Here is a 284762-nt window from a genome sequence, read left to right as displayed (position 1 = left end):
TTTAATTCACTGATTTTGCACTCATTAATCTTCATCTGAAAGACAGGTGGTGATATTCTCGTGACGTCTCTTGTGCCCACTTATCTCAATAGGCATATATATGCCTGTGCTCCAGACAAACTGGCCACCTGGCTCAGTCAAGCGGACATCCCGAGGCCAAAAGAGTTGTTTGAGAGAAAACATTATGATGCGGGTCCCGAGGTCAAAAAAAACCATTTGAGAGAAAACATTGTGACGCGTGAGAGGTGCACCAGGCACACGGTCGTTGGGTCCACAAGCACTTAACGCGTAGGAGGAGACGTCATGGTAGATGAGTGTTGCATATCCCGTTCGTAAAAAGAGACTATACCATAGATGGTATACCACAAATCAAAATGTTACGAGAATTGCACATGGTATAATCACAATGTACTATAATATATCGAGATATATTCTTTCTTTTAGCCGTTTGCTCCATATAAATACAAGCAAAAAAAACTAAATAATATTTAGAAGTAGAGGAGATTGTTACTATATTTTAACTTGAACAACAATACTCACTCCATTTCAAAATATTTGACACCGTTGACTTTTTAGCACGTGTTTGACCGTTCGTCTTATTTAAAAACTTTTGTGAAATATGTCAAATTATATACCTACATAAAAATATATTTAACAATGAATCGATAGGAAAAGAATTAATAATTACTTAATTTTTTTAATAAAACAAACGGTCAAACATGTTTAAAAAAGCCAACGGCGTCAAATATTTCAAAACGGAGGGAGTATATCACAAGATCAATAAGCCTTAATCTCCCTAGTTCGATGTTCTATATAGACAGTTCTATGATTCCCTTCTTTTCTTTGGTTGATTTCTTTCTGTATTTCCGTTAGACGGTAGTAAGAGCCACAATGCTATGGCTGCAACCGCTCAATTCGCCCGCTCATCCGCAATCAGCGCGCCCGCGCCGCCCACTCACTCACAGCCGGGTGGGCCCGATCATCCGCCGCGAGAGTGGGTCCCACCTGTCAGTGAGTGCCACCAAAAGCGGGCCGATCCTTTCCAAAAATCCCTCGTGGGACCCACGGCTTGACCCGCCCCGGCTATAAATAGCCCCGCCTCTCTCCTCTCCTTGTCTCATCAACCCTCTCTCTCTCTCTCTGCCTCGGCGACCTCGCCTCCGCTTACTCTCCCACCCAGACAAAACCCTCTTTGCCTCTCATGGCGTCACGCGGCGGCGACGGCCTCGTCGGAGGAGGGCGCGGGCCCCTCGGTGGGCGGGACGGTAGAGGGCGCGGCCCGGCCGGTGGGCGAGGCGGCGGAAGGGGAGGCGGCCACCCGCAGCAGCAGCAGCAGCAGCAGCCGGGCTACGGCCGCGGCGACGGGGGCGGCCGTGGTCCTGCCCCTGCTGCTGGTGGTGTCGTTGGTCGAGGATCTGGAGGCGGCGGCGGCGGCGGGCGCGGGGACGGCGGACGCGGCCGTGGCCGTGGCGGCGGCGGCGGAGATGGCGTTCGCCCTGCTATGGCCGCGGCTCCGGCGGCGTCGACTCCTGGTCCGGTTGCTGTTGCTGCTCGGAGTACTCCTACTCCCGCGGTCCAGATCCCCGCGGTGGCGTCGTCGTCGTCAGCGCAGCCAGCGGCGGCGGCGCAGCCTCCTCCGGCAGCCGCGGCGGTTTCTGCCCTCGCGAGGGACGTTGGGAGGCAGCTGGCTGTCGTGGCGGGCGGCGGCCGCCCCGCGGCGCCGCCGGCGCCCATCCCGGTGTCGAGCAAGGGCGTCGCGCCGCCGTCGCGGCCGGGGTTCGGGACGGTGGGGGAGAGGATCGTGGTGCGCGCGAACCATTTCCTCGTCCGCGTCTCCGACAACGACATGATCTACCTCTACGACGTAAGCCTCCCCTAGCTACATTAACCCTACTCGTTCTTCCAGTTCCCCTTTCATTTCGCTTTCGTTGCGATTATATCTCTAGTAAATCGCTTTCATCCCTCGTAGACTAGTAGAATAAATTCGTTGCGATGCGATTCACGAATCGATCAAGCGATTCGTATACTTCTAGCAGTATTAGATTACAGTGTACTGGAGTACTACATCTGGTGGAGTATTATTTTTTATCTTCATCATCTTCTCATTCTTTTTTTTTTTACCTTTATCTTGTATACACGCGGTAGTTTTCGGGTTGCCGTTTTGGGCGAAAGCTCCGCAGAGGGGCCATGTGCCGTGCTTGCTTCATTTTCGGTATCCATCATCAACTCAGCTCTCGCGGCTAAATCGTGGCTTTAGACCTTTAGTACTTCGGTCTCTCGCTGTTGCTCGGTTTTGTTGTTATCACCACATCTCTGTCTGAATCCTTAGGTAGTAGCCTCGTGCATCTGTGCAGAGTTGATCTGGTTGCTGATTGAGGAAAAGGGTCTTGGTCCACTGTGTGGTTGCCCGGTTGATGAGATCTTAGTAGAGTTCCTGTGTCTTTCATCTTTGCTATTTGTGCCCTGAAGTAGGGGTTTGGGTGGTGTGCATGTGGTGGAAGAAGGGGGATCTTTGGGTTTAGAGGGATGACCGAGGCGGCGCAGCCTCAGCCGCATGGGAGAAGGAGAACGGTGATTTGATGTTGGTGGCGAGGAATCTCATCGGACTAGCTAGGAGAGGTGAGGGAAATGGTAGAGGAGAGGCGTGCAGGGGTATCGGTGGCAAACTTGAGGAAGACGATAATAGTGGCGGCGGAATTTGACGGAGAACTCGTGGGGTTTGAGGAAGGTAGGGTAGGGGTGGCGGTGCGCGGGGATGAGGGGAGGGAGTGAGAGGGGGGATATTAGGGTTAGACATGCACGAATCTTCGGGCAATCTTAGCCATCCAAAAAAGTGATTGACATTTAGCATATACCCCCTTTGTGCCCTCTGTCCTAAAATAAATCAATATCCCTCGCATCCTGAGGAGAACAAAAGACCTAAATACCCCTCATTATTGGGTGGGAACATTTAATGTGAAAAAAAGACAAAATACCCCTCGTTAATAGAAAAATTGTATTGGTGAGTGGGAATATTTAGTGAGAATAAAAAGATCAAAATACCCCCTCGTTAATAAGAAAGTTGGATTAGTGGGGGTGGAGGTGGCGGCGTGAGGGGTATGAGGGAGGGAGGGTGGGGGTGACGGCGCGCAGGGTATAAGGGGATTGAGTGAGATGGAGGATTAGGGTTAGATTATTATAGAGCCCACACGAATCTTTGAGCAATCTTAACCATGGGAAAAAGTGATTGACATTTAGCATATATCCCTTTGTCCTAAAATAAACCAATATCCCTCGTATCTTGAGGAACACTTAGTGAGAACAAAAGATCAAAATACCTCTCGTGAATAGCAAACTTGTATTGGTGGGTAGGAACATTTAATGAGAACAAAAGACCAAAATGTCTCTCATTTGTAGAAAAGTTGTATTGGTGAGTGGGAACATTTAGTGACAATAAAAGACCAAAATGTCCCTCATTAAAAAGAAAATTGGATTAATGAGTAGAAAGTGAAAGATTGAAAGGATGAAACTTGTCAATTTATGGACTGAGAACAGGTAAGAGCAAGTACAAATACTACGCTAGCTACTGGCTATTAGAAATACCATGCTAGCCTTGATGCCGAGCTGGAGGTGAACAATGTGATGAGAGAGAGTAAGTGGGTCAAAAAGGTTGTAGCTTGTACTATTGTTGTAGCATGCAACGAGCATGAGTTAAATGCGTCTCTTAGAGTGATGGCCCCACTCTGCTCTGGGACCTAGCCGGTTGCACAACTCGCCTAGGCCCAGAGCCAGCCCTGACATGTATAATAGGTTAGCTATGGTTAGCTCAAATTTTTCCCTACTCCCTTTTTCTCTCACTATGAATTTAACACATATCTTGAAACATGTGTAGATCTAGCTTTTGTATGAGAACATTACTTTTGTTTGTCTCTCTTTTAGGTAAGTTTTATAGTTGGTTTATAACTCATTGTTAGCGATCCTAGTCGTTCCTATCCTTTTTGACGATTAGACTGCATGCATCTTTTTTTTTTTCAGGTGAGTTTGAGTCCCCCACCAAAGACCAGGCGCATCAACAGGGTAGTGATGTCTGAGCTGGCCAGGTTGCACCGTGAGTCGCATCTCGGTGGCATAAGCTTCGCCTACGACGGAAGCAAGGCCCTGTACACTGCAGGAAAACTGCCGTTCGACTCCATGGACTTCAAGATCAAGCTGGGCAAAGAGCTTAGGGAAATGTGAGCATTGTCACTCCTAATTAATGTTTACTAACACTTGTGTACTCTAGCTAGGTTTCTTGTTTTTCTGATATGTGTTTAGTACATTTTGTACATCTAGCTAGGTTACTTATTTCTGGAAAATGTCTTCTACATTTTGTGCACTCTAACTAGGCCACTTATTTTTGGAAAATGTCTAGTACACATGCTAGACTACTTATTTGTGGATAATGTTTAACTACACATTTTGAGCACTCTAGCTTGGTACGATACTTATTTGTGGAATGCACCAACTAACTAATGAACCGTTTAATGTTTGCCTTTTCAATTGAAAATTAAGCGAGTACAAGGTGACAATTCGACGTGCTGGCCAAGCAGATCTGCACCACCTACACGAGTTCATCGCCGGCCGGCAGAGGGACTCTCAGCAGCAAACGATCCAAGCACTGGACGTTGTACTGAGGGAGTCACCTTCTCTGAAGTATGATGCCTTTCGTCATAATCACTTTTTTAGGAGGCAAAAACGTTTTAGACCATAAGATTGATTTCTTGATATCTTTGCATTTTGCAGCTATGTCATCGTTTCTCGGTCGTTCTACTCCACTATGTTCGGCCGACAAGACATTGGTGATGGGCTGGAATGCTGGAAAGGATACTATCAGAGCCTGCGCCCAACTCAGATGGGACTCTCATTGAACATAGGTGCATAATCATCTCTAAAACCTCTTTATTTTGGGCGGATAATTGATGACACAAATAATCCAATTCAGTTTTATTTGGGCCTCTATATTGAAATTTTGGCAAAATATGCACCCTACACATTCATTTTTGCTAGGTGGTTTCCTTATTTTCTTTCTTGCCAAAGTAGACAACACTTCCCATTAATTTTGTTCAGTTGTGTTGAACTTATATTTACACAAAGCAAGCCTATTTAGTATTTGTTTTGTTTGCTAGGCCTTTATAGGCGCACACACGCACATTGGTTTTTATGGAAACCGGCATCCCCATTAGTATATTGAACACTTTTACAATGTTTCACACACAACCAAAAAGAATTCATAACTGTAAGACACAAAGTAATGTGAACATGCAAAAACATCTTACAGTTCAATTTTTATTTTCACAAGATTTACTTATGCAGCTCTTTTTATGCATGGTTTATTAGCATTGTTACTAACTCTTGAATCTTGATTGGGTCCTCGTGCTTTCAGACATATCCTCTACCCCATTCTTCAAACCTATCAGCGTGGTAGAATATGTCAAGAATTGTCTGGGCACACCTACTAATGCTAATGGCCCTGACCCTAGGCGGCCTCTTTCTGACATTGATCGCCTGAAGGTACAAATTTCTCAACCAAAATGTGTGACCCAATAACTTATCTATAGTTACTGACTTCTTTATTCTACTTAAAATTTGTTCTCCAGGTTAAGAAAGCACTACGGGGAGTTCGTGTTGAAACAACACACCAGGGGAAGAGCAGCAAGTACAAGATCACTACGATTACATCTGAGCCACTGAGTCAGCTGAAGTAATTGTTCCTCTCTTCTCCCCCTTGCTTATGTGCTCTATAAACTATAATCATACTTTCTAAACTCACAACTTGTATCTTGCCATTTTCTGTTTCTAGCTTTTCTATGGATGGAACTACCCAGACTGTTATTCAGTACTTCTCGCAGCGGTACAAATACAGGCTGCAGTACACGTCTTGGCCCTGTCTGCAATCCGGCAACCCTTCTAACCCTATATATTTGCCAATGGAGGTAAATTGTGCATTTCTTTTGTGCATGATTCCAGATACATTATACTAATTGTGCATATAACACGTTTGTAGGTATGCACCATTGTAGAAGGGCAAAGATACTCCAAGAAGCTCAATGACAAACAAGTGACTGGCCTCCTGAGAGCAACATGCCAGCCTCCCCAGAAAAGGGAGCAGAAAATCATTGAGGTAAGTGTCCAGCTCACATATATTGACATTTGACATTACCTTCTTTTGTGAGGAATTTTACGGTCCTTAAAAAGGTACCTAAATTTTACACTAAAATTTTTGGTACCTTGAGGTACTTTGTATCTAGAGGTATCAAATTTTATACTAGAAAAATATGGTACCTCTAAACTCTAGTACCTTCTCAAGGACGGTAAAATTACCCATCTTTTGTAGACCAGGAGAGTAATTACTTTTAGTGCTTATATAATGAATTTTCAAGAGTCCCATGCATCTCTTTCTTTATGTGAGATATTATCAATAATGGTAATTTTATCATCCTTGATAATGTACTAAAAGGTACACATTTTTTTACTGTAAAATTTGGTATCTCGAGATACTTTTAGCCATGAGGTACCCGTGTTACCATTCTAGATATTGTGTGTATGTTTAATCAAATGTGTTGCATTTACTCAAAAAAAATTCAAAACATGTCATTTATTGTAGTACACATAAAGTGGTGCATCCCTAATTAATGGACAACCCACATTCTTCTTTTAGAATTTTGTTAAGCATGCATCCAACATTCTAATTTGGTCATGAGGAAAAAAAACATCACTCCTATTTATTTATCAAACAAAGATTGGGACATTTTGATGTTTTAACATACATCCAAAGTGTTATAACTACTAACGATCTAACACGATTATATTTATTTATTGTATAGATGGTTCAACACAACAACTACCCGGCTGATAAGGTGGTGAGTGATTTTAGAATTAATATTTCCAATCAGATGGCCACTATGCCAGCTCGCGTGCTGCCTGCGCCCACGGTAGCTATTCTACAACTCATTTTGGTGTTTTTTTTAATCTCCTGTATTTTTATACTTATGTGACCTTTTACGTTGTTTCAGCTGAGATACCATGACTCTGGAAAGGAGAAAACTTGTAATCCCAGAGTTGGGCAATGGAATATGATCAATAAGGTGATACAATGTTGAATGCTTCCCTGAACAATTTTTTTTACAATATAATTTCTGTGTTATTACTATTATTTGACATTACTTGAAATAATTCATCATACCGACCTTGTAGAGATTGGTTGTGCTCTGCTCATTGCATGTCTTTGAAACTTGTGATCGCAATATAGTGGATGTCACACTTTTCATTTTGGAAGAATTAGTGGATGACACATGAAAGCTTTTAATACGAAACTATTAACATATGCAATACTAGATTTGAATAGCCTTCTTTCTGTTGTTCACTTGCACATTTGTTTGTTTTCTCCCAGAAAATGGTTGGTGGAGCTGTGGTTCAAAAGTGGACTTGCGTGAATTTTTCACGCATGCATATTGATGCCGTGCACAGACTATGCGGCGAACTAGTTTATACATGCAATGCTATTGGCATGGTGAGCTTGTGTTATGCTTATGAATATATTTAAGTTTGAATTGTTAGTCAGCACATATAACACCGTGTTTGTCTTCGTAGGTTTTCAATGAAATGCCAGAGATAGAGGTTGGGTCAGCTGCTCCTAATAACATCGAAGCTGCCCTGAGCAACATTCACACAAGGGCTCCTCAACTCCAGCTGCTCATTGTGATTCTCCCAGATGTTAATGGGTATTATGGTATGTACACATTCTTAGTTAATTAATATGCCTGCAAGCTCTTCCAGTATATATTTACACAGTAAACTGTGCAATTTTGCAGGAAGAATTAAGAGGGTGTGTGAGACTGAACTTGGGATAGTATCCCAGTGCCTCAAGCCAGGCCGCAAGCTCTTGAGCTTAGACAGGCAGTTCCTGGAAAATGTCTCACTCAAAATCAATGTCAAGGTAAGCTTTGTTTGTGGCCACTGCACTTAAAAATCACTTAAAAATCTCCCTCTCCGTTTTATATACGAATTAGGTGTTCAATGGAGAGATGTTTACACTGTCTTGATCAGGCTGGAGGACGCAACTCAGTTCTTCAGAGACCTCTTGTACCCGGTGGGCTTGAAAACACAACAATAATTTTTGGTGCCGATGTCACCCATCCTGCTTCTGGAGAGGACTCATCGGCGTCGATCGCAGCTGTTAGTTTCTCTCATTTCCTGACATCAAATTGTTTACTTCATCGTTGAATGAATTGAACTAAAAGAAATTTTAGTGGATAATTGAATGGAATTTATTTTGATGAAATATTTTTTTAAAAAAAATTAACATTGTGACGCAGGTGGTGGCCTCCATGGACTGGCCTGAGATCACCAAGTACAAAGCCCTCGTCTCTGCCCAGCCACCTCGGCAGGAGATTATACAAGATCTCTTCACCATGACTGAAGTTGCGCAGAATGCTGATGCTCCAGCGCAGAAGACTGAAGGTTCGAAGAAGAATTTCATATGCGGCGGAATGTTCAGGTTAGTTTTTCTTTTTTGTCCTGAGATCAAATTGAGAAAGTGGCAATGACATTTTGGCTTGAAACTTAGATGCTCTTTTCACTTTTTTTTTTTTGCAGGGAGTTGCTTATGTCATTCTACAGTAAGAATGCTAAACGTAAGCCTCAAAGGATAATATTTTACAGGTATCCACTTCAAATCATGTCTCTATTGTGTCAAATTACTAGATACCTAGATAAACTTGGATTTTATAATTCCTTAGAATAATATGCATCCAAATCTGGACCTATTTGTAATTTGGTAATGTTTTGCACACGCAGGGATGGTGTAAGTGATGGACAATTCCTTCATGTTCTGCTCTATGAGATGGACGCAATCAAGAAGGTAATGATCTTTGATTATGTACGTAACTACACTTTTATCATGTAGGTTGCTTCATGACATTTTCATATATTTTTTTGTTCAAAGGCTATTGCATCTTTGGACCCAGCATACAGGCCCCTGGTGACATTTGTGGTTGTCCAGAAGAGGCACCACACAAGGCTCTTCCCTGAGGTGCATGGAAGGCAAGATCTGACGGACAGAAGTGGAAATGTTCGTCCAGGTATATAATTTGCCTATGAAATTATGAATCCTAGTTATCTGTTACCAGAAAACACATAATTAGTGTGATGCCTGTGATTGTGTATTACATAATATTTTGTAATTGTCTTTTTTTCTAAATTTTGTGTGTGTTTGTGTGTCTGTGTGTGTGTGTGAGATTGTGTGTCTGATACACTTTCTGGTATATATGCAGGAACCGTGGTTGACACTAACATTTGCCACCCTAGTGAGTTCGACTTCTACCTGTGCAGCCATGCCGGAATCCAGGTAGATATATATTTACACAACAATTTTATTTTGCTCATCGTGGATTTCTTTTTTTCCCATTTATCTTTGTAGACGACTGAAATATCAATGATGTGAAATTGCTCTTGTCTGTCCAGGGAACAAGCAGACCAACCCACTACCACGTTCTCCATGACGAGAACCGTTTTAGTGCCGATCAGCTGCAGATGCTCACTTACAATTTGTGTTACACGTAAGCCTCTGAATTGTTTCTCAACTTTTGCGTTGTTAATTTGTACCATCCATAAACCTGACCTGATCTTTGCCTTGAAATTTTCCAGCTACGCTCGATGCACCCGGTCTGTCTCTGTTGGTAAGCTTTCATCCTAATGCTCTAGCTGAAATAACACATTTTTCATACTTCTAGAGCTTGTTTTTTTCTATCTTTTTAAATTTTCCATACTTGCACAGCTTATTTTCCATAGAGCTAAATTTACCTTTGTTTCTTTTTCTATCTTTAAAATAAAGATAATGCATTTTTCATACTTACACTGCTTATTTTTCCTCGGCTATATTTAATAAAAGGGAACGATTATACGTACTTACTTTTTCTTACTAAATTCTTATTACTAACACTGGTGTGTCATAAGTGCATCTAGATTTATTGTAACTTCTATCTATTTAAATCAAACGGTTGAGATGATTGTTAATAAAAAATTAGTAGGATGTGTTTCACACCAAAATTGGAAGTTTGGTTGAAATTGGAACGATGTGACGAAAAAGTTGAAAGTTTGTGTGTGTAAGAAAGTTTTGATGTGATGGAAAAATTGAAAGTTTGAAGAAAAACTTTGGAACTAAACACGGCCTACGTGTAGCAGTGCTCTAAATAAAATTGGCACACTCGAAGTGCTGGCTTATTAGAAAAATAAATATACTGAAGATAACACACATCCATCACGTTTGTGCAGTCCCTCCAGCCTACTATGCTCACCTGGCAGCATTCCGGGCGAGGTACTACGATGAGCCCCCCGCCATGGACGGAGCTTCGTCGGTCGGCAGCGGCGGCAACCAGGCGGCGGCCGGCGGCCAGCCACCGGCGGTGCGCCGCCTCCCGCAGATCAAGGAGAACGTCAAGGACGTGATGTTCTACTGCTGATCGAATCGGCGCCTAGCTTGGGTTTTAACTACAAACATTTTGTTGGTCGCTCGTCAGTTATCATTCAGGCTGTTAGTGTACTGTGCTATCTCTGAAATTGTGATGGTGTCATTTGGGACATGTTAACCTGTTGTTGAACTTGTGATCTGTGATGTTGATGCAGCTGCTACTCGATAGTTGTGTTTCTCGAAGTGTATTTTTTTGGGGTTATGTGTGATGTTTGAAAGACAGGTCATGATCTAAATTATTTCTGCGGATTAGTTGACATGCCATGATCTAAATTTTTTGTAGTTGGCTTAGATAAGTTGATTTTCACCACACACACACATTCACTTTTTTTGAACGACACACACACACATTCACATATGTGTGTGCGTGTATATGTATATGTCGTTTAGCGCTCACTTGAATGGTGGTTTTATTGGACAATATGCAAGTTTACTTGATCCCTTTTGAGCCATTAAGGACTCATTGGGCTTTTTTAGGAAAAACAAAGCAAACAAATTCCTAAGAATTAATCGCCATAGGTGTCATTCGGTTTGTAGGAATAAACTATATGAGAAACGAAAGAAAATTTTCCGCTTGCAAGTTATAAAGAGAATACACTGGAAAATTTACATCCATTCAAATCTCTTGAAAAATAATTAGTGTGTGCATTTATTTATATTCCTATAGATTAAAATTCCTTTCAACAGAATAAGCTCTAAATGCATGGATAATCTAGCAGATGGACAGTTTAACGCCATGTGGCCTTGACTATCAGCGCTTCTTCTACTATCTCTATCTTAAAATAAGTTCATTTGCGGGTTTCTATATTTAACATTTAACCATTCGTTTTATTTAAAAAAATTATTAAAAAAATAAAAAATAAGTTAAGTATAAAATACTATTCATGTTCTATATCATATAATAACAATAAGAATAATAATTATAAAAAATTTTAAATAGAACGGACAATCAAAGGTTGGATAAAAAACTCATAAATAAACTTATTTTGGAATGGGGAGTACCTAACTTTTCAGGCCTCATCAGTCTCCCCAGTCTATTCCTTACAACAGAATTTCATTTTTCAATCTTTCATTGTCCTTTCTTCCCCAACCTTCCCAATCCCATCAGTGGCTCTTCAAATCCTTTTCCTTGCCGGCTGCATCTTGAAACAATATGGAGAGTTATATGGCATCAACAGCTCTTCAAATCTTTTCCCTTGCCGACAGAATTTTCTTTCTTCTTTTCATATTGTCCTTGCTTGTCCAACCTTCCCATTTCCACCATTGGCTCCTCAAATCTTGTTCCCTGCATACGTCGTTTTGGATGGTGAGGAGCTTCGCACAGTGGATGTGGATCACGTGAGAAGGTGCACGGTGCACAATCGGTAGGAGGAGTTGTAGTGTTGCTGCGGCCGTAGCCAGGCAAGACATAAACCACGGCTGCAACGAAAGGTCAGGCTAATCCTCTCTTTAGAAACGGTGCTCGATTGGTTAAGAATTAACCATATTTATCAATTTAAATCGATCTTAAAAAACCTTTTTTGAATAAATATTTTTTATATATGACTAGAAATGGTACCAGCGTTAAAATGGTATGAAAATTTATAACCGTATTGATATATTTTTTCCTTAAATAATATCGTTTCCAACTATTTTTGTTTTACGCTACCTTTAAAATTTAGTTTTTCTATTCGTATTGGAGCCGTTAGTTAAATCCATAAATATAAAAGACTTTCAACCATATCGCTATTGTTTTCATAAAAATAATAAGATAATAATGCTATTTTCTACCTGTATGAGAACGACACTCGATCGGTCTAGAATTTTTTGTGACTATTTTCATCCCCTCTCGCGACTCTGGTCCGTGTGTCCATCCATCGCAGATGGAGTCTTTTTGGTGTAGACGTGGTACGCGACTAGGCATTGGACCCGTCACTGGTTGGCATCAACAGGACAAAGGAACCGGACATTGCTCCGTCCTTCACGGCCTCACCTGCTTCTCAACCGGAACACTGCCACGAAATTATGATGCCATAATAATCATCATTCAACTGCATTGCTGATTTGCTTCTCTCTTCATCTCTCCATCATCACATGGGGCAGAGCCGCCGAGGGTACGGCTTTGTTCTGCTAATCTTTTACTCCAGTACTGTACTAGATGAACATGCATGGATATCAAGTTTATCAACACCGTTTGAAACCAGTGCTAGTAGCCTAGTACTACCATTTCAAACAACTTTTTACTCTGGGATCGACCAAAGATATACTAGAGCGGTCAAACGAATTGAAGTGTTTACATCAAGTAAATTGTAACATAAGCACTATAATCTATAGATAACTATCATTTTAGATTTATTTTTTTTTACAAATAACATTATACATACATTGTGATATTTTATATCGGTATGGTAGAAAAAAATACAAGATTACAATCATATAAAGCTAAAATAATAAAAAGGAGCAAAAAGCCACAACCACTTACAGACGACGCTTACATACACCAACGGGCTAGCACCACACCAACCATTGCTATGTGAGACCGGACACTATTATACCTCCAACGAAACCACCATTGAGCCACTGACCAACACATCCAAACAGCTGAAAACTAATCCTCTAAGCACTCCTAACGAAAAGGGGTACAGAGGAAGAGAGTGACAAAGAAGAAGATCCACTCACTCCTTGATCATCCCGCTACTATCTCCAAAAGCGTCTGCCCAACTATTTGAAGATGGAGGAAGTAGAAATTAATGGAACCTCCAAAGCGACGCCTCTAGGGAGGACGCGATGCCAAAACATCGCCGTTGCTCATCTAGAGATCTGAAAACACGGTTTTTACCTGGAGTATACAACTAGGGAGAGAGCAAGCCTCTTAAGCAACTCCCTCAAGAGGAATCATGTCACTCAAAGTATCGCCGTTGCCAGATCAGAAAGCATCTATGCCAAGCTTTTGTTGCCGTCTAGCCACTCCATGCAGCCACAATCCCCTAGCATGAGCCCACGAGGCTCCTTGCGGCAATGCCTCAGTCGTCCTCGCCCTTACACCCCTAGGCATGCCTACAACGAATCTAGGGGTCACCACTGGAGTGACCCCTGTCGCTACCGCCGTCCTAACTCGCTGCACAGTTTTTTCAATAGCTTATTCTAGTGGACGCGAGGCAAAGAAGGAGGTGGGTGTCTCGATGATGGCTAGGGTTTGCCCCACCTAGACCACTCAATGCAATGGACGACGCAGAGGTTTTCTAGCTAATAAAGTATCGATGGCCTTTAATATCGGTTTTATTTTAACTAGTAATATCTTTTAAACAATCAAATTATTTAGCATCTCTAGATTAACTTGTAATAGAAAGTACTTTACTAATATACTACATTTAAATCCATTCGCTTTGACATCGCTAAAAAATTATAATAATTACTGTTCATATACTACTTTTGATTAAAATCGACAAGTACTCCAAACGGGTTAGTAAGTCCAACTAGAAAAGCATGCCCTTTGCCCGTCTTTTGTACCTGCCTAAACGAAGAAATAAATGTGAAAGCTCTTTATACCTAACTAGCAACATTTAATGATCCGAATTTATCAAATCAGCCAATTGGGATATGATGAACATAAACTGTAGTACAACTTACAAGCTTGATCTTTGAAATAAAAAAAAATGTTACTCTCTCTCTCTCTCTCTCTCTCTCTCTCTCTAAAACAGAGGAATGTCCAATTACAAACCTAAGATGTCTCACTCTTTATAAGTAATGGATACAATACATATACTCCTAGTTTAAAATTCACTTGTCATAGTACTCATATTTACATTCGATGCGATTTCGCCAAACCTAAAATTTCCAAAGCAAATAAGTAAGAAACTTATACTTGCATTTCCTTTGGTGAAACCAAATTTAGAGCCGCTTTTGTGCTGTGCCTTCTCTCTTCTGTAAATGCTGTAATTTCCATTCCACGTCAGCAGCCAAAGCAGAGTAGATACTAGAATATCACCAGTGACCGGTGATGACGTCATCATTGACCAAGTCAACCTACCAACCACTCCCACCTCCTCCTCCTCACTCCTTCCTTCCGTTGACCGCCGTTGACTCCTCCTCCTCCGGAGGCGGCGGCGGCCGCCGCCGCTGGTCCACCGGCAACCGGCCGTCACCTCCATCTCCGGCGATGGCGCCGCCGCCGTCGCGGAACCTCGCGTAGATGTCCCCCTTGTAGAAGCTCCACGTCCTCCAGACCAGCACGAGCGAGACGAGCGCGCCGAGCACGGTGGCCGCCGTGATGATGAGGAAGGACTTCTTGAAGCAGTCGACGCCGAGGCACACCTTGTCGCGGCCGGCGCCGGCGGCGAGGCCGCCGCCGGGCTGCCTGCCCGCCTCGGCGTCGTAGAGCCTCCCGGCGACGAGGACGTTGAGGATGTAGGAGCCGACGGGGCTCGCCATGCCGCCGAAGTTGTAGAGCGTGGAGTAGTACTTGAGGCCGAACACCTCAGAGATGATGGCGAAGACGAGCGGCCACTGCGCGCCGAAGCAGAATCCGATGATGACGGAGGCGGCGTAGAGCGCGCGCGGGACGCCGAGCGCGATGAGGAGGTGGCCGGCGCAGGCGAGGAGGAGGACGCCGGTGAGCACCAGCGGCCGCGGGAGGCGCCACCGCTCGACGAACGCCTCCGAGGCGAAGCCGGCGGCGACGCGGCCGGCGTAGTTCCAGATGCTGATGAGGGAGACGAAGGTGTTTGTGCTCCTCGCCGGGTACCCCAGCGACTGCCCGATCTGCCCCATGTTGTCGATCGCCGTCAGCGTCCCGCCCACGCCGCAGATCGTCGCCACGAACAGCACCGCCATGTCCACGCTCACCAGCGCCTGCAGTATCGTGTAGTCCTCCCCCCTCGCCGGCGGCCGGAACACGCCCTTCACCCACGACGGCTCCGCCGGCGCCGGGGACGAAGGCCGCTCCGTCTCTTTCTTGGAGGTGTTCGACATCTCGAGGACGGTGATGGTGTGCGGTGGCGGGGCGGCGGCGGCGAGCTCGAGGCGCTCGCGGTGGATCTTGAACTCCTGCTTGATGACGACGCAGAGCGGGAGGAAGAGGACGATGAGGAGCGCGGCGGCGGCGCAGGAGTAGGCGGTGCGGGAGAAGGCGAACTGGCGCTGCACGACGATCATGACAAGGAGGTAGGCGGCGAGGCCGATGGAGATGTAGAGGAAGCAGAAGAAGGGGTCGACGCTGGTCTCCTGCCCGCCGCGGCGGCGCGGGTACGGCATAATCCGTACCGTGTGGACGAACACCACCGACACCGCCGCCGGCAGCCACGCGATGAGCAGGATCAGCGACTTGGCGTCGTCGCCGTAGAACGCCAGGTAGAGCTGCGTGTACACGGCGCCGCTGAGCCCCACGAACCCTTTCAGTATCCCGAGCACGACGCCGCGGCTCTCCGGGAAGTTCTTGACGCAGGTGACGAGCGCGCCGGTGTTGGCGAACGACTGCGAGTTGGCGCCGACGAACACGTACAGGCACACCAGCCACACGGGCGGCGCCGCCGTGCGCCCGGCCACGGCGAGGTACACCATGAGGTAGCCGGAGAGGTTCATGGCAGCGCCGATGGCGAGCACCACCCACGGCGGCGTGACCTCGTTGATGAGGCCGGAGAGCACGCCGAGGTTGGCGCCGAGGTCCTTGAAGAAGGAGACGGTGTTGAGCGTGTGCTGGTCGTAGCCGAGCGACGCCTTGAGCGCCGGCGAGTAGATGCCGAAGATGTACGTCGCGCCCGACGCCGTCAGGATCAGCAGGCTCGCGAACACCGTGAACCACCGCCCCACCGCCACCTGCCGCGCGAAAGCCGCCGTCAGGATCACGCGGAGAGGGTTCTGCCGCGGCGGCGGCGGGAAGAACGCCGGCGAGGCGCCGCCGCTGCTGACGGTGCCCGCGTCGAACACCATGGCTGCGTTCTTGGGGGGGTCGGGTTGGGTTGGTGTGTGTTTGGTTAGCGAGGTGGTACTATTATTTATTTATAGAGAAGTAAGGAGGGTGAAAAGAGTGTGGAGAGTCAGGGGGCTTTTTGAGGCTGCATCTCTATACCCATTGCTTTCTTGGAATGGACTTATTAACATGTGTGGTTTTCATACTATCACCTCTTTCTCTATACATATAGGCTACCTTCTATCACCTCTTTTGATAGATATTTTTAGCGCACGCAAAACAAGTAAGATCATTAGCATATAATTAATTAAGTATTAATAATTATAAAATCGAAAAAATGTATATATTTGAATTTTTTTAAACAACTTTTATATAGAAATATTTATTGAAAAAACACATCATTTAACCATCTGAAAAATGTGCTAACGGAAAATGACGGTGTGTTTAGTTCGTGAAAAGAAAATTTTTAGGTGTCACATCGGACGTTTGACCGGATGTCGGAAGGGGTTTTCGAACACGAATGAAAAAACCAATTTCATAACTCGCCTGGAAACTGCGAGACGAATTTATTAAGCCTAATTAATCCGTCATCAGCACATGTGGGCTACTATAACACTTATGGCTAATCATGGACTAATTAGGCTCAAAAATTCATCTCGCAATTTCTATGCAAACTGTACAATTAGTTTTCTTTTTATCTATATTTAATACTCCATGCATATGTCCAAAGATTTGATGTGATATTTTTGGAAAAAAAATTAGAAACTAAATAAGACCCGAGAAAATTGAAGTTTGGAGTTGAAGAATAGAGAGAGAGGACCAGTGATTTGGGGAGCGGAAATGCACCAAACAAATTGCAAATAATATACTACCTATGTCCTAATTTATAGCTAGAAATACTTGTATTTAAAATGAGATGAGTAAATTAGGACCACGGGTGTAACCGATTCAAGGTGAAAATAAGTTATATGTACACAACTCTTATTACATACCCAATAGCGCGGCCAGGCGGCTAAGGCAAAATTTCATTTCTAGTCAATTCACTAGTTCACCAAATTATTCGAACACCAAATCTTTCTTTTTTTTTTCTTTTTTAGAAACACAATATAAACACAGGTGCTCACAATATATACACACTCACCCTTATAAACGCACACACGCACATCCTATTCAGGTAAGCATCTCCAGAACATTGAGCCGACATATCTTGAAATTGACGAAATCACCAAGGGTGTCTTATTGTCGATGCGTACCACCTACCATCGAAAGAATAATTAGCCGTAAATGCGAACATTGGTGTCAAGTATAGGACCGCGGGTGTAACCGATTTAAGGTGAAAATAAGTTATATGTACACAACTCTGTAATGACTTCTCGATTACATACCCAATAGCGCAGCCAGGTGGCTAAGGCAAAATTTCATTTCTAGTCAATTCATTAGTTCACCAAATTATTCGAACACTAAATCTATGTTCTTTTTCTTTTTTAGAAACACAATATAAAAACGGGTGCTCACAAAGTACGTATACTCACCCTTATAAACACATATACACATCCTATTCATATAAGCATCTCCGAAAATTGAGCTAACATATCTTAAAATTAATGAATTACCATGGGCGCCTCATTGTCGAGGGTATGCCTCCTAACATCGAAAGAATAATTTGCCATAAATACGAGCATTGGTATTAAGTCTAAGACTTAGAGTCAAGTGGGCTTGTTTTATCACAAGAAATCTAACCGGTTGGGTTACGCTCGCGTTGCACCAAAACTTATTTTAACTAAATTGTAATGTATCTTTCGCAAAGATATTATATAAAAAAGAAAGTTTACCGAGGAAATAGGTTACATATTAGGCTCATGTTTTTCCATCTGAATGTACCTCTATTTCTCTGGGAAAGAAATAAAAAAGACAATGGAGATCACACAGAAAAGTGTTTTCATCCCTCAAACTGGCATCCTTCATCTTTTACATGTCACCTAAATAGATTTTAATATTTTTAAAGAAATTAACAAGAGAGATGAATATGAGATATATCACATCACAAATATGCATATTCAAATTCAACTTCTATAGGTTATAATGTTAATTAGTTTCAGTTTAATTTAGTATTTATAATTTGTAGAAGTCGAATTTAATAATGTACGTTGTAAAACGATATATCCATATTAATGTGTTCTATAAATAAATTTAAATAAATCTATTTAGGTGGCGTGTAGAAAACGAGAGAATATACTCTAGAGAAATAAAAATCCATCTCCGAGATCACACAACATGGCAACATTGTCGTACGTCAATGGACCCCCACCTCTTGTTGTTTCTTGTGTAACGGTCATCACACCCTTGTCCCCATCCTTGATCAATCAGGCAGCTGCAGACGCCTCTGACGCACGAGCTTCACCATATAGTCGCATAACACAAGATGATGGCGAGGGAGTGGCGCCAGTGCCATCACGGTTCTTTTACTCATCAAATTAAACCTATAGGAAGTTATATTATTAGATCCGTCTTCATTTACTTTATCACTACTGACTCTTACTGTTTTCACTTGGACCATTAATAACTTTTAAATGGTTAAGGTGAAGTGGACGTCAACTGAGTCCAGGGATGAAAACAAAGTAGATAGTTTCCGTTCGCTTTTGGAGAAAAATGAAAATGGATATCTTTCGGAGTAGATAATATAATACATATATCCGGTGAATAGTACTATAGCTCAAATATCCGCCGAAGCCATGAGACATGTGGTTCTTTATAACTCTGTGACCTTCAATCCATCTTTTTAAATTTTAATTTTAGCGATCTCTTAACACTAGTTCACACTATTAATATTATTTAAATTTTTAAATCTTTTTATAATTATACTATATTTTATATAAAACGAGCTAATTATATATGGTGATATAATTGTTTCTATTAGAGGTTGAGGTGGTTCTCGTGTTTCAAGAAAAAAATATTTTTGTATTCGTGTTCGATAATAGTCAATCCTTATTCGCATTTGAGATAATTCGTATTTGTTTCCGTATCCGAGCTATTCGAATTCGTATTTTATCTAGCAAAAAATATGAAAATGAATATTGTATGAGCATTATTCATATGTATCTACTCCGTTTCATCCTTAATTGAGCCTACTTGGGTTCAAGTTCTTATCTTCACACGCGTGCTCGTATTTATGGCTAATTATTATTTCAACAGCAAGACGTCTATAATAATATCGTCAATATTAAGATATGTTGGTCTAGTTTTTCAAAGGTACTCGTAAGAATAGCCGAATAGGATGCATGTAAGTATGTGCATTAATAAATGAGTACAACCATTGTAAGCATCTGCATTTGTACTATTAATTCTTGGGAACAAAAACTTTGTTTTAGAAAGGTAGGAAAAAAATTTTAAATGGTTAAATAGATAAATGGGTGTTCCGTGCATATGTTTAAGATACAACACACTTCAAAAACACGACGCCCTTCTAAGCAGTTATAAATTTTAAATTAAATAAAAAACATGAGTGACACTTTGAAAATACGACGTCCTTTTAAGCGGATATTTTTAATCGAGGTAGTAAAACACACTTTTCACATACTTAATTAGCTGTTCGTCTTCACCAATGTCTCACTGACACATGGATCCAAACATCACATGCCACTCTCACAAGAGCGACATAAATTGTCAACATAAATTAGCTAGTTATTCTCTCCTATCTCTTTCAGTGTTTTCATTATTATTATTAGGGAAGAAAGCTACGTGTGAAGCATGATGGGCCCTAATATATGGACGTGCAAAGATGAGCAGCTGCTTGGGCGTATGGACACAGTAAGGAGGCGTCGGCAGGAGGAAGCGCATGCATCGTGTGTGAACCGGGATACCCGGCCCGGTCGTCTTTGGTTATATCTGGAGACTGAAGAGTAGTTTTAATCGGTGAAAATCTTAAAAGAAAATTGTGTTTGTCAGTTTTTACTCCTCCTTTTATTAATTAGTAGATCTGTTCCAAAACGTTACAGTATTATGTACATGATGAGACATCACCTAATACCTAGATTTATAGTACTCTCTGTCTAGATTCGTATACTAGGTGATATATTTATAGTACCCTCTGTCTAGATTCGTATACTAGATGATATATCTCACCATATACTAGTAGATAGCAATATTTTAGGACAAGTCCTGATATATAAGTATGTACTACTTTTGTCAGAATGGAAACACATGCGTAATGTGTGAACCAGGATATCCGTTTATTGTAGGTTATATTTGGAGAACTTAAGGTCCTGAGAAATAGGAAAACCAATGAAAATCTTTAGAAAATTGTGTTATGTCAGTTTTTGTTCTGGTTTTTTTTTTATTTTTTAGAAAATTGTAGTATACAGCTACGTAGTTTCATTAAAATATGAACTGTTTAGGGAGTTGGAGTCTTGGAGATTTAAAAAGAAATTAACTGTAGCCGTCAGATGTAATTAGCTTCTCAAACAAGGCCCGGTTACTTGGATGAGCCGTTGGTCACTTGGCTTTGATGTGATTTTGTCATGTGGTAATTGCCAAGGTTAGCGAGTGATTTGAGGGCGTATGGGTCATAGTCAATTCCAGTCCAAACGAGGGCAGCATGATAGGGATGATTAGGTGTCCAGTAGGAAGGGTTAATTAATAAGCTACCTAACTAAGGACTAGCTACAGATCAAGACGGCCATGTCTACACTCTACAGGTGGTTAATTGGTCCTTTTTATTCTGTAGATAGAGATTTCAGGACCATTATCTAATTAATCGACTGGCCATCTTGTGATTTATTACATTTCCTTTTCTCTTAGATCTTTATTAATGTGTTGCATTCAGGTGGGTTCATCCTGTTTGATTTCCAATTTAATTAGAGAATTTGTTTCCATGTACACTGATGTAGTTGATGTGTGCGTCATACATGCATAGACCTTATCAGGTTATGATGTAATGTTTACTTCATCTACAAGTGAGATCGTAGGTTTAAATCCCTACATAACCATAGTAGGTACCTAGCAAATTAACGAACTCCTGGATTACTTTTCTGCTCAGCCAAGTTAAAAAAACGAATGGTTTCTTATCATAGTTTAACTTATTACCGGTAATTAAAATTTAAAATTTTAAAACTTAAATTATGGGTTAATTTTGAGATTTTTTTTCATCTAGTTTTTTTTCTAGTCTTACAGTTTAAACTGCTAATAATACAGATATAATGTTTAAGTTTTGCCTGTAAATTATCTTTGTTGCTTTTTTTTAATTTTTACGGCTTATCAACCATAGTCCAAACAGCTTATCACTCATCATTTCAACTGTAGATTTGGAGGATACATTCAGCATTGTGTGATTAACCTACATGTGAAAACTTGCAAAATTAATTCAGCACTGTGTGACATCAGCTTGCACAATCTCATAATAGAAAAAATTGTCAAAGATCTTTTTGGGATTTGCATTTCTTTACTAGTACTACCATTTTCCTGGATGATGCTGTGGTAGTTAGAGTATTGACTAATGACTACTCTGCATGACTTGAATGATAAGCGTCTTTGCAGTATTATTGCAGCATCTGGCTTTAAGACTATTTGGTCTCCAGGTCTCTGTTATCCTAGTTATAAAATTATTGCTGATCTTTTTGTCTTATTCTTCTCTGAAACTGGTTGGACTGTACCAAACAAAGCTTTTACAGGTACAGGAGTAGCCTTTGCTGACTTAAGAGTCCAGGAATTGTCATGCCTGTCTCTGCTGCATTTCCACATTGTATCCTTTTTATTAAATTAATTAATTCTCAGTAAAATTGGTGAGTGTGAGCCTGACATTGACATAGTGCTATGCATCATTAGTTCGTCATACTTGTGATTTATGGTTGTGAATAAGGAGATACAGAGGATATTTGTGATTTTTTTATTGAAATAACAATTATGATAATTAATATGCCGAATTTTCACTTGGAAATTTTTGCAGAGGAACAGAATATATCATCTGAAAAATTGATATAGTCCAATCTAAGAATGACTAATTGGGTGAGGCCAAATGGAGCAACGTATGTTAGTACTCCCTCCGGTTCCATACTTTTAATGTTTTGAATAAGGTTTGGTTAAACAATTAGAGCTTTATTTAAAATATTCAGTTTAATTAAAGATATTACAACCCAATGTATAGATTAGTCTTTTAAAATATATTTTGATAAAATCAAATAGTTACTTATTTATTGTATATATTATAATAGAAAATCATAGTCAAATATATGTTTTAGAAAATCATTGTCATTATCCAAAACGTCACTTTGTAGTTTGTACTACTCATCCATCTGTTGACTCTGCCATGCCATTTGGTTGAATTTCTACCTGACATAGAGAATAAGGCATGCTTTAGAATATAGGATTTCCACATAAATTTGTAGAAATTTCATAGGAATCAAACTATAGGAATCGGTAAAAAAATCCCCATGCTCCAAAGGGGGCCTAAGTTGAAGGCTGCTAATATCCTTGAGAGCTATAAAGAGTTTTTCCATCTTCACCTCAACTGTCTAGCTAGTGTCTTAAATTCTTAGCTAAATACTACACTGCACACGTGGAGCAAACGGCATATTTATACCATTTGAAGTGTTAGCAGAGCATCCAATGCTGTGTTTAGTTCAGCGCAAAGTTTAAATTTTGGTTGAAATTGGAGATGATGTGACTGAAAAGTTGTATGTGTATGACAGGTTGATGTAATGGAAAAGGAATGAAGTTTGGATCCAAACTTTGGATCTAAACACAGCCCAAATTCAATATTTGCTAAGTCACGGCAACCTCAAATATTGTTTGCCTGAAGAATACACATAATAAGACGCTTATGCTAAATACCGATGAGTCCTTGTCATCCTCGTCATCGTCTTCACCGTTTTTTTTTTACTCAAATACGTAATGATCTTCTTGATTTGTTCTTGTGAGAGAGAGAACGCAACATGTCAAATTGACAATGCTGCAAGCGATCTTTTCAACTATGAATTATCTGAATTTGCCAAAAGAAAATTGTATATGTACACAATCATTTGCATGAAAATAGACTATCCACTCATCCATAGCAAGTCCAAGCCGTATGTGTAAGTGTCAAAAACAAATTGTATCAATAGACCTTATCATCTTATCTAATCGAAGTGGTTTCTTTAGAGTCTTTGAGTCGTGTATTCAGTCTCAAAATAAATTAAAGATATTGTGCATGTTTGACACAAAGGGTATCTTAGATTCTCATAAAAACAAATTTGCCAAGAAAAAAATATTCTGATTTCTTCAATTTTCTCTGAAGCCTATGCTTAGTACAGCCATTTCTTAGTCAAGGAGGTTAACTTGACCAGAACCAGAAGGTCCCGTTTGTTGGCTCATGTAAATATATAATTATTTGATTTTAAAAATAAGTATATTATTAAAGATAAAACTAAGGTTGGACAGTGCATATCCCAGGTTCCCAATAGTTCAGTATTAGCTGCTCTTGTCCAACAAATCCTTAAGCGGGACACGACATAAAGGTTCTAGAATGCTTGCAAGATAAGATCACTGTACTTTCATTGACCACTAAAATGTTTGAACACTAGATATGACGGCCAAATCTGAAATTCCCCAGGTTACGTGTGTACTAGCTTGATTCAGACTAAGAAGGTGACTGCCACTAAGCATAAAAACGTTACATGTCTAAGTCTGATAGTACTCCTTTTTCTCTGTTTTCATTGTTCATTGTTGGTATCAGACCATGGTGCCTAGTATTTCTTCTGTCCAAAAATAAATCAACTTTTATATGTTCATAAATGTATAAAAGTTTATTTACTTTAGGATGGAAGAAGTGCAGACTACAAGTCTACAACCCACCGATCTTGCATGAAGAAAAGAAAGTATGCAGATGCAATAGCCACGATTTGTTATTTTACGACAATATAGTTAGATAAAAGTAGCTTCCAAGTTTAATAGAATATTCTGTTTCACTTCAATATAGGGTTCCTATTTGATCTGTTTGCGCAAAATTAGCATAATAGAGTGCTTTTTGAAAATCCACTCAAATACAAACCAACCTTTGCAAGAACTCACCTGCAGATGCAAGTCAGGGGCATTTAGGGTGGTTAAGATTGTAACCAAAATAAACCTTACTAGATTTTGGCAATTTGGTAATATTGTCAAAATTTAACATAATTTCTTATATATTTATCAAAGTTTGGTAAAAAATAAATGGATACACATATTTAACAACCCTATAAAAAATAGTATGGTTCGAAATAATATCGATCTGAACAAGCCTTAAAATATTACTGCAAGTCATGCAACAACCAATTTCCAGTCAACGTCATCCATGAATTGTATATTGATATAATCTGTAGGTGAGTATGCTTGTAAGTGATGCTGCCTGACATGAGCAACTCTCCGGCCTATCCTGACCAGAAAAAAAAATCTCCAATCAACCGACCAGAGAGAAAATTACACGTACAAGCAACAGTCCAACAAGATCAACACGAATCTCACGGCACTCGGGCATGGAAGAGATGCTGCAATCATCAGAACTTTTTGTACAGTAAAGCCATGCATGATCTTCTGTTCTAGCTTCTAGAGACAGCATCCATTTCCTGGCATGCCATGGACATTACCTGGACAAGACAAACAAAAGATATAACGCACTTTGATCTTCAGTGGAAGATACAGACAAGTACAAAGATGACAGCCACTTGGCAACTTAACTACTATACTATTCTGAAGCTAGAATATACTGCACCATCGGATCGTCTCGAGATTTGTACCAAAAGAAGAAAGAAGGAAGAGCTACTCTATTCCTTGATTGAACATTTGAACCTTCCACCACAATACATGGCTCTTAGTTCTTCACTCAAACCTTCCAAAGAAGAGACAAAATGGAGTGGCAGTTCCATGATGGAAAGGAACAGTACAATGTGTCCTAACTCATCAAGAACTTCTCCTGTCTAAAATTGATTGATACTTACTACTCCCTCCGTCCTAAAATATAGCAACTTTTAGATGGATGGGATATATCCTGGTATTATAAATCTGGATGACAATTCTGAAATATAGCAACTTTTAGGCCTCCTGTCCAGATTCGTTGTACTAGGATATGTCTCATCCAACCAAAAGTTGCTATATATTGGGACAGAGGGAATATTTCAGAATTGCACTGTACATATAAACATTTCCTTTGGTTTTCTGGAGAGGAGTGATCCAAGAATTGACAAGGGAAAAACCTAACTTAGAAGTGAAATATGTTGACCCCCTCTCGTGGCAGACAATCTTACACATGATTATGCACGTGATATTTCACATCCTGGCACACAAATCCCTCTGGTGAGAGAGGTTCGGTTGTCCCTCATCATGGGTCCAACCAAACGACCACGCATTCAGATTTGCAGTTGACGAATGTCATAATCTTTATTCTTTGTCCTCAATTCGGAATTATTATTCTGTCCATTCAGATTTGCAGTTGAGGCATGTCATAATCTTTTTTCTTTGTCCTCAATACGGAATTATTATTCTGTCCTCCATGGGGAAGAAGAGGGGAGAGAGAGACAGATTAAGTGGGACCCACCTGTCAGTATTAATGATCAAGCCACATCAGCGTCCATGTTGATGTTGGCGTGCCACATCGACCTCTAGTGGTTAAAAGTTCAGGAGCTCTAAAAATGTATTGTCAAAGTTTATAAGGTGTGTTCTCTATCTAGAGGTACCCGTGCATAAATTTAAGCTAAGGACCGCTATACATTTTACTCAAAACAAAATCAGAACTAAAAAAACATCCTGCAATTAACAACTGCCAGTGGCTTAATTAAAGCAGAGTTCATATGTACTTGTACTCACATCCCAACCCACATATACAGAACACATCGACAAATTCAGTTATTGACTACCAAAGAGAAGGGGGTAAATAAGCATGTGGATAAATCCCACTGCAAGGTACAATAGACTTAAAAATGCCACTGAAAGTCTCATTGGAAGTCGATGGCATTTTCATAACTACCATCAGACCACCATTTACAGTGGCATTTTGCTGATTTACCTAGATAAATAGTACTGACGTGGTCAGATCAGCGAACAAGTAAAATGGTACAACATGAATCAGCCTTGAAAAAAACCCTTTCATTATGAAATAAACAACATCCGAATGCTAGATTGCTTGAAAGATAATTCACCAGGGGTTCTGGTCCTCAGGAACTGGAGGAGACTCCTTCAGGACACTCCATGGCTTCGCTGGCTGATGCTGCCCCATTGGAAAGTTCCAGAAGGAATCAGAGCGCTCGTAGAACATATAGAACAGGATGGCTGACACTAGGAAAAGAGATAAGAGTATGAGCCAGACTTGCCATTCTGCAGAAGAAAAACACAAAAAGATTTGGTTAGTATGGTAAATTATACCACAGGAGAGCCAAGAAGCATTTTATGAGACATGTACCTTTCCAGTCAGCAGGGACATTCAGCTTTGTCAGCTCTGCTCCCCATTGATGCGATGTGGAGATTACGGCCCTGCAGTATCAGCAGGCATCATGTTATAACATAAACAAAGAGATGCTCCGGAAATTGAAGAAGGACAGGTCATTTAGTTTTAAGAGAAACATTTCTTGCATGAATAAATGAAATGCATAAGGGGCATCCCTACCAAACCCAGCAGGAGGAAGATGTTTCTTGCAATCTTTTCCAGGCTAAACTAAAGCAAATTTAGTAGAAGATGAGCATTCAGACTCACATCCCACTTAAGACATTATGAAGTGCAGCCTGCAGGCATACACAGACACTTACAATCTATGAAGCATTGATTTATAACTTATAAGCATGGCATTTGATAGTCTGGCATTATGGCGCCTACATGCCAGTGAACACTAAGCTACTACCTTACTAGAAATCAGTACAACAGCAGTGTACAACAAACTAGAAATCCATAAGATTCAAGATGTGATAAACATGCCATCTTTACAGAGTTCCAGTACCTTTCAGTAGGACAAAATTCAATTGAGGAAACCGGAGAACCAAGATGGACCTTCTTGCTCCAGTGAGAAACATCCATCTTCTTTACATCCACAGCACAGAAATCACCATCATGGCTCCCCCTGAAAGAAGAAATACAGAATTCATTCATATGTCAGTGCAGTAAATACATCAAAAGCAATTCAGTTTAGAATATGTTAGCTAGTATTGGGGCACTGCATATTTATTAGAAAAAAAACATTACTCCAGCTGATACTGTCACTATTACAATTTATAATGTTAATGTTTTTCCTCCATTTTTTCAGAGCTATGCAACATCCTTGTCAACTAGAGTAATTCTTTGTTATTGTCTATGTGACAGTTGTTTCAAGTTGTTGATATATTACGTGTCAATGTGAGAATGTAACAAAAATATGCAAGCAAGTTTTTGACCTCTTCAAAAAGGACAAATTAGTGAAGTTACTAGGAGAAAGTAGCTTATGTTAGTCTTGAAATTTGGCATTGTAAATGTTCCTAGAAATGCAATGGAGTTATATACTTGTTGTTCAGTATGATAAGATCAACAGTATTTATATGTACTTACAAAGCCAGATACTTCCCATCCATGCTAACTGAAAGTGTGGAGATAGGTTTTCCCAGAAGTCTCTTGTATCCAATTCGACTCCAGTCACTTATGTTCCAGACAACAGTTACAACTTTGTTACCTGTTCCAATGACAAAGCACATATATAGAAAAATCATCTGATATGCATAAATCTATTTCTGGACCACAATAGAAAGTATACCTTTTGCAACGGTGCAAAACAGGAATGGTTTCATGCCATCCCTAGAAAAGCGGCAACATTCAATTTTCTCATCCTGCATAGAAAACCAGAACACCAAATAGTTAATTAAGGCTTTCAGTATCTCAACAAGAGAACATGACTTGCACAAATTTATCACATCATACCGCAGATCGAGTCAAATTGACCAATGGTACCCCCTCATCTATCTTCCATATTCTTGCAGAACCATCAGTGGATGTGGAAACTAAAAATTCTGAATCTAAGCTACAAGAGGAAAAGCAGCAGTATTGCAAAAGTCAATTCACAATAAAGCACAGGGATGAAAGCCAAAGACCAAAATGCTTCATTAAGGTTTGGACCAACGCTACTGCTACGTTATCAAAGTTCTTGGTTACTCTCTCAAGATAACGGCTACATGATTGTGCCATTTACAACAACACTTGTTCAACAGATGAGAATATCCTGGGATTCTTTTGAAAATAATAAAGGAAAATAATTATGCTTGCACTTGCCCTAACCTGATATCCATGTCCCGGAAGGACTTATGAGCCTTGGGTTCATCTAAGAGCACATTCATGCTCGGCCAATGAAATATTCTGATATGCCCATCCTATAGTGGTAAAAATAAAATAAAACATTGTAAGAACCATAGAAAGATACTTTGTACAAGTTCAGCTAGAGAGCAGCATTATTATCAAACTAAATACACTGGGCAATAACACCAGACCATAAAAAACTGAACCATCTGGAATTCTGGATGGAATAATCTGACAGAATGGTACAACAGTGGATATTGTGCCTAAAATCACATGGCTTCTATAATACACATATACTTCTTAACAATGTATAAATGCAGCATAATGGAAACACATAATCACCAAATAGAAGCAAACTAGAAAATAGAGAGAGAGAGAGAGAGAGAGAGCTGATCAGTAAAACTCCAATATCAACATAGAGCAATCCGATACCTCACCACCAATGGCAAATTTAGATCCATCAGTGCTAAAAGCAAGACACTTCTGCGGTCCAACGGATTCAAGTGGTGGAGCGTCTCTTGAAATAAGTCGAACAGTGAACTCTTCAAAAATCAGCTTGAATAGCCTTCAGTTCAAACATGTGGTTTAATTATAAAGTTCTAGTCTTAGTGAAAGAGAACGGAAAAAAGAGAAAGCAGGCTGTAACAGTGCAAACAGAAGGCTTTGATAAAATGATAACACAAACAGAACTAAAAAGTACAAAATGGCATGGAATTATATATATATTGTGCATTTATAATTTGATTAACAAGTCAACATATGTGCTATTCTAATGATCATTTCATTGAGGTAGTTAACCCTACTAAAGATCAACTTCGGTGGCCCTTTTTATTTTAGGTTGCAACATCCAAGCCAACCCTTCTATAGAAAACCTGAAGTATAAAGCCTAATTGAACGTTACTGGAACAGCAAATGATCAAATGAACACAGAAAGTCAATTCCGCACTACAATCTAAACATAATTAGCCACATTGATAACACAGACCTCTACAATCTGAAGTCTAAACAGACGAATTCACACTGCTTTCTAAATCACCTAATCCAGCCAGGCAGCCAGCAGCAACCAAACCAGCTCCCGCATCACAATTAACCAAATTACCACCCTCAAATCAGCTGAATCACAATAATAACCCGAAATCTCTAATACTACACAGGCATTAGCTCGATAATCTACCGGTAGAACACCGAACTCCTAACTAATCAAATCACCCCTCCCCGCCTGAGAAATTCCCGCGAATGATAGAACAGTCGACGAGAAGAGAAGCAGTGGAGGCACGCACCTGCACCCCTTGGCCGTGGCGCAGACGAGCTCGTCGCCGCTGGGGTGCACCGCGATGCCACGCGGCGCGTCGCCCGGCTCCTCCCCGAGCTCCGCCCTCGCCTGCAGCACAAACCCAAAAAATAAAAAGGAAATTCACAGCCACACGACCCCGGAAGTCAAGCCGGCGAACCAATCCTCGAATTCCTTGGGAGCTCGTCGGAGGAGGAGGAGGAGAGGGGGGAGCTCACGCGCGTACCAGGGGTTCGGAGAGGGAGCACTCCTTGGAGTCGAACCCGAGCACCTCCACGGCAGGCGGCGACCCCGCCCGCCCGTACGCCGCGAAGACGCGCGTCGCCTTCTCCTTCTCCTCCCGGCGCCGGATCCACGCCGCGCACGCCACCTTCCCCTCGCCGCCTCCGCCGCCGCCTGCCATGGTTGGGCTCGTTCACCTCGCCGGCGGCTTGGGTTGGTCGCGTTTTGAATTTTGGGAGGGTTTTAAAGGGGGAAGAGAGCGGCGGAGGGAGGCGGCGACCGGCGGAAGCGAGAGAAATTATTGCGGGGGGATGGATGGGTTTGATTGATGACGCGTTGTGGTGGGCCCGGATGGATGGATGGATGGAGGGGATATTCGCTGGGTTATTCGTTGACTGTTGGGTTGTCAACGCTGGATGAGGGGGTTCTCTGCTTATTTTTGTTTGCTCGGTTGGCAAGATTGGCTTGGTTCGTTGATGAATTGGAGAATAATAAGGGTATAATATTCCAACTACTTTTAGAGCCTAATAGTTGTTGTTAATTATTTGTGTGTTTTGATACGTGATATTTGCGACATTGATTTGTTATAATAAAATAAGGGTCTGTTTGGCACACCTCCAGCTCAAAGCTCAGCCAAACAGTTTCAACTCCACCTAAAATAGGAGCAAAGCTGGGCGGAGCTCTCTCACAAAATGAACTAGAGTTGTGGAGCAACTCTACTCCAGACCCAACTGTTAAAGTTAAATTTAAGAGTTGGAGCTCTACTAAACAGACACTAAATGGTGAAGTGTCTTTCCTTTTGTAACAGTGCATCATCGAAATTTATCTAGTTTTCTTTTAAAAAAAGAATTGTCTATTTATTTCATTGTTGTTTGTCTAAACTGGAATATGTGCTATTACTATTAATGTAGGAATAAGTTTTGTTGCTATGGGTGATGATTCGTGGTAAGAGTTCTTTAACTCATAGACATGGGCATAAAATAATGGACGATGGTTACCGTTCAGTTTGGTTTAGTTTTGTAAAATTAGCTATGTAATTAATTTATCAAAGAGATGAAAACTATAGCACATATCATCTTAAGAAAAAAAATTATAAAACCATGTATTCGTATAAAAACTCGGCAAGTATAGGAGGACACCATTTTAGCTATCTCAATACACTTATTGTACAATCCTAAAGCATCCACCATACTCATGATATATACCTAAACGTCATAAATTCGCAAATAAAATCTTTCTGTAAACTGAGCTAGTATCACATGCTTTTTATGAATAATTAAGAACCGAACTAGTATATTTGAAATATGCGTGTGGCTCGAATCGAGATTTTGTTCTTGGAGAGTTAGAGTTACAATTCGTTTGTGTTTTGTTTCTTGTGCGTTCTTTTCACAGTGTAATCTCTTCATGTCTAGTATAGTTGACATTCAGCCGAGATTCAATCATATATTCATTATTTATCTATTGACTTTAGCATAGTCAAAGCCAATTGAAGTTTCTTTTATTAGTGGTATTTAATTACTACCTTTTCCTTTCAAGGCTGGTCTAGTTTGTCCAGTTGGATGGATCAGCTACATACTTACTGTCAGGGTTATGATACCACATACTCAATAGTAATCAACTAAGCTCGGCGGAGCCCACTATAGGTCTTATACGGAATCATACCTCGTATATAGAAGGAGTTCCGGATAAGAAAGGACAAGTAGAGTTCTATATGGAAACAACAAGGACTACTCGGATTGTATCTATATTGGTCTCCCTAGTTCTGTTTGTACAAGGGGACATCTATAGGTATAAATACAAGACCCCCTAGGGGGAAAGATGACACAACAACAGATAGACACACAATACACACGCCGCCAGACATCAACATCAGGGATGAAGAAGCTAGCTTACAGCGATCCGCTTCGGAGTCGAATGCCACTGAGCTTCGGACTCCGACCATGTACTTGATGGACGACTACTATATATATGCTCGGCTTGTGTGTTGTTCCTGTGTGTGGCTCGACTATAGATGGTCATAAGGCCCGTGGCCCGATGGCTCGGCCCAGCCTAAGCACGGCACGACACAACTACTATTAGGCCCGTGACGGCCCTGCCCGGTCCGACAGTTGGGCCGATGCCTTGGCACGGTGAACCAGTCCGGCACGGCACGGTCAAAGTAAAATAGTTGAGGGACCCAAAATTAACTTACTTAAGCCATATAAGGCACGGGCCAAAGAGTAGAGTATAAGGATGCAAAATATACTTACTTTAGCCAGCCAAAAGAGATAAGGGATAAAAAATAGACTTAATCTATGGAGAAACATAATGGGCTGCTGTGCCTTCAGGCCGTCCCGAGTATTATTGGGGTTGGGCTATGCCCAACAATTGTACAACACAATAGAGGTGATTGTAACATGTGTAACGATCGATCAAGTGTAGGCTCAAATCTCTGTCAGAACGTGAGGTGGGTGACTAACTAGACTGACTGTCACAAATTCATCGTACCTTGCGGTAACTTGCTAACTGGTTGCTATTCAGACAACGATTTCAAAGTAGCATGCACCCAGTGCGTGAAAAACAAGGAGAAAAACAGTGGCCACATCTCTGAATTTCACACATATATATGTGCTGTATACAAAACTTTGACAATTGATCGTATTGGAACTGAGAGAGACAGATTAGAAGAGATGGAGAGGGTCAAACACAAAGGTATTAGACACACGGCAAGCAACCTTCATGCGTGCATGAACTTTCATTATGATCTGACTCCTCTACGAACCTGCACTGCATGGAGCCAAGTCTCAGAACTTTTTATGGAATGCATAATTTTTCTTTTGTGGAATTTTCATATGAACTGGTCCACAGTTCCTTGCAAATCTCCTCCAAAAATTCCTCTGTTCCAACGGATGTTTGTTTTTTAACGAGAAAGTATAACTTTTGATCTTTATACCAACTAAAGATTACATGATTATGTTTGTTTATATTTAGAATATGGTAGCTATGTAAATGGATACACCTGTTTAAAATTCCTATAAAATCTATGCATCTAGACAAACTTCCCTCCGTTTTATATTATAAGTCGTTTGACTTTTTTCTAGTCAAACTTTGTTTAGTTGACTAAGTTTATAGATAAATTTAGTAATATCTAAAATATCAAATTAGTTTCATTAAATCTAATATTGAATATATTTTGATAAAATGTTCACTTTGTGTTAAAAATACTATTATACTGTTATTTAAATTTGGTTAAACTTTAAAAGGTTTAATTAGGAAAAAAGTCAAATGACTTATAATATAAAACAGATGGAGTAGTTATTACACCTAATTTCGTTAATATTAATTGTTCAAGAAGAGTTTGACCACGATGGTTTTGCCCGCTGGCAGGTGATAGATAGCTCATCCAAGGAGATGCTCTCTAGCCAATTGCTTTGGCAAGTAGAGGACAGGTGTCACCAAGGAATAGTACGTGAGAAATGGAAGCCATGGAGAGGACCAAATCGGAAGCAGGGAGAAGAGGCCGGAGAGATGAAAGGGAGATGTCAGCATTCAGCAAAAGAGACCAATCTCTAAAAGCAACCCGTCTTCTTCTCCTCCACAGAAGTTGATGCCCTGGAGCCCCCCAAGCATCTACCCTCTTGTGCCTTGGATCTTACATGGAACTAGCTCATGGACCTCTTGCTGATGAGTTGATTTCTCCTTTCTTCTGCTTTGCTGGTTTATAGTTACATAGAGAGATTACACTTGTAACTTTCCTAATAGCCACATTTAAAACATGTACTATTGAACTTGTTGCTAATGAAAATATTTTTTTTAGGGGACAAGCAGGGAGCTCCTGCAATTCACTATAGAAGAAGAGAGTTGATCCAGTTTATAAGGGAAACCGGGCCCAAAAACCTTACAACAGCACAGTTAATTAAAGGAAAACCGGCAAAAACCCCGACATTGACAAACTGAACCTAAGTATAGCCGTCCAACAAGAGATTAACTCCTAAAACGAAGCCTTCAAGAAGGTTACGCCGACGGAACGGCGACACCGTCCGATCCTAACGAATCTAGGTTTTCACCTAGAGAAAACTCTTGAAGTGGAGTTGAACGAGGGCTCCAGTAGCAACGCCTTCAAGAAGGTGAACAGCGCCCAAGGGCGTCGCTGTTGCTAGCATCGAGAGCGGAGCAAGACTTTCGCCTTGGAGCACCCATCAACCATAGCATCCACAACGGGAGCCACCAAATGTCACCTGCACACCGAGGATACCTGCGATATTCACACCACCTGCACGACGACCGGACTCCAACCACCCCGTTCCCACCCGAGGACGCGCCGGATCTAGGCAAGGGAGCCAGATCCGGCCGTTCTCCTCTCCACCAACGCCGGCCGACGCCTAAAGGAGCGCCGGAGGACGCCAGTGGCAGCTGCGGGGTGCCTGCGTGCTCTGGCCACCGCCGGCCGCCGCGCCGCCGCCGGATCCGGGTGCGCCACCGCCGGATCCGCGGCCTCCACCACCGCCACCCTAACGCCGTCACCATCCCCGCCGCCCGCCCATCCCGCCAGATCCCGGCCGGAACGGCGCGGATCTGGTGGTCACTGCCGTCCCCACTCCGGGCGGCTCCCCAAGCCGCCCGAGCACGAGGAGACGAGGAGCGCCCCGCCGCCGCTGTCCTTGCGGCCGCTCGGGCGACGGCGAGGCAGAGAAGGGGGGTGGAGGTGGGGGGAGAGGGGCGGTCGGGTCGTCGCCTCCCGAGCCGCCCCTGGGGAGAGCAACGCGAGAGGACTCTGTCTCCAATTCGGAACAAATAAAATGGTGCTAATGAAAATATAGAACATGGATTTTCAAATACATCAACTAGGTGCTCGACTACAATATGGAGTGTTACGTGCCAGTTTACAGTACTGCACGACAGCTGCACCGTAGTCGTACTAGCACACTACGCACCAGCACAATATTATATAAGCGCAACCGAACAAACCCTATGTAGGTAATACATCTATGTATATTTATCATATCGTCAAGTTGGTTACTGGTTGATAAGTCAATGAAAAAATTTAACAAGTGAGCAATTGGCATTAAGAAATTGAAACTTTCTATAGTATTTGTGCATATAGTACATCTATTCCTTTAAAAACTTTTCAGTTATCAGATCCTATTACTCAGCGCCTAAAAACTAAGTAAAAATTATCATAAATTCAAAAATCAAACCACATACACCTAAAATTCACCTAATATCACTTGTGCCTATGAGCCTATCGCTTCATACTTCATCACCTGTCGAGTTTAATTTATTCAGTTTTATGAAACCTTCCGTTTGCACAAACACATTGCCACATTAGACAGGTATCGCAGGAACCTTGTCCATAGACCGCGTCCACCCAGCAGATTAAGCAGGTTAACGGCCAAGAAGAGTCCCCGGCGTCCCCGCCTCTGAAACCAACGCTCCCTCCTCCCCCTCCACTCGCCCGCGGAATCTTCCTTCCTCCGATTCCCTCCTCTTCTCCTTCTTCTCCTCCACCACCTCCGCGCCCTCCACCTGTTCGACGAAATATCCCACCCACCCTCCCCCTCTCGCCGCGCACCGCCGCTACTTATACCCGCCATTTTCACCTCGCCCCCGCGCGCTTCCCGCCACTAACATTCACTGACTTAGCTCGTGGTAGTTTGTAGTTTTGGACGTACTGCCTGCGTGAGCGGCCGCGATGCTCAGGGCGCTCAACACGCCGACGCCGCCGCTCCGGCTCCGCCCGGCATGCCGCGTCGCCTCGCAGTGTGGTGGGCGGCCGAGCACGAGGCGCAGGGGGGCCGGAGGCGGGCCGCGCAGGGCGGTGCCGCAGCCGCCCGTGCGCCGGCCGTCCGGGGACCGCGCGTGCACGCCGTGGCGCGGCGGAGTGGGTGCCGCGGCGCCGGCGCCGGCGACACCCGTCGCCACGGCGGGGGCGAGGGATGAGCTGGAGGCGTTCTTGGAGGTGGTGCCGGCGAGGATGAGGCGCGGGCTGGCGCGGCACCCGGAGGTGAGGGAGCTGGTGGAGGTCGTCATGGACCTCGGCCGCCGGCCGCTCGCGCGGTTCCCGTCCGGGGACTGGGTGATCTCCGAGCAGGCCGTCACAGCCGATGATCTCCACCAGGCCGTCTCAAAGGTGTGGAGGCACCAACTAATTCACAAAGATTTTGTCAATCTTGAAATGGACTTGAGCTCTACAAGTCTAGATCAATGATCATGATGTATGATAATACCTCAGTATCTCAGAATTAGCTAGATAGTTAAGGTCATACCAATTGTGATTTTCCCCCCTTTTGTGAATATGTTGTGTTTTCTCATTTTGAAGATCGGTGATTCTTGCAGGTAGGCGACTTCTCTGAAGACAACCGATCCGGGATCAACCACTCGTTGCACAGGATCAGCGCCATCCGGAACCGCAAGGCTCATATAATTGGTCTCACTTGCCGTGTGGGCCGGGCTATATCTGGAAGTGCAGAGATGATCCGTGATCTGGTTGTGGGAGGCGGTTCAATATTGGTGATTGGACCTCCAGGGGTTGGGAAGACTACTCTGATCAGGTATATCGCTAGTTAATGCTACTAAAATCTTGTAGATCAGGCAGTTTTTGTTGTCATGTAATTTACATCATAAGCTAATTTGGCACTTTAGTTGGAAAGTTCGAAAATAAGTTGATCCGTGTTGTGATATGATGCTAACAGTTTGAGATGCTTTCAACAATACAGGGAAATAGCTAGAATTTTGGCTGATGAGGGTAAGAAACGTGTGATCATAGTGGACACGTCAAATGAAATAGGAGGTGATGGGGATGTGCCTCATTCTGGCATCGGGCGTTCTAGGAGGATGCAAGTTCCCAAAGTTAGCATGCAGCATAACGTAAGTTTTCAATATTGTTTTATACTCCCTCTATCCCATAATATAAGGCGTGTACACATTCCAAGATTCAACTTTAAAAACATTTGACCAACAATTATTATTATATAAATTAAAATTTATTTGTTAAAATTAGTATCATTGGATTGACATTTAAATTTACTTTAAGATGGTTATAAATTTGTTGCAATAAACCTTATAGTATATGAGAAATTTTAAGTCAAACATTAGTTTCGAAGACTGTGCCAAGTTTGACCATGCCTTATATTATGAGATGGAGGGAGTATGCTTTATGTTATCAAAAAATTTTCTGAAATATTTTTTTGAAGAAAGTTATCTCTTTATTAGTTAAGTAAAATGATATATATATGAAACTTTCTTTATGTAGGTAATGATTGAAGCTGTTGAAAATCACATGCCAGAAGTTATTGTAATCGATGAGATTGGTACAGAGCTTGAAGCAATGGCAGCCAGCACCATTGCTCAAAGGGGTGTTCAACTTGTTGGAACTGCACATGGGGTGACAATTGAGAGCATAATTAAAAACCCTTGTTTGCAAGTGCTTGTTGGTGGTATTGAGGTACAGATTTTTCTTCAATGTTATTTGTTCAGTCGTGATTTGTATGCTGTTGAAGAATTATCAATCTTCTGAACAGAGCATTAAAGCACTATTTTTTTAAGGTATTTTGTTAATGAAAATAATAATCATAAGTTCATTATACAGAGTGTGACTCTTGGCGATGAGGAGGCGAAAAAGCGGAAAGTTCAGAAAACAATTCTCGAGAGAAAAGGACCCCCAACATTTTCATGTGCTGTGGAGATGATTTCAAAGACTGAATGCCGAGTACACCACAAGTTAGAGGCTACTGTTGATGCTATTCTTGCAGGTAACCATCAAACTCTTTACTCTTTAGATGTATAACACTCCTAAAACGACACCTCTTACATGGTTTTCATGGCCATCGATTCCTTTTTATTTTGCACTATTACAGGGAAGCCTCCTAAATTTGAAGCACGTAAGATGGATTACAAGGCTACTGAGTCAGGAAGCTCATTGGTGATACCTGAAAGAGAATATGAAACAGAACCCTTGCCTTCATACCAGGAACATCTTTTTGCCAAGGCAATGCCATCAGAAGATAACTTTGATGATGATTTCAATACCCGGCGAACAGAAAGCAAGAGTGTACCATCAGATGATAATTTCAACGACGATTTTGGCTCTACAAGAAAAACAAAAGGCAAAACATCTGTGCCTGGAAAATCTCCAGTCCGTGTGTACACGTACCAGGTAAGTTTGAGATAAAGAACATGAAGTTCTGGATTTTACCTTTTTATTATTGGTTATTGTATTCATGTAAAGACATATTAAATACATCATTGTTATATGACCTCAGTAACTAACAGTCACATCCTGGTTGGGAGCTCACCACTTTGCCTTAGATCGGCCTTGTTGTGGGCTTAGGACCGGTGCAATGCCCATGGCAGACATCAACTGCATGTTCTTCTATACTGTTTAAATTCTTTCTTAGGTTCTATAGTTCGCAGTATACATTTTTTTAATCTTGTTTACAATTGAATGCTAGCCCCTTAGAAAAAACATAACTTAGGAAAATCTTTTATTTGTTTTCTAGTACTTTGGTGTCCCCAACTATTAATGTTGAATGATATGGTTCTCCTATATTTTCTTATAACGGATGTTTGAGTTATACTATAATCTGGTTCCTGATTTAGTGAGAGATAACAAAGATCTATTTCTATTTTCTTCTTTCAGATTTCAGAAGCTGATATCTTGCAAGTAGCAACAGTGATGGGATTCGATGATGAATTAGATGTGACGGATGACATTGGAGCTGCCAATGTGATTCTTGCATCAAGTTCTGAGATGAAGCAGAATCACTGGATTCGCAATGTCGCCAAATACCACAAGCTTCCCATATTTGTTGTTAAGGTCATTGCTTGATCTTTGTATTTTGTGATATCAAGTGTCAAACTCTGTTATGCTCGTTTTAACATACTCGGTTTTACATTGGCACAACAGACAAACACAATGGCTCAGATAGTAAAGGCTGTTAGAATGATTGTTGGGAGGGATAAACTCAATGCACCAACACGCAAGCAGCCTAAGGTTGTGGTGGGAGAGATAGAGATTGAAGATGATGCTCCAAAGAGGAAGCCATCATTGGAGGAAATTGATGCTCTGGAGGTAATTACTTTGCCATACATTATCTTGAAAAATAACTAAAACTATTTCAGGTTCCATGTAAGAAAAACTGATGCCTTGTAGAAGTACTATAACTTATTGTAAGATGCAGCTTCTGTAGTACAGGAGTTTTCCTAACAATCACATTTCATTCTCTACACTCGCAGGAGGCACGCCTCGCAATCGAGTACATTGTAATCCCAGGTGGGGAGCCCGTAGAACTCCTCCCAAGATGTTCAGAAATAGTTGCCCGGCAGCTGGAGCTTGTTGAGAGCTACCAGCTCCTGGCTGAAACCTTTGGAACTGACTCCAACTCGAGGTTGCAGATTCTTCCGGTGAAAATAACCAAGAAGAGCTCAAGCAAAGGCAGTGCAGGATCGATGCCCAAGCAAGGCAGCTCTGACCTGATCGTTAGCGACAACGGAGGCGGCTCCAGTTTTTCTCGGCTGCCCTTTCTGCCGAAATGACCATTGCTAGATTGACACTTTGATCTGATCACCGTTGCCCCAAACTGTACATCATTCTTCTTTCCTCTGCATTGTTTTTGTTGTACATAATACATACCTGTGCAGTGTTGTAAATAGTGTTTGAATGTTGAAGAATCGAAAGAGCAAAGCTAATTGTAATTGCCTTCCATTCTTTTACAGAAATAAAAAAAAAATCACTTTTCTGGTGTCTTAGCCAGATTAACTCACAGTGTTACCCTCATTTTTTGTTCGGCTGATGTTTACTAACGCTCTTTGCATTTCTTTTGTTTGGATACCTGGATGACAACGCACACACTGTTAGGCCTCCTTTGGAACACAAAAATTCCCCTCATCACAGCAGTGACATCTTCAATTTCCCAATAAAACAAATATTTTACCTTTACGAAACCCATAAAACGAATATCTCATTATCTAAAAAAAATAAAACGAATATCAGTGTGCCAAAATTATTCTTGTATATATGTATGTAAGAAGCAAAAAAAAAAGAATTTTTTTTTTTCCTAGGAATGTCTCAAGAGTCTTCAGGAACATTGTTTTTTTTTATTCTTTGGAGAAATTCAGGAACATTGTTTATGTAAAGTAGGAGAGTAAACAGTGTAAGACCTTTGCTACGAAAGCAAAAAAAAAAAAAGTTTCTCAAAAAGAAGAAAAGAAAAGAAAAACTCAAAGTAGAAAGAGGTAACGTACCACTCCGTGGGCCGGACCAGCATTAAAGCCCAAAAATATCCAATCTGTCTCGTAAAGGGGGCTCAAAACAAAAAGGCCCACGAACCAATTTCCCACGTGCGCCCCGTGCAGCCCATCTCCCGACCATCTCTCTCTCTATATATAGAAAGCCCCAGATTTTTCTCCTCTCCTCGCCTCATTCCATTTCATCCCCTCCTCTCTCAAAACCCTAATTCCCCGACCCGAGCAAGCCCTAGGTCGCCGCCGCGCCGCGAGGTAGGTCTCGTCTCCCTGGAGCTCGCGGAGGCGCGAATTGGTGCCCTGATTGGTTGGTGCGCGTTTCGGGTTCTGAGGGTTGGTTTGTTTTTTGGGTGGTTTTTGTGTAGGTTGGAGGAGTTGGATTTGGGTCTGATTTGATTTGGATTGGATTGGGCGTGGTGGGAGATGGCGGAGAAGGAGGTCGGGAGGATCTTCGTGGGCGGGCTGTCGTGGGACACCACGGAGCGCACGCTCGAGCGCGCCTTCAGCGAGTACGGCAAGGTCATCGAGACGCAGGTATAATGATTGAAATAAATCTTGTTCAAGCGGATGTGCTTGAGCCACTTTTCGTGCGGGAGGATTGTTTTGTAGGGTCGAGGAACGAAGGTTCTTTTTGCTTAATTTTTGTCCAATTCTTGTCTGTTTATGCATCGCATGGTTCCTAGGCAGTTCCTCATGGATTTCAATTATATAGTTTAGGTGATAACGTTAAGCGGTAACCTCTTGTTAATTTGCCTCTTTTGATGAAAAGGTGGTGTGGTAGATCCGCTTTTTGTTGGCCCGATTACGTGATAAACAGAGTCCCGGACTATACCTTAACTTGAATAGAGTATTGATGAAACCGCCTTTAGCAATCAATTAATTTCCATTAAGAAAAAAAAATGAAGAAGAGTAGCAGGGGAACCATGTTTATTGAGATCCACGAAAAAAGGTAAACTGTTGCCTGCCTGTTGTAACTGGTATGTATATGTATTAGGTTATTATAGGTGGATAGCTAATAAAGTCCTATCGATTGCACGATTACAGGAATATAAATGCTCTACATAGCTGCCAAAGATGGAGCACAGGGTGTTTATTTTGTTTCTGCTTTTAGTAAATGCTCTTTTGGCTTTCTTCATTTTCATTCTAATAGCAATTATTGATTTTCAGAGCCTGCAGTCCCTTCCAGTTCTATATTTTAGGAAGTTAATGAAGTTGAAGGGAAAAGAAACACATTAATCAATTGGTCCCATGGTTATACATTTTCGGGGTGATGGGTTCAGTAAAAATCAATTTCAAGTATCCACACTGTTAGTCAATTGACAGCTGTGCTCTGTTTTGTGGGCAGAAGCAGAGATCTGTCTTTGCGATGCTAGTTCTGATAACTGATGTCAGCTTAAGATTGCAGCAAATGAATTATCATTGCTATTATTAATGAATTCAACAGAATTAAACATGACTGGGAGTGTGGATGTGACATACAGCAAAAATTTTCTGCATAATGGTTCTGGATCCATTTTGATAAGAAAGGCAGAGGCAGATTTGTTTGAATCCTATGATTAGTCAGGTGGTACAGATGATACTGCTCTTTACATGCTCTCATTTGCCTGGAAGACAATTATTCGGCGCCTTGACATTGCCACTTCCTTGAAATGGACATGCTTAACTGCGCATGACAAAGAAACAGCAGAAGATAAGAATTAAGAATTAGTTTAGATACTGCAAGTATTTTGCCTTGAAGGTATATGGCAGACCCAACTAACATCTGACCATGTTCTTATTAGAACTTCATCTGTAACTCCTTTCTTTGCATCTGTAGTGCTGGCCAAATACTTGATCTTTGTGTCAGTTTGTTTGATGGTGAGCTTACCTGTTCCTGCAGCACATAAGACACAAAGAAGCCTACATGTTGTTTTGGCAGTGTGCAGTGCCTACCGATATCCTCTAGACTCTGGCAACTTCAAGTTCTGATCTGGAGATCACTAGCATACTGTACCATTGGGCAGTTAACAGATTTGAACTTTCATAGGTTGTTTGAACAGTGGTAAAAGGGGATTTGCCTGTTATCCTTCCAGAGTTGTCTGAGATGGTTTGACTGGTTGCATGCATGAAATTTGCTTCAGCTGTTGTCACTTCATGTGTCCCAATTTGTATGTGCATGCCATTGTTAGCGTTTGATTTTTTAGGTTCATTATCATATACAGTTGCTATGTACCCATCAGTTCACTTTCATTGTATGTATAGGTCGTATTGGAAAGAGACACAGGCCGCTCCCGTGGATTTGGGTTTGTTACATTCTCAGAACCTCGGGCTGTGGATGCTGCAATTCGGGGAATGCATAATGGAGAACTAGATGGCAGAACCATTTCTGTGAACAAGGCTCAACCTAGGATGAACACTGATGATGGCTATGGCTATGGTGGTGGTGGTGGCGGTGGCGGTGGTACTTACTCATCTGGTGCTAGAGGTGGATATCGCGGGGGAGGTGATGCAGTTCCCTCTGCAAATGATGACTGCTTCAAATGTGGCCGTGCGGGACATTGGGCTCGTGAATGTCCTTATTCCGGTGGAGGTGGGGGTGGTAGAACTGGAAGGTACTCTCCCCCTTCCAGATATGGCGGTGGAACTGGTGGTGGACGTGGTGACCGCTTTGGAGGATCAGACCGTTTTGCTAACCGCTATGTTGATGACCGATATGATGGTGGGCGCTATGTTGATGATCGCTATGGTGGTGGTGGACGTGATCGATATGCTACTGATCGCTATCCACCAACTGCCGATCGTTTTACAGGTGACAGATATGGTGCTTCTGATCGTTATGCATCAAGTGGATTTACCAGGGAAAGAAGCTATGAAAGAGATGGAGGACGGTCTGGTGGAAGTTACTATCGTGATGAACCTAGAGGCTCTGGTGGTTATGACAGAGGTGGCATGCGCATGGGGAGTGGTGACAGATACGGGACCGGTGGACCTGCTCGCTTTGCTGGGAGTTACAGAGATAGGCCTGCCCCATATGATCGTCCCAGCCGGGCAGCAGCACGCACTTATGATGACCGCTACTGATGGAGGTTACTTCGGAGCATTGCAGAAGACCAGAATTACAAATATATGTTCCAGTTCGCAGTTCCTACTTTATTTGCCTTCCTGTATTAGTACATCGACTCTTTGAGTGTTGTTCTTCCATGCAGTTTGTTTAATTACTAGTGAGACAATAAGGCAGTTCTTGAATTGTTAGTATGTTGGCACATTAAGCTCCAGGCAGTGGGTGATTCTGATTCCCTGTTATCGTGGTACTGTGTAATTACCCTCCAGTGTAATAATCGTGTTCCGAGTGTGCTGTCTTATATAATTTTATTCTGGATAGCCTTGAAGATTACTGTGACACATGTGGTTTCTGGAACCTGGATAGATGTTACATCTGCTGGAAAGAAAATTCATACTGTTCTTATCTGAAATGCTCATTTGGCATCAACATTCCGTAGTCCATACTACATGAGATTTGCTCTTTTCTGATAGATATTATGGGCTGAGTAGAAATGGTGTTATCAGGCCTTATTTTTGTTAAGACAGTGGTAATCAGTGAGGAATGTATGTCTGCTCCCAGTTTTAGATGAGAACAGTTCGTTGAGATCAGAAGGAGCAAACAGAATCATGTACATTCAAGCATATGAAATGCCACACTGCCAAGCTTCAGCTTCACGCATGCATCATTGAAGTAGTGAAGTATGCATCCCGCAAAACTGAAAGAAGAAAAGCAGAATATCATGGTAGAATTTATTTCTAGTTGCCAGGTTCACATACTGGAGATGAGTAAATGTACATCCGACAACAGCATATCCGAAACTGTTACAGCACCTGAAATTTATTAAGTTGCTGGGTTGGCTACAATCCAGTGCCGTTCTAACTGTTTATTATAGTAAATCAGTTGAGTAGTGAGGCAGTCTCTCTCACGATCACCATGTCCATAATGATTCACTTCTTCGCGATCACCATCTTATTCTCTCCAGGATGTATTCACTGATTTGTCTTCTGTAGCTCCTAGTAACCTGCTGGTATATAAAATGAACGCTGGAATGATTAAAAAGCACGCTATTTTGTGTTGGTTGGTAGATGGCCGATGTAAGAACAGAAGACTTACCGTTTCCAGCTACAGGACGGACTGTGGGAGAACCTTGTAGGGGTTCAGGATTGAATTTGGGTCGAGCAACTTCTTGATGGAAGCCATCAGTTGCACCTGGCAACATTAGAACATTAGTTGCACAATTAAATGGCAATACATAGCTAGAGCTTAATGGAGAATTCAATGTCAAAGTTAGGTTGGTCAAGTAATGCACAATGAGGATTACTCTGAAGAAAACAAACAAACAGGCCCTAAGCAGGACGAACAGCCCTTAATTGAAGTAGTTAGCCAACATAAATAAGCAGTCCATGGTGACTTATTGTTCACTAAGAAAAAAAAAAACATAAATAAGCAGTCCATGATGACTTATTGTTCACTAAGAAAAAATGCAGTTCATGCTTGCATAAAATTCTTCGAGACAGACCTTCCACAGAATGACTTATTGGTGGATACCAAGTTGGAAGGTAATACGTAAGGACTTACTGCCTCAGATGACTTGCTGTAGTGAATCTTCTCGGCTTTCATTAGACCCAACCCATGCTCTGCACTAATGCTCCCTCTCTGTTTGGAGGTCCACTCGTAGACAAATGGTTCAATTTGTGCCAGCATCTAACATTTTAAGTAAAGCACCCAAAATAAGCAGGCTGTCCACAATCTTGAGATACCGAACTAGCTTGACTACATCTAAATTAAGTTACGAACCACACCTTGTCGCTGTACTTTGTTGATAAGATGTTCAGATGCAGGTTCCCATCACCAAGGTGCCCATAGCCCAATACTTGTCCCATATCACCTACAAAAGAAAGGTAATCAGTAGCTTATACACTATTAATGGCACAGCCAAGTAGACAATATGGCACAACCAAGTAGACAATTACCAACACGGCTGCGCATTTCTTCAACAATATCATATAGCTTCTCTACGGGTATGGACAAGTCATACTTGTAGACAGCCCCAACTTTGACGGATGCTTCTGATATACCCTACAACAAAGACATACTAATTTCAATGATTTTTGCCCATTATTAGACTGATTACACGAGTAATCTTAAAAGGTGAGGGCATTTGATACAACTAACTTTGGACCTGCATTACAAGGTGGTAAGGACGTAAGGTTTCATTTGTTTATTAGATGCTTCAACTAAAGAGAAAAATTACACATAAGGCTAAACATATGATCACCTCACGAATTCTCCAAAAATTAGAGGCTTGGCTAATATCTTGTGCTATAACTCCATCAGCTACCAGGCCATCTTCCATTGAACGTAACAAAAAAGCTTCAAGTTTGGCTCTACAAAAGAAATGCAACATAATGACTGGATGATAGCACCTCTGCGATGTGGAAATCTACATAAATTGTTTTCCAGCATAGCTACATTTATGTTATTTCAAGTAGAAATAGTAAATGTCAGTTCATAATGACTGATATGTTAAAAATTCAAACTAGAATATGCTCCACGGACCATTGGCTTATACACTCAGGACCACATTTTTCTCAAATTACTTTCTTTGCAGCCCAGAAAGCACTAAAAGAAGAGAAAAAAGACACACCCTACACCTTGATGAAAGTCTTAAATAGATCAAAACGTCGCAGGAAGAAAACAACCAAGTTAAATTGCAGTAGTGTTCTCCTAAAGATAAAATCAGTGGTAACTTAGAATTAGCAGTAGCAACTACTGACATTGTTAGTTTATTACGGTAATAAAGAATTAGCTACAAGAGCTTACTTATCATATGACTCATCACTTCCTGTCGTCTCGATCAGAACATAAAAATTGTACGGTGATACAGGTAGAGGATTGTGAACTCCTTCCAAATATTTCATAGCCTTCAAAACCAAATAAACTATCAAAAGCTAATCTATGTACACAAGCATACATGATTAGTAAAACGTATTTCTTATGTAGAGCAACACAATAAAGAAGCGCAAGTAGTTTCTTCTCGTCTGCTAATTGCATGAATAAGGAACCCAAGATATAATAAATTACATTAAATTGATCAAAATTGGCAATGAACTCACAACTTCCCTACTTTACAGAATGTCAACATGGGACTTAAAATGAATATATAAACATATTTGCATGTAATTTCTTCTCTATGATGTGTACTATGCGCAAAAATTTGCTCGTGTAAGTACCAGATTAATACAATGACGATCCATGAACTCAAATGCAGAGAGAATCTCACCCAGGCTCCTCCTAGCTGCCAGTAATAATTTCTGGATACACAAACAGTAAGAAATCACTATCTTCAAGATCACATACACATGAAGATAAAGGGCAAACAGAGCCTAGAAACGAACCGCCTATCCAGACCTGGCAGCTTATGTAGTCATTGCAGGAAAGAAATGCAACATTAGTTGATGGTAGCTTTGCAGGAGTAAGTATTGCAATTTTAGTGACAATTCCTAGTGAGCCTTCACTTCCTGAACAGCTGGAATTAGTTAGTGTATTCATTACTAACCATTGAAAATAATCAATGTAAGCATATAGAGAACAGTTGAAAATAGTTATTGTACGAGTATCCAATACTAACCAATAAATAAGTGCTTCAGATCATATCCAGTGTTGTCTTTCCTTAAAGTAGTAAGCATATCGAGAACAGTTCCATCGGCCAAGACAACTTCAAGACCTGAATAGGACGAAATAACTCAAGGGTCTCCTCACAGTTGTCTTTTAAAAAAAGATAAATGTGCAGCAATTTTATACTTGCAAATTGCAATTCAAAGTCTTAGGGGATGGGTGGAGGGGGTTCTCTCCAATCCCATGCTGCCATGCATCAAGAACTTGTTTCAATTGTAAAATAATTTAGAAAAGGATATTTCTATAAGAATAACAGAGAGAGAGAGAGAGAGATTATGAGGAACATAAAAACCCCTTTTAAATGGAACAAAGGGACAGCAAAAGTTCAAAATACAACTAGCATTCGGGAAAAAGGAACTGCTTTAACTTACCAAGTACACTTCCATGAAGTGAACCGTAACGTATGAAACGTAGGCCACCGGCATTAGTTGAAATGTTGCCACCTATGTGACAACTACCTTTTGCTCCCAGGTCAAGCGGCATAATAAACCTGAATAAGGAAGTGATAGAGTATCTTGAGTTTTCTTTCCTTGCAATAAAAATAATCATAGATGGATTTTACAAAAACACATACTAGAGTAACAAGAATGACAAAGGTACTGACAGTGGCATACCACAACCATCAGTTGACTATGAGCAGACTAATGAGTATGTGTGAGTATTATGAAATCCAACAACTCAAAATAGCCAACAATATATTTATGAACATAAGAAATCCAGTGAACATAACTTCAAACAAAATAATAATGGAAATAAGACAGGTTACCCCTTATTTTCCACATAGGAGCTTAAATTCTCCAACACACAACCAGCTTCACAAGTAAGAATACCATTTACCTACAACATATAATAGCCATGCTCAGAACTTGACAGCTGCTACGTGAAATTTTTCTGTGATTGCTCATAACAATGGATAGATAACATCAATCTCAAAAAACCAATCGATGAGCAGATCACAGAATTCAACATATTGAATACAAACAAAAGAAACTGTACCAAGTACCAACATTGTCAAAGGTTATTATTTTGTCCATACCACCAAGGCTGATGATAACCTGCAAACAAGGGGGGAGCACTTGTGATCTCAGGGCTTAAACATAAGAGCAGTAGTAAAACAGAGAATGCAATTGAACTGAAAAGGAAATGTTGGATAGTATAGGAAGACAGGATACTGCGAATATTGGACAACTGTATTGAGCCTCAGGGGGCCGATATATATAGGAGTAAATGGGGAAGAGATAAAGAAGGATTACAGATATGGAAGGAATCCAAACAAACCAATCCTATCCTAATATGACTCTAACTACCATATACTCTAACATCCCCCCGCAGTCCAAGCGTGAGCAGTGCGGACACTTGGACTGGAGAAGAAACCGGCAAGAGTGCTCAATACGGATGATAGCCCTTTGTGCCATAGTCGACGTAGCCAAAGCGAAGGGACGATGACACGGCCGGCCGGCGAGGAGACGGCGACAGCCGCGACCCTCCAGGCGGGGATGGGGTGGCGCCGGTTGGAGGGGACCCAGTGGCCGGCGAGCGCCGGCGCCGGCACCGGCGGCCTCAGATCCTAGTGGTCCCGAGCGGCGAACGTCCGGTGAGCCGGCGGAGGATGGTCTCAGCAGGACAGGCGAGGTGGTAGGCGAGGACCGGCGGCGGAGAAGCAGCGCCGGGAGCTCATCCCCTCGGTCAACGGTGGTGCTGGAGACGGAGGAGTCGGGGGTTGCAGGAGGAGACCGGTGCCGGAGGTGGAGCAGCTGAGCTGCGTCGTCCATCTGTCCATCGGGGCGCGATCGTCGGCCAATGGAGGCGACGACGACGGCAGGGCCCATCGGTGAGGCCGGCGGAGCAGAACGGACGCTGAAGATGAAGCTGACGACGGGCGGCCTGACGGTGATACAAGAGCGCCGCGCACGGAGGTCAGCAGAGGAGATGCAATCTGTTGCTGCTGCTTGACGACGACTAGACTCGACGAAGAACAGTCGTGGAGATCGATCTCTCCAAGACGACGACGACAGCGACGAGGAAGAAAAAAATAAAAAAACGGGTGGCCGCCCCCGGGAGATCACTACTCCCGGGGGCAGCGGCGGCGGAAGCGTGAGAGCGGCGCTAGATCGCCCGCTCTGATACCATGTTGGATAGTATAGGAAGAGAGGATACTGCGAATATTGGACCACTGTATTGAGCCTCAGGGGGCCGATATATATAGGAGTACATGGGGAAGAGATAAAGAAGGATTACAGATATGGAAGGAATCCAAACAAACCAATCCTATCCTAATATGACTCTAACTACCATATACTCTAACAGGAAACAAAGATGTAATTGATATGCATGTTACATCGACAAGTATAATAAGAGATTCTATAAACTGGATTGAATTTTGTTATCAATGAAGTAAAGATAATATTAATCACAAGAATGGAAACTGAATGAGTTCAAATAATATATACTGCGTTTATAAAAATCTAATTGATCATGCAAAAAAAACAGTTCATCATGTGTCACAGTACAGGACAAAGTAAAAAGATCACCAAGGCAGCATCAGCAACTGAAAGCAATTCGATAGAAGTAGGATAAATCCTAGAGAAACAAGAAAACTAGCTGAAGCAAATTCGGACCTAAAATAATTACCAAATAATATATCTTATCATTAAATAGAGCTTGTGCTTTATAGTTACCTCATCATAAACAGGCACACTGCCACCTACAAGACCTGTGTTCCCACCCTGAGGGACCACAGCCAATCGTCTGGAGTTGCAATAAGAAAGGATCTTAGAAACCTGGAATAGAAGAACGGTTTAATAAACAATCTGAACATGAATTTTGTTGCGTCTGAATCTTAATACAAAGATACGCAAGTCTTAAGCATATTCCCCCAAAAAAGAAGATTTCTTTTATTGTCTAACCATGAATAGAACTGAACTAGAATAAGTGAGCTGGAGAAAAAGGAAAAATACCTCCGCAGTACTTTTTGGTAAAAGCAATAACTGACTTGAACCCTTGTATTTACCCATCCAATCCATATTTGCAACTGCTACTCTGTCTTCATCCTGAACCACACCACTCTCACCCAAGATACTCTTAAAGTAGGAGACATCATCAGAATTCAGCACTGAATATGCAGGATTCCTCTGAACATGTGCTGCTGCAGAACTGAATGAACGCTTCTGGACTTCAAAATTCATGCGTGCGCTTTGTTGTGTGTCATCTGTTTCCACATTAGTCCTGAATCCATACAAAGAGCGTTGCTGACCTTGAATCGAATAGAATCTGCTAAAAGCATGGTTTGCGGCTCCATATTGTTTAGGATACATGCCTAGAAAGCAACATTGATCATAATATTTCAGGTAAAAGCATCTCATGAAGTTACAGGCATCATCAGATATATTTATTGCAACTCAACTTTGGAGTTTTAACAAAGCATGGAAACTAGTGATTTTCTGTCTGATAAATTAAACTATAGGAACAAAAATGCTATAAAAATAATTAAATTGTACAAGATTATTTAGGAAATCTCAGAAACCTTAATGCTTTCACCATGTCGAAAACTAGTTGCGAACCTACTTCAGCTAGAAAGCTTGGAGCATGGATAGTGCAAACAAGGATATGCGACTGTTTCAACATAGAACTATATAAAGACAATCGTACTTGCATTATTTCCAATGGATGTGATGCCATATATATTCATTTTACCAAGACATTTAACCAGCGAGAACAACCTCTCCAAGCCCATATACACAAAATTCGAGCTAATGAACACACGTCTATAATTCTTTCTAGTACACAACGTACTTATGTACATTTAACTACTTCTTACCGCAATATGCTTATGTCACCCTAAACAAAATACTCATACCAAACTAAAACTAGAATCCGATTGCAAACTAAATCCCATTTAAAACAACAAAACACACCCGAGATTTTCTCCTCGGGACTAAAGTGAAATCATCCGAGATCACCAACCACCAACTGCTGTTTCAGATTTACAGCGTATGTGTTGCTGCAACTCAAAGTTAGTAGTTCACAGTTCACGTTCACGAACCACAACCACTCCCCAGTCCTCACTTCCCCGCACCGCACACACAGCGAGCGAACGGCCATGACCGACGGGATCGTTCGAACCCTAGCAGGGAGGGAGGGGGGAAGAGCGATCGAGCGAGAGGGTCATGGGCAGGAGAAGAGCAAATTAAGCCAATCTCACCTCGCGCCTGCAGTGTCTCGCCGGCGGCGAGGGGCCCCAGGTGGCGGCGGAGGAGCCCCGCCGCCGCGCGCCTCGCCATCCCGCTCGTCTTCCGAATCCGCGCGCCCTCGGAAGGAGGAGGGAGAGGTGGTGGCTGGGGGGAGCGAGCTCGAGCGTCGAGGGCAGCGCGCGCGGCGTCTCTGCCCCTCTCTCTCTCTCTCTCGAAGAAGAAGAAAACAAGGAAGTGAACGCTGTGGAAGAGAGAGAGAAGAGGCGTATGGCTTTGTAGCTTGTCCAGCTGGCATGATCTAGTCATAGTGACGTGTAAAGTTCTTATCATTAATTTTTTTTTAAAACACATTACGAATATAAACGCTTGCATGGTGGAACGATTGTAGCAAGGAGTCACGTGGAGGGGATGGAGGGGGAAGAAGAGGCCGAGAGGTTGCATTGTGACTCCTTATTAGTACAATCGTTCCACTATGCATGGCAGCGAAAGATGGTGCATCCTAAAGGTTACTGAGACAATAGGTGGGTCTCACATGTCAGGCGATGGTGGATTCGACGATGAATGATAAAATATGTAGTTTTGTCATTACAGATGAACTAAATCTTTAGTTTTATAAGAGGTCCTTAAATCAGTAATTTTACGATGGATTGCATAAAGTATATCTACTACTGAGAAATTTAATCGTACTTGAAAACTAAGATGGCATACTGAAATCAACTCGTATGAGAGCTGAGGACGAGAGCGGGCGAAGTGGACCTCATCGCACATGGACAGGCGAGCATTCTATGTGTGAAATCCATCTCGTTCTTGCGTGGATCCGGCCCCGTGTCCTCTCATCCCTCCGCCCCCCCCCCCCCGAGACTCGGAAACAGCTGCGCCTGTATAGCTAGCGATATAATACTACTGCAATTACGCTATAGGTTAGGGTCCCGAGGTGGGTGGGGTGGGAGGGGGAGGGGGAAAGGGAGGAGTTTGCCGGCTCTAGAGGGATGGTCGGGGGAGGCGGTAGCCTGGCGGTGGGCGGTGGATCGAGCGGGCGGCGAGACATCGGAGCCGTGGGCTGGAGGAGAACGGTGGGCCAGCGTTGGTGGCGGGGGGCATCTCGTCACCGATGGCTCGGGGAGAGGGAAAAGTCAAACGACTTATATTATGAAACACAGATAGTATTATACCTGTTGGCTTATCAGTCGTAGCCGAATTTAAATTTTAAAATTGTTGATTTTGAGTGATTTTATAGTAGTTAATTTTTTAGCATTTCTTTAATTGCTAATACCACACATAAAAAAATTATCTATAAATAATTATAAGCCATAGTGCTTATTACGAAGTAGTTATTGTAAACCATGGTCCGGGTTCTAATTGTTTTGCCAACAACTGATTTTAATCCGTTTAGTGAAAACAAATAATTTACGCAACTACTAATAATGTTTTATGTGCCATTTGATTATTTATCTTATCGTAAACATATATTAGTGTTGCTTATTTTGTCGTGACTTACCTTATCATTGAATGAACTTTAAGCATGATTTATATTTACACTAAAATTTCAATAAGATGAATGATTTTTTAAAAAAAAAATCAAAGGCGTAAGACAATCCGAAAAATAAACTTACGATGGCAAATATTGAAATCAATCTGTACGAGAGCTGGGGACGAGAGCTCGGAATCGCTGAAGTCCGTCCGAGCTCGTTCTTGCGTGCAGTGGATCCGACTTGGAATCAGCCGCGCCCGACAGCTTAAGCGAGATAGATACACATATATATTGCAAGAATCCTTGGTAGGAAAAATTGGGTGTCTCGGTCGCGCCCCCCACCACACACCCTAGGCCCTGGTACATACGCCGTTGCAACAAATCACCCACATATTTTAGAAACTCTCTATTAAAAAAATTCGTTTCATTTTTTTTCACAAAAAAATATTTCACCTAATATACTCACAACGTTTTATTATGTATAGATCAAATGTTTGCAGTGAATTGAAACTTTTTTTTAAGAAATCACCCGCATATTATGTGAACTCTCTATTAAGGGAATTCGTTTCATTTTTTATTCCACAAAAAATATTTTACCTAGTGTACTTATAGCGTTTCACTATGTATGGATAAAATGTTACCGTGAACTGAAACATTCTTTTACTATTTGCTGAAACATTGTTTTTATATAGGGTGAAACAACGTCCGATTTAAATGATTGAAACATTTTCGATCTACTTAGTGAAACAATTTCGATATACTTGGTGGAATAGCGTGCAACATTTAAAAATAATTTAATAATAAACTAAAAAAATTTCGTCGGAATATATCAATGTGTGGTCTTGTTTAAAGATTTAATTGCAACGAATTTAATGGTGTAACCGGATCATGATTTGGATAAATAATTTAAGAGAAAAAAATAGTTTAAAGTGGTTTTGCACGCATGCATCATGCTGCATCATGCTGACGTCAGCATGATGCATGCGTGCAAAACCACTTTGGGCGTCCGATTTTCCCACCCGAGATTAGGCGCCTGATTCGAGTTGCCTCCTATATATTACGTCTTCGTCGATCGATTGTTTTCTACCTATTTCAGTAGGTTATAAGACGTTTTGACTTTAGTCCGTTCCAAGTTCAAATATAGTAATATTTATAATACTAAATTAGTATCATCAAATCATTAATTGAATATATTTTCATAATAAATTTGTCTTGGGTTAAAAATGTTAGCACTATTTTTTTTATAAAATTGGTCAAACTTAAAGCAGTTTGACTTTGACAAAAGTCAAAACGTCTTATAACATAAAAACGGTTTGACTTTAAACAAAGTTAAAACGTCTCGTAGCCTGGAACGGAGCGAATATATATTTAATCATCTTCCTCTCGATCGAGAGATAACAGTGTGAGAGAACCCACGTACGTGTGAGGCGCAGCATGATGATGACGATGACGACCTCATCGCCCCGATAATCATCGCCACCGCCGCCGCCGCCCCCAAGTTATCGCCACCGCCGTGGCGGCACCCGTTGCCGTCGATGATGACCATCCACCGGCCGTCGTCCCACGCCGCCGCCGCCGGAAGTTGGGCGAGAAGATACGCTCGCTCCTCTGCTGCGTCTCAAGCGCAGCAGCATGAACTAATCATGAACACTTAACTTGTTTTCTGTAGCTTAGCAATAGCATGCTCAGACAAGCTAGGCGTTAACCCTACAAATTAAATTCAGTGTTTTTGCCATGCTAGTCCATTCGATTTCTCAATTAATGAATCCTTGCGAAGAAAGAAAAAAAAGCCTGAATGATGGCAGGGCACAAGTGTTTTTTTTGTTGTTCAGCCTTTCAAGTTCACGTAGGTTTGGAGTTTGAGCTGCTGTGTTGTAATTCTAAAAAATTCAAAGATACTCTCGGGAAAGTGATTTCATTTCTCGAGGGGATATCCGCTCGTTTCGTGAATGCAACCTAAATAGTCATAAAAATATATAAAAAATTAGCAACATAGATTAATATGAAATATATCACTCTATAAACATGTAAATTTAAATTCAACTTCTACAAGTTGTAACAAAAATAACAAATATAGTTGCAAATGTGCGATAACTATTTTCAGTTTAATTTATTATTTTTGTTGCAATTTGTAGAAGTTGAATTTGGTCATTCATGTTTGTGGAGTGATATATTTCGTATTAATCTATGTTGTTAATTTTTTTCAAATCTTTTGATAACTATTTAGATGGGATGTCTCCTTGAGGGATAAAAATCCACATCCGGTACTCTCTATATTAGCCTTTTTTCTTTTGCTAGGTCAAGGGTGCGCAAGTGCCCACCTAGATATACGTACTACGTCAAACGAGTATATTCATAAAATAAACCTCCAGTGTTATTGGATTCAAAAACTGCAAGCCAACGTCATGATATATTACTTTCAAATATATAATGTGTAAACTTTTTCCCATTCACACTTTGATTCATCCATCACCTCAATTCATTGGTGGAGTCAGTGGCATCGTCGAGTCCGGGCGACGAAAAGTGTTTATGAGCAATTGAATTTTTTTTGCATGTATTGCCGAAAAAAATGAGTGAATACGCTAGCGGCAGAGCTCAGAAGGCCGCCTACCTACTTAGAAAAAGCATTTTTGCAGACGTGGGGATGTTTTTTCGCAGGCGGATATGACCATTGGAGCTAAATGACTGCCTACAAAAATATAAACGGGCTGAAGCTCGTTATCCGCCTGCGCAGACCACTTAACCGGTCCGCCTGCAAAAATACCCTCTTATGTGGTCTGCCTGCGAAAATTAACGTTGAATATAAATAGAGGCGACATCGGCCGATTTTTTCTAAGTCTCATTTCTCCTCTCATCTCCCGTTCCCACTTCCCCCTCCCCGCCACCTCTCCTCTCCTCTCCCCTCCCCTCCCTCTCCCCTCCCCAGCCATCGGCTGGAGGCGGCTACAGGTGGTGGCGACGCACCCTGGCACGGACAGCAGAAGGGGCGGACGCGGGGCGGCTGGCGGCGGCTCCCCTCCCTCCCTCCCTCCCTCCCTCCCAGATCTGGCTGAAGGAGGGAGAGGGAAGCCAGTGGCTGGCGGCGTGGGGCGGACTGGCGGCGGGGCACGGCGTGTGCTCGTCGGCCAGCGGCGGCTCCCTTCCCTCCCTCCCTCCCAGATCTAGCCGAGGGGGGAGGGGGAGGCCGGTGGCCGGCGGCGCGGGGCGGACGGCGGCGGGGTGCGTCTATACGGCCGCGACGGCGAGGAGGGTGGAGGCGGCGGCGTCTCCCCTCCGTCCTCCCAGATCCGGCAGCGCAGAGGGCGATCGCGACGGCAGCTACCGGCGGTGACGGCAAGGAGGGTGGAGGCGGCGGTGTTTGTTTTGATTTTGAAAGTTAATTTGTGATGCGTTTGATTTGATTGTGAACTACTATGATACTTCTATGTTAATTTATGATGCTTTTTTGTGAATTTGATTTGGTTTGATGGGGAATGGAAACTGGATTGGATGAAGGAATGGGAGAAGAATGAGAAGCTGCTGCTACCGGCTGAAATGGTGGTGGGCACTGGGCAGTGGCTGCCCATTTTTTTTTAACGCTGGGAGCTATTTTCACAGGCGGACCAGTTGTCCACCGCAGGCGTTCGTTTGCAGGTGGACCAGTTGTCCGCCTGTGAAAGCCTGTTTAGTCTGCCTGAAAAAAATGCCTTTTCTAGTAGTGGTAATTCACCAGCCCCGGAGGTGGCTCCACCGTTGCCTTGATTCAACAACGAATTTCATTTGTTCTTGGTTCTATTATCCTCCATCAGACGTGCATCATCGTATTTGTAAATTATGACGAAAACGTATCAATGCCACCAAACAAAACTCTAGATCCCATCAGCGCGTCCCCTCTCATCGCAATTCTCTTACCCCCTCTTATTCTCTCTGGCTAGATTTTAGTACTGTGACATCATCAAATAACTCTCCCTCTCTCCTTCTTTACCACGACCTCGCTCGGCCGTCTGTGGACCATGTTCTTTGTGTTCCTCAACTTTCTTGCATTTTCTTCTCTTCTCAATCATATTCAATGTGGAAGGTCGTGCTAAATGGATATAAGGCACTAAAATGGACAGTGAGTGAAAATTGATGTTATGCCCCACCAGTCCCTTTCAATTGGGTAGAGAGTTTTTTTTTTCCTACAAAACATTATTATATGTTAAACCTTGTTATATTTATGGCACCATATTTTTTTAACAAAAAATAGTCGGCATATATTTATATTGTAAGTTACTAAATTACATATGTAATTTTAGTATATTTACAATGTAAGTTCCAAAATTTATAGGTGTAATTGTTGTGTAAGTGGGGTGTAAGTGAGATGTAATTGGTGTGTAAGTGTGACGTAAGTGAGGTGTAGATCTGTATAAAAATACAATTAGAGAAACAAAGTCATTCATTGCTCTTAACCAACGTGCTTTTGCTTCAGATAGCGGCAGCCATGCTTGGCTTGGGTAACGAGCAAGTAAAGCACAGCGAGGAGAGGACCAACTGGTGCCGACCATCTGTGTCCAAGGTTGGAATTTTTGATCATTTCGGTCCCTTCCGATACGATATTACTTTAGCCAAATTTTTTTTATTTTTTTCATAAATTTTGATAATATTTATTTAAATTCAATTAAATTTTGTTCAAAATTTTGGACCGAAATTTTGGCATTTCGATGAGGCCCGATCGAATCGGCCTAACCGATAGGATTAACCCTATCTGTGTCAGCCTCGGTCAACAGCACGCATCTGAGCGTCAATTTAACGGGTCTTGTACCACTTCGGTCGATAGCACATATCTTAACACACAGATCCAACGCACCAAAATTCGACTGAAATCACATCAAAAAGATGCCGACATAATTTTAGCAAAGCCGTATATATATTTAAAGAAACATAGTATAAATACAAAACTCATATACACGTGCGCACACATGCACACCCTATGTCTCTGTCCCTATAAGAATCTCCATATGACTATTGGGGTGGATCGAATATCCCATTGTCACGCACGGGCAATATGGCTAGTAAAAAGAATAATTAAATCCTATAAAAAAAGAATAATTAAATAAATCAATTTTCTCACCCCGGCTCTCACACACGTACATGGGCCTTTGGTTCATACGCAACATGTCTCATATATACCAGCGACAGGTAGGCCGCCTCGGCACAGGCAAATAGCAGGAAGATCAAGAGGAAAGCCCATTCCAACGATGCAGCAGGAAGCATCATCGAAATACGGAGCAGAAAGGAGACGAGAACGAACGCCACGGCCATCACCATTCCCCTCTTCTGCACCTTGGTTACGGCGAGTTTACGGGCGGCCGGTGCCAGGATGGAGAAGATGGAGAGAGCGAGGCTCGTGAGCAGGCCGAGGCAGATCAATGCCAGGTTTACACTATACAGTGCGCCGCCGGCGGGCAATCGCGGCGGCGGCGGCAGCGCTTTGGCCGCCGCCGTGAGGTTGGCGAAGAGCAGAAGCGACGCCGACGCCGCGAAGAGGGACACCGTCTGCACGCTCTTGGAAACGCGCTTCGCGTCGTCGTCGTCGCCGTCGCGCGACACCTTATGATCACCAGCTGCGGCTGCCTCGATGTCTAGCGCTTTGCCGCCCGTCGCTGCTGCATGGGTGTCGGGTGCCCGTGGAGGAGATGCGGATGAGGATGAGGATGATGATGGCCGGCCCCTGCTTCGTTCAGCTTGGTCTGGTTCCCGAAGGAGACGAAGAAGCTGATGAGGACGCAGAGCCTGCAGCTAGCATAGGTTATTCAAGAGGCAATTGAAAGCTAGCATGAGCAATTTTACGGTCCTTAAGAAGTTACCATGAGGTTCCATTTTTTTTATTGTAAAATTGGTACCTCATATTTTGAGGTTTTAAAATCTTACACCAAATTTTACATTAAACTTTTTGGTACCTCATAGTATCTCTTAAAGGACCGTAGAATTGCTCAAGCTAGCATAGCTTGGTCTAGACTTTTTGGCTGTGTGTATATAGATAGAGACCGGAGATATAACCCATTTCTATTATCTAAAAAAGAGAATTGAAAACGTAAGGCCGGAAAAATGATACACCTATATATAAGGGGTGTGTAGCCAGAATTTTCTTAAACTTAGAGCTGAACTAATCTTTATCTTACATATTATGAGGTTTTAAAATGTAATTTGTAAGGGATATATAGGCTCAGGAGTCAGGAGTAGGGCTACAGCTCTAGCTACCCTGCTCCTGTTTTCCTCCACTGCATATATATCACATACTTTATCCATGGCAGCAAGGCCGGTCCTAAATATAGGGGACCTAGGCGAGATAAAATTCGAGGCTCTGTATATCTGTATTTGAACGTATGCACTAATAATGGTTTTATTCTAGTGGAAAAGGTATTGCTTCATGAAACTTGGACTGCATATGCTAATCGTGGGAATATTATAGTTCCTTAATTAAATTTTTCAGAGGAAAATATAACACACTAGCTTAGCTAAAAGGAAAAAAGAGCTGTAGCATCAGCTAAAGACAGCATTTTCGCACGAATAATTAATAGTATAAGATTTGGTAGGAGTAACTAAAGAACAAAGGCACACCTGGATGCTCATGGTTATGTAGAAATCAAAATAGTACAAAGAAGAATATGTACCTAGAAGCCAAAATCCTCAATCTTAAATAATCTGTGAGAGAAGTAACAAATATTACAAAGAAAAAAAGGTGCATTGCCTTGAGAAAATTAGTGCATAGGAGAATTACAAGAAACTTTTGGATCGAATCCCTGAGGTTGGTCTTACCTTGGAGAATTATTAACCATGAAGATAAGAAGGAATTACTGGTGTTGATCGTGCAAAATTGACAGAACAAAAGGCCCTTCAACGGAAACGCGGGTGGAAAGGAAGTATTGACCCATCTCCCAACATGAACTCTTCTTAAAAACAAAATAAGAAAAAATGGAGCTCTTTGCGCTCTTTTGACAGGAGTTAAATTATTCATATCTTTTGTGTCATAATTGGATAAGGGGTTGGGATCGCATGGACGACGTACCAACGCCGTTGAAGTCGTCGGAGCCTCGTAGCAAGGGCGAGAGGTGCAGCACCGCCGGGACGGGGTTCAGCAGCGCCGACGGCAGCGCTCCGGCCTCCGGCGCGCCGCGATGGATTGATGCCCGTCGTGTTGGGCATCTTCTTCGGCGACGACCCTGAGATGGCGGTTGACGATGAGCTGGCCATGGATCGAGTCATCGAAACGCGCAGCAGGTGTGTGCGCGTCTAGGGAAGGGATGCTTTGGCCTTTTTATAGAAGCAGTACTCTGCTCTCTGTGTGTTCCTTCTGAAGTCCGTGTGCCGTTTCGTCTCTTTCTGAAGTCCCGCGGAACTGTTCAGATTGCAGTAAAAATAAATCTTACCAATTTTGGTAAGATGATAATATTGTCAAAATTTTGACAAGATTTCTGATGTATTTATTAAATTTGACAACAAATTAAACGTAGACACTTATTTTTATTTTACAACTTTTTTAAAAAAAACATCAAACTGTGAGACATAATAATCGAATCATACTACTGCAGCCACCGAACCCTGTTGTCTGACAACAATAGCCAACTCAGGCTGTTTAGTTCCAAAATTGGTTTAGTTTCAAATTCTTTCTTCAAACTTTCAACTTTTCCATCACATCAAAACTTTCCTACAAAAAAACTTTCAATTTTTCCGTCACATCATTCCAATTTTAACCAATTTTTAATTTTGGTGTAAACTAAACACATCTCGGTTTGAACCAATCAAATAAAAATATACTCCCTCCGTCTTAGAATATAGCAATCTAGGATGGGATGGCATTCCTAGATACATTGTCCTAGAATGTGATGACCCATCGTATGTTACTATATTCTGGGATGGAGTGAGTATTACCATATAGAATAAATAAGTATTTTCTATCTCTACTTATCTCTCTTTTTCTAATGTTACATTGTATCTTTATACATTATAGCACATGTATGTGGGTCTAATCTATATGGTTTACTTTTACTATATATATTGCGATGCCCTACTTCTTACGCCCTACTAAATATAAGAGATTTTGAACGGATAAGATGCTCTGTTTAGATTCGTAATAGTAGAAAGTATCTCAACCGTTCAAAATCACTTATATTTTAGGATGGAGAAAATAAATGTATCGGTGTGCAAGGGAACCCCTATAACCCTCCAACCCTCCATGGGCATCCACAATGTGGTGAAAAATTCAGCCAGCTAGTTCTATTGTGCACCTAGTCCATAGGAAAAAATATATACATATAAACTACCTATAAAATAAATAATATTATCTATCTTTACTTCTCTCTTCTTCTAATGTTATCTTGTAGTATCTATATACATTGTAGGAATTGCTATTGTTAAAGTTTATATATGTGATCTCATCTATATAAGATCATTTTTGCATTAACGATGTCCTTACCGTCCGATTGCTCCATCAAAATACCTCTCATATGGGTGAGGGTGGTCGTGTGTCAGAAAATGCGATTTGAATATTCGAGCACACAGCGTAAACTATTCGAGCTCTACTGCCTCTATAAATTTTTATCAGCATGAGGGACGGGGCCACAGATCGTCCGAACTTACCGAAGAAAACTCTATTAAATTTTTTATGTTGTTAAATTAATTGATGATGAAATTTTTTTAGTAAATATTATTTATAGTGAAGTTTGCACATATTCAAATATCCACTATCTACACAGTACGTACTAGGCATAACGAATGGCATGTTTACTTTGATGTCATTTTCAACCTTGCCAAGTTTTAGTAAAGTTGTCAAAAAAAAATGGTTACATTTAGTTTGTTGTTAAATTTTGGTAACTATATAAGAAATACTGCCAAAATTTTAGTAAGTTGTTAAAATTTTGGTAACTTTACCAAAGTTTTTTTTTTTGGCATGAACAAGCCCGAAATTAATCGGCCTCGTTGCCAACTCAACCGATGGAACACGGAAGATTGGAAGTACACGGTTTGCTACGCGCTCTAGCTATTTTTTTTATTCTTTCGGTTGCAGAGCCCGTCCGTACGTCTTTCCCCATCTCTGTTTGGTTCGGTTGCTAAAGTGGATGCGCGACACGCCGGCACGGCACATTGCTTCGCGTTGCGTGCAACTGCACACACATGCATGGCAATTGGCAAAGGAACCGCGTTAAACACACTAGCTATTGTTGACCAAATGTTCATCAGGTTTCATTTAGGTTAATAAAATATATCTACACATATGGTTGACCAAATGTTCATTTAGGTTTCATTTTTAGGGATAGACACCAGTATTAAAAAAGTAGATATAATTAAATAGAAGAATGTTGTGATTAGTTAAAAAGTGAAGACATGTGAGAAAATTGAATGGTACAGGGTTATAATTAGTAGAGAAAAGAATGTTTGTGAAAAAGTTGTTATATTTTAAGACAAATCTTAAGAGCTACAAGTTGTTATATTTTGGGGGGGCGGAGAGAGTACATATTAAAAACTAGCATGGTGACCATGCGGCTAGCATCTTTATATTTTTTTCCTCACATATTAGCATACATATTTTCACTTTTTAATTTCAAATTTTAGTTCTTTCTAAGTGGTATTTTTATATGGATTCGAATCTCTACTTGTAGTTTCCTTATTATTTAATTGCGAATTTCAATTAGCTCTAAATGGTATACTTTTTTGGACGTCTACTATTTCAATATTCTTTATCTTTTTAAATTTGTAATTTAAACTATTTTTAAATTATATTTTTATATGGACTTTATTTTTCTTTTTTTCTATGAATATGAGAATTTCTATGACGAGTGAATGTGGAAGTTTCTTTTTCTGTGATTTTAATAAGTTGATAGATTAGAATCGTGCATATTAACATCATGATCACGAATGGCCCTTCTTACCAAAGAAGTTATTTAATTAAGTTAGTAAACTCGTGGAGTATGGACTAAAAAGTTGGGCAGCAAAACATGGGAGTATGTTGTAGTTCAAGCAGAGCTAGGCGCCTAGGTGAGGTCTGTGCAATTCTCTACACTGCATATCTTGCAGTCGCGACATGCGAAGCATGATATTTCTTTCAAATAAGTGTCACTGGGAGGGATGAAAATCCACATCCCTCCCAAAAGGGAGAGTGATTTCATCTCTCAAAGGGATATCCACTCTTGGTTTCGTACATGCCTCCTAAATAGTCATAAAAAAATTAAAAAAAACTGACAACATAGATTAATATGAAATATATCACTCCACAAACTTACAAGTTTACATTCAATTTCTACAAATTATAACAAAAATAACAAATATAGTTGTGAATGTACGATAACTATTTTTGGCTTAATTTATTCTTTTTGTTGCAACTTGTAGAAGTTAAATTTGGTCTTGTATGTTTGTGTAGTGATATATTTCATATTAATCTATGTTGTTAATTTTTTTTAAAAAATAATAACTATTTAGATGACATGCAAACTGTCAAGGTTACGGGTAAGGTATACCTTCTACCCTTCGATATACGTCACATATCGATATGGTATGCTTGCGCGTATACGGACGTTTTCGGCATAAGTTAAGGAAGTCCATTATGGAGTCCACAGATGGAAAGAGTCCTACTCGGATAGAACTGGGTCGTCATTTTATCGTACCGAGTCCGATGTCTCCGAGTCCTACTTGGAGACCAGTTGACCTGCGGTATAAAAGGGACCCCCCGGGAGGACCTAAGTCATCGAATCTTACCACCAACACATCCACCACAGCCTACGAAGCCGGAGCCTACAGGAGCCAAGTCGCCGGGAGATTTAGTCGAATCAACTCGACTACGATCTCATCGGTATCGTCGAGTTCCGCTATTCCCTTTGTAATCTGTGGTTTCTATCATATAATCCCATATCAACTGGATTAGGGCTATTACCTATCAAGGGGCCTGAACCAGTATATTCTTTGTTTCTGCCTGCTCGATATCGTATTACGTAGATCCTCGTACTAGCGTACCCCAATACCCTCTATATCCGGTCTACGGGTATCCTCCGTCGACACAAACAACGAGAGGATGTCCCCTCAGGGATGAAAATCCACGTCCCTCTCAGAAGTATACATTATTTGTTGCCAAATCTATATCTATATCTAATAAAAAATACTTAAGGTTTTCGTTGTATTTTTCTTTCGGTGTTTGGCTCTGATTCCTATTTCGTCGCTGATCCGGGCAATACAAAATTGGGACACACGTGACACGAATGTGACGTCCCGCGAATAAAAGAGAAAAGAAAAAAAAAAGGAAAGCTAGCTACTCCCTCCGTTTTACAATATAAGTCATTCTAGCATTTCTCACATTCATATTATGTTAACGAATCTAGACATATATATCTATCTAGATTCATTATATTAATATAAATGTGAGAAATGCTAAAATAACTTATATTATATCAATATGAATGTGAGAAATGCTAAAATGATTTATATTGTGAAAAAGAGGAAGTAGCAATTAACTAGCTAAAGCAGCAGTAGGCCAGCGCAGCAAAAAGCACTCGGAGCCCAGCAGCAAGCCAACAGAGCAGAGGAGCAGCAGTCCAACACAATACTGCACGACACTGTAGTAACTTAGGAATTTTTTTACATTTTTATATTAAAATATTTTTAAAAATATTTTTTTTTCAAAATTTTACAAATCTAGACTTCTCGTCCTCTTAGATGGCATTTTTTAAAAATCACCCTTCCAGAGGGCATTAAAGGACCTAAATGTAAATTTTTTATTTGAGTTCAACCCCTTTTCAGTGTTTTAATTGCTTAAAAACTAATTAATAATGCTTATTCGACACTCCAGATGATGTTGAATGGAAAATTAATAAAGTTGTAGATCTCATCGAGATCTATAACTTTTATATAAAGTTATAGAATACCCTATATAGTTTGCTACATATTGGAACGGGTAGAGTATTTTTCGTGTGTTTTTTTTGAGTATTCCGCCTCCTTACGCAAAACAAAAAGATGGATTAATACATGATAATTAAATAATAGCTTAATTTTTTTTAAAAATAATTAATATGATTTTTTACAGTAACTTTTTATAAAATATTTTTGAAAAAACACACCGTTGTGTAGTTTGGAAAATATGCGTGACAAGAGAAAGTGAATTGGGAACTAGTATGAGTTAAAAGAACACATCCTTCATCGTCTTCCTCTCGATCGGCCGGCGAGCGAACGGACGTGTGAGGCGGCAGCATGATGCTGACGATGACCTTCGTAGCCCCGATAATCGCCGCCGCCGCAGCCGCCACGCCTGTGCCATCGTCGCCGTCGTCTAAGCCGCTGCCGCCACCCGTTGGGTCAGAGATGAACAAGGAGGAGGAGGGCAACGTACGTCGGTGATCATCCACCGGCCGTCCCACGCCGCCGCCGGATGTTGGGACTTGGGAGAGAAGATACCGCTCACTCCTTTCTTGTCTCAAGCGCAGCAGCATGAATATTGAATGGTTCATTGCTTCACTTAGTTTTTCTGTTCAAAAAAAAAAAAATGCTTCACTTAGTTTTGTGTAGCTACCAGCATACTCAGACAAGGGCATTCATGCATGCATGCATGCCTGCAGAGCAAGATGGTCTTAATAGCAAAATAGATCATGGTCTTGATTCAAAGGAAATTTATAGGAATTTTAGAGGATTTCATTCCTATAGGAATTTTTCCTACAAAACCCTTTGAATCAAATGAATGAACCCTATGGAATCCTATGAAAGAGGTAGAACCTCATGGAAGAAATCCTTTGAGTCTTTATCTCTCCTCAAATTCTTGTGTTTTTCTTGTGGTCCAATCAAACGGTCATTCCTATGTTTTTCCTGTATTTTGCAATCCTCTGTTTTACACTTACATTCCTATCAGAATCCTATGTTTTTCCTATTCCTCCGTTTTTTTCATTCATGTGATTCAAAGGGGCCCTGTGTGTTTGCCATGCTAATCCATTCAGTTCCGAATGAATGGATCCTTGCAAATAATAAGGGCCCCTTTGAATCGCAGGGTTAAAAAAATGAAGGAATAGGAAAAACACAGAATTTTGATAGGAATTGAAATGTAAAACAAAGGATTGCAAAACACAGGAATGGTCGTTTGATTGGAGTGCGGGAAAAATACAGGAATCGGATGAGAGAGATAGACTCAAAAGAAATTTTCCAAGAGGTTGGAGCTCTTGGTATATTTCCTCCAAAATCCACATGCAATGTACCATTCCATAGGAATTTCATAAGATTTAGAAAGCTTCAATCCTTTGAATCAAAGGGCCAAATAGAAAAATTTACTATAGGATTTGAATTCTATGAAATTTCTACATAAATCCTTTGATTCAAAGGGGGCCCTAAAAAGAAAATCCTGAACAATGACAGGGCACAAGTGTTCTTTTGTTGTAATTCAGGCTTTGAAGTTCACATATGACTGGGGGAAGCATGAGCGATGTGGTGGTGAATTTGTGGAAGCATCAGCGACTGGAGTTTGAGCTGCCGTGTTGTAATTCTAAAAGATTCAGAGCTACTATAGTTATTAGTGTTACTCTCTATTCCGCATAATGGGTCAGAATAATTTTCATTTCACAGATTTCACAAAATAAACCTCCAGTGTTATTGGATTCAAGAGCTGCCACTATTACAGTGTGTGGCATAAATTAGATGACCCTTCAAAATTGCATCAAAACAGATTAAGACAACATTTTTTCTTAAGAAAGCCTCCAATCCGATCCAACCATGAAATTTCATACACAGTATATCATGCTTACATGTGAGGGTAGCAGCGCGATCACGGGTCTCCGGTGTAGGGGATGTGCCGAACAATCCACCGATCGATTCCCTCTAACCTCCTGTGGAACTCTTCAGGCATCAATGATCCAATGCACAGCTGCTGGAGTGACCTAAGATGCACAAAGCCCTGTGGCACAGATGTTAAGCTTTTCAAGCTCCAAAGCTCAAGCCTCCGCAAGCTTCTCATGGCGCCATCCTCAACCTCAACCTCCCTGAGCTCATTCATGGAGCTCAAGTACAGGTGTTTCAGGTTAGGGAACCATCCGGCGCGAAATGTCAGTTTCGCCCCATCGAAGCACTGGTAAAGGTTAAGATGGCCAAGATTCTGGAACATGGCGGCGAACGAAGCGAGCGGATCTTCATGAAGCCCGGAGAAGCAGAGCCTTAGGCTTCTCAGTTTGGTGAAGCTGGCAAAAACGGGAGGAATTGCTCCTTTGTGTAGCCTGCCACTTATCATCAGCTTCTCCAGGCGAGATAAAGGTTTTAAGTTGCCGAGATCAAGAGCGTATTGATCACGATCTTCCGCGATAACAGACAACGAATTCAGAGATTTCATCTTGCTGATTGAGGTCCATAGATCAGTGTTGTGGGACTCCAGCACCTTCATGATACCGAGACTTCTCATCCTTGTCAAGCATCCAAGGTTTTTCACTATGCAGCTATTGGCTTCTACACTTCTCAGAGTCTGTAGTTGTTCCAGGCAACTTATTTTGCTACTCGCTGACTTCCCAAACCGGCCGACATCTATAAGTAGGTGGTGAAGCTTAGTTAACATTGTGATCTCACTGGGCAATTCCAGCACAGAACCATTGAGATAAAGCGTTTGCAGATTGTTAAGCTTCCCTATCGATCTCGGTATCTCTTTCAGTTTTGTGTATCCCAAGTCTAGGTAGTGCAAGTTAAACAGCTGAGAAACAGCATCTGGAACCTTGTGAACATTGCAATTTCTCAGGCACAAGACCCTTAGCAATCTAAAGCTTGGGTAGCAGTCTGTGAACCAAGACAGTGATATTTCCTCTGAAAACATGAGCATGGACCGAAGCTGAGACGAACATTTTGCTGCTTGGACTAAACTTCCATCCTTTTGTAATGAAACACGCCGTGATCCATCGGTAAGTCCATCCGAGTTAGGACAGTCCCATGTAGTAGCAAATTTTTCCTTCTTGGATATGGTTAGGGATATTTCCCTAACAAGATCGTGAACCTGTAATCTCTTTGGCCTTCCATGTTCATTCCTATCCACAACCTGAAGCAATGATCGACTAGCAAGTTCCTTCAGGTAACATGCAGCTACATCTGTCAATGTTGTCTCAGGTCCTCTATCCTGAACAAATCCTTCGGCTATCCACAATCTGATTAACCGTTTTCTCTCAATTCGATAATCTTCAGGGAACAGGCCGCAGTAAAGAAAGCAATTCTTTAGATAACTAGGGAGATCATTGTAACTGAGATTCAGAACACTAGCGACCCAGCTCAGCTCTGGATTGTTACTGAGCTGCCACCTAAGTTGATTATAGAACAACTCCCACTCATGCTCATCCATTTCTTTGTACGATAAAAGGCTCCCTATAGCTACAAGAGCCAGTGGCAAACCTTGGCATTTCTCCACGATTCTTTCAGCGACGGTCTTCAGATTATGGGGGCAACTTCTGTCATCTAATCTTGAGAAAGCCTTTTGACAGAAAAGAGTCCAGGCTTCCTGCTTTGGTAGAAGTGTAAGCTTCAGTTCATAGTTTGCATCTGCTAGAGATGCTACCATTTTGATTCGAGTTGTGATAACTACCCGGCTGCCATTGTTGTTCTTAACAAATGCATTATCTAGTAACGGCCAGGCCTCCCTACTCCATACGTCATCCAGAACAATTAAGTATCTCCTCCCTTTTAGATATCTTCGAAGTTGTTCCACTAGACTCACACAATCCATGGTATCAGCCCCATCCATAATATTTTCAGTTTTGCTCATGAGTTGGACTAAGATCTTTTTCAGGAGATTTTTAACACTGTGATTTTGTGAGACAGTGATCCATGCACGGCAAATAAATGTTCTTTTAATTTCTTCCTTCTTGTAAATGCTACTAGCAAGAGTTGTCTTGCCCAACCCTCCCATTCCACATATGGAGATTACACTGCGATCTTTTTTTGCATCACATAACCATTCTATTAATCGCTTCATCTCTTCTGCATTACCAACTAAATCATCATCATTCAAGTATGAATATTCAGATAAATGATGGTGCCTACTTGGATAGCTCGCTGTATTCTCTCTTCCACTGCTTGCAAATGAGATATCAAATCTATTTTTCGCTTCAGAAATCTTTTGTAGACGATCCTCTACTAGTTTTGCCTGAGCTGAAAGCTTGCGCCATTTCTTAACTTCGATTGCTTGGTTGAATGCTTTCTTTAGGAAACTGCCAGTCCCTTCCGTTTGGCCAACAAGATAAGTGTATTCATCGACAATGTCCTCAGCTTCATGCACCGCTAGCCTTACCTGTTCCATCCAGGCCTCAAGTACCATATCATTGGACCTGTTCACAGCCACTTGAGCTATGAATGCTTGCAACATTGAGAAGTCGCTTTGAAGTAGTCTCATTTTATTGGTTACTTCAAGAAGGTCAGGTGCTTGCTTCTTCAACTTAGAAGCAAGTATCTTCGATCCTTCTTCTGCAAGTGCTGATGAAATCTTTTGAACAACTGCTATGACCAAAGCTTCTACCATTTTCAAATTTTAGCTTTAAACCTATAACTGGAAGTCTGGAACCTTGGCTGCTAGATTACTGAAATATCCTTTTGTGGGTTTAATCCTGCAACCAGAGAAAACCAATTTACATGAGTAAATGTTGAGAATAGGAGGCATTCCATAGCTGGACAGTATGGATTATGGAAAAGCCAGCACCCTTATGGACTTATGCTTGCTTGAATAAGTATTCATTACCTAAGATTGGAGCCTGAGAAAACACAACTAATACTAGGTTGGCTTTTTTTTTCTTAAGAATAATATTAGATTGACATAATCTAGATAGTGAAACATTGCCATTAACTCATCATATAAACACAACTGGCACCGAAACCGAACGAGATACATATTAACTCATTATATGCACTCTCAGCGGTAACAGTCAGGTGTTACTGAAATAAATGTGAAGCACTGATCATCAGCGCGATACTCTGATCTCCACTGAAATAAATGCATGTGAAGCACCAACAAAGGACTCTTCCAATTTGTGTTTCAGCATCAATAGCAACTCCACAGGAATAAAAATTACTCATCTACAGGTGATTCTTTAAGCCCCAGCATGCCATAAATTGCATAGAAACAAGAATCAACATCGCCATAGATGAAGCCGATACAACTCTCCCTGCAACAGGAGGATCTCCAGTGAGATCCCTGAATCAAACCCTTCACTCACTAGGATCCACCAAGTGGAAGCCAAGAAATTAAAATCCATCAATCTTTTCTCTGCCAGCCACTCATTACCAATTATCCCACTAATAACAAACAATCCGCAAGATCTGATCTGGTTCTTGAGATCATCTAGAAACCGTTCAACAGAGGCAACCAAGGAGAGGTGGGGAACCAACCAAACCTCCATACCTGACGCTGCAGCTTCCGTCGCCTGTACATGCTACAGGCGGCGGTGGCGGCGACGGACCTCGCCGGAGTCATCCACGCGAAGGGCGGGGATTGAGACATTGAGTAGACAACACTGTGGCTGCACTGCAGCCATCATCTCTGACTTGCAGAAAAGTAATCGCGCAACGCCGGCTTAATTAAATTTCCAGACATAATTTGGGTCAACTTAACACAGAGATGTTGCTCTCGGCCCGATTAAGGACCGGGCTAAACGCTGGACTTTAGGCCCATTAGGAGATAAAATCAGCCGACTCAACTTTCAGGTAAGAAAGCCGTTGCTGATCAAGAATTTTTTTTTAAAAAAAATTATACAGTACAACACAGACACTTACAATGCACGCACGCTCACTCTTATATGCACACGCACGCACACAGCCACTGATGAAGTCATCACAGGCGTCTCGTTGTCGACGCGTACGTCACCTACCACTGAAAGCACAATGCCGTTAAATCCTGAAAATTTTTCTTTCTCGGGGAAAAAATATATCAAATTTATACCAAAATCAACTTTATCAACATTTAGCACTATTAAAATTTAGTATATTTTGACGCTACCAAAATTTGGTAGCATCGGATATGTCTAATTTGTAATCTTTTTAAGGATTGGTAGTGTTTTTGTGAGAGGAAACTTCCAAAACTTCTGAATTTTAGTAAGTAGATGCGAGAACATGTTTATTTTGTTACCTTACTAAAATTTGGTAACACAAAAAATTGATAGGGTTAACAATAAAGTAAACAGCCCCTTAGTAAGATAAAAGTAAGGTTAGGTTGTGTTTGGTTTAATGTCTCAAGTTCTAGTAGACTTTTGTGAGTGGAGAACTTCAAAACTAACAAAATTTGGTAGGTTTGTCCATTAGTACTTGAATGGTGTTCGGTTTATTACCTTCGCTGTGTTTAGGTCCAAAGTTTTTTTTTCAAACTTCCAACTGTTCCATCACATCAAAACTTTCCTAGACACAAACTTCAAACTTTTCTGTCACATCGTTCCAATTTCAATCAAACTTCCAATTTTGGTGTGAGCTACGTTCTAATTTCAACCAAACTTCCAATTTTGGTGTGAACTAAACACAGCCCTTGCCAAAATTTGGCTGGTAATTCTAATTTTTCATTTGGTTGGGAATGGCAACAAGTGAACACGCCCTTGTAAGCCATTTCTCGCCCCCATTAGAGCACCCGCAATGGTAAAGTAAAGTGCTATCTATAAAACACGTACATCTCAGCAATAGATTAGATTAATAGTAAACCACTTTAATGGTATGTCTACATAGGTATCTATAGCTCTCTAATACATTGTCTCGTTTTTCTCTATTAGACTATCTCCAGATCAGTAGATAGCTTTGCTCTCTCTTCATTTAATCTCTTCCAAGTAGAAAAACATGCTGACATAGATCTCTTGTAGAGAGCCTATAGATAACCATTGTGGGTGTCCTTAGTTGACTGCCCACACAGAAATGCCTGCATTAATTACGAAGCGGCTCGAAAAGAATCAAAGTTCACATGATGGTACAAGAATTCACCAAGGACAAACACAGATGACAGACTCAACTGCATCCAATGTTATCAATGTAGTATGATCAGTGATCACATCCATACGGGAGTCCTAATGCCCCCACGAGGGGCTTCATCACCCGACTCTACCATGCTAATTCTGACGCTGCTAAAAACATCATGCAACAACAACAGGTCGTGTCGTCTCCTAATACAACAGTCTCAGGTTGAAAAGTTTATGTACACCATGCAACTGACATTACAAGGAAGGGATTCGTGGTCGTGGGTCACACACACTTGCCATGACAAATAAATAGCATACACCAACTTGAGAAGGCTTTGTACATCCAGGTGTAATCTCGTCAATGAATCTGGGGGCAGTCACCTTCTCCGTCTTTTTGACTCCACCTGCTGAAGAGATTAGTCCAAATGAAAATGTGCAAGTACCAAATTTAAAAAAGAACTAAATAGTGCATGTACTCCCTCCGTTTCACAATGTAAGTCATTCTATCATTTCCCACATTCATATTGATTTTAATGAATCTAGACATATATATCTATCTAAATTCATTAACTTTAATATGAATGTGGGAAATGCTAGAATGACTTACATTATGAAACGGAGGGAGTACCTTGGATGGGTTTTATTTACTAAGTTCCAGGATCCTTTACAGTGGTAAAAGCACACCAGACTTTTTACTGCCATATGAATAAATTGGTACTGTTTCCCAACTGGTGATTTGAGTCATTAAGTATTGGAAATTTGTTCAACTACAGTAGCGATACAACCCGACAGACATCTCATATATTATATATTATTAAGCAGCATGCCTCAATATCATTAAAAATTATGTGTAGCCTATGTTATTAAGATGACATGGTGAACCCGGGAGACCCTGGCCTCAATGTATTTGTCGCACTACTGATAGTTAAACAAATCATTAACAATAACATATCATAGTTTACCTTTTCTTCGGATTGCGCTGTAGCTTCATGAGAATTCTCAGCCATCTTTCCATTTTCTGCAGTACAGCTCTGGCAGAAAAAATGCTCAAGTTTTTTTGCATCTTTAATAGTCATTCCAATGCAAGAAGGGTGAAACCTGGAAAGCAAAAGCAGCAGATATTTGTCGTAACAAAAAAAAATGATAGAGAAAGTTCATTCCAAAGTATAAGCAGAAGACAAGACAAATTAAATGTTCTATCTCAGGAAAAGGTCCATTTTCCTCCAGTGAACCATCACCTTCCCAACTTCTTTTGTTAGTACTTTTAAGTTCAAACCACGATGGTTGATACTATCATATTCTATGCTAAGAAATATTTTCAAAGTTGCAATAATCATTTGCATAGAAGTTCATATCTCAGTCCTTAAACCGGTATTAGGTGTTTCCAACCAAGTGAAATAGTCAGGAAAAAACTTAAAATATTATAGAACACAAAAGTATGAAGTAATCTGTCATACCTCAAAATTACTACTTGTACAAGAAAAACAAAATAGACTAATGACATCGAGGAGTAGAGTGGCCTAGTTTTAATAGTTTGTGGTGTGCAATGAACAAAAGAAATATAGGCCTGTTTGACAAGGCTCCAACTCCTAGTGGAGTCTGGAGTAGAGCTGTGGAGCGGCCCAAGCCCCGCTCCACCCCTCTAGTTCATTTTTTGGGGACCACTCCAGCCCACTCCACTCCCCTTTTAGGTGGAGCTGAAACTGTTTGGTTGGGTTCCAGGTCCAGGAAAGGTGGAGCGAGAGCCTTGCCAACAGGCCCTATATATATATTAGGGGATTAGGAGCTCCAGAGAAATAGTTTAGAGTAGAGTGGATTTATTTCGTCACTTGCTAATCCCTTCTCATCTTTTGGTGCTTATATATATATTGTACTGGAAAGTGTATATGAAATGTGGAGCCTACTCAAAAGCAGTTCTATTAACTTTTGATGGTGGATTCCATGGACATGAAGCTTGCGGTCATGAATTCTTTTGGGGCGTGTGGGGGTTGGGGATTGTAGAGTACTATAACCGCCAAGTTCTACAGCTAGCAAAAAATAATAACTCAGTAGGCCATATGGGGTTTAGCTTGTTTCCTTATGTTTGCTAGGATATATAGTTTTTACCAGCACATTAATTGTTTCCTTGTTTTAAATTAGAATTAGGACAAGCGAACAAGGAAAATTCTTCCTCTGTCTCTGCATTGCCACAGCAATGAAAGAGTTAAAAGAGTCTAGTGTGACAACTGTAACAGTGCTTATTCCCATTAACAATATATAAGCACGACCTACATTCTTGGTCAAAACATCAGCCCAAAGCACATGTTTCAACAAATTAATATGGCGATGTAACAACAAAGACATGCCATGCATATCGAGAGGCCCACGCCTTGCTCTCAGGAATTTAGAGTATAGACATTATGCAATGGTTATGCCTTTATATCTGCACGAATCTCTTTGGGGATTGTGGATAAATAGAGCCAACGAGTGATTTGTTCTGGTGTAAAAAAAAGGGAAAAGCATTTATTTCTCTGGCTGCTAACTAGTTGCCGCCCATCCCAATAGGCCAAGAATAAGATAAGGTCAAGACACCCAGATACATTCATAGGTAAACAAAATTGGTTGTCCTATTTACCCAGTGGCAAGAGGAATAAAACCATAAAATTTACACCAGCGCAATTCAGGAAAAAGATGAATTTAAATGAAACAATTACTCACCAATCAGAGCATTCCTCACATTGGATCATAAGGTCATCAGGATTGTATGGCATCTCACACTTGCAGAACCTGTCATATTGTTATCAAAGGAATGAGAAAATCAAATAAAATGATGATTTTAATGCAATACATAAATCAATTTAACAGATAGCATAGCAGGCAAAGCATAGCAATATAAGTGATATTTGGTTGAGAAAGTAGCAACAGTAAACAAAAATGGTCGCAGTTCATCCACTATAGCCAAAAATCTTTATTCATGTTATCCGGATTCAGAACTACCATAATAAATAAGACATCCGTTTTGTAAAATGAGGAATCATGGTCAAATAAATAAATAATTGAAACCAACTAACATGATAAGGAAACACCCAGAGTGGCATACAGCACTACAAAATGTCACATATGCCTAGGATTTGGCAACACCGCAGGCTCAGGTGCAACCATGCTGATGGTTGGCAGCAGCATCGCAAGGGCAGGGAGATAGAAAGAACAAAGAAAAGAACCATTTTGTTATTTCTTGCTTAATACTAATGACGCAGCCACGTGTCCTTATATAAGCTATGCGCCAAACAACCTTGTCAAACTTATAGGAAGGATAAGAAATATGCCTATCAAAAAGTGAGCTAGCAATCTTAATGGCAATACGACAGCAGTCTGTTGCCTCAGCCTATGATGCATGGACACAGATCGTCAACACGGCACAGCAACACACACACACACACACACACACACAACATGCGGGGAATTTAACTTTTTTCTACTTTTAAGATGTGGCAATTAAGGATTTGCCACTCAGTCTATGACATGTGGGCCCTCATGTGTCTATGACATGTGGGTCCAATGGCAAATAGTTAAATATCTCCCCCCACCCACCCACGCACCAAAAAGAAATGACAATATGGTGACACACCACATATTTTAAGTAAAAATATTATGTATACATTATTTTCAAATTTTCAATTGTTTGACACTGAAATAATGTATTGCAAACTGTAAAAAAGGAAAACGTATCTCAAAGACAGTCCTTAGCTCCTAGAATTCAGTCAATACTCAATGCATGCCCATATGTTCTAGAATTCCATTAAACTGGTGAGGGCACACAAGGATGGGGTTAGGGTTGAGTATCCTGGCTATGTGGGCTGGGCCATGTCGCATACGAGTCGGATAAAAGTTGACTGCATATTTGAGAAGAACACTAATTATTTTTTTTTATGTATAATCGACCAATACTTGGTCGATACCTATCGGAGTTGAACATGTCATTGGACATTCATGTGCACTGTGCATACCAGCTCCTTATCTCTTGATGCGTTAGCCAGTCAGCGGCTTCCAACAGAATCATGCACATTCACTATTGCTGCTCCCTTCAGAACATTCTATAACCTCACATTATGACATTGTACACCTCCTTTCGAGCAGCTCATCCTCAAGCTTCTAGGTGGCAGCTATGGCTGCAGTCCAAGGAGGCCCCTCATGGACAAAAAGGCTGCAGCACTGGCGCCCTACCACGTGAGAGCACCAGGCTGTCCAGATCGTGTCTCTAACAAAGACGATTGGAGACGGCCCTAACAGGCAGAAGTTAATCCTAACCAATCTTATCTCTAACCTCGCTAACACTACATGATCCGGACTAATCTAGTACTCTAGTGCTATGGCCAGCACAACCTATAGCCTAAACTAAATCTTATCTCAAACACCAACAGCTATATGGAAGGTGCAGCATGGATGCTTCCATGAGCCTGGCACGCTGACCCCTCATAAGGCCTCTATCAGCCGTGATGCATCATGCATGTGACACAAAAAGGAATAGTTTTAAATGGGGCAAGGTGCAGAATGCACTAAATTGGGACAAAGTGTAGTAAGTAATAGGTTCTAGCTGTCTTGGTACTTATGTGCAATATGGGCTACACAAGCCTACCAGACACACCACATAATATATCAAATATATCATGACATGCAGTGGCTCCAGTAAAAAAACATCTCAAGTTTCTAAGAGCACTTTACTGTGCCTCTATTTTCTCCAAAAGCAAGTAATATCAGCAAATGTGGCAAGCTGAAAATAGGCACAAAACCTTATGTATCCCTTCATATTCCACTTCAAGACAAGGAAATGGTTATTGTGACTCTTTGGAAAGATAAAACTGGTGATGCACTGAAGCCTATAGAATCTAGGCAGGTCATAAGGATACATATATCACATATAAACTCATCAGAATTACGAACTTGTTGACCTTGGGATTTCACATCAAAATATAAGGCGTGAGTGAAATCCCTAAAGGAGACTGCGGAAAACATAATCAACAGATAACATGATATTTAAATATGGAAAATGTCATCGACATAACAGATCGATATATTGTGCAGATGTCAACGGAATTAACTGCAAATACGAACAAGTTCTTTTCAGGACAATCACATAGCGGAGGTTGCATTAAATTCTTACACAGCAATGCGGTCGGGCACGAAGCTTCCTGTGGCTGATTTGTACTCAAAGCGACAGAAGAAGTCCTCAGCATTGACAGAATCAAGCTTTGTGTAGCTACGGAAGCTGTGAACGTTGCACTTTCCCTCTATGGTGTCAGCACTCTGTACGTCATAGTGGTCCGAGAGGAACACCTCTTTGGCACCATGAAATGGACGCCTTCCACCCATGGATTCCTCTGGCCGATAGTACCACCGCACCCGTACTCTCACATTTGTGCCTCGTGACCCTGCAGCCTCAATTGCCTCAACTCTTGCCACATAGGGTGGCTTTGATGTATCAGATGCCCTCATTAGCACACAGTCCCCAGCTGCAAGAAACATATAAGAGAATCAGACAGGTATCGAGATAATTTGGTGCTTGTAAAAAAAGTGACATGGGTCATCATCAAGATGTAAAGCTGGTATTGTGAAGTACTGGCATCACAGTGATAATCTCAGAGCAAAGGAAATGCAATCTGCTTACAGTAAAACAAAGTGTACTAAACGCAAGGTAATCAAAGCATCAAGGCTCATCGATGCTGTCAACATCTAAATATAAATTAAAATTAAACAAAGGCCTGACACTAGAGGAACCAATTAAGTCTACAGATATCTGTGCAAGTAGTAACTAATGTTTATCTGGGCAGGTTTCCATACCAAAGAATTTAACAGATATCAGAATAAACAGCACAAAAAGAGAACAGACTAGAAAAACCACGCAACATATTGATTTTGCATTTAAGGCTAGAGAAGTAGAGAATACTATCTAGCCCAAAAAAGCTTTTAAGGTGCCAAACTGGATAGTATTGATCATTTGACTGCATAGCTTAACTCAAAGTCCAAGAAGTTAAGCAAAGATTTTCTTTAGTAAAAGTCCAACAATAGCTACATTGTGTAGAAAGAGATTATTCTTCATGCAAATGTCTAAAACCAACCAGAACCTAGATGCGACATAGGCTAGAAGGTCAAGATTATAAGAATCATAAACGATTGTAACCACAGCTGGTATTTGCAACACATGAATGCAGTTATTAAGATGAAAAAAAAAATCTATATTAGCAAATGACTATCAAAAGGCAGATTCTCTATATTATATCTAGCAGAAGGGTTCTGCCCATAATGCTAAATTGTAGCTCACACACAGATACAAAACTACTTACAGATTGAACTCCCATGATCTAAAACAGGAATTCAGAAAATCAAAGTGCAGTTAAGATCGTAACATAGCTCAACAGCACATATATGTTTTGTATTACCCTCCTAGAAACCATAAAGAATATTCGTCTGTTCATCAAGGTAATCAAAAGTGCACAAAACACAAGGTAATCAAAGTATCAAGGTTCATCGGTGCAATCACACATCTCGACATTAACCATAAATACAGAATAGGGGGCTCATGCTAGAAGAAGCATTTAAGTTTGCATAGATTGATGCGAGTTGTATAGTGGTAATTAAGGTTTATCTAGGCAGGTTTCCATCCCAAGAATCCCAATGTGCCAATAGAACAATGTCAGAAATCTCAGAATCTTGCATCTCTAACCTTTGCATAAGCTAAGATTAGTAGAACGCATACATTAACTTCGAATGAATAGCACAAAAAAGAGTTAAGACTAGAAAAACTAGGAAATAATTGTTTTTCATTTAACGCTAAAACACGCTATCTATAAAAAAAAAACTTAAGATGCCTAACTGAAAAGAATCAATTATTTAGCTTAACCCAAGGTCTATGCAATGAGACAAAGATTTTCTTAAATATAAAAAGTCAAAGTTAAGACACATTGAGTGGAAGTTATTGTTCTTCATGCAAATGTCTCATACTAACCAGAACTGAAATGCAACCTAGGCTACAAGAATTACAGCACGACTATAAGCACCACAATGATCAGAATTCCAACTGGGATTAGCAACATATGAATCCAAACCATTGGCGATTGTAATTTGACATAACTCATGGTGCTAAAACTGTAGCTCACAACCCAGACAAAACCATGTAGGGACTCCACTGGACATAATCTAAAACAGAAAATCAAGATAAGTTTAAACTCATAACATAACTCAATAGCACACATATTTTTTCTTGTATTAACCGTCCTAAAACCCATGCAAAAGAGAGATAAACCCATGAACAATCAAAGCCACAAAGAGTTAACGCTCCAACAGATTAAGTTAACATGCTCACATATCCCTACCATAGCTTCCTTTTCTGATTATGAATCGAGCTTACATCAACACTGAGCAGCAAAAAAAACCATTTCATTCCGCACGGAAACATCAGGGAAATTAAAATCCCCCCCCCCCCCCCCCCCACGAAACAGAGCAAACATTTCCGCGACATTCAATCTAACCGGAGCTAAAACCCCAGAATTCCAGACCTCAACAACCCGCGACCCACCGAAACCCACGCCCCCACAAAAAAAAAATCCCCAAAAAAACCCCCCAGAAATTTCGGATCGAAGGGAGCAGCGGTTGGGGAGGTGGGAGGGGGAGCCTCACGCTTGATGACTTTGTCGGAGCCCTTGATGGTGTAGGACTCGAGGATCCGCTTGGGCGGCCGCGACTTCGCCATGGGACGCGACGGCGACGGCGAGAGGGGGGCGGGAGCTAGGGTTTGGAGCTGGGAGGAGGAGACGATGAGGAGATGGGGAATTTTGCCTATTTCTTTATTGGGAATTCGTGGTTTTTCTTTTCGGGTCTCGAAAATATAAATACCACGGATTTCTTCGCTTCCTTTTCTTTTTTTTACCCGCCTCGCCCGCGCTCCATTTGATGCGAGCAGTAAAAGTTGGTGGTAAAAATTGGCAGAGCGGAGGAGAGGGGAGGAGAGGAGGGCGCGTCTTAGCCGTTGATGGGTGGATGTGGATGCATCCTAGCCGTCGGGAGGACTCCGCTTCTGGATGGTTCGGAAGGGTTCGAGGACCAGCCTGCTCTGACGAAGCTTTTCATATGACAGTTCAGCCCGCTAGTTAAGCTGTACTCCTATGTCCTACCTCATATTAGAAAAATTACCCCCCCCCCCCCCCCCACAAATTAAATTTCTGCTTTCTTTAATCCATATACATAGGATATGACCACTTCAGTATTAATTTAATTAACCTCCTCAATCAAATAGATTTATCGTCTAAGGGTGTGTTTGGTAATGTTTGCTGCTACAGCCGTTGCGGCTGCGACAGCTGAAAAACGGATGCAAGCGGTAGCATCTAAAAAACGTCACAACTGCAGTGCTGCAGCTGCATTTCTGATCAGACTTTAAGTTGGTGGTGTCCTAACATTAGTTTCTATATAAAATAAAAAAAATATGCTTATGTTCAAACATATTGTATTACATATTGTATCACATAATGTCTGATCTAGTTCCAAATGGTTATATCTAATACGAAAAGAGTAAATAGTTGTATATTTATACATTGCAACAGGATCTGAAGATACAGCAAATATGATTAATTTTTTTTGTCCGTTTTTATAGTTGGGTTGGTTCTTTAAGGCTTTCATATGATAGACAGTTCAGCCCGCTAGTTAATCTATACTCCTATTTCATACTAGAAAAAATACCCCCGTTTCTTTTTTGCTTTGTTTAATCCAGATATTCATATAATGACCACTTCAATATTAATTTAATTAACCTCTTCAATCATACAAATTTATCGTCTAAGGGTGTGTTCAGTAGTGTTTGATGCTACAACAACTGCGCTTATGATAGCTTAAAAAATGGTTGCAGGCGGCAACAGCTAAAAAACGCCATAGCCGCAGCAGTGCAGCAACTAGCGTTTCCGATCAACTTTTAACTAGGTGGTGCCGTAATATTAGTTTATATAAAATAAAAAAATATGTTTATGTTCAAACATATTTAGTCAAGTAGTATAAACTAGTACTAAGTCCAAGAAGAAGGGGGTGAAAAGTGAGGAGGGCGATTAGCCTGATCCACTTGAGGGAAGGAAGCCCTTCCTTCCCTACTAATAGTACCAATTCATAATTCCTATTCGTAATAAATTCATATTTATTTGGAAAAATATGAAAACTAATTATCTTTATTCTAGTTCCCTAAAACCCTTTCTGTGCCATTCCTTTCTGTTCCACTCATCCAACATTGTTGGATGCCAAAGACTTTGACGAAGACTTCCGTACCTGTATTTCTGTCCTAGTATGACGTCGCTTTCGTGTCGGCATAGCGTGCCCCAGTTGCCACAGTTGCTAGGCTGTTCAGAGTCCTCTCGGACCCCGGCTAGGCATCCTCTTGGTAATGCCAGGGGCTGCTTCAAGAAACGGGTGATGCGGGTTCCAATCATTCTTGGTTTGGTTCCTCGGCACCAAGACAATCCCATTCCTTTCCGCTGGTGACTGCCTTCTTGTTGCCTACCTTTTTAACCCCTGTAGTAACCCCAAGTCCAAGTACAAGGCATACGTGCTCCTTTAATATGCTTGCTCCTCTTTTCTTGAATTCAGGATTGGCTAAGGCTCTAGCCATTAAATGTGACTGGGGTTGATCCAAGGGCTGGTCTCATGGTTTTGACTAGGTGTTTCTCAAATTTCTGATCATATTTCTTGTCGTTATAATCCCCAAAATACGCTAACTCGCAACTCGAAGTTCCCAGTTACATGGGCAACCCTACTCACTATACATAGGGTGTGAAGAGACGGACAACAATAGTCTTTCTCTGCTTTCACTCGAGCCAAACTAAGTGTTTTCTAGTATTGGCCCCCAAAGCCATACTATGGTCACAACAGTAACCCCCTCGATTTGATTTATCCGATCAATCGAGAGGCAGCATCTCTATCAATTACTCAGATCGACAACCTCGGTTCTGGAATGTGGACTTCATTGACCAGCCACCTCTTAGTCCACACCCAACTTGGAAGTGCTATTGATTCGTTAGTCACCTTCGCCATCCTAATACCCGAGACTGTAGTGTTCTAAGTTGGTTAAAGCCGTCGTCTCCTGGATGCCCGGCTGGTCGGGCAAGTATTAGTGAAACGGCAACGCGCAATCAATAACTACCATGCTTAGGCCATCAGCCTATTGATCATGTTGGGAAAGAAAATGCACACACAGTTGCTTATTAGTCGCGCGTTCCCGAACAGAAGTAAATCTCAATGTGTTTAGTGCGGGCGTGAAAGAGAGGATGAGCGGCAAGGTATGTTGCTCCGTTCGCACCAGAGAATGGGTGGAGTGTGAAGAGGAAGGTGTAGCTCACGCAATAGAGATTGGATCCACAGAAGTTCAGCCGTAGCCATGTTTTACCCTGTAATCTGCTGACTAAAACTACTTTAACAGTTAGTTACATTGAATAATGATATTAATTAGTATAATAAAAAGTTAAGCAAGTAGCAAATGCGCCGCCTGTTAGGTAAGTAAGATTTCGCCAACAATGCTTTAGCCAACAATGGTAAATCCTGGTACGAGTTCTTATCTTTACTCGGTGAGGTCAATCCCTACACTTATTACCCATATAGAAAGAAACTTAGCGTAGCGATTCCGTATCTAGTTTGTGTCTTATTATTAAACTATTTTATTTGGTGTGGTGGAGAAGAAAAACGAAACCGCGCGATTGAATCCACATCTGAGCGTCTTTTTTTTTCGGTATGCCTCTCCGCGAGCAAGGAGCGCCGCGAGGAGAGCGAGAGAACGAAGTGAGAGCCTTTGGTAATGAAAGAATTCGTTTACTTATCTATCTGCTTTCTTCTAAGCATTCTATTGTCTATGAGTGTAGTTGCAGTAATATATTCCAAGGCTTCCACCCGCCCGGATGGGTTCGCCTCTACCACAATTCGAAAGTATGTTCTCGTTCATTTTGTTTCTGAGAGCCGCATAGCCGTTGGTCTGCTAGAATTGCAAAAGCGGATCCAGACATGTTTTCCCATTAAAATCCTCCTGATAAAAGAGACTCATCCGTCTCCTTCTTATTACGAGATAACTATGGGGATTTCTTCTTTGAATGCTTCCAAACATACATCCCAGAAGGTTCTCCGGAGCCCGGAATTCCCCAATGTATGCATTTCCTTCAAAAAAGGATGGAAGTCCGTTCTGCTACACTTTGTTCATGTGAACTAGGAGCAGGTTACTATTTTTGGAGCAACTTCTCTAGCAGAAACTAACAATCTTATTCAGAAGGAAAAGACTCGGCATAAACTATCAATAAAAGGTAGGGGTGCGCAATTAGAAAAAACAAAAATAGAAAGGGTTGGGCCATAAGACCCTCTGCGAGGTATTTTTCCTTACGTAATACTCTAATTACTTGCCTTATTTTCAACGTGATTTCATGGCTTTTTCGGTGGGAATTTCCCTATTAAATACTAAAGGAACGAGCTCTAGTTAGATATTTCTTTCTTTTTTTTCCCGAGCTGATTGCAGTCTGTAAACCAACCGTCGATCTCCCACTTCACTTGTTGTGAAATAGATCAAGCCAAAATGAAGCATTGGCCCTGACCCCATTCTCGCTTAGATAAACTCCCTCTCCTTGCTGACTTGTTCTGAGATCTGGCAATGGGCCTAGAGCAGGTGGTGGTGAGTATGACTAATCGAGCTCCTCAATTGCCGAATTCTTGATTCGGTGGGAACCTTACCGCTGCGTGCCTTAACCATCGATTATAGATTCAAGTTAACCCAATGTGGTTCCTTGGAAAAGTAGTTCAAATCGAACTCAAAAGCAAAACTAGGCAATCCAACTTCCATTGATGCAGCTTCCCTGTAACTAGCTAGCATAGTATCGATTTCTTCCTCTTCTTCTTCTAGTCCGAGAAAGCCTGTCTTCCCCAAGAAGACAGTCTTCTTCCTCTCCTTTCCACGAGGGTATGGATTCCTATGGTCTATGACGGGCTGTCCCTATTGTAGGTATTCCCTCGCTGTCCATTATGTGCGTGCTTGAAAGAGATACTCCAATTCTAATAATGGTGCTCACACTGCGGTATGGCCAACAGGTCGGGATGGCAGGAGAAGAAGCTGGCACACCAACCTATTCGGATAAGTGTAGAGAAGAAAGGAAGGGGAAATCTTTCAAAAGAACTTTTCCATAGATAAGCGTACTATGGATGAATTCCCACCTCCTTGGAGGAGTGAATGCAAGACCACTAGAAAACGGATACTTTACCGAAAAGCCTTTGCTTCTTCTTTCGATTGGATAGAAGCTCATACTCGACTTCAACAACTGGTGCTGATGTGTCCAAATCCCATGCTCAACCACCGGGTTGATTGATGTGTCAAAGACTAATGCTCCTTCTAAGGTTTTAAAAGGTAAAGTAGTGGCCCAAGAACCCACTACATCTAAGCCCAAGTCCAAACAAAACTAGACCCAAGAATGCTGGAATGAGAATCCTTACCCGTGACGACCATGCATACTTTTCTGACCTATGTATGCCTTTGCTCGCCTACTTCGTTCTTGCTTTCAGTTTCTTACTTTTTCAAGTTTCAATTTCGAAAGAGAGACATAAATAATGTCTGATCTAGTACTAGATTGTTATATCTAAGACGAAAAGATTGTTATATCTAAGACGAAAAGAGTAAATAGTTGTATGTTAATACGTTGCAATAGGATCCGAAGATACAACAAATATGATTAAATTTTTTTGTCATTTTTAAAGTTGGGTTGGTTCTTTAAGGCTTTTTAGAGTGATTTTTTTTATTGAAAGGGAATGATTTTCTAAGAGAGAGGAAGGAGGACGACCATCTTTTAATTAAGAAACTTCAAAATATTTAGACCTTTGTTTCACGTGAGAAATTCTTTTTTTTAAAAAAAATGAGAAACGCGTGCGTGACTAGTTTGGGTGTTTGTACTCTCGTTACCCTCGTCATCACGTAATGGAGCGTAGGTGTCTCATGTGTATTGCAAAATTCGTAAAAACCAATATATAGAAAGAAAGTTGAGCAAAGGTATGGTGTTTTACGAATTGTTTCGGAAATGCTTCCTATCAGACGTCTGACGCAACAGATAAAAATCGGACAGGCAAACTACTACCTCCCTATCCACTCCACATATCCATAATGATCTTCAAAATAATTTTCCTTCTGATCTACTTACCCGTGGGTGAGTGGGGACGGGGCCCCGCAAAATTCCAGGGATGGGGGCGGGGATCGGAATTAACCCGCGAGTGACCCGGAGGGGTCCCGGATGTGAGTTATTTCTATAAAAGTTGCCATTGCAATAATATAGACCCAACAATCGCATTCAAATTAACATATAAAAGCTCAACACCCTAGTTCCCCTCGACCGTAATCCCTTTCCTTCCTTCAACCAACCCACACCGCCGAGGGCTATTGAAATTTTATCATACTATTATTCAGTGTATTGCAATATTTGTATAGAGTATTAACTCCATCCGGCTTATACGGGGCCCCGGTCCCCTGTGGGGGTGGGGACGGGTGATGTTTTTCACTCGGCTTCGTTTCCGGGACCAGGGGCGGGGATACCCGCATGAGGGCGGGGAAGGGGGCATTCCAACCCAACCCGGTCCTACCCAGCTCCGTTGCCACCCCTAGACCGAATATGTTTGAAAGGTGACGAGATAAGCTTTCCATCAAGCTCAATATCATCTAAATCAGAATTGGCATGAGGGCGCTATGTTCGTTTGAAGTCAGTGTTATCTCAGGAGGCTAAATTGGACTTGGACGTGGAATTGTCATTGGAACGTGTGAAGTTATGTGCATATCTGATGAAATGATGTCCTCATTAGATCCTAACAAGGTTTCAGCTCCACTCCACAAGCAAAAACTCTACTGGAGGTACATATAAATCTAGAGCCTTGGCCCTTTTAACTCCGTCTTCAATACAAAATCCTTACATATGAAACTAGACCTGCCTTAACTTAATGAACAGGTTAATTAATTGATCTCATTTTATAGTTAACCTAAGCTTATAGTCATTGCCCATTCTTATCTGACATTGTGCAGCTCGGTCAGCAGGTTTGTTCCGTCCCCTTTCACAATGGGAAGTCATTTTAATTTTTGGCACTTTCGACCTGTTTCGTATGGCAATGGAGCCTCCACGGTGCTACGTGAGCTCCGCCTCGGCGTTGGCCACCCCACGCCGGTCGTAGAGGAGGACAACGAGGAGGCGGAGGCAGCGACGACGGGGACAGAAGAGGAGCAGTAGCGGCTGCATCCAATGTTGGAGTGCTACTGCGCGGTGGGCCGGTGGCCGCCTGAGCTAGGCGGTGGCGCTTGTGCTTGTGCTGTCAGCCGCCGTCCTACGCTGACGCGCCGAGGAGGAGAAAGGAGGAGATGTTAGGGCATCTACAATCAAGGACACTACATGAGTGTCCTCATTAACTAAGGACACTGTCTGGAAAACACTCCTTACAATGAAGGATACCCTGGTGGTTCAATGAGTGTCCTTAACCTAAAAAGCCTACGTAGTTATTTTATTATACTACCCCTCTCTTCTCCCTACCTCTCTCTCTTCCCCACATTTACTCCTATCTACCCGCATCACACTCGTGTTCTCATCTCTGCGTCGCGGTCCTCGCCTCCCCACCTCGATGCCGCCGCTCGCCTCTCCCTCTCACTGCGAGGCCGCTCGCCGTCGCCGGCGGCCGCGAGGGCCGCCTCCCTCCCTCTCTCTACTCGCCGTTGTCGTCGCTGCCATGGCTGACGCGTCGTTGCCATCCGCCTCCTTTGCCTTCCTCCCTCACTCTCCTCGCTGTCGTTGTTGCCGCTGTGGCCGAAGCGTCGTCGTCGTCCGCCTCGCCAGTCTCCTCCGCCTCGCGCAGTCCGCCTCCCCGATCTCCTCCGCCTCTCGCCGTCGCCGGTCGGGGGCGGCAGATCCGGTGCCGTAGCGGACGGATCTTCCCCCCCCCACCAGATCGGGGAGGAGATGGTGGCGGCCGTCGCTTGTCGTCGCTGGTCGCGGGGTCGTCGCTGTCGCCATCGCATCCGACTCCTCCCCACTGCCGTGTGCCTCCCGCCTACTCCAAGCAACGAGGCCGAGGGTGGAAGGGGAAAGTTGTGCTGTGGGAGCCGTGTCCACGAGCCACATGCTCGTGCAACGTATAGCCCCGAGCGGTGGCTCAAGAAAAGGAGCTTGAGCCACCCGTCCCCCCAGTGGCGAAGGTAAGGGGGGTGCCAGAGGGTGCCAACACCCCCTATCCAAACTCTACCACCACTACACCCCCTGTTTTTACTCTATATTAAGTTAGCTAAGATAAGTATTTATCTAGTTTATTTTGTGTAGCTTGAAAGTATTATGAATTTAGTTAGTTAGCAAGTCTAAAAATATTAGCAAGAAACATGATCTACAAAATTAGTTTGTGATTTCTCATCTTTTTTAAAGTAAAATAGATGATACTTATTTGTGAGATTATTTAATAGTTTACATTAAAATAATTTAGCAATAAAGACTAGTTTTAAATTTCCAATGATATTATTAAAGAGCTAAAATTCAAGTTTTTCTTAGAGGACTAGTTTACGCATTGCTTATTATTGACGGTGACTATTCTTAAAGGACCAGTTATTCAGTCTCATGGTTTATCTTCATCTCACACCCCCCTAATTTCAAATCCTGGCTTCGCCCCTGACCGTCCCCCGCGTGGGGGTCGCGCCTCTCTCCCAGGAGACGACCCGGCAATAGAAGTTGGTTACCGTTTGTGAGGCTATGGGCTGGAGACACGCATTGCTGATGGCCTTACTAGAGAAAGAGGATGACGTGTGGATCGTACTTTATTTTTTAATTTATTTGTTGACTGGGATGTCACGTGGACGCCACGTCAACGAAACCGTTCTCTAAAACCATTAAGGGAGTCAATTTATGCCAGTTTTAATAGTTGGTGGGTCGAGAACTCTAGATATTATTGTGGTTCAGGCATACGAATCTTATTATGTCACTAGTCCCAAGGGAACCAATGTGAACTTACTCGTGGTATCCATCCCCTTAGGTCTAGCCCAGAACGATGAGTGGGCCAAGGCCCAACAGCCACGAAGTGTCGTCGCACGCTGCACCACTGCGCAGAGCCGCAGACGCGGGCCTCAGGGGCAGATCGCGGTCGTTGCGTTCGGCGGCTGAGGATTGATAGAAGATTTCTCCGTGTGCACAATGTGATTTTTGCAAAATAAAATTTATAATAAAATTGTTTTAAAAAATCATATTAATCTAATTTTAAAATTTAAAATAGTTAATACTCAATTGATCATACATTAATAACTCATCTAGTAGAATTGTTCTTGTAGAAAGGCAGATTAGTAGTCTTTGTCAAAACTGTTACTACAGATTATCACTGTTCTGCTCTGTTAATTTCCTTCAAGTTAACTGAACTATCTGAAGCCAAAAGGAATGGCCCATGGAAACTCTTCTGTAACTTTTGAGCTTTTTTTTAACAAAATGGGATAGCTTCATCGCATTGTACATATGGCACATTCACAGAATATCCGGCGATGCCACGCCATGACTCACGATGGGGTCGCTGGGTCAAGTCAGCAGGGAAATGCTCCTCATCGTGCACAACATGCAGTAAATCGGAAGGGAAAATAAAAGACCTGCTTTTCTTTTCTTTTTCTAATGAACAAGGTTGGGTCATTATCTTTGTTATGGATGCAAAATAGTTTTGTCGCAACGCATTTGGAAATATTGGGTGTCTAATTCAAGCGGTAGGAGTAACCACTCTCTTAAAAAAAATACTACCCCTAATTGCACCGGATTCTGATTTTTTAATCAAGAGTGGTTTGATTAAAAAAAAGAGTTTCAGTGGAATTTACAATTTTTTAGGGCAATAATTTTTTGTTAACCACCAGATTAGGATCGATTATAAGTTCAATTGATTAGTTCGGACAAATCAGCCTATGAACATAATTGTTGTAGCAAAGTCAGTCAAGGAGACATCACCAAAATACTTCATAACTAAGATAGTGTATCAATGTGGAGCAGTTGCCCGGAATTTGATTCTGTGGCCAACAAGCTAGTTGCAGGAAACACGAATATTTATGCCTAGCTAGAACACATGGCTATTAACGCTGATCTGGGAATTAATAATGAGCAGTAGGGTTAATTTGGGGCCAGAAGCGGACAAAACAATTAATTTATTTGCCAAGAGTAGCAAATGGATATGTTCGGTAGTTTGTTTTCGCAGCTGTTATGACTGCACAGGACAATCTAGTTGTTCGGCTGTCAATCAAGAATGTATCTCAGCCATTTGGTTACTGTAGCCGCTGCTAGCTAGCTGCGTTAGACGTTGTAGCTGCTAGGCAGCCGCAGCGCTGCAGCAGTCGGCTCTTCCGATCAGACCCAATGATACTCAGGACATGAGAACGCTACTAGTGCACAAATGCCATAAAAAGTAAATCTTCTTTCTTAGCCAAGAAGCTTTTCTTAGCCAAGTATAGTATTCCCTCCGTATTTTAATTTTAATGTATGACGTCATTGACTTTTTAACCAACGTTTGACCATTCGTCTTATTCAAATTTTTTATACAAATACAAAAATACTTATATTATGCTTAAAGAACATTTGATGATAAATCAAGTCACAATAAAATAAATGATAATTATATAAATTTTTAAATAAGACGAAAGATCAAACGTTTGTTAAAAAGTCAACGGCGTCATACATTAAAATACGGATGGAGTAATAAATAGAGCTTAACAGGTTGGTCCGTGGAGTGATGATTCAAGATCTTAAAGCCGTTTCGATGGACTTCCAAGGTTTCCGTGGAGTGATATACATATATTCAAATTGCATGTTTCTTTTTTATTATTATATATAAGACATGTATACCGCATCACATTTGATATTTACTCTAGTGACATTTGTTGAAGAAAAGAAGACATCTTAATTCAGGCCATGCATTTTCTTGGGCACCTCAATGCAAAAGAGGAGAATGACCTCAATTGGATACCTCCAAAGATATATTCTTACATATCACATTGAGAACAAAAGTGAACACATTGATGGCCACCTCCAAATCCCCCACTATTTCAACATTGAGTACCTTTCATCGAATTTGGATAATGGTGTTGCAACATGTGGACACTTATTCCATTGACTATTGCGCATGGACGCTTGGCAGCACAATTTCTAAAGCAACAAGTGCCGATGCATTAATATCGAATGGGGAAAAAAACAATGGAAATCAATTATTTGAGTTGATTTGCAACATAGACCCGGTCCAGCAAGAATATTTGATATTTCACTTGTCTTGAAAACAAATTTGTTTATACAAATAAGTGATGCGGGACCTATAAGCTCCGTTAACCATCCAAAACTATTCATACGCAAACTCCCTTAAACTATAAATCCATTACTTGACCTACAACCAATTATAAGTCATAATGTTTATTAGTGATAAAATGTACTCTGTGATAAGACTTGTATACATATGTTGCTAGTGGCTTAAAAGCAAATATAAAAAATAAACTAGAATGAAAAACATCAAAATCAATTTGAAAATTAAGATTTAAATTAAGTTTTGGTTGCGATTGATAAGCTGAAGAGAAATTTTAACTTAGAAAATATTTTTAAAATGATTTAGGTTTTTTTAAAAAAACAGTGGAAATCAATTATTTGAGTTGATTTGCAACATAGACCCTGTCCAGCAAGAATATTTGATATTTCACTTGTCTTGAAAACAAATTTGTTTATACAAATAAGTGACGTGACACCTACAAACTCAGTTAACCATCCAAAACTATTCAAACTCAAACTCCCTTAAACTATAAATCAATCATTTTTCCTATAACTAGTTACAAGCCATAACATTTACTAGCAAATAAAAGTAATTTATAGATAAAATTAGGGGGCTGTTTAGATTATAGCCAAAATAAACCTTACAATTTTGTCAAGTCCTAAAATTTTAACAGGATTTCTTATGTATTTACCAAATTTTGGTAATAAACTAAATGTAGACACTATTTTTTTTTTGACAATCTTGCAAAAAAGATTATGGTTAAAAATGACATCAATCTAAACAACCCCTAGTATACATATGTTGTAAACTACGATGAAAACGTCAAAATCAGCTTTAAAATTAAGATTAAATTCCAATTTGTGATTGATGCTGATAAGTTGAAGAGCAATTTTAACTTCAGAAAATATTTTAAAAATAATTTAGGTTTTTCACATAATTTCAACCACTTAATTTGGTTAAAAATTGGCCACTCAAATCGGTTTTTTACTTTTTAAAAGTATAAAGTTTTATTCTAAAAGTACTCTCATTGTTTCGGTTTACCACCTTTTCACCCACAAAAGGTAAACGGCAAGAAAACATTACCAGCTTGTTTGGCACAGCTCCAGCTCCCCTCTTCTGAGCTAGAGTCTAGTCAAATAGTTTTACCTCCATCTAAAATGGGAATAGAGCTAGATAAAACATTATCACAAAATAAAAGAGGTGGAGTTGAGTTTAAACGGCTACACAACTCCACTCAAAACCTAACTCTTAGAGCTGAATTTAATGGTCCCTTTGAATCACACGATTTAAAAAATGGAGGTATAGGGACAATATATGATTCAGACAGGAATGCAAGTCTAAAACAAAGGGTTGCAAAACATAGGAAAAACACATGAATGACTATTTCATTGGATTACAGGGAAAATATAGGAATTGGATGAGAGAGATAGTCTCAAAAGAAATTTTCTAAAATATTAGAGTTCTTACTAAGTTTCCTTCAAAATCTATATGTAATGAGCCATCCTATAGGAACTTCATAGGATTTGAAAAGTTTCAATCCTTTGAATCCAATGACTACAGAAAAATTTCCTATAGAATTTTAAATGGTGCTGAAATTACAACATAAAATTCTTTGATTGAGGCCCTAAGGCTAAGAGTGACACCCTACCAAACAAATCTTACTACTATACTAAGCGAAACAACATATTTATAACCAAAAAATAATTGATGAATAGAACTTTTATATACATATTCTTAATCTAAAAGAAAAACTGAAAATTAAACTTCAATAAAAAAAAATCAAAAAATCAACTCCAAATTTAATATTGAAAATTTAAATTTCGGCTAATAAGCGAAAAAGTTAAAGCCGTAAATTGCCATGTCTGTTCATCTTGCTTATCAGAACGGAATAATCTTTACACGCGTGGCATATAGTATGTTCTTGCAAATTTGAACACTCGAGGCCGCGAAAGTTCCAGAAGAAACGCGTTCCACTGCAACACGCGGACGAGCGTGACGACGTCAGCGTCCTCGGAACGCAAGGGCACTCCGGTAATTACTCCACCCCTTCTCTTGGCCTATAAATTGCCACCTGCGCCGCGGCGAAAGAACGCAATCTCATCGCAAGAAAAGAAAAAAAATCCTATTCAAATCGAAACCCCTCTCTTTGATCTCGTCGCCGAGGAATTAGGAGGAGAGAGAGCAATGGCCGCCGAGGAGGGAGTCGTGATCGCCTGCCACAACAAGGACGAGTTCGACGCCCAGATGACCAAGGCCAAGGAGGCCGGCAAAGTGGTACGTTTCCTGGCGCAGAATTTTGGGGATTTTTTTTGGGGGTTTTGTTCACCAGGGGGTCGCGGTTCGTCTTAGATCGATAGGATTTTGAAGAAATTTAGGATTTAATTTCTTGCTGAGATTTGTGGCATGTGGTGAAATCGCGAGGAGATCGATTGTTTCTATTTTGGCGATTAGGGCGTAGGGTTGTCGCGGATTTGGGGATTGCCGATTCTGGTGGGGGAGATTTTAGTAGTAGATTTTCATGAATATATTTTAGGATGATATAATGAACAATTCTTTTAAAAGAAATCTGTTGCAGTAATTACAGGGCACTCTGTATTTGACATGATTAATCGTTGATGTTTGGATTTTACCATGAGATGGGGCGATTTGATGCTTACATCTGCAAGCGAATTTTCATCCGCTATCTGTATAGTATTTGACTCCATAGGCGAAATTGTTAGTGTTTAAATTTACCGTAAGATGGGATGGTGTGATGTGATGTTTAGGTTTGCTCCAGTTGTTTCATGCTGATGATTCTCTAATTTGAGTATAAGCTTTGTTTAAAGATATAGATATATTCTTAAATAGTACTATAATTTGACATGATTCGCCAGAGTTGAAGGAAATCTGGTTCTAATCTAGTTCAATCTTGGCATTGTTATGATGTGATGCTTTGTACAGATAAGCGTCCGTCCTGTAGTATTGGATTTGGTTTCTTGCTGCGCGGCATAAACGAGGATTTTGACCAAGAGTATTATATTTGAACTGTATTAGATTTGGTTTCTTGCTGTGCGGCATCAACGAGGATTTTGATCAAGAGTAGTTAGCACTTACCAGGCTGATATATTGTTGTCTATGGAATTATCAATGGTTCTTGGATTTATTTTCTTTCTGTGCAACAACAACAAGGTTGCCAAAGAATATTTATCTAGTATGAAATTCTGAACTAGTGGTACTTATGCTTGTCATGCCAATAACTGTGAGGCTACCGTTATTCTTTCTTACTGCGCAATTGACCATTTGTTCATGTCATGTTTCCATCCCTAATGATGGCCTTTTCTGGACTGTTTGATCTACAGGTCATAGTTGACTTCACTGCTTCCTGGTGTGGCCCTTGCCGCTTCATCGCCCCAGTGTTCGCTGAATACGCCAAAAAGTTCCCTGGTGCTGTCTTCCTGAAGGTTGATGTTGATGAGCTGAAGGTGCGCAGAGTTGCCCACAATCTTCCAAAAACATTTTTGTCACCCCTGTGATAGTGAGTAATGCTGTTTTCTTTATCCAACAGGAAGTTGCTGAAAAGTACAATGTCGAGGCAATGCCGACCTTCCTATTCATCAAGGATGGTGCTGAGGCTGACAAGGTCGTTGGCGCCAGGAAGGATGACCTCCAGAACACCATCGTGAAGCACGTTGGTGCCACTGCTGCATCTGCTTCTGCCTAAGAATTCTCGCAGGCGCAAGTTATCAAATAAGGGCCAGCACCTGGTGTTGTAGTAGGTATTAGCGTTAGTCATCGTTATCGTCAGTTTGGCTTGGGTGTCCTCGAATATCATGCGAAATCGATTCCGAGTTCTCTTTTTAAAATTCCTGATGATGATATATAGTTTGTGGAAATTTGGATCTGGCTATTCTGTACGAGTTTGCTGACTATTAAAGCAATTATTATAATATGATGATGCTGGCAAGCTTGTAGATAGCTTGAATTTGTCCTGAATCCTGTTCTGAGCTTATTATTCCTGCATGGCTGCATGAACGACGTTTGTTCATGCCATGAATTCGAGATGATATCTCTAGGCAGCAGCATCTACTTCTAGCCATGCTGTGTCTTTTGCTCCAATGCTACTGTTATGCTTGTTTCTGAAGTATCCAGTCGATGAGGATAAGGACAGCTAGCATTTGTTGCGACGGTAGTAATAACTGTTGTGAGTTGTGACAGTAATCTGTTCCTAACTTACCATCTCCTGATGAAAGTCATGTTGAATTGAACCTGCTCAACCGCTGGAAGTGCAATTGGATTGCGAGTTTGTGACAGGCTGACAGCGCCAAGAAGATCTCGGTTCAGACAGCATTTTGGCTTGTTCAGAAGTTCAGAGCTCTCGAGTCCGAGTGAGTGACTCGTTCAAAACTAGTAGAACACGAAGTTGAGACCAAGCGAAAAAAAATGAGAGGATAAGATAGGAGTTAGAACAAAGAACAGATGGGTTTTCAGACATCAACAGGGCACGTTAACCATAAGAGATCCACCGATTTGTTCAACCGTACACGTTGATGCCAGGAACAAGTGAACAACTACACCTTCTATTACGTCCAAATCCAACTTCAAGTTTGAAGACTGGGTTCAAACGGACGCGAAAGATTTGTGCTGCCATCGGTTGGCAAGCCATATATATGGCTGATTGGAAATAATAATAATAATAATTTATGGTAAAACTTTTCTTTATTTGTCCTTAACGATTTAAAAAAAAAACTTCAAATATATAATTTCAAAAAAAAATCAAAATCAACTTTTAAAAATCCATATTTCGGAATCTTTGCTTATAAAACCAGTCTCTTTTTTTCAGTTTTGTTTATATAAGGGCAGGGCTCTGCCTGCCAATCTATCAAGGAAGAGGAGGGAAAGGAGTCATAGCATGTTGAGTTGTTGTTGGGCTAAATGGTTCGGCCCGTCTCTGAGTGGGCCTTATCGTCGTCTTCGGGGTTAGCCCAAAATTTAGGGGTACTACATACTGAGGGAAAGAGAAGGCGACCGGGGCTCTGCTTTCCTCTATCCTTCGGTTTTTTAGTGGTTTTAACGACCGGAATTGTAATTTTCTCACTTGATTTGAAGATGTGGCTTGCAAGTTGGAACAATTAAACACTAGATCCACTGATCCACATGCATAATAAGATGAAAAAGAAAAGAAAAATAGGCCTTGGATTTGCCCAAAGATTTCCAAGTCGGCAATTTCTCCAATCCACGCTCGCGAGCACTCGGGCTAGCCAGAACTGGTGGGTGACAAAATTGTGGGAGTCTGGGAGAGATTGGGCCAGCTATGGACTAAAGAAACTCAATTCGACTGTAGAAGTAATTGAAGCAAGGAATAAGTATATTTTTGTCGTTCATCTTATGTACTCTTGCTTAAATTGTCTCCCTCAACCATAGAATCGGATATAACACATTCCTTCTCTTTGAAAACCGGTGCAAATCGACTCCTTCAATAGTACGGGAAACAGTTACTACAGGTGAGGTCCATATGTGACATACGATATGTCATTGAGATATGACAAAAATATGTGGTAAGCCCCACGTGCACCGGAAAATCTTTCGGGCCTGTATTTTACACCAGTTTTGGATCAATTATGGGCCTTCCAAGCAGGCCCTAAGTTTAATATTTTGAACCCAGCGAGCAGGTTAGGGCCTATTTAGTTGGCGAAAAAAAATGTTGCCCCTTCATATCACATCAGATATACGAACATACATTTGAAGTATTAAACGTAATCTAATAATAAAACAAATTACAGATTCCGTCAGGAAATTGCGAGACGAATTTATTAAGCCTTATTAATCCGTCATTAGCAAATATTTATTGTAGCAACACATTGTCAAATCATGGCGCAATTCAGGGGCGTAGCCAGCTAGGTGGCACCGTGGTCCATGGACCACCTAAGAATTTGAAATTATAGTATATATGCTAGTTAATATAATAAAAATTATATAGTGGACCACCCTTTTAATTGGCATATTACATATAGATGGACCACCTTTACTTTAAATCCTAGCTACGCCACTGGCGCAATTAGGCTTAAAAGATTTGTCTTGCAATTTCCTGACGAACTATGTAATTGTTTTTTTTTTCTGCATCTAATACTGTCCAAACATTCAATGTGACAACGTGAAAAATTTTGTTTGGAAACTAAATTGGAGGAAAAACATAGGAATTTTGGATGATTCCAATTCTATAGGAAAATTTCCTATGAAGCCTTTTGAAACAAAGGATTGAATTCTATCCAATCCTTTGAAATTCTTATGGAATAGACAATCCTATAGAGATTTTGGAGGAAATTTAGCAAGAGCTTCAACCTCTTGGTAACTTTCCTTTGAGTCTATCTCTCTCATCCAATTCCTGTGTTTTTCCTGCGGTTCAATCAAACGGTTATTCCTGTGTTTTTCCTGTGTTTTGCAATGCTCTGTTTTCCACTTACATTTATATCAAAATTCTACGTTTTTTCTATTCCTACGTTTTTTTCAATCATACGATTCAAAGGGGCCTAAGCAGGCTCCTATTCCACGAACATACATACACAATCCAACTAAACTGTACTCTTATATATACACCATTGATTTCTCTAAATGGAAAAACATATGCAGAGCTTTCATATAGGTTGTGTTTAGTTCAGCACAAAGTTTGGATTTTGGTTGAAATTAGAGATGATGTGACTGAAAAGTTGTGTGTGTATGACAGGTTGATGTGATGGAAAAGGACTGAAGTTTGGATCCAAACTTTAGATCTAAACACAGCCATAGTAAGGTACAACAGATTGCAGTCCTACTTTTATTTCAAGAGCAGCTAGAAGCTGATGAGAGAACAAAATGCTAACAACAACCCTATGTTTAGGAGGAAATTAGTACCAGCTGGCTGTACAAAAATCACTACTGGAGTAGTACCGTGCATGATTAGCACCAGTTCAGCTCGAGACAAATCAATCACCAGCAGCTGTCTGTTGGGTTGTGTTCACATCATTGCTACTTCCAAACCTATCAAAGTTTAATAGTAAGATTTAGTTCCAAACCTATTAAATTTTAATAGTAAAATCGAGTAGTTTCAGAAACTCTCTCATAAAAACATTAATAAAATACGATAAGGTTCTAAATTAAAATAGATTCAAGATAACACAAAATTGAACTACCTCCATTTTGAAATATAGCAATTTCTACTTATGTATATGCATATGCCCCTATCCAGATACATAGCTAGAAATTATCATATTTAGGATCCGATGGAGGTATGAAAATTAGTACTACCTCCGTTTCAGGTTATAAGACTTTCTAGCATTGTCCACATTCATATAGATCTTAATAAATCTAGACACACATATATGCCTAGATTCATTAACATATATATAAATGTGGACAATGCTAAAAAGTCTCATAACATTAGTCGAAGTACCAAATTTTAATAACAAAGGGAACAAGCCGTTGATTTTAATTTTCTTTTAAAACTCCAATTTTAATAACAAACTGTTGTGTTGGAGAATGGAATGACACGAAGAAGACAAAAGGGATGGAGCGGATGAGATGGCTTCCCAGTTTGGACGGCCCAGATGAGAGCACAACTGCCAACCGCACCAACCACCACCCCAGTAGTCCAGTACACCGAACCCTGAGCACGCGCCACGTAGGACGCCCGCGTGTGAACGGAACCCCACGAGCCGGATATTTCGTGGACCAAACGCGCATATGCGCCACGAAAAAAAAGTCCATATTGCCAAATAAAATTCCATTTTCAAAAATCGCCTAAAAAACAAGCTAGGTTTCATCTGGGCGAGGCCGTAGCTGACAAAAAACGAATGAAAATTAAAAAGGCTACGTGCTACACGACACGAGAAATTTAAACATGGAAATTTATCGCAACTGGAGCAAGTTGGAATCTTCCCAGCAAACACGTACCAGCCGCATACCTACCTACGAATACGTTTTTTTTTAAAGAAAACTGAGTAATATTTACTTTTTTTGTAATGTACTGGGAGTTAGATGCTGCTGTCACGATGAGTAAGCACAGCGTGTGTTTTATAGGGATGTGAATGTGCAAAGGGGCTAGAAGACTTGTATTTTATTGATGAAGGAATGGTTCGTAGGAATTGTTGGGAATTTTATTTTGTTACAGTTGAGTCGTTTTCAACGAAAACTTAATTTGAGAAAAGAAACTGGTAGAATGCATTATATCAGTTTTTTTTTACCCTCTATGTATGGTGAGCTTCATTGGTGGCGAGGAGAGCTGACATGAGACGACAATTCAACATAAATCAAGTCTCATAATCTATTTCATGGTATTTTGGTTCGTCATGTTTACATATCGGCCTCTAGCCTTGCTGCTTTGCTAGCTTGGAACTGGATCCACTAGTGATCTTTGTTTTTTCTTTCCTTATTGGTAGCAACCTTGTGTTTCAACCAATATATATATATATATATTTCTTTTGTTGTTGAAAAGTGCAAATTAAGAAACAGGAAAAAAACAAAATACTATTACACACTATTGAAAACACATGTAAAATTCAATCACATGTACATGTGTACAGTGAGGTGGTTTGTTTAGAAAAACAACATTTGTTTTTTTAAAAAAAAAATAACACCGGAAGCTTTGATGGAAAAGAAATATTAGAGATGCAAGTGAGGCGGGTTTGTAGGCTTTGAGGCCCACTAAGCCGTAATTGTCATTATCTTTTTTATCTGTTTATATACTAGTGGGTGAAAAATAAACTGATGTGTATGTCTTACGCATGATAGCATGCTGCCCGCTTGCATTCCTAGAAAATACTCCCTCCGTTTCTTAATGTAAGTCATTCTAGCATTTTCATATTCATATTGATGTTAATGAATCTAGACATATATATCTATTTAGATTCATTAACATCAATATGAATGTGAAAAATTGTAGAATGACTTACATTGTGAAACGGATGAAGTACTTTTGAAGAGATAATATATATTAGTGGGACAATCGACTTTGGAAAAGAAAAATTCACCAAGTAAGAGCTCTAGTTTATTCTCTATGCAATTAGAAACACACGAAAGTAGTCCAGATTCAGAACAAACCATATGTGCTAGGCGACATCATTCATTCTTAGTTAAGCTCTATAGAACCATATGCATTGAACATTCCTATACGCTTAAATATAAAACTTGTATTTGAAAAAGTCCACAGTGAAAGCTCCTAATCTTTCTTTTTTAAAAAAAAATATCTTAATATAATATTTCTCCATTGTTCCTATATTTCTAGGTTCCCACATGGCCCATATGTGTAAAGAAAAAGAAACCTCATGTCAGTGTTGTGGTAAATATGCGATGTCGTCTTTTAAAAAAAGATACGCGGTGTGTTTTTTTTCAAAATGTACTCCCTCTATTTCCGGTTATAAGACGTCAAACTACTTTAAATTTGACTAACTCTACAGAAGAAAGTATTAATATTTACAACACCAGCATTGTTTCATTAAATCTATAATTTAATATATTTTCATAATATATTTTCTGCAAAATTAGTCAAATTTACCATAGTTTAACTTTAAACAAAGTTAAAACGTCTTATAACCTGAAACGGAGGGAGTATATTCTAGAGTTAATGAAAAATCATGCTCTCTTATTGGATTTTTGAAATAAAAACATGGGAATCGCATGCCTCTCCAGTCCCTAGTTGGCGAAAAGAAACGAAAATAAAAAAACAAAAACGTTTTCTTTCTGAAAGGCAGGCGAAGAAACGCATCTGTCACGCAGCACTTCCACGCGTTGCTAATCACACAAAAGAGAGAGAGAGAGAGAGAAACCAAACGAAACGAACGCCAACCCAAGCCAACCCAGCCCAAGCGAGAGGAAGAAGTAAACACGGCAAATAATCAACACCGCATTAAAAATCTTCCATCCAAGTCAAGCCTCAAGCGACTCCTCCCCCCTATAAAAGCCCCCTCTCCTCTCCTCCAACTCTCTCCTCCCCAAAGAAATCGCTTCTTCTTCCGCCTCCGCCTCCCATGGCAGCTCCCAGCTCGTGGGACACCTCCTTCCACGAAGCAACCACAGCTAGGCAATAGCGCCACCCACCGCTCGCATCCACAGCTGCTGATTCGTAGGAGGAGCAGGCCAGGGAGGGATTCGTTGATTTTATTTGGCAGGGAAGGAGATCCGAGAGGAAGAAGGGGAATATAGATCGATGGGGAAGTACGTGGAGCTGCTCGACATGGGGGTGCGCATCGCCGCGCGGTTCCACTCCCACTGCCCGCAGACGGCGCGGATGTACTACCACCCGCCGCCGTCCTCCTCCTCGTCGCCGTCTTCCTCCGCCGCCGGTTCGGCCGACGGCGGCGGCGGCGGCTGCGCGGGCTTCGCCGCGAAGAGGATGCCCCGGGCCGCCGCCGACACCGCGGAGATCATCCTCTACGCCGTCGTCTAGAGTTAGCCTCTAGACTCTCGATCCAGACGCTTCACGCGGAAATGGAGGAATGTATTTTTCTTTTGTTTTTCTTTAAAGAGGAAAAAAAAAAACAAAGTGGACTTGGAGATTGGTTGGTTTATTAATGGAGTGAAATGAAATGAATGGAATGATTTGATATTTACGTGATTTTCTTTTTGTTTTCATTTAAGTTCGTACTACTACTATCTTTTTTTAATGCGGACAAATATTTTCAAAATACAAAAGAAAAGAAAAGGTATGGACGGCTGAGGATGGACGCGTCACAAGCTAAGCAATCAAAATCTCAACCAAACCGAATCCTAGGAAAGCTCCACCAAGAAATAAAAACAAGAAAAAAAAAAAACGAGAGGCGCGCAGGACACCACCAGAGGCGCAGATCTTTACCTTTTTCCCCCGATTTCTTGGTGCTTGTGCCTAAATTCACGCCGAATTCGTGTGTGCGTGGGGGGCACGCGTTTGGGTGGGCAGAGCAGAGCCCAAGCATCGCGGAGAGCTGAGTTGCTGGTCTGTAGATGTTTGTTATAGCTCCAACTTAATTTAATTTTTTAATTTAATTTTAGGAGTTGAGTCTCTAACTACTAAATTTAATTTCAGGAGTTGAGTCTGAAGTAGTTCATTTTGTGAGAGAGCTCCACCCAGCTCCACTCTCAGCTCCACCCAGCTCCACCCAGATTTATTCCAGTTCTGATGGACCTGAAACTGTTTGACTGTTTGCCTGACCTCCAGCTCCTAACACGAGCGTTTTGGTGCGCACGGCGCGGCGGGGGGGGGGGGGGGGGGGGGGGGGGGGGGTTAGCTGTAGCTGTGTGGTCGCGGTGATGAAATGAATTTGCCAATCGATCTGCCGATACGATACGGGTGGTATCTGGGGAAGGAAAGATTTTTGGAATTTTCGTGATCTCACGTCGCACATATGTTGTGCGTCTAGGGGTAGGCCGGCGGGGCGGCGATTCTGCGGTGCCACACCAATTTACTTCATCATACAGAGTACTTACTTGCTACTCCGTCCATCTCAAAATAAACCGTAATTAAATTTATTTATTTTAAGATAAAAAATTATTTGTTTACTTAAAATTATTTATTTTAAGATGAAAAATTATTTGTTTATTTTTTTTAACAAAAGGAGTACGGGTAAATTGATAGTATATCGTATCCTCTCTAGCAAACGATTGGGTTAAAGTGAAACTGCTACCAACGTCTTTTTTTTCTTCACTTGATATTTTGGACATATGGACGGTTTACACCACATCTCCGCATGGTAGGATTTAGTATCAAGTTTACAGCTCGACCGTTCACCACCCAAAATCCAGTAAATTTTCTTCGGAACTTTTGTGGAGTACAACCAGGCATATGCCACCGAACACAAGGCTGTGTGTTCTAAAGAAAAAAAAAACACAAGGCTGTGCTCCATAGTTTTCTTGATCGAAAACGGTGACCGAAATTCATAACTGACGGAGCATGGTTTCCGTAAAACTTGTATTGTTTTTGCCTCTAGCCATATATAAGATCTTTTTTCTTCTTTATTTTACCAATGCCGTATTGCAATCATCACTAATCACTAAATAATTAACGGGAAGGCTAAATGGCTGTATGATAGATGGAATTTCCTAACCAACACAGAACCTTTATTCCCTAACAAACAATATGGTTTTCGACTGTTCTCATCCCTTCCCGCTTTGATTCACTACAAATAAAAAACTCTGTTACTCCAAGCAAGACCTATGTATTGTTGTTAGAGGGATGTTTAGATCGAGGGACGTAAAGTTTTGACATGTCACATCGGCTATTATATAGGGTGTCGCATAGTGTCGGTGATATGGGCCGGGGTATCAGGACCAGAGGGAGGAGGCTGCCCCCGATACCCACGTGGCACTCCTCCGAGGGGGTTAGGCCCGAGGTAGGGAGGCGGCCGCCCCTCCATGCCTGGGGGTCGAGCACTCGGGCTGCCCCGACCCCCTCCGCATGACACCGCATGTGCGGGGTTAAGTGGGCGCCCCCAACACCCACCTAACCGCATTTAAGGCAACATGAGCAGGCGCGCCACATCGCATTAAATGCGGTGCGTTGTGCGCCCGACCGGTTTGTGACCGGTCGAATGATTGATGAGACCGGAGTAGTGCGCCTGCGTGCTGCTCACTTGTCAGGCGGCGTGCCGCCTGACATGCCCCCCACGTCATGATGATGAGAGGTTATTTAGCCTTTCATCCCAGCCGGAGTCGGTTCATCCGACGTAGTCAAAAGTAGGGTTTCCATTTCTCGGTGCAAGTGAGGACTCAGAAGTCTTCACTCATTTAATGGTGAATGGCATGGGTGTCCCCCGTGTCAGCTGGTTGGATATGACGGCCCCATGCCGCGGCGTCTGTGTGTGGCTTCCAAGTCAAGCAACAAGACATGCAATGTCCTCCTTCACCCTTAGGTAGACTTCTACGCCCATGTGGCAACCCATTGGGATATAAAAAGGAGGTCCAAGCTTGGTGAGGGAGAGAGATCGGTTCTTTGGCTAACTCACGCTTGAATTTCAGAGATTGAAGTGCGTGTATTCCATACTCGATCAACCAAGCACAGGAGTAGGGTATTACATGTATAAACCCCTTTTGTCTCATCGTTTCTGGGGCCCCGACCCCGTCTACATCCCATCTTCCACCGAGTCCTTGATTTTCACCCGCTGCCCCCGACCGAATTAACAAAGGGGGCCTCACTGTCCCCCGCTTGAGGAGTTCACCCTTCGATACATAGGGTGTTCGGGTACTAATAAAAGAATTAATTACAATATCCGTTAATAAACCGCAAGAAGATTTTATTAAGGCTAATTAATCCATCATTAGCATATGGTTACTGTAGCACCACATTGTCAAATCATGGAGCAATTAGGCTTAAAGATTCGTCTCGCAAAGTAATCACAATATGTGCAATTAGTTATTTTTTAGCCTATATTAATACTTTATGCAGGTGTTCAAACATTTGATAAGATATGGTGTAAAATTTTAGAGTGGGATCTAGACATACCCTTATCTTCTGGATGAACACAACAGAGAACAGATCAGCATGTTTGGACCATGATAACGTTATTACCAGCTGCATATTTGTATGCTGCGTTTGCTCGCCCGTGAACCTGACTTGCCGAGCACAAGAGGAAGGGAGGAGGAATATGCTTTTGTTTTTGCTCTACCTTTTTTCTCCCATCCGTCACAGCTGCTGCTGCTACGGTTGCTTGGCCGGTAGTAGCTGTAGGTGAGGCAAAAAAAGACAGAGCACCTAGACAGAAACACACATGCATGATGACTGTGTGTGAGACATTGGAGTATGGCCGCATTCAGCAAGCAAGGCATAGACGGCACATGACGTGATACCCTCACGCAGCAGCTAGTGGCATACGTAATCCATTTGCATTCTTGCTTGCAGCTGGGTGCTAACTCCTGTTAATTTGTTTATTACAACTAGTAGTACCTTTGAGGGCTGGATTAGTTTTTTTCTTAAAATACGATACAAACGCAAGCGTCCACAATACATGTACAACCTCCCTCTAAGAGTTATCATGAAGCGTCTTGCTATCGATGGGTAAGTCGCTTACCATTGAAAGAAAAATTACTCGTAAATACAAGCACTCGTGTTAAATCTAGAGGTTTTTTATATTGTAGCCAAAATAAACCTTATTTTAGCAAGTTGGCCACTAAATGTAGGTATTTTTTTATAGCTTTATAAAAAAATAGTATGGTTAAAAATGGTATAAATATGAACAACCTCTAGGATTTGAACCCGAGAGAATTGGTTTCACCACAAGAAACCTAACCAGTAATTTGGCAAGCTTAGAGTACTCCCTCCATTTCAAGAAAAACATAATTCCGATGTTGATTTAACATAATTTAGGATAATTAATATGGATATGAGGTTCTCCAGATTCGTTATTCTATTTGGTGTCAAATCCTCGCTTAGTTATTTTTTTTATGAAGGGAGTAGTAAAGAATCAATATTTTTTTCTTCTAAAATATGAAGTACTCCCTTCGTCCCAAAATATAGCAATCTTCGAGCGGATGGGACACATCCTAGCTCAAAGGTTGCTAATTTACTATATTTTGGGACGGAAGGAGTAACTATCAGTACTAGTTAAATATTTTGGAATAAAAGCCGTACTCCCTTCATGCCAAAATATAAGTACGTTTGGACTCTGATATGGTCTCCAAGATGCTATTTTTGACTAACAATATATATAAAAGTAAGATGTTTTAAATAAAAAGATTTACATATTATGATAGATTGTTCAAAAATAAATCTAGTAACATCAATTTTACATGATTACTCTTTTATTTTTGTTGCAATTAATAGTTACAGTTAAAAATTTTGATTTATCACCATGCTTAAAAATGACTATATTTTTAATTTTGGAGCCGCGAGATAGAGTATGACCTGACCTCTGATGAGAGTGGTTGAGGGTAATGTCAAAGCGGGCGTCGGTCTGCGTGGTTGCGATTTTTCTCTCACCTCACGTTGTGGAAAAGGATGGGGATGGGACTATGGGAGAGGTTGGGCGGCGGTCGGCGGAGGGTCCTCGCGTGTGAGTGCCTTGTTCACCGAATGCTTCGCATTCGCATGCACCTTTTGTTTCTTCAACGTTCAATGGAGGAGGAGGAAAGCGTCCCCGCTGGCTTTTAATTACTTTTCTGCCTGCGAAGCTGACCGTTGGTACATGGTAGTAATAGTAGCCTCCGTCCCCTACTATAAGGTATTTTAACATAATATTTTGTTTATATTGTTGGACCACTCGTCTTATTTAAAAAAATTATGCAAATGTAAAAAATAAAAAGTTATGCTTAAAGTACTTTAGATAATAAAGTAATTAAAAAAATAATAGTTCCAATTTTTTTTAATAAAACGAATGGTCAAACAGCGCAAGCAAAATGTCAAAATCCCTTATATTAGGGATGGAGGGAGTAGCGTTTTTACCCGACCGGGAAAAGTCTATCCCTTTAAATTTTCAATTCTTATTTAGGTCAATTTTTTTAAGTATAGTACAGTGGACATACACACCACTATACACAACATCACACTAACATATTCACGAAAACGCCTGTCTAATGAAATGGAAACCAATTACGCATGTCTGATCTTATTAAAATTTCATTAAATACCTACTTACGTGTGGGTAAAAATGGTGGACTTTGAACCCTCGCATACCCACTACTCTATTGTTACACCATCAGATATCGGTGATGAATAAGTAGATAATTTGTGGTAATTACTTGAAATTACAAACAACTAAAGCACAGAAAGTTTTGCCTAAAGAATATTACGACGTTTAGAAGTTCAGGAAGAGAGCCTGTTAATCTATTCATCGTGAACAAAGTCAACATCAAGTTGCTTGGTTTCCGTAGTAAAATAGCACATCCGTAGCGCTACTAGTGGTAGCTTACTACGTTTGGGTTACGTACGTGGTTATCACGTTAAGTTTTTATTAAGTTATCTTTCAATCCACCGTGTTCATGTTTTCTATGTAGTGGTTAATTTGGGATGACTAACGAAAGGCCTCAAGCCATTAGCCAGCAGGTAAACGTTTGTACTCCATGTGACCATGTAGTTTATTTAACCATATAATACTCCTTCTAGTTGTAACTCGAAATATATCCAAACGACATGTTCTGCTTTTTACAGTTTCATTGTTTTGCTTATACATATGCTTATCTGTATTGTTTATCAATAACTTTTAAAATAATTTATAAGGTATTAACATAAATAAATTTGCATACTAAATAAATATTGTATTGCTCATTAGATACCATACTACGATGTCATTTATTTTTACACAAATAAACGAGTATATACCGGTTAAATGATGATAAATTTAAAAAGATCACAAAAATCTTTTCAAATTGGGATAAAGAAGAAAATAAATTCATTGCATTTGTTCCAGTCAGCTACTAGCGAGACTTCCCAGCACATAAAACGAAGCAGCGTTTTAGTACGTGATTAATTAAGTTTTAACTATGTTTTTTAAAAAATGATTAATATGATTTTTTTAAACAACTTTCGTATAGAATTTTTTTTTATAAAAAACACACCGTTTGGCAGCTTAAAAAACGTGCGCTTGGAAAACAGAGAGGAGTTGGGAACTTGTACTATCGAATATAGACTTGGTCTTGGTCGGTGCTCCACCCAAAGATACAGAGCACCTACACACAGTGACACACCCACCACAGAGACTCAGAGAGAGAGAGAGAGAGGGTTGTGGTCCTTGTGGACTTGTGGCGATGGGTGGTGGGGGTGGTGGGGGTAGTGGATGGGCCGCGGAGAGTCGTCGCGTGCGCTTTCCGTTGTTCATTTTTGGGTTTTGCGCTTGACATCCGGCTCCGGCGTTGCTGCAAGAAAAACTGACCGTTGGATGGATGGATGGCCGTGGTCCACTGGTCCTCGATACTGTTGCCTGTTGGTACGGCACCACACCACTCTGTTTTTATTAGAGCTAAGTTTGATAGTACAGCCCATTGCCAGCTCGAAATCAGTCAATGTAGTAGCTAATTCATACAATAGTTGTTTGCTGTACTATTAATATCTGGTCCCACCTGTCATGCACACATTACGTCTTGGAGTCTGTGCTGCAACTGGCTATAGATCTGTAGCCCGCTGCTCTTCTCTCTCTTCCTTTATCTCTTTAAAATATATTTATAGCTGGCTTATAGCCTGCTATTATACCTACTCTTACTGCACCAAACCCACAAGGTCACTGTGCCTTTCGCTTCGGTAGCAGTCAGGTAGGCGCCTAGGCGCATAGGCCTCTCTCTCTCTCTCTATCTCTCTCGGTGGTGTTCTGTTCATCACAATTCACAGCTCATGGCTTGGCCAGTTTGGCCTCATCACTGCACTACTCAACGTAAAACAAAATGAAGTACTGTAGAACCAAGGCACAGAAGCCACGGTAGATGTCAGAACGCAGTATTACCTGTTTCATCAATCACTTTTAATAATTTATATTTTTTTTCTTTTTTACTTCCAATCATCCTCTCATATCTAACCATAAATCATTTAATAAGAGACATTATAATATTTTTTTCCTCGAACCTAATCAATACTGCAGGCCTGTTTGGATAGGTGCTGTAGTTAGCGTATAGTTTGGTTGCTTAACGCACATTAGTCTACCGTAAGAAGATAGATGCTCATGAACCACTTCGCCACTTGTTTCTTCGCTAATGTTGTGGTGCTCAAATCATTCGTCCGACTTGTGGCATGGGCTAGCTTGTGAGTTGTGACGTGGTAAATTGGAGTAGCCATCCAAATAGACCCTAAATAACCCAAAACGATAACTAATATGGTACAGATGTAGTATATACTCCCGTACAGTACAGTAGAGCAAACTTGAGGCAGCAAGCAAAAAAAACGGCAAAAGCAAAACGAAGAAACGGAAAATAGGAGCGACTTGCGAGCCCTTTTTGTACGAGCGGAGCTGTGTTCAGCAGTTCAGCACCAAGAGCCAAAGGCTCAAAGGTCAAAGGCTCAAAGCTATCCAAGCAGAAGTCCGCGAGTCAAATTGAGTGGCGAAAGGACAATCAAGAACAGATTGGGCCTACAGCTGACCAATCGTAAAAACAATGTAGAATAAACTTAAATAATAATTTATAGATAAAAATTTTAAACATTTATTTATATATGTGTTATCCGTGATTTTAAAGGTAATGCTAAAAAAAGAATTACGATGGAAAAACCTTAAAATTAAGTTCTGCAATTCAAATTTTAGTAGCGGCATATAAACTGAGAGGCAAACAAGGTTCTGCATGAAAATGCTTCCACAGTAAACCAATTGTTTTATTAGGCCACAAAATTGACATGATATTTTTTTTCTCTGAGACAGGGTAGATTATACTATATTAAATAAGAGAAGAAATTACAACCTCGTTGTTACAAGAAAAGAAGAGATAAGACAAATTTTACATGATACTATTGATTTACCACACAACAGGTTTTCCAAAAGTCGATCAACTCTTCAAATCGTGTTGCGTGGGATCATCTTTTGCTCATGAAAGGCAGTGTGGAGTTTGATCTTCTGGACGAATATGGGAAAGACTCATGGGTGCTCTGGTATGCCAAGGGCGACGAGCAAAAATATGATACATTGGAGGGTGGATGTGAACCTGGCAAATGGCAAGGTTCAAACCAGCAATTGTTTCGATTTCATACGACTTGATGATGGATGCAGATGCATAAGTATGCTTGACAACACATTCACAATATCAACACGTGTTATTTCCGCTCCTGTTCTTCGAATTCTTAAGCTCATCCAGCTGCGATGAGAAATGCAGAGCAAGTGATCAAATGCCCAGATCTTTCTATACAAAACAATCTTTTTATTTGGACTTCAAAGTAAGCTATCCAAGTGAAACTGAAAAAGGAACAAAAAGAGACAGTTCTGAACCCAGACAGATATGATGATGTGATCAGATTTTCATAAGTTATTTTTTTCCTGAAAGTACAGAACTGTGCTTAAGATGCTAACTGTCATAATGAGAAATCTAAATTGGGTCCATCAGGATTCAGGAATACCATCTAGCTTGCTGTGTGCCAGCCGATTACTCAGCAGATGCTATACCTATCCTATGGGCTGATGGAAAACTCCAAGACAATAAGAAAGACACAACCATGAAGAAGGAAACATCGCTGAGGACAGAATGCTATATACAGAACTAACAAAATACAGTCAAGGAATTCATTTGTGTATTTGCACCTAAATTCATACAGTTTAATCGGACTGAAAAGTACACCACTGAAGTATTATCTGAGTGGTGGAGATCCTAAACACGCGCAATACCAAAGTGCAAGAGCCAACTAACTGCAGTGAAGTGACCACACATAAGCACCAATCTTGATAGACAAGTAAATGTTAGATTTCCATAGAGATCTCCATCTCTAACATGGCATTAAGGTTGTAACACAAAATGCTACTGTCCATATGAATAGATCGAGTAGCAATGCATTTACGCAAACACATTAAAATGCTATATATATACCTGTCTGCATGTTTCCTTGTGTGTCTCTAAAAGCTCATTATACTTCAATTGCAAATCCAACTTCTCAGCTTTGAGCTTTTCATAGTCGGATATTGATGGACCACCCAGCTTCTGCTGAACAAACCTGGGATATACCAGCATGTTTAGTTGTTGGCTTCTTCCAGGACAATCAATTATTCATGCCATCTTATAGTCAAATCAACTCACTCGACCGCAGATGAAGGCTTGTCATTCTCCTCATATAATGCAACAAGAACTGCAAGATGATAAGGTGGACTTAATCATAATGTATCTAGCCAGTGGCATAACTAGAATTTGTTGATATATACACATAAGGAACATAATGCAAACCTTTCGTGAGAGTATCAAGCACACCACTGGACTCGAGGTACTTTCTGAACGCCTCTTTCTTGGCTTCTCTATCCTACAAAGGCCATCAAAAGGCCATGATCATCAGTTTGGAAAAACAAATTGTAGCACACATAGCTGCACCGTATGGAGATGAGTTTGAATTTGGTTTACTCGTTGTAGTACGGTTTTTTATTTATGTGTATGGCAGTACGGTAGTACACTAGTATGCCAGTATGCTATATAGAAGGGAAAGAAAAAGATAAGTCATGCATGTGTTCTTTCTATGCTACCAGCTTGAGAGAACTGAAGCTTTTCCATTCCAGGACCCAGGACACTAAGCTGAAATTACCAAAGCCGCGAAACAAAATGCTCGCGGCAAATGGCAAATTGGAGGAAGATTGATCAATTCTTCCTCACAAATTGCACACTACTGTACTATACTGCACCCTACAGATTCAACCAACTAAACCAGTACTCTTTACCACAATAAATACCGCATTTGACCTTTGACATTGACTCGCTGACCTCCATCTCCATGCATATGCTAGCTATACTAATCTCACCGCAGAATCAAACATCTCTCACCAGTGGCGGATCCAACAAACAAACTGTTACTTGTATAGTTGTATTAAGGTTATGGCTCTGAAATTAAGGGAAGAGCTTCTTCCAGATCTAGAAGAGAAGCTAGGGTTAACGAACGAACGAACGCAAGCAAGCAAATTCCAGACCCGATGGGAGAGAGAGATGAATCAGAAAAGAGGATGCGGATGCTCACCATAATCCTCTCCCCTGCTCTGCTCGCCAGATGGAGATCGCCGCCCCTCCCTGTTCAGCCGCGACTCGTCTTGGCGGCGCAAGGAGCGGAGGAGACGGGAGATTTTCTTTCTTTTACGCCACAAAGGGAAGGGAAGACACTCGAGACTCTAACTACCTGAGAATTAAGAATTTGCCACTAGTCACACATGTTATATACACATAAGGACACACGTAGGATACAATTCGTATTATAGACTGTGAGTAGTAAATTCTTAATTACTCCCTCCGTCCTATAATATAAATGATTTTGAGTTTTTTTTGAATTGTTTGACCACTCGTCTTATTCAAAAAATTTGTGCAAATATAAAAAACAAAAAGTTGTGATTAAAGTACTTTGGATAATAAAGTAAGTCAAAAAATAATAATAATTCCAAAATTTTTTGTTTGACCACTCGTCTTATTCAAAAAATTTGTGCAAATATAAAAAACAAAAAGTTGTGTTTAAAGTATTTTGGATAATAAAGTAAGTCAAAAAATAATAATAATTCCAAAATTTTTTTAATAAGACAAGTGGTCAAACAGTGGAAACAAAAACTCAAAATCCCTTATATTACAGGACGGAGGGAGTAACATTTTAAAAGTGGCAAAAAGTTAAAAGCCTCAGACGAGTACTCTCACTTTTATCTCAATATTTTACTACTTTAAGACTAGCTATTTCTTTATAATGACTAGTGGCCCACATTCTAAAAATTGAAAAACTCGGTTAGCGATTTGTGTTAACAGCAAACTCCTCATACTACCAGCAACCACTAACTGTTATTCCACGCACCGCCACCACCGCTCTTTCTTCATGAGCCACCATCGTTCCTCCTCACTGTCTTTGCATGTGCAACCGCACCCCCTAGTTACACTCCATGAGCCACCATTTTTTTTCCTCTCCCTCTCATCATGCACACTATTGTAGGGACTCACGGAGGCAGGAGTCGACCCGATGAAAAGCGGAGACGCTAGATCCAGGCTCCTTCTTGCTGGAGCTAGCGGTTCCCCAACTGTCGGAGGGAAAAAGAAAATGGAGAGAGAGAGAGTTAGTGTGTGGTTGCTGAGTCACTGGACTTGGAGATGGATAAAATAGGGTGGTCCAAATTAAAATGTAAAGTTAGTTGTTCCGTAAATAAAAAAGAATGGTTAAAGGATGACATAATATGAAAACTTTTAAGAATACATTGTACGAACTGTAATTTACTTTTTTTTCTTTAGCACAATTAAAGATGAGTTGTCTATTACCCGATACTTCTGTGATATACTAAGTCTTAAGCACAATTAAAGATGAGTTATCCATTACCCGATAGTCTTGTGATATATTAAGTATTGTTGGGTCAGTGTACTTGGCTATTACTAATAGTCTCATGATATGTTGACGCATGAAGATGCAGACTTCTATTAACACAGGCTGATTAATTATGGCAAGATAGATTCAGCTAAAAAAAGATAAAATTAATGCCATCAATTTTGCTCAACAATAAAGCATTCGATTATGGTCTCCTTTTCTCACTGCATGATATACGATTGTAGTTATTTCCGTAATTCTTTCATATTATTTTTTTCTACATATACATTAATTTGGACTAATATTTTTTCTCATAATTAGATAGATAATAAATCATTTTTCATATTTCTCCTATAAAATGTGAAGAGGGCATTGTATAATTTCAAAATTATATTATAAGTGTATGTAATTTAATGTGTAAGATATGAACTTATAGTATAAGATTTAACTTTTTATAAAAATGTCACACGATAGTAGATAGGTAATGAACTAAACAACCATAAAATATATAGAGAACCCATCGTGTGTTATTGATTTTGTCCTTATTCTACAATATGTCACTAGTTTTGTCAAGTTATAATATGCTATAGCACTTTGCTTAACTTCTATAACATACCATCGTCGTCTAGTTAGCTTCCGTTAGTATTGTATAATTTTATCATAATGACCGAAATAGCCATGGGACGAAAAATTCCAATTACCAGATTGTAAAATTTCCAAAGTTTGAGATGGATATCTTCTCTGCCTTGTTTATAATATGATATTTCGGAATATTAGGCCAAATTTTGGAATTTCTGTCCCGGGGATATTTCGGTCATTAAAACAAAATTATACAGTGCTAACGAAGTCTAAATGGACGACAACGGTATATTATAGAGGTTAAGCAAAATACGATGGCATATTGTATAACTTAACAAACTCAGTGCCATATTATAGAACAGGGACAAAGTCAGCGGCACACAGTGGATTCTCTTAAAAAATAATCTAGTCAAAAAAGTTTATTTATTTTATTCAAAACAAAACATTTTTTTTTACCAAACGCGTTGGGAGAACTTCAAAAGAAGGTAATAAAAAAAGAGGTTTAGTCATTAGCTCAAACACACATGGTTTTGATAATAATATTGCTACAATCAGCACTCATACTTGCACATGAATAATAGCATCTAACTCATATGTGTGTGCTCCATAATATATATTATCTATGTTTTTACATGAGTAAACAATAATTATTATATTTGTTAATAATATTGTAATTATATAAGGTACCTAACTAGTTTTCTAAGAAGTGGAAAAATATTTTTGTTAAACATAATCTAGAATGCTATAAAGATTAATAATGTTGAATGCTATATAATCATATATAATCATATAATGTTACTCCCAACGGATTTGGAGGTTGGAGGAGGAGGAGAAATGGCGCGGGCGAGCTATCGGCTGGATCTGCCGCCTTCAACTGATGCTGGCGAATCTCAGAGCCGTGGAGGAGGAGGAGGATGCGTTTGCGTGAAGCTGTTGTACGGTGGACCGGTGGTCGATGGCCGCTTTCGGTGGACCGGATCCACATTAATTCCCCAGTTGGCTGGGTTGGAAACTTTTTTTCCCCTCCACTTGCTAGATAAGCGTTAGATTAATATCCCTATCTCTACTATTATAAAAAAAATTGAAGATGTTTTTATTGGTATTTTGATATGTTATCTGTGTTTGAGTTAGTTTTTAAGTTTGTTTACTTTTAAAAATACATATATGTATTTGAGTTAGATTTTAAACTCGTTTGCTTTTAAAAATACAAAAGGAGTCGTATAAGAAATCTCTTTAAAAAAAACTCATGCTACCTTAAAGATGAAATATAGCTCATGATCATTAAAAAATATTCAAGCAAATTCCCACAATAAATTTTACCATAACTAAACCGTATAACAATAATAAAATTAAAATAGCATTTACCCGTTGCAACGTACGGGCATTTTACTAGTTAGATAAAAAACCTAGAAGATAGATTAATATAATTTATTAAAACAACTATTTACATATTTTCTAAAAAAAATACATCAAATTTTGCAGTTTGGAAAGCTTGTGTATAGAAAATAAAAGAGCAGAAGTTGTGAAATGTAGGGATGTTTGGTTGGGATACACTATTGCCAAAGTTTGCCATAATTCCGTTAGCTAACACGCCTAACATGTGCTTAACAAAATTAAAGCCACACTTTAGCTATAAGAGAGCAAGTTTGACACATTTTTATGTGCCAATAACATATAAAACTCATGTCACAGTGAATGAATTTTGCCTTAAGTATGGCACAAACTAAACACAGACGCCTAACTTAGTAAAACATGCCTAACTTAAGTTGTGGTATGGTGAGGTAAATTATGATTGTGAACCAAACAATTTCGTAGTACAGAACACAGCCTAAACCAGCTAAAGGGAATGTGGAGCTGCTATCTCCTCAAGAAAACTGTCATGACTCGGTCTGAATTCGCAAAAAAAATAAAATAAAATACTACTACTAATTTTTTTTCTGTATTGCATGAAATTATTCAAATTATTTTCTAAGAAGAACTAGAGAGTATAAAAATGTTATTTCCTTTTTAAACTTCTAGTATTTTTTTTAACCGTAGAGCGTAGCAAAATTTCCCAGAATCATTTGGCATAGTCAAATTCGAACAGAAATCAAGAAAAATAGAACCATTTGGCCAAATCTGGAAAATGGAATTTTTTGAATTGGATCTAACTCCTGCAAAACTTCTGCGTATAAAGATCAACGAATTAGCAATTTAGCACAAACTAAGAACAAAAACTTAAAGTTCGCTATGAAGAGGTGCTAGGAAGGATATGTAAATATACATTGCATAGGAAGGATATGCAAATATGCAACGCAATGTGACGTGACATAGTAACTTCAGTTGCAACCACATTGATTTATTTTTGTTAAGTTATTACTGCATCATGTGTTTAAATTCGAATAGCCAGAAAAGATGATACATTGTCAGTTTGTCACACGGGGTAAGACAAAATCCAAGCTCAGAATGGCAATAGCAATAATGATTTAACTATGTTTTCGGATCAATAAACCTAACCGAATGCCATTCCCTAAAAAAAAAAAAAGGCTACACTGTTAGTTACCACAAAAGTACTAACGAACAGAGTTTTGAGAAAACTAGTAATTATATACAACTTTTTAGTTTGTTATTCATGGTGTGTTTAGATTCAAAAAAATTTGGCTGAAAACGTCACATCAAATGTTTGGATACATGCATATAGCATTAAATGTGGACGAAAAAAAATCAATTGTACAGTTTACATGTAAATTGCGAGACGAATCTTTTGAGCCTAATTGCGCCATGATTTGACAATGTGGTGCTACAGTAAACATTTGCTAATGATGAATTAATTAGGCTTAATAAACTCGTCTCGCAGTTTACAGGTAGAATCAATAATTTGTTTTGTTATTAGCATCTTTACAGGCGAAATATGTAAAATTTTGGCCGAACATCTTAAACACGGCATCAGTTATTCTTGAAGCACTAGGCTGCGTATATTTTTATGGACGATATAGACGAAAATCTGTACCATAACTCTAAATTTTTTTATGCTGAGGATATACAACTGCAAAAAGCCTGCATTCTGCCAACAGAAGACAGGGTGCACGATGCTGATTTTTTAAGAATCAAAAGAATTATTTATTGGGCCCTTCTTCACAGCAAAATCGAAGATCACTCTTGGAGTGCTCTAACATGGGAACTCATCTCTCTGACTTGATTCTCAAGCCGTCCTGGGTGGCAGAAGAAATCGACAAATACTCGTCTTTCCTGCTGCACATTGCGCGAAGGTTGTTGTAACATCTGCAAACCATTTGTAAATTTGAGAGCATGACTTCTCAATCAACATGCAGAAACTACCTAAAGCTGTTGAACACTACCAATGTGAGGAAGTAACAGATGAAAAGTACCTTGGCCTTTTTATCTCGAGCCATCGTTACTTCGTTAACACAAGCAGAGACTTGCTGGTTGATTATTTCCAATTCTTCAAGCGATTGTGCTACAGGCTGTGATAAATCATGCACAAGTAAAGTAGTACAACAGAACAAACTACGAAGTGGCATGGAAGAGTAGGGACATATGAGAAGGAATGTACCCATGGTGTCAATGTTGGTTGCACATATGTAAATGGTACAGACAGAATTTGCTCGAGTGTTTGGATCATCCTGCATCTGCAAAGGAATGGAGAAAGCATGGGTAATGATTGAACCAAAGATCTAACAGTCCTATCAATAGGTGTTGGTGAATGCAAAGTTCAACGTTAACACATTTCTCCTGTTGATAATTCACAGTAAAGGAGATTCAACAGTTCAACTACACAGTGCACAGAAAATGGTCAAATTTATCAAGGGGAAAAGTTTCAGGAAACAATATGCGAATATTACTCACAGTTCATCGATACATCTTTTGCGTTCACGTGGAAGAACATTTTCAAGCTCATGATGAAGATACTCGAGCTCATTTTGCAGATCTGAGATCTGCTCAACTAAACTATATGCTGAAACATATGATGGAGTCATTGCTTGAGCACCTGCAGAAAATTGGAAGGGGAATGAATTGTTCAACTTCTGGTACAGAATGTGGATACAATTTACAACCTATGTGTGCTCACCTGAGTGAGTACTAAGAATATCCCTCACAGCATGAAGAAAAGTATCACGATCATCAATAGATCCTTCTTCAAGCATTACAGATGCAGCTTGACCAATTAAATGATATTGGTCCTATGCATTTGTGCAGTACAGACTATATTTTGTAAGAATGTACACAAAGTGGATATAAGAGGCTAACCAACAAAATGTACTCTCAAATAAAAATATAACATCAGAAAGCAATACCAGGCGGCCATCAACAACTGAGAAGTAACCCAGCAGCTCCATTGCTGCTGCTTTTAGCAGTGAATAGGCACTTGAGATTTTTGCCCGTCCTTCAATCTGGCAAGCTATCTTTAGAAACTGATGAGCAGCAAGTTGATTAACCAGATAATTGATGAACTGCAAGAATGAAGAAATGCCTCAGTGACTACCTATTTATGTAGAAAATTGGTTTGCACCAAAACAACTGACTGTTCAAAAGATACCCTTTTCTGCTGGCTTATGTAGCATTCCTGACGCAGAACCTTCAAATTATGATCCCCTGGAAGGTCACAGTAAGGAACATGCAATTATATTGCCGCAACAGAGCAAAGCATTTTCAAATGATGATTCATGAGAAGATCACACCTTGCAAAATATTTGCACCCTCAAGTTGAGCAAGGTCAGCACACAGGCTTGTAATAATCTAAAGTAAAAAAAAACATTATTTTTTTATGTCACTCACAAAGAAAATAATATGTCACAGTTAATGCATAAGATAGCCAAACGGATGAAAATGACATTAAAATTGGCTATAAGCAGCAGGAACAGAGTAAATTGAAGAAGGGGTGACAGATACATCATTGCAAAGACAAACCAGTGAACATGTCAGTTTTCTGTAGTTTGCATTTTTGGAGCAATCTTTAGCGTAACTGTACATTCTTTTTATTATTTTGCTGGGGCTGTGACACCATGTTGATAAAGTGTGCTTCATAGGAATACATCATTGACCCAAGGTATCACAGAATGCAATTAATTAAAGAACTCTGAAGCGTCTGAGATAAACCATTTGCTTATCCATGGTACATTAAAAACCAAATTTCATGTACATAATAATTTACCTCAGATAGGCATCTCTTCACTTGAAGTGAAAGATCCCTAAGCTCTTCAGCAAACTCAGAGTTTCTCCTCCTGAGGATGACATGGCAAATCCAAAAAAAAAAGAAAAATAAAAGCAGATACTTAATTAATGAAATGTGAAAATTTTCTGAAACATCACATGTACAAAGGTTTGTTCAAGTACTACCATACAATAAATAAACAATCCATACAACCTAAATGTTCTCATAAAAAGATGAAGCGCTTTCTGGTAGATTTCGTTCAATCTACTTTTTTTAAAAAAATATATGTCATTATAATACAATGGAACCAAGCTGTTTCATTTAGAGGTGTCCCATAAGGATAGTACCATGTTCTCAAAAGTTTCAGCTCAAAATAATGATGCTGTGCTATTTCAGTACAGCTTTTTTTTTTTAGAAAATAATAAAGTAGCTACGATTATCCATGTCTTGCATACCTTAGAGAATGAACATCCTGATGAACAAGTGACTGCTGGGATGCCAATTGGGTTCTAAGCGTTGAGAGTATGGCCTCCTCCTTAGCATATTCTGCTTGTGCTTCTATGTACTGTCTTTTGCTTCTAGCGAATCTGTTAACAAATAACCAAGCATCAGCATAACAATAATCATGCATCTTAAAATATCAAATAAAATGTAAAAAAATGATGTTATGTGACTATATGAAGCATATTAAGTAATTCTATGCATTGTTATGTTAACTCTTTTATGAACTTTACAACAAAGTGGGAAAGATAAATGAACAAGACAACTCTCATAATGATAGGGGGGATTGCTATGCCTAAATACTCCTTCCGTTTTTTATGACTTTTTACGATGTTGATTTTTTCCTAAAATAGATTTTGTTTTTAGGTTTTCTAGGTACTTTTTTTCCTAATTACCCTTATTAAATGCTAATAGATATGAATGCCCTTGAGCTTGACCACCTCGTATGAAGCTGCCTGCCATGCCAAAACACCTGAATGACTGAGGAAGTTGGAGACTTGGAGGCTAAATTAGAGATAAAACAGATTTAATAGGGGTAATCAGGTCGGAAGTTTTCTACCTTAAGCATATTGTTAACAAAGTTTGGGAAGTGGGTGTTTGGAAGGTTGATCCATTTGTTTTTGTCAAAAACAAAAGGTTGATCCATTTGAAGAAGAACTAACTAATAAATGAGCTAAAGAAATACCTTATAGAACTACAACAACACAAGGTGTATTCATCAGAAGGCAGAGTTCATTGAATTTCATAATGAATTTGCATCACTTTTGCAGAACTAATATTCAAAAAAAGAAGTCCTAACACAGAGAGTAGGGTTGTGGCCTGTAGGTGGGCTGGCCCACTGACCCACGTATAAGACATTAGGTGGGCCACTTGAATCTCTAGAGGCAGGACAGGTGACGACCCATGGCACAGTTATTTTTGTAGTTTTTTTTTTCCCTAATGGAAAGACAAATGGGATAGTCCTGTAACATGAAGAAGTGATATGCAATAGAAAGACAAAAAAGGGTAGAACGGTGACATCCAAAGACTAATAAATACTTACATGGAATTAATTCGCTTCAGTTCAACAGAAAGATGGTGTGACCCTTCATACTCTCCTGCGCAAACAAGATGAATGGAAAATTGGCTGTTTTCTAATTCATCTCTGCCTAAAGTTGTTAAACCTCATATTGAATACCTAACCCCAGTATACATATTAATAAACATATCAACAGTGCATAGTACATAGCAGCAAAGTGAACCATGAAACCAGTGGAGAAGAACGATATCAAACCCTTCGTTTACAATGACCCTCCTGCACCCTCTAAGGGAGAAAGACACTCTTATATTTTCAATTTTTTAAGAGAAGCAGTTGGACAAATATGTATACTAACATCAATTTAAGGACATGCATAATATCTCCTATCATGGTTCAAGGTCAATTTAAGCCAGTTAAGCTTACTCAGTGAAGAAGACAGAATTTTTATGGTAAAATTGAACGGCACAAATTCTTCAGGCACAAAAATAGGAAATCTATATGGTTACCTAATCATGATCCTTTTACCAGGAAGCTTGAGTTATCGAATAAAATAACAGGACCTGTTCGCATTTGTTTAATAACATGTGTCCATGCAAAATTTGAACTTCTAACATTTCACATAAAAAGTAATATATTGCTGAGAATCAAGGTATCTTTCTCCAAAAACATTATGCAGACACAAGAACAAGTATTGAATGTGAAATGTATGGTATGGAGAAACTACATGCATGATGACTACTAAACAATTAAACCCTCACCTCTTGACATGTCTTCTTTGGCAACAAATTGGAGAGGTCCCTGGTTGACAAATCCCCACCCAAAAAAAAAATCAGCAGATGATAAATAAAGGTTATAGCTAAATTGTGAATTTAAGATTAATTTACTTTGGCAATTTATCATAATTCCACATTTAATTTACTGTATAAGAAAACAAATTAACATACTACAGTCTTTTATAGTATTTATCAACATATGAGATATGAATCACATAAAATAGAAAAATAAGGGACAATGACCTTGAGTTCACTTTAATAATTCTTGTGTAGGATCAAATAAGCTCGCCTTTGCATGTTCAAGTATCAAGATACGTCCCAACAGTCCAACACTATGTTTGTCCCTTTAGGCATAAAATAAGTTAATACCTTCTCAAACTTCTTGGAGAACCATCTGTTTAGTTCCTTGATACAAGCCAAATTTTGGATTATGTAAGACTTGAAGTCACTGTATGATAGGTAAATTCCAATATCTGTGAGGAAAGGTGGAAGACAAAATGTATTCAGAAGAATAATAAGAAATAAAAACAAGCATCGGATTCATATGATGAGCTTTATTTCAGTATCTCTATGTGCATAGATGCAAGTCAAAATGGAGTTATCAGGCTTTCTGCACATTTTAATATCAGTAATGCAGTCTGATAAGATGAATGTAATCTTTATATAACTGCATGTGAAAGACAGCAGGAATACCAGCTTCTGAATGATAATAAGACAACTCCTGGGTGGTAGCAGCAAGTTTTCCAAGTAATGAATTCATCTGCTAGGATTACAAAAACAAAAGGAAAAATAAAATATCTGAGGGACAACCTTCTTTATGATGCACAACACTGAACAAACAGGCTAGAGAGTACCATATACTTTAATTCACATTAGTCATGGAGTGTTGATTATGCCATAAAACAGAACATCAACATGCATAAAAATCTGTGAAAACAAACAGCCCAGTGAACGCTTTCCTTTTTTCGCATCTACGGTTATAGCCTTCAATATCTGATCGCTGATAGATCCTGATCGCCAAGGGACCGATCAGGACGATTGATCATAGATCAGCCTTGATTAATCGACCTGATCGGTACTATGTATACCAGAACCTATATTCTATATAGTGCATAGTATAAACCAATCACAGTACTAATAATTGATGGCAAGATGGTCACTCACTTGCCCTAGTATAAAGCAACTAGCAGTAGTAGCACATATTCACATGTGCTAAACCTTAAGACTAGTTCTAAAAGTGATTGATAGGTGCTCTGATCGGACGATTAATCGGACGATCAGATTTCTGATCGAGCTGATCAAATGAATGTCCCTGATCGGAGTTAGGGGACCGATCAGGACAATTAATCACGATTAATCAGACGATCAGATAACACTGATAGCCCTAGGCCATTAGATCATAAAGTCTACTGGTCTGGTTAGTTATCAAACACTATCATGTTCCAACCGATTATAGGCTAGATAGGTGACAGGTTCTAAAGCCAGACATGAGTATCATGGTGTAATATGAAAAGCATATTTCAGCTCCATCTATCTCATGAAAATACAGCCAAGAACAGTAGAATACAGTAATGTGGCCTCTGATTTGGATGATAAAACAAAGGAACATTTTACCTCTAAACTTCTCTTAGCAAGTTTCTCATCTAATCTTGAAATTTGTATATTAGGATTAGTTTTAGCAGATACACGTGACTTCTTTCCCTGAGTAATGGTGGTAGCTTGTGCTGTAAGCATATCAAGCTGCCATTCAAGAGAAGCAAGCTGCCTTTCCAAATCAGAAACTTCAGCTCTGAGTGTAAGCTTTGAGTCACTGTAACAAATAATCAGAAAATCCTATGTCAATGAAGAGATCAAAACAGCAGGGTAACGAGATAAGACTAGGTGTTGACATGGAGCGAATCATGTGGGGCTGCGCTACCACTGACAGAACCATCTGTCAATCACTCTCAATGTAGGAGTTCAGTTTTACCAACGCATCTAGACCAAATAAATTAGGGAATGATGCCATTTTATAACACGTGTTAAACCAAATAAATATTTATACTTGTAATCTGTAAACATCACAACAGAAGGTGGAAAACTACATATGCAGATCCAAACAAGAGGAGCATCGAATGCTTTTCCTGTGTAAGACGAGATATGACATACCGGATGTGCTCAAGACTTTCTTCTGTCAGAAATGTGTCTTCCTGGTTTTCTCCAGTCTCTGAGAAGGCCGAAATACTGTCAAACGCAAAGTCTAAGTCCTCCCCCTAAAAGTCGGTGCTCAATTAGCAGCATGCCACTCACTAGATAGAGCTAATAAATTGCGATAAGTGAAAACAAGACTAATCATACCAGTAAATTTTGTTAACCAACATGGTTTTCGCCTAACTAATAACTATCACATGTAACTCACAGTCCAAGTATTTAAGTTTATCAAACAAAGAAACCAAAAAGCTCTATACCTCCAAAAGTTTCCCTTCTAGTTCAAGCTGCTCATACCTGCATTTAAAAAAAAAAAGATCACCAATTTATAATTAAGCTTTATAAGCATCATCAGAAATCGTTACACAGTAACAAAAAAACATTGTGTAATACTACAATTCATATTATCATAAGTTGGTAACGTGCAATTGATCCAACTAAACCAGCTCTCATAGTATAATTACACCTACAACCTTAACTAGATAGTGTCATGCAACTTCTGACTTCTATGGTTTATAGTACTTTATACTACACATTTGTCCATCAAACTTCAGAAAGCATGTGCAGTGCTGCGCCTTTTCTCATCAAAGCCCTTCTCCTCCTCAAGTTTCAAAAACAACTCCGATTTGCCCATCACCATTTCGCATCCCAGCACACACCAGAGTTCATCCAACCCCTCAAACCTCCAAACAATTACACCCATACCATACCCTCTCCATCCCGTTCGAATCAATCAACCCCCCCAAAACCAAGCGTAATTCCGAAAAAACGCCCCACCAAAACATCTAGAACGCGACGATCAGAGAGAATTTCGTGGGGGGGGGGGGGGGGGGGGGGGGGGGAGGGGATCGAGCGATGGGGAGTGGTACAGGGCGAGGTCGGTGGCGGAGAGGACGTTGGCGGGGCGGAGCCTGGAGGAGACCCAGGCGAGAAGGCGGCGGGCGTCGTCCCCCTGGAGGAACGGCCACTCGAGGCTGTCCAGATCGAGTGGGCCGTCGCCGTCGAACCCGGCGGCGGCGAGGGCGTCGCACAGCTCCGCCGCGCTCATCGATCGCCGGCGAACGAAGCGGCGGTGGGAATGGTGGAAAAGGAAAATATATTTTTCGCGAGGGGGAGGAGGAGTAGGAGGGACGATGGGCCCATGGGCCCTGGTGGTGGGCTTGACCAGATATGGGCCGGGCTATCGGCCCAGGAGTGGCTGGTTTTTCTCCCATGGACATTTTGGCCACACTGCACAGTGTGATCTGATATTCTGATCATCGTCGTAGATTTGTACTCCCTCCGTTTTATATTATAAAATTTTTTTCAGACAAACACCTTTAAGTTTGATTAATTTATAAAAATGTTTAGCAACGTCAATAGCACTAAATTAGTTTTATTGAATCCCACATTGAAAATACTTCTATAGTATGTTTGTTGAAATTGTTGCTATGTTTTTCTTAGTTAAACTTAAAAAATTAGATTAGTGAAGAAGTCAAAGAGTTTTATAATATGAAACGGATGGAGTAGTAGTTATAGTTCTAACATGGCGTTTTGTGCTATTACTTTTTGAATTTGTAGCACAAAACAAACCAATGGAATTATGGAAAAGTATGAGTATTATTAGCCCCTTATGAAAAAAAGTGAATAAGTGCATTCTAGAGTGATTAGTGTGAAATCATTGTCATGATTAATATTTGTGATGAACAATTGGCTTTGCAAAATGATTTAATCAACGAATTGGTTTGAAAAGATGTGTGGATGTTGGTGTGAGTGCGTGTGACTAATGTGGGTCAGGTTGTGATATCTGTGCCCAGAAACGGTTGTTTTGTCTGATTGTGTGTAGGTGACTTGAGGTCAGCCTTAGTCAATGGCGAGGACCGGGACTATATTCAGAGAGGAACAGAGGTCTAGTGCGGTCGGGATACCATGTGAGAAGGTGACTAGAGTCAGGATTCTTGGAGATCAACTTCGGTCAACGGTAGGGATTGGGACTAGACTTAGGGAGGAGTTGAGGTCTAGACGGTTAAGGATACCAGGTGACGGAGTTGGATACGATATGGCATACGGTGGATGGATACCGTGTGGGAGAGATCTTCGCAACGGGCTTCACGAGGTGTGCGTGCTAAGTATCGGTGTTCGCGAAGGGAATTGGAAGAAATTGGAAGAGGCTTATGTATGGTGCTACACTACTGTGGTGTACTGTAGCGTGCATATATGTATGCGTGCTGGTGTGCAGCGTGCATATATGTGTGGTATACATGCCGTACGTGCATGCATGTGTGATGCATGTATGTATGCATGGTGGTGACTGACTTTGGCTTTGCTTGCGTGGTCAAGCAGCTTCAGTGATGGCAGGCTTGATCCATGCAGAGGCAAGCCGAGTCGGCTCAGGCAGCAAGCAGCAGCAGCGACGGCAGGAGTCCGACTTCGGTGCGGCTGTAGTTTTGGAGAAAAAAGGAAATTATGGGATTGAGTCCTACTGTAAATAGGAGTTCTACACCTACTTTGAGTAGGGGGTTTTTGTGGTATAAATAGAGAGGGAGGGTGAGGCCTCCCGGTATTGCTTTGAGAGCAATTAAGTTGATAGTTTAGTTAGAGTTTCGAGTTTAGTCGAGATTTTTGTAAGGAGTGTTGTTGTTGTACTTTGTAAATACAGAGAGAAGCAATAAAGTTGTCATATACTTTGAGAGTTCTTCGATTTGTGTTTCTTCGGGTTCAGGCGGCAGGGAGGCGATCTAACCGGCGGCGTGCGAGCGGTCCGACCGGCGGCGACAGGACTACGTCGAGATTTCCATCGATTTAAGGGTAACTTTTATTTCCGCTAAAAGTTTTAGAGTTTTTGGTTTTTCCTACCATTCACCCCCTTCTGATAGGCTTGGTTACTTATTTGATCCTACAATTAGCATTGTGGGTCAGGAGAAAACCAAAATGGGCCATGGCTTGGGCCAGTCCCTTTAGGACACATTGTTGCTACCATGATGAAAACTAATGCTACTCCTCATGTCGTAAATATTTGACATTTAAGATAATATTCTCTTAACTTTTGAAACCAATACTATTAGAATAATTTAAAAAAGAGTAAAAAATCTAATAAATCTGTGATATTATTATATCTTTCAAGATATATCTATGCATATCACTTCATTGTTTTTACATTAAGCATTTGAGAAATTATTATGATGGCCAAAGTCTAAAAGTATGATCAAAACTTGTCTAAAAGTTAAAATAATTTTTTTAACCGAAGGAGCATAAAGTCTATCTTAGTGGCCCGGGCGACCCGGGGCCTGGTATATACTGTATATGTCTCTGGATATGGTATATATTAGTGCTAGCTATATGTGGGCATGTGGCCATATTCATTGAATCTATAGATACGGCTGGGACTCGCCAAATATAGATGGCAATAATTCTCTCGTCTGTTGTAGAGTCACGTTATCTTAAAAGGGAGAGTAGTTATAATTATAGCGTCATATTTTCACAAAAGAACAATCAAATTGTTTTTTATATTGTATAAACTATATATTCTTGCATTTATAATTATATTGTGCCTTTTCAAATTTAAAGAGTAATTATATTGTAATTTTCATTGTGATTTTTCTAATACACGATGTATAAGAGAATTAGGATTAAAAATAATTTATTATCCATTTGGAAGAAGAGATAGGAGAAATAAGCATGTTTACATATAGGAGAGGAAGCAATCAAATAGGAAAAAAATGACCGAAATTAAGTGAAAAAGTGTGGTGTCTCAATTTTAGCCAACACATAACTAGATTAGTTTATCTAAGATGACTACAGATCAAATATTTATAATTATCTGCTTTTGATTGGTCAAATCCCTTGAGATATCAAAGGCACCTTGTAGTTACATCTAAATCTACTTACCATATATTTACGAGCAATCTTTTACGCGTTCGTGAAAAAATAAATCTAATTAATTATCATCAGCGCCAAGTCTTAAGCTACCCCTTTAGAGGCATTTATTTTCACCATGCAGAGGCATGCCTTGATCCAATATGTAACTACTCGCCTCGTGCGCACCCAGCAAGAATTTTCCGGTCAGGCAGGACCCACTTACATCTAATAACTTTTATAGGTTAACTTGTTGATATGAGTATTCTATTAATTCTATTAAGCCCTGCGCCGGGATGTCACACAATATACCGTGGGCTGGTTTGGGCCTGGACCAAACCTGTATCGGCCTCTATTTACCATATAAACATTTAATTTCGTCAGGAAAATATCAAAGTTTTAAGAGGGTTATATGCGGCCTATATATGCATTCCTATTATTTTTTCTACTGTTTCAGCATCGGCATTAATCATAGTTCAGATAGCAAAGAATCCAATAACTAATTGCAACTACCACACGCACGGTTAGTTGATTATCCATTGAGATCAAAGAACTCGATCAGCTTGTACAGCCGCCAGGACGATCATATAATGAAAATTAGGATCAAATTAATCTTGTACTTGAAATCTTATAAACACCCAATACTTATTACCGATGATGGTACCAGATACTCCGTCCATGTATCATAATATAACAATTTTTGACTATGTATCTGAACAAGAGTATGTTCGGACATATAGTTAAAAATTACTATAATCTATTATATTATTAAAGGAATAGAAAAGGTAGCCTCCATGTTCGCTCTCATGGTATAGAAATTCTCACATTAATCGGAGAAAAAGAAAAAGCAGAGTCCATATAGAAATACAATTAGAAAATAGCTGAAATTCGGAATTAAAAAATAAGGAATATTAGAAGAGGAGACTAGAGTCCATATAGAAATACAATTTAGAAATAATTGAAATTCGGAATTAAAAAATAAGGAATATTAGAAGAGGAGACTAGAGTCCATATAGAAATACAATTAGGAAATAGTTGAAATTCGGAATTAAAAATAAGGAATATTAGAAGTCGAGTATAGAGTCCATATAGAAATACAATTAGGAAATAGTTGAAATTCGGAATTAAAAATAAGGAATATTAGAAGTCGAGTATAGAGTCCATATAGAAATACAATTAGGAAATAGTTGAAATTCGGAATTAAAAATAAGGAATATTAGAAGTCAAGTATAGAGTCAATATAGAAATACAATTATAAAATAACTGAAATTCGAAATTAAAAATAAGGAATATTAGAAGTAGAGTATAGAGTCAATATAGAAATACAATTAGGAAATAACTGAAATTTGGAATTAAAAATAAGGAATATTAGAAGTAGAGTATAGAGTCCATATAGAAATACAATTAGGAAATAATAGAAATTTAAAATTAAAAATAAGGAATATTAGAAGTAGAGTATAGAGTCCATACAGAAATGCAATTAAGAAAAAATCGGAATTAAAAAGTTAAGGAATATTAGAAGTAGAGAATAGAGTCCATATAGGAATTTAAAACTAACTAAAATTTGGAATAAATATAATAAAATTAAAAGTAGAGTTTAGAGTTCGTATAAAAATACAATTTACAAATAAATAAAATTCGAAATTAAGAAAAATATGGGAAGAAGAGTTTAAGGTCAATATAGGAATACAATTTAGAAGTAACTGAAATTCGAAATTAAAAATTAAAGAATATTGAAAGATGAATTTAGAGTCCACATAGAAATACAATTAGAAATAATAAAAATTCAGAAATAAAAATAAATAATATTGGAAGAAGAACATAGAGTCTATATAGAAATACAATTTACAGAAAATTCAGAATAAAAAAATATTAAAAAACGAGTCTGGAGTCCATATAGGAATATATATAATTTACAAATAACTAAAATTTAATATTAAAAATAATTAATAACTAACACATATATAAAATATAATATGAATATTAAAAATTAGTAGTTTTGTAAAGTTATTGCAAAATTTAAAATTATGTTGTCATTTTAATATATTTGAATAATATAATGAGAAAACATATATGCTATTATATGAGAGAAAATATAATGATGCTAGCCGCGCAATCTGCACGGGCCACCATGCTAGTTTAGGATAAAGATAACAACAAATATTATCAATATCATATAAATATATAATCTTTAATTGGGGTTACATATCTGGAGGCGTGGTGTACCAAGAATTTACAATCATGTTCATACATTTTATTTCCCATTCATCCTATATATTGCTATAAGAATACGATCAAGCTTCATCTGCTAAATCTTTAACTATATGCATGATCAAATTTGTGATCGGTAAACCTTATATAGAACCATATGATATGATGGTTGACGGCAACCTAATTAATTAGTGACCGGCAGGAGCAGGAGGGCGGCAGTAGCCACCGGCGCCATTCCCGTTGGTGCAGCCGGACGGCAGCGACGAGCTCTCCATCGTCCACGACTCCACCACCACACCACTTTTCCTCACAACCGGCACGGCCGTGGTCTTCTCAATATTGACCATCGGCCGCGCCGCCATGCCACCGGAGACCAGGAAGACGAGAAGAATGACGGCAACAATAGCTGCTACCACTGCGGTAAACCTCATGATCGATCGATCGATCAAATGCTTATTTTTTATTTTTTTTTTGACTGGGGATCAAATGCTTAATTCGATCGGTGCCCAATCTTGCAGTAGGTCCTTGCACTCTCTGCACATATTTATAGTCACACGGATGCATATGCATGCATGAATACATATTGTCGATCGCCTGTGTGCAGTGTCATCACTAGTGGAGTTACTGGAGTATGGGGAGAGAGAGACGTTTTGCGTTGGAATTTGACTTAGAAACAACGTTAATAATTTGTCGCAAAGGGGAGACGAAGTGACTGATTGGTTGAGCCACGGCTGGTAAATCATAAAAAGGATAAACGAAGCATCCAAAAATAATTTAAAACAATATTTTGCACTTCCACTGTTTTTTAAGAAACACAATATAAACATAGGCGTTCTTTGAATTCAAGGATAAATGAAGGAAAAATAAAGGAATTGAAATCCTACATTATCCATGCCTTTGATTCGGAGGAATGAGAAAAGGAAAAACGTAGGAAACTTTCCTATTCCTACGATTCTAGAGGAAAAACGTAGGAAATTTAACATCCACTCTAACCTCTTGTAAAACTTCACTTGAGTCTATCTCTCTCATCTGATTCCTGCGGTCCAATCAAATGTTCATTCCTGTATTTTTTCTGTGTTTTGCAATTCTCTGTTTTATATTTGCATTCCTATCATAATCCTTCCTGTGTTTTTCATATTCCTCTGATTTTTCAATCCTACGATTCAAAGGGGCCCTTAATATTTTATAAGCAAGAGTTAGAAAATATATAGACTATATATGATGTAAAAATACCTAGATCGATCAGTAAAACATTAGCTTTCAAATTGAAATTTTGCTAGATAAGCTGTCGAGCAGAGTTGACGAGGTTGTCAATGGATATATATCATCAATTCATAGAGCGACCACGGTGTGCGACTCATCAGTGATCGGTGGTGTCATTTTCAGACTGCCGTACGTGCATGCATTTTTCCAGGGGAAGCAACATGGAAATGCATGGGTGCGCAGGGTGACCTTTTCCCTGCTCATGTGTCAAAAGAAGGAGAATGTTGTCTGCACGATCTAATTTAGCAACAGTGGATGGTTAGGAGTTTTTGTCAACTTTTAGGTGCATGTATGTATGTTGCACGATTGTGGCTTGATATTAGAAAAGTTAGCTATGTGCATGCGGATATTCCTTAATACACGTACTCTATTTCTAACCCCAGATCCTAGAATCTTTAGCAGTATAAACACTGATTAGATTCGACTTTCATCATCTAAGGGCGGATCCACCTTCTAGGCGGGATGGATGGCTAGGAGTTTATGCCCTCAAACCATTAAGGTCGAGCGACAATGACAGAGTTAGAACCGAAGCCCTGCAAGATGGTCAACTCCCTAATAACCTTTAAATTTTCATGATTTTTAATTCAAATATTAATGATTTATAGTACCTAACGTTTAACTGTGAAATCATACTAGAAAGTTATGCACATACTCATTACTAATATGTACTCTGTTTCTAACTCCCGATCCTAGAATCTCTAGGATAACACTAGTCGAATCGACTATCATCTACTAGGAGGATCCACCTTTTGGGCTGAATGGATGATTGCCAATGTTTCACGCCCTATGCAAGGGAGTCAATTCCTCAATAACCTTTAAAATTTCATGAATTTTGATTCAAGTATCAATGGTATATATATACCATAACTATGTGCAAAAACTTGTGGAATCAGCTGGCCCGGCCCACAGGTGGAAGAACATGCAATGGCTATTGCCGAGCGACATCCCAGCTAGAAACACAAAATAATGAGGTTATAAGGTTACTTTGTAACATATATAGTCTTAACCCAAATTAACTAAAGATTTGTAACATATATAGTCTTAGTTAATTTGGGTTATAAGGTTTGTCATGGCTTTACAAAATTCATAGCTCTACCACTATCAGCCCGTCAATCCATTGATTATTATAGGACTTGGAAAGAGGATTTTTGAAGTAGCACATCCTCATAGTGCCACCAAGTTATTTTACTTCCTCTAGAATGCTACAATCATATACAGGTTAAACTATTTTCTATGAAATTACTGTAAAATCCATATTATTGAACAGGCTCGGTGAATTGCAAAATGATTAATGAAAAAGATGGAGCCAATGCATTGTTTAATATATGACATCGTTGATTTTTAGATTTACATTTGACTATGCGTCTTATATAATTCTTTTATGCAAACATTTTAAAGAAGTTTTAAAGATAAATTAAGTTATAAAATAAAAAAGAATGATGAGACATATCTTAAAAAGTTAATGATGTTATATATTAAAAAACCAAAATTATTAAATAAAAGGAACCCTAAACTTAGAAGCAAACGGGCCTTTAACCGGCAGCATGCACGTACGCGTGGCAAAAGAAAAACCGATGGAAGAAAATGTGTGCCGGCTATCAGAAATGTCAAACCAGGGCCTAATTCTCTCTTAACTATAGTATTGTCCTGCAGGCCACGACCTGAATCAAAACTTGGATGATTGGATAACCACCCATCATGGCACGGGCCTAACTCGATCACAATATACCCTTTTTCAAAGGTCAGCTGTATGTTGTCCGAGTTGTCAGTAATCGGAGCATAGAATTCAATTAAAAGGGTTGTGATTTTAGAGGCCTAATTTGACACATTTACCAAGAAAAATGATTAGTACTCCCTCTGTCTCAAATTATAAATTATAGGATGTTCTTATTTTTAAGAAAAAAAATCAAACTCTGATAGTTTTTATTAATAATTACATTAATAATATCTACACCAAGTATTATGTATGTTATATTATTGTTATTAGATTCGTATTTTAAAATACTTTCATGTGATACTAGTTTTATAATTGTTGATGATATAATACGAAATAAATTAATAATCAAAATATGTTATTAAAAATCGTGTAAAAAATTATAGGCCTTATAATTTGAAACAAGGGGTAACACGTAAAAATTCACAATTTCTGACCTAATTTTTTGAAATTTCAAGTTTATTGGTGGATTCGTTTAGGATGTTTTTCCATACAAACATAATCCTCCCCAGTCCTTCCCAATTTCGGATGTACCGATGGGTTCATGTAGGACGTTTTTCCATGGAAAAAAATCATTCTTTAGATTTAGTAAACCATTTTAAACTTCAGATTTTTTTTTCAACATCCGAAATTTAAATTTTTTGGTGTCCTGAAATGATTCGGCAATCCCAGATAGTGAACCCTGAGCTCGATCGCCACCCCTTGTTCTATGAGAGCTGCATGTTTAGTTCAGTTAATTGTTGGGCTCTAGGCTTTTGCAAACGTTTTCAAGAGAAAAGGAAACTTCATTTCAAATAAGTTGTTCTAGAAAATGGCTCAAAAGTGTGAAGTTGAGCTATGCAACTAGTTACTTCCTCCGTCATGAGTGGTTTAAATCTAGTATTCTTTTTTGGGTAGATGCCGTACCCCGTATGTACACACGTATATGAGCATCTGTTTTTATAACGTGTTTCTTTTTTAAAAAAATGATATGGCTCAAAAGTCTCCTTTGAAATTAAATGGCTTTAAAGACAATTCTTGATGACTCAAAAGTGTGTTTTGCCGCTTTCCAACTTTTTTTGTTTCGTCAGGTCGCTGTACTAGAAGCGCCTGACATGTTGACAACTGCTCATGAGTCATGACACTAACCAATATGCACATGCCGATATATAGAGATATAGCCGGTCGGTGGCGTGCATGCATTGCTTGCCTTTCGCATGGCTTCCTCAGCTGGCTCACTGCAAGAAAGATTTTGCAGAGAGTCGATTTTGCTCAAAGTCAGATCTTATCAACCAAATCGTACAAATGTGGACCTCAAGTCTTTTGACAACTTATTTTTGGTGCAAAGAAAAGTGTGCATCCAACATTTCGAAGTTATTTTCTCCTCAAAGTTTTGTACTTCCATGTGATAATGGGGTTGAACCAAATGGCAGCAGCAGAACGTAGAGAGAGACATCCAATGCATGAGGGAGGTATTTGCCATTTCAGTACTTCTCTGTACTTTTTCCCAGAATTTTGGCGATCCCGAATTCAAATATGCAGACATTCTTCACAGATTTTGCAACAATATCAACAACAAGTTGATGCTTAAATACAATACCATAGGATCTGCGAACGCCGCCATACATCAACAACAATGTCACACCAACAGCCTATCGGCTGCCAGATTAGTTCTTACAGCACTGACTCGGTTACCCCCTTAAAAAACCTCGACAAATTTACAACACGGAATACCACATGGTCTCTGTACCAAGGTTCTTACAAGGAGAATGCAAAAAAAATAATCCAGCAACAAACACACTGTTGTCGGGACATGATGCCATCATCGGCGATGTGAGGTATAAATTAAATCGAAAAATTGCACGGGAATGGGAATGGATCATGAGTTAGGTTTGTACAGCAACATTCGCAGCACCTGGCTTTCCCACATTCTTCATGACGCCCTTGGTCGCTCTGGGTTTTGCGGCTACTCCAGTCTTTGGAGCACTCTTCGGAGAACATTGGGTCCTGCTGTTAACTTCTTTGGAGTTCCCAATACTGTGACGATGTAACCGGCAACATGCTGCACTTCCATTTTTACCCTCTGGTGTATGAGGGGTATCGCTGCAGCTCTTTCTCCGTGTCAATTTTGGTGATTTGGCACGAGTTGGAGGCACCTATAAATAAAAGACAAAGTGAATACCAACATTGCACATACTAAAAGCTGGCAAGTTAATGGTCCCCAGTTGAACCAGCAGCTTGCATACCAATGCTTCATGCAACATTGTGCACTTCTATTATTATCATGCAGGAAAACATAAATACTGCATTTACATTAGCTATTCTTTTTCCCTGCGTGTTCGAGAAAAAACATTAACTACTTTTAAGTAATGTAAAAGCCTGGGACATCTCTCGTACTCTTATTGTTCATTCAGGGTATTCCCAATTTAATTATGGCTCTGTTCGGCTGCACTGCAATGCAGCCCTTGCTGCAGCAGCTACAGACACATAGTACTGTTTGGATTGGCTGCACTACAGTTGAAACAAGTGCAGTCGAACAGGGCCTATGTAGATAACAATAGGAACAAGCCTGTAGTCGAGTATGTTTTTACAGATACGCAATCAGTTCAATTAAAGGGAAAAGATCTAAACAGTAATGGGTTGAGATATTATCACTTGAATTAAAATTGCATTCAACAACATGAACAATAATGAGCACACATCAAAAAACAGAAATAATCATTTTAGCTCAAGCACATATAGCAGGAGATCGGTGCATCACCTTCTTAAGTTCAACCTTAGGTGGGGGACCCTCTTGATAGAAGCTTGGCATGGGTTTTGCTCTAATAACCAGATTCTTCCTTAGTTGTTTCAGAGCTTCTTCTTGCTCTTCCTATAAAAGTTGATACTTGGACAGTGAGAAGGTATGGCAACAATAATTAGCAAAAGGGAAAATGACCCTGCTAATGCAAAGTTAAATTAATAAATTGATCCAACTTGTCTACTACGCTAACTGCCATGTCATAAAATTTCTAACAGTGTAGAAAAAGCAACATAATGATTAACAGTCATCAGTAACAAGACATAGCACAAACCATTCAGTGAATCCAAATTATACATGTGGTGTCTAATAACAGGTAACAGGCCATAATCAATGTCAAATACTCTGTAGGGCTACCCTGATCATGGTAAGAAATATCATTAGGGCTGTCTATTAGAGAGAGAGAAAAAACTTGGGCTGTCAGCTGTCGGTGTCTTGTAAAGGGATGATACCTACATATGATACTTGTTTCCTCCACAAGTCAAGTTACACTAATTGATTTCTGACCATCAGTTTTTTCCAAAACAAATCAAGATGGACATTTCATGATTAAAGGCAAACTAATTTGCTGAACAAGAGCAAAATCTGGTATGGGTGCTTATATATTTAAAAGAGTAAAGTGCACAGGCGGTCCTTAAACTTATAGAGGTGTGTCATTTAGATCCCTAAACTCTCAAAATGCATATCTAAGTCCCAGAAGTTGTCAAAGTGTGTCATCTAGGTTCCAATTCGTCACAGCTCCTCTAGGATCCTTCGTGGCGCTGATGTGGCATGCCACACGGGTGTGATGTGGCATGCCACACGTGTGTGATGTGGCATCATCTTGACTGAAAAATGGGACCCACTTAAAAATTTCCCTTTTCTTTCTTCTCCTTCTCTTTTTTTTCTTTTCTTCTTCTTACTCTATGACCCTAGCACCCCGTGCGGTGCTGGCCTATAGTTGCAGCGAGAGGAAGAAGAAAGGAAAAGAAAAAGAAAAAGAAAAGAAAAGAAGAAAAAAAGAAAATTTTTTAAGTGAGTCCCATTTCTCAGTTAAGATTATGCCATGTCATATCCGTGTGGCATGCCACATCAGCGGTACGTACGATCCTAGAGGGGCTGTGGTGATTTGGGACCTATATGACACTTTAATAAGTTCTAGGACCTGGATCTGCATTTTGAGACTTTAGGGACCTAGATGACACACCCATACAAGTTTAAGGACCGCCCATCTACTTTATTCTATTTAAAAAAGCAGAATCAATTGAACTACTAAACAGCTCCATATCACAATGGGAGACTAGAATTTTCAGCATGGTTTGTTGTGTCATCTGGCAGGGTTCTCAAGTTCAACGTTAACGGTGATTGAAAGCCATGATAGTTGGGGTCTTGGGGATCATTTACTAGACTACCAAATCGGGATGGTCTACTGAAAGCAATTCCAGTTATTTCATCTTTTTTGCAAAGTCCGAAAAACGCTTTGAGATTCCATTTACATAAAGTGAAACTAGATAGAATGGTGTGAATTAAACATTTGAACTGTAGATTTTTGAATTTCAAATAACAAAATTTCAAAAGATAAGACATGATTCATGAGGAGGTAAAAAATGTCTGAAGCAAAACACAATTCAGACATGACATCAAAAAGGCTACTTTACAGATTTACATTATATAGGAAAAACCGAGCATGAATAATTGTGTTGCTCTGTATGCCACTATCACAATGGCTCTAAAAGAATCAAATGACAAAAGAAACAAAACCTACCTTTTTTCTTGCCTCAGCTTCTAGTTTCTCCTCTTCCAAGGCCTTGCGTTTTTCTTCCAATTTTGTGTAAAACTGAACGGTACTAGAATAATTATTACAATGCTGTCCCCTTTAACTTACAAAGCCATTTCTCTACAGTATGATGAAATTAAATACGTACCTCTCCCCTCTTCTCAAGACGATTACCACATATAAAAGTAGGTGCAACAGGAACTGTTGTCTTCTTAATTTTTCCAGTCCTTGCTGAAGTTACAGTTCTGGATGAATGAAGCTCAGGAAAGCCCAATAGAAATGAAGAGAACATGATATATTTCTAGTTTTCCACCAGTTATGAAGAGTTGAAGACATTAAAGAAAAAGTTAGACAAATTTTCTGTGTTTTAGTAATTCAAGGAACAAAATGTTCAAAGAATGTAGCTATATCCCAATTGTAGCTATTATGAATAGTGTAGGTGTGGCTGCGAAGAATAAGGCACACATGAGAAATCAAGTCAATATCTGAAAGGATACGAAGTAACCGAATATGAATCATCTTCGTGACTATGGGAAGTACTGTCAGCTTGCAGAGGCTTCCTGGGTGTCACTGATGGACTCTGCAATCCATAACCATGGAAAATATTGTCAATAGAACTGGCTTATTTCATCTCAAGAGAGCTTACTACAGTTTATGCCAGCCAAACAGAACTGCAGTCACAGGCATACTCAAGTAAACAGAAAAGAAACTAATAAAAATTTTCTTGTGTACATAGGGGGTTCAGGTTGATGCAACAAATTGTGGCTTATTTAGATAACTGTGTAGGATCTTCCAAATATCATCCCAATTGCCAAATCAAAGCATATGTTGCACCATTTCAAGTGATAGATGACCCATACCTGAAGGTTAAAGCTAAAAGAATACAGAAATTTACTGAGATAATACCAACAAAATGATGCATCATGACATTTATTCCAAAATTAAATAGTATTCAGGCGATTGTGCAACAACAAAGCAGATAAAACATATATGATACAATGTGAAATAGAGTATGTCAGACCTTCTTCGCCATACTTGCCAGCGAGGTGCTACTTTTATCAGAGTGTTTTTCACCGTTGCTGGTGGGATGAGGCACTGGAGTACAATCTCCTTCTCCAGAATCCTCCCTTTCAGTTGCAGGAGCGAATGGCTGAGGAACAGTGTGGTTTGACTCTTCCTGTTCAGCTATACCATGGTTTATTGGTGAACTGGGAAGAGAAGACTTCTGCTGATCAACCAGCTTCAGCACATCTTGATCTGCAGGCACTCCATCCTGGACATTCCCATTCATATGTGAGTCTATAGTAGAAGGGGTTTCTTGCCCTCTTGAAGAATCTTCATCATGCCTGCCACTCATAACTTCTGTATGACCAGCTTTCCCATTTGGGGGACATATAACCACACAATCTGATTCATCATCCGTGGACATTTCTACAACCCCTTTGCCGCTTGGACTGCAAAAATAAATAAAAGGTATAAATACATGCATGACTGCATAGCTGGAGCCTTGAAGCCCCTCACAATAGATCAGCAAAAACAACAGAGTTATTACTTATTAAAGAGACAAACAGTGAGCTAATGTAGTATTTTATATTGCACTATCTTAAAATAAAAAAAGGATAACTACCCAATCATATGAATTATCAATGACATGCAAGCAACTATGACTAAAGACAAGCAGAAGAATTCCACATATGCTAAAATGTTAACGAAACAGGTGTGTGCATGTAGAGCCATCACAAAAAAAAAGGAGGGGGGGCTGTCGAAGCTTTCTAAAACAACAAATATCGCAATGATATGCATTTATTTGTAAGTTTTAACCAAGAGCTGTAGTGTCAACTTGAAGGTATTATCAGTACATTTGGTGATGTCTCTTAATCATTTCAAACTCCAATTGTACTACATTGTTCTAGAATAATCAGTGCACCATACTTATTTTTTGTTCACGTTATATCAACAAGTAAATACTTGTAGTAATTTAAGCAAGTGCCATCATAGCCAGAACTCCAAATTACTCACATAAATTCTACTTAAATTCATGTAAAAATTTGCAAAACTATATTTTGAAGAATCAAAATCGATTCCACAATCCTGAGAAATAGTTTCTGATTATAAATACCACTAGCCAAAAGAATTAGTTAAGTTTGAATCATTAAGCCCACAACATCCCCAAGGGAGCAATATAAAATTGAAGTGGCGCAGTCCTAACACCTTGGCCACTAAGACAAAATCACAAATTTATCCAAACAAATAGCTTAGAAATGGCAACACTTTTAAAAATGCTTTGCAACACGTCACGCGAGAATATAATTCCCCCTCGACAAGTTCAACGCCACGTCCAGCAGAAGCATTCAAAGAAAAAAAAATCCAGCGCGACTACAGCATATGCCAATTTGATATCCTTTCGCAAAAACCAACTGATGAAATGGCAAGCCAGAGCCCAATTCGCCCGAATTATTTAAAGATCCGCACGAACGCGCCCTCAACTTGCAGCAGCGGAACTATCAACCCGCCCTCAATGCCATTGACGCAACCGGGAATGTGATTAGAACAGCGACCATTTTGCGGCAATAACAATGGAACACAGACATTGAGCTAAGCAAACCATTCCGAACCATTCAAAAGCCAACGCCTCCACTCCCCGCATGAGAAACCCTAGTCACCACCCCCTCCCCCCCCCCCCCCCCCCCCCACCAATCCAAAAAAAAAAAATCCCACCAAAAACTCGAGAAAATTTCCCCTACAACTCCACCGGAATCGACCACGGAGCCACTCAGATCCACCGACAACCCCAGGAAACCACACACCAACACACCATTAGCCCCCCGAAAACCTCGCCCCCCAAAAAAATAAAAAATCAAAGGCCAAAACTAGATCAAAGCCATCGTCATTACGTGCTGTCGGCCGCCTTCTCGGGCAGATCCCACCGCCGCCTCGCCGCCGCCCCGGCGTCCCCTCCCCCTCCCCCTCCGTTATCCTCCGCCGTCGCCGCCGTCGTGCCTAGCCTCTGCAACCCCCCCCCCACCTCCCCCTCCCCTCCTCCCCTCGCCTCGCCTTCCCCCGCCGTCAGTGAGCAGCAGCGCCGCCGGTGACCTCGCCTCCACCACCACCACCGCTTCTCTCTCCCTCTCCAAGTCTTCGCTTGCTCAGCTCGGCGACTCGCTCGCGACCTCGCGGCGTGCGCGTGCGCGTGCGTGCGTGTGTGCGCGTGAGAGTTTGGGCGAGGGTCGCGGCCAGGAGGAGGAGCGGCGGGTTGTTTGTGGGGGCGGAGGGGGGAGGTGGGGCCCACCGGTGACCGGGTGAGGTTACCGCGGGGAGGAGGGGGGATTTGGTTTTGACCAGCCACGTGGAAACTCGGGTTAGTTAGCATTTCGTTGGCTATTCTGATTCTGGGAATCGTTAAATAAGTAGTAATGATAATTTTATTTTAATTAGATTAAATGGGTTTTGGAGCAGTGTTTTGTCGTTGCGAAGAGCGGTGACCTCTCACCTGTGTGATCACGTTAGTTTGCTTTCATGTTTGGTGTGAGAAAATAAACCAGTGCATGGTAGTCTCGTATTATATAATCTTCTTTCTTCGATCAATTATTATAGTTGTGATGTTTGATGAAATCGACAGTGTTCAAATGGGTGTAGAAGATACATGCGCGTGTATATTATAGTATTAGGGCTCATTTGAATCGTAGAAATGAAAAAAATTGAGGAATAGGAAAAACATGGATTCTAACATGAATGTAAGTGTAAAATGGAGGATTGTAAAATACGGAAAAAAATATAGAAATAATCGTTTGATTGAACCGTAAGAAAAATATTGGATGAGAGGGATAGACTCAGAAATTTTTCCAAATGGTTGGACATCTTGCTAAGTTTCCTCTAAAACCTACATGCATAAGTCATTCCATACAAAAATTTTAGGATTTGGAAAATTCCAATCCTTTAAGTCAAAGGGCTACGTAGGAAAATATGTTCGCTTCACTATTTTTGTTTATTTAATATTTATATCTTGTATGACATGTAGTTTGAAAAACAATGACGTATTGTTTCGATAACCTTTGAAAAGGGTTGGGAGCACATGCAAACAATGATGGAGCACAAAAAAAAAACAAATATATGTAGGTCAAATAAGACGGGTAACGGCCATTTAGGCGACGGGTGGATAAAACGAGCGAGTGGCGACAATGGACAATGAATAGGATAGGTGGTGGCGTAAAGCCACGGCGGTGCTACAGTTGAGGCGTTGAGCGGTTGGGGGCAAGGGCGGGAGGTGTCCACACGTCGGTTTTGTCCACTGGTGCACTTGTCGGCCCACTAAAGCACCAATCATAGTAAGTAACGACCCACCAACATAGTTACGGACTCAAAAACGATCAACACTTTTTAATTTGTCTTTCTCTCGACAACAAATAGATGGCATATGTAGTATACCTAGTAGAGGCGGCCTTGTAGCGCATAGGGTAAGGTTCTCTTCGGTGGCTAGCTCGATCACCTGCTATATGGGACGCTCCGTCACTACATGCAAACTCTAGATGCTATATGTTATGTGTTTGAATATCTAGATTTGAATCGCTATAAAGAATACTTGATTTGAAAACACGAGATTTAAAACATATACAAAACTCTAGGCATTACTAGGCTAGGTAAATCTCCCAAATGATAGGCTGTGTTAATGAAGGTTCACAAACAATGAGTAAACCGAATAATAATCATCATCATTTTAAGCATTCAACATGGTCTACTATCTTATTTACCTGGGTTTCTTTTTATTTGCGTATCCTTGAATTATGATAAAATAGCCAACGATTGAGGTTTCAACCTAACCACCCACATTTTAAACATCATCTTCACACCACTTGCCAGATGTGAGATAACGAAAACGGCATGATTAAGGTTGTAATCTCCCAAGCTAAGCACTCTCTAACTACCACACACACCCAAAACGGACGAGACGCCGCCGATCCGTTCCGTTCCGTTCCGCGGTGACGCGACCCGCAGCGAAACACACCGCACGAGCCCCCACCTTAACCACCGCAATCCACACACCCACACCCACCTGGGTGGGCCCCACCGCTCCCGGGGCCCCATACGTCATCGACCTTAGCTAGGCCCCGCTCGTCCGCTGTGTTTTTAATCCGTGCCACCTCAGCGCGCTAATCGCGACGGGGGACTCGTGTTAATTAAAGGGTGGCAACAATTACGTCACTGGACCCCCGCGCTTTCGAAAGATCTGGGGCGTTGGTGTGGGAACGGACGGCTGGGATTCGGTGGGGGACCGGACACGTCGGTGGTGGGTTGCGGCGCTTTTGAAAGGCCGCCGGTTTTGGCGCGGCGCGGTGGGCCGGGATCTTCTGTGGCTGGTTGGGCCGGCTGGGTTAGTTTTCCCCTGCGTGTCCTTGTCCAGGGCGTTGAAAAGTCAAAGGACAGGTGGGCCCCACTCCTGCCTCCGGTGTCAGCGGCAACGAGCCCAACCAACAATATCCACAGGCTCACTTCAAAGCAAACTTTCATTTGCGCTCTCTAACTCTCTTTATTGTGTACAGGAGAGCTGATCACTAGTACGCTCTCGAGAGTTATCTAAATAGTTATAATTAGTTTTAGAGAAATTCGACATGATAGTTTAATACTCCCTCCGTTTTTTAATAGATGACGCCGTTGACTTTTTCTTACATGTTTGACCATTCGTCTTATTTAAAAAATTTATGCAAATGTATAAGATATAAATCACACTTAAAGTACTATGAGTGATAAAACAACTCATAACAAAATAAATTATTATTACGTAAATATTTTGAATAAGACGAATGGTCAAACATGTGAGAAAAAGTCAACGACGTCATTTATTAAAAAACGGAGGGAGTACAAGTTTAAAAATAAATTAAATTATGGGCCTATTCACTTTGATGTTATTTTCAACCATACCATTTTTTGGTAAAGTTGCCAAAATTTTGACTACCACCGTGTTTAGTTCCAAACTTTTTTTCAAACTTCCAACTTTTCCATCACATCAAAAAACTTTCCTACACACATAAACTTCCAACTTTTCCGTCACATCGTTTCAATTTCAACCAAATTTCCAATTTTAGTGTGAACTAAACACATCCTATGTTTAGTTTGTTACCAAATTTTAGTAAGTACATATGAAATCTTGCCAAAATTTTGGTAACCTTACAAAAATTTGGTAATGCCAAAACTTGATAAGGTTGAAAATGGTAGCAAAGTGAACAAGCCCTATAACCAATTAATGTATATGTACAATTAAATTATTTTTTTATTACAACTCGTAGAAGGTTAATTTGATCAATCATAGTTGTATAGTGATTTGTCACATATTAATATATCTTGTTAATTTTTTTAATTAATTATTTGAATGATATATAAATAATAAGGGGATGTTCCCTCGAGAGTTTAGAATTGACTCCCTTAGGCTAGGGATTTTCACATCAGCAATGGTTGTTGATGAGTTAGAAATTATGATTGTTTGTTGGCTACGTGCAAAATTTAGCATTGCATGGTAAAAAGGAATGCATGATGAGGAATGCAGTTGATGGAAATTCGGTGGAGTTATCATATGATCTTGTACATATTGTTGCTTTAGAAGATTGTACTTACGCTGTTACGCACGGCTATTTTTTCAGAATAAGGCAGTGAAATTTGATTGAAATCTCTTACAAAGTAATTTAGGGTCGGTTTGTTTTCCTGTTTAGGGCTGGGTGGAGTTTTCATATGATCCGTATATATTATTTGTCTTGCACTCTTCCTATTAACTTTCTGAAAAGGCAAGGAGAATCTTCATGTTGCTTCAAAGTAATGGAGAGAAAGACAACATTCTTTATATCTAAGATTGAATACTTGATGCCATTTAATTTGTGTTATTTTTTTCCACAAGAAGTGGTTGTACACAACTACATATGGTCCTGATATGTCATTTTCTTTAAAGAGATCACTACCATCCAAATTATATATAGTATGGCCCAAAACATTTTTCTTTATTTTGTAGTGGAAAAAATTAACACCTAAAGAATTATTATTTTTTGTCTAAAATCATTTCTTTCCAAGGAGTATAGTAGGACATTTCATGGGAGGCTCACTATCATAGTCTCACTTAATCATGTAGTGGTCCATGCTTGGTTTTCTCAACCAACGCATATGAAAACCATTCGAGTTTTTCATATAAAGATTTTGTTTGTCCTGAAACATTTCTTTCAAAGAGTATAATAGGACATATTGCATGGGAAGCTCATTATCATATATAGCCATTGAATCTTATAGTGGTACCATGCATGCCTGGTTTTCTCAACTAACATATGAAAACAATTTGAAATTGTCGGTTTCTCAGCCTTAACTAAGTATATGGATTCATACATACATTATATACTATCCACTGTTTACACACAGGTGCATGTTTCACTAGAATTTCTTAAGGTTTCTTGGTTATAAAATTTTACATACATTAGTCCAATGCTCGTGCTTGGCTATGGATCAAATAAAATATATTATAATATTACCTAAAATAAATTGAGGTATAGTATTTGATACGAAATGTGTTACCCATCTTTTTTCTTATGTTTAACATTTACTTTTGTTTGATTGTTTTTATAGTATTAAGAAGTTGAAAGGGTAATTTACAATAGAAATAGGTGGGGGTAACCGTGGCGGATGACATATTTACTCTTATCATTATTTTTTTAAAAAAAAAATAATATAGATAGCCTTTTTTTAAGTCATCCTTATTTTTTAGCGTATCATACTTGTGTAGTGTGTGCGCGCTTATGCTTGGCTACTAGAAAAATCATTTATTACCACGAAAAAAATCGTGGCATCAACACTAAAATTGTGGCAATAGATACATGTTGCCACAATTTTAAAATCGTTGCTAGCCGTGGTAATAAATAGTGTGGTAATAGGCTATTGCAACAATTTTTATTTAGTGGTAATAATAAATTTCGATGTTGCCACGGAATGGATGTGGCAAAAAATCATATTGCAACACTTCATATGTGGCATTAGTTCTACGTACCAAATTAAAAGTTTAAATATTAATCTATCATCATCCTATCTATTTATTTTTTTAATTGTGTATTGGCTAGGATTCGAACCCAAGACCTATCCTTCACGTGTGCAGCTCTTCTTTACCAACTCACCTACGCATCAATTCTGTTAGAAAATGCAAATCGTTCCATTTGAGCCTAGCTAACTGAGATTTGAATCACAGATTTGAATATCTAAAATATTTCAAATGAAAAAGTTATCACCTATAAAATTGTAGATCTCATCGAGAGCTATAATTTCCATATAAAATTTGTCTCAATCCGTGTCCATATGAATAAATTAAGTTAAATTATGAGACAACAATTTTTTTATTGTAATGAACTTGTTGATCGTGGCAACAAAAAATAGTGAAAAGTACCATGTACTATATAAATTACTACAAAAATTAAAATTGTGGCGATAGAACATGTTTTTGCAACAATAAGTTTTTTTTGGCGATATCTCATTTTCTATTACAACAAAAGTACTAAATAAAACAACGATTGTAGATCGTTGCAATAAAATATAATTATTTGCCACAGAAAAATTATCATTGCAATAGTACAATATATTGCTACGAATTATTTTTTGTTGTAATAATTTGGTGGCAATAGCTCAATTGCCTTGTAGTGATACATAGCAATTTCATATAGGATCCTTGTGAAAACCTCACACGAATCAATTCATGGTCCGTGAAAAATAGAATAATTCATGAGTTTTAAATGGTGTCTTACATATATCTTGTAATCCAAAAGAGAGAGAGAGAGTGAGAAAAAAACTTGAGCCACTGTCGGTTTTTCAAAAATCATAGTACTGTAAAACAAAGCCAAGTAGCCAGTGAGCCACAGAGAATTTTTGGGTTGTTGTGGATATGTACATGCTCCCACATTTCAGAATCACCTCGAAAACGAACATACAAATGATTTCTTTCTCCGAGATGGGAAGCAAAAGTCAGGATGCTTGGAAGTTGGAAGTTTGAACTGTATTTACAAGTGACGTCAGCCAACGTATAGGCGAGGGCACCGAAAGTGGTTGTTCGTCAGGCCAGGTGGATTCGCTCGTCACCCGTGTGCATCAAGTACTTTTTAAACGTATTTTGAGATGGTTGTTAATCAAATCCAAAGCAGTTTTGGAGTCTTCAATAGTTCAATTCTTTAGGCCGGTGCAGTGTTCGTCGTGGCTACTTGCACACGCATTTTCGCGTAAGACGGGCTTATACCGTTATACATTGATTTCGTAGAAACTATATTGAGGAACTCGCAGCATATTTCACTTGTAACCGCCCTTAGCCATTTTCGTACAAAATGTATTAGATTTTAAATAATCTGGCATCGAGTACATATATTATACCACATTCGAGTTCTAAAATCATCGGAAAACTAGCTGTTAAGTGTTTTTACCAAACTCTGTTAAATACATAATAAATCTTATTAAAACTTGGCAATATTGACAATTTACCAAAATTTGGTAAGATTTATTTTGGCTATAATATAAACGGATCCGAAATTTATAGAGATGGAGCACGTCGTTTCTATCAATTGTGTTGTAAACGAAACCAACAGGATAAAATTAATATATAATAATACGTTACTCCCTCTGTTTCAAAATATAAGACATAACCACCATTGACCCAAAAACCAAGAAATAATTATTATCATCTTGTAGTTTGGATCATACTAATAAATACAATGCATGTATCCAATAGAATTAGAGAACATGAGAGTGAAGGATTTAAAAAAGTAATAATTTAATGGAAAATAGATTATAGTTAATTGCCTACATGTATGCATGTCTTAATTTAATGGAGTATTATGAAACATCTAAAAAAAAGTGGTTGTGCCTTATATTATGGAATGGAGGGAGTATATATAATGCCTAAGTGATTTCTAGCTAGTTTTCCGATGATTTTAGAACTCGAATGTGGTATAATATATGTACTCGATGCCAGATTATTTAAAATCTAATACATTTTGTACGAAAATGGCTAAGGGCGGGAAGATGGGAGGAGGGGACGAAAAAGAAAACTCATTAACAGATAGCAGCAATTAACGGTGGCAGTAGCATGAATTGGAACGGTTACTGTCCCGTGAATTCGTCAGCACTCAGCAGTAACTGGCTACTGGCTAACTGCCATCCCCAGTCAGACAGTGGGCAACGTACTATCGCGATCGATCGATCTGCTGCCGTTCAGCAGTATCAGATAGAGCAGCAAAATAAAAGTCATCACAGGGGAGAAGTGGCCATCTTCAATGACGGATCGATCGATGGATGGATCGCCTGGATCTAATTAGTCCAAGCTCGATTAGCACAAAGCACCAAACCCTTAATCCAAAAGCGACGCTAGCTTAGCTCGATAATGGGGGACACTAATTAATAATGCATGGCGGACAGCAACATCACCTCACCTCACCTCACCTCACCTCACCATGTTAATTATCTTGCCACAGAATACACAGAGGCTGTTTGTGTGTGAGTGTGAAATGAACTTTAATTAATTAGCTTCCTTAAGGCAAGCAGGGATAATGGTTTGCTTGATTTTATCCGGCCAGCATTGTCCACTCATGGTGTCCAATCCATCTGATCTTACCTACATGTTGCAAAGCTCACCTCAGCATGCAGTGTGAAATTTTAAGATGGGGATGCTGCACCTTGCAAATTCAGACACCTTTTGCATTTTAAGAAAGGAACACTGATCTTGACATTTTGTCCATTGGGGGATGTTATTTGTTTTTCTCCCCCTAAAACAGATAGGGTGGTTATCTTAAAGCTCAAATTAGTGTGTGATTAATTATGTGATATGTGTGGCACCTTATCATTATTGAACAATCCTAGAAGTAGCATTACTGATTTTAATATAAGTTGTTTTAGAGTTATGTATAAGAATTAATTGAAGGCCGGTTTTGTTTGTTGCTAAACTAAACGTGTCAAATTTTGATGACGCTAAATTTAAGTAAAGGCAACAAACCAAACATGTATTGGCCATTACTACCCTATCAAATATTAGCGTGATAATACCTTTTAGCCACTCCAGAGAGATGGGTGGCAAATTGCCACTTTGTGATAAGGACGAGACGGATATGGTAAAGAGTGTCAAATAATTAAATCCCCAAATTGTGGCAACTTGCACTCCAAAATGCTGCACCCAATTTTGGTAAGGTTCTAAACCAAATATTACATCAACATCTTTATATAACCAAAATTTGGCATTAGGGTTAATTTTAGCGACAAAACAAACAGGAACTAAGAAATGAAATATTGGGAAAAAATGAGTCATATTTATTTATTTAGGAGGCGCAGACGTGGAGGAAAAGGATTAAAATGTATAGTAGATGTTTCAAAATGACTTGCACTAAAGAAACAAGTCTAAACCGTCTTATATTTAGAATGAGAGATGGTAGTTCAGAGTCCATCTAGCGTAATGGAAAAAATAATCTTTCTCACAAACTAAAGCGTCAAGTCATAAAATAAACATGTACTGTCTGATTTTCTCTCCGAGTGGTATGAGCCGTTAGATCATTATTTGATTGGCGAAATCTCTCCTCGATCCTTCGTGAAATTTCAAATTTCTACTTTTTTTTTCCTTTAGTATATGAACCATCAATATAACCCTGTAGAGATCTTGAAGATGATTGCACAGACCAAAAAAAGTGATACCTTCCACTCCATTTGCTGAGTACTACTGTCCTAGCTAGAGCCATAATTCTTGTCGAGATCCCATAATCACTCACTGGTACATCAACTGACAGCCTACCACACTATTAAAGAGGAGTAGAAAGCTACACATTTAAGCAAAGCGATGTGGTTAATGGATCGATCCAGTACATATATTTTTTGCTGAATTGTTTGCCTACACTGCACTTAGTTAGTTCAATAACTACATCTTTGGGAGTGTACATGTAGAATTTGCACACATTTTGAAGCAACAAAATTGTCATTCTTCTTTTTTTTTTCTTTTTCAGTTTTGACAATACGTAGTACAAGCTAGTCTAGTCGGCAGTCACCATCTCGATCCTATTTCGAAGCTTTGCTGTTTGGTGAAGAAATTAGAAAAAAAGGTGGTAGTAGTAGTAGAAGTAATATCATGTGATTGTTTGATTTGTACAGAACGTACAACGTCTGCATCCAGCTCATCTCGATCATGGCAATGTAGCTAGGATGTACCAATCTTGAGGCTGCAGCATGTCGGCAAAATTTGCGTGAGAGATGACTAACAATAACCATTGGATGGATAGAATGCATCATTGCATCAGAGTCACTTGCAATAAAATGAAGCAGTACAAATTCTTCAGAAATTAGCTAGGAAAAAAAACAAATTCCCAAAATATTTGTTGTTAAAGGAAAAGAGCAAAGCATGTGATTTTCATTGTAACTATATCTGAAAATGTATCAGCATTCTGATCATTTCACATCTGCCAAGGTTCATTCAGCAAGTTGGGAAAGAGGCTCAGAACTGAAGATTCATACGAGAAGTCGTTTCATCTGTACCCTGATGTCTGAACTATTGTCGAAAATGATGCAATACCCATCTACAACAAAAAGTTTTTTTAATACGCAAAAAAAGAATAAAACTCTTAATAAAAGATAACATTTTGGAACGACCTAGCGACCTAATGCACTATAAACTATAGCGACCTAGTAATACAGTAGTACAAAAGCTCTGAATTTATTTGCATCGGTCATGCTCTCCATGATTCTCCACGAGCTAGCAACGGCCCATGGGCCATCGGTGTGTGAGGCCCAGTAGATTGGGCTTGGGCTAATCTAAAAACAAAGAGTTGGGCCGTGAGGATGGTGGCTCGTAATCGCGAGCAGCAGCAAGCGCCCGGCTGCCTTGATCCCGTGCGGAGGCAGCAGCAGGAGCACGCGCCGGCGGCTGACGGCCGGTCGGCCGCCTCCGCCGTCGCCGCCACTCGGGATGATTCGTCGTGGGCATCTCTCCCGGAGGATCTGGTGAGCCACCACCTGCCCGCGCGGCCGTGTCGTCGCCGACCCGCGATTCCACCCGCGGCGGTGGATGATTCGAACTCGAGACCTCTGACTCTGATACCATATTAAGTAGCATGCACCAGCCAGTTGCACCTAAAAGTCTAAGCTAATAGGGAAAGGCAGGCAATTCACTTTATACACTTCAACAACCGCCATCATCCGCCTCCTCCACCCCCTTCACCGGCTGCATCGCCGAGTTCCCGCCGCTGGACACCTAGCTGCCATACGTGAGCCATGTGAGGTAAGTGGTTTTGTCTCAGAGACGTCGAGGCGCGCGCCGCTGTTAGAGTGGCCGCCGGTGGAGCAGTGTTGTGGAAAACGGTGTTAATGGCCGTTAATACGTCCGATAATACGAATACGGAGATCGGACCGTCACGTCACGCCGATGCGGTCATAATTAGTCGGTAACGAACGCATAAATCCGATAATTACCGATTAAATCGTCCATCTCCGTCTAATCAGCCGTATAATCGTCGGCGTGATGATGGTTGTTAGCTGTGCCCTTTACTACTACTGACTACAAGCTCTTCCGAAATTCTCACAAGGCAGCAAGATTTAAAATGACAAGGAACTGACTTCCTCTAAAGTTTGAACGTGAGTTCCTTGATTTTGATGATAATCACGTTATTGGAGTTTGTATTTGATGAAGCTCTTCGAGGTAACCGATACATATGTTATTTGGGACCTTGATTACGGTCATCTATGCTATGTAACATTCTCTTGATAATCATTTCAAGCATTATGAACAAAACCCATCACTACGTGAGAATTGAGATATACAGTAACAGCTATCCATTATGAACTTATTTAAATGTCATACATGGTTATTCTATTTAAGGATATATAGAAGGAATATATTTAGTTATATGCATTTGTTTATCAAAAAAGGGAAAACTATTATCAACTATGTACATATATTTTCAAAACGTTATATTTCCGTCAAATTCCGATTAATCATCCGCATTCCGATTAATCGTTTGGCGGTACCCTCTCCGTCCGATATCCGTATACCGTCTTTCACAACACTGCGGTGGAGTCGTCTCGCTCACGATGTGGCTATTTGGAACGGTGTATGTGTCCGTCGCCATCTCCGGCGATAAGCAATGGATGAATGGAGGATTTCAACAAACTGGAGAATGAAGAATTTCTTCTCCCCATTGTCATTCCAAGGCAAGCTATATGCGTTACTCTCTCTTACTCTCTCTGTCCCGTTTCAAGTGTAATTGTGAGTTTCCGTATCCAATGTTTAACTGTCTATCTTATTTAATTTTTTTTATGATTAATACTTTTATTGTTATTAGATGATAAATTATAAATAATATTTTATGTGTGACTTTATTTTTTAATTTTTTTATAAAATTTTAAATAAGATGGATGGTCAAATATTGGACACCAAAACTTACAACCACACTTAAAATGAGACGGAGCTGAGGGAGTATATGATCATGCCAATTTACAATGAACCAGAGATTGCAGATCGATTCACCGACGGACACCTCGCCGCCGCCGCCAAGATTGATTGCCAAATGTCCAGCAAGAACACCCGAAGCACATTTATCCTACAATTTGGTGGAATGCGGCTTGGAGATTCAGATTCTGGTGACCACCTCAAATCTTAGTAGTGTTCATCGGCATTTTTCAGTTTACAGGCTACCCGACCTTATGCTAGGAATGGTTGTCCTGGTGAGCACCATCGGTTGCAATTCCCTCTTCCTTGGTAAGAGGAATCTATGTGTCAACTCCAGTGCGTTTCTTACCATTGTTAGCGACACCATTGTCTTTTACCATCACATGGAATTTTGTCTTGCACAATACAACCTCGGAATCGGCCCTGTTCTTTCTCTAATAAGAGTTGGATGAACATTAAGATTTTCGTGCCACACTTTTTAAACTGCTAAACGGTGTGTTTCGTGTGAAAACTTTCTATATAAAAGTTGTTCTAAAATATAAGATTAATCCATTTTCAAGTTTATAATAATTAAAACTCAATTAATCACACACTATTACCACCTCATTTTACGTGAAACACTTAATATTCATCTCTATCTTTATCTTCAGGAGATTCAAACCCCATCATTGTCGCCAGCATTATAAAGACGACTTACGGCGGATTTTATACCAAGTCCTACCAGCATCATTTATCATATCTACACATGTTGCTTTAATAGACAATGGTTGGTGACCAATTTTTTTTTTAACTCCATTGTTCTCTTTAGTAGTAACCATTCCTTTGATTGGAGCATTTTGTGGTGCTAGAGGTAATTAATCAAGCTCATTGTTTCCCTTATCTGCCTGAAGGAACAAGGGACAGATAAGCTTTCAGAGAGAAAGCAAGGGGTAGAGAGTGAAAAGAAAGTGGAGAAAGGGGGTAAGTGAAGCCTTGCTTCCAGGGGAATGATTCTATTGGGCTTCTCCTACATTCACTGATTATTGCACTTGCACCCAGGGCTTACTAGTTATTAGGTGTTTTCCTAATATCAATTTAATTATTAGGTTTTTTCCTAGTATTAAAGTTATACTATTAACAGTCCCAGATCAGCTGTGTGGCTGTAGCTTTGCATTTTAATTGGATATAATGTATTGCAATTAGATGTACACACATTTCTCGATTGGGTTTACAAACCGTTACAAGTGTCTGTATTCATTACCAGCACTGATTGCTTATTTTCTTGATAAACATTTTGTGTGTGTTAGTTACAACTATTGTTATAAGATGTTCTTGGTTCAGCTTTGCATTTGTGCTTAACCGGCCGCACAAATGAACTATTAGTTGCACCAATATGTGCCAGGGTTCACAATTCCAATGGAAACCGGTCGAATTCCGCGAAATTCCGAGGTTTCAACGAGGCTCGAAAGTAGAAGCCGTCTGATATTTCGATGAGTTTCATTCAAATTCAAATTTGAATTGATAAAAAAGGAAAAAAATCAAATAAAATCTTATAAATAATATGATATTAATAGAATCTATTGGGATATAAATTTTCGAAAAAAATGATGTATTCCATGTATTTACTGAAATTTACAGTAGAAAAGAAAAGAATAACGAATTAAAAAAAGGAAATCAATTTTAGTTTACCTCTTTTTCTAGCTACCGATTGAAATTTCGATGATTTCACCCGGAATTTCGCCAAAGCCAACCGGTTTTCATGAGCTTATCGGTAAACTAAGGGAATTTGTATTTAAATTTTGGTTTATGAAATTTGTTCAGAATTTACCGGCTTTCCACCGGATTAGTATAAGATATGTGCATACAAGGTTGGCAATTATTAGTCTCACAGCTGCTTGTCTGGAGCTGCTAAAGGGCTTAGAAGAAGTACTGGCTTCTTAGGTTTTGCAACAAACAATTGCAATCAATAAAACATACGAAAGTAATAGTAGTGACCTTGAGGACAAAGTACAACACAATTTGATCAGTCATGAACCTGGAGAGTGTATATGTTCCAAGCTCTCTTAGATAACTCCCTAAGCACAGCAGCCGCAATCAACACAACTGAAATTTGGTTATCGTTGTCATTTATGATTGCAACGTTGTCTCTATTAAAATCATACCATGACTTGTTACCATGCAAGACTTTTTTGCCTGTTAGCGCTGAACTTAATTAGCAGAGAGAAAGCAGGTGTATTTTTCCGACGATGTGCATATGTATTTGCAAGTTATTGAATTGTTAGTTGAAGTGTTGAACACGCATTGCTCTTATATGTTGGTTTTCTAGAAGCTTAATATGTTCACTGTTCAGTAGCTATAGATGTTACTTTGTCTTCTGCATATTTAGGATCGCATAGATTCTCTATATCAATGTTTCATTATGCATGATTTTTCTAATGTTTTATTTGACTTGATTGGTTCAGTTAATATATATAGTGACTGACTTGGCACATGTTTTTCTAGGCGTAAAGCCGTAAACAGCTCCCATTCTATGTTGGTGGTGCCTGCCTGCCTGGTTTTCCTTTAGGGATCAACATTCTGTTGATTTTTCCCTGTGTTGTGGCAGATTTGCTTTGGCATCCTCCATCATGCTATTATTTCTAGGACAGATGCTTTTCTGCACCGTGGAATCCTATAATGTAGTTATTAGGATTTTTCTAAGCTGTGGTTATTGAAGCACTAATTTAAGTAATTGCCCTGGTATTATTAATGGAGCTGTAATTTGTACTAGTAAATGTCTTAATGACAAGTAAGGGGTATGAGTATGACACTGCATATTCATGGTTGGCAGCTTTGGAACTAAACACTAGTATATTACTGTGCCCGAGTATTCATAACTATTTCAGCATTAGTGTTATCTATCAGTGACATGACATCTACGACTCTGCAAAATTACCTAATGTCGGAGATGCTCTAATGTCCAATATATTTATCTTTTTGCACCTGTTTGTGATGTGTTTATCAAGTTGTATATCTTGTCTTGGTCCCATGAAGATCATGTTGTGTTGCCTCAAGTGGAAATTGAAAGATAAGAAGATGGTTAGCTGACAATGCAGCTGATGGTTAAAAGAAAGAAAAAAAATGTAGCCGACGAGGTCTGCAGTTGATATCTTTAATATACCAAAGGTATTTGTGCTTCCGCCCAGTGATTTGGCTTGTTGTTGGATTCGCTTGTACCCTCGAGTTAGTACTTGCTGTTAAAGGAAAATGGCAAACATGTGATTTGTTACTGTTATTATATCTGAAAATATATAAGTACATGCTGCCAACAATCATTCATCATTTCATCCTTAGATTTCAACGATCGAGTTCGTTTATCTATATTCAGAAGTCAGAAGTTCGAACTATAGTATTGCCAAAAGATATTTCTCAGGAGGAAAATAATACATTAGTCATTTCAGTTTATTGCAACAGTTCATAAAAAGAAAAATAATCGATTCCAAATACAAAACTCAGAATTATTTTCATGCAAGGGAATGCTGCTATAATCTCAATAGTCCACAGGCCAACCCACAGGGTATCAATGGCCCATCACCCATGGGTGGGCAGGGCCTGGGAGTTGGACACTTGGGCTTCATCTCGAATATATGTGATGGAATTTTGATTCTTCGCCCTACAAAATAATTAATACTCTGATGCTTTAACAGTGTGAAAAAAAAATACTACCTATTTAATGTATGACACCGTTGACTTTTTATCTAACGTTTCACTATTTGTATTATTCAAAAAAATTATATAATTATCATTTATTTTATTGTGACTTGATTCGTCATCAAATGTTCTTTAAGCATGACATAAATATTTTCATATTTGCACAAAAGATTTGAATAAAACGAATGATCAAACTTTGATTAAAAAGTCAACGGCGTCATACATTAAAGCGTAATTTGGAACCATGCCATTATAATTTTGCAAAGTTTAAGATATGCCATCGGTATCTTAATGACATGTAGTACCCACATGAGTCAATGACATGTGGGTCAGGATGACATATCTCAAATTTTGTAAAATTATAATGGTATGGTTCCAATTTCCTCTACATTAAAATACGGAGGGAGTAGTATATCTTGTTGCCACTATCAATTATATTTGACATGGCTACATGAGTTTAATTATAACTTTTGACATGACTGTCATGATAATTCATACAATCACAACCAAAAATAATCATGACATATTAAACTATTAACACAACTTATCTATTATCATCTGGTTATGTCTAAAATTCATATATAACTAGTTATCTGGATTTCTACTTTCTAATAGGAGTTTTGCTAGAAAGAAATCCAAAATCTGGCCGGCCATTAATTCATCACAATGGAATTGTAAATAAAAAAGTTATGAAATTATAGATGCAGAATTGCAGACCAACAAGTTTGTTTTTAGAACTAATATAGTCCCTCCGTCCCTAAATAGATTTTGGTTGGATGTGATGCATTCTAGTACAACGAATCTAGACATTTGTTGTACTAATATATGTCACATTCAACCAAAATCATTTTTTATTTAGGGACGGAGGGAGTATATAAGCCGTATATAAACACCTCTCCCTCGTGTTCCGCGCACACCCTTTTCAAATAGCTAAATGGTATTTTTTTAAAAAAAGTTTCTATATGAAAGTTTCTTAAAAAAACAAATTAGTTCATTTTTTTTTAAAAAATAGTTAATACTTAATTAATCACGCGCTAATATACCGCTCCATTTTCCGTGCGACTGTTTGTTTCCGGTTGGGAAGATGCTGAACGCAGCCTAATCCAGTTTGACATGGGATACTATACAAAACACACACCCACTTACAAGTGGAGCCCACAAAAAAGTAGCAAATCCACTGCTGTACACTGTACTGCACCTACAGTATGTGTCACTGGCATGTGGGTTCCACCTAATCCGGGCCCACATATCAGTGGCACTTAGGCATGTGGGTTCCACCTAATCCGGGCCCACATATATCAGTGGCACTTACTGTGCATCCCAAATTGGCACACCATATCCTTTCCTCTTCGCAAGCCTCCCCCACCTTCATCTCTTCCTCCCATCTTCTTCTTCCTCCTCCGCCTCCTCGCCTCCCCACCCCTTCTAGAACCTTCCAGAACCCCAGAGAGGCGGCGAGATGCACGGCGTCCTCACCTCCCCGTGCCTGCGCCCCCCTCCCCTCCTCCGCCGCGCCTTCCCGAGCCCCGCCACCCGCCTCCTCCCGCCCCAAACCCTAGCCCTCCGCCCGCTCCCCCTCCCCCGCGGCCTCCGCTCGTCGCCGCCGCCGCCGCGCGCCGCGGCGGAGGCGGCGGCTTCGGCGGTGGGCGGGCTGCTGGCCCCGCTCTCGACGCTGGAGGTCGGCCTGCGGAGCGTCAACCTCGCGCCGCTGCGGGCGCCGGTGGCCGCGGCGATGTCGGCGGTGGTGCGGTGGCTGGGGGTGTACAGGGAGGTGCTGCTCGTCGGCGTGCTCTTCTCGTGGTTCCCCAACATCCCCTGGGACCGCCAGCCATTCTCCGCGCTGCGCGACCTCTGCGACCCCTTCCTCGCGCTCTGCCGCGAGGTCATGCCCCCCGTGTTCGGCCGCAAGCTCGACCTCAGCCCGCTCATCGCGTTCATGGCCATTGACATCATCATCATGATCCTTCGCCCGCAGCCACGCATGTGATTGCTCCCGGTGGTTATGGTATGGCATCTTTTGCTTGGAGATAATTATCCGTCCTTGCAAGTTTATGATTATGCAGTAGATGCATAACTAGAGTATAAAAAAATCACGTTAGAAGTTTTAAAAGATGCTCTGGGGGCTAGATATTTATGTATTGCGCATTGGATATTTATGTACTGCGCATTGGAGGATGAGCTACTTGGTTATATTGTGATGCCTCTTAATTTGCAAATGGAGACTAATGTTATGTACTTGCTTGCAATTGTATCGATAATGCAATGCTATGGATGGTCGAATCTCGTAGTTACAAATGATTTTTGAAAACAATGTAAATTGTCTTGTTGCCTCTGTTGTTGATAAGTGGAGTAAACCATATCAATATAGGTGTGTTTCATGTGTTAATCAGTATTTATTTTGTGCATAAATAATGAGTTCCAATGGCCTTTATGATACAAACTTTGCTCATGGAAGTGATCAAACAAACTTGCAACATGTCAATCACAGCTGGTCTTGCATTATGTAGTGTTGAGAAAATTCCCAGATTGAACCTTTACCAGTTAACCGACAGGGTTGAGCCCAAAGATGTCCAACATAGGTTATGGGCCTTTTTTTTCATTTGATGTGAATATTGGATTATTATGGTAACAAAATGTGGAATTATCGCATGGTGGTTTAATAGTGACAGTTTATAACATAGGAAACCTCATAAAATTGCCAGTCTCAAGTGTGTCTATTCAAGCGTGGCAGGTCTCTATTTTAGAATCTACACCTATATGACTTGTGTGTGGTGACCCACTTTAAAGTCCAGTTGTCCACACATAGAATGCAATTCCTTTCCACCTAATTTTCCAGTGTGATTACTTAGGGGGTGTTTTGATACCCCTAACTAAACTTTAGTCCCTATCACATCGGATGTTTGGATACTAATTAGGAGTATTAAACATAGACTAATTACAAAACTAATTGCATAAATGAAAGCTAATTCGCGAGACAAGTTTTTAAGCCTAATTAATCCATATTTAGCACATGTTTACTGTAGCAACACATAGGCTACTCATGAATTAATTAGGCTCAATAGATTTGTCTCGCGAATTAGTCCATGGTTATGGAATGGGTTTTGTCATTAGTCTACGTTTAATACTTCTAATTAGTGTCCCAACCTCCGATGTGATAGGGACTAAACTTAGTCTCCCTGCATCCAAACACCACCTTAGATTTCTGAAACAGTATTTTATAAATTATAAGTTAATTAGAAGCGTTCTCTGGGGTTGAAGTACGATCCAAAGTAGAGGCAATCATGTCATAACTTAGACAGGTAAATATAAATTTCAGTACATATCAGTTATGATAGTTGAAAGCTCGAAGCTGAATGTGAACAAATAGTTCTGATGCATATCCTTTTTCTGGACCACATTCTGGCTATTCCCATCAAAAGCGTGTAGCTTCATTGCATCTTAGAGTTTGAACTTTGACAATCTGAATGACTACATTTTTTTTTCTTTGTGGGTGATTTACTGAGTTGCATTGCATCATAGATCATTGAATACTTGCAAGCTGATACTTTATTTTGAATTGGTTGTTGACCAGTATGTAAATCTTGATCTCAATTTCATTCTAGTGTAAGTGGGGCCTTGCTGCCTTGGGGAAGCCCAATTTACAGCGTGGTAGTCCAAGTTGATATCACAACCAGAATATTTGCTCCCATAACAAGTACTCAATATAAGAAAAACTAGATTGGTGCTACTCCATAGTTACCACTTTAGATGTATGCCACTGATCAGTTGAGGCTTAGAAATATGTCATTCCAAACTGGCGTTGCTTCCAAGCATGCCATTGTATACCCTTTGCCCGATTTTTTATCTTCTTTAGCAATGCATTTTTGACTGGATGTTTTTTACCACTGGCTATTCCTGGCCCCACCCAAGACCTGAGCTCTGAATTCCCTAACTCATTCCCAACCTGACCCCAAAACCTTGATCGAACGGCAAGCCATGGCAGCCACAAAAGCGCGCTGAACCGGAATCTGTTCTTCTCCACCGTTCCTGCTGACTTCACTCTGGAGAAGATTCTGAGGATGGATCTGTCGAGTTGCTTCTCCACCCAGACTAGTCAGGGCCATGTGAGGTTTTTGTATTGAACCGTGTCAGATTATTAATTAGAACAATACCATGAACTATGTCAGTTTAACACTATGAACAATGTCACATTTAAGTGAGGCCTGGAACTTGAACCATGGATTCATTTCATTTTACACCCCCCCCCCCCCTAAACTACGAAACAAGACAAAATACACCCCTCATCAATTCAATCCGGACAATTAAGCCCCCCTCATACCCTGTTTTAGGTGGTTTAGAGCTGAGTTGTCTTGATAATCCACTGAATCTTGCAAACTTAGCTTGATGCAGGCACTTGTTTTTTACCTGTGCCATTTCTCCCAGATGGCACCTCGTGGTCTTTGGAACTCACAATTTGGTGCATTTCAGTGACTGACTCATACAGCGAAGAACATATACCTTTAGTAGATCAAAACATCAAAATGTAGCCATGCAATGTAACAGCAAAACCCCCCAAGTTCTGGACGAGAAGAAATTTATCGTTGTTTTTCTGTCATATAAATCAGTTGTTTGCAGAAACCCCCAAGGTCTTTACAGAAATATAAATCAGTTGTTTCCTGTCATATATATTGTTTGTGCAATGAGGTCTGTGCCAAAAAAAAAAAAGGAAACAGAAGCAAGGACAAGGAACAAGTAATATAAGTCTTAATAGCACCAGGTTGACATTGTAATGACAAACAGGGATTTGTTCTTTATGAGAACACAAAATGTGTCAGAAGCAAGGTTTGTATGAGAACAAGTAATGTCAAGACAACTCAGCCCTAAACCACCTAAAACAGGGTATGAGGGGGTTAAGTGTCTGGATTGAATAGATGAGGGGTGTATCTTGTGGTTTTATAGTTGAAGGGGGTAAATTGTACTTTTGCAATAGTGTTGAGGGGGGTAAATCGGACTTGACCCTTCCAATAAAGACAGTGAACTGCTTCATCAGCTTCTAGCTGTGCTCAGTTTTTTTATGGACTTGAACAAGCCACCCTGAATGTGTCTTCATCCCACTTGATGCAGCGAAAGCCTGCCCTGTGCAAAGGTGTGGGCAGTAGAGTCGCTGGCAATTCCTATGGATGCCAATGCATTGTGAAGAAAGGAGGCACTGCTGGAGGGGCTAGGTTAGAGGATGAGATGGGGACAAGATGGTGTAGTACTAATGTTGGCTGGAGCTTGGAGTAGACAGGGGTTACTCTTGTCCATGCACACAAAAAAAAAACATTCAACAATATAATATGTAAATTTGATTAAAAGTGGCCAAGGGTACATATTTTACCTTGATGTTTGTTTGTTGAGCATTCACATAGATTACTTCAGAAAAGATTGAGAGTACTGAAAGGCCCCCAAAATTTTATGAGTAGCAAAGAGATCATCAGTTGCTAGGAGCTCGATTCCAATGAAGTGTTTAGTTATTTCAAAACTGGTACTTGCTTTCTTCAGTATTTAAATGCATCATGATGTTGCAGGGATTGGAGGATGCTGGTTGGTAAATTAGGTTTACTATCGGGGCACAGGCTATTTTCGGTCAATCAACAAGGGATGGTGCTGCTGAATTTTGCAAGACAAGAAATGGTTGGTTGAGTAAAGTTGCAAAGCCAATATAGTTCTAAAGGTAGCTCAATTTGAGTAATTTCGAGAAGTTTGTTTTCAAGTGTAGCTCTTCTATGTATGGCACTCGAGGATTGTACAAGTAGTATATGTGCTAGCTACATTTTTTTTTTGTTTTCTTTGCAAATTTTGCTCTCTGCTTGGATTGGCGGTACATCCTGCACATGCGTTTAATGTGATTTCAAATTATTGTATCTTAAGCGTCTAGGCTCATGTTCCTCAACGGTTTGTGACAATTCTTCTGGAATCTCAATTAACACAGGCACGAGCTTATATATTCATATACGCTTTTCTGATCTCTCTGCTGTTTTTCCTCCGTGACTTTTATGTTCCTTTCTGATCGAATAATTGTCGTGATGCAATCACATGTTCTGGTTGATCGTTGAGGGTTGAGACTCAAAATGTCAATTCGGTACAGCTTTGTTTGTGTCATCATTGAACAACCGCCTCATATTTTATTCGTGCTATTAGCTGTTGCTACCTCTTGAAAATGTATTCGAGAAAGTGAACTGAACTGACCCAGCTGCTTCGCTTAGGATATGCAGGAGGCGGCCGCCTAACTGGATTCCTTCTGTTGTCTTCAACCGATATCAACAAGGTCGACCAACTCTGAAAATTTCGCAACGCACTCCATGAATCCATCTGAGTGTGCGTTGCTACAGAAATAATTACTCCTGCCATATTCTTTTCAGTTTATTTACCGAATTATTTGCACCATGCTTTAACAAAACAATCTCAAAAAGATGTTTTCTAGCACATTATTAACTTGTCTAAGCTATTTATTATGTTTATTTTTTTAATAATTCGTTTAATAATCTAAATCAAACATGACCGATCTCCCAAATTCCAATTGTCAATATTTGTTAATTTCAACTCGTACCATCGATGATTTAATAGTAAAGATAATATCTGCTATTGTAAGGCATTATTCCATAAACTACATTGACTAGAACACAAAACAATATAGTACCAACTTGACTAAACTAATATGGAGCATTTTCTTTTATACCATTGGTCAAATTTGATTATTGTAAGTCAAAATTAATACTCCCTCCGTCCCATAATATAAGGGATTTTGAGTTTTTGCTTGTACTGTTTGACCACTCGTCTTATTTAAAAAATTTGTGCAAATATAAAAAACGAAAAGTTATGCTTAAAGTATTTTGGATAATAAAAGCAGAGCGGAGCAGTAATTAATTGGCTGCCCCATGTGTCAGGGAGCAAGCTCCAGTGACCAATCCCCACTGCCCGTACCGTTTCAACGATTACCCGCGGCCATTAACGCCCCGCCACGTCACAAGCGGAGGGATCTCATCGTGAATGTCGCACGCTAAATTAATTATTATTTCTATCCACTCCGGTCTCCGGATAAACACGAGTCCGCCTCGCGAGACCCGTATATGTCGGAGGCATATGCTGCCGATTCACCCCTATCCACTGCCAGGTGGGCCCGCCTCACCAACCGCCCCTCCCCCGCTGCCACTGACAGGTGGGCCCAGATCCCCGCGGCCCCACCGGCCAGCCTCACCGACGCATGTTTCACCCACCCCTCCAAAAACAACTCGTCGCCCTGGCCCGTGTCTCTCTCCTCCCCTTCCCCTTCCCTTTCTCCATTTTTGCAAGGGGAAAAAAAAGAGAGGAGAGAGAGAGAGAGGGAGGAAGCTTCGAGCCCTAGCAATGGCGGGGTGGTACGAGGAGGCGGTGGGGCTGCTGCGGCGGCCGGCGGTGGCGGAGATGGCGGTGGACGTGCTGCTGTGCGCGGTGCCGATCTGGGCGGCCGTCATGATCGGGCTCGTCATCGGCTGGGCGTGGCGGCCGCGATGGACGGGGCTGCTCTACCTGGGGTTCCGAAGCCGCCTCCGCCTCCTCTACGTTCCCCCGGGCCTCGGCGCGCGCCGCCTCTGGCTCGCCTGCACCGCGCTCTCCGCCTTCTCCGTCGCGCCGCGGCTCCTCTCCACCGCCTTCGGCAGCCGCGGCAAGCACCAGCGCAAGGACGCCGCCTTGGCCGACGACGACGACGCCGCCGACGCCTCCGGGGACGCCGGCGATTGCGTCGATGGCAGGTGGGATCCTCTTGAGTTGGATTATCTATTATCGCTGTGGGTTAGCGTGGTAGGATGAGGTGGGAATGCGCAGCGTTTGCCTTGTTAGCTGCGTCCGTTGGGAACTAGGTGTGCGCCATCTCGAAATTGAATTTATTACTGATAATCGAAATCAATGTGCTCACAACTCAATTCTGTGGTGACTAATGCTGATGGCAGGTTAGGAGCGCCGTAGCTTTTGGTGAAATTGCATAATTTTAACTGAACTGATGATGATGCCATATGTACTGACAGAGCTATAGAGGCTGGATTAATGAAAATCCATTATCTAAAAAAACATGTACTGACAGAGCGAATTTATGCTTATGGCATGCTTGAATTTCAAATTATCGATGTTATGTTAAAATTAAGGTGCTTGATGTCCGTAGTATTTATGCTCCGACAGATAACATTAAGTGAAAGTTGTGCGTATCAAGGGTTTCAATGTGTCATATTAAAATCATATAGTGGAAGGATTAGTACAAGAAAATTCGTTTGCTATTTGTTAAGTACAACTGTTAATAAGATGATCCATTGTACTTTACCCTTGAATTTGACCAATACTGTTATTGCCAAATTGTGGAGTTGAGTAACAGACTTATTCTTCTTTCTTGAGCAACTGAATTTGATGTGATTGAGTTCATTGGGTCAAGTGGGTGATCAATGGTCGATGTACTGACATAAAATGCATCAAGCCATCATCAACATAAATGACTGGGAGCTTCTGACTGAAATTTCAAATGCTGATTAGGACTTGAGAATTTTAGACTTGTTGGACATAATTGAACTTTTACATGATTGCCTGTTATATATTGACCTAGTTGATATGTTTTTTCATCGGGTGACCCATTTGTTATGTTACAGTAGTTAATAACTAATGCAAACAAAAAGTTATTTCAAAGCATGATTGCATCTATTTAAACTGACTTCAATATAGGTTTATGCAACAAACTGTTTGCTAAAATCCTTTTCTTCTGTCCATATTAGAACATTTTTTGAGGGCGGCCATCATGTTGTCACTGAGAAGGACCTAGAACACCTCGTACAACTTCTTGATAACAAGGAGAGTGGGGATACAACATGGCAGCATTTGATGGAACGTACCACTTCCAACATGACTTACAAGGCCTGGCGCCGTGAGCCTGAGGTATGTTTTCCAGTGGGATTGTAGGAAAGAAACAGATGTCAAAGTATATGTATAGCGTGATTGCGTAAATGATTAGAGGGCCCTGTATTAGAAATAAGTTAAATACTAGCATCTGAATTGAAAGAAAAACTCTGAAAGTTGAATCAACTGTACCAAGATCAGAATTTATGTTTTTAAAATCCTGTGATGACCTTGGCTTGCCGTGGTATAATATTAATTCATTTCCTTGCTTTGCACCTTTGGTTCATTTCCTGTCTTTTCAATGAATCTACGTTTGATGTGACCAAATCAATAGCATATAGGTTATAGTGCAACATCTAATGGACTGATCTTTTTTCGCTTGTAGGTGGGACCTATCATGTACTGTAGTCGCACTATTTTTGAGGATGCTACTCCTGAGCTTGTTAGAGATTTCTTCTGGGATGATGAATTTCGTCTGAAGTGGGATCCCATGCTTGCATATTTCAAAATTTTGGAGGAGTTCCCCCAAAATGGAACTATGATTATTCACTGGATAAAAAAGGTATGACAACTTGACCTGCATATCTCTTGACAAGCATATCCCCCAAATTACATATTGAATCATGTAATTTCAACGTGTTGCTTGTTTTGTAGTTCCCTTTCTTTTGCAGTGACCGTGAATACATTTTTGGGCGGCGGATATGGGAATCTGGGAAAATTTACTATTGTGTTACAAAGGTATTTCTACCACAAGGTTCCAGTATTACTATTTTCACAAGACATTTTTATGATATGCTAACCTGGCTTTGGGTGATGTTCTCATATGGATATCTAATTTAAGTGCTTAACTACTGTAATTGTATGAGCACCTATTGCAAGATACTACCTCTGTTCACGAATGCTTAACCAATGTTCTGTTGCGAAGGCTATTTATATGTGACCAAATTAACCCTAGTAAGTAAACTACTTACTATTTTCTGCCAAAAGTGGAAAGGGGAATAAGGACAAAACTGGAAATTCTACTTGGGAACATGAAGTGACAAATATTTATTCAGAAGAAAATGTGGTGAAAAGTGATAAATATTCATGAATAGAGATAGTATCTGATTTTTGAGGATTCTAGGTAGCGGTCTGGGTGCTTCTCTTGACGCAGAGGCTGGATATTTTCCAATTATCTAAAAGGATGAGGATTCTAGGTCTAGAAGGTAATTAGATTTATTAGTGACTACAAGGCAGATCTTTTAGTGAACAAAAGATCTGGTATACTAAAACATTGTTTGTTGCGTAGCAATCTTGCCTGGCTTTCTGCAAATTGCAATTCTGACATCGATACGATTGTACTTACTTTTTTTGAGAGTGCTAGATCATAAACATACATCCATTGTATTTTAAGGTGTTGAAGGTGTAGTTGATGTGAATGGAGATCGAAGTCAATAGTGTCTGGCTTCTAGAGGATACTTTTGCATAGCTCATGCATGTAGCTCTTCTTACATTTGGTTCAAATTTCAAACCTGGATCTCAGCCCAGAGAATCAGACGCCATGGCCTAGCATTCTTGCATAATCAACATTAGAAATACATGTATTTGAAGATTGTTGGCAATGCATTATCTAGAAAATTTGACTACTATCTATTATAGCGCATATGCTTGTTGAGAGACTTGTGAGCACTGAAACACTTCCATTTGCAGGGAGTTCCTTATCCAGCTTTGCGTAAGAAGGAAAAACCAAGGCGTGTGGAACTGTATTTCTCAAGTTGGCGTATTAGAGCAGGTAATTTTTGTTCCTACCACTATTCTTACTTCACTTGAATTAGTTCCTTTCATCACAAGTTTTGGTCAAGAAGGAACACAAATGTTTATACCTTGACATTCTGTTCCCTTTTCTGTTTGGATAACCACAGTTCAATCACCGAAACAAGATGGACAGCAATCCGCATGTGAAGTAACGCTGGTCCACTACGAGGACATGGGCATCCCTAAAGATGTCGCCAAGGTGGGTGTCCGGCATGGCATGTGGGGTGCTGTAAAGAAGTTCCAGTCCGGATTTAGAGCATACCAGCAAATGAGAGACACAGAGAACACCCTCTCTCGCAGTGCCATCATGGCTCGAGTAACCACCAAGACATCTATTGCTAGTTCCAGTTGCCCCCTGGATCAAGAGCCCTCCAATGCAGCGAAAACCATCGATGAGAGTGAGAATTCCAGAGCGGTTCAACCAGGGTTCGACTGGAAATGGGTGGTGTTCGGTGGCGCAGTGGCTGCCGTCTGCGTGCTCAACACTGGGCTTGTTGGGAAGGCTCTCCTCATCGGAGCTGCATCAAGAAGGCAGGCGAAGAAGTGATGACTGAGTACTGATGATGAGTGATCAGCACCCTACCTGTCAACTTCTGCAAGATGGCGTTGAGCTCTCTTGCGCTTCAGACTGTGCATGTTGCAAGTAGAGAAGAGGTAAAGCGAAAAAAAAAAGGACATAGATGCGGTGCTACTACAGGAGGCAGATAATTAGCACGCTTAATTTTGGATCTCGTATTTATGCAGTATCGCTGTCGCACATGTGTATCGTCACCATAACGTAACAACAGATCGTCGTCTCTGGCTAATGTACCTGAATTGAAGATATGTCTAATGGGGGTTTAATTATTAAAAGGTTTTGCTAATGTGCCTGAACTGTTGCAGTTGATAATAAAATTCTCCGCCGTAATTCTCGACTATTGTTCATTTTGTTATAATAACGTGAATGCTGCCACCTTGTGGCCCTTTCCTTTGTTGAGCCAGAACGATGTTGTTGGACCGGGTTCTGGGTCTTGCCGTTTTGACCTCCTGTTATTTGGTGGGCTGGGCTGCAATTTCTACTACCGGCAGGTATCTGGTTATCTACTTGTCAGAGCCGTCTGTCAATGTGTATGTGAAAAACGTTTTGATTTTTTTTTCTAAGTTGAACTTTTTAAATTTTGATTAAATTTGTAGAACAAATATAGTAATATTCTTATACAAAACGATTATGTAGTAGATGTTACTAATATTTTTATAAACTAAAGAAAAAGTTAAAACATCTTATAATATAAAACGGAGATAGAATTATAGATTATCAGAGGTTTTTTGCAATTTTGCACCATCTTCGGCATCTGGGTAACACCCATAGAAAGAGAGAGAAAGAAAAACTGAATATGAGCATTCAGTTTTCTTTTCTTGATAAGAGATTAGGCTCATACAGGCCGGACAAACCCCTCCATATTCTCCCCAAAACCATGCATATGCATTCATGTGTCTACAGGTGGTGTACATGTGTCTGATGATGTAACTAATGACGAAAGAAAAAAAATCACATTATCCGGCTGCCCACATATCCAATGTCTCAACCATTACTATCTTTGAATGGAAACGAAGTTTCAATTATCACTGTATTCTTTTTTAATGGAAACAAAGACCAAGAATTTCCTGATTGCAGCTCCTGGATTCTACGCCCAGTGCAGACCAACACCTTATCAATTTGTCATATCGCCTTCAAACTTTTTTTCAAAGCATCCAAGCTGCTCCACTTTTCGTAAGCGCCGCCACCACAGCATCCACTAAGCTTAAGCACCGTCATTAGAGCAGTACAATAGCTTAAACATATTTTAAAAAGATAAATGAAGAGAGAAGAGCAGCGGGCTATAGATCTGTAGCCAGCTGCAACACGGACTTAAAGACGTAATGTCAGTATGATATATGGAACCAGATATTAATAGTATAGTAGTAAGCAACTATTGTATGAATTGGCTATTACATTAGCTATAGATGATTTGTAGCTATTAGTTGGCTATACTATTAAACTTCCTCGTAGCATAGCCTAATCACCGTCTCCTTCATCTCTAATCACGCCCATGCAACTCACTAGCTCTGAACAAGTACAGACTATAAACGAGCTGTAATCATATTTTAAAAAGATAAAAGATGAGAGAGGAGCAATACTACAGCACGGACTCAAAGACGCAATATGTGTATGACAGGTGGGACCAGAAATTAATAGTGCAATATAAGTTTATAGATAACTATTATATGAACTGGCTATTAAATTGACTATAGATGATTTAGAGTTAGTAGTTGGCTATACCATTAAATTTGTTCTTACCCAGGAATAATAGTACTTAAAAAACGCAGCAACAGAGAGCGGTGTCTCCTCTCTCTCTCTACCTCCATCTCCTCGAGATCGACGTGCCACGCTCACGAGTTCTTCTTGAGTGGATCAATGGAGATGTGTTGCTGCTGAGCTGAGCAGAGTGTGTGTAGAATGATGGGAGCCCTGCAGCAGCAGAGCAATGGCCATGGCCATGGCGTCCTCCTCCTCGCTGAGGCTGGCTATGCCGAGGTTGATCCCACAGGAAGATATGGCAGAGTAATCATCTACTAATCCCATCTCATCGTCTTCTTCCTCCAGCTTCTTCTTACCTTGTTTCTTAATGCTTCCTCTCTCTCTCTCTCTCTGCAGTTCAATGAGATTCTTGGCAAGGGATCGTCAAAGATTGTGTAAGTTCATCAGATGATCCAATTTATTCTCCTAAATTAGTTTAATCCTCTGTTCGATTGTGTTTCTTGATTAGAATTTGAGTGTTTGATTGATTTTGGAATGATTTTTCGGGTGCAGGTATAGGGGGTTCGATGAGTGGAGGGGAGTGGAGGTGGCGTGGAACCAGGTGCGGCTGCGCGACGTCGTGCGGGGCGGCGGCGAGCTGGAGCGGTTCTACGGCGAGGTCCACCTCCTCGCCGCGCTCCGCCACCGCGGCATCGTGCGCCTCCACGCCTACTGGGTGGACGCGCCGCGCCGCGCCCTCAACTTCGTCACCGAGCTCTTCGTCTCCGGTACGCTCCGCCAGTACAGGGAGAGGCACCGGCGGGTGAGCGCGGCGGCGGTGCGGCGCTGGTGCGCGCAGATCCTCGACGGCCTCGCCTACCTCCACGCCCACTCGCCGCCCATCATCCATCGCGACCTCAAGTGCGACAACATCTTCGTCAACGGCAACCAGGGCGAGGTCAAGATCGGCGACCTCGGCCTCGCCGCGTTCCGCCGCGGCGGCGGCCACGCCCGCTGCGTCGGCACGCCGGAGTTCATGGCTCCCGAGGTGTACGACGAGTCCTACGACGAGCTCGCCGACGTCTACTCCTTCGGCATGTGCGTCCTCGAGATGGTCACCCTCGATTACCCCTACAGCGAGTGCTCCAATCCCATCCAAATCTACAAGCGAGTCATCTCCGTATGATCTGATCACCACAGAATTTCTCGTGAATTCTTGGACACGATTTGATCAAGAGAATGCGTGTTTCTGATCAGGGGATCAAGCCCGCGGCGTTGTACAGGGTGAGCGACCCGGTGGTGAGGCAATTCATCGAACGGTGCCTCGCCCCGGCGGCGCGGCGGCCGGCGGCGAGGGAGCTGCTCGACGACCCGTTCCTGCTGCCGCTTGAGGATGATGGCTTCTTCTCCGGCGACGGCGGCGATGGACATGGCGGTGTTGGCGTTGGCTACTACAATCTGATGTACAACTACCTGCACCAGCCTGCTTGCATCGACGACCACCATGCCTGCAGCAATGGCGGCTTGTCGCCGTCGAATAGCGTCGGCGACAACGACGTGGACGCGGCCGTGCAGCCGGGGGACGACGACGGTGACAACTGGCTACGCGACATCCACATGCTGTTCGACGAGGACGACGACGACGCCGCTGCCGCCGACGCCGACGAGCGTGTCGGTGGCGTGGACATCACCATCAAGGGGAGGAGGACGGACGACGGCGGCGTCTACCTCGGCCTGCGCATCGCCGACAAGAACGGCACAGGTACGTGATCGTTGCATTTTTGAACTGGCGGGTGTTCAAATTTGATTTGATTTATAATACAAAATGATGTCAAATGTGGGGGCGAATTTCGTCTGAATTCGAGCTGAATTGTGGCAGGGCGTGGCCGGATAATCTGCTTCCGGTTCGACACCGAGGCCGACACGGCGATGACCGTGGCGGCGGAGATGGTCGCCGAGCTGGACATCACCGACCACGAGGTGACTCGCATCGCCCAGCTGATCGACGGCAAGGTCGCCGCGCTGGTGCCGGGCTGGAGGCCGGGTCCAGCGACGGACGACGACGACGACGACGATCTCGTCGGCGGCGGCGATGATCCGGACGCGCCGGGCGGCGCCGCCACCGCCTGCTGCAAGAACTGCCGGCCGGCGGCGTCGTCGTCGTCGTCGTCCTGCGGCTCGCTCGTCGACTTCATGTCATCGGCGGCGGCGGCGGAGCGCCATGGCTGCAGGCGGTGCGCCGAGCTGCACGGCCGGTTTGAGGAGATCACGTTCCAAGCCGACGACGACGAAGAGGAGCAGCATTTGCAGGGGAGCTCCTCTGACACCGGAGGCAGCAACCATGAGCAGCACGCCATGGGCAAGGACAAGGAGGTCATGAACATCAATGGCATTGCACAAGATGGCACAGTACAAGGTTCAGAACAGCCATGATCAGTAATTCAGTATGATGATGATGAACATCCAAAGATCGAGCAATTCGACGCTGATAGGCGATACGGATCGGCGATGTTTACAACCATTGATCGGTTCTTGGATTTGAGCAATGGCGCGAGTCGGTGCCGCCACCATGATCATGACCATGGTAGCTCAAAGGATTCATGATCATTGTGAGGGGGAATTGCTGACAGCAATCTCGATCAGCCGCTGCTCACTTTCAGAGGTTACCTTGCCGACACATTGCAAGAGCAACAAAGTCTGTACTGTTGAACAATGCTACTGACGTTCGACATGCCCTTCTGACAAAGTAAATCTACAGTTTCAAGATTGGATTTGCTCGTCTTTTTTTCAGAGATTTAGCATATATTGTAGGGAAGAAACTGAAAGATGTAGTATAACGTTTTGTGACTGTGCTATGAATCTGAAGAAGATAGGGTACAGTTTAGGTAGGCCAAGTGCAATTACTTCCAATCTTCATTGGCTTCAGTTAGTTACATGCATGGCTGTATCTAGCATTCTCTGACCATAAATCAGTAGTGCAAGAAAGTGCAATCAGGAAAGATGCATATGTTTTTCATTCATATTTGGTACGTCTCTTATTCAAAGAAGAAATATTAGGGTGGCATTCTTATCCAAGGGGTACAGCAAAGCAAAGTGTGTCATTCAGTAGTAACATAAGGCAAAGTTTCCTGAGCTGACATCTGAAAGATAACAAGTTGGTGATCAGTGTTTAATTCTTTGTGTTTGATTAGGCAGGAAAAAAAGGCATTGAGACTATAGTGGTGTCCAAAGCTACATAACACAAGTCCAAGTTTGGAGTTGTGAGTCTGTCTCTGATAAGGACATCCATGTCAAGCTCTGGTACACAATAGATCTAACACATGAACATGCAAACTTGCACATTGCCAGCTATTGCAGGGAGGCATCCATTGCTGCTTTCATAACATTTTCAATTGGGAGCTCCATGATGCACAAAGGGATATACTAATTTATTTATCCTTTTGTTTTAATGTGGGCAACTTTGATCAAGTATTGATCAACCTAGGAATTATTCTTTGAGGAAGCGAAGATTATTATTGCATCGTTTGTTTTTTAATCGTCCCTGCAAATTAGTTCATCCAAAATGTTTCATTTACTTGTTTTATGTGCTAGATTCTGATAAATGATTGAAATGGCCCATACCATGAGATTTGCCAGCTTACCATCATTCATGGGGCATCTAGAAGTAGAGGAGAAAGGGGTCTCCATCCAAGGATACTTTATGGTGACAAGTCGGTGATCTTGTATGGTCCAATGCAATGCATGAACACACACGGATACAGCAATTTGCATGCATTATTTGCACCAAAATAAGTTATAAAATTTTTATATATAATATATGTACACGTATTGCTCACCTGTCCTCTCAAGTCCCCATCTGGTCAATATCCTCTCTCTCATTCCTTAGATGTTGACATATGTCCTATCATGTGTTATACAAATAATTCTACTTTAATCATGTAAACTATGTATACCATGTAAGTAATGCAATATTTGCAATTTGCACAAGTCTGAATGCACCTCTAACACAGCTACATCAGAGACCAATAATTATGGTTTCATTAAAGGTTTTAATTTGAGAAAGGAAAAGAATTGAAAATGACTTAGTGAGAGTTACAGAGGTCCACTGATCTGAATGATTAGGCAATTAAGAGCAACTTTGTGCAATGGTTGGCTTGTATAGTTTTCAGATAAGCATCAAAGCTGAACCTACTACCATGGGTGGTAGGATTGGAAAGGCATATGCATGCTTTCCATTCTGACTGAAATAATTGAATTTTTCTCATAATAATCATGGCCCTGTAGCAAAGAGAACACTGGTTTGGGGGAATAGGACGCAGTGAGGTTCTCTGTATGGCAAGTTGGCATCTTGGAGGCATTACATTGCAGAAATGCAAGTTTCGGTGCCTAATTTCACACTTTTTGTTGGTCTGGACTCTTCTGCATATGTTCAATGATTGTGTAGCTAAACAACTACAGCAACTGCATGTTCTGGATGATCTCTTTTTTTTAGTAGAGAAGTAGGGATTTTGGTGTTGGATTTCTCATAAGAATTCGTCAATCCCTTCGAAAAGCAGATTGCTAGGGTTGGTGTTATGACCAATTCATGTACAGAAGAATGCTGTGTTAGCATTTGTACTGTAAATACAAGTTAAATTTGACCATGATTATTGTTTACAGTATAGGTTTGTACATATAAAAACGATGCAACCAAGTAGTATGTCATAACAAAAGCAGACGTAATATTATTCTTGTGTAACTTCTTTTGGGATTTATAAAAAACAGTTAAGTTCAAAGTTGTCAAGTTAATTTCTTTTTTAACGTAAGATAGTATTACATGGTCTAGTGCAAAGATCATTATGCCCTTGCTTAGAAACTATCTCAGTTTTAGGTTTGTTCTCAGTCAAGACAAACTTTAATACATTTGATCAAATTTATATTTAAAAAATACTGCAGCATCTACAACACAAAATTAGTTCCATTAAATAATTTGGTATTGTGGATGATGTCACATTTTTTATAAACTTAATCAGACTTTAAAAATAAGTTTTAAGTTAGGATAAATCTAAAACAGACCAGCACTTGTAAGGAGCCCAGTTCAAGTAAAAAATAAAATGAAGTGGAAAGGGAATAAGGTGAGAATAATCTGACTTCGTACACGTGCATTGGACGACGGAAAGGCATCTACTATTCTAACCTAAAAGTAAAACCACGAACATTGAACAAGAAAAATCTCACCATGCCTATTGCCTAGTAGTAACATCTTCCTTGAGATCTTATTGATTAAATTAATTATTTCCTCGACAAGAACTCTTTCTTCTTGTTGGGTGCGCTATGCAGGCTGCAATAAATATTACTGCACCGGCTTTGACAATTTTTTATGTTATAATATCATTGTTTATTTGTTTAGCCATTTGGTGACTGACAAACTGAAGCTTCGGTGCTCAAGTTGTCTGTGGTTATAAAATTTGTTGATTTGATTTGACAAGACTTTCTTAGGTGAACTTGGTAGGAGTAGTAGAATGCGTAAAGTGGGCAATTTGTTTTTCCAGATTATTTGTCTGTACATACATAGAAATATTTGCTATGTGAAGGTTAAGAGTTATTTATATTTTATTTATGTTTATATGAGATCTTGCTGGTAATGCATATGCTTTGCTGGCAAAAACAACAAATAGACGTCAGATTGATGTGAATTCATGTACCAATCTTCTTGCTTTCTCTTACTTTTGGTCCTTTGATCCTTCCTAGTTTCATACCTATTTCTCTCAAAATGAATATTATGGTTGCAACTGCTTCACTTAAAAAATGTCTTAATAATCTTGTTTGGTGTTGCTTTCTCTAATGGGTCACTTTCCTCTACCAACAATGATCTGATCTCTGCAGACTGGAGTGACATTTAAGAGAAATCCCAGTGGTACATGTCACAAAAGCACATGATACCAAATGAACTGGGGTCAGCTGTTGTCATATTGCTACAAAATTTGGCACAGCCTAAGCAGGGAGAGGGTTTTTGATAGGCACTTCAAGATGTTCAGAGAAATTTAGATAGCTTACAGAGTTAGCCAAAACTGAGTAGGCCGTCGAAGTGGACCATTTCATTTGCCTAGATGAGTCAAGATTCTGCTGACGAGTGCCTCTTTCTTTCCAGAAACTGGGAGGCCATGTGCACTCAGGTAAGATTTCAAGTCCACCACCGTCATGTCCTTCAGCTGCAAATTACGAATTCAGAAATTACGAAACGATTAGGGTTACGGTTGATTTGGATTTCCAGAGCAGAACAGCTGAACAGGACAGATCACTAGGCAGAAATTCTAAAGCAGGCAAAGATCGATGTTTCAAGTATGAGTTGCTAATTGTTACTAGCATAGAGCTCCTGGCTGTATTGTTCCCTTGAGATTACAGCCTTCAACATTTTATTTATGTGCCTCAAAACTTTTTGGGCTGTGGTGCATACATAAGCAAGGTCCGTAATACATTGGCATATCAAACTGCAAGCTAGCATTTTGAATTACTGGTGGATAGAACCATAGAGGGGTAAACTACTGGAAGACAATTTCTTATCAGATTAATTGGAGCATTAAGAAGATATTTCATAGTAAAATTCAGTGCCTAGAGAACACTTTGTTGTCCCATCGGTAAGAGCACCTGCATGCTTACCTTTCCAGTATCCGCAAGTTCTGCCCAATTATGTGCTGCACTTTTCTCTGCAGCTGCATCAGTAAGTGCTTTCCTCTTCTTTGAAGCCCCAGCCTTCGCTGCTGCTGCCTCGGCTTCCTCTTGATCATAATTTTCACCATAGACTGAAGCCTTAAATTCCTCGACAGCTTTAACTACTCCTGGCCTGAGATAAGAGTGGTAGGAAACAACCCACATAAGCAAGAGGTGACTGTTGTACGTTGTTGTTATGCAAAAAAGTAAAACTGAATTGAATATGTAGTAGACTGCACTTTTCATCTTCAGTGTCTGAAATAACATGAACGTGCTTGACTCTATAGTTATTCAATAATTTCCATTCGAGAGGAACAGATAAGGGTTTGGAGATTTCAGCAGACTCCAATAGACAAATAAAAACAAGTACCTAGCCAAGCCCTCTTCATCAGGAAGGGTTTCATCCTTTACATCTGGCATCTCATCTTCACCTAAAGCTAAGGCCTCCAAGATCCCATAGTGTCTTTGCAATGCTGTTTCATGGTGGAAAATAGAAACCATGAACAATGATCAGAATAGTTCAGTCGTACTGCATATTGGAGTGTTCATAATACTTCTTTAATGCCTATTGACAGGACCCAATGAGCTCTACGGATTATAGCAGCAATTGCTCACAGATGGTATCAGAATTTATGTATGAAGGATAGGTTCACAAATACATGAACTCAATGTAGTACTGTCGGTAATGATGTGAATAAGAGGTTCAAATAAATGCAGTGATTACCTGGGTTAGAAAATTGGCATACTGAGAAGTTCTTCAAATCAATACGTCTCAATAGATTTGAAGCTTTCTTAATTTGTTCATCTGTGGCACGAGGTGCATCATCAGAAGTCAGATGAACCTGCACGCCAAGGTGAAATTATTAGCTTACTGAAAAGATGAAATATGGATGCGGTGCCAATCATTACCTCCTCAGGATATCTAACATCATCCGAGTATGGAAGATAGATCATGTGCATTCCAGGTGGTTCAATTTGACCACCAGCAGAAGTAACCTCTTCCTGTTATTTTTCTCCAGAGTCAATTTCAAAAAGTATATAAGATATACCTATGTAATAAGAATCCCTGACAAACAAAATTCAGACAGAATACAACACGAAAATATGTGGCCGCATGTGCGTCTCTATGTTATGCATTTCACAAAACACTTTAACAGTTTTCCCAATTCCCACCCATGTTAATATATAGGTGGCTGCTGGGAATATGTGGAAAGAAGCAAGGCTCAGTCTAGTTCTTTTTTTGTAGTCAACAGGTGTTTGTACCACAATCAATCTCGAAAAGTTCCAAATAGCATAAGAACTTTCTTTTGCAACGTCACAGTAGGATTAACCCATTAGTTAACAATTGATATATATGTTTTAACTAGGTCACTGATATTGTACTTGTAAACTAGAATTCTGAATGCAGCAAATGTCGTAAAGCAAAATATAGACATGGAGAGAATCCCTCACTTGTGCAATAAGGGCTACAAGTTGTGGGCGAGTTGGATTCCCGTAAAATGCAAGTGCAAACCTGAAATGGTACAATTCATAATTGTAAGTTTTCAAATGCACCATGTAACCATATAAAATGACCACATGAAATATCATATGCATGGTTAGTATAAGCATGTACTAGGCTACAGAGGACCTTTGCCTATGCATGACTTGCATTAGGACGGAATACATATTCCCAGTCACTTAGTGTCACAAATACACAAATACATGACTTGCATTAGGACGGAAAGCCTAAGTGACATCACTGGAAACTTACAGTTCAGAAAAAGGTGCCAAAGAAACAAACCATTTGAGCCTATGACTTAAAGAAATATATTCCCTGATGTCAACAACAGTATAGCTTTACAAATCATAAAATAACACCTGTTTTCTTCCTTTTTCTCATTTTCTTAAAAACTCAGTGAATTGCAATGACAAGATTGGCAAAAAATCCCAAAACATTTTCTATTGTCATTTAACAATTCAAACAACTCTGTGCCACTTTGTACATTATCTACCCTATAGTTCAACAAATACTTTTACTCATTCATTCATTCATCATGGAACGGTCCAGATTATCTCGCTGAGATCTGACGCATCAGAATCAACAACTTAGCAGGCGGGGTCACCAGCGGAAAATCGCACGCACAGGATCACCGCTCGGTTTCCTTTCCCTTTTCTTTCGCACACCACCCTTCGCCCTCCGCCAAATCGCCAGCCGCCGCCCTCGCGGCCTCGCCCTCGCACGTCGCACCCCCATCCCGCGCCTCCCTCCACAAAATCGCCGTCGCACAGCCCTCCCCGCCGACGATTCGCTCCGCCACCAGAACCCAGCACAACCCCTCTCCGGCTCTCCGCCGCCCTCTCTCCATCTCCCAGATCCGCTCTCTACATCCACACCACGCTCCCTCCCTCCCTCCCTCCCTGCGCAAAAATCACGCCGAACTTTGCAAATCACGTCGCCGTCACCACCGCTCGCATCGCTGATCTAGGCCGCGGCTGACTAGAGCTGCCGCTAATATATCTGCCTCCTGGGGATTCCGTGTGCCACCTCGCCCTCGAGCCCTTCCACACACCGGCGCCCCCTCAACACTAGCACCGTCGTTGCCCTTGCGCCAGCAGAGGCGGTGGCCGGTTATAGGACCAAGGACGCGACAACGGCAGATGTAGGAGGGATTTTCTTCGGTCAGGCGGGCGGTAGTAAGCGGCGAGGCAAGGATGCGGAGGCCGAATGGGAGGCGTACAGCGGTGACACGATCCAGGCAACAAGGTAAGCTCTCCTCGGCCGCGTCCACGCCCCGCCGGGCGCCGGTCGCAATCCGCCGTGACCACGTTGCTCCCAGTGTCCTCTCTCTCCCGCATCATCTCCATTTAATCTTACATGGTAAGCATATAAGAACCATATTATTCACCATTATCATCTTGTCCATCATACATGATACTCTGCTTCATGCAGGATGCGGAGAGAGTGGTGGAAGAGGTCAGGAGGTAGTCTTCTCTGCAACAAGATCTGAAGAAGTGCGGGCAAGGAGCGTGGTCCCCGGCGAATCCAAGTCCGTTGAGGCCTTAAGCAGTAACGAAATCCATCTACTTCTAGAATTTCATCTATTATTTCTATATTGCAGTGTGCAAGGCAATGTTGTTTGTGTATGCACGTAACAAGAGTGAAACTAAGGTTGGATACAAAGTGTGGAACCTCTTTCGTTCTAAGCTGGCATCCGCTGAAGGAAATTGTGGCCTCCTTTTTTCTGATTCTTTTTTTATTTTGTGTTCTTTTTTTCATGTAGGGGAGCAGCTCTGGTGCGACCGTGAAGTTGGCAGCACAGACGCATTTCATTGAGCACATCTTTAGCGTTCTAGATTTCTGGAGTGTTCTATATTGTGGCCAGACCAACAAGGTATCCATCTGGCATACAGTTTTCTCATTTGGGTTAAGTGATTGGACTGGTTTATTGTATCTTGCGATTTTTTGTGTTAAAAAATATTATTCAGTTTTCTTGCTAAAAGCAATCTATCTCTTCTGTCATCCAGATGGGAGGCCTCCTGTAATTACTTATGGCATCTTATGTTAGTAGGCATAATTATGGAAGAACTGGATTAGCATGGATAATTAATGGACTACATTAATTGGCGATGGTTTTGGTTTAGTTGACATTTTCCATTTTAAGTATAAGTGGAATGCATCATTAGGGCTTCTATGGACACTTGAGTACCTTTGCATAAACTAGCCAAAAAAGCCTGTGCTTTGCAAGTTGCTGCTATGGTCCATCCTTAGTGTTTATTCACTCAAATCTTACAGATGCACAAGAGTCCAACTTTTCAGTTATTTATGTTTCTGTTCTGTCTCGATGGATAAAACTTACAATTTTAACAAATATGTTCTTGGTTATCTGTACTTGACAGAAACAATAACTACTACTCTTTTCACTTTGATAGCTCTTTTCTGCTTCTAAAAGGTGGGTTTTCCATGAGGAGATCACTATTAGAAGCTAATTCAGAGGATTTCAGAGCAGATTTTGGATGCCGGAGGATGGCGAGAGTGACACATTTCAGTAATCCCCTAGGGTTGCTGAATTTTGTTGGTAGCTTTATCTTTTCCTGTGTAATCTCCCACCAACGCTGAGAGCTCTACTCTATGTAGTTCCTCCTTCCAATGTATAACGTGAGTTGAATGGGTTGGATTTAAGTATAAGTGGAATGAATTGTTAGGGCTTATATGGACACTTGAATGCTAATCTGAATATTAGAACATGACAGTGCCTTGGCTTAACTATTTGTATGGTTAAATATGAAACCACTAAGTAATTTTGCTTTGTTGAGTTCATTTAGAAGGTTCGGAGGGCGGCCTGTATCACTATTCACTCGAGCACATCCTTTTCAAATGATATCTTAGGATTTGCGGGAGTATTACTATTTGATGTTTCTGGCTCAAACTATATGCAAACTTTATTTAATTGATTCTAAAGTTAGATTTCTGTTTTTGTGGCATTTCATAAGCTAGCCAACATATATTTTTTCAGCTATTTTGTCCTTTGGCATATCAAGGAATTCTATCTATATTATATGGTTCTTCGATTGCCTATTCTTTTTAAAGGAAACTAATGTGTTATGTGTTTATTTTGAGTTATCTACATCTAAAGGAGACTGATGTGTTATGTGTGAAAATTGTTTGATGTACGTAAAGCTCAGATCATATAATTTATTTTTATTTTTTGGCTAACATGACGTTTTGAAAGTTATTAAAGACAAATAAAATTGGACCGTAGCATTTAGCACGGGCATATTACTAGTGAGCTGTAATTTGAGATAACTATCGCATAGAGTGATATTTCAACAAAACTAACATCCCCTTTCAATTGCATCCCCTCACTAATTATCCCAAAAAATGAGCAGTAATGTTAATTAATTTAATCCACAGTACATTTTATGACTTGACATACATTATGTCCATTTATAACTATGTCAGTTTCTAAACCCTTTCAAAATTAAAGAAATTATGGCAGAAATATAATAAGTCGACTTAACCTTCCAAGACGCCGCATTGAGCTATGTAAAGCAACGAAAACACGAGTGCTTCCAAATATTTGCTGCATCAAACAAAAGGAGGTAAACCTAACATGCACCCTAGATTTAAGTAAAGACTGAGAAAGAAATAAGCATACACCACAATACAATCCTAAATATGTTCAGACAGATTTAGTTTAGTTTGGAAGTAGCATGCAGCAGGGATGTGTATCGAACACAAATAGATCTTTTATTATGAAAAATAATATCATCAAATAAAATGATTAAGGTTTTCAACTATTATATTATTGCTTCAAGCTAGAGAAGTACAATAATCTAGGGAACAACCGAACAAGATAACAAAATATTGTCAAGACTACGCAGCTCTCCTGCGTGTTTGACAAAAAAAATTAAGATGAAGGAGATAATTGTACTAGTATAACTTCAAACTGTAACTCAAACGGTAGATTTGAAGTTTGTGTATTAAATTATAGTGATTTAAAATTTTAAATGGGAACAAGATGATTTATCGAAATGTTTATCAACGTAATCACAGATCCAGATCCATGGATTTGTGGAGCTCGGAATACCCAGCTCCAAGAAATCTTGGATCCGGAGCTGTGCCAAGAGGGCCTCAAGATTGAAGTTAAGAAGTACATGAAGTAATGTTATTACCTCATCACTGGGGTAAATAAATGTTGACGGTCTTAAGTTGTGATAATCTTTAAGGTAGTCCAGTGGCTTGAATCCTAAAAGGCGTAGATGATGACTTGAAACCCTCTTCACATCAGACAATTCACGAGTAGAGAATTTAACAACTTTGCTGTGCAAAAAAGTGCATGAATATATGATAAAGTAGTTTTGGATTACAAATATAAGCATCAAACTGAAACTGAAAAGGAACAACATGACGGAATGACGAGACAATGATCGTGCCATGACTCATAACTGTAGACTTCTGCGCTTGATGAAGCAATCAAGAAGCAGATCACAGAACCCAACCCAGAAAATTATACAAAAATAACACCGCTTTGGTTCACCAGTCTTATGTGTGTACTTACTCATTGTACACCTGGAAGCGCTTTTGTGGATCCTGAAGAAGGGCCCCAGTGTCGTTGCATATGAAAGACCTTTCAGCCTACACATACATTCTTGTTAAAATACCGCATAAAACTTGATATTTTATAACTCCAAATCCCCCCCCCCCAAAAAAAAAAAAAAGTAACACAAAATTGATCTCTTTGTCATGAAGCATGAATCACCTTCAATGGCAGGTTGCTGATAGAATCAAGCCATGTAATTGCCCCTACAAAAAGGATGTCACAGTAACAAGCCTATACATACATTCTCACAGCAACGTTATGCAAAGAGATAAAGAAGTAAATATCGCCAGTTGTTAGAGCATACCTGGAGTAGTTGGACGGATTAGCGCATATGTATTCACCTCTATGCAAACATCATTGGTAATTGCAAATGCAAGAGTTTTGACTTTGCGTTTCTTCATCATTCGTTTTTTCAGCTGATTAGTCATATCCTCCAGCCTTCAAAGAAGACAATACTGGATAAGACAATGAGAATAAGTAGGTCTAAGCTAATCTGTGCCGTTCAAACAATAGAATTCTAAAATTACTAGGGACCAACAGAGTAGCTTGCGCATATTAATAGATGACTAAGACTAAGACATTGATGGCCAAGAGTAGACATTACTGAGGTTTCTTAATATAGTGTAAGTCGGTCATTACTATTAATTAGCAACCATACAGAGGTTCAAGTTTAGTGCAACATTAGTTCATATGAGAAACACCCAGAGGCTACTTCACCTAAATCCCATACACGATGCCCAAAAGGCTGGAACACAGACAGGAAGCTATTCAACTTTGAAGATTTTAACAATATACTACAGGGAACTCCAAGCAGAACTGCCACCTACTACAGAAAAATAGAGGACAGCATTGCTACGTCTAATTCTGTAGCACAGGTTATCTCCACTCAATGATGGATCTTTTGTTCCGTACTTTGGTAATGCAAGCAAAAGATGGTATATAGTAAATCTGCAACTATCAACTAATCACTAATCAGAAAACAATCAACAAGTGAAATTGATGCTTAGGGAGCAATACTTTTCACCAGAAGATGGCAGATAATCCACTATTTCATCTCCCTCCAGACCAATTAAATCCTGGGAAATAGGTGTTGTTTAGCCGTTGGAACTTAAAAGGGTTGCGCAATATGTGATAAAAGAGATTTACTGCATAAAACAGGGACATGTTGAACTCCTCATCGGGCCTACTCAAAGGAAGAAGTTCAATGGACAGGCCAAGATCTTGTGCATCCTGTAGGAAGACAATAGACAATTAATGATACAAAGGCCACTAAGAACATGGTATGTTGTTGTGATTCAGCACGAAATTGAACATATATCTGTCATAGGCATACTCTTGCACGTTGGATTGTTGTCCTTATCATATCAGTCTTTACTGCTCCTGTAAGACCACCAAAAGGATCATCTTCGTTGGTGAATATAACAATCCGCTTACTCACAGTCTTCACAGATCTGAAGAATTTATAAAACCACCGGCAGAATGTTCATTCACTTAAAGTATTTAAATATCCTCATCAACATTCAGTATAATGCAAATGGTGCAAAATGCATCATTTTTGCGCAATATGCGAAAATTTTAAATTTGTTGAGTGCACCTGAAAAACAGGTTGAGGTATATAGAGAATATGTTAAAGCTCTAATAGAATTTGTTATTAAAGCTATGCTGTTTTTTAGAGCTGAAGGAGGGAAAGTGGTGTGTTACCCTTTACGCAGCAATGCCTGTGCAACCCAAAGAGCATTGTACAAGGTATTCTCTCGAGATCCAGAAGTTATTCCATACCGACTTCCAATATTACTCATAAAAGAATCTACCATAAATCAAAATAAGCTTTAGAATCATGTCATGCAAAAAAGGATGCTCAATTTTGCTACACAATAAGTATAGCAGTCCAATTCAATCTACCTGGACTTTCAGACAAAATAAATATAATATAAAACATCAATACGAAATAGTGATGTACTGCTTCTAATGAGATCTTGGAGTCAATTTTACAGAAGAAATATGATATTATCAAACCTTAAGTTCCTAATGGGAACAGAGAAGCAACTCAAGACACAGATAACAGATCATGTGTTCGACTTTCTAAAACACTACGCATTATAGTCTGTTAAATAAGTTTTGAGAAGAAGATAGAACATATAAGGCAGCACAAATTGTAAGCTAGAAAATGCAGGTGGAATAGGAATGGTGATGATGTGGCAAAAGAAAATGAAAACCCAAACAAATTCTACAGATAGATGATAGGAAAGATTGCATAATCACAAATTTCACAATTTCTCAGAATATTTTGCTAAAAGAAAACAAACATGTCAATCCTATAATATTCCATACAAGTAATGAAAGGCAAGCGTTCAGTTGGACAATTCAATGATGATCTATGAACCATACCTAGTACATGAAAGAAGTAAAGCATGCATATCCCACAAACCTTGACCACATCACCACATTCATGTATTGAGAAAAGAACAATTTATGTAATTACATTACCTTCTATACAAGAAAATTCCTTAATCAATCTTGCATCAGGCCTATCAAGTGGTTCTCTCTCTGTAACATTATAAACATAAACACCAGCCAATTCCTGTAAATTCTTCTTTTCTTTCTGCAATAGTTATGTAAAAACCAGATCAAACAAGCATATCTTGTAATGACATAAGGATAACGATATACAGATCCTACATTGTTAATGATCTAAGGATAGTGAGTGGGATAAGAATATCATAGATTATTTTACCAGTTATCTGAGAATCATATATTTATATTTATAATCTCCATGGTGCAAAGTAACAAAATTCAGATCAGCTTTTCAACCAATTAAGAGTTACTGTTACCAAAATATAGCAACTTGTCTTTTTTTTTCTTCCTTTTACCACTTGGCAATTCTGATTCTTTTTTCACATTTTAAGTATGTTCATCTGTCAAGCTTAGAAAATATAATTAATTAAAACTAACAAGCAACAGTGTGGTGTAGACTTACAACACTGTGGATGTTAAATACTTGTAGAAATCATAGATTTAAACAGCAAAGAAATTACCTAGCTGACTAATAGAAGCAGAGTCATAGCAATATATAAGATGACACGTAGTTCTTTAATTAGTCTTACCGTGTTAAAGAAACATATAGCGACTTCATCATAGGATCTACCGATAATCTGCGTCTTCAGCGCATGCGTGATGCAGTTCACTATCGTATGAAAATGTGTCTCCTCCTTTTCATCTGCCTGCAATAAATGGCAGAAAAAACATGCTTAACTACTACCTAGCAAAAGAACTTGATTGAACATAGACAATCCAATCCAGACCAAACATCACAGATAAAATAATCGGTAAATGTATCATCCCATTCCCAATATCCATCGCTAATTTCAACACTTGAGCTCGCACAGGGCAGAGAGATTTATCAAATTAGGCGCTGAAGCTGCTGGAATTTCACCTTGGTCGCAGGGGTGAACATCTTGGGCGAGGCGTCGATGAGGTAGACAACCATCTCCTTGTTGGCCTCCCTCTCCTGTTCCCTCCAAGAAACCAAACCGCTCATCAATTCACAGGATTCGAGCCACAGAAAAAATGGGGGAAAGGGAAGCTCGAACAGGGTGGAACGCGACCTGGACGTTGTCGTCATCCTCGTCGCTGTCGTCGCGGAAGAGGCCCTCGGGGTCCAGATCCATGGCGCTCGACCGAGACGACGCCTCGGGCACCTTCTAGAAGCTTCTGGAAGCCAACTAGGGTTGAGGTCGCGGAAGCCCTAGGGTTTTAGTTAGGCCTCCACCCTCCGGCTCCGCTTCCCTTTGCCGTCGATCAACTCATCATCGCGGTGCGTGGGCCTTCCCACTCCCACGTGGGCCTCGGCCCAACACGGCCCACGGGCCGACCAAAAATGGAAAGTTTTCCCGCCTCCGAAGCGAGCGTTCTTCCCGAGTCCAAATTCAAAATCAAAAAATCCAACCGAAGGACAACTGTACAAAGTACTCCGCCACCAGTATCCCCAATCAAATTTCAGTTACTACAGCATTCAAACGCCCTGGAGCGAAAGAATTTCGCGAAAGAATTTCACAACTCGAATCGCTGATTATTTGCACATGAAACATTCGCGACCCATCAGTACTACTAGTACGGTAGAATTCCCAAATCCAAATCAACCAATCAAGGCACATGAAAGTTACAGGCAAATCTGAGGGCAGCATCAAAATTCAAGAACGATTCACAAAGAGATGCACGAGAGATTAAGACGAAATAGATATTTGTATTATGGTTTTTGAGGATGATGGGATCCTATCATTACAGGCGAGAAGATGATGATACCGACTAGAGGGAGGTGAAACGAACTAAGACGAACAAGCATTTACAGAACACAATTTCTGCTACTACTTGCTGATGATGATGCTAATGGCGCTGTCGCCTGTGGAGATCAAAAGGTGGGCAATCCAATCCAGGTGGCATCATCGCCGGCGACCTCTACTTCATGCTCTTCCTCGCCGCACCCTTGCGAGCAGCCGGCGCCGCAGCCACCGACGCCTTCTTCTTGGTCGCCGCCGCCTTCTTCTTGGCAGCCACCGGCGCCGCCTTCTTGGCAGGCGAGTCCTTGGCAGAGGTCTTGGCGGACTTGGCAGGGCGGCCGCGGGGCTTCACCGGCGAGGTGGCGGTCTTGGCCTTCGCCTTGGGAGACGCCTTGGGCTTCGCCGCCGGCGCGGCGGCGACCTTGATCTTGGTCTTGGTCGCCGGCTTCGCGGCCTTGGTGGTAGCAGGAGCCTTCGCCTTGGCAGCCGGCTTCGCGGCCTTGGTGGTCTTGACCTTGGGCTTCGTGGCGGGGGCGGCCTTGGGCTTGGCGTCGGCGGCGGCCGGAGCGGCAGGGCGGGTGGAGGGGAGCTTGAAGGAGTTCTTGACCTTGGCCAGCTTGCCGGCGGCGGTGAGCTTCTTGAGGTTGCCGGAGAGGAGCTTGCGGAAGTTGGGCGGCAGGTTGGCGCCATGGTTGGCATGGATGTGCTTGCCGATGGCCTGGGAGCTCGATCCAGTCCTCTCCTTCAGCGCCACGATCGCCTCCATGATCATCTGAAAAAAAACCCAAAACAAAATCAGATCCAAACACGCAAAAGCAAACGATAGATCGAGACGAATCCAAAACCCATCCGATGATTTCAATCCAAGAATCCCCGCGACGGCGGAGGGTTGAGACGGTTAGTACCTCGGCGTACGGCGGGTGGGCGGCGGCGACGCGGGGCTTCTTGGCCTTGGCCTCCTTCACCTTCTTCTCCTTCGCCGGCTTGGCCTCCTTCTTCTCCTTCGGCGGCCTGCCGGCCTTCTTCTTCTCCTTCGCCGGCTTGGCGGCCTTCTCCTCCGCCGCCGTCGTCTCCTCGACGGCCTCCTCCGCCGCGGCAGCCTCCACCTCGGTCACCGGAACCTCAGGGACAACCTCCTCAGTCGCCATTGCAGCACGCCCCTCACTCACTCTCCCCTCTACTACTACTCGCAAGAAATGGTCGCGACTCGCGGCGGATTGCTCCCGATTCTGCGGCGGCGGCGGCGGATGTGGGTGAGGAGGCCGGAGGCGAAGACGGCGGCTTAAATAGCGGAGACGAGTGGAGGACTCGGGTGACGCAGCCGACGCGCTGTGATTGGTCGAGACGCGATCCCACGGATTAGCCACGCGGATGCGCGCCACGATCCACCGCAGCCGTCGGATCGGAACCCATCCGACGGCGGGGATCGCTCGACGTGCCCGCGCCACGGATTCCGCCCACGGGATGGGGCTACAGCCGCCGGCCGCTGTTCCCTCGTGTGTTTCTGCCCCGACTTTGCGAGCAAATATCTCTCTCCACGATGGATATTTCACGACGCGGTCTATCTACGAATTTTAGTTGCTCAAATTAGCTTTCGAACGAGACCAAATTTGTGGGGTTTGGTTGAGAGTCGAGGGAGAAATGGCTCGATGAGTGATGGTTGGTTCGTTTTTGGAAACTATTGTTACTGGTGTGCTTCTCTCCCGACTTCGAGAGGCGATTCCCGTCGACACGATCGACCATTTCGGCTGAGACCACTCCCGTTGTGTAGAGCCAGAAACTAGCTTTCGAACGCGACCGATCCCGCTCGATTTGGTGCAGGGCAGCGCCGGCAATCGGCGATTCGGTGACGGCTGGTCCGGTGGCCCGTGTGACTGTTTGGTCGCCGCCGGCCGTGCTCCGTCCCGGCGGCGCGGCGAGCTCCGGCGACCGTGCGATGGATGGATCACACGGTTTCTGTGCAGTGTGTGCGTGTGCGAGCCTGATTTTTTTTTCCGGGTAGTGGCATCGTGACAGGTGATTAGTGACCGTGTATGACTCACACCGTAAGGATTCGTGCAAATCCTTGTGTGTTGCTTGGTGGGGGTTGGGCTACCGAAGAATTGCGAAAGTTGTACATGTTCAAACTTCCTCACGATTCTGAGAGATGATTACAAGTTAATTTTGTGAGATGGGGAGAGATGGGAAGAACCGGGACTCATGAGATATGTTGGTTCTATAGAAAAATGATAAATGATAATAGTATGTACCAATCGACTACTCCCTCCGTCCCAAAAAACCCCAATATAGTTAGGGATGAGATATTACCTAGTCCAATGCATCTGGACATATTTCCCTCTGTCCAAAAAACCCCAACATAGTTGGGGATGGGACATTACCTAGTCCGATGGGACATATTGGACTAGGAAATGTCCCATCCCCAACTATGTTGGGATTTTTTTAGGACGGAGGGAGTACATATTTAGCAAAAAGATTGAGATTCTTACCTTCTTTATACTTCATGACTGGGGAGGAGGATACCAAAAATGGAGCTGGTGAATACCAACTCCATTTCCGATGAAAAAAGAAAGCATGCTCGGCTAGAATTTCCTTGAGATTTTTGCAAGATGATTAGCTATCTATAAGGTGATTTTGTGAGATGAAGAAAGATGAATAGAAGAGTGGGGAATTGATGACGTTATATGTAGATATATGGAAAAATGATGTGTAACGATCACGTAGTCGTTTAGGAGAAAAAGATTGAGTTTCTTACCTTTTATTTGTTTCTCCACGATCCATATAGGGAGATGAGGTACACCTTATACCAAAGATGAAGCCAGCGCATCCCAAATCCACTTCCGACGATGTATTCTCCATCCAAAATATGGGCTCTACCTTGAGTTGAGTTTTTCAGATCCACTTCCGACGATGTATTCTCCATCCAAATATGGGCTCTACCTCGAGTTGAGTTTTTCGAGCTACCAAGGAGTTGCCTCCATATCACCCTGTCTTGGAGTAGATGGGAGCATGGCAAAGGGGCACTAGTTGAGCGACAGGGTACCAACTAGACAACCTATTGGGAATAGAGGGGTGTGGGGAGAAAGAGGGGAGATCCAGGGGAGAAAGGACACGATGACGAGAGAAGAGAAGGAGAGTGAAAAGGAGATGAAGAGGCAGCGCGGATTTGGGAGTGGTAGCGATTAGGTCTAGAGGGGGATATGGGTATATATAGACAAAACGACTATATCCTAGTCGTACGATCTCTGATCTAACGGCCTCAAATTTAGCCCTTTTTCACGAGAAAAATGTAATGGAATTTTTTCATGATTTGACACTCCTCCAAGTGGCATTCTAGGATTTGACACCGCGCAGCTCATATTTTAACCTTAGTCCCACATGTCATAGACATATATTAGCAAATCTTGAATTGTGATTGTTTGATGTGGCAAATCCTAAAGCCCCAATGAAGTCAAAAACAATTGTTGTATAGAAGGATTTGGATTATTCTCATCCATATCATAAATAAATTTCCTCCATGTAGCCTTGTGTTGGTTATAACCTAATTTGGATACTAATATTGAGACAGAATGTATGGCGTTATCATGGCACGTCAAAACAAAGCAACAACACAACAACACTTAACGAAGTTATGCAAAGGTGTTTCAATTGAATGTAAAAACAAAATCGATTTCATGACTTTGTATGCCAACACAAGGTAATAACTTGTCTCTCATGCACCCTTCATCTTTCCATTCATTTCCTCGTCCCTTTCTCTCTAGCTATCACATCCAAGAGCCCCCACATGTCATCAACAATGTCCAAGCTTCCCACCTTGCAGCACACATCGGACTTGATGTCACATACTTGCATTCATCTTTGTATACCAAACTGGAAATGGTATAGAAAAGCAAAAGATTGTGATGGCATATAGCTCAAAGACTACATGCATGCACTTGCAAGGCACCGGCACCATATTTTTGTGAAAAGAAAGGCACAAATTACGGTGGATTTACAACAATACTATTTGCTAATAAAATAGTCAATTCTAAGCAATGAGCTTGTCCAAAAATGAATATTTGTCATCAACATAGCATCCATTGATCAATACAAACAAATTTACCACTTTTTCTACCACATGCCATTGTAGACGTAGTTACTACAATATTCTTTACCCGCGTGAAAAGATGAAAATGTCACTCTGTGGGTTGACATTTCTTCTAAATCTCTCTCTCCATTGCCCTACGACACAACCTAAAATGCCAAGAGAATGGCACACAAAGCGCAAATGCATGATGGATGTCTTGGTGTAGCATGTTATTATAAATTATGTTAGACGAGGGGCACACAAACTTGTCAACATGTCTAAACTTTGTCCAAGTGAGTGGAGCTCAATCAAACTTTAGGGTGTAGGCTCGAGCTCGAAGTATACTTGAGCTATCATCCTAATACAAGTAGGTGTTGGTATTTATTATGCACACAAATAAATTTGCAAAGTACGGATACCGCTGTAGCACTTTACCTCAGAGTATTCCAGGGGTATCTAATCACAGGGAACGTGTGTGCACTATCTAAGATCGTGATTCATCCAAAGACAAAAACCAAATGGTAGGGTTAGGATAGAGGAGATTCCTATGGGTAATTATCTTAATTAAGTTAAGATATAACTCTATCAGTTGTTTCGGACACTGTCCCTTACCTGGTCCGCTAGAATGAGTCCGGCCTTAAGCTTTATGATATACCCGAACATGGAGGGATATAAAGGACGAACAAAGTTGTCACCACCTACCGCCTACCTTACTTTTCGTGGAGCACACAATAAACGAAGGTAACCTCTAACCTAGGCCCCGCATATACGTTACAATGTCCAAACAAGACCCTAAAGATTATCATGCGGCTTAATATAGTTCTTAGACCCACTTAAAACACCACATGGACATGCCACGTCATTCGTGCATGTAAGATAACATTTAAATGTCCATTTTAACCTTTAATTTTCTATCAAATAAAGAAAATAAAAACAAGAAGAAGCAATCATAAAACAAAGAAAAATGTCAAAAAATTTTTATCTATCAATGCTACATATTTTTGCCAATGGTCAAAAGCTGTTTTTTTTTGTGTTTTCTCAATATTTTTTCTTTATTTCCTATGAAAACATAAGGGTGTAAAGGACATTTAAATATTGAATTTGCATGCATAGATGATGTAGCATGTACACATGGCATGTTTAGAGGGTCTAAGGGCTATATTGAATCACACAATAAACTTAAGGTACTTGTTTGGACAATACAAAATGTCAGGGGCTAAATTGATCCTTAAACGAAAGTTCAAGGATCATGTTGGGTATTCACCCTTTTATATTTCTTACACTGATTTTCTTCTGAATGTTCTATACTCGTTATTCATGTTCTGCAGGATTATTTGTTAAATAAATTCTCTCTATGCTCACTATTTGATAGACAAGTTACGATACAAATATGGGTTGATGACAATATATTAAGGAGGTATTAAGGAATCATGCACTGTAAGTTATTTAAGTAATTCGAGGATCCAAATTGGCTGGTGAATATAGACAAGATATGATCTAATTGGATGATGATTTTTCAAGAAAAAGTACAGGTAAGCTATTTGATAATAAAAAAATTTGGTCCCCGATGTGTCTAGCGACTAGCGGCTGGCAGCCTTGGTGATCATGGGAGCAACAGGGGAGCGAGTGGCGCCATTGACTCAGAGCGTGACTTCACTGGCTGTGGCAGTTCATTGGCACTTTGGCAGCCAACCTAACCTCGCAGGACGGCATCTTCCAGGTTCGAACAAACATCTTCTGCTAATCAACATATTAGTGCAATCCTTGTGTATTGCATTGATGTTACTTTGAAGGTGAACATGTTGCATCCTCAGGTCGTTGCAATTGGCAGATAAGGTAATCACCATCTGCTGGTTTCAAATTGACTCTTTTAATTATGGAAAGGTAAAATCTGAAATATCTTTTGTGAAGCCAAAATAGGAGTGGCGACTGAAATTCTTGTAGAGAACATAAAACAAATCAAGATTTTGTTGGTTGATGATTTTGGATTATATTCAGAAACAATATAGGTATGATCATCTTGGAAAGTTATGATAAATCATATATATATATATATATATATATATATATATATATATATATATATATATATATATATATATATATATATATGTATATATATATATATATGTATATATATATATATGTATATATATATATATATATATATATATGGATCATTGGAAAAAAAATCAGTTGATTTCCTGAATGAATCATATATTGACCATTGGAATTTTTCCCCCATGTGGGATTGTGGGCATTCCTACTTCCATATTGGCTTATAACTGATCGCATTCTTCTTTAGTTAGGATGCAAATTCATTTTTCCTGAAACAATGTTGTGGTGCACGCATATATGTTGTACTCATAATTAATTATGTGATTACCTGTCCATATAGCCATTGTTTCTCTCCATCAGCTTGATAAAAAAATAAACTTATTTTCCATGCTGTTGCAATCAAACTTTGTAGTCATTCTTCCATAATCATGAATCCTTGTTAACCTGTTTACAGTGATAATTATGTGCATCTTGCAGAACTGTGCATATTGGAGATTTCCGATATTTGTAATAACGACCATCTGATTAAAATTCATTTATTTCTTTACTAATTTCTCATTCCTGGTTATATAAGCAATTACATTGTGAGTTTTTTTTCTGTGTATATGGGCATATGTAGCTTACTTTCAACTACAGAGATTGAGCAGATCAATGATGGGTTTGCATTCTATTGCTGTCCCAAAAGGTTTCTGATGCACATCGTGGTGTTACAGTTGTCTTAATTTCCAAGTTCTTAATGTATGGGACAAACTGAAAAGTGATCTGTGCCCATGCCAGATCCTAACAGGTGACAAATGAAGTGCAGTGTTAAAGTTGCAATGCCATTTCAATAAAAACATTCATCTTCGATTTTCTGATTGGGGCTCACGTTGTGCCCATCTCCATCCTCCTGGCTGCTAGCACCCAGCCATTGAGTTCCTGCTGGACAACTGTGGGTGAAGCGGCAAAATGCCTCACGAAGGCCAGCGGCGGCTGGAGATTGACGATGAAGAAGCGGTCATTGGAATTTCTCTTCTCCATAGCCACTTAGCCTCTCCTTTCAAGATAACTTTGTAAGCTTGATGCCCCTCTAATAATAGCTTAGGATTTTTGGAGGCATTGATAGCTGCAATCAGTGCTCATGTCATCATTCAATGACCTGTAACAATTTCAAAAGAACTATGTTGGGCACCAGATGAACCCAGGCAGATGTTCTTTGGATCGGTTTTTGTACACAAGGTTCTATCTGCAGGAAATTTAACAAAAAAAAAAAAACTGGCCGTGCATCTTACTATATTCGCTATGCAATGGAGTTTATGGTGAAAGTTCAGTTGCTTTTTGTTCTATGTAATATCCTCGAATTATAGTCTGAAACCAACTTCTTAATATAATGAGCAGAGCTCCAACCTTTACTTCAGAAAAAGAGAAAAAGTCACCTTCTCCTAACTTACCCACTGTGTTGTTTTTAACATTCACATGCGTTTGCAGCTTGGCAACTAGAGGAGCTGACTTCTAGATTGATCTCTCTTATTTTCCAACAATGAGCATTTGTTACAGGCAATGAGCTTGTACAGCAAAAAAAGGCTCAAATATGAAACCATCTGTTACAGCTTATATGTGTATACATTGAATTAGCAAGTACAACAAAGAAGGCTCAAATTTCCCTTTTGACAGTTAATACTTCATAAGCTAATAAAACTATTTTAGTAAAATTCAATTCTCTCAATTACTCGACGATCGCGCCAAAAACGCAAGTTCCATTTGGATTTCCTTTTTACTAATGATATCTGCTGCATTGTCATCATAGCGTATTATTATACCATCTTCGCATTTGAACTCAGTAGTTCCTCATAGAAAATTAGACTCTATAGATGTGGTAATATGGAGAAGACAAAGTTGTTTGAAGCACGCACATAACCGGAAGCGCCCCTTGTTTCAAAGAGATCACGCCGCCATCCCTCCGCCTTGCCCCTCCGGCAACGTGCGGCTGCCTGAAGCGCCACTGCCGCCGTCTCTCCGAATTGCACTCACGCTGTCTCTTTGTCGTCGAAAGGTCCTGCGTGCACGCTTCCTAAATTGTTAGACAGGGCATTTTTTAATATATATATATATATATATAGGATTTGAACACAAGACCTTCAACTATATCAACATAAGAACAACCACTAGACTATATCTCACTTGTGGGAATTAAAGCAAAAATATATGGGTTAAAGCCTCACATGCTAACCATATAGTTGTTACTGTACAAAAGTATAAGTGTTACTACAAGATAGGTGCATGTTACCACTTCCAAGTAGCTATGTTACTGCACGATAATAGTAGTTTTACTATGTCATTTTTACGAGTTGAAAATCGAATAGGTGGGCTATAGGTAAAGTATGTAGGTGGCTTTGAGCGAGGTCTGATTGATATAGAAGTGTTTTGAATAATTTTATATATTTGGCAAAACCATGTTACTGTATGTATATGCCATTGTTACTACAAATTACACATTCTATTACTGCATGTGGAGGGTTAAAGTTCAAAATGCCAATCTCGAAAAGCAATATCTCACAAGAGGTGTATTATTTTTTAAACCGTTTCCACCATGATGCTATAGTGTTACTGCATGGGAGGATTAAATTTCAAAATGCATCTACGTGCTCCCCTCAAGAAACCGTTCTTCCTCACTCTTCTCAAGAAAACCGGTCTCCTTCCTCCAATATAGTGTTACTGTATGCATGTATATGATGTTACTGCACTTTTGACAGTAGTATTATGGTGAATGGCAGTAAATCAAGAATTGAAACAAAAATATATGGGTTCAAAGTCTTAGATGATAACCATATACTTGTTACTGCACAAAAGTAAAAGTGTTATTGCACGACAGATACACGTTACCACCTGACAGTTACACATTACAGCATGTTTATGCAGTAACACTATACAAGAATTGCAGTAAAACACCTTTTTACTGTAGAACATATAGAGCGTTACTGCATGTTTGGCAGTAACATTGTGATGAGATTGCGGTAAACTTGGAATCAGAAAAAATATAGGTTAAAAGTATCACATGCTAAATATAATTGTTACCGCACAAAGTGGAATTGTTACTGCATGGCAGGTATATGTTACCGCATGTTTATGCAGTAACACTATTCGAGAATTGCAGTAAGACGCATTGTTACTATAAAACTTATGGTCTTTACTGCACACTTACAATAACGTCACGATGGGATTGTAGTAACGCACAATAGATAGTAGTAACTAATACTATAGTATTACTACTTGTGGATAGTCAAGATCCAAAAAACCCAAGCTTCGAACAACAATATCTCTCACGTGATGTATGATTTTTTTTAAACCGTTTGCACTATGATGTTAGAAAAAAAGTGCTTATCAAAAGTAGATCCGTCATGGCTATATTTTAACTAAATTTGAGTGTTGTTACTGCACGTAAGACATAGCGTTACTGCATGATGAACATCACGTTACTACGCGGTTCTGAGACGAGAACTGAGAAGAGTGAAGGTGGTGGGGAAAGCCACAGAAAGCCACAGACTGGTTTGACCGAGGTGGGGGACCTTTGACCAAGGTGGGGGGTGTGTTTTGCCCTCTTGAAGGGAGGGGAGGTGGGTTGGAGGGAGGGGGTATAGAATAACTATTTTATACCCGGGTGTAGAATAGTTTTTCTATATATATATATACATATATATATATATAAGTTGCTTTAAAATCATATTAATTTATTTTTAATTTTTTTTAGCTAATACTCAATTAATCATGTGTTAATTCATTGTTCCATTTACATGTGAAGGGAGGGATTTCTTTTTGGAGAACACAGCCTGATTATACCGGGGAAAAAATGGAAGTCGGACAGATAGAGAGGAAAATATAAATAGGGAGGGGAAAAATGTAGAAAGGTGAGCCGATACGGTGCACATATCATAGATTTTTTTTTCTTAACATGAAATTTTAAAAGTTATTAAAGACAATGGAATTGCATCGTAGCATTTAGCACGGGCATATTACTAGTGAGTAATGTAGGTGTAAGAGTGAGTTGGTGAATTATAGGGTAGAAGATATATAGGGTAGAAAAGCGTTCGATGATTTGCTTTTACTGTGACACGCTCCCGCACGTCAGAAACGTGGAACCGTAGCCCCACGGGACTGGCTCGGTTCCGCGCCTTCAGACTGCAGTACCACTTTGGTCCCGTGCCACCATTCTGCGCGACTGAGCAGCCATCGGTGCGGTCCTGCGCTCCACACGCATGAGCACAGCCACCGCGCGAGACCGACTCGGTTCCGCACTCTTGGTCCGCGTGACCAAGCCAGTTCCGCACCCCCACGGTCTGCGCGCCAAGCTAGTCCCGCACCCCCGGTCCGCAGCACTGCTTGGCAAATCGCTCCCGCGCCATCACGCTGTGCATTTGTTCTGCTCCCGCACTCCCAACGCGCAGGAGAGGTATATTTTCGCTAAACTTCGCCAACCATGTATATAAACGCAAAATATGAAAAAAAATGTATATTTTCATTTTATTTCCATTGATCACATCGCTGTCGCTAGCTAGTGCTAGTGCGTGCGACCTCACTCGATAGTCGATAGGATCAGTAGAGCAAACAGGCTCGAGCTAGTTTGGCTGCGCACCCAAAAAAAAGAACAACACAGATCTTGAAGCTATGATCTGACAGATGAAAATTTGAGTCCGAACAAAGAAAAAACACGCTAGTGATGCATAGCAAAAACCTTTTTTTTTTGGGGGGGGGGGGGGGGGGTATAGTGTGTTTTAGTCAACAAAATCATTCATCAAATAGTGCCAATATTCGTGTCAAACAAGTTAGGATTTTTTGCAGCTGTACCTTGAAGAATGGGTGATTGTGTGAATCAACAGAAGATCACATTAAGCAGCCAAGCAAAGTTCTCTTTGCTTGGAGGATGTGTGAAGCTCAGATGTGGCACCCGAGAGAACCACAAATTAATGGAAGAAAACCACAGATTAATGGAAGTGAATCAAAGAGGATTTTGGGGGCGGGGGCCGGGGGGGGGGGGGGGGGGGAGGGGGGGGGGGGTTGGTGGCGCAAACACTTTGTAATATCGTCGTTTTCATACCTGGCGTCACATCTGTTTTATCACATCCGGACATCCCTAATTATTAGCAGAACTCCTAGCCCTGTTGTTTAGTTCCAAATTTTTTTTTCAAACTTACAACTTTCCATCACATCAAGGCTGTGTTTAGATCCAAACTTTCAACTTTTTCCATCACATCGACCTATCATACACACAATTTTTCAGTCACATCGTACCAATTTTAACCCAAACTTCCAACTTTGGAAGGAACTAAACACAGCCTACAAGTTTGATTCCAAATTTTTTCTTCAAACTTCCAACTTTTCCATCACATCAAAGCCTTCCTACACACACAAACTTCCAATTTTTCCGTCACATCGTTCCAATTTCAACCAAACTTCCAATTTCAACTAGCCAAGTTTCTATTAGCTTTGAAATATCAGCTGCCTTGCACATACATGTACTAGTACAAGTCCATTGGGTTTTTCCACTGGCAAGTTGCCTTGGCCAGGAAATGCATCAACAATGCAACATCTGGGAACCCAATTTCCGCGGTTGTTTCCATCGTGTACCCACACTTCATCAGTATAATCTCAGGAAAACTACTATTTCCACACTGAACGACGTTTTGGGTTTTGAATATATTCGTGCATGAATATGTGTGTCCAAATTCATACATACATATATTATGTGTGTGTGTCTTTATATTAGTGCTATATACACACACACACAGACAGAATACAAAATGCGAGAGAGAGAGAGAGATTAGTGCTATAAAACATTAAGAGGTCGTCTGATACATACAAAATTGAAGTGACATGCATGCTCACTGGAGACATCGATTAGCAGAAAACATCAACAGGTGGATCTAGTCCATGCATAACTAAAGGTGACATGCCCAATGGAGATATAGATTACTTAGAAAACAAACATACATAGGTCTGATCCATGCATAATTAAAGGGGCTGCTCAAGGCAAGGTGGGTATGAAAAGATGGAGGGAGAGCTACGCAGTTGTGCTGTCAACAGCTTCTAAGCATGGAAGCTCTGCCTTGGTTCTCTTGTATGCGTTTCTAGCAGAGTTTTGTCCAAGTTTGAAGCTTGCGTAGGTGATGATGGATAAACGGATTATTCTACCCCTGAAATTCAATAAAGCATGACCAAGACTCAAATTTAAGTTCTACTCCTGAAACTCAATAAATCATCATCAAGACCAAGAGTTAAATTTAAGGTAGCAGCAAGAAAGTCGTAGAAACAGACGGAAGGGAATCGGTATTGCACCAGAAAAGCAAGCGAGGACTAGGAGCAAGATCATCTCCCCCAATGCTTTGCACCCCCGATTCCGCAGCATCCCTTTCCTGCTGCATCATCGCCGAAGCAGATCCCTTCTTCATGTGGCCGCTGTTCTTTGCGATCTTCTTATGCAAATCAAAATCAGTCATAAATAAGTAGGCAAGTTAGATTTTCCTTTTGAAAACTCAAACTTTTATTAATAAAGACAGAGTTCAAGGGAATGAATCCCAGTACATCGCCGAACAGATGTTCTGTGGCACTGAACCATCCTTAACCACAAATATGCTAACTGAGAATAGGAACCAGACTTCCTAAGGAAACCAAGCAGCAAGGGAGGAGCAGATCGACGGGGTACTGCGGCATTGCCGCGACAACTGCATCCTTGAGCCTCTTTTAACGTGCACACCGCTTGACAAACCGATAATCCCCTTTGGCTGCCTCCACGGGAATGGCACAAATTAGAGGACGGCAAGTTAGATTTGATTATAATCGATCAGTGAGGGTTTGTTCGCTTAATCAAATTATCCCTATGGGGATTGGATTGGAGAGGATTAGGGGGATTAATTGCATGTCATGTACCCAATGGTCGTATACACTATGGGTCAGATAGTGGGCTGCACGTGCTGGACATCAAGCAGGCAACACCCATCATAGATATTGCGTCCATTAGTGACAGAACGAGCCCTCTCCGCATCGCAGGTTGACCGGAACCACACGGAAGCCTCAACACCCCAAGGGCTCGTGGTGAGGACCTGCACAGCCACGGCTCCATAGGTGTTGTAAACTTGATGCAGTACCTCGCCGGTCACCGGATAAAGGACTTGGCTCACTTGGACATGAAGAACAGCGGCTGTGTCATCTCCCAGCCAGCATTTCACCGAACACCTGGCGGGCACCACCAGCACCAACCCCTCCATGGCTCAAATTCCGCCTCCAAAGGTCACCATTGCAATTGTGTGTCGCCCAACACGATTTGCAATATATCGGTGGCACTGTGTGTGAGAGATTTGGTGTGATTGTGTTGATCCGTGACATTGCACACCTCCCAAATCCCCTCCAATCTAGTTCCCATATGATGAAATTGATTAACCAAACAAGATCCTACAAATCTATTCCTTCCCATATGAAATTGAAGGAGCCCCAACGCGCGGGAGATCGAAGATAAGGGGGAGATGGAGAAAATTTTCGTCGAAAATATTTCGGGTCTGTGTTGCGAGAAAGAGAAGAAGATGGCGAGCGACGGAACTGACCTGATGATCTGAAGCTGCCTCGCTAAGGAGGCGGCAGCGGCGGCCGAAGAGGCCGGCGGTGGTTGCCGAGCGACCTAGGGATCAGAGAATAGCTGCCATGGTGGCGGGCGAAGAGCCGAAGACGTCTCTCTTTCTTAGGGTTTCGTCTGGTTTCTTTCCGGAGTTGTGAGCAAAGGTGAGGAAAAATATGCGATGCGGTGTGTTGGTATTGCGATGTGAGCCGAAGACTGGTTTTGTTTTTGGCCAGCCCAGTCCATCTTTATTAAAAATCGGATTAAGTCCGCTTTGACTGTCTTAACTCGTCGTCGAATCTAAATCGTACTCATCTCTTTAACCACGTATCTCGACACTTAACTACTGTTGATGCAAAAGAACACACAGTGGCCTAAGAGATCTACATAACTCTAGTGCAAGTCCAAAATCTCGCTTTCTTCAAGGGCGTACTAGTTGGTTTGATATTGCAACCAACAAGGAAAATAAAATAATTAATCTTGTAAACGATAGCCGATCGGCTGGTGGGCGGATGACATATAGTCTTTACATGCCGATACCGTTGAGGAAAATGGGCTGTTAGGTACTCCCTCCGTCCCATAATATAAGGGATTTTGAGTTTTTACTTGCAACGTTTGACAACTCGTCTTATTCAAAATTTTTTGAAATTATTATTTATTTTATTTTTGACTTACTATATTATCTACAGTACTTTAAGCACAACTTTTAGTTTTTTATATTTGCAAAAAAAGTTAAATAAGACGAGTGGTTAAACGTTGCAATCAAAAACTTAAAATCATTTATATTGTGGGACGGAGGGAGTAGAAAATAGAATAAAATAAAGGAAATGATAACGTATTGGCTACTACTCCGATACGATCTTATACCTGTAGGCCAATTTATATAAATATATTCAATTAAGGACTAAATATATTTATATACAATAATCTACTCATATAAGAGGAGAATATAGTGTAAAGCATGATTATGTTAGATGACTGCAACGAGATTTTACCCTTTATTATGACCAAAAGCATGTTAGTTTTTATGATTATAAGCACCGCTAGGGATGATGCATCGCAAAGTATACAGAGAAGCATAAAGTCTAAACAATCAAGCTTTTGATTAGTTTTCAGGATGGTTGTCACATCCGGAGTTTCATCTTTTCCGTAATTTCTAATTCATTAAAAATTGTCTGAGTAAACTACAATCATGGTACATAAACTTGTGTGGTGGGTGCAAGTAGGTACAACATTTTGTAAATTGCTTATTTTGATATAATAACTTGGCTAATCCGTGCTAATTTAATCCAAAACGATCTATGCTAGCAAAATGATACGGCGTGGCGCACGGATGACATACCATCTTGCACGCCGTATGGTTGTTTGGGGATATAATTTACAGAAAACACCTGATGTTTGCCTCTCCTATCACTCTCACCGATTTGATCGGCTTGTCCTAGGCTGGGCAAACCAATTTATCATGATCCTCGGCTAGAACTGGGTTGGCTTTGAGCGTGCTAGGATATCATCGGTTTGGTACACACAGTGATACTTGGCTGGAAGTGTGTATAGGGAATTAGGGATAGGTGCAAAGGCTGCACTATGACATCGATCTAACCGTGATCCTGGTAGCCGATAAACATAATGTCACCAATTCTAAGACCTTTAGGCGCACAGGCTCCGGTTAAGATGAGATTGTTATTTCCTTCCATCACGATTGACTACACTGTCACGATTGACTGCACTGATCCATTTTGACTTCTAGTTATTACTGATACATTTCAATTGGCAGTTTGGCTTTTCACGATGTGATCTCAATAGTTTCCGTTCAAAATTATTTAATTTTCCTGGAATGGATTAGTTCAATCCGGTTTTGATGCGTACATATCATCAAGGTTGCGGGTAGATTCAGATCAATTTTCTTGCGTGGCTTGTTTTAGCCTAGGTGTGAACGAGCAACCTGCAAGTTGTTGTACCTATTTACACCCGCCATATAAGTTCAGATACCATTAGCACAATTTACTCTAAATTGTCTATAGAAATTACTTTGGTTAACTAGTAGAAAACCCTAATTAACAATATGTTTAATAATCAGAAAGGTCAGGGATAATTTTTTTGAATTCTCTTTGTTTTAAAATCATTAACATGATTTATAGCAGAATATTCAGTGCATTGAAAGCAACGTTGTTAATTTAAAATATCAGGATTTAAAATATCAGGATTTGAATTAATAATAATTTTCTTTCCTGCCTTTGGTCGTTAACCGTGCCCCCGTTCACTCCTCTCTCTCCGTCCTCGGTTTCCTAATGTTAATACATGACAACTAGATGGCTAAAATTTGCTAACAAAAATCGGATTAAGTCCACTTTGACTGCCTTAACTCGTCGTCAAATCTAAATCGTATCCCTTTAACCACAATACCATGCCAGATATCTCAACCCTTTAATTACTAAAACCGATAAATTTTGATTCTCTCGATAGTTTTGGAGGACAGTTTTGTTAACGTGACCCTTTAACTTGGGGTCAACTTTGTGATGATGGAGCAACCCAGTCACAAATACAGGTAAAGCCCACATTTAAGTGCCTAGGAAAAAATATAAAAAATGTGGGGCCTACTTGCTAGCCACTTTCTCTGAACTCTACTCCCTCTGTCCTATAAAAAAATAATCTACTATCGGATGTGATACATTCTAGTACTATGAATCTAGACATATATATGTTTGAATTAACCCGTACAACCACTGCACTTAATTCCAAATAGCACCTGCATATAAACAAACATGACAAGCTTGTTTGATCCATTAAGTGATATCCAAACAACCTATAAGCAGCAACCCGTACAATGCGTGTTCCATATCCAAACTGATTGATTTGTACCCTGGAAAGGTTGCAAGCCAGACAACGGTCACTTCATATACCGAAAGCTGAAATGTTCTGAAAATGAAAACCATGCAAAAGAAGGATGGATTCATGGATATCGATCAGATATCGTATGCATGAGAATCTATAGAAGCAAAGAATTGCAGAGAATATTTTTACCATGTTCGTTGGGAACATCTATATATTGGCTAGTACTAAAATAGGCAACAGACTTGTGCATGCACTGTAAAGCAATTTGAAAGTACAGTAAGCAGTCACAGAGACAAATCTGTAATGGTACTGATTAGAGAAGCAGGGAAAACTGTAGCAAATTAAAAGATCGAAGCATAGATTTGGTCATTGCAAATCGATGCATGAGAATAAACATATGTTTTGGACCAAAACTGATCGATACCTTGGTTGAGTGGTCAACTGAAGGTGTAACTGCTGCAACAATAATCAAACAGCTTGAGCAAGTAATCATCAGGACGGGGGGAAGGGAATAGACACTACAAGGAAGAAAACATACAGAAAAACACATACCGTTAAATCTTGGTCAGAACCACCAGTGGTCCAAATCCTCTTCTCAAGGCCTAGAAGTATTGCAGTCATCATGGCTCAATGTAGCGTCCTCCCGAGCTTGCCCGACAGGGAGATCTGGAATGCAACAGCCTCCTTGGTGGAGATAATAGAAGCACAGGGGCATCCCTGTCCTCCATGGCAGCGGAACATGCTTTCTACACAGGGGATACCAAAATTATCAAGCATGGCAGGCAATTCCACGGCACACCCAATCAAAGGTACCATCTAAAGAAGAAGCCGAGAGTTCATCCCCCCACCCCCCCCCCCCAAAAAAAAAAAGAAATTGCTTTCCCACCTACAGTACTAAGCACTAACCCTAGCTTAAGAGAAAACAACGCCACACTGATCGCTCCACACCAGAGAGGCAAGAGAGGCACAATCCCCAAATCAAAGCAGCGCTCCCCTGAGCTGGAGATCCAAGCAAAACAACCAAAGAAGTCGTCGAGGGGCTTACAGCGATTCGAGGCCCGAGAAAACCCTAGATGGAGAGGGCAAGAAGTGGTGTCACGCGGGGGTGGGGAGATGGCGGCGGTCTCCGGGAAGAAGCGACGGTGGCCGTGGATGGCCTCGCTGGGAAGCGACGACGGCGAGCGACGCGAGCTGCGTGCCCGAGGTCGAGACGAAAGGGGAACGGCGGCGCCGTCGGAGGCGATGACGCGGTGGAGAGAATGGGGGCTTTTAACTATTTGCCACTCGTTATAATTAATGATTTGCCACTAGACCCATATATCATAGATATACGAGGGCTCACATGTCATAGACATGGTAATTACGATGTCAGAAGAGTGATAAATAGTTAAATTTCCCGGAGAGAATGGGGGAATCAGCGGGTTCACAGCGCCCCTTTTTTTCCTCCTCTGCCTGTCGTGAGCGATTGGGTGGTGGGCTCAATTGGCCTGGCCCGATACAATGCAAACACGTGGCTGGGAAAGAGATTGGACGCGACTGATTTTGGGGCGACGTGGCCGCGTGGACGAATGAACAGTGTACATCAGGATTGGAATGGTTAGGATATGGATTTATCCTAAACCGTTTTAAGTGAGTTTGTTGATCCATAATTTAATAGGGTCGATCTACCATGAGTCCATTATATCAATAGGTTATCCATGGATATCCAAATGGATCGGCTACTCTTATTATATGTGGGTAAAACTCGGGTCCAAAATTTTTAAACTCGCGTTCACACTATAAAAACTTATCGAATTCAGTGTACAATGTACTGTACACTGTGTACAACCCATCGGCAGGTTTATACTCCCTCGTATGAATTTGAATACTTCTGCAGATTCATAGCTAAAAATAGCTATGAATATTACTTGTGTGTTCAGATTTATAGCTAAAAATAGCTATATTTTAGGACGGAGGTAGTAGGATTTTATATGATACTAGTTACATCCCCACGCGTTGCGATGGGAAATGATATGCATTAATTTCATATTACACCGGATGAAAAGATGTTAAATAATCATTGAGTGAAAATTATCTCGAGAGATTACGACTGAATGTTACTTTTTTAAATCAAGGATAGAAACTGAATTTATATGATCAAATACAGTCCATTAGTTAAAGACATAAATGAATGAGTAAATTTATGGACAATCATTTAGTGTTAAGTGCTGAAAGTAATCACTTAAAAGCTTCGAAACTCTCAATACACTGAGTTGCGTTTTTGCATAAATAAATAGTGATATACTCCCTCCGTCCCAAAAAAATTAAAAAGACAAGTCACGCATAAAATATTAATCATGTTTTATCATCTAACAACAATGAAAATACGAATTATAAAAAAATTTCATATAAGATGGACAGTTAAAGTTGGACACGGAAATCTAAGGTTTGCCTTTTTTTGATGGAGGGAGTATAAGATACAGGAATGATTCACCACTCATCAGGTAACATACCAAGTTAATCCTCTAATTTTAGTTTCTATTGCTGTCCTCTAATTAAACGTGTAAAACTTCAAAAGTGACAACAATGTTCACCCCTGACATTAATGCAGCTAAAATTAGAGGATCCTAGTCCTGGTGATAGGTTCCATAGGAAGGCTCAATAGAATTGCCATTAATATCTTCAATTCTCAGATCCTTTATTCTCCAATCTGCATTAAGATGAACAAAACAATCATCTTTTCACTATTCAAAATTTCTGCTAGTAGACTTTTTAACAAGATGATGGCAAATCATGGATGCAAATTGATGCGTCGTGCTTACAATATCAACTGAAGTGCCGACTAGACAAGTAAGGACCCCAGCACCTACCGACCGGCCACTACCCAGATCAAGCGTGGGAACTTAGCTAGACAAGGAGATTTGGCTCACAGGGAACGAAAAGAATGCTCGTGCTCCCGTGGTGCCACCGGCGGAGGCGTTGTGTGGGGTGGCGGCGGCGACGGCGGCCATATGGCCTCCGCCTGGAGTTGGCGCTACTGCACCCAGCTGCGATGCTGTTGCTTCGGCGTGTGGCGACGGTGGCGGCACTGGGACCTCATGAGGGTGCGTCCGGAGGAATAGCAGATGGAACCATTTTAGGAGGGGTTAATTGGATACGTGCCATTAAAAATTTGCCCATTTCAAAATATATCACCAGTATTTATGTATTTGGAAATATGCCATTATAATTTTATACATATTCAAAAGATACCACTACTTACCCTCTTAGATGCATTTCCAGAAAAAATTGGACCAAACTACCCATTTTTCCCCCTTCTTCCTTCTTCCCATTTCTCCTTCCTCCTATCTTCCACAGCATGAGAGACCGGCGATAATTCGGCGACGGCGACGACAAGTGTGGCCGGCAATGGACATGACCAAAGCAGTCGCCACCTCCTCCCTCTCCAGCACTCCTTCGCCTGGGACGCCGCGTCTCCCTCTACCTCGCGCCGCCACCAACCTCCTCCTACGTGGAGCTCCACACCAACGACGACGTCCCAGATCTGTCCGCCTCACCTCGCCGCCGATGACTACCTCGATGCCCGATGCAGTGACGACGACGGCGAGGTCGAGAGCAGCCACGGCGTCACGTTCTTGCTGCCGCCGGCAGGGAGGGAGCGGAAGAACGTCTTGGGCCGTGGCGGCTGTAGGATCAAGATGTCGACTAGAGGGGGGTGAATAGGCGATATAAAAACTAAATATCACCTAATCAAAACTAACCTAAGTTGCTAGACTCGGTGAGGGTTAAGTCTAACTAAGCAACTAAGTTATGTCTTGCAAACCTTGGGTGATAGTGGCTCAATTAATTCTCTAGGAAAGTAAATCACACTCCTATGTCAATGTTTTGCAATCCTAGGGTGATATGATCTCAAGAATGTCTCTAGGAATGTAAATTGCACAAATGTAAATGCGACAATCAAATGAGACAAGGAAACAAGAGATTTTTCACCGAGGTTCGGAAACTCGCAGGTTTTCTACTCCCCGTTGAGGCGAGCCCAACTCCACCGCTCAACCACGAAGCCACCGCACGCCCCTTTCGTCAAGGGGTGGGCAAGGCGGGAGCCGGCCCACGGAGAGGACTACCCAAGCCTCGATCACTCGGGGTAGTTCTTCCTTCACTCCGAAGGTGATGAACTCCAAACCACTCACAAACCGGCACCGGGCCTCCTCCACAATCTTCTCGAAGAGGTCACCGGGCAACTCCTCCACAAGCCGTCTAGGAGGCAGCAACCTCCAAGAGTAACAAGCAATGACCCAGCGTGGAGATGATCAATCAAGTGCCACACTAGCTCTACAAATGGAAGCAATGCACTTGACTCTTGGCTAATTGACCCTCTAACACACTAGATGGATGAACACAAAGCTCAAGTGGGTGTGAGAGAGGTGCAAGGGGTGTATGCAATTGAAATGGGTGCCAAGAGAGTCCCCTTACTGCTGGAGGGGGAGTATTTATACTCCCACCAACCAAAACTAGCCGTTGGGGGCGAAATCCCCCAACTCTGTGCTCTGCCGGTTTGACTGGAGGTATGTGGCCGGTCAGACCATGCTACTCAACAACGGCTAGTTTTCTAGCCGTTGTAGGGCTGTCATTGGGCCCCACTGCCCCGGCTGGTCAGACCGAGCTGATGGTGGTCTGATCGAGCCATCAGCTCGGTCTGACCGAATACGGCTCCATCGGCTCTGTATCGGCCACCCCGAGCAGTACCATCCTGGCCACCAGAGGGCCGGTTTGACCGCGCATGTGCTGCCGGTCAAACTGGCCTTATGCACCGGTTAGACCACCGTCTTGTGGCCGGTCAGACCGGCCAGGGCACGCCGGTCAGACCGCCACTATGTGGCCGGTCTGACCGCCCCTGGTCAGGCCGAACACAGTGAAACTGTGTGTGATGTGAAAAGTGTATGTGTGGTGAAAAGTGAGCACAAGTCTAAATGCATAATGACATAATGTGGCAATTAAAATCATCTCATTTGCTAGGTCATTACCCCCTTGATAGTACGGCGAAACTAAAAATAAACTAGCAAATTTGATCGCCCTTCACCTCGATCAATTTTAAAACTAAAGCACTAGTTTTACCGTTTTCTTTTCTTCACTTCGCACCATCAAATTTTAATCCGTCGATAATCATCCATGCGCACACATGACGTGGACCTAACTTAAAATATATCTCAATAGCAACGGTTAGTCCACAATTAGCGCTTGTCATTAATTACCAAAATTAATAATGGGCGCCTAGATGCTTCAGCGTCGCAGCGGCGTCCGTGGGCTGGCGCACCACCGCGCGGAGCGACTGTGGATGCTGGCCTTCCTGCCTCCGGCGGTGGGGGTTTCCGCTTACATCGCACTGCCTCGCCGTTGCCTAGGATGACGCAGGTGAAGACGACCCCGATCTTGGCGGCGAGGTTGACCCAGCGCGGGAGGTGGGCGCCGACAAGGCGGTGGCGCACGACGTCGCTGAAGTGGTTGCAGTTGCGGAGGATGAGGTTGTAGGCGTCGCCGGGGAAATCGGAGGTCCGCCATGACTGCGGATTTGGGTCTGAGAGGTCATGAGCGAGAGAGGAAAGGATGGGGAAAGGGAGAGGTAGAAGATGAGGGTATTTCCGTCCAATACATGCAAAATATGTAGCTTAGTGGCATCACTAAAATTACAAACAAGCAGCAATGTATGGTTACAAATACTTAAATAGTAATGACATATTTCTAAACTGGCAAATTTTTAATGGCACGTATCCAATTGACCCTTTCAGGAACGCTTGGGACGTATCGGCGAGGTATCTTTTTTTTATTTAACTGAAAATCGCGAAAATCTGGGATACGTATCGAAGTGTATCCAATATATATCCGTATCTATACATGTATCCGATACGGATACGCCACTTTTGTGCCGTATCCAGGTAACATAGATTATAGATAATCGGATTCGTTGACATACCTCAGATGAACTTATTCCTAGGGCAAATTAGTCCCAGCTGAAACTCCACACAGCCCAACTATCATTCAGCCCAACCCATCAGTACAACGAGAATGGCCTTCGCAACCACGCGCACTATATAACCTACCCACCTCACTCGCCCTCTCCCCTCTAAACCCTACCCGCCAGCCTCAGCCTCCGCCGCCGCCTCCGCCTCCGCCGCCGCCGCCGAGCTCCTCCCGCCCGCTCCGAGCCCATCATGGTGAGTTCCTCGCTCTCGAACTTTCCTCCGTTGGTGATCCCCCGTGCATGTCTCCGTCGGTGACCGCGTCGTTTTTCCGCAGGCGGACGTCGAAGTCGAGACGGAGGTCGCCGCCGGCGCACAGCCAAAGAAGAGGACGTTCCGCAAGTACAGCTACCGCGGCGTCGACCTCGACGCGCTCCTCGACATGTCCACCGATGACCTCGTCCAGCTCTTCCCTGCGCGCGCCCGCAGAAGGTGTTGTGTTGCTGCCCACACATCTCGCATCTGTGATGAAATCGTGCCAGTGATTTGATTTGCCCTTACGGGAATGCTCTTTTTTTTAGCGGGTGTGATCTGGTGTGATCCGTTGGTTCTGTGGTCTTGCAGGTTCCAGAGGGGTCTGAAGAGGAAGCCCATGGCGCTCATCAAGAAGCTGCGCAAGGCGGTGAGTCTGGAATTATTAATCTTGATCTCACTTTTCTTGAAATGTGTTGTTCTGAGTTCTGACCAATGAGATAGCCGTGAAAGAAGTTTGCGTATATCTGCTATGATTCCACGGTTGCAGAGTCGGTAATTTGTGCTGTGATTGGCGTGTTTTGGATGATTGGCGTGTTCTTGTTTTAGAAATGATTCTCTATGTTAATTTAGAACAGATAATACTAAGCTTAGTCCTTTTAGTAGTTACTTCTGGTCCCTGATAAAACTGTCATGGTGTTGGATCTGTGGAATTCAGTGTTGTAGGATGTTGTGGAAATTTAGTTTTTTTTTGCCATGATAGAAATTTAGTGTAAGGTGCTGATTTTGGGGAATTGAATGATGGGAATTTTGACTGCTGTGTTTGTTGTTGACATGTCACTTGTGTTGATGGGCAGATGCAATTCCATGTCATTTAATAGGTCAATGCCTTTCATGTAATGAAGTTAAATGAAATCGATATGTTTCTTGTTTAACATGTTGTGATGTGGTGTATTTAACTACTTAATTTGCAGATCTTATTTTTGACCGATCTGTACACACATTTTGAAAACTACCATCGCAACATTCAAAAGATGTTACTATCCTTGCAACATTTTCTCAAAATATGTTCTAAGTAGAGATTGTCTGATTACTTCAATATTTCTAACTACCAAAACGTGTGTTGTGTAAAGTAATCTGAACCAGCAGTAATCACAGTAGAATGTCTAATGTCAAATGCATTTTATTTGCTGCATTTGATGTTTTGCATTCCTTAATCTGCGATGCTACATGTGTGTGGATTAGCTTTTCCTTTTAATTTGTTACTTATTGCTGTTTTGGAATGAAATACACTGGTACTGAGGAATGGATCAACTGTCTGTACTATTTTTTTTTGTTTGCTAAAAGCTTCTCTATTGTAGGATTCAGTATTGATTTGTAGTTAGTGGGATTTCATTACCTTGCAAACAACTAAAAGTTATAATTTGTATTTTCCTCAATATTTTTCTTTTGAAATGCCCTTGAACAGAAAAAGGATGCCCCTGCCGGCGAGAAGCCAGAGCCAGTGAGGACCCACCTCCGCAACATGATCATTGTCCCTGAGATGATCGGAAGCATCGTCGGTGTCTACAATGGCAAGACCTTCAACCAGGTTGAGATTAAGCCTGAGATGATTGGTCACTACCTTGCGGAGTTCTCCATCTCCTACAAGCCGGTTAAGCACGGTAGGCCCGGTATTGGTGCCACCCACTCCTCTCGGTTCATCCCTCTCAAATGAGTCATGCAGCTTCTAGCCATCCAGAATCAGAATTCAGTGTTAAGCGCCCATGGCTTGTCCTTCCAGTATCACTTGTTTTTTGAGCAAGTTATATACCTAAGGCATTTTGTTCTGTTTAGCTAAGCAGCACTGTGCACAATGATCTGTTTTGCCAAGTTTATGTGAGAATCTTGTTAACGTTGTCGTGATCGTATTGTTGATTCTTAATTCTTAAAATCCTGGTTTGGAATTTTCATTAATCTGGTAGTCCTACCAGAATGGATTAGCACCAACGCCGTGTCCTTTTTACATTTTTGTTGCGTCTGAGCCCTGTGTTACGACCAAGTTCGGAAGAATTTCATTAGAAACTCAGCTCTTGTGTAACCTATTGATTAAGGCAAATCTGATTTGCAAAATGTTGCCTCTGCATATGCAAGGGCGTGCATACGGATTTTCGATAGAATTGGTCCGTTTGGAACGATAATTCAGCCTCCTGCGCGTTTGGCATCGATGACAACTACGGAGTAATGATCAAACAGTCAAATTGAGAGTATAACAGTTTAGTGATATCTAAAATGCGAATCAACACAACATTATACGGTTTGAACAGACTACGTATGTTTCGAACACAGCATATAATATTGCAAGTAAATTCAACACTAATACCAGCAATCCAGCACAGAGAGTTGAAGTAAATTTTGCCAAAGCTTCAGCATCCTGCTATGGTACGAGATAGCAAGTACAGTATATTCCTAATTCTGCAAGTATTCTATATCCATGACAGCATACATGTAATCCCCTTTAAAATCAACAAAAAATATTTTCACGAATCGGCTTAATACATTTGGGTGATCAAACTCTTGATAATTACATGATTACATCTTTATTCGAGAACATGAAAGAGAACTAGCCTATGTAAAATTGGACCAATATTGCAGCTAGCATAATAACGGGATTAATCTGAAAACCTAGAAATATTACCCTCACATGAATGGCCCTCCCTCTCCCAGCACCCATGGCCCCCGGAGCATCAAGCGCTAGCGATACAGATGAACACCGCATTTGGCATCAATGGCAACTGAAGTTTTGACAGTTAACCAACTACTAGAATCAAGTCAAGAAATGAACATCAACATTGTAGCTAAAATCAAACAAAACACTATACCGTTTTGCCACACAACAAACTACTGCAAAAATCAACAACCACTAGCACCGTAAGTAAAACCAGACAGCTAACAATTTTCAAAGGATAAACAGAAACGTTAGCATGCAATGCAATAGATTGGCTACATATGTCGTAGCTCTCTCAGCTGTTACAAATATTGATTTCGATAGACTATACTTCGAGTCAAGCCAAGAAATGGCATCACAAATGTAGAACCCATCAAATAAACCACTATACATTTTTGCAACAAAACAAAATATTAAAAAATCTTCAGAAACACTAGCACGGGAAGTAAAGCTAGAGCCAGCAATTTTCACAAAACAATCAGAAAAGTTAGCATTCAATATATTGCCTAAAGTGCTTAGGACTACAAAACAAGTTTGTAAACCCGAATTCCTCGGTAGGCATGGAAACTTGCATGAAGTTCGTATGAAATTTACTCAAAGATAGAATTTACATGAAGAAATCACCTAGCAACAAATGCTAATCAAAGTCCTACACATCAACGATTTACCTGCTTGGATCATTGGATGAATGTCTCTGTACAGTACTATTCATGGAACGGCATGACCCAGACAGGTGGGGCCAGCGCCACCTTGGCCCCAGCGTCTTCCACGAAGTAGAGCTTCCGGCTGCGCATGTCGTAGCATCTCACGGTGACGTTCTCCCCGGTGACCACGCTCTCGTCGTCGGTGAGGTAGATGCAGTCGCCGGCGCACCACGGCAGGATCCGCGCGTCGGCGAAGAACGCCGTGCCGGCGCTGAGGAACAGCGCTCGGCCGCCGAAGCTCTTGGGCCGGCGCCAGAACCGCAGCTCGTCGTCCCACCGGAACACGGAGAGGTACCTTTCGTCGTCCCAGGGATTCAGGCAGCGCTCAGTCCCGATGAACACCAGCGAGCCTGCGCCGTCGGCGGCGAGCCACCACCGCGATCTCCACATGGACCACTTCGACCTGTAAGGCCTGTCCGCGAACTTCTCCACCCGCGGCAGGGTCGACGCGCTGCTGCCCGCCGGCGGGATGGTGACGCGCAGCACCGTGCCGTCGTAGCACGCCGCGTAGAAGCTGCCGTTGAGGTGGACCACGCTGACGAACTTGCGGTTGTACTCTGTCGGCTCCATGTACTCCCAGCCCACCTCGACGCGCGCCCACGACGCGTCCCCGGGGCGCGCGATGGCGAGGCAGCGGCCGCAGCGGTAGACGCAGAGCGCGACGCAGTCGTCGTCGTCGGAGCCGGCGGGGCTGCACGAGAGCGCGACCATGGTGATGTAGGGGTAGTTCTTCTCGTCGGGCTTGTACACGCGCTGCAGCCTCTCAGCCAGGGGAAGGCCGGCACGGAGGCGCGCCTCCTTCGATAGTGGCAACCGCACGACGTGCTCCTCCAAGTCCGCGGCGGCATGGATCTCGAAGAGGGAGAACTCGTCGGGGAGGCGGAACTCGAGGTGCGGAAGCAGAGGGTGGACGACATGTACAGTGGCGGTGGCCGCGGCGCCGACGACTCCCTCGGGGTCCTCCCGGAGCATCACGAGCCATCCGCGGGAGCTCCCGACGCAGCGCGCGCCGCGGGCGTGGGGGAAGGTGATGTCGTGGAAGCGCCCATCGGCGAGGCTGAGGAAGGCGCGGGAGGCCGGGTCGAGCGCCATCTCCTCCGGAAGCAGCAGCCCCGGCATGAGCCGCTGCGGCTCGGCGACGACGTTGTGCCCGTCCACGGCGAGCGCGAGCCATGGCTTGGAGAGGAAGGTGGCGCCGTCGAAGTCCGGGTTGCGCGGGAGGCGGCGGAAGACGTTGCGCAGGACGCGGCGCCTGGGGAGCTCCCAGGTGTCGGGGAGGATGACGGCGAGGCCGACGTCGTCGCGGTCGGGCTCCTCACAGTACAGATCCGACGCCTTCGCCGCCGCGCGCGCCATTGGGGAGTCGAGCGGATTCCACCACGAGCGGCGCGGCGCGGCCGCGGCGCAGCGACGCTGACAAGGAAGGAAGGAAGGAAGAGTGTGGAATGTTGTTGGGGGCGCTGCGCGGCCGCGCGTTGCGTGGGGGCAAGGGACTACCTATACATTGGTCGAATTTGACAGATATAATTATAATACAATCGTAGTATAATTACACTGTAACTTATATATAATTACACTGTAACTTGCATGTAACTATACTGTAATTTATATGTAAGTTTCACATAATTTTGAATCGTTAGATCTATTATAAGATTTATTGTGGTGAGGAAGAAAATAAATCATAGCAAACACATATGTGAAAGAATTTGTTCCCATGACCTCTATTTTACCGAAATAACATCTTATGGAGAGATTTTTGAAAGTTACATACAAGTTACACTCTAATTACATTGTAATTATATGCAAGTTACAGTATAATTACACTACGATTGTACTGTAATTACATCTGTTAAATTTTTGAGGAAAAATTTGTCGACAAATATATAGCAAAATCGATTTGACGCCAAGATGAGTTGGATTGAGTTCAGATCTCAAGTCTGAATTTTCAGACAGTTCAGATTTGAGTTAATTTGTTCTATTTCACTGGTTCTTTTTAGCGAATATAAGTCATTTTCCAGCGCAATGGATCAAACATTTCACCAATGTAAAAAATGTCAGTCGGAAACACCAGTACCATTCATTCAGACAAAGAGGCTTGCAACTGCGTCTGTGTCTGAAGCTGATGCCCAGATAAACTTTGGGGAGCAAGTTTGCAATGCTAAGCAGGTTCACAATTCCAACGAAAACCGGTCCAATTCAGCGGAAAACCAAGGTTTCGACGTGGCTCGAAATCACAAGCCGTATGTAATTTCGATGGGTTTCATCTAAATTCAAATTTGAATTGATAACAAAAAGGAAAAAATCAAATAAAATCCTATAAATAGCATGATATTCTTAGAACCTATTTGGGTATACATTTTTCAAAAAATTGGTGTACCCTGTGTATTTCTTGATTTACAGTAGGAAAGAAAAGAATAACGATTTAAAGAAAAGGAAAACACTTTACTGGGCTAAATTCCATGTAGTAGGCCCACTTAGTACTTAGTCCAGATAATATAATAGAGAGGGGATGTGGTCTTGCACCTGATTTTGCTCAGAATTTCGCCAAAGCCGACCGGTTTTCGCGAGTATATCGGTAAACTCATGGAATTTTTATTCAAATTTTGGGTTTTGAAATTCGTTCAAAATCTACCAGTTTTCCATCGGATTTCGCGAAAACCGTCATACCGCCAGAGCCCGGAACGGAAGGTCATCTCCGAATCAACAGTAGAGTGATCTAGCCTGCTGGTAGACAATAGCGGCAAGCCGGCAACTGATTGACCCAAAAACGTATATAGAGCATCATCCCAATATCCAATCTTGTTATGATATGAGGTGTACAAGGGGCTCTTGGCTATGGAGATAACAAACAATGGTACCGAACATACCTATCAAGCATTGTAAAAAGTCTCTTTTAATTTAGTTACTCTCTCTTGTTATCAATATACGCCGTTTTCAAAGGAATGCTTAATAGATAAAAAACTTATTAGAACTCAATGACTAGTATGTGCACCTGTACCCTTGTTTCAACATCCAGTAGTCCTTGGTTGTGCTCTCCTTGAGCTTAAGGCTGAAATCAGCGATTCGCAAAAGGTTGGATATTATTTACGTCGACAATGAAAAAATTGACAATCATGCAAACTATTAAGATGAGGATCACGGCCCATTTGGTTAGAGGAAGTTTTTAGGAGGGATTGAAAATTTAGAGGGATGAGGCTATTAAGTGTTTTGTTTGGTTGGGAGACATGGAAATTTTGGTGGGATGTGGATAGAGAATTGAGGAAGGAATTCCCCCTCCTTTTCAATACCTGGGTAGGGGCAGGTAATTGGGAGAAAATTCCTCCTTTACTTTTTCTAAGCAAATCTCGTCATCCGTTTTTATTAATGACCTAATCTCCAACTAAACTTACTATCAATTTCCATCACCTCTACCAAACAAGATATTAGGATTAAAAATCAAATTCCCATCTTAATCTCATCATCAATTCCCTCATATAAACTTTTAATCCCCTTCCCTCGAGTTACCAAATAAGCCAGGAGATTGCATCTTTGGCGATGCGTTGTAATAGGATGGATCACGCTTCCCACAGACCATGGGGTTTTCCGTCAGTCGTTCCACCTGAGTACGAGTACGACCGCCACGACGGCGAGAAGCGGTTTCGGAGGCAGCGCGCTCGGGCTTCACGGTGGTGACGGTACTCTTCCGGCGGGGTCTAGACTCTAGAGGACTAGAGGACAGCAAGGACCGGACGGGCTTCCCCATGCTCCTACGGTTCCGATGGTACGGTGTAGTTCTGCACGGTTGCCGGTGCTTCTGGACTGAGCGCGGCAGGGCAGCGAGGTCGAAGCGTGGCGGCGAGCGGCGAGGGTTCAAGATGGTAAGATGGTTTGGTCTGAGGTGTGGAGAAACTCTAGGCGACCTCGGGGCTCTATAGCCGAAGAGGAATTCGAACCCGGAAAACTACTGTGATTCCTCGAGGAGATGTCCTCTCGTTATTTATATGTCACTTAAATGTTTATAAAAAATAATTTTTAAGAAAATGTATTAACATGCGATATATCACTGCACAAATATGTAAGCTCAAATTCAACTTCTACATCTCGCAGCTAGTTAACGTATATTTAGAGTCAAATTTGTTTTTTTCGTTACGAGATGTAGAAGTTGAATTTGAACCTGCATGTTTGTGGATTAATATATCACATGTTAATACATCTTCACATTTTTTTAAATTTTTTTCGTAACTATTTAAGTAACATACAAACAACGAGAGAATATCCCTCGAGGGATTAAACACTCCCATCTGAACCCTACAACTACAAGACTCTATCGTGAGGTTGAACTTGAAGAACGCCATGACGGATTCGGATCGTTCCGTCCAATCAATCCAGCGGCTCACGTGACGCATGTACCTACTTAACTTCTGATGAACCAGCCCATTGAAGCCCCTACCTAGCAGCAATGCAGCATATGCAACTCGCCGCCGTCGGCAGCGACGACTGCCCCGGTGCTCATCCGCCAGTACGCGCTACCATCAGCTGACATTCACATTCTTTTCTTATTTATGACAGGGTCGGAGCTAGTATAGATAGTCACCGGAGTCTTATAAGACTAACATGAAGCAAAATTAATGGGCATATAGTGTGATAAAGTAAAGTCTTGTTGCAGTACATGGTTATCTTTTACATGTTACAAATTTACAACTTCTGTGCACGGCTACGATCCTCCGTCCTGTGAAAGAGAATAACCACATCATCATTTGGAACTGTAGCTATATTTTAGGACGCAAGAAATAACTCATTTATTTATCACCGATAAGATTGTGTACTATTGTCTTCACAACTTTTATTACCGAGAAGAATCATTCCACTGATAAAGGAGAAGTAATACCAGAGGAAATAGTAAGTGGGTATTTTCCTTTTCAAAAATCACTCCATTATACTTTACTTGCCTATTAATTTATTAAAAACTGGAATGATTAATCTGTAAAACAAAGACCCATCCTACTATAGATTATCAAAATCACTAATTTCTTACCCTCCACTTTTCTAGAAAGAATAAGTTTATGCTTATATAACAGAAATGTAGAGAAATTTAAATTTCATAACCCTAACTTCCTAAAATTTCAAACCTGAGAAACCAGCCTACAACAATTTGATAATAATTAAGAAATTGTTATGGGGTTAGTGGGTTTACCCTTGCCAATCACCCTCGCGACGATTCGGCGAAGCACTTGGAGCAGGAATACAAAGCAGCACAACAAGGCAATTTGTGGACTTGTACGGGTTGCTGGCCTTTTTGGGCTCAACTCTGATACATATATCGGACTGACGTATAGGGCACCCGCAATGGTTATCTATAGGCTCTTTACAAAAGATACATATCAGCATATTTTCCTACTTGGAAGAGATTAAATGAAGAGAGAGAGCAAAGCTATCTACTAACTTGTAGATAGTCTATAGAGAAAAACGAGGCAATGGATTAGAGAGCTATAGATACCCATGTAGACATACCATTGAAGTGGTTTACTATTAATCCAGTCTATTGCTGAGATGTACATGTTTTATAGATAGCACCTTACTTTACCTTTGCGGATGCTCTAAGAAGTGCTAATTTTCTATTCGTTACTTCGCTAGTATTGTTTAGTTGCTAATCGGGCTTGAACAAAACAATGTCACTGGACCACCGGAGTCTAGTAGTTTCCTTGACTGGGTATGTGGTACGAGATATTCGCACAAAATAATTGGGGTCGACTGACCCCAATGACCGACTCTAGCATTGCCCCTGATTTATAAATTGGCTTGAAACTCCATTGTATAGGGTATCTATTCTAACTCGAGTTTTACACGTCACTCGAATGATTAATAATTTTTTTAAAAAAATCAACAAGATATATAATATGTGATAAATCACTTCACAAACATGCGAGGTAAAATTTAACTTCTATATGTCACAACAAAAAAAAATTACCTGTTAATATACGTTGACTAGCTGCAGTTTAATTTCTTTTAACTTGTAAAAGTTAAATTTACTCGTATGTTTGCAGAGCGATATATCACATGTTAATACATTTTCTCAATTTTTTTTAATTTTTTCATAACTATTTAAGTGACATGCAAATAACGAGGGGACATCCGCTCGAGAATTTAAAATCCACCCTCTATTGTATTTAGTAGTGAATGATGTTACCTGAAACTCGTGAATTACATGATGTTATGTATGCTTTGTTTACTGCATGGTCGAATGCATGTTTTGTTATACTCATCGTAATTATCTGTGTTACAAATTCCAGGCATCAAGCAGGCTGCATCGCTGCCGATCATTTTTAGAGAAAATGCACATTGCCCAGCTTTATAGAAAGCATAACCAGGTTCATATAGAGTTCGGAACACCGGGGAAACCGGTTTTAAAGAGATAAAGCATAGTGACTATCTAAACACATAACCACCTAAAAAGACGATAAACAGAGACTTTTTTGAATGCAGTTCAGAGCATTTCTTCTAAGCCACCGTCCTCAGATGCCCCAGTTCTTGTATTTTGGCATACAACAAGTTTGTTGCCACTTCCAGTCCTTCCTCCACCTTCTTCGGCGCCGGCGGTCTCCACTGTTGCAAAAACGAAATTACCATATGAGGTAACTGAATCACATCCGACAAAAGATTACTATTGAACACCCAATCATTTCTCATTTTCCAAATCACCCAAGCACCGGTTGCAATTGTACAAAGATTATGAATATTATCAGCATTTCCTAGATTCCTAAGCAACTCTAGCATCTCATTTATGTTTCTAGGAGTAATCCCCCAACCCAAAGCATCTCTAAAACAACACCATAAAAACCTTGCATGAGGACAGCAAAAAATCAGGTGATTCACATCCTCCTCGGCTCCACACAATTTGCATGACACCTCCTCAGGCCATTTCATTGCTTTTAGTTGTTTGGCTGCATGTGTTCTTCCTTTTACCATCGACCACAGGAAAATTCTGATTTTATATGGCACTGGGATAGTCAAAATTTCCTGCATTCTTGTATCTCTTACACCCCATAGATTATTTCCATGCATAAAGACTTTGTAGTGAAATTCCCTGATTTAGTCAAGCTCCAACTCATTACATCCCTTTCTTCTGTAAGTGTAACATCCCCTAAGATCTCCAACAAACCATTCCATTCATCAAGGTGCTCTTCTCCAAGAGTTCTTCTCAGTTCTATATTCCACTCCCCATTTGTACAAATTTGTTTGAATGTTGCTCTTGGCTCACTACATATACTATATATAATTAGCCTAATCCATAATGTTGGTCAATAAAAATGCACACTTACGTGGCAAAAAGCAACGATATTATATCCAACCGATTGCTTTACAAACCCAAACAATACCTTGACTATATAAAAAAGTCAGTGGGGCTACTATATAAAGTTTCACTGTTAGGCACCTTGTAAAATGCATTGTATCAACTCCTAAAAAGTTGAGTAACAGCGGTATAAAAGGATTTTTAAGGTATTGGGCACTTGATCATGCGCACTTTTGCCTAAGCAAAAAAATGCCTTAGTCCCTAAAAGAATGTGACTGGCCACACCTAAAAATATAGGCTGCAGAGATATTAGGCCTAGGCACAAAATATGCCCACCGATACCCTTAAAAGATGACGTGTATAGCATGCCTATTAATATGCTCCCGAGTGAAAATTTCCTGGGTGATTTAGACCGAGTACATCTCATCTGAGCGGCTTCTCTTCTGAGTGGATATCCCTCATAGGGTGTACCAAAGTAGATGAATCCCATCTGGCGCAAGTACTCAGCTGATAACCCTCATGGGGAATAATGATTGGTCCAATCTTTGAGCGTAGGAAATAGTCCCATGAACATGAATTCATGTCACGTGTTTCTAGAACAAGTCCATATAAGGAATTGAATCTTCAATGGAGTTTCTCCAATCCACACATCATCCCAGAAAAGGACGGATCTCCCACTCTCAATTTTGTATTTACCCCCCCGCTCTCATCCAATGTTTGACCTCATGCAGCCCTTTCCAAAATTGTGAAACCCTATGTCAGTAGATTGGAAGAAACCTCCCTCACCACAGTATTTGGTTTTGAGAAGTCTACAACATGGGTCATCTCCCCCTGACTCAATCTTGAAAATCCACTTGCACAACAAGGCTTCATTCATTACTCTGGTATTTATGAAACACTAACCTAGGGATGTAGGTGGGTCGGGTTAATCCACTGACCCAGTGACCCAGCCCAAGACTCATGGGGCCAAAATCAGATGGGTCGACCCATGATTTTTCGTGGGTCAACATGGGTCGGGGTCCCTTGACCCAAGAAACATAAGTGGGTTGACCTATTGACTAATCGCTGGTCATCTTGTATCTGTGCCGCCGCCGCCGCCGATCCTGCTGCTCTCCGCCCTCGCCGCCATTGCCCTCATAAGCTCGGCGCTCTGCCCCTCGCTGCCCCGTCTCCAAGACGAGCCCTAGTGACATTTATCTTCTCCTCGCTCGGCACCAGCTACTGCACGGTAGGCGGCGGCGGCGTGGCGGACACACACAAGGCCGAGAAACTTGACCCCGCAGCCGACGGGGTTTACCGGCGGTGCCACAGCCGGCGGACGCGCGGAGGCAGAGGCGCCATGGATGATTAATATTTCTGTGCATGTTCCTTCCTCTGTCCGTGCTAAAACTAGAAAAGATATTGGATTCTTGATGGATTGGATGTAGATGCAGCTCATGGATTTCACTTTTCAGGCAGAGCATGATGTCTAAATTCAAAAGCAGTTGCTTCCTCGTCTTTGCTTACATAATAGTTACATATGATTTAATCGATTTGGTTAATCTCTTGTTCCTCAGACCTCAGTTCTGCAGTTTGCTTGTATTTGTTCGATTTCAGCTGATGTCAAATGACTAATCATCTATGAATTTTTGGTTTGATGTTGTATGCTATCTGTTCGATTTCTGCTGATGTTGAATGCATAATCTTCTATGATTTTGTGGTTTGATGATGTGTGCCGTTGTTGATCTGTTTTAGACGATCTGGGCTGTTGTGCGTACTAGTCGTTGCTTTGCGAATTGCCACCCCATGGCGAGAGCATGGCATGATTGGCCACAGGCCGCCCCATGGACGGCTCGCGGGTCAGTGGGCCAAGCATGTTTTGTGGGTCGGTGTGACCCACGACCCGCAAATCACCGGCTTGGGTATTGTGGGTTAGACCTTGGGTCGACCCAGCCCGACCCACGTGCATCCCTACACTAACCCACTAGGTCCTTGGGCCTACATAATGCTTCCCACTTGATCATATGATATTTTCTTTTGTTTTCCAATCCTTCCTAAAAAAATCTACCTCTCAAAGTATCCATCTGATGATGTGTTGTCTTTGGAAGGAGATAGAATCTCATCATATACATTGGTACACTGCTTAAACAGGAATTCATAAGGATTGTTCTCCCCCCATACGACAAATGGCCACTTTTCCATGTTGCTAGCCTTTTTTCAATCTTGTTTGTCGGGGTACTTAAATCAGCCACAGTCAGTTTTCCTTCACTGATGGGAACCCCCAAATATTTGATTGGTAAGCTCCCAACCTAACAATAAAAAAGATCTGCCACCCTCTTTGTTTCAATTTCATCTGACCCACCACTATCACCTCACTCTTTTGATAGTTGATCCTCATTCCTGACATAGCCTCATAGCAGTACAACAAGAGTTTCACTCTTAGAATATTAGAATTTGAATTTGCCATAAACAATTGTGTCATCCCCTTGTACCAAGTGTGGAACCAGCCCCTCCTGGTGCCCACTTTCCTCTGCCAACTCAAACATCTCAGCTAGAGCATCAGCAACCAAATTGAAAAGCAACGGTGACAAAGGGTCACACTGCCTCAAACCTTTATGTGTCTTGAAAAAACCCTACCTTGCCATTTATATTGATTGCCACACTACCATTTGTAACTGCTTACTTGACCCATCCAATCCATTTTTCATCAAACCCTTCTTTTCCATTACCTCAAAGAGAAAACCCCATTGCATTACCTCAAAGAAAAAACCCCATTGCACCTTATCATATGCCTTCTCAAATTCTAGTTTAAGGATGATCCACTCTGATTCTTACTATTTAGCTCATGCAACACTTCATGTAAAATAACTACCCCATCCAATATGAATCTCCCTGGAATGTATAAATGTTCTTGTTGCCCATCATTTGATACATCTATCTACCTCATGATTCAAGTAGTATTCTAAATTTTCCTTGTTTTTGATTACAAATGCACACCAAAATTAGCCTTGGTCATATAATCAATTATCCATGCATGTATTGTGTGATAGATTTTGCATGAAACATGCCAATAGATTTTCAGTTTTGTTGTCTGATTACTGTTACTTATCAACATCATTGATTTTGTTCATACGTAGTGTTATTGTTGATGCACGATTGATTACTACCATGGAGAGTAGAGTATGATTGATCTTAATAGTTGCATTAATAAACTCTTGTACTGAGACGAGCTCCGGTCTGTTGAGCATGCGTCGCATTCCCATGAACTATCTCGTCATTGTTGATGCTACACTTTCAACACAACATTGTCGCTAGTGATGAGACAGTTGGTAGTAGCAAACTCCATCCAACCACTGTAAAATTTACAGGTGCATAGTTAAACAACCATTGCTTCCCCTATGTCCTTGATGCGGAGCTAACACATCATCATTCAACTTCAGGTGAAGAAGAACTCCCATGCAGCATCGCCATTTGGGCACAATGAACTGATTTTCGATGGCATTGTTGTAGGTGAGAGGCTTCATGAATAAAACAAGATTCTGGACTGGAGCGGGGCATGGATTAGCGGGTACCTGAAGCTGAAGGGCATGGTCGTCGGCGGCGATGGGACGAGGGAAATAGTTAGACCAACAAGGCAGGGAGACGGTCGAACTTGGGGGCGGCGCATGTCAACCACATATCGCGCATAACATTGACCTGTTGTATCTATTGTGCCTGCGATGGTTACTTTACTGTTTGTTTTCCTAGCTTTCTCCCTTACAAGTGGGTGTGACGGTGGGGGTTTTATACTGTCTCTGCCGCCTCCTCCGTCCAGATGGTTAATTATTATTTTTTACTGATATTTTCCTTACAGAGTTAACATAAGCTAAAAAACGAAAAGAAATATCAGTAACAAACTGTGCAAGTGGACCCTAGCTAGCTGTAACTAACTAGCCCAACTAAAACGTAAGCCGACAAGAAAGAAACATGTAAGAACATATTAATCACTGTAATTACCAAGACGAAAGGAGAAAAGGATTAACGAAGTGGAGGCAGCGGCATGGGGGAAAATATTTTGATCCCTCCAGGGATGTTCTCTCGATACTTGCTCAAATGGTGATCAAAAAATTTAATTTTTTTTTGGAAAGATGTATTAATATGTGATATATCACTCCACAAACATGAAAGTTCAAATTAGATTAACTTCTACATCTCGCAACAAAAAAACAAATTAAACTACAACTAGTTAATGTATATGCACAGTTAAATTTGTTTTTTCGTTGCGAGATGTAGAAGTTGAATTTGAACTTGCATGTTTGTGGAGTGATATATCACATGTTAATGCATCTTCTCAATTTTTTTCATGACCATTTAGATAACATGCAAACAACGAGGGAACATCCCCTCGAGAGATCAAAATCCACTCCCGACAGCGTGGCGTGTAGATAAAATTATAAACCCCACCTGCTGGGAGAGGAGAGGGACACGTTAATTCGAATTTCAAATCCAACATTTCCACCATTTCCTCTTTCTCCCGACGAGATCGAATCGAGAGGAGAGGCACGCCTGCACCGTCCCGTACTCCGGCCACCTCCCAGCTTCGGTTCACTGCTCTACTACTTCCCCCAAGGCCACATCGACCAATGCGCCGGACCAATTTGCTGTGGATCCCGCGCGGCTGCTCCACTACCTCCCGGAGCGCATCCACCCCGTGCCCTGCACCATCACCGACACCGAGAGCGACGAGACGTACGCCACCATCACCCTCCTTCCAGGTGCCAGGTCCCGCCCACAACAAGCCGGAGTTCTTCCGCTTCTTCAAGAAGCAGCTATCGTCGACCGACGTCACAAGCAACGCCCTCGTCCTTCCGCCGCTCGACATCACCGCCTACCAGACGACCACCCGACTCGTCGACCTACCAGATGAATTTAGTGATTTACTTACTTCGCACATATCATGTCCGTATATCTGTTCACGAAAAATCTGCGCTCGATCGATATTGCTGGGTCTGTGTTGGCGCGAACTAAGTAGACGAACACAACGGTCTGGGAGATTTGCTTAGCTCCAGTACAGGTCCAAAATATTGATGAGATGTAGGCGTGCCAGTCAGTTTGATCCTACAACTGACAAGATAGATAAATATGTTGATCATTAAAGAGCCGATCGGCTGACAAGCCGATGGAGTGATACCAGCCGATGTCGATAGAGTTTTGAACAATCAGCTATATATCCAATGTATATTCTCATACTTGAATAAATAATAATATAAAGACAATCGACTGATGATAATGTAATGAAACAATAATATAAGCCAGTAGAAACCAATCGGCTAATAATGATATGATAGAATAAGTGTTGATCCGAAGGTTAAAGCATACATCGGATGGAAGTCTGATGTCGTTAAATCCAAATGATTAAATAAACAGTGAAACCTTTGTTGCAATCGGCTAAAACCAACTTGTATGTAATCGTTATAAGCCGATGCAACGCCCAGATAACTCATCGGCTGAAACCCCGATAAAACCCTTATTGGCAATCAAGAAGCAAGCTAAAGATTATGGTTCTAAGCACGACTTAGTAGATCAAATTTAACTGATGCAACACTAAGTATGAAAAGAAACATAATATCTAGATAATCAAGTATTTGACAGATTTCAACGTGGTGGATACCTTAGCTAATCTAATCTAGCAAGATAATTTAGCTGATACCAACATAAACCCTAAAACGAATCTCAGCCGATATGATTAAATTAATATGTTAAATTAGATTAACTAAGACATATGATAACCAACGACTGTAGAAGATAGATTATAACATCTAAAGCGACGCCCTAATCTGCCAACGCAAACCGCGGAGACAAGTCATACCTCTTGTCAGAAAATCGAAACCGATGGCCTAACTCGAAGCAAGAACTCGTCGGAAAAGTAGAAAGGTAAAAAGGTGGCGATGTGCCGAAGTTATATTGATTGAGAGATAAATTACAGGGACCCTGGCTATACATATTTATACCCATGGATAGATACTACTCTCTTCGTCCTAAAATATTAGCATTTTTAGACCCTGACACGGTTTCCGAGATACTACTTTGACTAACAATATCTATAAAAGTAAGATGTTTTAAATAAAAAGAGTTGCATATTATGATATTTGTTTAATGATAAATCTAGTAGGATCAATTTTACGTAATTGATAGTAGGATCAATTTTACGTAATTGATCTTTTTTTTTTTGCTATTAATGGTCAAAATAAAAAATGTTTAACTTGTCACTATACTAAAAATGCTTATATTTTGGGACGAAGGGAGTAGTCCTTATTGGACACGATACAAACTTTTCTAAAGATAAAAGGAAAAACATAAAGTCCTTATCGAACATTAAACACACTTTCCTAAAGATAAAAAGAAACTAATAGATTCTTCCTAATTAATAGATAAACCGCCATGCCGCATCCTCCTTAAAATCGGTCTCTTCTGGATATGCTTCCTTTAATTGATTAATTTTCTTAACCGAACCCATCAAGAATCTGACTACTGGCAACTAATAATGCCTATCAGCCGGTTCCAGGGCTCTGAAGCCGATACTGACTCTAGGCCGATGATGATTTTGGGGCTTACCAAATTTTGACATTAACAACATCATGAAATATACCGTATTCGTATATTTCATGACTCCTAGGATAGACGGTATGTCTTATCCGTAATCCTGACAGCCTTCTTATTGTGTTGGCTTATGTGGTGTGGGCTACCTTAGCTTTCGGTCTCGCTTAGTTCACCTAGACTGCGGAATTACTTCACCCTTTTAAACAATGGAAGAAAACCATGCATTGAAATTATTGATCTGCGTGGTGTTCTGTGTCATGTGGAATGACTGACAAAAAAAAATCCTATGCTCTATGGGAAGCGTGATCCATCTTATTACAACGCATTGCCAAAGATGCATTCTCCTTGTCCTCATCTTAATAGTTTGCATAATTGTCAATTTTTTCATTGTCGACGAAAATAATATCCAACCTTTTGCAAATCTTATTAACTGTAGTGCGGATTTCAGCCTTAAGCTCAAGGAGAGCGCCACATATAGTATGACAAGTCAAGTGGCGGCGGCGGCACTTGACATATGTGGCGTTCTCCTTGAGCTTAAGGCAGGTGGCGGCGGCAGCGCTGGGTGGAGAAGTCAGGCGGCGGCGTAGGAGGACTGGAAGAAGAGAAGTCTCGATGAAAAAATTGGTTGACACGACGCCGACGGAGTCACGGACTGAACTCCTGAATAGATTGATGGATAAGGTGGACGTGGATGGGCTGAATCTTTACACGATGAAAATGCTCGTGTCAAATGGGCCAAATTGAGTGGTTATATGGGCTGTGAAATTTGGATTATCCGCCAAAATGTTTATCGGATAATCCGCTTAAAATAGCGGATAATCCGTATCCGCCGAATGTAACCGATACCATATCCGTATCCGCATCCGCATGTAACTATCCGCATCTGCATCCGCATCCGGCCGGATATCTAAAAACCCTTACCATATCCTCACTTCGGATGGATTTGGAGCGGAGCGGATAATATCCGCTCCGTTTTCACCCTAGTCAATCAGTTGTCGCTATTGTCTACCAGGCTAGATCACTTTACTGTTGATTTGCTACTTAGCTCCTAGCAATATAAATCGGCATGCTGCCCAGTGAAATTCAGAAACTGAGGAAGGCAACAATAGCTTATACCTTATAGCCTAGGTTTCTGAGATGTTTGATTAGGTAAACTCATTATATTCCCTAGTTCAAATCATTGCGCAGGTTGTCAAAAGTCACTGCCGAGCTAAGCTTCGACATAGTGGTCACGAGTCTAAAAAGAGTTCAGAATTCAGGTATCGAGTCTGAATTTTCAGAAAGTTCATGTTTGAGATGATTTGTTCTATTTCACTGGATTTTTAGCAAAGATAAGTCATTTTCCAGCAGTAATGCACAATGGATCAAACAATAATTTCACCAATGTAAAATGTCAGTCGGAACCACCAGTAGCATCCATTCAGACAGAGGCTTGTAACTGCGTCTGTGTCTGAAGCTGATGCCCAGTTAAACGTATTGTCAAACAGCTTCACTCAATCTCAACCGGAAACAACAAGTTTCAGATTGCTGTCCTTGCAACGGTTTTTTGTAACAACGGAACAGAGATTATTGGTCTCAACTCTGAACCTAGTCCTTGAGCAGTGACTGTCCCAAGTCCCAAACCATCTGCTAAACTACAGCATTAGCCAAGGCTTTACGCAATTTGGAATTGAACCATTAGCTGATCTATGATCATCAGAATTGTCGGCGTCCAAAAACCTGACAGGATTTGACTGCATTCTATGAATTTTAAGTTCAGTGCAAGAAGCAGCCTTGAGATATTAGTCGTAACTAACAGATAAAATTGTCGTTATGTCATCTCGATCTGAACTGTTCGTGTTCTTCAGATATCAGATTGCAGATACACCATTTTCCAATTCCGTCAGATTTAGAATGGACATTCAACACTGCAAACTTGTTCCCCGAATTTTGAAACTATTCAGAATAACCTTCAAACTAAATTCAGACCAAAGCTGATATAGCTGATTCATGACGGACCCAATCTCACAAAGTCACGAGTGACAGAACTAATCTCGACTTGAGCTAGTCACAAGCAGGTGTACTTGGCCTCAGATGTTATCAGGAAACAGCGCCTCTAGCCGTTGCCTCATCGTTGGAACTTGCTCATCTCCATTGTCGACGGAAACAGAACTAGAGGCGGTATCATCAATCTCACAATTCTTGAGCCTCTTCGGAGGAGTAGAAGGAGAAATATCAACTTCCTCAACAGGTCGAACTTGCCAAAAGTTGGCACTCATGTCCATCTCCGAGTTTCCATCCCATACAATCCGAAGATGTGCACAACGAGCAGAGCAGAATCCATATCAATGCAACTATTTAGTAGGAGTAATAATCAATCACACGGTACTACGGTAGTGATCAATCTTGCATGAACAAATCAACAAAACAGTAATACTAGGCATGCAAGAACGAAATCGATGATGATGCTGTGCTGATGAGGGACTAAAAAAATCAAACAAACAAAATGAAAATTCATTGGCATGGATGTCAGGAAGCTGTCAAGAGTGGATTACCTCGAGATTTCGCCACAGCTGTCCGGTGGTAATGGCGGTGACCTTGCCCCGTGGCCCGACGATGGGCGGCGCGCCGTCCTCGACGGCCCACACAAACTCCACCTCCGCCAGCGAGGTGAGTCTGGCGCGGAGCCCCTCGTCCACCGCCTCGCGTGGCACGACGAACTCGTCGCCGTCCTGCCGCGACCGGTACGCCACCCTGAACCGCTCGCCGGCCGCCGCTTGACCCGCCGCGGCTAGTACCGCCTCCTGCACGGCCGCCTGGGGCGGGGTCGGAGACCTGGACCGGCGCATCGTATTCCTGAGTGGCCTCTCGAGCGTGCGCTGGCGCCGCACCCCGACGTACAGCTCGCCGTCGTCGCGGCGACGCATGAAGATGACGCTGTCTCCGTCGACGAAGTCCATGTCGTCCCGAAATTTCTTCCAGACCTTGGCGAGCGTGACTCTCTTGCCCTTTCTGCCGTAGTCGAACGTCATCGGAGATCCTTGAAGGTCCTTGACGAGGAGGGGCTGGACCGCTTTGGCGTCGACCAGCGGCGGGAAGACGCCCTTGGCGTCAGCCATGGGGGCGGAGAAGCGGATGCGGAAGTCGAAGTCGGAAATCATCAGCGTCTTGACGAAATAACGAAACTGCTGGCCACCGGCGGCGGCGGCGGGTGCGGGAGCGGGAGCGGGGGCCAGGTGCGGGACGTCGTTGTCGGCGACCGGGTCGAGGGTGATGTCGGCGTAGGCCTCATTGGTGAGGGCGTCGGCGCGGAGGCGGACGCCGGCCACCGTACAGAGGAAGACGCGGGGGCCGGGGACGGCGAGCTGCTCCAGGAGAGGGACGGGGAACTGGCAAAACTGAGCGGCGTGGCCGTCGACGAAGTAGAAGACCACCGAGCCGACGGCGGGGAGGCGACCGGAGTTCGGGGCGGCGCATGCGAGCCACATGGCACGGTCTACGATCCCGTCGCCGTCGTCGGCGAGCGGCGGCGGCGGCAGCGCCGCCATTGTCGCCGGGAGAGAGGTCGAGGGGTTTTGGTTGGAGCGAGGTGAGGTGACGGTTACTGTTTCCTATATCAAGTGGGTATTTGTATCGGGACGCTGATATGACGATATTTTCAATTTTTCGGTCCAATATTTTAAACAAAATTTAGTCACATTTGAACAAATATTGTCAAAATTCACGAAAAATTTAAGATCATTAAAATTTTCTGCCGAAATAAATTTCGTATCGTGGGTCCGATATTTTGAAATTTTGAACCTGGCATCCTCCGTCCAGAACATGTAGACGATTAATTATTTTTTTTACTGATATTTTTCCTTGCAGAGAGGTAACCCAAGCAAAAAAAAAGAAAAAGAAAAGAAAAGAAATAACAGTAACAAACCGTGCAAGTGGACGCTGGCTAGCTGTAAGCCTATAACTAACTGGTCATTTAAAACGTAGCCGACAAGAAAGAAACATGTAATAACGGATTAATCACTGTAATTAGCAAGACGAAAGGAGAAGGATTAACGAAGTGGAGGTGGCGGCGTGGCGTGTATATAAACCCCTTCTGCTGGCGTCAATTCGAATTTCGAATCCAACACATTTCCACCACTTCCACTTCCTCCCGAGGAGGAGATCGAACAATGGCGCAGCCGCCTGACGCCGCCGCCGCCGCCGTCCCGCCGCCGGTAGTCATCGACCGGGATGTCTGGCACGCCTGCGCCGTCCCGTACTCCGGCGTCCTCCCCGGCGTCGGCACACTGGTCTACTACATCCCCCATGGCCACATCGAACAGTGCGCCGAGGATCCCGCGCTGCTGCTCTCCCGCCTCCCGGACCCCATCCACCCCGTGCCCTGCACCGTCGCCGACCTCGTCCTCGACGTCGACGCCGAGAGCGGCGAGGCGTACGCCACCATCTCCCTCCTTCCAGGCAGCCACGACGACACGACCGCGCGGCGCCAGGTCCCCGCCCACGGCGAGCCGGGGTTCCGCTTCTTCGAGAAGCAGCTATCGCCGGCCGACGTCACCAGCAACGCCCTCGTCCTCCCCGCCGGCGCCGAGCACGTCCTTCCGCCGCTCGACATCGCCGCCTACCAGACCGCCCGGCTCTTCGACGTGAGGGACCTGCGAGGCAAGCGCTTCGAGTTCGTGCACATCTGGGACAAGAAGCGCTGCCGCTACATGCTCGGCGACCTCGGCGTCAACGACAACGAAGGCTGGAGAGGGTTCGTCAAAGCCAAGCGCCTCGCCACCAGGGACACCGTGGTCTTCATGCGCCGCGGCGGCGGCGACGGCGACGGCGAGCTGCTTGTCGGGGTGCGGCGCGCGTCCCGCGCGCGCGGCGGCCACCACCCGAGGCCCGGGGTCGAAGACAACAAGGTGGTGTCCGAGGTGTGGCTGGCGATGCAGGGCGTGACGCCGTTCGAGGTGACCTACTACCCACGGGAGGGCACATTCGAGTTCGTGGTGTCGCGCGACGAGTACATCGGCTTCTCCTTCTCGCCGTTCTACCCTTTCGTTCCCGGGACGACGGTGCACTTGCGGATGAACCCGCTGCAGATCGCCCAATCGATTTCGGGCACCGTCAGGACCTTCGACCATCTACGCCCATGGCGCATGCTCGAGGTATTAATTTCATCATCTCATCATCCCCTTCCTACCCAATCTGATTTGTTCATCGATCAATTCGATCGTTGCATGTTGAGATGATTGATCGATCGTTGATCTGAAATTGCTCGATCGGTGCATGTGTGCAGGTTGATTGGGATCAAGCGGCCTCGCCGATCTCCTACAGGATACACAGACAAGTTAATTCTTGGCAAGTCCTGCGTCAGCCTCAGCCAGCAGCAACTACTTCGGCTGTGCGAATTCGGGATGCCATTGTTGCCACCCCGCAAGTTCAGATAATGGCGCCGCCGAGGCCGCCGCCGCCGCCGACGACGACGGGAATGGTGCCGGTCATCGACCACGACATCTGGCTCGCCTGCGCCACGCCGTACTCCGGCCGCCTCCCCGTCGTCGGCTCGGCGGTCTACTACTTCCCCCAAGGCCACGCCGAGCAATGCCACACCTGCACGACGTGCCTGATCCCGGACAACCGCCATCGCTTACGCTGCACCGTCACCGGCATCGATTCGCTGTCGACGCCCAGTCCGATGATTCCTACGCCATGATTTCCCTCTTTCCGGGCGACTGCTACGTCACGCACCGCCCGCTTCCCGCCGCGCGCGACCCCGTCGGAGGCCAGCGGGAGTTCTGCTTCTTCGACAAGAAGCTGTCGCCGAGCGACGTCGCGGCGAACGGCGGCGGCAGCGGCGCCCTCTTCGTGATCCCCAAGCCCAGCGCCGCCGAGCACGTCCTTCCGCGGATCCCGGACCTCCGCGTGACGGACCTGCAAGGCGGCCGCTGGGAGTTCGGCCACACCTGGAGCGACGCCGACACGGACCGCCGCTCCTCCTCCCACACGCTCGCCGCCGGCTGGAGCGCGTTCGTCAAGGCCAAGCGCCTCTGCGTCGGGGACACCGTAATCTTCATGCGCCGCCGCCCCGGCGGCGAGCCGCTCGTCGGGGTGCGCCGCAAGCCGCACGGCGGCATGCCGGTCGGGATCCCCGACAAGCACGTGGCGGACGCCTGGCTCGACGCGTCGTCCGCCCAACCGTTCAGGGTGACCTCGGTTCGCGGCGGAGTTCGTGGTGCGCCGCGAGGAGGTGGAAGGCTCGCCGCCGCTCGCTCCGGGGACGAGGGTGCGCTTACTGATGAACCCCGACGACGCGCGCCGCCGCAGCCAGCCACCGGTGTACGGCACCGTCAGGGACGTCCATTCCCGGAGCGAGTGGCGCATGCTCGAGGTATAATTGCCTGACAAAATCAATTGATCTTCAGTTCTTTGATCACCATTTTCCAAGATTCGACATGCTGCTGGGTTGCTGTTTGATCGATCGATCGATCAATCTGATTGCATGTATATCTCGATCGATCTGCAGGTTGACTGGGATCGTGACTCCCGCTCGCTCCCACGATGAACAGACGAGTTAATTCTTGGCAAGTCCAACCCGTTCAGCTCGCTCTTCCACCACAGGGTTCTGATGAGGAGGCGGCAGCAGCAACCACATCGACTGCGCACGCCGGAGATGCCACCACGTCTGCTCCATCGTTGGCGCTGCAACTTCAGACAATGGCGTCCTCTTCTTCTTCATCCGCACCAATTATCCCGAGTCGTGGCTCCGCGTTTCGCATTGTAAATCCTCGAGATGGATCATAGGGCTAACAACTCAGCAAGCCATCAGTAGTCGTAGTGGTGGTTTCATGGTGCGGCCGATGCTTCAAATCACACTTCGAATTGCTGGTCGGTGGCCACAACCAAAATGGTTGTAGGCGAGGACCCTGAAGTAGTGAAATCACACATACATGTATGTGAAATTTTGATAAACTTCCCAAGGTATATTCACTGAACTTTTCCACGGCTACTGTCTCATTGACATTCATGTCTTTGCTTGCAATGAAGATTGAGAAACAAACTTGCATAGGCTAATTGATCCACTTATCGATGCCACAAGATTGGTTGCCAGTCACACTGACACAGTCACTCTATTGGGTCCAATTTGCATTACTGCAATTCATACTTGTTTATGGAGTTATGGTTAAGAGCATCTCTAGCAGGGTCCTAAACACAGCCCCTAAACCATTCATTCTTGTAAGATGTGTTATTTTTACGATCGAACCATTCATGGTTGTAGGATGTGTTATTTTTAAATTATATAATACATCACTAGGTTCACATAGCCTATTGTGGTGATATGGAGAAAAAAAATGACATGTTGGTGAGCAATTTTCATATTCATTGGTGAATTATGAATCTTAGTTGCATGTTGTTGTATATAGCATTATGCTCACACCGTATTTACATGTTTGAAAATTTTGATTTTGGATTTGAATTGTGGTGTGTGAAATTGTGAATTTAAGTGTGGTTAAATTATATGCATTAGAAATATTTATGTTTGAATTATTGTGGTATTAAACGTAGTACAAACATAGATTGTATGTTAAAATACAAGAAAAACATGAGTAAAGGTTAGGGAATACTGGGCTACTGTTAGAGTTGGAAGTATTTTTTGGGTCCTTGCTAAATGGGGCAACAGGCGAGGGGCCACGCTGGCCGCGGTGGCGGAGGGAGGCTGCGGTACGGGTACATCCTGTGGCGGTACGTGGTCCGCGAGATGAACATGTGGGTGCGGTGGTGTATGTTCGGCACGCGGTGGCGAGGCAGCGCCCGCGGCGGAGAAGGAAGGAAGGGTGCGGATTAACGTTGTTGCGGATGTGCGCGATTGTGTGGGTGACGATGGGTTGGTGGGCTAGCTGCGCCAGCGCGCCGGGCATTATATAGGCGGACGCTGTGTAGAGTGCGTCGCGCGGCGTTGTGGCACAGGCGCACAGTTTCGAGAAAAAACCGTGTCACTGCGTGTGGGTCCCACGGGTACACCTGATTTACGCTGCGTCGTTTTTGCGCTAAGTCATTTAGGCGTGGTCAATTTCTCGTTGAAGCCCAGGAATGTTTTCTGTCTTGTCTACAAATTGTACCATTTCCGGTGAAAGTTCTGCAATCCCACTCCAAAATCCGAAGAAATATTATATGTTCGGTTGGTTGGTAACCATGCACAATTAGAGCAAGGAGATACGGCTATGGAGAAGAGTAGGTAGTATTTGATTTAGCAGTTGCCATGAAACTATGTTGGAAGAAGCTAAATACATCGGCACATGACTTTGGAATGTTCCCCTAAAGTCATATATATTGCCACACATTTTTTAAACAAAACTCTATAGACAAAGCCACATTTATTTCTTCTTAAATAAAATCTCCATGCCACGCTCAACTCTAGTCGAAATTGTCGACTCTAAGTTCCTCCTTAGTGTCCATATTTTTTTCCCCATGAAATACGTATTTTTTTTTGGAATATGCAAAAAGATTGCGCACCTTTTAAGAGGAATAAAATTTACACGGTAGGCAAAACAAAAAAAATGAGGGGGAGGGGGGTTGGAAGAAAAGGAGGACTTAAACCTATTCTTGCGATTACAATGAGATGACCAAACGACCTAGCACGCTACGAAGAAAGCGTTGGCGACAGGGGATGGGCAAGATGCTAAAGGGCGGCCTCTTGTGACATGCCTACGACAACCTCGGACCAGGGCCGAGAACAGTTGTTGAACGCGCGGTTGTTCCGTTCCTTCCAAATAGACCACGCGCCAAGGGTCACGACCATGTTGAACCCACGACGACGCTCCCTCCAAACTTTGAGTCGGCAGGAGTAGTGCCACTCATGAAAGGAAACAGCATCAGAGGGAAAGCAATGTGGGAGGCCGAGACTCGAGAGGACGGTCCACCATAACTGGAGGGCCATGAAATACATATTGAAATCATCCTAGCAGTCGAGGTAACTCTATTGAGGGTAAAATTTATACTGTTGGCTATCAAACATTTTTGGAGTCTTTTTTTTTTGTCTAAACTAGACAAATCGGTTATTTGTTGTCTCAACTTTTAGAAACGCATGAACGACACACTAAATTATGGAGTATTCCACAATAATTTTGATTGCATTTTGTTGACATAGACCTAACTGGGTGGTATACTATTTACATCACCAAAAGATGCATAATATGACCTAGGCTAGTGAATATCACCACCGTATCAATGAAAACTGCCACATATTTTTGCCACACAACACAATGTTACACATCTTCAAAGATGAAAAACTAGCATGTATAAAAGGTGAGAAAACAGAGCAAAATTCACAGAAGATTCAGAACCGGCTTAAATGTGTCAGCTCAATGCATAGTACTATCAAGTTGCACAGGTACACGAAGTTCTCAATATCTAGAATTCCTCAATTGCTATAACAACTTGCCTACAGTTTGCAGGAAATTTACTCCAGAAATGCGATCTAAAATCTGCAATTCCTATGACAAACATACACGTAGTTCGTACGAAATTCAGCCAAAAGTCTCAAAAAGAGAATTTACATCAAGCATCACCACAATCCACATAGTACCTATGATCTCTCTGATGCAAAATCTCTGCGCTATTCATGGAACGGCATGACCCAGACAGGTGGGGCCATCGCCACCTTGGGCCCCGCATTGTGGACGGAGTAGAGCTTCTGGCGGCGCACGTCGCAGCACCGCACCGGCACGTCGTCGCCGGTGCGCACCCGCTCGTCGCGGGTGAAGTAGATGCAGTTGCCGGCGCACCACGGCAGGTGCCGCGCGTCGGCGACGAACGCCGTGCCGCGCCCGACGAACACCGCCCGCCCGCCCAAGTCCTTGGAGCGGCGCCAGAACCGCAGCTCGTCGTCCCACCGGAACGCGCACATGTACATCTTCTGCTTCCACCAGCGCCGTTCGGTCGCGACGAGCACCAGCGCGCCGCCGCCGGCGGAGGAGGATGCGGTGTCCACGGCGAGCCACCACCGCGCCCACCGGATGCTCTCCCTGCGTGGCGCGTCCGCGAACTTGTCGACCCGAGGGGGCGACGCTCTGCCGGGCGGCGGGATGGACACGCGCAGCACCATGCCGTCGTAGCACGCCGCGTAGAAGCTGCCCTTGTGGTGCACCACGCTCAGGAACTCGCGCCTGTACTCGTGCGGCTCCATGTACTCCCAGCCCACCTCGACGCGCGTCCACGACGCGTCCCCGGGACGCGCGATGGCGAGGCAACGGAAGTGGCGGTAGACGCAGAGCGCGACGCAGTCGTCGTCGGAGCTGGCGGGGCTGCACGAGAGCGTGACATCGGTGATGTAGGGCTCGGGGGGGCGCAACCCCTCTGCTGTCTTGAACACGCGCTGCAGTAACTCGGCGCCCGTCTCCTCCACGGGGAGGCCCGCACGAATGCGCGCCTTCTCGGACGGCGTCAGACGCAGGAGGAAGCGCTCCTCGGGCGCGGTGACCTGGATCTCGAAGAGGGAGAACTCGTCGGGGAGGCGGAACTCGAGGTGCGGGAGCAGCGGGTGGACGACGTGGATGGTGGCGGTGCCGGCGGCGCCGGCGACTCCCTCGGGGCCCTTCCTGACCATGACGAGCCAGCCACGGGTGCTCCCGACGCAGCGCGCGCCGCGGGCGTGGGGGAACGCGATGTCATGGCGGCGCCCGTCGGCGAGGCTGAGGAAGGCGCGGGAGGCCGGGTCGAGCGCCATCCCCTCCGGGAGCAGCAGCGCCGGCATGAGCCGCTGCGGCTCGGCGATCACCATGGGCCCGTCGCAGGGGAGCTCGAGCCATGGCTTGGAGAGGAAGGTGGCGCCGTCGAAGTCCGGGTTGCGGGGGAGGCGGCGGAAGACGTTGCGCAGGACGGGGCACGGCGGGAGCTCCCAGCCGGAGGGGGAGGGTACGGGGACGGGGACGCGGGAGCGGCCGTCGACGTCGACGTCGTCGTCGCGGGCGGACTCCTCCACCTCCACGTACAGATCGGCCGGCTCGGCCGCCATTGGAGATGGAGGTGAGCGGGGTTGGTGGAACGCGCGGCGCACGGGAGCAGGGAGGTTCTGGAAATGGAATGTTGTTGAGGGCGGCGCGTTCATTGCCTTATATAGAGATACTTTACTTGTAGTTCTAGGCGGGTAGGCTGTGTAACTGTGTACAGAGAGTGGTTCGTGTGGCTCCGCAGATATCGACTTGGTAGACACGAACACGCTGCGCATGTGTCTGGATATATGCTAGGCTTGATAGAATTTTCTTGCTTTGACTGTGTTCTTTACTCTGTTTTCCTCACTTCACCTCTTATATTTTTCGCCGCTTCTTAAATTGTTAAACGCTATATTTTTTTAATAAAACTGTTTTAAAAACCATATTATTATTATTCCATTTTTTTAAGTTTTTCACTACTACTTAAATACTTAATTAATTATACGTTAAACCATCGCCTCGTTTTGTGCAATGGGGTAGCGTTGCTAACTTCAATTGGCGAACACAAAGCAAGGCACTGCACTGCATTTAGTGAAGAGATTTTCTTTTAGAGAATGATATTTTTTATCCGGTCTCTATATTCAATCGAATATATGCAGCATTTTTTTAATAGGAACTTAGCCTATCGAACAAGGAACTAGCTCTCAAATAACCCAATCTGAAATTCACTTCTATGGAGATTTAAACTCAAGACCTTAATGTGCTACTCAAGTCACTGCAATTACTAGGCAACATGCCGTTTCACATTTGGTGAAGAGATGGCATTAGCATTACCTGGCAAGATTGTTTTGTAACCGCTGAAAAGAAAATCATTGTCATGAAGCTTATATGAATAGGTAAAATAAAAACCCAGTTGTTATGTGTGGGATACGGGAATGCATTACATTTTGTCGAGGCATATTGAGGCTCTGTTTAGTTTTCACCCAAAAATTTTACACCCTGTCATATTGAACGTTTGAACAAATGCATAAAATATTAAATATATGTTAAAAAATAACTAATCGCACAGATTACGACTAATTTACGAGACGAATCTTTTAAGCCTAATTGCTCCATGATTTGACAAGGTGGTGCTACGGTAAATATTTGCTAATGGCAGATTAATTAGACTTAATAGATTCATCTCGCACTTTACGTGCAAATTTTGTAATTTGTTTTGTTATTAATCTACGTTTAATACTTCAAATGTGTGTCCACGTATCCAATGTGACACGCCAAAACTTTTCACCATAGGACAAACAAAGCTATACTACATGCGGAGAACAACATTTTTTTAAAAAAAAAATCAGATATTCAGATTTTGAAGAAATCCCAAACACACTATACTGAGTACTCCAACTCAATACGGCATCTAAGTTAGATGTCGTGAGTTTGAAATTTGGTTGATCTTTCTCACCAGAGTAAAAGCAACCCTCATACGAGGGCAAACCAATTAAAAACTGTTATTTACCGGCCATTCATCTATCTATTATATATCTATTATATAGTAAAAGTCGATTAAACTTCCTATAATAAATTAGAAAATAATCATAGAAATTCTTAAAAAAAAAGTAAAACATGTAACCTTGATTTTCACTTAAAGTGGTGGACCTATTATTTTAGACCAATAAATTATTAGATCTATAAAGAAAATAGTCTCTCACTCCTAATATCCTGTTCACGTACGAGAGAAAATATTTACGTACAATTAATCCATCCGAACAAAAAAAAGCCAAAGATCTAAATAAAGAAGAAAAAAACACAAAAAATTACGTATGATGGGAAAAGAACTCACAGCCAAGATTAATTGTAAAAAACCACGAACCTGAACGACCAGCCAAGATTAATTCCAACTCACGGCTCAAGCACGTATATGTGCTATCTGCTCTCTCTTTTCTCTGTACGTTGTTGAGATCTAAAGCATAATAAAATCTAAACAACATTAAATTTATATATCTTCAGTTGAATATAGACTTTCATGGTTATACGTCAGTGTCCTCCTCATGGAGGGCTACATGCATGAGTGGATCTGCATGTATTAACTTTTGAAAAATATATGTTGATTTTCTGATTAGTTTGATTCTTTGTATTCCTGACAATTAAATAAATAATTTAAAACCATATGGACTGTTTTATCTATCTATATGTCTGTCTTCTATTATTCATGAAACTTCCTATAAACGCTATTAAGTCGTCATATGGGAGTCCTACAAACATCGCTAAACCACCACGTTGCACTTTAATAAACAGCTGAACCCACTATTTTCATTACTATTAGAACTGTTTTTTCCACCTCCCTTTCCTATCCCCATCGGCTTATATCCAGCAGTTACATATGTACGTAAGGAAAATTACCTACCCACTATTTGCCAAAGAAAAAAAAATCACCTACAAAGCGATCTATCCTTACCCCCCTTATTTTCTTCAGTTATTCACTATTTAAAACTTTATAAAACATATGATGTATCTATTCTATAAATAATATATATAGCATCGATATTACCTATATATTAATTACAAAAAAACTGCCACATGTAACCATATTCTTGATAATCACTTCATTTGTCACAAATCTCAGTATCAAGTCTAACAACAATTTTTTTACTATCAGTTATTTGAGAACATATAATGTTTTAGTTATATATCCCAAAAATTATGGAATTTTTTTTGTTTGTACTTTTAGTAGTATTATATCTATATGTAAGGTCTTATATTCAAATTCATTACATATTGGGAGGAAGAAAAAACAAAATTATAATACATTTATACTCTTAAGGCCGTCAGGATTTTTAACCTTTTTGTTGTGGCTAAAATATAGTGAATTTAAGGGTAACACTTTACCCATAATTGTAATACTAAATTCCTAATGCACGTTAGCTAAAAGAAAGTTACAAAGAGTGATTGTTTGGAGCATATAAATTCCTAATGTTTAATTATAAATTTTAGAGTAAAAATATTTAAATCATGACGGCAATCATGAAAAGTCCAAACTACAATAATAATCACGCTTGCCGAGTTATTTTTAGTTATGAAATTATATTCGTGGGGTATGTGAAGTCTCATGCACTATGCAAGAAACAATCCGAAATCAATTTAGGTTCCGCTAGACTTTTTTATTTGGAATATATATAGTGTCAAATGCACCAAGGCATCAGTTCATCAACAATAAGAAACTGCAACATAAAGAAAAAAAATAGCATGTGCATCTCAGCAACGAAATACAATAATTAGTTGTAAAATATCTAGCTAATTTTGCTATATACCAAAAAGAACTATCAAGTTCTATCGATTGTTGGCAAACAATAATATGGGCACAAGTACCATTAATTTACATAGTGAATTTAAACATTTTAATTGTATAAATAATTATTTTAATCACACTACTGCACAAATGATTGTTTGTGAGCATTCTTTTCACATGTGGCTCAAATGTGTAGCTTGCTATGTGGCGAGCCTTTTGCCTCAGACTCATGGGTCATCTTTGAAAATAACTTTTGCAATCCATTTACAAAGAACTATTTTAGTGAAGTGCTTAACCCGCAATGTAACGTATACAACTATTTTAGTTGAGCACTTAACCCGTAAGATAGTATTGAATAAATCTACTACTTTCGTTACAGAAAAACATAGCTTATTTTACAACATAATGATATTTTATTCTTTCCAAAATTTTATATTTCTCTTCATATGAGTCATATTAAACACACCAAGAGATGAAAGTCAATGATAAATCAACAAATTCAAATTCAGTAAATTCCTATCCTTTAAGTAGCTCCAAGGGTTTCTCCACAACCTACATGTATAAGCCTCTAAGGTGGTAATACAAATTAGTATCCTTTCTTATTATAATATGATTAAAAGTTATATTTTTCCATAATAAATTATTATTTTAAGATTCATGTTGACTAGACATTTTCTTTAAAATACCATAAGGTCTAACATATTACAGAGAAGCGCTATATAAGATATGTATATTTTATCAATTAAAAAGAGGGCTAACAGGATGGTAAAAGAATAAATTTACAAGCAATAAAAATTTCTCGAGACTTCTTAAGAAAAATGTAAACAATGAAAATTCAATTAAAAAAATACCTTACTTTAGTTTCAACTTATTTTGTTAGAACTATTTTCAAAACTAAATGAAATGCATGCCGGCGCATTCGCGCGGGCTACCTTTCTAGTTTCATGCAAAAGTAAAACCTTCACCCCATGACCCATGGAAATCCCTAGATTCCACTGCATCCAGCCAAATGAGAATATACCTCAATTCTTAAAATCCAAACTAAACTGAAATAAAATTTTAGAGACCTGAACAAACCAAAACAAGAATTTCCAGATAACCCACGGTAACAATTCAACCATCACTAACTAGTATTATTTTGTTTAAATATCTGAATACAGCCACTAAATCATACCCCTGAATCAAGGGTATCAATCACAACACAACCTCTAAAATGTACAAGGTTACCAAGGATCTATATGACTAAAATCTTAATCAACACACAAAGTTAAATGCAGCGCACAATTAAAATAAGTACACTCATATGTTTGGTTGTTTGTTTCTTTTCAGGGGAGAATCATCTCCCTCGATCATCGGAGGACTCTGAACACCTACTGACGCTTTGCATCAACAGCTTCCTTCAGTTTCCTCCCGAGGGCGAAGGCAAGAGGTGGAGGCACCGCATTGCCAATCTGCCTGTGCTTGCTCTGGATGTTGCCCGCGAACCGGTAGTTGTCAGGAAAGCCCTGCAGACAAGAATAGGTTAGTTAAACGGTCAGTACTGACTCCCCTCCAAATACAAATTCACAATATCTTAGAAGACAGGAAGAGAATGTTGAATGGATGGATAGCAATAGCAGCTTACCTGAGATCGCGCACATTCACGGACTGTGATGATCCTATCCTGGTCAGGGTGGAAGCACATGCCAACCTTGCCCATTGGCTGGGGGTCTGTCACAGAAGTAGGGAAATTGCCCTCCCAATCCAGCCTACCATAAAGCCCTTTCCACTGGTTGTGCCTTTTAGCTGTGTTAGGCAGGCACCAAGGGATCAGGTCCACCAGTTGGCCAGATGATAGTTTCACCTGCACACGCTCATAACGGTTAACATTCCGCTGATGCAAGGAATGTATGGAAGAGCACAAAAGGAAGTGAATGCAACCGCAAGGTAGATGGCATTTACCTTCTCATCTGGTAGGTCATGCCAATCACAACCAGGCCGCTTTGGAATGCGTTGGCATCTGATGAGGTTCAGTTCATTCATCTCCTTAGATATGTGATCATTCAGCACGATCGTGTTCCCTCTAATCTTCTTCTGGAACCAGGAGATGGGTTCGCCACCGTACTGCATTACAAAAGAGGGGATTCATTCAGCATATAAATCAAGAGAAGAAACAGGATAAAATGGAGCGGATAGCCATATAGGAGAAGCAATTTTACCTCAAGTAGGAGTTTACTGGCGCCATTCTCCACCTTTGGTAAATCGCCTATTGTATCTCTAACTGTTATTGCACGGAAAGGAGCACCACCAGCAGTGCTTTTTGCAGCTGCATAGTATTTACCATCAGGCAAATTTATTTTCAGCTCAGGGCTAGCAAACACATGCATTGGTTCTGGCCAATCAGGCAGAGTCTCTCCAGGTGCAGCAGCCCAAATGAATGCTCTTTTCCTGGACTGAGCAACACCAAAAGTCCCTGCCTCTAAAATTCCAAACCGGACCTAAGCAACAAGTAAACAGCTTCTGGTTATTATAAGATTCAAAACAAATGCTGTACATAGGCATTTTAAGTAGGCAACATATCCTATGCACACAGGCCCTCACGTATACACACGTGCACACCAACTAAAAAATATCACAAAAAAATCTAGAAAAAATCATACACATACTTTCAATTGTATTACACCTAGGGTTAAAATCTTAACGTCAAATTCATTATATTTTAGCCGTAACAAAAAAAACAAAAAATCTGACAGTTTTAAGGTTACAATTTTGTCAGAATTTTATCTTTTTTGTTATTCTCTATGTAGAATGAATTTGAAGATGCGACTTTGCACGTAGATGTAATACTATTGAAAGTACATGTATGAATTTTACTAGAATTTTTTGTGATAATTTTTAGTTGGTGTACACGGTGTGTACACGCGAGGACCTGTGTGCATAGAATACGCTCCCTTTTTAAGGGCAACATATCCTATGCACACAGGCCCTCACGTGTACACACGTGCACACCAACTAAAAAATGTCACAAAAAAATCTAGAAAAAATCATACACATACTTTCAATTGTATTACACCTAGGGTTAAAATCTTAACGTCAAATTCATTATATTTTAGCCGTAACAAAAAAAACAAAAAATCTGACAGTTTTAAGGTTGCAATTTTGTCAGAATTTTATCTTTTTTGTTATTCTCTATGTAGAATGAATTTGAAGATGCGACTTTGCACGTAGATGTAATACTATTGAAAGTACATGTATGAATTTTACTAGAATTTTTTGTGATAATTTTTAGTTGGTGTATAACCAGAAGAATAATTACCTGGTATCCCATCTCCAGAAGGGATGCAACTGTCAGTCGGAATGTCTGTCCTTTGTTGAATGAAACAAAGTTCCTAACATTTTCTAAAAGAAAGAATCTGGGGCGGAAATATTCAGCAAAAGACAGGAATGCTAAAATCATCTCACATTGAACTTTACTCCATGGGCTTTGGTTAAATCTGTTCATCCCAGAAAAGCCCTGAGTTGAGAAAAAAATTACAAAATTGAAGTCATTTATCACAAGTATTGAAGTGCAAACAATTTGCTTGCCTAGGTGCAAAGAAAATTCCATCAAGTATAGCAAAATAATATACCTGACATGGAGGACCACCATTTATGAATTCTACTTCGCCAGGGACAGGAAGGTTCATAATATTGTCCTGAGAAAATTTAGCTGCTTGTTCAGCAGCCTCAGAAGTTGAAATGCAATCATCAGCATCTCCACATTTGTCCATAATTGCCCTGCAAAATCATATAACAGTCCCTATTGAGCTATATAGGTAAAAAGAAAACCACAGAAAAAATCAAGGAAGTGCACGGTGCACCTACTTCAAAATCACGTTGCAGTTATCCACAAACACCGCAGCTTCTGGATGATTTTTGGTAAATGCTTCACCAGCTGGTTCCTCATATTCAATCGCCCACTTTGTAAACGATACACCTACAGAATTTAAATGGTAATAAAATATCAGTCTGATGGCCGACATGTTGATGATAAAGCTAAACACCATTATTGAAGGCAAGTGCATACCAGCTTGCTGCAGTCCTTCTGATAAACCTCCACAGCCAGCAAAAATGTCAAGAGTTGCAAGATGGTTCTCTTTGGACACCTTTGTACATTTATCTGAATCCACCTGATCACTTTCACAGATCTGCTTTCCTTTGTTCTTTTTCAAAGCGCCAGTTGCCTTTTGTTGCACAGACATGAGCTTAACATTTGGAGGCAACTGGTCCATATATACAGCACACATTCAGTTAACTATGGAAACTAACATTGCTGAATAAAAATGGTACATTAGCTATTGACTAACCTGCTTTAATGCTCCAGTGGCAGGATCATAGAAATGTTCACAGAAAAATTCATGTTCAACCATCACTGGAACATCTGAGTTTGAGATGTCGATCTTCTTTTTGACCTCACATTTTCCCTCTATCATATCCACAGGCACTTTAACTATATTTTCACTATAGTATACCTGATCCAGAAAAAGTATCGAAGCCAATGTAAGGAGAAATATCTTGCAAACAATGACAGCAATGAATTAATGATGACACCAGAATTTAAAAATAGAAAAGGAGGACAAAGAATGTAACCTCTCTAATGTCAGAAACATAAGCTTTGGCTGATGAAATGTCATCTGGTCTGTAAAATCTTCTAACACTGATTTTTGTTGATGCTGGATGAATTTTTCTGGATCCAGCAGGTTCATGGACATCCAATAGATGGCAAACTACATAGGGCTTTAGACCCACATTTCGCCCTCCCTTGAAGGTTGCACGATCCTCCTCTTGAGAGAAAAATTCAGGTCTAATATACAAATAGTCATTGACATTGTAGGTAATGTTTCTGTAAATGAAGCTGTTCTTGGATAGTATTTGCAATTCATCACAATCTGGCTCTTTCTGCTGACAAGAGCTACAGAAACCATTACCAAGGCCCAGCTTATCATGAGGAAGGGAGAAAAATGCACCCTTCTCAGGCCAGTACAAGCTTTTGCATAAATATTCCATTGGCAAACCTTTCTTCTTCCTATCTTCAGCTTTGGCACGCTCAATCCTGTCAGCTTCAGCATTCTCTTTTCTATACTTGTGACCCCAGGGCAATGATTGGAGATTGACAGACATCAATTCTTTGATATCTTCTAACTCAAATTCTAAACATTCATTGGTTAAGAAAAGATCCCTTTCATTTGCAGCATTGCCAAGAACAGTCTCTGAACCTTTCTGAAATAGCCTTCCATGAACCATTTTTGCTCCATTAAGTTTCTGAAACATGTACTCAACAAAGCACATGACCAGTTCTCCTGAATCATCTTCTAGTGCAACTGTCCGTCCCACATTTATTCTGAGCTCTCGAACATAAGCACATTTGTATAGAGCTTCTCCAGAAGGTGTTTTACCAATGGCTTCACCTTCCCATCTAATTTCTTTGCATGTTTGTGATACCAACTTTCGAGACCGTGTTGATGGTGGAGTTTTTGAGACATTTTCCTCCTCAATCTGTGCTTCCTCTTCAGCATCCTCATCTTCATTTTCTTCCAGTTCATCATCAATTTCTTTAGCTTCATTCGCATCTGCATCCTTGGAATCTTCAGGGAAATGGTGTGCATAGTAATCACTCCATATCCTGTTAATCAACCTGGTTGTTGTTGCACGCATCACTTTTCTTCTTGATGCTGGCCCCATAGTTGCACTTGGGTTCAGATTCTCTCCTCTCATCACTTGAACCTTTTTCTTCATGACCAACTTTGTATGCCTTCTTTGCTCCATCTTCATCAAAAGACCAGTAGCAAATGCACTCCGCCGGATAGTCTCATCTGGGAAATCTGAGAACTGCTGAAGAATAATCTGTCCATGGACCACAATATATCTCTCGACCAGTGCAACATTAGATGATACAAATGCAGGACTCCCTTTATCAAATTCAGCCACTTTCTTGATGACATCAGCAAAGGAAAGCTTTGAAGCACGACTTTGCTCTTTTAGTAGAGTTATGATGCTAACAGAGAGCCTGGCTGTTTTCAAGACAGGCTCACACCAAGGAGCATATTGCTTTGTAGGTTGCCGTAGCTTATACCTAAAATCACGAGCCAAATGTAAGCATCAATGTAGCAGGCAGAAGGAAAATTGTTTCCCAACAAAAAGATTGTGTAATAGAAAAAAATCCACATTGATCAGATCTGGCTGGAGTACTTACCAGGCCACATCAGTTCGAATGGTTATGCAAATCATTGATCCACCAAATTCTATAACCCACTCCTTGATAGGGCTCAGATAAATTGAAACGCCTGCATCCTGGTGGTTAGAACTACTTGATGAAGACAATTTTGCAGATTCAGCAGTAGAACAGCAACTGCCATCATCCTCTCTCATAAAACCAGATCCAAAGACAACTATATCATTTTCAGCGCCTGCTTTCATGGGGATTAGTTCCAAAGGAATAAGCCTGGAGTCTGCATTGTATAAAGCCCAGTTGTTGAGGATCCTTACTGGCACATCAGAATAGAAGCTATCTTCACTGTCAAATATATACTCATCCATTTCTTGACTAGAGGGTTTATAGTATGCAGGCAGAGGATAGTCATTGGCAATCTCAGCTTCACTAATTTTGATGTAGACATTTTTCTGGGAAGTTGTTCCACGTTTACCTCTCTGTTTCATCATCTTCCATTCCTCTTCTTGTTGCAACAATCTTGCTAACTTCTCATCATCATCTTCAGATACCTCTTTACACTCTGCATCATTAATCTTCAGGCTTCCATTTGAAATGTTAGGCTGCAGCTTGCTTACTTCCACTCTAGATTTGCACCCATCTCTTAGAGCAAGAAGAACTGGTAGCGTCGCAAACTTCTCATCATCAGTGTTTGCTGTCTCATCCAATCCAATAAGCTGGTTGTATACAAACTCACCATTGGAGATCACAAAGTCTTTGCTCAGTGTACCACTATAACCTTTGATAGCATTAATAGAGCGAACAACACTAGCAAGCAATTCTTCCAGACCTAGATTAGGATTCCCACCAACTGATCTTGCAAGTTTTCTGTAAACTTCAACACAGACCTGTGCCTTCTCATAGAAGTGGTCATAGTAAGATTTGTAATTGCCTGCTGGCTTCACACATTCGTAGTCAGCAACTTCTGTTGAGACCCAGACTACTGCAGTACCTTCATCATAACCAGATATTGCCCAGTCCTCAATTCGCCCAAATCCTTCACAGCGCACTCCTTTTTGACGATCTTTTTCCAAATCATCATCCATGGGCATGATAAGAGCTGTGATGAAAAAATCATCAATTTCTGACATTTCAAAGGGCTGTAGTTTCCCATCAGCATCATGCAAGATGAAATCAATCAATTTCCGACAAGGTCGCTGAACTTCTGGTCCTAATTTTGTCAGCTTTACGGCATCCATTTCCTCCTCTTCCATCTTATTTCCATTGGTCGCGACCACAGAGGATTTATCAGATAAGCGTACAGATTTCTCTTTGAAATCAGAGCACGCTGCTGCTCTCCTTGGCCTCTTGCAGGCAGCACGACTATCACCCTTTCCAACTCCATTCATCTCTTTTGTAGCATCCAGAGGTCCCTCATCCAGTTTGCCTTTATCAGTTGTATCTTCGTCCTTCTTTTGTGGCTTTGCTCTGCACCTTTTCTTTCCTGAAAACCCCACAACTCAGCATGTTAATCAACAATTAAGAAACAGGAATGCTGGAATATAGTAAAGACTTTAGGATGTAAAACTCAAACATGAAAGACAAAAAATAAAGATGAAGATTTTTGAGGGGAAAAAACAAAGATGAGGATGCATAAAGTGTACAAAACAGGAAAGTATTGGTTCACCAACTGGAATAAATAATAGAATAAACTTTCACCAAATAAACCACAATCAGATAACAAATGCTTTCTATCAGTAACTTGAAAAACATAGGCATTAGAAATTAAATGCGGCAACATCACAGCAAATAACATATATATCTACTATTACTATTCTGCTTTCCTGATGTACATCCAACGGTGAAATATGCATTTTCCAAATGCAAAATGGCACAAGTGACAAGAAGCCATTTTCAAATAAGTAGGAATTTAGCAATCCACTTTTAGAGCGATTTCGGCACTCATTGTGAATAATAGCAACACCTGTCATTTCTTAAGTTAACAAGACTTCATTATTCTGTTTTGGATATAATGCACATTTAATGCCATGTTTTGTGGGAAACTTGCTGGTGGAACGCATAGATAACCTACCGTTATGGTATCATGTACAAGTCAAACAAATCCTAGGAATCATGATCGATGGCATGCTCACGAAGCATGCCAATTGGCCATTTGGGCAATTGTCAAGGATGGCAAAAACTCTTTCCAAATCTGTTGGCTGCCGCATTTATGCATTAACATACAGATGATGAGTAAACTAACAAAAAGTAGTCACCGGAAACATGGAACAACCTGGGACCACGGGGACAACATTGTCCCTGCCTTGTTAAAACCTTTCAAAATAGCATTCCGTGTTACCTCGATCCCGTTTGTTGATGCATAGATTCGGAACTTTTGATGGCCAAACTATTGTTAATTTATTTCCTTTGAACAAGGTAACATGCATTGCGATTAATTTACCTTATAAGTATGTAATAAGAATGCTTTTCAGAGGGCTGTCCAAGGTTCCTAACAAAAGATTTCTTAAGCCAATATGTGATTAAACTATGCTACCCATTGTTAATAAGCCACTCAACCCAAGGCATTGTTGTTTAGATAAGGGAAAGTGTAAATTCCAACATCTACATCAACTAGGGATTGCACACAACCAAGACCAGAAAAAAACATAACGTCACAAAACTTGTCAATGCTAAGACTGGTCAAGAAAAAAGAAACGTAGACCCGCCATCACCACCATTAGGCGACCAACCACAAGAGGACAACAGTTGAAAGAGGTCCTTGGGGCTTTAGTATTGATGACAACACCTCCAAGAAGGGACACGGCTCGCATCATCGTTGCTAGATCTAATCAGTGAATTAGATCGAAGGTTTTCACCTCTGCTCCCATGGGCCAATTCTCCTATTTCGATGCCTTTAGAAGGGAATATCAATTAGGCCAGCTCCAACTAATGATGGTAAGAACAAAGGTTTTCACCCTGAGAAGAGGTATTGGAGTTCAAGATTATGTCTCAGCATGATCTCATCGCTAGATCCAACCAATGAACTGCCAAGCCAAGATCTCTACCCCATCAGTGGCAAGAAAGTTCCACAAAGATCACTAGCCTACGGAGAGCCGTATGCCACCAGCAACACAAAAAATAAGGTTGATGCAGAAGGCAATGCCGCTGCCACCAGCGATTTGCTAGCAGCAGTGACGAGGAGATGCGATATTTGATTCCCTTTGGAATGGCCTATGCCGCCTCCAGATCAGCCTTTTTGAGCAACACAGAGCAGTTGCAATTGGTTTGCTAATGTAACACCAGATTAAGCTGAAATGCAGCATAATTATCAGCTTAACCAAAGTGGGAAGGCCACAAGCATTATACGCCTAGGCCCATGCCCAGTCCACCAGTTGGTGATATGATGGCAAGAGACGATAACTGCGGCAGTGATGGTGATGGTGGCTAAGTGTTTATCTATGTCTTGACATGCCTTGCATTCTATTCAAGTTAAGGCTCCCCAAGACATCTACCTCTAACCAATTACACAACAAACCGACAACTTGATAAACATGTGCATTACTCTGTTTACACGATTGTGAATGTGTGATGCTGAACTTGACTAGTGAATTTTGGTTAATACGTTTTAGCATTAGACACCAACTTTGCTTAAATGCATCGTTGTTGTGGAACAAGAATGCTTGTGTTTATATAATTCAATGAATATTGGTTAATAGCAGATCAGGAAGAGGGATAATGGTGGGAGATTTAGCATGTATTCCTGGTCGATATAGGCATATATGCCATCCCTTTTCACAATATATTTTACAAAATGCATATTTGTTATGATAGGGCAGACCCCTGGTCTTCTGCCAAAAAATAAATCATAGCACGCTTGATCGAACTGGTAAAATACATGACATGTGGCAGATATCATCTATCAAACAAGAGTCAAATGCCATCACAGATTTACATTCTCAAAGTCATAGCAAAGGCGTAAAAAACTATACAGGTAAAATTAGTGTATATCACAAGGTATTCCTGGTAACGGTAAAGGAACATAATGTCATGCCATAAATTGAAAGGTGGCACTTCATTGTCATACAGGGCAAGTAAAAGATGAGGTAATTAAGAACAAGACCTGTGGTAACGGGAGAACGCGGACTTTTCACCATATCTCCCTGTAAATTTAAAATTAGTCAGACATGTAGATTATATATTAGCACATAAATGCAGTAGTCTTGCTACCATTTGAAATTAACTATGGAAAAAGATCAAATGAGCAACATAATTTATCAAAAGCAAATATTTGCAAGGTATAATTCTATGCTATTAAACATCCAAAACAGAAGTGAAATTGTTAGTTTCAATACATACTATTTCTCTGTTTAACTATATTTTGGAGTAGCACAGAAACGATGCATAACATGTATCTCTTGTGCAGTTTGCAGTTCATTTAGTCACTATGATAAAAAGTAGTAGCATTCGTTGCGCAAAAGCAAATTATTAACATAAATCATGGAAAGTAAAGATAATAATTGTGTAGAATCATCTAGAAATGACAGCAAGTAGGTCATGACACACCCATGTCAAGAAAACCCACATCCAAATCAATGAATCATGTACTCACTAATACAAAAATATTCCCATTCACAATTTAGTTCACAAACACAAAAGCCAGCAGATTACAAAAACTGATAATGAAGAATGGATAGATAAGTACGCATATTGAGCCAACCAACGGTAAGGTAGTGATTTTTCCTAAAACATCACTGACCTTAAGATAACCCCAAAGTTTGATTAAAATTGGTCCACCATAAGATAGGAAAGCAGGGAAAACAAGTGAGCACTACTGAATACAGTAAACACACAGAGAAAGGTAGTGGCAGAAACAACCACAAAAAAAGTCCAATGTTCCAAACCATGCTATCACATTCAACCAATTAATACCAACAAGAAACTCTAAAATGAATTGCTGTAGACAACGTTTGGTTCTACTGTTGCACAACTGTAGGTAGCAAATAAGGCGCCCAGCATCTCAACAACCCACTAATCGCAAACCCAAAATCACCACATCAGCACAATATAGCAACATAAATCACTCAAAACTCATTTGCTATAAATAGAAAGTGAATCCATCACAGAAATACCTTGTAGATTGATGAACAAGGTTACCAGCTGCGGCCAATCGTTGGCGGCGGTGTACCAAGGGCCGCGAACAATTGTTGATGAAGATCAAAAATCCACCCACAGATTCGCTACCCCTGCTTTGCAGTTAACGCCAGAATAATTATCAGATGGGGAAAATATCTAGTTAACTAACCTAGAAGTTGACTATTTTGGGGAAAGCGACTCAACACTACTATTGAAGAGGACGTCGGACAGATTCATGGCAACAAGATTAATAACTCAGCCAAACAGCACCAAACCACACTTCATCAAAACAATCTTCTAAACCCAACAACATACTTACATAACATACCATACGAAGATTAGTAGGACTACAAATAGGCAGCGTTGGCAGCGGCGCGGCGAAGCATAGCGAAGCAGCCCCAAATCTGGGTTGGCCTCAGCCCTCAGACGAAGCTAAGCACGCCGAAGCAGCCTCGAATCGGCGATTCCAGCACCAAGATGAATCTCCAGAGCGCACATCAGAAACCCCACTTTGTGAAGCGAAATTAAAAAAACACGACCAAAATGTCCGGGGATAGTGGAAGGCACGGTCCCCGAGGCAACAGATGGATTAATCCCAACCTCCACCAGGACACGCCCCGTCCCGTCCTACCAAGTGAGAAAAAACAGGGGAACCGTAACAGTAGACGGGATTTCGCTGGCTAATCCAGCGACAAATCCCTCACGCCTAGAATTTGCCCCTAAATCACACATCAACCAGCACAAACAGAACGGATTTGCTAAACAAAACCCCTCCTAAAATCAAATCCTCCCCTAAAACCCCCGAATCCGCGGGGTAATCCATCATTCCCCAACTCGAAGCAACGCTCCGCCGCAGCAAAACACCGAAATCTCGAAAATGTTTCCTATCAAATCTCCTCCTAAGGCACAGCACGTACAGCAACCAGCAATGTAGGACTCAAATCCGCTCCGTGAACGCTTTCCACAGCCAGGAAGAACAAATCCCCCAAACCTGGACGCGCAACCTGACGAACCAGCAGCAGCAGCAGCACGATTTCACCGGCCAAAACCCTCCGCCCAAACCCCACAAAATCACCCGTACGAAGCCAACAAGACACAGATCGAGAAGCATCGCCGCTACAACACGCGGGGTAAGGAAAAAGAACAACAAATTAACAAATCCTACATCACCACACAAGCTTACCAAGCCACGCGTCGACGCGCCGCCCGCGGAGCAAACCGGAAACGCGCCTCCCACAGTCACCACCACACCCCCCCACCCCCTCGCCGGCGGCGGCGGCGGCGCAGGCGAGGTTGTCACGAGGCGAAGCAAGCGGCGCGACAGGGCGAGCGGAAGCGGAGGAGCGTGGCGGCGCGGGGGAGGGGCTTTAAGGGGGGGTGTGGGGTGGAGCACGCGGCGGCAGTTTCAGGTTTTTTGGAGGATTTGTGTTGGCGGCCGCGCGCGCGTGGAATGGATGAATGGGAAACGGGGAGCGGAGGGCGGGGTTCCTTGGCGGGAGCCGCGTCGCCCAAAAAAATTTTCGGGACCGTTTCACACGGGGGGATTTGGAAATCGGGACTCGGGAGGATTTTTGGTTAAAAACGGTAGGAGTTTTTTTTTTGGAAGGGGTTGATGAACGGGGTTTTGTTTTCGTTTTACATCCAAATTGGTCAGGTTTTGCTCCGTTTGACGAATTGCTTCTAAAATTGGTCCTAATTCGAACGTTGTCGTTTCCTTTTTTTGCTGGCCTTTTCCAGCTAGGCATTGCGTTGGTCACTTGTTTCCAGGTTTTCTCTTGGTTCAAACGTCAGCTTTTGGCTGGGTTTTGTTGCCTCATAGCTGTAGTGAGTCACGCCATTGTGTGTCATGTGTGTTCTTTTGAACCAAGCGTTTAAAGTATTTTTAGTGGAAAAACTAATATATATGAAGTTCTGTAAGTGTAAATATTAGTTATATCAAAATATTAGCTATATCGATATCAGGCCATCTCTTGTGAAGATTATAAATCTACATATTAGAGACAATAATCGAACTATAACCACATAAGTCAAGCTATGGTGTTTGGGGGAAAAATGATAGAAGAGGAGTGCTTGTGAAAGCTGAGTTATACACATAACTTTTCTGTGTTGGTGGTATAAATCTTTTTTGAAAGGGGTTGATGAGCAGGATTTTGTTATCATTTTACATCCGAAATGGTATAAATGTATTTCCATTTCGAGAATTGCTTTTAAGTTTATCCCTGATTTGAGCGTTGCTTTTTTTTCCTTTTTTATTGGAGTTATCCAACTAGGCGTAACTTTGGGTATGATTGGTTGGCAACAAAACATAATTCCACTTATGTCTTGTTCAAGCGTCAGCTTTGGTTGGGTTTTGTACTTTTGATGCCTTATGGCTGCGGTGAGTATGCCCCGCTCATCATGTGTTCTTTTGGACTAAGTACTCTAAACTGTAGAGTATTTTGGTAGAATAATAGTTAACATATATGAAGCGAGACGTGTTACAAATATTAGATATCATGCTATCTCGTGTGGAAAATAGAAATATAGTCATTGGAGACAACAATCGAACTATATCACCAGAAATTCCTTTTTACACAACATAGGTCATCAAAGGAATCTCAAACGACTCACCAAAGCACGAAAGTCAATCAGAAAATTGATACCTGATAAGTCGAACCTTGTGTAAATTATCTAATCTACTAATCTAATTCTTTAGCCTAGCATGATCACCCTATGCGAAAGATAGAGGTAAAACTTTATGTGTACCTTGAGAAGCCATTAGCACGATGTTCATGATTTGCTCGGTGATGACCGATGTGGAAGAAGAGGTTGAAGCCCCTCAAGCCGCTGCGGTGTTTGTCGGTGTAGACAAAGTAGTTGTAGTAGCAGCACATACCAAATCGGCGGCTTGATCCCGAAGGGGTCGCCGGCGATGGGATGTGACGTGACAGCGTTCCTTCGGCCTCCACTTGCATCGACCAAGGTTGGACACACGTTCCCCCCTCTAGCACTTGTTCAGATCGGGATTAGGGTTTAGTGTGGCAGCAAGATAGAGATCTTCACCTCGTTTTTTGTTTGGCCTCCCCTTTTATTTTGGCATCGAGGGAATTGGGGGCAGCTCCAAAAGGAAAGGATATGGCACCACCGATCGTAGTGTGTAGTTAAGGAAGATTTTAACACGAATTTAATCGCGGTGATTGCGCATAGACAACGGATGGAAATGGTCTGTGGCGCGATCTCCTCTCGGCTTCCAAATCGAGACATCAAAATTCCCAACACCATGTTGTCTGGCAGAAAACATCTCACATCTTAGTTTGAACCAAGAGGTTAAAAAAGTATGCTAGTAAGACTAACTATTTAGGGAGTAGAAATACTTGTATCTAATGGTATATCTAGGATTTAGTGTATAGGTGGTCCGACTAAAACAAATTGTAAACACCACAATTATAGCAATGCTAATATATACAATATTCAAGTGTAAATAATATAGAATAAACCAAAAGGACACCATGATATATTAATAAGGTGAATTCACGTGATGTGTTTGTGATGTCGTCACCACATCTCGTGGGTAAACAGCGAACCCGGACCTCACCTCGACTTCACAGGGGATGGCACGAGGTTGTGGCAACTTCGTTCAGAGAGAATGTGTTGTCGCGGCCTGCAAGCTCTCATCCGCATGGGTTCATGTCCTATCCGAGCAAACTCGTGGCATTACAGTATTTTAGTACAATATCGTCGATTCTCTGGATCAACAATATTATTTATATTGTTATGTGTTGGATCTACATAACGATAGCGACACATAAACCTTGAGGTAATACTCTAATCTAGTTGTGTATCAGTATATGGGATTATCTTGTGCCTAGGGGTTTGTGTATGATGAACATGGCACCGTTATGATGTGTTGTATCTATCGTCTGGAGTCGCCCCAATCTCGGGACTCTGCCCCCTCTTATGTAAGATGAGAGGAAGGATTAAAAAGAAGGTTATCTAGTCGGTTGCAACTAAATTCTCCTATTCTATATCTAGAAGGGCTTATTCACTTTGCTACCATTTTCAACCTTACCTTTTTTTTTGGCAAAGTTAAAAAAAAAGTGGTTGCATTTAGTTTGTTGCCAAATTTTAGTACGTACATATGAAATCTTGCTAAAATTTGGCAACCTTGCCAAAATTTTGGCAACATTACCAAAATTTGGCAATACCAAAACTTGGTAAGGTTGAAAATAGTAGCAAAGTGAATAAGCCCGAAGATATTCGAAATCATCGGAATGTAGTATCCCAGTATTTGCTAGAATAAGGCTTGCTATGAGATATTCGGGTACCGTGTACACCTTGTGTCCCAGAAAAAACTTAATCCTAGATATAAATCTGAACATACGTGCATTCAGGTTTGTACCTAAGATTGTTTTTTTGGGACAGAGGGAGTACCCCACAAATACTTCATCTAAACTTGTTTAAAAACTGAATACAAATCCATGTTCTGATGAAATCTCGCAATATATGATTGGAAAATCGTTTTAAAATGGAAAAAAAGAAGGCCTAATGGGCCGGCCCGTTAACTGGCAGCGACACTACTTGGCAACGAACCACGACCACCTCCCGCGGCTTGAGCGGTTGAGCCCAAATCAACTGCATTGGCGAAAAAGAATTCCCCAATTTGCCGCGATAGTCAAGCGACGACGACGTGCTGAGGCGATGGATGTGGCGTCGTCGCTGCCTGACGACGTGCTCGCGGCCGTCCTCCGCCGCGTGGCCTCGCGCAGCGTCCCGCTGCGCCTGCAAGGTGTGGCGCCGCGCGCGTCGTCGACTCCCGCCGCCTCCTGCGCGCGGACCTCCTCCCGCTCTCGCTGGGCGGCATCCTCCTCAACTGCCACGACTCGCGGTTCACACCCAATTCCTCTCCCGCCCCACCACGGGCGCCGCCGTCTCCTGCCGCCTCGACTACACCGTGCCGCCGCCGCCGCCGCCATGCCCCCCATGTAATACGTCAAGGGCCACTGCAACGGCCTCCTCCTCTCCTACCTCCAGGCATGGGGAAAACGAGTACCTGGTGTTCGACCCCACACTTACGCCCAACTATGAGTTGTTCATAGTGCCCGATCATGTTCCTTACAAGCTGCGCGAGGAAGAAGAATGCGAGGAATGCGAATGGCCGCCGTGGACATATATTGATCCTACCTGTGTTTTCATCCAAGACTGGTGATCCTACCTGTGTTTTCATCCAAGACTGGTTCTTGGGAGGAGAGGAAATTTGCTCTGGAAGGGGAGGCTGCAGGGATGTTACCAGGTCAAATCCATTTTGTGATCATCAGTGTGGATACTGGCGAGGAGCACTTTATATATGCTGCTCCTATTGATTTGTCATGAGGTAGATACGTACTAACTCTCCACCCCTTAATTAATTAAGCATGCATTGTGATTCAGATCATGTTATTCTGTTCTTTTGTTGAAGAATATCATTGTCGGACAATACGTATCGAGTGATTAGAACGCCCACGGAAGATCCAGGAGATGGTCAATTTTATCTAGGAAAATCAAGCAAGGGGATATACTGTGCATCATTACCATCATTTCTGAGGCCCCAACTTCAGGTTTGGTTTCCTGACTGAACGGTGTGGTCAGACCGAGTGGGTGTTGAAGCATGACATGGACATTTCCCACATCCTACTGAATCTGAACTATGATGAACAACAACGTGATGGACCTTGGGCCTTACAACATTATTATTCACTCTTATAATTATAAGCCTTTTTATTATGATGATGATGATTACTATGTGGAAGACGAGCCAATAGTGGAAGAGAAATTTGAGAAATTCGGGTGGGACTCTGACAGTGATAATGTTCTTGAACCTGGAAGTAGGCGCAACTGCGCAAGGATTGCTATGTCTATTTCCTTGCATTTCATCCTTACAAAGATATGGGCCTTGTTTAGTTCTCAATTTTTTTTCCCAAAAACATCACATCGAATATTTTGACATATGCATAGAGCATTAAACATAGATAAAAAGAAAAATTAATTGCACAGTTTACATGGAAATTACGAGACGAATCTTTTAAGCCTAATTAGTCCATGATTAGCCATAAGTGCTACAGTAACCCACATGTGCTAATGACGGATTAATTAGGCTTAATAAATTCGTCTCGCGGTTTCCAAGCGAGTTATGAAATTATTTTTTTTCATTTGTGTCCGAAAACCCCTTCCAATATCTGGTTAAACGTCTGATGTGACACTTAAAAATTTTCTTTTCGCGAACTAGACAGGGCTATGATTTTCTTAGGTGATAAATTTGACAGAGTGCTAGCCTATAATTGGAGTAGCTCAAAGCTTCTGGATTTGGGCAATGTTTTTACAAAATTTTTTATTCATCATGCTCCATACATGCACAACGACAAACTGGTACGATCATCTCTCCCATACACTCCCTGCTGGTTGGGGGAGCTCCCAGAAAAACTAAATTTGTAAGTTCAGCTAGAAGATTAGAATGCTCTTGTTCCAAACTATTTTAAGATTAATTACTCTTGTCTATTCTTTTGATATTTGTGGTACACAGATTGTTCCCTGAAAAATAAAATTCATATCTCTTCACTTTAAATTTCCTTATTTTCCCTGCTATTGCGTGTACGATTGATCTTGAGTTGCTGCATCGACCATGGCTGAAAGAGCTAGTTGCTTTTCTATCTCGGCTGCAATGATTCAGATACTCAACCTGGAGGGCTCTTGAGGAATGCACATTCTTCCGGTGAGAGTTGAGCTAGACAACAGAGGTTTGGCCTGGTAGTGTCGTGCTGAAGTCTATGTTTGCAAGCTCATTGGCTTGTGATTGTGTACTAACTAGTAAGGTAGAAATAATGGTCAGTATACCTGTGAAGAGTCCATGGTTCCCCTGGTTTGACATGTATGCTGATTTGTAAGGGTCATACCTAGCAATTTTAGGCCCCAATTCATAACCTTTCTACTATGTACACGCAAGTCATCTATTAATTTGTAATTTATAATGTTCAACATATAAAAATCGGTCTTGTCGTGCCATTTTAGTCTTAGTTTGCATGTACCAGACAAGTTCATGCACCAAAACGAGCATTTTACAAGTTTATACACTACATTGCACGTAACTAACAAGTTTATGTACCGCTAATGCAATTTACTCTTTCTTTTGTGATAAAAGTTGGACTTGTACCAACCATGTTTGAGATAGAACGATAGTTGGCCCGATAAACAAACTATCTAGAAGAGATGTGTGCTCGGCAGAATTATGTGCCACACTATTTCATCCATATGAACGTGAATTTTAACGGCCATGGAATATCCACGCATGACATTTAAGCAGATAACATGTACCTTGTAGGAATTTAATAGTATTGTGTTATGCATTCAAGAACAAGAATCATCTAATCCCTGAGTTGTCTGCTCTCGATTTTGGCAATGACTAATGTTCTCTTATTGGAGGGGGTCCCCAACTTCTACGAGTTGTTGCCGGCGGCAGAAATCCACCTAGGAAGCACTAACAATTCTGGTCAACTACAAGAAGAGCAGTTCCATCCCTAGAGAAGAAATCAAGAATTACAAGAAGAGCAGTTCCATCCCTAGACAAGAAATCAAGAATGCATTGACCACATTCGTCATGATGCTTGGTTGGATGTGTGCATAGGGGTGAAAGCACAATAAAATTTTACCGGTGGCATGCATATATATTATATTTATACTAACTTACAGGATAAATTTATAACTCGTATATATTAAATTATAAAGTCAAGTGAATTCTGGTATACGTGAGATGTAAATTTTGAGGGGGCCAGGGCCCCCTCTACTTACATATTAAATCCAACACTACTAGCTTATAAAGTTGCACATTCACGCGACTTTAACCATCCTAAAGTGTGCTACTGATAATAAGTTTGAAAATAAGTTATATGTTTTAAGAAACATATTTGTCTTACATACATTTCGGAATAAGTTACAAAAATAATTGTGACTATTACCTAGCTCTTTACGTGAAACGTTATAACGTGTCATATATATAATAGTTATGTATGCTAAAACTTAATGGGATAAATAAAGCTATAAATTAAATTTAAACTTGTTTTAAGATATAGCGTAGAATTTTGTCTTGAAAATAGACTTGTGCGAGTTTTCTTCTTAATTGCATAATTACATGGTTCAATCACAAATGATGATGGGGGAGACAATAATGAAATGTACTGAGAAATCAAACTATGAAAGTTGTTTATTGTAGATATGTGAGAATATATGGGTTTTATGCAAACATTTTCATTGATCAGCTTCTGGTTCCTTCCCCATATCCTTGATCGTGCGGTTGTGATCCATTTCATTAATTTTGTTTGCTTTTCAATCAGATGCCCATTATGTACCACATGCCGCGGCTCTTCCAGCTTTCATGATCAGATTGTCTTTTCACTTGGTAAAATTTGTGCAGATACCATTACCACATGTTACCACATGTGATGTGACCGCGTAGTATAAACAGGAGGTAGGCAAAGTTGGTAAGGTTCCCGTATCGATCTTACCATCAAATCCTATTTTACTATAAAGTTATAACTCATTAACTCCTAAAACTTAACATGCAAAGATACTACATCATCTTTCACTAACAATCATTAAATTTAAACATCATACAAACATGCTATATTATCTATAATTTTATAATTTATTAAATTTTAGAGCTTTAAAAATGCAAGCATGTTAAATCATCATCCCACCTAATTCACATAATATTTTAATATATATCTTCATTATTTTTTATAATATGCTATGTACCTATATAGTTCGTCCTTACTTAGTTAATATTATTTCTATCTTCTCTCATTAAGCCATATCACATCAATTGTTTTTAGTGCTCAAACGATTAATCTATGGTCTAAATTATCTCTCTTATTTTCTTCTCTTATTAATCCATACCATCTCAATTATTTTTAGCCTTAAGATGATTAATCTACGGTCCAAACCATCTCAATACTTTTCTTCTTTCATAAAGTCATATCACCTTACTTTTACGTTTGAATCATCATTGTATATATTTTGTAAATTTAAATTATCATAAACCACGTTAACTTATATAATCTTATGTTGTCCAGCTATCTTACATATTATTTTTACTTATTATTATTATACTAAACTCCCGCAGCAACGCGCGGGGTCTTACCTAGTTAAATGAAGAATCATCTCCTAAGCTTTGCTCATCCACGACAAACTATGGAAATCTATAATTGAGGTGCCATAGATAAGCCAAAATATGGGGGTCCAAAGATGAAAAGCCTAGACAAAGCTGTTGAAACATCTACATTATTCTTAGTAGGAAAGAATACTCAGTCTCTTAAACCATCCATCCCAAAATATAACTACCTTGAAATTCAAAGTTTATCTTGAATATAGGTACATAGAAGGTGACTTTTACCACATTACTCCTCTCATGCACTATTAGCCCTCAAAATCCACACCTCCCACATACTATCTTTGATCGCCATCACCTCACCATGGATTAATGAGGTGTACTTTGGTTCTTTCATCCTAATACTTAATTTTTAACATAGTACTATATTATAGTTATATTTTGAGATTGATGAAGCACTAAATTCTCCTACCTGCTGAAAGGAGCCAATGCTAGCTAGGCATTGACTAAGTTGTGTGCTAGCAAGCTGATCTAGGAGCTGACTAATTAAATAAATTATAAAATCATTTCTTATTACTATTGCTTACGTAGTCGCATATTATGGTTGATCTGTATATATTGCCACCTGCTTATTTCAGGGCATTGATTTGTACAGCTCAGATGTAGTTTGCTCTGTTCTTGCTAGTTCACGTATCCATGTAGCTGAATCTCAGCACTTAGTTCATCTGAGTGACGATTTTGGTGCCGGTTTGACGTCGTACAGGCATAGCCTAGTGTTGCAATTAACGGGTTTACCATTTTTATCAGAGTATGGAAGCGGTTAATCAGAAATTTAGCATGGCTGCTGTTGAAACATTTCGGCCGAATGTGCAAGCAGGGAATAAGCTGGCAAGCGCTTAGCACAATTATTCCGATGAATATCTAACATTTTTTTTTATAAAAAGAATAGGTAGATCGAAATAGTATATGATGCGTACGCATATACTACCTCCATCCCAAAATGTTTGACGCCGTTGACTTTTTTAAAAATGTTTGACCGTTCGTCTTATTCAAAAAATTTAAGTAATTGTTAATTCTTTTCTATCATTTGATTTATTGTTAAATATACTTTTATGTATACATATAGTTTTACACATATCACAAAAGTTTTTGAATAAAACGAACGGTCAAACATGTTTAAAAAAGTTAACGGTGTCAAACATTTAGGGAAGAAGGGAGTACAAAACTGAAAAAGAGGTCTTATTCAACACATAATACATATGTCATGTATTGTACCATCAATACTATATAATATTACACTTGTCAAAAACCTATTTGGCTATAAAAAAATGTCACATTTTAAATACACAACCTTTACTAGGTCCTCCTCTTGTAGGTGCTGAAAGGTCCAGCCAAAGTGTGCAGTTGGATTTCAATGTAGATGCCCATGCACAAATTTTACTGACGCTTCGTGCTTCTTTTCTTGTGAGTTGTGACTGACATGCTTCAATTTTACATTACCAAGCACTATTCACATCACGCACACATAATTAAGCACGATAAGTAAACAAATAACATCAATGTATAATGATTTTGAAATATGCATGTGAATATTTGAAAACAGAAGTAATATGCAAAAGTTCATGGGCTAAAAACAGCACTGCTTCCGATGTCTTCCATAAATACTCCGGCCTGGTTTAGTTCACGAAAAAAAAAATTGGATGTCATATTGAACGTTTGACTGGATGTCGGAAGAGCTTTTTAGACACGAAAGAAAAAACTAGTTTCATAACTCGCCTAGAAACCGCAAGACGAATTTATTAAGCCTAATTAATCCTTCATAAGCACATGTGGGTTACTATAGCATTTATGGCTAATCATGGACTAATTAGACTCAAAAGATTCGTCTCGCGAATTTCATATAAACTATGCAATTAGTTTTTTATTTTATATATATTTAATGCTTTATGCATGTGCCCAAAGATTCGATGTGACGTTTTTGGGATGTTAATTTAATCCTCCATGCATCCTTTTGTTTAGTTCCCAATTTTTTTTCCAAAAATGTCACATGTTATATTATCATTGATGTTGATAAATTTACAAAGCAACGTTGATAATTTTTTTTACAAAGCAATGTTAATTTTATAAAGCTGATGTTGATTAGGATGTGACGTGCATATGACTATGCATAAGACATGTAATATTTATAAATTTGATATGTACTTTATCCATCATCATGGAAGTGATGAATTTCATATATTTCTAACTCTTATATCATTGCTCGGTTTTTTTAATCATTTTCTACTATCACTATATCCCATTCTATTTTTATTGAAGAGGCGTTTATATAATAGCAACCTTCTCAGATATATGTTTACATAGTTATCCTGATGAGCCCCTAAATCAATAAGATTAGCCATGTTGTTTCCTTTTCGCCTTCCTCCGCACGCACTAGACAAGTTCATGCACCAAAACGAGTATTTTACAAGTTCGTGTACAAGATTGCACCCATTTAACAAATTCGTGTATCGGCGATGCAATTTACTCCAAAAGAAATTAAGATCAAAACAAGATTATATATTGAGTGTGAAGCTCTCTTACATGTTTTTTTGGTCCGCATTAACACATCTCTATTCAAAGTTTTAGCACAACAAAATCCTACCAATAAATTAACCTCCATATCACACCAGGCTAACCAATGACTCTTTGTAGCTATACTAATCCTTGGTGACTGTCAACCTGGTCGGAAGAAGAGGAATGCTTCATCCCAACCTTGCATGCCACCGAGGTCGTAGAGCCACGGTTTCCCAAACCGCCGGGGCCGAGGTTAACGTGCCCCGGCGGTAAGTACGGTTATTGTGTGGTAACTGCGGTAACCGTGACAAACCGTATAAAACCATATAAAATTTATCAAAATTTTAAATTATTTTTAAAATTTATTTAAATTCAAGGAGGTTACTGTGGTTTTCCTTTTACCGTACCCTGCGGTAAGCCCGGTAACCGCGCGGTTACCGGCGGTTTTGTAAACCCTAGGTAGAGCTGAGTTGAAAGAATGGGAGTCCATGATCATCATCATCTGGGTGGTCAAGGCTTCGGCGTCAACAACAGCAAAGGACATAAAAGCAATGTTTGTGGAGGAGCTCCACCTAAGGAAATGCGAGGCAGTGATCTCCAGCACCACCCAAAATCTTTTCTAATAAAGTTTGAGCACCGGCGGCGCCATGCTGAGGCGCTCAAGAAGGGGTTCGCCAAGCGCCGTGGGCTTGAGCTTCATTCTTTTCAAGTGGCACAAGAGCGTCCTCAGCATCGCCATGATGTTTTGCGTCCATCTCTACCTTGACGGTGTTCCGCATCATGCCTGAAAGGCTGACTGTAGCGCGCACATGTGTATTGAAGAACAACGAGATGAGCTTCATTCATTCGTCCAACACACGCTGGATCAATATTCGAGCGTGGACTAGCAACCCAATTCTGGGTGTGTTTGGTTCACGTTAAAATTAAAAGTTTGATTGAAATTGGAATAATGTGACGGAAAAATTAAAAGTTTATTTGTAGAAACGTTTTAATGTGATGAAAAAGTTGAAAGTTTAAAAAAAAAAGTTAGGAACTATCCCCAAACGTGTGTGGATAATCTTCACTAGCAGCAGGCGTGGCAATGTGCTCCACACTGACTGTGACGGTGTCCGAGGCCGCAGGAGCGTTCGCAGCACGCAGTGAAGTACTGCATGTACGTGCACTTGGAGGAGATCTATGGCTACGCCTCGGCCACAGTGACCCTGGACGATAAACCAGTTGTCGCCCCCAGCAAAGCGTCGACTTCCACCACGGCACCTCGGCGTGACAGTCGACAGTGAGCCAACGCCAGAGCGGGCCTTCAAGCGGGAAGGGAACAATTACAGTGCTGGCATGGGTGAGGGATTTGGTCCAACGACCTATGTTTCACGGAAATAGTGTGTTATGGAGGAATTTTTGAAAGTTCCATATAAGTTATAATGTGATTATACTACGATTATACTATATTTACATTTAAATTTTTTAGAGAAAATTTGTTAACAAATGTTACATCGAAACATGCATTGAGGACTTAGGCTGTGTTTGAGTTAGCAAATTAGGGTGTGACAAACTTAGGGTGTGTTTGGTTGAGCTGTGACTTTTGAAAAGTGGCCGTAGGCTGTGACTTTTCGAAAAGCAGCTGTGGAATATGGGCTATGGCTTTTGAAAAAGCTTGTTAGGTTCAACAGTTGTGACTTTTGAAATAACTAGTTCCGCTTACAAGCGGGCCCCACATGTCATACGCACATTGGAAAAAAGGGAAAAAGAGGGGTAAAAAGAGGGAAAAAAGAAAGGAGAAAGACATAGAGATGGCCATCGACACGCCGGCAGCGGCGGGTAGGCAAACGCGCGCGGCGGAGTCGGTGTGGAGTCGCCGCTGTCCTCTCCTCTGTGCGCCCCAACCCTGGACAAGCCGGCGCTGGGCGGGGACGAGCAGGCGGCGGCCGGCCAGTCGGAGGGGCGCCACTGCTGCGCACCGCGCGTGAAGGTCGCAAGAAGGGGACGGGGGGAAAGAAATCGAACCGTTTTCTCATAACCAATGGCAGATGGGTAATTTTTTCCCTTAAAAGCCACTGGAAGCAAGGGTAGGAGGTGCTTTCAGTTTGTACTAGAACAAAAGTAGCTTTGGGGTAGAAGCAGCTAGCTTGAGCCCTGCAAAAGTAGGTTTAAAAGCCCAATCAAAGACACCCTTAGTCACATCGAAACAGGCCTTGAGGTCTTAGGTTGTGTTCGAGTTAGCAGATTGGGTGAGAAGATCTCTCGTTTTACACGCGCACGTTTATCAAATTGTACGTTTTTTTAAAAAATATATATATATATAAGTTGCTTTCAAAAATCATATTAATACAATTTTTGAGTTCAAAATAATCAACACATAATTAATCGTGCGCTAATAGCTCGTCTCATTTTGTATATTTTATCAATATTCTCTTTTCCCTATCTCTCCAACACTCCCTTAGGAGCTAACCAAGAACATGCAACCTGAATTCTAACGGGAAGTGAAATTACTATACCATAATCAAGCATAATCGCTGGGAGCAAAATCACGGCAGCAAGCATATGTGATGATGGCAATCAATCAAGCCAGTCGTCGGCGATCACGGCCAAAAGAGAGACCGAGAAAAGCACGCGCGCTCGCGCGTACGTACGTGGGTCCTGTCCAGATGGACGTGATGGCGGCCGCGCGCGTGCGGTGTCCGCGAGCCGGATTGCCCGCCCGTCAACTGCGCCCCCGCACGTAGTAGCGTACGGTGTGTGCGCTTTCCCCTCCCCTCGTGTGTTCGCCCTGGCCGGGCCCCGTACGCACGCTAGCTCGATCGATCGACAACAACCTCGACTCAAGTTGGGGGGTGGAACTGAAGCAGACGACACAACAACCGCGGATGGGCAAGGAAAAACGCCCCAAAATACTAGTACTCCAAAGCGACTAGTCGTAAATCGTCACCGAGTCCCGCCATTTTCAAACCGAGCATTGCCGGAGAAACAAGTCCGATGACGACCTTGGGGGCACACTGTTCGGACCATCCGGTCGCGCAGGGCCGTTTTTCGCCCGCACGGGTCCAATTGCCAAAATATATACTATTGCGTTCGAGTTCGATATGTTAGTAACATGTATATTGGGGCACTTGTAGTTTATGTTCTATATTTGTAATTGAGGCCACGATTGCATAGATGTTATGTTCTGCCACATAGGTGTGAATATATTACGGATCGGGATCCTCTAACTTCACACAATGAAGTGTACAGTGCCATGATTTTAGGGTAATTCTTAGCCCGTCCGATTTACGACGAACAAATGAGATTGATTGCTATAGTACTCCTTCCGTCCCATTTTAAGTGCAACCACAAGTTTTAGCGCCCAACTTTGATCGTCCGTTTTATTTGAAAAATTTTTATAATTAATATTTTTGTTGTTATGAGATGATAAAACATGAATAGTACTCTACTCGTGACTTATGTTTTAATTTTTTTTAATTTTTTTTTCAAAATAAGATGGGCGGTCAAAGTTGGGCGGGGAAAACTATGGCTGCACTTAAAATGAAACGGAGGGAGTAATTAACTACAAATAATTGGTTTTACTGTAGCAACAGGCTCATTTTACTGTGGGCCTCTGCCTTCAGCAGCCGGATCCTTATATTGCTGCCTCTTATAATATAGTAAAGTCGAGAATGCTCTAAGCCGGGCGACCGGCGCGGGGGGAGCCGGATCGGGCGCTCCCCCACGCGCCCCTCCCCCCACGCGCTGCATGTAGGCTCTGGGCCCCACCGCGTCTCTGCTCCTATCTGCCATTGTAACAAATCACCCACATATTTTGGAACCCCTCTATTAAGGGAATTTGGTTTATTTTTTGTTCCACCAAAAATATTTCACCTAGTGTACTCACAATATTTCACTATGTATAGATATAATGCTGCAGTGAACTGAAATATTCATTGCAATAAAAAACCCACATATTTTAAAAACCCCCTATTAATGGAATTTATTTTATTTTTTTCCACCGAAAAATGTTTCACCTAGTGTACTTATAATGTTTCACTATGTATGAATCAAATGTTGTAGTGAACTGAAACATTCTTTCACTATTTGCTGAAACATTGTTTTTATATAAGGTGAAACAACACTCCATTTAAACGAGTGAAATATTTTCGATTTATGAAACAATTCCGATATACCTGGTGGAACATCGTACAATATTTAAAAATAATTCAATAATAAGCTAAAAAAATTCTGTCGGAATATATCCACGTGTGGTCTTGTTTTGAAGATTTAATTGCAACGAATTTAATGGTGCAATCGAGTTATGATTTGGATAAATAATTTAAGAGAAAAATCAGTTCAAAATAGTTTTGCACGTAAATCGGGCGCTGACATCATGCTGATATCAGCGTCCGATTTTTCTCCAAACCGATCGGGCGCCTGACCCGTAGACTCATCCTAGGAAAATAGGAGAAAATAGGAGATCTTATTCAGGGGAGCTCTTCCTTCAAAGATTAGATGTTTCACCGCGCAGATCTCCGGGTATGATGCGACCGTGATTTGCAACGTGGATGGTATGAGATGAAGGAAACACTCGGATCTTCAAGCACACCTCCAGAACAGTGCGGGAACTGGTATTGGATGCGATTATGGAAGAGTTTTGGGCATTGCCGAGCGGCAAGATTATTGTGCCCCCTTCTGATTGGAGCAGCAGCTTGATGGCGCCCCGTAGCTTTGCGGCACACAATGCCAGTGAGTTTTAATCTACTTGCTGGGTCGAGCTAAGGTTGTTTAAATCCCCTAATTGTTGGCTGCATGTGCTTTAGGCAGCACAATAACCCCGTTGTCATCAAGTAATCTGACTTTTTTTTCTTATCTTAACCTTAATAAAAACAGTCGGCGTTCTTCTGGCAGCTGGGGAAAAAAAGAAAAATAGGGGATCTATGATCTTGTTAGGCACAACTCCATATCTTAGATCTATAGTAAATTTAAAGTTTGTATGTTGAATTATAGTTGTTTAAAATTTAATCCAAAATAGAAATAGAAATCTAAATATATAGATTTGTGGAGCTAAAAATACTTATAACTATAAGAAATTTTGAATTGGGAACTGCACAAAAGACGATCTATGTTAATAGCTAGAACTCGATTCAAACGAACAAAATCCATCTTAAATTTATAATAATTAAAACTTAATTAATCATATATATTCACTTTCTTATTTTCCGTGTCTTAACTTCATCTCCATCTTTATTAAAAAGAGCATCACTTAAATTTTGCTTGTGATCAAGTCCACGATGAGACGAGTCAAATGAATCCAGCCAATTAGGGCATGTACAATGGAGTAGTGGTCTTAACCTGCCACATAGGATAAGACCATACAAAAGCCATGATGTTTACAATGAAGACAACTTCTAAATACATTTTGTGTGTCTGCCCCTAGCCCCTATGATATTTGTTATTATAAATAACTATTTTAGATCTTATAACAACAAAAGAAATATATAGATACTCCTAAAATAGATATGTACCCACCGTCAACCTCTCCTGTCATCTTCTTTATTTTCTATTCCTACCCATCACTATCCTCATTCCCACAACTGGCCGACCGCAATGCCACCTCCTCCTCTCAACGTTGTCACCTCCTCTTCAGCCACAGCAGCGCTGCTCCCCTGGCCTACTTCGCATCCACAGGTGCACTTCTCTTCCACCTCCAGCCTCTCCTCCGCGTCTTCTCTGCGAGTGGCGATGGTGGAAGGGACAACATCATTGGACTCCCCCTCCCTTCTTTGCGAGCAGTGACAGCGGATCCCCATGGCGGCAGTGGATTAAGCTGCGAGCTCGTCGGCCTCTTGCCATTCCTTCTCTACGAACGGCGATGTCAGATTTGGCCGCCGGCCTCTTCCCTCCCCCATTCTTGCGACAGTCGAGGGACAACCGCCGGCGGCGGATCGGCCACGAGTTCACTGAATCTGGTCGCGAACTCGCTAGATTTGCGGCGACGACTTCGGTAGCAAGGAGCGGCGACGACCTCTGCGAGAGAAGTCCTTGGCAGTGGTGGGGAGTGGCGAGGCTATCACAACGTCGGCGAGTGACAACAACGACTACGGCAAGTCCTAGGCCTCGCCTCGACCTCTAATTTTTTCCCATGCATATCACAGGGCTCCGGTGTTGCCTAACGCGTGGCCCCGAGTAGTGGTTTCGCAATCCCAAGCTGAAGCGCGTTGAGGCAACCGTAACCTCTACATGTACATATCATATAACCACGGTCCCCACCGCCATGGACGTTCGGATCTGACGTGAAGGACATTTTTTTTTTGATAGATGATGTGAAGGATTGAGAGTTTGAGACCGCTATCGACGGCGGTGTACTGTACATGGCATTACGCATAATAAATAGCTCCACCCCCCATGCCTCCACCATCTCACCCGTCGATCGCGTTCGGTTCGGACACGGCGGAGCCCACGCTGCCCTGCCCCTCCCCGCAGCCGCGCGCACCGCGCATGCATCGTTCGATCGCTCACCTAGACTCGGTCTGGTCTCGCAGTGCGGGCGCGCGGGCCACAGCGCGGCCGAGCTAGCCGGCAGGTGGCGCATCCGCGCATGCGTGCACGCACACGCGACGCATCGGCATCGCACGTACGCCGCGGCCCCGGCATCCGGCGCCACGGGAGCGCGTCGCCATCCGATTGGCTGCGGCCACGTGACGTTGCGGTGCTCGATCGTACAGTGTGGTAAAGTGTGTAGTACGTGGTATGTGTCGGGAGGGGAGGCGCCACCATTAACCGTGGGGGCGCGCGCGAGCGTACGTACGCGTGGCGGGGGGGTCGTACGTGCGTACGCCGTGTGTCGGGTGAGTGGGCCGGGCAAGCGAGACGCGCCGACGAGACGAGACGAGATGGGTGGAGTCAAAGCGTGGAGCACCGGAGTTTATGGCTGGCCGGATCGATCAGGAATATAATGCACGCACTCATGGATGGTGCCGCTGTAACGTAACACGTGTCCTTCCCGCATTTTGCAGCTCGTTATATACGTTCGCCACGAAACGTGCGTTGAATCGAACCGACGAGAAATGGGGGCCCGTAGCTCCGTACATACAGTTAACTCAGTATTATTGATAGAGAAGAAAGTCGTGAAAAAAGACCTATTCGAGGGATGGAACACAAGTTACACAACCCAATAGGCAATAGCTTGCTCGGCTCCCTGCCTGCTGAGCTATACTCGTTCTCCGTTAGATGTAGAAAGAGTTGTTGTTAATTGTATCAGTTAGTTATTAAATGCTATTAATTTACCCCTAGCCAAGCTAAAATCTATGGTGGCCAGATCCGATGACGATTGATTTGATTTCATAAATTCTTAATATAAAAGCCTACACTTGAATGTAAAAAAGATGACTCGATGCTGAGATTACTAATAGGTTTTATCTAAACACCTACACTTTGTTTTTTTCTTAAAAAAAGTAAAGAAAGAAAATAGAAAAATAAAAGCCTACTTGATATTAGGAGCATTGAGAGGCACCTAGCTAGTAACGTATACTCACTCACAGTTGTATAAAACCGATCTGGCTTTTCTGTCGATGGGCCAGCATGTACGCATAATGGTGTCTTGTCTTTTGGGAAAAAGGAGGCACAGCAGTGTCACAGCACAGCCAGGTTTATGTATCCATATATGCCCGTGACAGCGAGACGGCTACCAAAAGCCCCGACCTAATTAGCCACCCCTGATCATCAGCTACCGGCCATTAATTCCCGTTGATTTTTCTTCGCCTCTCCCATCCATCCAATGCTAATTTGGACGTTATATATGTGTCACTGACAGCTACGCACATTCATGCGTGCTTAGCTCGCACGTACGTATAGTTAAAAGCTAGTGTACGTGTGCTTATTTTGTTCTCTCTGTGCAAGAGGGGACAAACTATTATTCTTCGCGTTTGGATGTATGCATGCGTAGCTTGAAGCCTAATTGAACAGTTAATTACATCTCGTTCGTCTCAAAATATAAATAATTTTAACGTTTAAAACTTATTTAAAATATTAATAATCTTTTCACGTAGTTCCTTTATCATAACAGGCCACAATTATCTTTTCTTTGTCCACTACTTATTTCAACCATTCGTAATAATTTCTTATTTAATTTAACTTCTTTGTTACTTCCTCCATTTCAGATTATAAGACTTTCTAGCATTGCCCACATTCATATATAGACAATGCTAGAAAGTCTTATAACCTGATACGGATGGAGTATTTATATTTTAGTAGAAAGGAAATAATTAATTAATTGGTTTGTTATCCTCATTGGGAAAAGGTGCTCTCTCCTTAAAATAAGGGGGAAAAAATATTGTCGATCCGTGCAATGTGCATGTAGAGACAGTAGTAGATCGACTAATGATGCTGGCTTTGGATGTTTGTGTAACTATAAGATAAATTTAATCACTAGCTGCATTTTTCGCTCGTGCTCTTTATAAAGTTTGTAAATGCAATCAACTAGCGATTTGCTCTAATCGTCAGTAGGTTCCTTTCGGCTAGCCTTTTGTATACACAAACTACTAACTAAATGATCGATGTTTGCTAAAACTTCTACAAGTACAAAAGAAAAGACGAACACAAATTGCGGGGGGAATGATCATTATTATGCATGGATTTGATGATGGGGTGTACCAGAATGGTTGGAAACGTTGCATGTGCACACGCAAAGGCCAAAGGGCAGTGATGAACACGACCAATATATTCCGTGCGTGCGAAGGATGTGTGTGGCATGAGTCCAAAGCTGCATAATGTTGTAGAGGAATTGTAACGGAAAAAAGCCTATTCTACTGTTAAAATGTTTTACCGGAGTATTATTTAACCCTCTAAAATACTGAGAAAGCCTTATGTTACTTAATAATGATGTTTTTTTTTTGGTTTTTTTCCCTCTTTATACAACTTGTACTGCAGTTGAAAACTTGAAAATTTGTGGAATGTAAATAGCATTGGACCTATATCTTTGTTTTCGAATTTTTAGTAACTATTACACAATATACTGGAAACATGTAAGATGGAATTAAGCACACAACTACCATGGGAAATTTTGAAAATGACTATTGACATATTTTTTTTTATAAAATTTGGACATGCTTTTATAAAGAGAAAAAAAGACACACTCCCTTCAGTCTCATATATAATTCTTAACGTTTTGGACAATAATACGGTCTTCAAAATTTATCTTTGATTATGATTTGTATTATAATGCATTACAGTAAGTAAAAATTAATTTTATCGATGTATTTTTTAAGACTAATGAATTGTGTTCTACTGTGCAAATTAAATATTTTAAAAGTAATTGATAGTCATATTAATCTGCTTTAGAGTATTTTAGGTGGTAAAATAAGCTGATTTTTTTTATTTGCTACTTACTCCAGCAAAATAATTCGAGTGAGTTAGGTATACCTTTTCCTTTTATAACAAATGGATCTCTGTACATACAGAAGTATACATTACGAATTATCAACTTGTAAGTAGCTATCAGTTCTCCGAAGCAGCATCTAACTGAAAATTGGCATGATATATATAATTTTTTTCGTCAAGTAGAAGAACAAAATAACAAGCCCATACTGTGTCTGCCATGATGAGCACCGCGTCCAATCAGAAAATCGAATAACCCACTATTAAATGAGCCACATGTAGGCATACAGGGAAACTCCAAGCATCTAACTGTATTTCCCGTGTCGATTCCCTGTCCACATCATTTGACTAAACTCTGATTAAAAATTAACACAAAGCACTGCACTAACACAGCATCGCAACTTAAATCAAAACAAACGAAAAATAATATCTGTCCCAAAATATAAACACTTTTAGACTTTGACACGGTTTCAAGATACTATTTTAATCAACGCTATTTAAGATGTTTTAAATAAAAAAGTTACATATTGTGATAGTTTGTTTAATGATAAATCTAATAACATCAATTTTACATAATTAATATTTTTTTACATTTTTAAATTAATAATTAAAGTTATAAATATTTAACTTTGCACAATGCTAAAATGTTTATGTGTTGAGACATATTGAGTAATAATAATAAAAAATCACAAATTTAAAAGACAGCGTCGCAGAACCCGCACGCGCGAGCCGCACCCACCGTCGCCACGTGTGCTCCGCCCATTGGGCGGCGGGGCCCCGACCGCACGCGTGACGCGCGGGCCCACCTGTCGGTCACATGGCGCGAGCCAACCAACCCGACCCGGCAGGGAATCCCACCACCCATCCCGTCCAAAGCCGGTGGGGCCCGCCTGTCGGCCCGTGGGCCCCACCCCACCCGGCCCGCCTGTCCCGTGGGCCCCACCGGCCTCCCCGACCGCGCGACATGTACACCTGCGCGCCACCATTTAAAACCAATCCCCCCCTCCCTCCCCACTTCGTCCTCATCTCATCTTCTCCTCCAAATTCCTCTTCCACATTTCCTCCTCCTCTTCTTTCTCTCAAGAAAATCAGTAGCTAGCCATGGCATCTTCTTCTTCTCTCAGGAGCACCAGCTGCCTCGCCTCCGCCGCGGAGACCGACGCCGACAACCTCTGCCTCCGCCTCGGCCCGCCGGGAAGCAGCATCACCACCACCACCACCACCGGCGGCGCCGACCCGGCGGCGAAGAGGTCCCTCGGGGCGAAGCGGTCGCTGGAGAGCACGGACAGCATGGCCTCCGGCACCGGCACTTCCGCCGCCGGCGACGAGCACGACGACGACACCGCCGCACCGGCCAAGTAAGCTCACAACCCCCTGACCCTGCACAAACACCTGTAACAACAACAACACAAAACTAACCATGGCTAAAATTCTCCTTGGTTCAGGGCACAGGTGGTAGGATGGCCACCAGTGAGGGCATACCGGAGGAACACCTTCCATCAGGCCGCCGCCGCCGCCGCCGCCGCAACCAAGAAGGGTGGTGATGAGAAACAGAAGCAGCAGCAGCAGGGAGTAGGGCTGTATGTGAAGGTGAGCATGGATGGGGCACCATACCTGAGGAAGGTTGATCTCAAGATGTGCAAGGGCTACAGGGAGCTGAGGGAGGCACTGGATCTCCTCTTCACCAAGTGCTTCTCTGCAACCGCCTCTGACGGATGCAGCGATGGCCAGTTCGCCATTGCCTACGAGGACAAGGACGGTGACCTCATGCTTGTTGGAGATGTGCCCTGGGAGTAAGTGCCATCATCATCATCATCATCATCAGATATTCAGAATATTCAGATGACATGTTATCAGTTTCTTCAGATCTGTATCTAACTCTAGGTTGCTCTGTTTCTTTTGCAGAATGTTCATCTCTTCCTGCAAGAAGTTGAGGATCATGAAGGGCTCTGAAGCCAGGTGATGGTCTGATGGATGATCAAAGGAGACAAATCACAGGCTAGGAAACACCACATGAGAAGATGGATGATGAATCAGAGATCATGAATCACATGGCATGAGATGAATGGGATCAAGAAGGGAGCAGAGGACTAGAAGAGCCCTGATGGCTTGTGCTCTTCGTTGCTGTACAGAGAGAGTTTAGGCACTGCCTTGTTTCAGTGTTTCTGAATCCAAGAGGGACAAGATGTATGAACTGTGTATATAGTCTTTTAATTAGGCTCATTTCTTTTTTCAGTTTGAGTTTTGTACTGTATGAGCGAAGGCTGGAAAATATGAAAAAAGGGAGAAATTTGACTTAAGCTTGGTCATTTCTCCACACCAAAGATTCCTTGTTTCTCTGTGTTCATATCATAAATACAGTACCAAGCCAGTATTTGTCAGATCAGAGGTAATTCCTTGTTCAGATCTGAATAAGATCAAAGGCATGTCAAGGCTATATACCTGATCTGAATGAACACAGACACACACAAACAATTTGATCTTATTGGTGATCTAATCAAAGAAGTAAATTAATTTCAGCAAGATTTATGCCTTGAAGACCAATCAAGTGCTTAACCTGCAGGCCATTGGTTCAAACTCTGAAGAAGATAAGGCCCTTGCCTGGCTGCCTGCCCACACTGCCAACCAAGCAGATGCAGATGCACGGATGAATCAGCACAAACTCCGTGGAAGAATTACCTCGAAAAAATAAATAAAAACTCCATAGAAGAATCCAAACGCACAGAAAGCCACGCAATGCTGCCTTGCTGCTTCCTCAGGGGAGCAGTTCATGCCACACCATATGCAGTCTGCACTCTGCACCAGCAAGACAAGGAAAAGGACACAAAAAAAATTCTGTCAAAAATACTCACATAGTATCACAGCTGATGACGATGATGATTATTCAGAGGACAAGATGATGCGTATGCATGGCTGGCTGGTGCCCCACCTTCCAGGAATTCTCCTGCAGCCAGAATATCACGCTGCCCGAGCCATGGCCTGCAGCTGCAGCTGCAACAGTGAGGAAATGTACTGAAAATAACGACAGCCGACCACCTGCCATCATATGATCAGAGATCCAGACGTTAAGAGGAGCCATGTGACCTGATCAGCACTGGGGGAAGCAAAACGATACTGTAATGGTGATGTTAATCTCTGAAAGAAAAAAGCATGCAGGGCAGCAGTACAGATGATGGCAATGTGAAGGTGAAAATGTCTCTCCATGTTACTGGTGCCGTTCCAAACTTGCAATGCTTTTCTTGATAGAGACGATCTGTCATTAGACCCACAAATGTAAGTGTGAATAGGACATCTAGGGGACAGCGCGATAATCAATGTATGGTTTACAGGTCATGGAGTTATGGTGTAGGGAACTGATTCCTGTTCCGTGATGCTTCCTCAAAATCACAAGGTCCATGAACTGGGTTCACAAGGCAAAGCAAATTAAAATGGCTTGCTTGTTGTGTTAACAATAACATAAGTTGAAGGGAAACAATAAAGTTCATGTTGACTACAACTGTTTCCATAAAAATGAAGATTATTTTGTCCCGTAAACTAGTACTACAGAAAAGTTAACTAGTCAAGGGATGCACAAAAACATTCTCTCAATAGCAATTTCAATTTCAAGTTAAGAAGAAGAGAATCACCCAAGTTCCAGGCAATATCAATTCACATATGCTTACAGTTTTGGTTGTGCCTGCAACCATTTTATTTTCCCTGAAGGAATCACAAGTTCACAACCTGTAACTGGACATGAAGAATATATCATGGACAGTGATAGAATCTGTGAAGAATATCACGGACAGTGATGGAATCGGTGTTTACCACCTCTATTCGTGCACAACAAACTCTGCACTGGATGTGCCAAGAATGGAGCTGTTCAGGAATACCATGAACACAAAAATATATTATTCAGATCAAAAGTGGCAAAGCTTCACGGGGATCATGTCGCCCGGCGTTCTGTGCCTGGATCAGTCAGGGCTACAGTTCCCTGTGCCGCCGGAGGCGGAGCACGTCGCGCTCCTCGGCCTGGGACCCGCCGCGTCGCCACTCGCCATCGGCACCGACGACGCTGGGGAGAGAAGAAGAGGAGGAGGAGGAGGACCACCGTGCTTGCGCGTCGCGGAACGCGCGGCGGCGAGGACAAAGAAGAGCGGTGCGAGGGAGGCTCGAGGTGGACGTACGCCTGCTCTGCGGAGACTCGGCGGACGGCGGCGCCGGAGGTTGGCGAGGGCGGTTCGTGAGAGGAAGTCGATTGACTCTCGAGGTCCTCTGTCATTCAAATGATTATGAAAATAAATTAACTAGATTGATTAATATATGATAAATCAATCCATGTAAACATATAAGTTAAATTTTAACTTTTAGAAGATAAAAAAAAAGAAATTGAACTATAACCAGTTAACGTATAAATTTATAGTCAAATATGTTTTTTTTTGCAACTTATAAAAATTGACCTTGCATATTTGTGGAGTAGTTTTTCACATATTAATCTATCTTATTGAATTTTTTCAAATGTTTACATAACCATTTAAATGATATGCAAACAACGAGGTGACCCCTCGACAATGTATAATAGTTTCCTGTTCGTGAGATCGGAGTGGTTCACCGACATGTGGGCCCATACAAGTTCATCTCTCGTCTTCGGTCGGCCAAGTAGATGTAGATTTTACCTGGTTTTGGTTTATCTTTTTTTAAAGAATATATAAAAATTGCTTTCAAATATTAAATAAACACTATGTCAGATCAGCCCATTTGTGATGACCTATCTATAACGAACCAAAATATCCCGTCACGGATGATATCATCTCTGATGGGTTAAACTAAATCCTGTTGTAGATGAGGCTAAGAAAATGGTTTGTCTTGGATAAGAACTCATATATGCTAGATCTATATAAGCACCAAACACATAACATTTCTGACAAGCCCACATACAAACCTGTCACAGTTGACCTCTTACCTATGACGGGTGTTGAGTTTGCACTCGTCATAGGTGAGATACCTCACCTCAAACGTCTTCAATTCTTATACATGTTAGTGATGATTTAAAAATAAAGAAAAATCCTCCCGTCACCCGTTCTCTCTTCTATCTTACTTCAACTGCCTACCACCGTCGTCGACCGTCGGGAGCCGTCTTCCCCATGCACTCCTTCGATCGCCAACCGTCATCCCTCCCCCCGATTGCCGGCCGCCGAGGCTTCGTTCCCACGACTCCACAGACTACCAAGCACTGACAACCGCCTCAGCACCATCGGTGTTGACTCCCTCCAACGGCGTCGAGCTTGGCAATGGCGACCAACCACTACTTCGACAAGTTTTTCATTGCGGCTTGAGGATTTCATCGTCAACAACAAGTCTCGTTGATTTCTTGATGCGTTTCGTGTTGATTTCGTGATGCCATGCGTGTTTGGATGTGAATGAGTGTTTGGATATTCCCAGATGTGTGATTGTGATGATTTTTGTGATTTGTAAATTTTTTAGATGAATGCAACTGCAATGAGAAATAGAATGGAATATATTTTGTTTTTCTTCATTGGTAATCTGCACCATTGACAAGCCGCATTGTGCTACACATCACAGGTGAGTCACCTGTGATAGGTTGCAATGCCACCGGTCAAAGGGGCATTGTGCTACCCATCACGGGTGAGTCACCTTCACCCGTGAGAGATGAGTTTAGTCATCCATACTAGTTACGGACCTTCACCCGTTAGAGATGAGTTTAGTCATCACTGACCACTTATCTCTGAGTCCATTAGAGGTGATGGTCTGAGCCTGTTACTGATGACTTGGTGATGGTCTGAGTCTGGTACTGATGACTTAAACCAGTGTAGTGAAATCTATTTTTCAGGTTTGCAATAATTAAATATCAATTAATCATATGCTAATGGTTTTCTCGTTTTACGTGTGTTACTTCATATTCATTTTAAAACACCACCAAATTGTAGCTCGATTTCTCTTTGATGCCGGAGTGTACGAGCATGTTGAGGGTACGAGTGTGTTGGTGTAGGTGGACAATACAACTACTAGTAATTTAATTATATAAAGCCTTTCCAACTGTATGGATCATCCATAGCCTTGGGTACAAGCAAACCTGATCTTACAATCTTTTTATACTATCCCTAAGAACAAAAAAAAAAAATCTTTGAGCGTAGTTGTTGCTCGTTTCAATGCTCACAGCATGGTCGGAATAAACTCAAAAAGCCTAGCAAATTTTGGGCAGTTGGAAGACCAAAAATTTATTAGCATCAAACAAATTTTCATATTGAGATCCATTGTATTCTAACTCCAATTGCTAAGTTAGGGACTGTTAGGGGTGGCAATTTCTCCGACGGGGCTAGGGCCGGGGAGATTTCTCACCCACGGGTAAGCGGGGCGGGGACCGCAAATTTCCGGGGTTAGGATGGGGGAACTCGTGGGTGACCCTGCGAGGTCCCGGGGTATGTGTTTCTCATGCCCATTACAATAATTAGAGCCTAGCTAACCCATTCCAAATTGATATATATATAAGCTCTATACCTAAGTTCCCCTCCTCCCCAATTACTAGATCGATTCCCCAGCCCTTAGGTTCTCATGTCGCCACTATAGGTCATGTGCAGCTCTACTTCATTTTTCTAAAAAAAAACTTTTAAATACTCTAGGCTGTTCTATTGTGGACAATGCCCTCTAATTTTCTATCCGCGAGGATGGGCCATTGTTGGGGGCACATGCCCCTCCAATTTTCTATCCGCGAGGAGGGGGCATCTGCCCCGTTAGCCTTCCCTTTGCTAACCTATGGAAATTTAGCAAATTAGACTCATCATCATATGAATCGTGCTCATCCTGAACATGCCTTTGTGTGGAATTTAGTTAGTTCACTTCTTAATTGTTATTTATTAAAGATCACTCGTTATTAAATCGTTCGGCTTTTAAAATAAGATGTCATAATTGATATTCTATATATGTGTAGGCCTACCATGGCAAGAATCATATATCGAGAAGCATAATAGTTCATCATTAAGAGAGATGCATCTATTTTGGGTTCAAGGTGCCAGTTCATCATTAAGAGAGTTGCATCTATTTTGGTTCGAGGTACATGCAGTATTCGGTGGTGGGCATCAGACGTATTAGTGACGTATCGGGTTTGTTTTATTTATATGGAAATCACGAAATTGCTGGATACGTATCCCGTATGTATCGGCGCTTATCGGAGAAGGCGTTTTCGTATCTGTTCACGTATCTGAAACTGATACGTCGCTTGATAGCTGTATCCAGGTATCCTAGCTTGGCTATGTAAAAAACCAAAACTTTATGAATGTAAATAAATATATGATGCCTAAACATTCCTAGGAAAATATACTTTCTGATCCTGAAAACCCTACTAGGATGATCGATGAACAACTATTGGTGTATTATCTGGTGTCGACATGTTCGATGTGTGGACAGTTGGCCCTATGCATCATGACTTCACATTCTTAACCCCAGCTTTATATCGAGGGCTTGAGGTAAGCAACTTGACGACTCTTGATATTGATGATCAACAACCGCGATTCACCTATGCTGATTGGCTTGGATTTGCAGCTTTATATTGAGGGCTTGAGGCAAGCAACTCTAAGACTCTTGATATTGATGATCAACAACCGCGATTCACCCATGCTGATTGGCTTGGATTTGCATTGTTTCGTGACTAAGGAACGTGTGTCAAGTGGTGTTATTACATGAATCGATTAGCTCGGTATTACTTTTGATTAGTTGCTTTGCCTGACATGCTAAGAGGATACTAAAATGTGGTCTAGCCTTTTTAAGTTGTAGATGAGTGATATCAGGCATCTGTATGGATGTGTGCGAAACAAGAGCGTAGTGGGTGAGCATGAGCGCGTGCATCGTACTAGGAGAAAATAAACTTAATGGTTAACACATCACTTATTCCAAGTGTCAATCGCATTCCACATATGTGTGAATGAAACATTTAATCCAGGGGTGGGCCCAACTCAATTCATGGATATTGATATGAATACCCAAGATTTTTTATTAAAAAAAAAGGTATATATAGCATGTATTGTGTATGTGTATGAAAAAAAGTGCCATATTTAACACACAATATGTATGCTATATATTATACCATTAGCACTATGTGACATACATGCCAAATATTAGGCTTTTGGCTGTTTTTTTGCCCCTTCGCATTTTGCATATATAACCTCAAAATCCTGGGTCCACCCTAATTTGATCACATGTACTTCTGACTTTGAAGGGATATAGCCTCTCTCTTTCAGCGAGGAATTAACAATGAAGAACCCAAACACGCAGAAATCACACATGAGACTGCTTTTTCAGGGGTGCAGTTTACGTCAAACTGCTACTAATTATCCCATTTTCCTAAAATATAAGGTTTTTTAAGTTTTGTATGGTGATTAAGAAAGTAGATGTAACTAAATGTCATGGCTAGTGATTGGTTAAGATGAGAAATTAGGTGGATAAATTGAATAAGAGATGATTGTGATTGTTTGAGAGACGAGGGAATAGATGAAGAAATTGCTAGGACATATTTTGATCATTAGAAGTTAGAACGGAGGGCATACGTGATGTTTCGATGGAGCCTTCATTAGGCTGTGGAGTTTTTTTTAGAAATATTAATATTTAATTGGAAAATTAAAAAATATAGGTCAGTTGGCTAAAACCACAAGTTTAGCACTCTGCCGAATGATCATCCTCAAACCACGATTATTCGATATAGGGCTTTGGTCTGATAAAAAAAGTGCATGTATGCATGAGGGTGGCCTATCGAACTTTGGGTGCTCGATAGGCCCTGCTTACCTACCTGCAAAATCAGACCATGCACAACTGCAAAATCAGACCATGCACATTTGCGCATGCATCAGCTTTTAAAAAAGAAAAATTACCGTGCAGATACTATCAAACAATGGTTGTTTTCTTGTCAAATTTTGATTGTTCGATAGGATGCTAAATTTCTGATTTCAGCCAACCAACCTCTATTTTTTTAATTTTCAATTAAAATTGTATTATATCTAAAACAATTCCACAAATACAAGGAGAGATTCGATTTTTCGACACTCTAGAAATTGGGTTTCGATTATTCAATATCATGGCCCACTGTCATGGGCAGAAGTGTTAATATAACCAAAGTGGCAACAAAGAGTGTCAAATTATTAAATTTTACCAAATATAAGTATGAATCAGACACCAAGGAAACAGCATGATAATCACATCATGTTTGCATGTCATGAAGTTCCGCATAAAGGAACTGATTACTGCTCCTCCACACAAGTCCCATGAACTCTCACACAGGGAAAACAAAAATAACGTGAAATATTTTACAGTACTCGAGAGATATTGCAAATTTTCGTACCTTCTAGTTACCAGATTTTACAGTAGAAAGTGAAAATATGGTACTGTAAAATCACTCAAATAATATTCATGTTTATGGTACAATAACATAAGTTAGCAAGGCCTTGGTGTTTGCTTTTTAAGGAAGACGAATGCGTTGAAGTAATTGCGAAGCGCAAGCTTTTGGAGAAGCGTATGATGGAGCTTTTCTACTTTTGGGTGGAACTTTAGAAGAAGAATTGAAGCTTTTTTATGCTTTACCCATATAACAGGAGAGTCTTATGTGTGTTTGTGACTTTTAGGCTGTATACACTCTCACAAGATATAGAGAGTAGGTTTAATATAGGCTCCCATCGGATGGCCCAATAAGCCAAAGAATAAGCCAAATTTTAAATTTTCAAACTTATTTTTGAGATTGATTTTGAGATATTTTCAACGTAGTTTCTTTTTCAGCATTGGCTTTTAAGTTACAAAGAACACATATATAAAAGTTTGACCTACAAATTTATTTTTATTTCCTAATAAGCCGTTTTGGCTTATTAGAAAAAAAGCCAACCGATGGGGGCTATAATCCATTATCTTAAAATAAAGAGAGAGAAACAGAGCCAATTGATAAAATTTAACCATGAATTTAGATAAAGTCTGACTAATACTATAACCGTTACTTTAAACTGAAGATTATTATGAGTAGTAATAACTCGTACAGTAAGAAAAATACCATTTCATTTGAAGTTAAGAAGAGAATTAGCCAAATTCCTGGGCAGTCGGCATTCACATGTGCTTTAGGTTTTCGTTGTGCCACAACCTGCAACTGGACATGAAGAATATCAAGTGCAGGGATGGAATTTGTTTCCCTCAACTCACTGACCAAAAATATTATTCGTGCACAACATACTCAGTATGAAATGTGCTAACCTTAAATACTCTGAGCAGATTCAAATTGAGAGCAAATATTCAGATCGAAACCAATTAGTTTGAAATTATAGAAGAAATCCTTATATTGTGGTCGTGCACACCATTCTTTTTTTTTTTTTTTTTTTTGCGGGGCGTGCACATCATTCAGATAACTGCGGTTGGTAACATACTCAACCAGCATTGTTTTTTCTGCAAACTCTTCTGGCAGTGTAAATTGGGAGCACCAGAAGATGTCTCTTCCATTTGATCGAGTTTTTTTTTTTAAAAAAAGGGAGGACCTTTTTTTTTTTTGTTAAGTTTCAACTTACACCTTTAGAGTTGTTTTTTTCGTCGCACATTGTTTATTTCCTAGTGGTTAACCCATTATTATTATTATATTTATGAAAGTTACAATGCCCTACAAATATAGGTTTGCCACAACCATAAACTGTTGAGTTATGATTTAAATTCATTTACACTTAATAAAGGCCAGCTTCTGCCGAAGCGAAGTGGAGGCCCTGCCGGAGGCTGGGCGTCCGGCAGGGCCGGATATAAAAGGTATAAAAGTTACGGATCGTAATACCTTTTAGGGTTTCACCTCATATATATATACACATCTTGTAAGCCGCCGTTTGGCATTGTAACCTCACCCCAATATATTAAAGATATTTTGCTGGCTGGCGTCCCTTTTTTCTCTTCTGTTTTGAGAGGGTTTTCCACGTTAAATCTCATGTCTGATTGATATATTATTTTTTATCATTTGTTTGACTATCGTTTCTTAACACAACCCAATGTTTCTGTCGTGTTTCAATGTTTTGAGGAATACCAGCATCCGTTTGCGACTGAATTGACTTTTAACTCTCAATAATTCCCCGTAAAAAAAACTCTCAATAATTGATATAATTTCTGAAACAGAATTTCAACCGAGGACAACTTCTCAGGAATTAACTGATTATGAGGAAACAACTAATTAACCATACGTGCACTAAGCAGAAACGTCTATAGAATATATAGTAGGGATGAAACTGGTTCGGATAGTTTCTGTCCGGATTATTTTTCGGATTCGGATAGTTTCGGTCGGAATTATCTGGAAATTCTCGGATACGGAAATAAATTCGGATATTTTTTCTCGGAAACGAAAACGAATACTACTATCCATCGGAATCGGAAAACGGTCGGAAACTATCCGGAATTATTTTTGATATCCGCAGACATTGAGCAAATTATATAAAAAACACGTATATATATACATAACTTTTTCATACGGAATCATATGAAGACAAACTTTATATCAACATTGTAGAGCTCGATGAGATCTACAACTTTATTATTGACTATTTTATTATTTGAGGTCATTTATGGGTCTAAATATTCATTATAATATACTGTATTAATTTTTACAAAATCTCAGATCTACAATTCAACGACATCTGATTGAGACGCGTTCCATATCAAAGTTGTAGAGCTCAATGGGATCTACCACTTTGTAGTTTATAACATTTGTATTTGAAAGCATTTAAAGTATAATACAAACATTACAAGTTTCGAAGATGTGAAGTAAAATAAATAAAATCTCCAATTTATACAATGGTAAGTAAGTTATACATCTAGTAAAAGGTCTTGCGAATAGAAAATGATAATCATATTTGCATATGGATCTCTTAGAGTAACAACCATGAAAATCGATTTTCACATATGGTTGTGGGACCGTCTATAAAATTGACGATATAAATGTTGGAGATGTTGAACTAAAATAATAAGCGATATCTCTTCCTTATCAAGAAACTCAATTTGAGGGGTTTTTTATATACCGGTAAATATTCGCTACCGTATTCGTTCCGTATCTGTATTCGATAATATTCGATTTCATTTTCGTATCCAAGTTTTTGATTCCGAAAAAAATATGAAAACGAATATGATAAAGCTAGTTTTCGTCCGTTTCCATCCCTAGAATATAGATATAATCTCTACTACTTAAAAAGTCCGTAGTGGTGGTCTTGATTCCTGACACAGCAGACGCATCTGACAGACACGCTTAATCTCAACCATCCGATTGGCCATATCCAACGGCGTCAATCTCCTCCTCATCGCGCGATGGCTCCTCTCCCCATCTCGCGATCGCTCTTCCCTCGATCGATCTCCTCCCAAGCCTACTCCTTCCCCCACGCTGCGTCCTTCGCCCTCCTCGCCCTGCCTGCCGCCGCCGCGTCCTCCCACCCACTACTCGCGCCACCACCGGCCCCTCAACCCCGCCGCCGCTCCTTCCCTTCCGCTCCTTTCCCTCCCCTCACCACCGGTTCCGCCAGCCCGCCACCGATCCCCACCACCGGAAGCCCTCCCGTCGCTAGGTCACCGCCGACGCCGATCTCTCCCACCACCGTCGCCCGCTGTCTCCCTACTCTGCAGGTCTCCGGCGCGCCGCAGACGGATTTCCACGCCGACCGGTCATCGCTGACGCCATCTTCTCCCTACTTCACCGCAGGTACTGTTTCATTACTTCTGCTCCCACCTTCCTCTTCTCTGATTTTTATGTGGTAGTGGTAGCTAGTCTTCCTGAAATCACTTGAAAAGCGACGATGCTAACTAAACTAATTATACCGTACTACTGCTGCTCCTCACCGCGTTTTTAAGCTTGCAGCAACAGAACACAAATATTGGGATTGTGAAAGGCGCCAGCGCCATTGGGACGCTGTAATAAGGCAGGTAGCTCGCATCTCGTCCTCCGCGGTTTTTAACCTTGATGATCCACACGGCCACGCCAGCCTCCATCGCGAGGAAGATGACGATGGACAAGCCTGCCAAGAGAGAGCAAAACATGGTGAGCACAATGCATCATACCAATCTAATCTAATCTAATTAATCCAATTAGTACTATCTCTGTTTTCAATATATTATGTCATTGTTTTTTCAATGTTTGACTCTTCATCTTATTCAAAAGTTTATATAAATGATATTTATTTTGTTGTGACTTGTTTTATTATGAAATAAACTTTAACCTTAACTTATATTTTTACATATTTACATAATTTTTAAATAATATGAGTGATGGAATATTATGTGAAAAGTTCAACATTGTTATATAAAAAAACGAAGGTAATAGTTAACTTGTCAGTGGCCAGTGTGCCGGAGCATGTTCATGTACAATATACTACTCACTCTGTTGGTGTGTTTTGCTTCGTTAGGGTTCGAAACTACTTAGGATTATATTTTTTATGATTGTACTCTTGTATCACATAAACAATATATTAATGAAACAATTGTTATCTTAACGAAATAAAACACACCTTGTAATAAAAAACAAAATACGCGTTATAATAGAAAGACGGATGGAGGTAGTAATTTTCTCCGTTTCATAATTGACGCTTTTATTGGTAGTGTATTGTTTTTAGTTTGACCATCCCCGTTTTATAAAAATACATTATAAGTACTAAGAAAAAAAACCATATTACTAAAGTATATTACACGGTAAAAACATATAAATCCCGTTCATCATCACACCAAAACGTTTTAAAGGATTACACGGTCAAACTAGAACAATGCCAGTCAAAAGAACTTCTTTGAGTGAAATGCCAAACGGAGGGAAGTAATTTGATAAAGCTGTAGAAGCAGCCAAAAAAAAAAAAGAAAAGGAAAACAATATACACGAAAGAAATGCATCCATGGCGCCATCACGGGACACGGGTCGCACACCGACTCACAGTCACCGCAACGGCCGTCGTCACCGGCGTCCATGGCGATCGCCGGCGAGATCGAGCTCCGACGACGGCGGCGGCGGCGGCCGGCGATGTCTCTAGCTAGTATCTGGCTGGACGATCCCGTGTAATCAACATGGGGCGCCCTGCTTTATTTATATAAGCATAAGCATCGATCGAAATTAATCTCGGAATCGCCTCCAAACCGCGGGTGCAAATCCGGCGATGTTCCTTTGTTTGCGCGATCGATCGAGATTTGCACTTAAATGTATCCCATCTTGTGGTGTTAATTACCATCTAAAGTGACGGTGGTGGTGGGTGTTAAAACTGGAGGAAATCTCACGGAGCTATGCGGAGCACAAACTGCAAACTGCAGATTAAGGTGTGAAGTGTGATGTGATCTCAAGTTTATTTTCTTAACATACTTCTGATCTGAAGATTTGAGTGGAGACCATGGTAACTTCGTCAGATAATACATGCCTAATAACTGCTTCGGAACAACACATGCAATTTTTTGGGTGGGGGAAGCCTCATGCTTGAAATCCTGCAAACTTGTCTTGGATATAGAAGTAGGGCAGCCCTGAAGACACTTCAAAATTTTAAGAAATAGAGGATAGCATGAAAACCTTATATAGATTATACTAGTTCAGTCTTTACTCTTGAGAAAATTTTATCTTCGCATAACTAGTCTCCGACATCCATACTACTATTAAAGATAGTAGTGGTGGTGATGCTCCACCACTACTAACATGTGGGTCATGGTATTAATTTGGGGACTCGTTTGAACTATGTAATTTGCAAATCTTTAATTTTCTAAGCATGATTTTTTTTTAAAAAAAAAGATGAAAGGTTGTGTTTCAACCAATGTAAAATATATATATTTTTTCAGCAAGGACTTAATTTTGCTATTT

The 284762-nt window shown here is 41.2% G+C and overlaps 25 protein-coding genes, 2 long non-coding RNA genes, 1 other non-coding gene and 1 pseudogene across 41 annotated transcripts; 12 read left to right on the top strand and 17 right to left on the bottom strand.

Annotated features, from left to right (window-relative positions):
• Positions 1 to 1136: 1136 nt before the first annotated feature.
• On the top strand, positions 1137 to 10743 carry LOC127778437 (protein argonaute 14). The gene is made up of 22 exons (XM_052305038.1): positions 1137 to 1864; positions 4015 to 4211; positions 4531 to 4671; positions 4762 to 4892; positions 5402 to 5529; positions 5616 to 5719; positions 5819 to 5951; positions 6023 to 6139; positions 6843 to 6950; positions 7032 to 7103; positions 7409 to 7528; positions 7609 to 7747; positions 7830 to 7954; positions 8065 to 8193; positions 8334 to 8515; positions 8614 to 8679; positions 8815 to 8878; positions 8963 to 9098; positions 9291 to 9364; positions 9481 to 9575; positions 9664 to 9695; positions 10291 to 10743. Exons 1-22 carry the CDS (start codon positions 1202 to 1204, stop codon positions 10476 to 10478), a joined length of 3144 nt encoding a protein of 1047 aa, XP_052160998.1. The 5' UTR covers positions 1137 to 1201; the 3' UTR covers positions 10479 to 10743.
• A 3401-nt stretch (positions 10744 to 14144) lies between these two features.
• On the bottom strand, positions 14145 to 16490 carry LOC127780865 (protein NUCLEAR FUSION DEFECTIVE 4-like). Its single transcript, XM_052307840.1, has one exon. The coding sequence runs from the start codon at positions 16391 to 16393 to the stop codon at positions 14519 to 14521; it is 1875 nt and encodes a 624-aa protein (XP_052163800.1). The 5' UTR covers positions 16394 to 16490; the 3' UTR covers positions 14145 to 14518.
• A 9631-nt stretch (positions 16491 to 26121) lies between these two features.
• LOC127780714 (SEC12-like protein 1) lies at positions 26122 to 30447 on the bottom strand. The gene is made up of 10 exons (XM_052307673.1): positions 30141 to 30447; positions 29904 to 30004; positions 29056 to 29188; positions 28606 to 28697; positions 28252 to 28351; positions 28088 to 28160; positions 27886 to 28006; positions 27305 to 27424; positions 26773 to 26843; positions 26122 to 26687 (listed from the first exon to the last, which is right to left on the bottom strand). The coding sequence occupies exons 1-10, from the start codon at positions 30315 to 30317 to the stop codon at positions 26509 to 26511; spliced, it is 1167 nt and encodes a 388-aa protein (XP_052163633.1). The 5' UTR covers positions 30318 to 30447; the 3' UTR covers positions 26122 to 26508.
• A 5134-nt stretch (positions 30448 to 35581) lies between these two features.
• On the top strand, positions 35582 to 39872 carry LOC127780839 (protein SEEDLING PLASTID DEVELOPMENT 1). Of its 2 annotated transcripts, XM_052307812.1 has the most exons (10): positions 35582 to 36245; positions 36452 to 36666; positions 36832 to 36982; positions 37368 to 37559; positions 37704 to 37866; positions 37972 to 38270; positions 38754 to 38930; positions 39021 to 39185; positions 39350 to 39386; positions 39509 to 39872. In XM_052307812.1, exons 1-10 carry the CDS (start codon positions 35808 to 35810, stop codon positions 39583 to 39585), a joined length of 1914 nt encoding a protein of 637 aa, XP_052163772.1. In that variant the 5' UTR covers positions 35582 to 35807; the 3' UTR covers positions 39586 to 39872. The 2 variants fall into 2 exon arrangements, with proteins under 2 accessions (XP_052163772.1, XP_052163771.1); XM_052307811.1 differs by having other exon boundaries at positions 35592 to 36245; positions 39350 to 39872.
• A 652-nt stretch (positions 39873 to 40524) lies between these two features.
• Positions 40525 to 43738, top strand: LOC127778695 (glycine-rich RNA-binding protein RZ1C). Its single transcript, XM_052305319.1, has 3 exons — positions 40525 to 40612; positions 40723 to 40891; positions 42599 to 43738. Exons 2-3 carry the CDS (start codon positions 40781 to 40783, stop codon positions 43415 to 43417), a joined length of 930 nt encoding a protein of 309 aa, XP_052161279.1. The 5' UTR covers positions 40525 to 40612; positions 40723 to 40780; the 3' UTR covers positions 43418 to 43738.
• A 268-nt stretch (positions 43739 to 44006) lies between these two features.
• Positions 44007 to 51476, bottom strand: LOC127778694 (probable D-2-hydroxyglutarate dehydrogenase, mitochondrial). 4 transcript variants are annotated; one of them, XR_008018552.1, is made up of 17 exons: positions 51259 to 51476; positions 50015 to 50373; positions 49736 to 49837; positions 48065 to 48112; positions 47824 to 47894; positions 47429 to 47547; positions 47011 to 47106; positions 46791 to 46900; positions 46613 to 46693; positions 46203 to 46303; positions 45658 to 45766; positions 45353 to 45458; positions 45182 to 45267; positions 44958 to 45083; positions 44493 to 44588; positions 44210 to 44400; positions 44007 to 44094 (listed from the first exon to the last, which is right to left on the bottom strand). XR_008018552.1 is itself a non-coding variant. In XM_052305317.1 (16 exons), exons 1-15 carry the CDS (start codon positions 51335 to 51337, stop codon positions 44502 to 44504), a joined length of 1680 nt encoding a protein of 559 aa, XP_052161277.1. In that variant the 5' UTR covers positions 51338 to 51476; the 3' UTR covers positions 44105 to 44403; positions 44493 to 44501. The 4 variants fall into 4 exon arrangements, 3 of the variants coding, with proteins under 3 accessions (XP_052161277.1, XP_052161276.1, XP_052161278.1); XM_052305317.1 differs by lacking the exon at positions 44007 to 44094 and having other exon boundaries at positions 44105 to 44403; XM_052305316.1 differs by lacking the exon at positions 44007 to 44094 and having other exon boundaries at positions 44105 to 44400.
• Positions 51477 to 57597: 6121 nt separating this feature from the next.
• Positions 57598 to 59951, bottom strand: LOC127779913 (uncharacterized). Of its 2 annotated transcripts, XM_052306844.1 has the most exons (3): positions 59496 to 59951; positions 59298 to 59381; positions 57598 to 58469 (listed from the first exon to the last, which is right to left on the bottom strand). In XM_052306844.1, the coding sequence occupies exons 2-3, from the start codon at positions 59307 to 59309 to the stop codon at positions 57816 to 57818; spliced, it is 666 nt and encodes a 221-aa protein (XP_052162804.1). In that variant the 5' UTR covers positions 59310 to 59381; positions 59496 to 59951; the 3' UTR covers positions 57598 to 57815. The 2 variants fall into 2 exon arrangements, with proteins under 2 accessions (XP_052162804.1, XP_052162803.1); XM_052306843.1 differs by having other exon boundaries at positions 59298 to 59951.
• Positions 59952 to 64692: 4741 nt separating this feature from the next.
• On the bottom strand, positions 64693 to 70207 carry LOC127780658 (disease resistance protein RPM1-like). The gene is made up of 3 exons (XM_052307593.1): positions 70060 to 70207; positions 66446 to 69268; positions 64693 to 65184 (listed from the first exon to the last, which is right to left on the bottom strand). The coding sequence occupies exon 2, from the start codon at positions 69181 to 69183 to the stop codon at positions 66466 to 66468; it is 2718 nt and encodes a 905-aa protein (XP_052163553.1). The 5' UTR covers positions 69184 to 69268; positions 70060 to 70207; the 3' UTR covers positions 64693 to 65184; positions 66446 to 66465.
• A 1351-nt stretch (positions 70208 to 71558) lies between these two features.
• LOC127779727 (chromatin remodeling protein EBS-like) lies at positions 71559 to 79443 on the bottom strand. Of its 2 annotated transcripts, none has more exons than XM_052306619.1 (5): positions 79244 to 79443; positions 76731 to 77079; positions 74288 to 74356; positions 72553 to 72688; positions 71559 to 71994 (listed from the first exon to the last, which is right to left on the bottom strand). In XM_052306619.1, the coding sequence occupies exons 1-5, from the start codon at positions 79314 to 79316 to the stop codon at positions 71968 to 71970; spliced, it is 654 nt and encodes a 217-aa protein (XP_052162579.1). In that variant the 5' UTR covers positions 79317 to 79443; the 3' UTR covers positions 71559 to 71967. The 2 variants fall into 2 exon arrangements, with proteins under 2 accessions (XP_052162579.1, XP_052162578.1); XM_052306618.1 differs by having other exon boundaries at positions 71559 to 71997; positions 79244 to 79441.
• Positions 79444 to 91931: 12488 nt separating this feature from the next.
• On the top strand, positions 91932 to 93802 carry LOC127780657 (thioredoxin H-type). The gene is made up of 3 exons (XM_052307592.1): positions 91932 to 92122; positions 93187 to 93309; positions 93393 to 93802. Exons 1-3 carry the CDS (start codon positions 92033 to 92035, stop codon positions 93546 to 93548), a joined length of 369 nt encoding a protein of 122 aa, XP_052163552.1. The 5' UTR covers positions 91932 to 92032; the 3' UTR covers positions 93549 to 93802.
• A 14217-nt stretch (positions 93803 to 108019) lies between these two features.
• Positions 108020 to 110541, bottom strand: LOC127778501 (uncharacterized). The gene is made up of 5 exons (XM_052305118.1): positions 110382 to 110541; positions 109607 to 109679; positions 109463 to 109511; positions 109256 to 109379; positions 108020 to 108532 (listed from the first exon to the last, which is right to left on the bottom strand). The coding sequence occupies exons 1-5, from the start codon at positions 110382 to 110384 to the stop codon at positions 108482 to 108484; spliced, it is 300 nt and encodes a 99-aa protein (XP_052161078.1). The 5' UTR covers positions 110385 to 110541; the 3' UTR covers positions 108020 to 108481.
• Positions 110542 to 114960: 4419 nt separating this feature from the next.
• LOC127778394 (AUGMIN subunit 3-like) lies at positions 114961 to 122972 on the bottom strand. Its single transcript, XM_052304989.1, has 18 exons — positions 122769 to 122972; positions 122160 to 122196; positions 121861 to 121964; positions 121327 to 121522; positions 120406 to 120472; positions 120082 to 120185; positions 119698 to 119737; positions 118964 to 119018; positions 117876 to 118007; positions 117421 to 117490; positions 116948 to 117005; positions 116806 to 116861; positions 116564 to 116719; positions 116338 to 116449; positions 116115 to 116256; positions 115822 to 115897; positions 115637 to 115732; positions 114961 to 115529 (listed from the first exon to the last, which is right to left on the bottom strand). Exons 1-18 carry the CDS (start codon positions 122945 to 122947, stop codon positions 115401 to 115403), a joined length of 1809 nt encoding a protein of 602 aa, XP_052160949.1. The 5' UTR covers positions 122948 to 122972; the 3' UTR covers positions 114961 to 115400.
• Positions 122973 to 132456: 9484 nt separating this feature from the next.
• On the bottom strand, positions 132457 to 138066 carry LOC127779820 (protein WVD2-like 2). Its single transcript, XM_052306726.1, has 7 exons — positions 137084 to 138066; positions 136478 to 136910; positions 135954 to 136036; positions 135605 to 135701; positions 135445 to 135516; positions 133662 to 133772; positions 132457 to 133056 (listed from the first exon to the last, which is right to left on the bottom strand). The coding sequence occupies exons 1-7, from the start codon at positions 137257 to 137259 to the stop codon at positions 132787 to 132789; spliced, it is 1242 nt and encodes a 413-aa protein (XP_052162686.1). The 5' UTR covers positions 137260 to 138066; the 3' UTR covers positions 132457 to 132786.
• Positions 138067 to 154877: 16811 nt separating this feature from the next.
• On the top strand, positions 154878 to 159533 carry LOC127780854 (protein COFACTOR ASSEMBLY OF COMPLEX C SUBUNIT B CCB3, chloroplastic-like). The gene is made up of 2 exons (XM_052307829.1): positions 154878 to 155549; positions 159094 to 159533. Exon 1 carries the CDS (start codon positions 155004 to 155006, stop codon positions 155529 to 155531), a length of 528 nt encoding a protein of 175 aa, XP_052163789.1. The 5' UTR covers positions 154878 to 155003; the 3' UTR covers positions 155532 to 155549; positions 159094 to 159533.
• Positions 159534 to 160815: 1282 nt separating this feature from the next.
• Positions 160816 to 165081, top strand: LOC127779873 (uncharacterized). Its single transcript, XM_052306794.1, has 6 exons — positions 160816 to 161298; positions 162304 to 162463; positions 162810 to 162986; positions 163079 to 163162; positions 164114 to 164195; positions 164326 to 165081. The coding sequence occupies exons 1-6, from the start codon at positions 160913 to 160915 to the stop codon at positions 164763 to 164765; spliced, it is 1329 nt and encodes a 442-aa protein (XP_052162754.1). The 5' UTR covers positions 160816 to 160912; the 3' UTR covers positions 164766 to 165081.
• Positions 165082 to 166540: 1459 nt separating this feature from the next.
• LOC127779674 (probable serine/threonine-protein kinase WNK3) lies at positions 166541 to 169550 on the top strand. The gene is made up of 5 exons (XM_052306532.1): positions 166541 to 166799; positions 166893 to 166930; positions 167049 to 167655; positions 167733 to 168237; positions 168355 to 169550. Exons 1-5 carry the CDS (start codon positions 166695 to 166697, stop codon positions 168906 to 168908), a joined length of 1809 nt encoding a protein of 602 aa, XP_052162492.1. The 5' UTR covers positions 166541 to 166694; the 3' UTR covers positions 168909 to 169550.
• A 2785-nt stretch (positions 169551 to 172335) lies between these two features.
• On the bottom strand, positions 172336 to 183038 carry LOC127779673 (ATP-dependent DNA helicase 2 subunit KU70). Of its 2 annotated transcripts, XM_052306530.1 has the most exons (19): positions 182854 to 183038; positions 182682 to 182756; positions 182353 to 182469; positions 181736 to 181850; positions 180950 to 181055; positions 180582 to 180699; positions 180395 to 180478; positions 180266 to 180324; positions 179553 to 179686; positions 179408 to 179451; positions 179207 to 179283; positions 178821 to 178968; positions 178167 to 178228; positions 174618 to 174678; positions 174075 to 174167; positions 173890 to 174007; positions 173536 to 173638; positions 173115 to 173298; positions 172336 to 172666 (listed from the first exon to the last, which is right to left on the bottom strand). In XM_052306530.1, the coding sequence occupies exons 1-19, from the start codon at positions 182914 to 182916 to the stop codon at positions 172553 to 172555; spliced, it is 1875 nt and encodes a 624-aa protein (XP_052162490.1). In that variant the 5' UTR covers positions 182917 to 183038; the 3' UTR covers positions 172336 to 172552. The 2 variants fall into 2 exon arrangements, with proteins under 2 accessions (XP_052162490.1, XP_052162491.1); XM_052306531.1 differs by lacking the exons at positions 178167 to 178228; positions 178821 to 178968.
• LOC127779676 (uncharacterized) lies at positions 172502 to 177540 on the top strand. Of its 3 annotated transcripts, none has more exons than XR_008018718.1 (4): positions 172502 to 172630; positions 176098 to 176214; positions 176429 to 176539; positions 177078 to 177540. It is a non-coding gene; the product is annotated as an uncharacterized LOC127779676 (long non-coding RNA). The 3 variants fall into 3 exon arrangements; XR_008018716.1 differs by having other exon boundaries at positions 176098 to 176316; XR_008018717.1 differs by lacking the exon at positions 172502 to 172630 and adding an exon at positions 175823 to 176025 and having other exon boundaries at positions 176098 to 176316.
• A 433-nt stretch (positions 183039 to 183471) lies between the features above and the next one.
• On the bottom strand, positions 183472 to 184791 carry LOC127779675 (histone H1-like). Its single transcript, XM_052306533.1, has 2 exons — positions 184431 to 184791; positions 183472 to 184297 (listed from the first exon to the last, which is right to left on the bottom strand). The coding sequence occupies exons 1-2, from the start codon at positions 184671 to 184673 to the stop codon at positions 183704 to 183706; spliced, it is 837 nt and encodes a 278-aa protein (XP_052162493.1). The 5' UTR covers positions 184674 to 184791; the 3' UTR covers positions 183472 to 183703.
• Positions 184792 to 190944: 6153 nt separating this feature from the next.
• LOC127781015 (small nucleolar RNA J26) lies at positions 190945 to 191096 on the bottom strand. The gene has a single exon (XR_008018904.1). It is a non-coding gene; the product is annotated as a small nucleolar RNA J26 (small nucleolar RNA).
• Positions 191097 to 199704: 8608 nt separating this feature from the next.
• On the bottom strand, positions 199705 to 201452 carry LOC127778397 (uncharacterized). Of its 2 annotated transcripts, XR_008018502.1 has the most exons (3): positions 201106 to 201405; positions 200613 to 200806; positions 199705 to 200516 (listed from the first exon to the last, which is right to left on the bottom strand). It is a non-coding gene; the product is annotated as an uncharacterized LOC127778397 (long non-coding RNA). The 2 variants fall into 2 exon arrangements; XR_008018501.1 differs by having other exon boundaries at positions 199705 to 200806; positions 201106 to 201452.
• A 4685-nt stretch (positions 201453 to 206137) lies between these two features.
• Positions 206138 to 208181, top strand: LOC127780932 (40S ribosomal protein S15). The gene is made up of 4 exons (XM_052307927.1): positions 206138 to 206251; positions 206334 to 206488; positions 206621 to 206678; positions 207717 to 208181. Exons 1-4 carry the CDS (start codon positions 206249 to 206251, stop codon positions 207963 to 207965), a joined length of 465 nt encoding a protein of 154 aa, XP_052163887.1. The 5' UTR covers positions 206138 to 206248; the 3' UTR covers positions 207966 to 208181.
• Positions 208182 to 209522: 1341 nt separating this feature from the next.
• On the bottom strand, positions 209523 to 211068 carry LOC127780807 (uncharacterized). Its single transcript, XM_052307781.1, has one exon. It carries the CDS (start codon positions 211013 to 211015, stop codon positions 209660 to 209662), a length of 1356 nt encoding a protein of 451 aa, XP_052163741.1. The 5' UTR covers positions 211016 to 211068; the 3' UTR covers positions 209523 to 209659.
• Positions 211069 to 225556: 14488 nt separating this feature from the next.
• LOC127779309 (B3 domain-containing protein Os07g0183200) lies at positions 225557 to 227014 on the bottom strand. The gene is made up of 2 exons (XM_052306036.1): positions 226030 to 227014; positions 225557 to 225783 (listed from the first exon to the last, which is right to left on the bottom strand). The coding sequence occupies exons 1-2, from the start codon at positions 227012 to 227014 to the stop codon at positions 225557 to 225559; spliced, it is 1212 nt and encodes a 403-aa protein (XP_052161996.1).
• A 621-nt stretch (positions 227015 to 227635) lies between these two features.
• Positions 227636 to 229856, top strand: LOC127779308 (putative auxin response factor 20). The gene is made up of 3 exons (XM_052306035.1): positions 227636 to 228619; positions 228751 to 229113; positions 229269 to 229856. The coding sequence occupies exons 1-3, from the start codon at positions 227636 to 227638 to the stop codon at positions 229854 to 229856; spliced, it is 1935 nt and encodes a 644-aa protein (XP_052161995.1).
• Positions 229857 to 233067: 3211 nt separating this feature from the next.
• LOC127778429 (uncharacterized) lies at positions 233068 to 234558 on the bottom strand. The gene has a single exon (XM_052305030.1). It carries the CDS (start codon positions 234556 to 234558, stop codon positions 233068 to 233070), a length of 1491 nt encoding a protein of 496 aa, XP_052160990.1.
• Positions 234559 to 238717: 4159 nt separating this feature from the next.
• LOC127779144 (DNA (cytosine-5)-methyltransferase 1B) lies at positions 238718 to 250334 on the bottom strand. 4 transcript variants are annotated; one of them, XM_052305853.1, is made up of 14 exons: positions 250145 to 250334; positions 248958 to 249074; positions 247949 to 247988; positions 243874 to 245332; positions 242271 to 243753; positions 241988 to 242152; positions 241708 to 241903; positions 241506 to 241617; positions 241271 to 241418; positions 240958 to 241155; positions 239861 to 240139; positions 239604 to 239765; positions 239287 to 239505; positions 238718 to 239167 (listed from the first exon to the last, which is right to left on the bottom strand). In XM_052305853.1, the coding sequence occupies exons 3-14, from the start codon at positions 247980 to 247982 to the stop codon at positions 239033 to 239035; spliced, it is 4590 nt and encodes a 1529-aa protein (XP_052161813.1). In that variant the 5' UTR covers positions 247983 to 247988; positions 248958 to 249074; positions 250145 to 250334; the 3' UTR covers positions 238718 to 239032. The 4 variants fall into 4 exon arrangements, with proteins under 4 accessions (XP_052161813.1, XP_052161810.1, XP_052161812.1 ...); XM_052305850.1 differs by having other exon boundaries at positions 248958 to 249071; XM_052305852.1 differs by lacking the exon at positions 250145 to 250334 and adding an exon at positions 249281 to 250074 and having other exon boundaries at positions 248958 to 249071.
• Positions 250335 to 253974: 3640 nt separating this feature from the next.
• On the top strand, positions 253975 to 255537 carry LOC127780822 (uncharacterized; annotated as a pseudogene).
• Positions 255538 to 270968: 15431 nt separating this feature from the next.
• LOC127780923 (auxin-responsive protein IAA24) lies at positions 270969 to 272286 on the top strand. The gene is made up of 3 exons (XM_052307914.1): positions 270969 to 271320; positions 271408 to 271755; positions 271868 to 272286. The coding sequence occupies exons 1-3, from the start codon at positions 271064 to 271066 to the stop codon at positions 271923 to 271925; spliced, it is 663 nt and encodes a 220-aa protein (XP_052163874.1). The 5' UTR covers positions 270969 to 271063; the 3' UTR covers positions 271926 to 272286.
• Positions 272287 to 284762: the final 12476 nt, after the last annotated feature.

The sequence above is a fragment of the Oryza glaberrima genome, chromosome 7 (assembly GCF_000147395.1).
Source record: "Oryza glaberrima chromosome 7, OglaRS2, whole genome shotgun sequence".
NCBI lineage: Eukaryota > Viridiplantae > Streptophyta > Magnoliopsida > Poales > Poaceae > Oryza > Oryza glaberrima.
Note: the sequence above shows the minus strand (reverse complement) of the source record. Positions and strands in the feature narration are given on the sequence as shown.

Excerpts from the sequence above, each read along its gene's own strand:
- LOC127779873 (XM_052306794.1), top strand. The coding sequence starts at position 160,913 with ATGGCGGGGTGGTACGAGGAGGCGGTGGGGCTGCTGCGGCGGCCGGCG. Across the intron at positions 162,987-163,078 it reads TTATTCACTGGATAAAAAAG|TTCCCTTTCTTTTGCAGTGA; the intron begins GTATGACAACTT and ends CTTGTTTTGTAG. Across the intron at positions 164,196-164,325 it reads AAGTTGGCGTATTAGAGCAG|TTCAATCACCGAAACAAGAT; the intron begins GTAATTTTTGTT and ends GGATAACCACAG.
- LOC127780932 (XM_052307927.1), top strand. Across the intron at positions 206,489-206,620 it reads CCTGCGCGCGCCCGCAGAAG|GTTCCAGAGGGGTCTGAAGA; the intron begins GTGTTGTGTTGC and ends GTGGTCTTGCAG. Across the intron at positions 206,679-207,716 it reads TCAAGAAGCTGCGCAAGGCG|AAAAAGGATGCCCCTGCCGG; the intron begins GTGAGTCTGGAA and ends GCCCTTGAACAG.
- LOC127780854 (XM_052307829.1), top strand. The coding sequence starts at position 155,004 with ATGCACGGCGTCCTCACCTCCCCGTGCCTGCGCCCCCCTCCCCTCCTC.
- LOC127778694 (XM_052305317.1), bottom strand. The coding sequence starts at position 51,337 with ATGGCGAGGCGCGCGGCGGCGGGGCTCCTCCGCCGCCACCTGGGGCCC. Across the intron at positions 48,113-49,735 it reads GTGTGCCTGTTTATGATGAG|GTTATCATCAGCCTTGGTGG; the intron begins GTAACTATAAAG and ends CCTTGTTTGCAG. Across the intron at positions 46,901-47,010 it reads TCTGAAGCACTTATTTATTG|GAAGTGAAGGCTCACTAGGA; the intron begins GTTAGTATTGGA and ends CCAGCTGTTCAG.
- LOC127779674 (XM_052306532.1), top strand. The coding sequence starts at position 166,695 with ATGATGGGAGCCCTGCAGCAGCAGAGCAATGGCCATGGCCATGGCGTC. Across the intron at positions 166,800-166,892 it reads CCACAGGAAGATATGGCAGA|TTCAATGAGATTCTTGGCAA; the intron begins GTAATCATCTAC and ends CTCTCTCTGCAG. Across the intron at positions 166,931-167,048 it reads AAGGGATCGTCAAAGATTGT|GTATAGGGGGTTCGATGAGT; the intron begins GTAAGTTCATCA and ends TTTCGGGTGCAG.
- LOC127780658 (XM_052307593.1), bottom strand. The coding sequence starts at position 69,183 with ATGGTAGAAGCTTTGGTCATAGCAGTTGTTCAAAAGATTTCATCAGCA.
- LOC127779820 (XM_052306726.1), bottom strand. The coding sequence starts at position 137,259 with ATGCATATCATTGCGATATTTGTTGTTTTAGAAAGCTTCGACAGCCCC. Across the intron at positions 136,911-137,083 it reads TTGATAATTCATATGATTGG|TCCAAGCGGCAAAGGGGTTG; the intron begins GTAGTTATCCTT and ends TTATTTTTGCAG. Across the intron at positions 136,037-136,477 it reads TGGCAAGTATGGCGAAGAAG|AGTCCATCAGTGACACCCAG; the intron begins GTCTGACATACT and ends TATGGATTGCAG.
- LOC127779673 (XM_052306530.1), bottom strand. The coding sequence starts at position 182,916 with ATGGATCTGGACCCCGAGGGCCTCTTCCGCGACGACAGCGACGAGGAT. Across the intron at positions 181,056-181,735 it reads GGAATTTTCTTGTATAGAAG|ATTCTTTTATGAGTAATATT; the intron begins GTAATGTAATTA and ends GATTTATGGTAG. Across the intron at positions 174,168-174,617 it reads TTGTAGCCCTTATTGCACAA|GAAGAGGTTACTTCTGCTGG; the intron begins GTGAGGGATTCT and ends GAAAAATAACAG.
- LOC127780839 (XM_052307811.1), top strand. The coding sequence starts at position 35,808 with ATGCTCAGGGCGCTCAACACGCCGACGCCGCCGCTCCGGCTCCGCCCG. Across the intron at positions 36,983-37,367 it reads AAGTTAGCATGCAGCATAAC|GTAATGATTGAAGCTGTTGA; the intron begins GTAAGTTTTCAA and ends TTCTTTATGTAG. Across the intron at positions 38,931-39,020 it reads TTCCCATATTTGTTGTTAAG|ACAAACACAATGGCTCAGAT; the intron begins GTCATTGCTTGA and ends TTGGCACAACAG.
- LOC127778394 (XM_052304989.1), bottom strand. The coding sequence starts at position 122,947 with ATGAGCGCGGCGGAGCTGTGCGACGCCCTCGCCGCCGCCGGGTTCGAC. Across the intron at positions 120,186-120,405 it reads TTATTATCATTCAGAAGCTG|ATATTGGAATTTACCTATCA; the intron begins GTATTCCTGCTG and ends CTTTCCTCACAG. Across the intron at positions 115,898-116,114 it reads AAAAGATGTATCGATGAACT|ATGCAGGATGATCCAAACAC; the intron begins GTGAGTAATATT and ends ATTCCTTTGCAG.
- LOC127778429 (XM_052305030.1), bottom strand. The coding sequence starts at position 234,558 with ATGAACGCGCCGCCCTCAACAACATTCCATTTCCAGAACCTCCCTGCT.
- LOC127779308 (XM_052306035.1), top strand. The coding sequence starts at position 227,636 with ATGGCGCAGCCGCCTGACGCCGCCGCCGCCGCCGTCCCGCCGCCGGTA. Across the intron at positions 228,620-228,750 it reads GCCCATGGCGCATGCTCGAG|GTTGATTGGGATCAAGCGGC; the intron begins GTATTAATTTCA and ends GCATGTGTGCAG. Across the intron at positions 229,114-229,268 it reads GCCATCGCTTACGCTGCACC|CTGTCGCCGAGCGACGTCGC; the intron begins GTCACCGGCATC and ends TTCGACAAGAAG.
- LOC127778501 (XM_052305118.1), bottom strand. Across the intron at positions 109,512-109,606 it reads GCTTGATACTCTCACGAAAG|TTCTTGTTGCATTATATGAG; the intron begins GTTTGCATTATG and ends ATCATCTTGCAG. Across the intron at positions 109,380-109,462 it reads AAGCCTTCATCTGCGGTCGA|GTTTGTTCAGCAGAAGCTGG; the intron begins GTGAGTTGATTT and ends GGTATATCCCAG.
- LOC127778437 (XM_052305038.1), top strand. The coding sequence starts at position 1,202 with ATGGCGTCACGCGGCGGCGACGGCCTCGTCGGAGGAGGGCGCGGGCCC. Across the intron at positions 7,104-7,408 it reads AATGGAATATGATCAATAAG|AAAATGGTTGGTGGAGCTGT; the intron begins GTGATACAATGT and ends GTTTTCTCCCAG. Across the intron at positions 9,365-9,480 it reads GCAGCCATGCCGGAATCCAG|GGAACAAGCAGACCAACCCA; the intron begins GTAGATATATAT and ends TTGTCTGTCCAG.
- LOC127780657 (XM_052307592.1), top strand. The coding sequence starts at position 92,033 with ATGGCCGCCGAGGAGGGAGTCGTGATCGCCTGCCACAACAAGGACGAG. Across the intron at positions 92,123-93,186 it reads CCAAGGAGGCCGGCAAAGTG|GTCATAGTTGACTTCACTGC; the intron begins GTACGTTTCCTG and ends TTTGATCTACAG. Across the intron at positions 93,310-93,392 it reads TTGATGTTGATGAGCTGAAG|GAAGTTGCTGAAAAGTACAA; the intron begins GTGCGCAGAGTT and ends TTTATCCAACAG.
- LOC127779144 (XM_052305853.1), bottom strand. The coding sequence starts at position 247,982 with ATGGTGAAAAGTCCGCGTTCTCCCGTTACCACAG. Across the intron at positions 240,140-240,957 it reads TTCTGGAGATGGGATACCAG|GTCCGGTTTGGAATTTTAGA; the intron begins GTAATTATTCTT and ends CTTGTTGCTTAG. Across the intron at positions 239,168-239,286 it reads GTGAATGTGCGCGATCTCAG|GGCTTTCCTGACAACTACCG; the intron begins GTAAGCTGCTAT and ends TCTTGTCTGCAG.
- LOC127779309 (XM_052306036.1), bottom strand. The coding sequence starts at position 227,014 with ATGGCGGCGCTGCCGCCGCCGCCGCTCGCCGACGACGGCGACGGGATC. Across the intron at positions 225,784-226,029 it reads CACCGGACAGCTGTGGCGAA|ATCTTCGGATTGTATGGGAT; the intron begins ATCTCGAGGTAA and ends CTCGTTGTGCAC.
- LOC127780865 (XM_052307840.1), bottom strand. The coding sequence starts at position 16,393 with ATGGTGTTCGACGCGGGCACCGTCAGCAGCGGCGGCGCCTCGCCGGCG.
- LOC127779727 (XM_052306618.1), bottom strand. The coding sequence starts at position 79,316 with ATGGCGAAGTCGCGGCCGCCCAAGCGGATCCTCGAGTCCTACACCATC. Across the intron at positions 77,080-79,243 it reads CTCCGACAAAGTCATCAAGC|CTGGGGACTGTGTGCTAATG; the intron begins GTGAGGCTCCCC and ends TGTTTCTTGCAG. Across the intron at positions 72,689-74,287 it reads TGTGAGGAATGCTCTGATTG|GTTTCACCCTTCTTGCATTG; the intron begins GTGAGTAATTGT and ends TTTGCTTTCCAG.
- LOC127779675 (XM_052306533.1), bottom strand. The coding sequence starts at position 184,673 with ATGGCGACTGAGGAGGTTGTCCCTGAGGTTCCGGTGACCGAGGTGGAG. Across the intron at positions 184,298-184,430 it reads CCCACCCGCCGTACGCCGAG|ATGATCATGGAGGCGATCGT; the intron begins GTACTAACCGTC and ends GTTTTTTTTCAG.
- LOC127778695 (XM_052305319.1), top strand. The coding sequence starts at position 40,781 with ATGGCGGAGAAGGAGGTCGGGAGGATCTTCGTGGGCGGGCTGTCGTGG. Across the intron at positions 40,892-42,598 it reads GCAAGGTCATCGAGACGCAG|GTCGTATTGGAAAGAGACAC; the intron begins GTATAATGATTG and ends TTGTATGTATAG.
- LOC127780923 (XM_052307914.1), top strand. The coding sequence starts at position 271,064 with ATGGCATCTTCTTCTTCTCTCAGGAGCACCAGCTGCCTCGCCTCCGCC. Across the intron at positions 271,321-271,407 it reads GACACCGCCGCACCGGCCAA|GGCACAGGTGGTAGGATGGC; the intron begins GTAAGCTCACAA and ends TCCTTGGTTCAG. Across the intron at positions 271,756-271,867 it reads GTTGGAGATGTGCCCTGGGA|AATGTTCATCTCTTCCTGCA; the intron begins GTAAGTGCCATC and ends TTTCTTTTGCAG.
- LOC127780714 (XM_052307673.1), bottom strand. The coding sequence starts at position 30,317 with ATGGCAGGCGGCGGCGGAGGCGGCGAGGGGAAGGTGGCGTGCGCGGCG. Across the intron at positions 28,007-28,087 it reads GTTTTGCACCGTTGCAAAAG|GTAACAAAGTTGTAACTGTT; the intron begins GTATACTTTCTA and ends TCATTGGAACAG. Across the intron at positions 26,844-27,304 it reads GAATTTTGTCCTACTGAAAG|GGCCGTAATCTCCACATCGC; the intron begins GTACTGGAACTC and ends CTGATACTGCAG.
- LOC127780807 (XM_052307781.1), bottom strand. The coding sequence starts at position 211,015 with ATGGCGCGCGCGGCGGCGAAGGCGTCGGATCTGTACTGTGAGGAGCCC.